At 41.0% G+C, this 288,358-nt stretch overlaps 2 protein-coding genes across 4 annotated transcripts in view; both read left to right on the top strand.

Moving 5' to 3' along the window:
- The first annotated feature begins 66,317 nt into the window (after positions 1 to 66,317).
- Positions 66,318 to 284,685, top strand: LOC139445046 (uncharacterized). Of its 3 annotated transcripts, none has more exons than XM_071226112.1 (20): positions 66,318 to 66,371; positions 158,813 to 159,848; positions 181,422 to 181,627; positions 190,931 to 191,007; positions 204,305 to 204,415; positions 234,614 to 234,693; positions 240,385 to 240,575; positions 242,493 to 242,542; positions 244,075 to 244,173; positions 255,456 to 255,608; positions 257,267 to 257,362; positions 257,905 to 258,006; positions 262,591 to 262,707; positions 264,470 to 264,644; positions 267,329 to 267,444; positions 271,954 to 272,047; positions 273,707 to 273,789; positions 276,595 to 276,730; positions 278,490 to 278,587; positions 280,771 to 284,685. In XM_071226112.1, exons 2-20 carry the CDS (start codon positions 158,953 to 158,955, stop codon positions 280,963 to 280,965), a joined length of 3,075 nt encoding a protein of 1,024 aa, XP_071082213.1. In that variant the 5' UTR covers positions 66,318 to 66,371; positions 158,813 to 158,952; the 3' UTR covers positions 280,966 to 284,685. The 3 variants fall into 3 exon arrangements, with proteins under 3 accessions (XP_071082213.1, XP_071082211.1, XP_071082212.1); XM_071226110.1 differs by lacking the exon at positions 66,318 to 66,371 and adding an exon at positions 74,197 to 74,466; XM_071226111.1 differs by lacking the exon at positions 66,318 to 66,371 and adding an exon at positions 110,553 to 110,617.
- Positions 284,686 to 288,048: 3,363 nt separating this feature from the next.
- Positions 288,049 to 288,358, top strand: part of LOC139445814 (NXPE family member 4-like) — a 7,372-nt gene continuing 7,062 nt past the window's right edge. Inside the window, exon 1 of the mRNA XM_071227039.1 lies at positions 288,049 to 288,238. Coding sequence (XP_071083140.1) covers positions 288,144 to 288,238 — 95 coding nt within the window. The 5' untranslated portion in view covers positions 288,049 to 288,143. The remainder of the gene's footprint in view (positions 288,239 to 288,358) is intronic.

The following is a 288,358-nucleotide window of genomic DNA, read 5'->3' as shown; positions in this document are numbered from 1 at the left end:
ATGACACAAATGAAATGCGTTTTCAGTATTTGAATATCTAAATATGAGGGAACATATTTATTTCTTAAACTGACCAATTCACTGCTTTCTAATTTAAAATGAAATCCATCACCAACACTAATTTTACAAAGTGATCAAAGCCATTTTCTTTATTGATATTATACCATCTACCAGTTTCAATTAAAAAGGGACAAAACACTCTCCTACATTCGCTTTTCACCATATTATTTTCTGCACGATATGGCTACTTCCCTGTCGCCTCTACTTATATACCGCTTCATTTATTTAACCTTCCAGATGCCCAAAATAACAGGTATTTGTAGGAGTATGGCAATCCGCCTGTGACAAAGGGTAGGAGGACGGCACCTTGCCCCAGGCCAACCTCAGCGGAGGTTTACAACACTATACTCTGTCATTAATTCAATAACTCGCCTCTGTTTCACCACACATCGCGGTGACCATAATAGATTGTTTAATCTAGGCTGCGGGCACTCGCGCGATCGACTGGACGATAAGGCGGTTATTGTGTGGAACTACCGCTCACATAAAACATTGTTATAACTATTATTGCAATTTCTAGATATTTTCGGAAAATGAAACCCCGAAACACATTATTTAGGGTTATTAGGTCCTGGAGTTCACTCGGTTACGTTTAACATAATGTTAAGTTAATTGGTGAGGTGACGTGAAATTGGGTTTAACGTCGCGTTATTGCAGATTATATAGCGACTTATATAGCGACGTGTGTGTGTGTGTGTGTGTGTGTGTGCGTGTGTGTGTGTATGAGTGTGTGTGTGTGGATTTAATAGTTCTAGACCACTGAGACACAGTTTGCTTACTTCGAGCCGACCACTAATTGTTTAAGCCCCTTAAAGCTAATCGCAAGGCAGGGTAACAACAATTGTGAACAAGACGATCTATCACTGGAACACAGAGGCGGTATACCTTTTAGTGAATTAAACACACAGTACAAAAACCCCATTATTTTGAGAACATTTTCGTGTACAATTGTATGGAATCCTAGAAGGGACATCACCGAGGTACCGAAACACATTCCACTGGGTGTAAAAGCCAAAATAGTAGTGAAAATGATATGAATGGATCACTGATAATCAGTAATGACACCAGGTGTTTGCGAAGAGGGTAAGCTTGTCTTCCTCTTATGGCATAACCCGCCATTGACACAATTTAAATGTTAGTTCCTCAACGCGACACAGCAATACTCCTACCATATGATGACTGCGCGTAAACGATCGATTCGTGACCAGACAATCCAGTATTTGTGACCAGACGGTGATAGGACATATTTTATCGTATCAAATGGTTATGGATTTCTTAATCAGCTTCTATCTATCATTAAACTCATCGTCTCGGGAGCGTATTCTTGAATGGCAGTAGTGTCTCACTGGTCGAAGACGATGCAGTTCACTGTGCGGATACATTGCGCTATAAGGTACACTTGAGTGCAGCACTTTTACTGAAATATGCATGATAAATATTGTAAATATCACAGTACATCGCAAAAGGAACACTTTACTGCACAGTCATATAGGAATAAGCACATACGTTACAAAATATTAAATAAATTTATCTTTTTTTTATATATGTTCAACACTCTCGATAAAATTGGTATTGTTAGTATAGTACGACCTTTTTCGCAACATCGTGCGCATAATATACTTTCAACTACATTCCATTGATGACGTCATACAGTGATTCTTATTGTTGAAAATCTGATTTTCAGATGAACTTTATATATTGGCGATCAAGGTGTAATGAGATCGTGCAATTTCACCCGATTACACGGAGTAAGAACTGTACAAATAAAACAGACCGGCAGACATCTCATTGCTGCACAGATGCACCTTAACAACACGCGTTTTTTAACTTGGCAGGTGTAGGGTGTGTGAGGCCGGTTGGGTGTTGACTTCACACAGAGTGGTGGGGACAGGGCGTGCATTTCCCTTCCCACTCCCTGCAGCCCAGATCAATGCTCGTGGATCAGACTTGATTCTTCACAGGCCGCCCTGGTCAATGATGACGCTCGTATTTTTCTATTGTGTAGTCGTCTTCTCTGAGTTTATATATTTCTACATATCACTACATCCGCAACGCGGGCGAAGCTTGGGGATTTATTAAGAGTATAGTTTCTTCGTAAAATGTTTTCCTACGAGTATTGGTTCTTTGTAAAATGTTTTCCTTCAAGTATAGTTTCTTTGTAAAATGTTTTCCTTCAAGTATAGTTTCTTCGTAAAATGTTTTCCTTCAAGTATAGTTTCTTTGTAAAATGTTTTCCTTCAAGTACAGTTTCTTCGTAAAATGTTTTCCTTCAAGTATAGTTTCTTTGTAAAATGTTTTCCTTCAAGTATAGTTTCTTTGTAAAAAGTTTTCCTAGAAGTATAGTTTCTTCGTAAAATGTTTTCCTTCAAGTATAGTTTCTTTGTAAAATGTTTTCCTTCAAGTATAGTTTCTTTGTAAAAAGTTTTCCTAGGAGTATAGTTTCTTTGTAAAATGCTTTCCTTCAAGTATAGTTTCTTCGTAAAATGTTTTCCTTCAAGTATAGTTTCTTCGTAAAATGTTTTTCTAGGAGTATAGTTTCTTTGTAAAATGTTTTCCTTCAAGTATAGTTTCTTTGTAAAAAGTTTTCCCGAAAGAGTTTCTTCATAAACTGTTCTCCTAAAAATATACAGTTTCTTCTTAAAATGAAATAGAAATTAATATATGTGTATGTTGTTATACTGTGAGGTGAGGTGAAATGGGCTTTAACGTCGCGTCCAAGATAGCGACGTTCATGCACGTGTGTGTATGGCTACTTGTACTAGTCCGGACTGCTGCCGATTTATAGTGCTAGCTCACTGAGATACCATACCGGCACCGTTTACTGACTCCGAGGCGACCAGTCCTTGTTTTAGCCCCTTAATCCCGGGCGCCAGACAGGGTAACAACAAGTACCATCTCTTAACGTCTTTTGGTATGACGGGGCCGGGGATCGAACCCCGGACCTTCCGCTCTCCGGGCGGACCCTCTACCACTAGACCACGGAGGCGGTCTGTTATACTGTGTGTTGGTACACTGTAGACAGCCAGAAATGAACATGCATTTATGTTATTATACTGTACACAACTAAGAATAAATATACATGCATGTACTTCAAATACAATTGCGAACGTATTGCGTTGAGTATGTAACGCCAGGCAAATTAATAGAAAAGAAACTGAAGCTCTTGTTTCAGAATAGACAGAGGAATTGATCTCTCTAATTAAGACAAGAATGTGCCCTCATTAGCCGTATGATCATGACATTGATATTATTATTTTCGATTTGAGCCAATTATGTCATAAAATGCCGTGGTATCTAACATTACAGAGATATAAGTGTCGTGGAACATCTATTGGCGGAACACAATTATTATCCACTCCTGAGAGGAAAATATATATCTTCATGCGGTTCTGAGCTCCGGAACGTTAAACTAGATGCTGATGATTGAGCTAAAAAAGCCACATACTTGATGATTTATAAAACTCTCCATACACTGTCTAGAACCTGCTTTGTTTATTTCTACGTGAATAAAATTGAACTTCGTGCACTAAATCCCATTGACAATACCACTAAACTCACTGATATCCCAATGCAAACAAGCTTTCCTCAGCGCTTACACCTCAGTGCTCTAGCCATATTGACTCTAGGGAAAAGGACGGATCGAAATGACAAATCTTATTCAATCCAGAATACTTCATTTCCTAGATTTCTATCCATAGAACAGGATATATAGATTATTTCCCCCGAATAACTCTTTCTGTGTGTTTATGTTCGGACTGGGCTGTGAACAAAAGGATGACAGAGGTTGGCTATCAACAGACTACGTGATAACACTGGAGGCGACTTTAGACGTCGAAGGACATATCGGAGATTCCAGAGTAATGATAACGTTCTACAAGTTTCCGTTCTGATTGAGATATTTGTCAGTAATTAAGGGACGACCATTTAACCTTTGTTTATTTTATCTTATTCTGATTTCTTCACTGCTTCAAAACATAAAACGACATTGTTCCATAATTTTCGGGAACAACTAATATTTTTAAAAGAAACCCATATATATATCAAATGGCTAATAGAAATCAACAGTGATATAACTGGTTTGTATAGAAGTAATGAAAGTGTGTTTGCAATTGGCTTGCCATATACTTGAAGTGTGCTTGAACTGGGCTTGCTGTGTGCTTGAACTCGGCTTGTTATATGTTCTTGAACTGGGTGCAGTATGTTTAAATTTGCTTGGTATGTGCTTAAAATTTGCTTGGTATGTGATTAAAATGGACTTGGTATGTGCTTAAAATGGACTTGGTATGTGCTTAAAACGGACATGGTATTGCTGCAAATGGGCTTGGTATGTGTTTAAAATGGGCTTGGTATGTGCTTAAAATGGACTTGGTATGTGCTTAAAATGGACTTGGTATTGCTGCAAATGGGCTTGGTATGTGTTTAAAATGGGCTTGGTATGTGCTTAAAATGGGCTTGGTGTGTGCTTGAACTGAAGTTGTGTTTGCTGTTTGTTTCGCAATTATTTTCTTCGAAAACCAGTTCAGTTACGCTTTCGTGAATACGTAGTATTAGTACGTTTAGGGGTGTTAATTCAAAACCCTTATATATTAACTATAATAACTGTGTTGATGAGTACTAAACAAGTGTTATTATCCTGATTATCGTCAACTGGTTGAATCAATCGAAACCTTATTCCAAATACATTGAAACTTAAGACTTCGAAACAAGACTTACAGACTTCTCTATTATTTAGGTGCTTGTGCACAAGGATTCTGTCGAAAAAAGGAAGATTTATGTTCTTTGACGCTACTTCGAGTTAAAAGGGTTCGAGTAAAATAGTTCTCTGGTACTCTAGTTCAAGTGTACTTCCAAATAAAGCTGTCATTACTTTTACGTTCTGCCGGGTATTAATAGAACTATCCTAATCTAAATCCCTGGTGTTAATACCAAAAGGAAGATCCACAAACACGAACAAAGTCATCGCTTTGAACTGCAGAGACACCTAACAAACAAGCACAACTGTCGAAGCACCGATGCGCATTTTGTAATCACCCTTCGCCCAACTTCCAAGCTGGCTGGCAAGGACTGTCAGGGGTCACGTGACTCCCAATTAGCAGACGACCAATCTTGAATGAATTCTCACTACAGACGCCCAGTTACGGCAAGGAGATTTGTGCAGCGGCAAGCGTCAGACAATACCTTGTGCGAGTTGGCACGATGAGAACAGCAGGGCATGGATACTTCGTCTCTCTAACTTGATCAATAGGCTTGAGGCGCTTGTTTGTGATAAGTTGGCACCCAACATGGAGAGCAACGTTAAGAAGACTGATAAGATTCACCGGGAAAACAGCCCCGAAGAGACCCAAAGTCACTGTTTTGATGAGATAATAGAGTCTCTGCAGAAAGAAATATCGGCTAAGGAAAAATGCCAGGTCGAGAAAGGTTTTCGTGATACCATATTCTTCGTCACTGGAAGTCTTCAGACGTTGCCAACGGCAAACACGTGCATTGCGGGACGCCGCGGGAAGCTGGATAGAGGACGACTATCCGTGTCTATGAATTATCCAGCTGGAAAAGTAAGCACAAGGAACAAGTTGGACTGGGAAAGTCGGACACCCTTCGTTTTCACCTCTCCTGAACGTAAGGATGAGACGCGTGAGATATCACGAAAACAGGTGACACATTGGAGACGATATGCCGTGGCGTGTTGCACAGGTGAGTTAACTTGTGTTTAGATTTATTGTGATTCAAAATATGTATAAACTCAGTATCATGCTTGTTGATAGTCACATTCAAAATGAAAATGACTGTCAACACTATTGCATTTTCTCAATTATCTGTCTTTGTAGTATTTGAAGGTTATGCATGAATGTAGGTACAAACACAATTTACGAGGTAAAAAGGTTACACATATATATATTAATAGTTTCGTTATGTGTAATAACGTCTATGATACAATTGCCGACGTCTTAAATATCAACACAAACAAGACGTTTTGCGGATCATCTTGCATAAACCGGAGCGCATTTGCATGTACCTGTAGCCCAAGGCAAAAAGGGAGACAAGAGAATTAATGGAATGTGTTTTTTGTGCACCTGTCAACGAGCATGTTTACCGGAAGCTTTACGTTCCAGTTTAGGTAATCAAAGACGATCCAAAATATAATCGTTTTTTATAAATGGCAGTTAATTGACGTTCTCAAGCCGAGAAGTAGTCCAGGTTGTGATGTACGTTTGATTCGTATTTGCTTTTCAAAGGGAAATGCCCAAGCATTGCAGTCAAACGTTAGTGGTTGACGATTAAAAGATCATACATATCAAAATGAGACCATGTTAATCCGAGACCGTACTGTTTTCAATGAATAATTTATGGATCAATAAATCCGGAATAAAGGGTCGTAGACACATAGTCATGTGTTTTGATTAACGCGACTTTTCTCACAGTAACCCTCTCCACGGATGTTTCCGGATTGGAGATGTCCGGATTAACCAGGTCTCACTATGTAGAATTTTCATGTAAGAATAGTGCTATTTTTGCAGGTAATGCTCCATTGCAACGTGTTTTCACATAGGTAAAATCTTTTCGGGCTTTAATATTCAGTTTAATAAAAAATGACTCAATACCATACGGCACATCCATTTCAAGGTGAACATTCATGACTGCATGTCTGCATGTAGACTAACACTACAATGAAAACATGTCTTTAAAATAATAAAATTATTTTTTCGAAATAACCTTTCCTCTTCTGCTGTGGTTTAAGCAAACTAGACTTGGTAAGTTTGATCTAGACTTGCTTAGGCTTTAAGTAAAAAAGATACCTAACAAATATAAATACCGTGAAAAAAGCTCCGTTAATATTGAATCAATACCAATGACCCCGTGAGGGTAATGAGGCGATTGCCGTTGCTAATGAATTATTTTTGTTAAATAAAACGGCTTGTCCTATCAAAACACGAAGTAATTGAAAAATATCATTTCGAAGGGCTCTGAAGCCTGATACACGGCGTGAGAATTCAAACCTTATCGATTTCACTTCTATGATGTAATAGAAGGAGGACACGGTGACCAAAACTAAACAATGCATGAAAGTAGCTAAATATTTTTAGGGAAACGGAAATTTGAATTCTACCAAACCCGGTACGAAACGTTCCCACATGTCTTTGTCTACGTATATAACATAGAGTGACCTGTACGCACATAAGACCATCGTGTAACTCGAACTTCGTTACATCAGAGTGTCGTTAGAAGGGAGGCGCCATTGGCGGTGTCCATTATAATTCCGCCCATTGTAATGTAGTGTTCTGTTTGTTTGTTGTTTAACGCCGCACTCAGCAATATTCCAGGTAAGTGTCGTCGGTCTGTAAATAATCGAGTCTGCAATCCAGTGATTGACATCATGAGCATCGATCTATGCAGTTGGGATACGATGACATGAATCAACCAAGTCAGCGACAAGCATGTATCGAGGGTGACCCATTATTATTACGTCATATATTTCACCAATAAGAATCGCATGTCATATATTAGACTCCAGGGTCCACTTGCACAAAAACATCTTGGCGTTAAGATTGTCTTAAGCCCATGTTAAAGTAAGGGAGTTAAGATCATCTTAGCGCTAAGATCGCTTTGTGCAAGTGGGCCCAGATCGTCCCGATATTCACAAGGGAGAGACCCCGTGGGGAATCGGGGTAGGTTTATGCTGGTCGTAAGAGGTGACTTAATTGATCGGGTGGACAGCGCGGTGATTTGGTTGATTGCGTGTCATCGTACCCCGACTGCATGGATCGTTGCTCACAATATCGATCACTGGTTTGATTGGTCTAGATTCCGTAATTTACATGTCGCCGTTATGTAGCTGCAATATTGCTGAGTGCGGCGTTACACAACAAAACAAACTCAGGACCCGGAAGGATGGCGAATTTGAAGCCTGTCATGACGTCATACCCGAGATTATGTCACATACACATGACGTCATTCCCTGTGACGCCCTGGCGCCTGTCTTTGTGAATTGTGATTCTGTTATGGATTTACATGAACTCTCGTAGAGCCTGTGCAATCTATACTGTCACTAGGATTTGGTTCCTAACAACTTACTTTCATTAATTATGAAGTTCGAGCCATGTCAGGATTTGCCAAAGATAGGAAATATGCAATGGATCTGAGAATCGTCCTGGAACATACCATGGATATGAATCTACAGATATATGTTTCAAAATCACTAAGTGATTTAATAGATTTTGTCGTTGACGTCGCCTGTAAGTCCGATAGCTCTTAATAGGAACCATTGTCTTTTTTCTCTTCTGAATATACAGCTACATATTGCCCCTAGGCAAAACACATATGTTGCATAGGTATGGTTTATGATAATTATATTTGTCTATGAAATGAACCGAAGGCGATACAGTAGAATATTACACTGAAAACTGCCAAGCCGAATTAGTTCGAAGAACATGCTCAGTGGGAACGAGATCGTAATACGTCTCTTGTTCTTCCGCTTCATTAACGAGCTGTCAATCATTATGTTATATACCCATGTACATATCAGTTTCAAATGTTGCACACACATTGCGCCGGAAATAGAGGGGTATATTAATCTCATTTTGACAGAATCAATTATGACGTGACTGCGTGCATAATGACCACCAGGGCCAACCTGTCTGACCGCTTGTGGTCATTGGACGCAATACCAATCACGCGAGGACGTGTGTCAGAATCATCCAGTCGGGTCATTTGTATCCGGAAATTGATAATGTTGTGTATAACAGACCATGCAATAACTTCTGACGATATCTGTGAGTGTGTATACTAGAGCGGAAAGTTCATTGACATCCTGGTTTCTTAACGTAACGAGGTCACTAGGCCAATCAGAGAAACAAGAGTTAGAGAATAGTTACATTTTGCATAATAATAATAATAATAATAATAATAATAATAATAATAATAATAATAATAATAATAATGATGATAATAAAAATAAAAATAATAAAATTAAAGATGATGATGACGATAATAATAATAATAATAATAATAATAATAATAATAATAATATATATTTTTTTAAAATGATGATGGTGATGACGACGACGATAATAACAATAATGATAATAATATAAAAAATAAATAATAATAATAATATGCTTGTGGTTTTGACACAGAGGTCCACTTATGGTACGACCCGGAATATGTACAGAGCGTCATGGAAAATGATAAATACAAAATACTTGGAATAGGCCTATTTACGGCCTCAGACGTATCCAGGCCAACAAACCTGACCTTGTCCTTTTTGATAATTCCAATGAAATCATTTATATCATTGAATTTTCTGTTCCCTTTGGGAAGATTGGGGAAAAACATGGCAAATATGCGGACCTCGCTTTCGAAATGTCACGCTTGCATCCCAAGTACCAAGTTGTTCGACTCTCCATTGTTCTCGGTGCCTTAGGTTTGGTACCTCCCAATCTGTTGAATGACATCAGAAGTTACCCGGGTTTGCTACCAGGAATACAGCCCTTCTGACAATCTGGGTAATGCAGAAGGCTGCAGTGTTGGGGAGGTTTCACTTTCTCTGAAAAGTTCTGGGTGGGTTTGACGAGGCAGCGCTTACTGAGAGAAGTCTCATTCGCTGTCTGGGCTGCGTGTTGAGGGGGCAAGGGCCCTGAGCTGATGATGAGCCTGACCAGCCTGACTGTACCAGGGTCACCCAAATGCCTCTTTGCTGCATTTCTAAATATATGATAAAAAGAGATCGATAGCTAAAGAAAATATTCACTAATCTCACCCTTAGCTTTTTATCGATTACAAATTAGGATAATTGTAATCACACAAAGTACAAAGTCAGGCAGTGACGAGTGGTGACGAAACGGGGGTTTCAGGAGGCATCTTATTTCGCACTAGAAATTCTCGTGAGAACAAAATACCAATTAGTGTTTGTTGATGTTTTAACGCCGCACTCAGCAATATTCCAGTAATATGGTGGCGGTCTGGAATATTCGAATCTGGACCAGATAATCCAGTGATTGACATGGCGAACAACGATCCACACTGTCGGGGTAGGCTGACACGCTATCAACCAAGTCACTTGGCTTGAACACCCGGCTCACTTCGTCGCCTCTTAAGACAAGTATAGTCTGCTGGGGCAAGTTCTAACCCGGAATCACAACAGGAAATAATACAAATTTACATCATTAGGAGAATAGTCACATGCGCACAGCTAAATACACACAACACTGCTGCGAACACCTCATTGATGCCCTTTCCAATAGACAAGCTGTATAAGGAGGGAGACGCCACGTATGGGCTTCACATGTATGTTGGGTTTTGACCTCGTGTCTTCGGAATGACGAGCAGATGTCTTAACGACGAGGCTACTGAGCCACCATGTCTTACTTCAAGATTGTCAAGTATACTTAATCATTGATTTTTCTCGCAGTTTCTGTTCCAAAAGTTAATTTCATCATAGAATCGGGGAGTCTATATAATACTTATATGGACTCCCTGATAAAATCAAGGACGCCACATCTTCATCCGATGGCGTCAGTTCTTTAGAACCATACTCACAAATAATAATGTCCCTGTCACCATAACGACTCTTGTGCCAATTTGACAATCTGGTAAACAATATCGGGAAGATCGTGCGATTTGTTTATTGGGAGATTTTCGGCTGTCATCTACAAAGTGTTGGCAAATTAATCGAAAATATTCATAGAGACGACGATTGATCACCGACATAAATAACCCCTCCCAGATACCACGTGCCATGCAAGCCAACGCTTGCTTTGATTAATAAGCACTGGCATGCTTCATGAGCGTATCCGTCCTGTACATTCGGAACGAACCTTCCATCGAGGCAGCTGCTGATGGTCGATGTCAAGTGCGCGTGTGGAAGTACTTTGACTTCGTCTTTTCCCGGGGGATATGCATTGAAAATGTAGCGAATATAGGTGAAGACGTGCTTAAACTAGATTGCCTCACTATGGAGGTAAATTAGCATAGAAGATGTTAAGCCTTATCTGATCAGAAGACGCTACACGTTCACTGTGATTTGAAGTGGGCTTTGGATCTTGAAGGAAACCCTGAAGGGATATTTGCTTATATGCTGCCGAATATCTACAGTAAAACAGAAGCTTACTTCGCGTTTTTTTAACTATGGAACCATGTAAGCGTGAACGGCCTTGAGACGGATTCTGGGGTTGTAGAAGGGCTTGATGAGCCATTCCGCAAACTCCAGGTGTCATTGATATTTGTTATAGTATCGAGATGGAACTTGAATTTGTTTCATATTTTTATATTTTACCCCGCAAAAGAGGTGTTCCTTTGGCATTTGACATATTTTACGACCCTTTATCAGTACAACATGGTTAAGTATTTGAAATTAATTTCTCAACTCTTCCATTTTCGTTCCGGGCGGTAGAGTAGCCCCCTGGTTAAAGACCTAGCTCGATACACCTAAGGACCGGGTTCGATTCCCCTCACGGGTAAAATGTGTAAAACCTATTTCTGGTATCCCCCGCAGCGATATTATGAAATATTGCAAAAAGCAGAGTAAAGCCATACTCTCTCACTCACTCGGTATTGCTTTGTGATGGTACTTAAATATGTTCGTAGTATTTTATTGGACACCTGCATCGGACGCATTTGACAGTACGTGCATATGTCTCTTTGCAATTCAACATGGTGAAATTCATTTAGTCAACTGTTCCTTTTTCGAGCAGGGCAGTAGGGTAGCCGAGTGGCTAAAGTGGTCGCTCGTCACCCTGAAGGTCCGGGTTCGATTCCTCACATGAGTACACACTGTGGAGAACATTTGTGTTGTCCCCTTCCGTGATAGTGCGGGAATATTGCAGAAAGCGGGGTAAAACCATACTCACTCACTTTTCCGGGCCGGAATCGTAAGGACGTGGGTTCGAATCCCAGATTAAAGATTGAAAGTCTTATACTTTGCTGAAGTTTCCGAAATCACATCAAGTGGTAACTGAGTTACAAAAGCATGCATTTCCGAATGACAACAACCAAAGAGTCACAAGTCAGTTGGAGGAATGTTGTTTTTTGTGTGTATAGTGAGTGAGTGAGTGAGTATGGCTTTAAGCCGCTTTTAGCAATATTCCAGAAATATCACGGCAGGGGACACCAGAAATGGGCTTCACACATTGTACCCATGTCGGGAATCGAACCCGGGTCTTCGGCGGAACGAGCGAACGCTTTAACCACTAGGCTACCCGACCGCCCTTGTGTGTGTAAGACCTGCAAGTATTAACTAATGTAACTTAATGAATACTGAATTGATTTGTGGTTTGGGATTGGGAATTTTATTTGAATATTTCTCATTGCTGTCGTTTATTTCTCCTTATAACATCCTCACTTTAAGACCGTGTCACATTTAACTACATGTACAAGCACGTCGAATCGCATATGTATCGATTCGTAATGACGTTAATTTGTAATAACCAAACTTCTAAGTGTATTAGAAAAAAAGTCCATTCAACGGTATCAGTTATAACCTATACCATGAGAGAATCCTCCAACAAAAAATATGATGAGATCCTGTTACAAAAGGCTTTCAACAGCGTTATTTGATCGTAACTTTCACACCTAAAAATGATATATAGGCGCGTTGGATAATTAATAAACATATATTTCAAGAGGTAACACACATCAAATATAATATGCCTATTGAAGAGTTTTTTTTCAAAGGAAGCACATAATAAAGAACTGAAAGGGCTGCATGCATTTAGGCTGCATCCGAGTGTTATGTCAAGTTTGTGTCGATCAAAGAGTATTCATTCTATTTTGATGGTGAGAGTTTGGATGATAAGGTTGATCAGAGTAAGAACATAGCTGTATTGATCTCAAGACGCCAGACAGGCCTCACAACGGCACTTAGTGTCTGGTGATGGCGTACAACTGTATCTACAAACCTTAAACCTTCAAATGTAGGCCACTGGGGGATTATGAGTGTGTGAAAGAGATATTGAGCCATTAATTTTCCACATAATATTCTTCATGCCTTTTTGGATGACACACTCTGTGCTTATCGTGGCGGCATATTAGATTTGGCTGTTCGAAGTGTATTGGGATGATCATGTTGATAATGGTTTAAGCAGCTGAATAAGTAACCTGTTTTTTTAGTGCTATACTTAAAGGAATATTCCTCTGTTGCACATTAAGATGGGTATAGGTAGGGGCGTTGAGAAATGTAAGGAACACCACGGTAGGGGAGCCGGGATGGGATTAACATATTGAAACCCTGGGGGAATCGAACCCGGACTTCAGCGTGATGATCTAAAGGTTTTATGCAATAGGCGTTCCCACATCCCTTAGTGTTTGTTAAGTGAGTCAGTGGGGTTTTACGCCGCTTTTAGCTCGTATTTCTATCATATCACGGGGTCACAAGAAATTGGTTTCACACATTGTACCCGTGTTGAGAAGCAAACCTTGCTGGAATCGAACTCGGGCTCTTGACTGAGGATTTAAGACTTTTAAGCAATATACGATCCTATTGCCGATAACTGTTCATTGAGTAAGTGAGACTATGGTTTTACGCCGCCGTTGTCCTCATTCCAGCCACGTCACGGTGGGGGCACTAGAAATGTGTTTCACACATTACCCGTGTTGGGAATTGCCGTAAACAATATTTGGCGTAAACAACGGGCACTTTAACCACAAGGCTACCCCATCACCTCTTTTTTCCAGCAAACGCAATTGTGTTGCAGGTAGAAGAGTTGTCTATCCGTCGTATCTTCTGGTGGCAGGAGAAATCACACTGAAACCTCGTTAAATCTTAGACAATGTATGAAATTGTCCACTTTTCGAAACAAGCGGACTGTCGCTATTAGACCACGGTGTGTACGTTCCATCATCCTAATCGTTATATTGAGCTAGGCGAAGTAATTGGGTTTCTCTGTACATTTATTTTGGGCAAGTATCGAGCTGTGGCTCAGCTGCTTTGCTTAAACCATTGTATCAGATGGTCGGACGGGTGTCACCTTCTCAGGGTTGTTCAGAAGCGTTGTTCAGTTCTTTCTTTGCCCATGTATACTCTTTGTTGTACCTATCTTCTCAGGTGTAGCAGAGCTTCATTAGTTAGATCGTCATCTGGGAGGATGTACTCAGGTGTAGCAGAGCTTCATTAGTTAGATCGGCATCTAGGTGGATGTACTCAGGTGTAGCACAGCTTCATTAGTTACATCGGCATCTAGGTGGATGTACTCAGGTGTAACACAGCTTCATTAGTCACATCTAGGTGGATGTACTCAGGTGTAACACAGCTTCATTAGTTACATCGGCATCTAGGTGGATGTACTCAGGTGGAGCACAGCTTCATTAGTTACATCGCCATCTAGGTGGATGTACTCAGGTGGAGCACAGCTTCATTAGTTAGATCGTCATCTGGGAGGATGTACTCAGGTGTAACACAGCTTCATTAGTTACATCGCCATCTAGGTGGATGTACTCAGGTGTCACAAAGCCTCATTAGTCACATCTAGGTGGATGTACTCAGGTGTAGCACAGCTTCATTAGTTAGATCGTCATCTGGGAGGATGTACTCAGGTGTAGCACAGCTTCATTAGTTACATCGCCATCTAGGTGGATGTACTCAGGTGTAACACAGCTTCATTAGTTACATCGGCATCTAGGTGAATGTACTCAGGTGTAACACAGCTTCATTAGTTACATCGCCATCTAGGTGGATGTACTCAGGTGTAACACAGCTTCATTAGTTACATCGGCATCTAGGTGGATGTACTCAGGTGTAACACAGCTTCATTAGTTACATCGGCATCTAGGTGAATGTACTCAGGTGTAGCACAGCTTCATTAGTTACATCGCCATCTAGGTGGATGTACTCAGGTGTAACACAGCTTCATTAGTTACATCGGCATCTAGGTGGATGTACTCAGGTGTAACACAGCTTCATTAGTTACATCAGTATCTAGGTGGATGTACTCAGGTGTCACAAAGCCTCATTAGTCACATCTAGGTGGATGTACTCAGGTGTAACACAGCTTCATTAGTTAGATCGTCATCTGGGAGGATGTACTCAGGTGTAACACAGCTTCATTAGTTACATCGCCATCTAGGTGGATGTACTCGGGTGTAACACAGCTTCATTAGTCACATCTAGGTGGATGTACTCAGGTGTAACACAGCTTCATTAGTTACATCGCCATCTAGGTGGATGTACTCAGGTGTAACACAGCTTCATTAGTTACATCGGCATCTAGGTGGATGTACTCAGGTGTAACACAGCTTCATTAGTTACATCGGCATCTAGGTGGATGTACTCAGGTGTAACACAGCTTCATTAGTTACATCGGCATCTAGGTGGATGTACTCAGGTGGAGCACAGCTTCATTAGTCACATCTAGGTGGATGTACTTAGGTGTAACACAGCTTCATTAGTTACATCGGCATCTAGGTGGATGTACTCAGGTGTAACACAGCTTCATTAGTTAGATCGTCATCTGGGAGGATGTACTCAGGTGTAGCACAGCTTCATTAGTTACATCGGCATCTAGGTGGATGTACTCAGGTGGAGCACAGCTTCATTAGTTACATCGGCATCTAGGTGGATGTACTCAGGTGTAACACAGCTTCATTAGTTACATCGGCATCTAGGTGGATGTACTCAGGTGTAACACAGCTTCATTAGTTACATCGGCATCTAGGTGGATGTACTCAGGTGGAGCACAGCTTCATTAGTTACATCGGCATCTAGGTGGATGTACTCAGGTGTAACACAGCTTCATTAGTTACATCGGCATCTAGGTGGATGTACTCAGGTGTAACACAGCTTCATTAGTTACATCGGCATCTAGGTGGATGTACTCAGGTGTAACACAGCTTCATTAGTTACATCGGCATCTAGGTGGATGTACTCAGGTGGAGCACAGCTTCATTAGTCACATCTAGGTGGATGTACTTAGGTGTAACACAGCTTCATTAGTTACATCGGCATCTAGGTGGATGTACTCAGGTGTAACACAGCTTCATTAGTTACATCGGCATCTAGGTGGATGTACTCAGGTGGAGCACAGCTTCATTAGTTACATCTAGGTGGATGTACTCAGGTGTCACAAAGCCTCATTAGTCACATCTAGGTGGATGTACTCAGGTGTAACACAGCTTCATTAGTTACATCGGCATCTAGGTGGATGTACTCAGGTGGAGCACAGCTTCATTAGTTACATCGGCATCTAGGTGGATGTACTCAGGTGTAACACAGCTTCATTAGTTACATCGGCATCTAGGTGGATGTACTCAGGTGTAACACAGCTTCATTAGTCACATCTAGGTGGATGTACTCAGGTGTAACACAGCCTCAATAGTTACATCTAGGTGGATGTACTCAGGTGTAACACACCTTCATTAGTTACATCTAGGTGGATGTACTCAGGTGTAACACACCTTCATTAGTCACATCTAGGTGGATGTACTCAGGTGTAGCACTGCTTCATTAGTTACATCTAGGTGGATGTACTCAGGTGTAACACAGCTTCATTAGTTACATCGGCATCTAGGTGAATGTACTCAGGTGTAACACAGCTTCATTAGTCACATCTAGGTGGATGTACTCAGGTGTAACACAGCCTCAATAGTTACATCTAGGTGGATGTACTCAGGTGTAACACACCTTCATTAGTTACATCTAGGTGGATGTACTCAGGTGTAACACACCTTCATTAGTTACATCTAGGTGGATGTACTCAGGTGTAACACAGCTTCATTAGTTACATCGGCATCTAGGTGGATGTACTCAGGTGGAGCACAGCTTCATTTGTTACATCGGCATCTAGGTGTAACACAGCTTCATTAGTTACATCTAGGTGGATGTACTCAGGTGTCACACAGCTTCATTAGTTACATCTAGGTGGATGTACTCAAGTGTAGCACAGCTTCATTAGTTACATCTAGGTGGATGTACTCAGGTGTCACACAGCTTCATTAGTTACATCTAGGTGGATGTACTCAGGTGTAGCACAGCTTCATTAGTTACATCTAGGTGGATGTACTCAGGTGTAGCACAGCTTCATTAGTTACATCTAGGTGGATGTACTCAGATGTGAGACAGCTTCATTAGTTACATCGGCATCAGGTGTTTGTGTCGTCACATATAGGCCAGTTATCGAAGACAGCGCATAGTGGCCTTCCTTTGACGTGCCAGGATCCGAAGATCATCCGTTCTATTCCTTAGATTCGCCCTGATAGTAACCTTGGTTTATCCATACAATACTCTTCCCTGTTGATTTCAGCAAAGAAGAACATTTCTCATGATCTGCAGTGACTAAAATACAGTTCCAATCGGCGTTAAACCCAAATTATTCATACCACGACTCAATCACTTTCCCACAAATTTCAACTGACATTGCTGAAATAAGGTTAAAACCCAACTCACTCATTGACTCAGTTCAACAATGATATTCAGCATCCAACGGGGAGGGTAATGTAATATTGCGGAACATTAGAATCAATTTATAGCCTCACCTAACGTTAGCCATAAATGAGAAATCTCTTACACAAGTGGATCGAGATAGCGATAGAATTAACCTCTCATTACACCCAGTACAGGAACAAGTGGTACTACAATAGCCACACAACAAGATGACACATTACATCTTGCCTATTCAAAGGCCTATGTAATTGTGTATGGAAACAAAAATCCTAAGGAAACCTTCCTGGCGTCTGTGAAAAAATATATGATTGAAATCGAGTGCTGTCAATAAAGTGGGATGCGGAGGCAAGAGTCTGATGCACGTTGAACGCACTAGACGTCATCATCAAACGGTAGGCGATGCACATGAAAGATTCACTTGAGATAATTACAAGTAAACTTCGTGTTGCTTTGCAGCGAGATCAGGAACAAAGTCATTGATACCGATGCCTTCCTTTGTCTTGTGTTATGGTCCTGAATTTAGATTAAAAAACACGTCTAAAAGACGCTGACCTTCTCGTGTTCCTGAAGGTGTTTAGTGGAGTGTGTAGTTTCAGAGCGCGAAGAAAAACAAGGTCCTCTAGCCGCGGTTAAGTAGTGTTGACAGAGTTAACCTTGCAGTCCCATCATGGCGCTGATGGAGAAAACAGAGAAGAATAGTTCGGGATCTTACTCTCTGAAAGATCAGTATCACCAAGAATACTGGCAGTTGGGAATTGCTTTGACTTGGCTGATAAGGTGTTGAAAGCCGCATTAAGCAATGTCCCAGCGGCCTGTAAATAGACGAGCCTGAACCCGATGAACCTGTGACTGATGTTATGAACAACAATCCAAGGTTAGGATGACACGCAATGAACCAGATCACCGAGACTGACATCCCGAGCCAGTAAGTCGTCTCTTACGACTTCGTAGGTTGTTTAGGAGCAATTCTGTCCTTGACTCCCCTTGCGGGGGTGATCGTTAAATAACGGTGACTGGTGTAAGGGTCATACATTATCGATTATTGGCTCCCTATGGAGATACATACAGTCAGATATGTGTGCATTTCTTCATTTGGAGATGCACCTTTTCCTGATCACCGATTTGCTGAGTGACAACTGTGTCACTGTGTAAGTCAATATGTGTGAAAATTAGGTATTTTTGGTCAAAATCTTAGGTTATATAAAGGAGATTTGCCTCTCACATGTCGTCAAAAAAAGTCATCTCATCGTCTTGGTATGTTTGTTAATGACAACACGGAAGTACAATCCATACAGTGACTGATGGAACAACAACCCAAGCCGTCGGGTTTAGATGACATGCAACGAACCAAGTAAAAGTCCAAAATATTTATTGCATGTAAGGCCTCCGGCCCCTATACTAAGGAGTTACACATAAGTAGTTTTACATATTTTGATATATACTCGTGTTCACCATTTTATTGCTGAGGGAAAGGGCATTTTTAACATACATAGCCAGTTTTAATATGACAGCATCAAGAAAGAAGAGAAATAAAAGCAGGTACAGGATAATTTGACAGATAGCGTTCATGACTTGTTTCTAAGATCACAATGTTAAGGACATACAAAAGTAAAATGAATTTCATTTTCTTGGCTGAATGACAAAATGGGCATAACCTCTTATGGACATATTTCATCCTTCATTTATCATGAGATTTAACAATCAAAGTTGAATAAATGGACGTCGAAGGGTCCTTGGTGTTAATGTAGATAAATATTTTTCAGGTTGAATAAGACTCTTAAAAGTTCTATACAAGTCATACCATGAACTGTTTTCTAGAGTGGAATGGGTTCTGGGAGCCTTACCGCCAGATCCATGTAGCTGCGTCTTACGACAAACATAGGGAGCTGGATTCCTCTCCGAAATCACTTCCAAATGCTTTTCAAAGGCTTGATACCCCTTGATATTGCACTGCAGTGAACATAACACTTTGACGGAACTATTTTCATACGAGGGCTACCTCCCCGCAAATTGTCTCCCTTTATTGTAAGTGTGTGGCCCGTACACAAACTATCACATCCTTTTTACGTCAATTCCACATTGACAAGGCACAATAATAACAGATGGTCATATATGGAGTTGATATCGCTTCTTGCCGTTTTGTTATTCTCTTGAAAATGTTTGTTACAAACTGTAATTTTTTTATTTAACTCGTCAGTCGACACCTTTTTGTTACTTGACTAGCGAGTATTTCTTCGCTTCCAACAGCGGTCTCGAGGCTTTCAAGAATATTTTTTAAAGTTGATTTTGTATAATTTTTATAATCATATCCAAATGTATGATAAATAAGTTTAGTGGCCTCAAATTTAAAACAAAAAATGTTGTTTATATATTTTAAAGATTTTGCAAACACGGAACTGCTCTTAAAGTCGCAATTACACGGGGTGGTGAAACGTCCCCGTGTGTTAGGTAGGGAGAATTTACGTTTCCAGGGTTTACATTAATGGATTACTTGAAATTCGGGGCAAAATATTGTCTGTAGATTAAAGCCACCTGGCTAACATATTTACTCATTTATCAAAAGCACTGCTCGCGTCTTTTATTGCAAAGTAAATAAAATTCTTGTTTGATATCGGCAATGGATCCTATATCTCCACCAATAGACAAGCCAGGCCTGCAGGCGACGATCCCCCCCCTGACGTTAACCAAACAGCTGGAATACTATGTCTGTCGAGGTGTTCTACTGCAACGTGTGGACGCTAAGTGTTTGAGGAGCGCGGACTTACAAACTGTTTAAACATGGTCAGGAATACTGCTTGGCTTTATGTAGGGTGGCCCTCGATCAGACTATTTATTTGAGAATGGAGATTTTATCACAGAAGCAATTTAAAATGTCAGGTTGAACAATGTAAACCGAGAATTGTTTATACTTACATTGATGTCATCTGAAATCGCCCCATCTTAACTGAGTGAGTGAGTATGTTTTACGCCGCTTTTAGCAATATTCCAGCAATATCACGGCAGGGGACACCAGAAATGGGCTTCACACATTGTACCCATGTGGGGAATCGAACCCGGGTCTTCGGCGTGACGAGCGAACGCTTTAACCACTAGGCTTACTAAATAAAGAGTAAGTGATTGATTAATAGTGAACGACCGAATTTCTCATGACTGATAAAAATATACTGTCTTCAGTACCAGCGGTTGACAGCGTTTTTTCAACCAGTCAGATTGCGGTAACCAACCACACCTATCAATACATACTATTAGAAAGGACACCCACACAAAAGCGATATTCATTTTACGTTTATATGAGAACGGAGTCTGGATACAGTTTGAGATAACGAACAATGCATAACTAAATAAGTTGGCTATTCTTCCTGGAAACCAAGTCTCCAGAGAGCCAACTGTGCTGTTCTTGCGACAACCGGTACCGTCGACCAGCTCCTAGGGAGTGTGTCTCTATTATTTCCGTTGTCGCGACATGAGAAACCTTTCTACCTCCTCTACTGATGAATGTATTTCTGTGTGACGTTCAGTTGTACGTTACAGGATTAACAAGGCGTGTCTATCTATTATTTTATCCGCGTGTTTTTGTTATTCTGGACGAAAATACACTACTTGTACTTTCATACAGAGAAAGTGACTGAGAGAGAGAGAGAGAGAGAGAGAGAGAGAGAGAGAGAGAGAGAGAGAGAGAGAGAGAGAGAGAGAGAGAGAGAGAGAGAGACAGAGAGAGAGAGAGAGAGAAAGAAAAGAGAGATAGGGAGAGAGAGAAAAGAAAGACAGAAAGAGAGGGAGAGAAGAGAGAGAAGAGAGAGAGAGTGTGAAATAAGAGATTAAGAGAGAGAAGAGAGTGAGAGAAAAAAAGAGATAGGAGAGAGCGAGAACAACGAGAGGGAGAGAAGAGAGAGAGCGTGATATAAGAGGTTAAGAGAGAATGAGATGCGACACACACGTGATAGATATAATTTCTGTGTGTGAATGCTTGTAACACTTACTTATGGCGATCGTCGTGGTATCAGCTTCATAATGAATCTGTTGCGCATATATCGAGGTGATGTGGTGAAATGGGGTTTCAAGATTGTTGCACTTATATAGCGACGTGCATGCACGTGTCTGTCTGTGTGTGCGTTTGTTGTTTAACAACAATATACAAGATATGTGACGGCGACCAGCCAACACAGTGATTAATATGATGAGCAACGCCATGCGATTGGTGTCGTCTTGAAATAACAAGGAGAGTCAAATTACAGGGTGAGAAGCGACCTTCATTGCACAACGTCACACATCATTTTGTTTTTGTTTGTTGTTTAATGCTGCGCTCAGCAATATTCCAGCTATATGACGGCGATCTGCAAATAATCCAGTCTGCACCAGTGATTGATATATTGAGCATCGATTGACGCAATTGGGATACGATGACATGCATCAACCAGGTCAGCGAGCCTGACCACCCGATTCCGTTAGTTGCCTCTTACGACAAGCATAGTCGTTTTACGGCAAGAATGGGTTGCTGAAGACCTATTCTACCCCGGATCTTCACGGTTCTCACTTATGTGATTGAGCTGGTGGGTGTTTTGAACGCCGTAACTAGAGATATGTCAACCCCATAATGTTGTCTTGACAATACTCGTGTCTGGGTTAGGAAAACCAGATGGTAGCGTGAGATTCACGCCATCAGAGCACGATGACACGCATACAAACAGGCCACGTACTGGAAACCACACGATCCCCATGAGCGGTCTCTTACAACCATTATCGTGTATTTAGGGCGTACTCTATCCCCATGGGGACGGTAGGCTAGCCTAGTCGTTAAAGCGTTCGCTCGTCACGCCGAAGACCCGGGTTCGATTCCCCACATAGGTAAATTGTGTGAAACCCATTTCTGGTGTCCCACGCCGTCATATTGCTGGAATATTGCTAAAAGCGGCGTAAAACCATACTCACTCACTTACCCCATGGTACACATATTGAGACGTTAGCTACAATTGAAAAGTGACCCTCGTGAACTTGGAAAGTATCCTAAATGGAATAATAGGATCAATTTCAATTCCTGAATTATGAATAAAGAGTATAACTGATTGATTAACAGTGAACGACCGCTTTATTTTTCATGCCCACTGACAACAACACGCAGATCAGCAGAGGGCACGGGGGGAGCGCTGTGTGTTTATTAGACTGTTATAGGATTGTACCTGGATGATTGGAAACAATTTGAATTCCTCCCGACAGCCCCCTGCGGCGTTATGTAGACTTTAGAACTCATACGAGCAAAGGAGGTGATTGTTACTCAGTGAACCAGTGCTAACGAGGGGCCCGATAACAGCCGCAGCTGGCGCGGAGATTATTCGTTGGACCAACTGCATCGTGTCCACGGGTGTCGGCAACACCTGGTGTCTGGACCATAGACGACTTCAATTTCGAGTCAGCGTCTTGCCACTTCTTCAGAATGCCGTCATCCACAACTGATTTAGTGAGTGAATGAGTGAGTATGGTTTTATGCCGCTTTTTGCAATATTCAAGCAATATCATGGTGGGAAAAACCAGAAATGGGCTTCACCCATTGCTTCAATGTCGGGAATCGAACCCGGGTCTTCGGTGTGACAAGCGAACGCTTTAACCACTAGGCTACCCGACCACCCTACACAACTGATTTAAATGAAATGAATCCTTATATTTACGATCATCTCCAAAGTAATGTTTTCGTTTGGTGTCGGAGGTAGAGCATGACGTGTTTATTCCAAGGTGCAGGTGTGTCACTTCCAGGTGGATTGTTCGATTGTCGCAAGGATCATCAACAGGGCTAATCCTGGGTTCGAACCCGCCGACATCGGATATTCTATGTTGAACACTGCAAAATAAGTTGCCTGTGATGTTTGTGTTCGGTCAATAAAACAATTCTCGGAAAATAGACACTTAATATAAACACATTCTTCATCTTTTCTGAAGATATGTTTGTCAAGCGTACAATCATTTCATAGGGTTAAAACATGAGGCCAGATTGATTTTTCCCAGCGTTTAATTTTTTTGGAACAATTTATCTTTTTCAAATATTCTAGCCTACCGATAACATGTATATGACACATGATATGTTCAGATTGAATAGCCAATATACACAGTCTTTATATTTTGTATGTAACATAAGTCCCATTAATGAGTGAGTGAGTGAGTGAGTTGGGTTTAACGCCGCTTTTAATAGTATTTCAGTTATATCGCGGCGTGTCAGCTTAATGTGGGAGGAAAGCCCGAAGTGATGCAGTTCTCAGATGTTTACCACTTCGGTGAAACCCACGAGCACGGATATGGTGCTGACAAACCTAGAAACATAATCGGGGAGAACCGGGATTCGAACCCACTATCATAGGTTTCTGGCGTGTCCAAGGGACGCAACTCTGCAACAATGTTGAAATTGTTTTTACCGCTGGTTTGTAACAATGTGTATCTCATGACATAGTGAGGGCGATGGGGTAGCCTAGTGGTTAATGCGTTCGCGCGTCACGACCCGGGTTCGATTCCCCACATGGGTACAATTTGTGAATACCTTTTCTGGTGTCCCTCGCAATGATATTGCTGGAATATTGCTAAAAGCGTAAAACCATACTAACTCACTCATGATATAGTCGGAGTCGTACAATAGACACTGCGTTTAGCACAGATTTCGTATGAATATGGAATTTGTTTAGTCGCCTTTATTTACAGACTCTGATTGCAGTTCAAAATGCACGCTTTTGATGCAGAGACAAACATCTGTGTGATGGTATTCAAATATGGAGTGCACAAATACCTAACAAATACACTGAAAACATGGGACCAGGTTCCTTGTATATTTAGGATATGGCCTTTGGGAGATTTTCTGATCGTGAGGTTTTGTTACGAAGAGCTCTAGAATCATCCCACTCCTGGCATTGCATCTTGTTCCGCGGATTAGAAGGACGGTGTAACTTGTGTTCTCCGGGTGATGGATTGTACACAGAGAACCCAGGTGATTACTGGATTGTTGACCGTAGCATTAGCCGCGCAAGAAACTGACATTTAATGATCTAGCTAAACAGTCCATGCAAACCAGACTCGTCCCATTGGGAGCTGATGGTTTAGACTCATGATTCGTGCTTTGGGCGAATGGTCATTTTATGCAACGTCCAATTGCATTGGGTCGAAATGCAATAGTTTCTCAAATAAAATCGTTTTCGTCTTCAGAATTAAAAATGTATATTAATTGTTCATAAATGAAAATGTGAGGTAGCCTTTTTTCGTATGATAGAAAATACATAATTCATCTCTTTAATTCAGAATAATTTGTTTTTTTACATCTCGTGCTCTTGGAAGCGTAAGGCTTCAGTAAAGTCGTCATGTTATCGTTCTTTTACACGGAAAGGGTGTGAATCAGATCTGAGACAAGATAGCATGAGAAATGTTCCTTTAGGAAAGGACGTCACACAGTCTCACGGGGGCACGGGTCGCCCAGTCGTCCAAGACGCCGCGATTAGCTGTGCAGAGTTGCGTCCCTTGAGCACACCAGAAACCTATGATTGTGAGTTCGAATCCCGGTTCGCACCGATTATGTTTCTAGGTTTCTACCCGTGCTCGTGGGTTTCACCGAAGTGGTAAACGTCTGAGACCTGCATCACTTCAGGCTTTCCTCCAACATTAAGCTGACACGCCTTGATATAACTGCAATACTGTTAAAAGCGGCGTTAAACCCAATTCACTCACTCACTCATACAGTCTCACATTTCATTCACCCGCTCCTCATTCTAGGCGACTTAGAATTGAGATCATACCTGGCCCGTTGTAACAAGAATAGAAGTCCGGTTTGAACAAATTCGTTAAATTTGTAATTTTGTTCGTTTGTTCAACGCCGCATTCAGCTATTCCAGCAACGGTCTGTAAATAATCGAGTCTGGACCGGACAATACAGAGGTTGACACGTGAGCATCGATCTACACAATTAGGACACGATGACATGCATCAACCAAGTTAGCGTCTGACCACCCGATCCCGTTAGTTACCTCTTACGACCGGTTACTGACCGGGCCGGGCCGGGCCGGGCCGGATATTTACGGGTCGTTTAAAAATGTTTCAGAACATATGACAAATGTGATATAAATGCTTTGATAGAGATGGTTTGAAGTCATGTCTGGAATTAGTTGAAACATATCAATTTTTATTATTGTGCACTTGCCAACGTAGCTATGGTAACACTCCCAAGTGTTAACTTCTTGACGTCCAGGAAATCAATCAAACGCAAGAGCAAACTGACAATCTCGTTTTGTTTCACAAGTTTGTTTAATTGTTTTTCACACATATCTCTAAAGGTTAATGAGGGCGTCATATTTGCTGGATCATACATGTGTAACTGATCACAATATTTGAGTACAATTTGTATATTTTTTAAAGCGTTGAGAATACATTTATTCCTTAAGATAAAAGCACATGTAAGAATATTCAGACAGTTTTGGCATTACATCTTAATCCCTTTGTACCAGTGGTTAAAGGCACCACAAAAATAGATGTTCAGAGTTGCCTCCCTTAGGAGTGTCAGCTGTGTCATTTGGTCACATCAAAGATTCGCCCTTGATTTGCCAGCTGTAAATCCATACGCGGGTTTTTCAGCGAAGCACTGAAGTCAACTTGCATAACGTGTGGATTTTATCCCTCATAAATAACAAGTTTAACTGACATACTACTTAAAGCAGTGTTAACACAACTCGCTCATTCATTCGTTTACTAGTTTGTCTATATTACCGTAATATTCGCCCTTTAAGACCCCGTATGGACTCCGGCTTCGATTCCGTCCCGACCATTCCATGCTTGTGGTTAGCGGCTGGGCTTGCTGACATGGTTGATGAATGTCATCGTATCCCAATTGCGTTGATCGTTGCTCATGATGTCAGCCACTGGATTGTCTGGTCCAGACTCGATTATTTACAGACTGCCGTCATATAGCTTGAATAATTTTGAGTGCGGCGTTAAACAACAAACAAACAAAGGAACCAATGGAGAATTGCGAGTGTACAAATATGTGTCTGTGATATTGTGTTTTGTCTGAAATTCAGATACGATTATTCACAGGACACTGTAATATAGGTGAATTAATGGTGTGTGCTGCGTTAACCAACAACAACAACAACAACAACAACTGCAACAACAACACCCAAACTACATGTATCTAGCATTTTGAGAAGATTAGACCCATCGCAGTTAAAGTACATGTACGTCATCAGCAATACCCAAGCCAGACATTCCGTGTGGGCGTATGTGGTTTATGTGATCATGTCCTGAAGTCAGATTTTACTTTTCTCAATGCGTCACGTCAGTTCCGTTTTTGCATTTACGTCAACTGTCTTCCAAACATATATGTATTTACTCCTTCTCAAACCCAGCCGCGCTTACATGTATCGTTGACCTCTGTCTGAATCTACGTGAAGAAGAAGGTCAATGATGATTGTGTAACGCGGATGTTTGGAGACTGATGATTTTTAATGTTTATACAGATACGAAACATTATCAAAATTAAGAGCAACACATGTATTCCTCAGAAATATGGCAAATAACTATCATGTTCTAAATGAAACTAAGTGCGTGTTATTGTGGTGCCGTCAAAATAATGGTACGTTTTTAGATGAAATCATGATTTATGGAATAATGTTACTACATCTGTTTTAATTTTTTTAAACGATGTCCGTGATGAAGATGAAGATGGTAAGCAACATATATTCAGTAGTATATAAACTGAGGAGCGAAAGAAACTATACTTCTCCCCTTGATTTTGTCATATGTTTGCCTTTCAATTGAAACACATTAAGTTAGCGATATTATAAAACAAATTAACTGTACCAACGCTTAGTCAGTACTCAAAGAATACTTCCCATGGTTATATCTTAAAAATATAATTTCATTTAAAACTAAAAACTTATCCTTGAACATCAGGGGTCATGTGGTTGCAAATTCATTTCTTACCTCAGTCTTCATTGAACCATTTCGTTAAAATACAAAATTACCTAGCCAATGATTACTTTTAATAAACTGTTGGAGGAATGAGTGATGGTAAAATAGACATAATCAACTTTAACAATATTTCTTTCAATCTTAAATTAAATAAGAAACAAACTCCGTATACTACTTCTATCCAAACAAACAAACGAGCAAGTAAACTACAGCACACTTAATTGTTTATTGGATATCCTTCTGACAGTTTTAAAATAATTTAATTCATAATAACATATACACACTTAATTTAAGACAGAACATAATGCATTACGGTGTGTGCCTCTGAAGTGAATATGTTCGTGTGATCAACATGTGTATCTGGCTGATGTCACTTGAAGCCTCCTCTAAGACATCCGTAAAATTAGACGTCTGTCTCTTTACATAGTCATTAAGGGTAATCCCACCTTATCAACCAGGTTTAAATCTGAGAAATGTTATTATCTAAATTAGCGTGATCAAACATGATGAAACTGAAGACGAAATCAATAGTGACACGATGTAGTAATCCCTCATCAGTATCAGTGATCCAGTGCAGACGATGGAGTGTATGTTAGTGAAATACATTTTGCTGTTTGTCACAGTAAGGGTTGCTCCTGGCAATAGTAATTATATAAATCTTCGGTTTATTAAACAGTTATAAATACACATCTCTCCTTATCTGCCCGTAGCAGTGAATGGGCTAGGGATATTTGTTTTTTAAAAGCCCCAAAAAACCTTCCATCATTATAAGACTAAACGCCCATTGTACGGTTCCAACTGTAAGCATGTATTTGATATATCACTATCAAATAGTGATGATGCCTGGTTTTCGCGAAAAGGCGAGTGTGTCCTGCCCCAGCGGTGGCAACCGTTACAAACACATGTACAGGCAAGCCAATTTTTCATCTTAAAATTAAAATACGGGAACATAAAGCGCAAGTCAAACTAGTGAGTGAGTATGGTTTTACGACGCTTTAAGCACTATTCCAGTGGGGGAAGGACCCACTATCATAGGTTTCTAACTATTCTTTCGTGAACACTTGCACTATTATCACTCAGATGATTCTTTGATTCATTTTTTCATTCATTATTTTACAGAGTTATGGTCCTTGCTCCATGCTTTTCATCTTAGTGCACACTGCGTGAAATGGGGACAAGTTTTTAAGCAACTACTGAAGCTTCATGAACTAAAGTTTGCATGCTTATCTTACAGATCTGAGTTTGAAAATTTCTGTATCTTTCTGTATGAAAGTATCTTTTTATACAGTTACGGCACTTGATCCATGCTTTACCTTGTGCACATAGCCTGCAGTGAGGAACTACAGAAATAAAATTTGAATAAATGAAACTTTGCAAGCTTATCTTAGAGATACTTATCAAGACAATCGAAAATTGGTGCTATTAATATTTGTTCCAGAGAAGGGGCCTTTTGTGTGTATTAATTTCACATTTAAGTGGAGTTTCTCGTGACAGAAAGCCAGTCTAGAGCCAATCTCTCCAAGACTTTATAGGACCCATGGCGGGGGATAGTGATAACGCCGTTTTAAAAGGTGGGACTTGTATTTGGTAAGTTTCATAGTAAAGGCAGTTTGAAAAGTTTTATAATTGAGTGGCAGAATTGCATCCCTAGTCCGTGCCAGGATCCGCTAGTTGATGATTACAAAGACGTCTTTCAGCACCATGCACGAGCTTGTGGATGTCCTCCAAAGTGTGACATCTACAGTGAGTGAGTGAGTGAGTATGGTTGTACGCTACTTTTTGCAATATTCCAGCAATATAACGGCGGGGACTGTACCCAATACATGGCCTTCACACATTCTACCCTCAATGGGGAATCGAACCCGATTCTTCGGCGTGACGAGCGAACGTTTTAACCACTAGGCTACCCCACATCCCGTAACAGTAGTAGTGGTGATGGTTGTATTATTATTATTATTATTATTATTGTTGTTATTGTTGTTAGTAGTAGTAGTAGTAGTGGTGGTGGTGGTGGCAGTAGTAGTAGTAGTGTAGCAGTAGCTGTCACCCCGTCATAAAACTGAAATTGTTCAAGACTGCGTAAACCTCAGCTTGCTCACACAACATCGGATTTAAGTTATCCAAAAGAAAGATCGCAACACTTAGAAAACAAACTTACAACACCTAGTATAAGAATTGTACAACTGACGATCCCCATTCCAAAGTCACGTGGAGTGTCTTTGTTATTCCTATGTGTGATTCGTTACTCGTCTATTTATTTCATGCAATGAGTGTTCTTCATTCTTTAAGTAAGTGACGACTTGTTGACATTTCCACAATTAACACGTGTATTTTGAGCCAGTGGTTTATGTGCACTCCTCCAGCCACGCTAACATGAGCATTACCTAAAACGCATTCAACAGATTGTCTGGAGTGTAGAAATTAACACTTATGTGTTCTAACTAAATTTAATTGAATCATTGTCTGGGTACGTCTCGTTCCAACTTTCCCTGAGACCGCCTCCGTAGTCTAGTGGTAGAGCGTCCGCCCGGAGAGCGGGAGGCCGCGTCATATCAAAAGACGATTAAAGATGGTACTTGTTGTTACCCTGTCTGGCGCTCGGCATTAAGGGACTAAAACAAGGACTGGTCGGCTCGGAGTCAGTATACTGTGTCTGAGTGGGGTATTCATGTTAACTGCTGCATGGTATCTCAGTGGGCTAGCACTATAAATCGGCATCTGTCCGGATTAGCACAAGCAGCCACACAAACACACACACATACATGCACGTCGCTATATAAGTGAATCATTTTGGACCCCATTTCACCTCACCTCACATCCAACTTTCCCCTTCTCCTTCACAAACTGCAAGGAATGAAACACATTCTACAACACACAGATTAAATGAGAACTGGCATTTTATCCACTCGACAGTCTTACAGTGTATTCATGTCCGTCTTTATCTAACGATAAAACGAATTCAAGCACATTCTGTAGCCTTTACAACTGCAAACATGGCGGTTATCACTACGATAACGAATATAAAAAAATACAGTGCCCCTTGTAACAAGCACAAAATAGAAGGACTAGTACAACCGGAGTTATCTCCCCTTCGTGTAGGTTATACTTAAACATCTCGAGGGAATTACCGCCCCTTGATTAGGTTTAAAAAGAAATAATGAGAGTATTTTCTCCGATAAAATGAGAATAATATTTTATCCATTCGTCAGTCTTGCAGTGTATTCATGTTCGTCTGAAACTAAACGTTTTTGTCATCTATTATGCCATGACGTTCGCACAGACAGGCCAGCGGACTCAGCTGGATTTCTTTAACGAGGAATGAGTGAGTGGGTATTGTTCTACGCCGCGTTATAGCAATATTCCAGCAATATCAAAGATAGGAACACCAGGAATGGGCTGCACACATTGTACCTGTGTGGTGAGTTGTGTTTTCGTCGTGAAGGCTTGACCAAAGGCTACCACACGGGATAATGGAAACGTTTGGAAACAACACTGATGAGCTTGTATTAAGTCATTTAAAATCATGCAACATTTATGTAAAACGACATGCCATTTGACCATAACATTGTTTGGACAAAAGACTTAAATGACAGAATTCGTCATTTGTTTCATCTGGAAAAAAGTATGGATATAGCATTATAATTGAAACTAATAGTATGTGGTGAAGTTATCGTCCTTTGTATACGTACATGTATACTCCAAAGAGCAAAGCAGGAACGGTATTACCCTTCCCTCTGCAGTGCATTTACAACTTCACAAAGCCTGGGAACAATCATGCACCCATTGGTGAAGTTATCGTCCTTTGTAAACGTACATGTATACTCCAAAGAGCAAAGCAGGAACGGTATTACCCTTCCCTCTGCAGTGCATTTACAACTTCACAAAGCCTGGGAACAATCATGCACCCATTGGTGAAGTTATCGTCCTTTGTAAACGTACATGTATACTCCAAAGAGCAAAGCAGGAACGGTATTACCCTTCCCTCTGCAGTGCATTTACAAAGCCTGGGAACAATCAAGCACCCATTGAAGCCAAGCCAATACGATCAATACGGCAATCCCATATTACAGTAAACACTCTGCCACTCTGCACTATAACACCTTCGTGCTTGCCTCTCCCAATGGAATGGAGTGGATTTGGTCGACAATCCACGCCCTCAGCACGTTATCTGTTTGTTCCTTACAACCAGTGATGAAGTTCTTGCATTGCAGGAGGGGATACCTCCTTGGTCGCGTCTTCAAGGGATTAGGGGGGTGCAAGAGGGTCACCCTCGCCTGTCTTGATTACCGGGTAACGTTGCGCTACAATTACCGCGCATAACTATTTAATAGCATTCTCCTGCGCTAAGCCAGTCGACTGTAAAATAAGAAATTCGGAAAATTAGACGTTTGTCCCTGAGGGCATTTTGAGATTCAAATCTACTTTTTATGTATCAACTGTCACAGTTAATAAGCATCTATTTGTTGAGCTAATTACTCTAATATCGATCATGTTCGGATAACAGTGCTCCGCTGACACATCACGAACACTGACATGTCAATCGCTGAGCGGAAAAAGTAACCACGAAGAACAAATCCATTCCCATCAGGGGAGATAATTCTTATATCACACAAAAAATCGTTCTTCAGCTAATGATTGCTGACTGTGGGGTTAGGAATTCGCTTAGAAATGCAACCCTTTGCCACCAGTGGGAATGAATACATCGCCGTCATTGTAATGGTATTCATAGCGTTTTGTTCTCACAACAGTTTTTGAATACCATTGTTCTGACTCTGTAAGTTCCCGCCGTTTGCGAGATGCTCGATCAAATCAAACTAGTTTGACTCAAATTAAAAAAAACCGTTTTCTTCTAAATGTGACTGAATGTTGGTTTAGGCCGCAGTGAGTATATGGCATCACGTCACGGCGACTAGAGTCCAGTGAAACAAACCGGTGGTTGATATCATGAGCTACAATACAGGGTGTCTGGGTACGATGACACTCATCTTCCCGAGGCAAGAGAGTTAACTGACTTTAAAAGTCCAGTTACCACCCTTGTCGAATTAGGCTGGAATTCCTAGGCTCTATCGTAGTGCCACCAGTGGCTATTACGAGTTATGTGCCTTCTGAGCCTCTCCTTTAGACCAATCAGATTCCACCTCTCGTATCACTTGCATTTGCTTGAAACAAAACAGTGGCGCCCAGTCAAGACGATCTGATGGATAATTAAGGGTCTATGTTGTGATAAAACGGGTCTTACATCGCGCTCTACGTGAGCACCTTGATTAAAAAAATGAAAAGATTTGGAAAATATCTGTTGACAACGATTTGGCGGGGCACATGTTTTGCAAATCCTGCAATCGACCGAAATCTGCAGGACAGTTTACGAACCGGATTTCGATTTCGATGCACGATTTTGACTGGACTATGCATAGACTCGTTAGTCCAGCTAAAATGTAACTCCATAATACCAGCCTAGTTCAGCAAGGGTGGAAACTGGACCTTTATAGTCAGTTAACTTCCTTGCCTTGGGAAGATGGATGACACTCAAATTAGACCGTCACACATGGTAACCAACCAGCCCACAGTGAGCAATATGGCAGTTTGAGTCCTGTTTCCTACATTACCGAACTAAGTCAGGAATTATGGCGTCAAAATCGCGTAACGGAATCGACATCCGGTTCGTAAACTGTCGTGCAGATTTCAGTTGCTTGCAGGATTTGCAAAGCATGTGTGTTCCACCAACTAGGCGTCAACAGATATTTTCCAAATCTTTTTATGTTTTTAGTCAAGGCGCTCGCGTGATTTGATGCACTTCGCAAAGTAAGACCCTTTTTATTACAATATAGATTTAAATTATCGATCAGATCGTCTTAACTGGGCACACCATTTTGTTTGAAGCAAATGCAAATGATATGAGAGGTTGAATCTGATTGGTCAATAGGAATGACATAGAAATGGCATAACTCGTAATAGCCACTGGTGGCGCTATGATCGAGCTGAGAACTTCCTGATTAGTTGGCAAGGGTGGAGACTGAAAGTTTACAGTCTAGCAAAAACTAATCAGTGTTTGATAGCATGAAAAACGATTCACAGTTTCTGGATATGATGTCAATCACATCAGACCGTCAAAGAATGTAAGCAACTAAAAACAACCGTTCAGTAATATGGCATTCCGTCAAAGAGACTTAAATCCAATGAAACGAACCACTGGTTGATAGCATGAGCATCGGTGCCTACGATGACAGACGACCACACATCGTAGCCAACCAATTAGGGGGGTGCAAGAGGGTCACCCTCGCCTGTCTTGATTACCGGGTAACGTTGCGCTACAATTACCGCGCATAACTATTTAATTCCATTCTCCTGCGCTAAGCCAGTCGACTGTAAAATAAGAAATTCAGAAAATTAGACGTTTGTCCCTGAAGGCATTTTGAGATTCAAATCTACTTTTTATGTATCAACTGTCACAGTTAATAAGCATCTATTTGTTGAGCTAATTACTCTAATATCGATCATGTTCGGATAACAGTGCTCCGCTGACACATCACGAACACTGACATGTCAATCGCTGAGCGGAAAAAGTAACCACGAAGAACAAATCCATTCCCATCAGGGGAGATAATTCTTATATCACACAAAAAATCGTTCTTCAGCTAATGATTGCTGACTGTGGGGTTAGGAATTCGCTTAGAAATGCAACCCTTTGCCACCAGTGGGAATGAATACATCGCCGTCATTGTAATGGTATTCATAGCGTTTTGTTCTCACAACAGTTTTTGAATACCATTGTTCTGACTCTGTAAGTTCCCGCCGTTTGCGAGATGCTCGATCAAATCAAACTAGTTTGACTCAAATTAAAAAAAACCGTTTTCTTCCAAATGTGACTGAATGTTGGTTTAGGCCGCAGTGAGTATATGGCATCACGTCACGGCGACTAGAGTCCAGTGAAACAAACCGGTGGTTGATATCATGAGCTACAATACAGGGTGTCTGGGTACGATGACACTCATCTTCCCGAGGCAAGAGAGTTAACTGACTTTAAAAGTCCAGTTACCACCCTTGTCGAATTAGGCTGGAATTCCTAGGCTCTATCGTAGTGCCACCAGTGGCTATTACGAGTTATGTGCCTTCTGAGCCTCTCCTTTAGATTCCACCTCTCGTATCACTTGCATTTGCTTGAAACAAAACAGTGGCGCCCAGTCAAGACGATCTGATGGATAATTAAGGGTCTATGTTGTGATAAAACGGGTCTTACATCGCGCTCTACGTGAGCACCTTGATTAAAAACAACCGTTCAGTAATATGGCATTCCGTCAAAGAGACTTAAATCCAATGAAACGAACCACTGGTTGATAGCATGAGCATCGGTGCCTACGATGACAGACGACCACACATCGTAGCCAACCAATTAGGAGGGTGCAAGAGGGTCACCCTATCCTCCTTTTAACAATTTAGAAACATGTACTGGTTACATTGCATTCAACGTGATTTGTGTAAACCGTGATCATGAAATAACTTTGAAACGAGTAGACCCTGTCGGTAACTCATGTAACTGTTTATCCATCGCCCAAAACTTCGATAAATATACAATTACTGCAAAACGTTATTTCTGAAAAAAGGAATATTTAGGTTTGTTCGAACCATCAATGCAACGCCGTAAAGCTTCCCGCTTGAGCTTGTACAAGGCCGGCTGTCGTGGCGATCAGGTGTACGCAGAAACCATCTTTTCTTAGTTTCCACTAGGTACGTCACATCCGGTTTGTTGACAACAGTGCACTGCCAACTGTAATATATTTATATACACGTAGGAGATGCTACAGCCCACCACACAATGAAGACACTCCAGACGACCGTAGGTGCACCATAGCGACTTTACAGACGACCGTATCTTCACATTGCAGACGACCGTATGTACACAACAGCGACTTTACACAACAGCGACTTTACAGACGGTCGTATCTGCACATTGCAGACATGCTGACGACCGTATGTACACAACAGCGACTTTAGAGACGATCGTATCTGCACATTGGAGATACCGCTGAAGACGGTATGTACACAATAGCGACTTTACAGACGATCGTATCTGCAAATTGCAGACATGCAGACGACCGTATGTACACAACAGCGACTTTACAGACGACCGTATCTTCACATTGCAGACGACCGTATGTACACAACAGCGACTTTACAGACGGTCGTATCTGCACATTGCAGACATGCTGACGACCGTATGTACACAACGGCGACTTTAGAGACGATCGTATCTGCACATTGCAGATACCGCTGAAGACGGTATGTACACAATAGCGACTTTACAGACGATCGTATCTGCGCATTGCAGATACTGCAGACGACAGTATGTACACATTACAGACACGACAGAAGACCGTATTTACGCATTGTACACACAACAAACGACCGTATCTGCACCATGCAGACGCTGCAGATGACCATATCTGCACATGGCAGACTCTACAGACGACCGTCTGTACATCATAATATGCAGATGAATGTATGGACACATTACATACACAACAGACCTACAAATGATGGACACTGCAGACACCACAGACGACTGAAGGAGTACGTGTAAGCCACTGAAGATCACCGTACACAGTACGCTACCTCGACCCTGTTTTACAATTGTCTGGCAGTAACACAAAACACGTGCACGTGCAAAAAAACACTCCACGCTCCCGCGCCAAGGAAATAACACGTTATTCAATAAAGAATCATGATGAAAATTGTTGCCAGTTTATTCCTCCCTCCTCTATAAAATAACATATTTCATCAAATGAAGTTTAAAAAGGGTAGAAATCCAGGCCTTTAACTGACATACTTCTAACACAACAGAATATATGTTGACTGTAAGTGGCTTACCCTGAGACACAATGTAGTCATGTCTGTTTGTCCGTCGTCCGTCAATGTCGTTGAGGCCATTAAACCTATTCTCGTCTGTAATTACCTGCTAAACTTGGTATGCATGATGATACCAACTGTTTCTCCCTCAAAAGGTTTCTATCCATTCAATATGTTTTAATGTTGAAAATTGCTTAAAACGTAAACAAAAGACAAAAACATCTTTCAGTTATAAACCACAAGGTATATATAGAACGTCAATGCCAGAAAATAACCAGTCTCGATTATCTGCCGAAACAGATTCCAATGGGCATAAACGGCAAAATAGTGGTTCACATTATATATATTTTCCAGTAAACATTGAGTATTATTAACAATTTTCAAACTTCGCTTTCATCAATTATTTTCTGAATTCTGATAACCAGGTTGTTCAGTTGTCATGGAACTTTCTGACCTCATCCATTTTATCATGACGTCACAGTAATCCAGAATGACGTCACACTAATCCAGAATGACGGTGTCCCACGACGGTCTAGACACTAAGACGATTGTAAAGCTATTTTAAATGAAATGTCAACGCCAGAGAACAACCAGTCTCGATTATCTGCTGAAACAGACACCCTTGGGCGCAAAAATAGTGGTGAAAATTATATGAATGGATCCCTGAAAACCAGTGACGACACCAGGTGTTCTCGAAAAGAGGAAGCAAACGTGTCGCCGCTTCTTAGTAACTGCAGACAAAAATGTACCGTAATGTCACATGGGTAAAATAAAAACGAAAAGAGGATTCTGTAAAATTAATTTCGTTTTCTAGATATTGATTTTCACCAGGAAAACACACACCAGATACCCTGGGGTAGTGTCAACTTCTTCAGTATCTCAACGTCGGCTTTTATTCACGCGAGTTTACTGTTTTTTTATATCTCATCTTCATAGCTGAACATGAGTGTTGAAACGTTCCATTGATGTGTTTCTCAGTAATAGGGTTTAAGTTGGCTTTAGGAATTAAATTGAACCTATATTCTTTTAGATTACACGCCAAAAATAATATAATTGAATTATTTCCTGTAATGTTTTGAAATAGACCCAGAGGTATGCATCGTTGATTATATTGCATGTCCACAGAGATACATAGAGGTTATCACGCAAGTGTGTTTGGGGATGGTAAATATCCTGCATTAGGAATAAACATTGTATTTAGCGAGCCTTGGCGAGCTAAAAACATAGTGTTTATTACTAATACCGGATATTTACCATCCCTAAACACACAAGCGTGATAACTTCTTTATCATATAATGTCATTCTTCAATTCTGTGCTTGGAAATCGCTTCCCCTCACTCACAAACATTACCTAAACATTGCGAGTTTTCCTGGAATGCGCGCATTAATATTTATTACGTCACAGGATAAGTGATGTGTCAGTCGGACAGTGACAGTAGCCAAAATAGTTCCAACTAAAATATGTTTCTTATACAGTGGCGAAGCAACATATACGCAAATCCATCAGTGTGTCCGCTAGAGTAGCTGCCCTTTGTCAAAGGGAAGCTACTCTAACCCTTGTCTATGAGACGTCACGGCCACGTTCAGACGTTGTTGACAGTCGGTCTGTCCTGTCATAACGTTAAGTGCAGTCAGACGTACACACAGCGACAAAACGAAACAAGGTAACAATTCAAACATATTTCGGCCAAATCCAACTATTTTAATTTGTGGAAAAGATTTCAAGCACAGATATGGCTACTGATCCCGCTTGGCTAGGCCTAGTGCCCTCGCAAAATTGTTTCGAAATTTATATCTCCAAAGTTGCAAAAACTTATAAAATGCCTTAGCTACGTCGCAGTTAGACACTGATTTTCAGTATATTAGACTGTTCTTTTGATAATGATAGAGTTATCTCTTTAGTTTATCCAGATTCCCGATGGTTTAATTATTCTGACTCGATCGCCGAATGACGAGGGCGACGCCATGTTTGTTTTTAAACACTGCAAGTAGTCCCTACTTGACCTTTGGTATTTGCATCTCTATCCGCATATGACCCTAACGGATATCGTTTTTATCCGTTGGCTTTATCCTGCCGAAAAACCTACCCATTATATGATAAATTGTATTGCGATGATGTATTACGATGTTGTATTACTATTTTGCAGACAGGCTGCGTATAAGAGCATTCAAATTCTTTATTTATTTCACATACTGAAGATGCCACAGGCCTATAGTACAAGTTGAAGAATATACAGTTTTATATAATTTATGTACATATCTCACCAGATCACCTCACGTCTTTCCACCTCGCATTTTAACGCAGTCACATAATTTCACACATTCAGTACAATACCATACCCTGTAATTTCATAATGTCTATATTACCATATCACAACTTGTTATATCATACGACATATTCTATAACATCATATCATATTGTATCATTATTATAAGATCATACTATATAGTATTATTTCATATAACATTATCATAACGTACTATACATACCATCGTACCATATATCACAACTATATTGTATCACATTTCAACATGTCATATCACACAACACATTAGCAATGTCATAGCTTATCCCATCATATCTTATCATATCATACCATATAATTCCATGTCATTCCATGCCAATTTATTTCATATCAATCAATCAATATTTATTCAACAAGAGCATTCAATTGGCAATAAAGATGGTACAAGAACTTGAGGTTGAAGTACGAATCGAAACAAGTTCAAGAACACCTAATTTTTCATACTGCTATAGTTAATAACAGATGATCTAAAGTAATATGAAAGAATCAGTTGTTCTTAAACTTCTTTAGAATAGAATATTTGGTCATTTGGAGATAATTAGAATTTGGTTAAAGATTTTTTTTCTGTTAAATTGACATACATGTTACATACTTGGATCATATTCTGAAGTAATTCAACATTCATCGCGTTGACTGGTATAATATAAACTGTCAATTCAAGAGAATAACCAGTCTAGATTTTATGCCGAAACAGATTCCTATTGGGGTAAAGGGCAAATAGCTGTGGGAATATTTGATTCATAATGATTCATAAACAATGCTCATGATATCGCCGGAATCGTACAATAGACTCTACTTCTTGCTTCTCGCTGAATAGAAAATGGCAAATGTGTAATTATGAAGTGATGAAAAGTGTATCCGTTTCTATGAACCTGTGGGGTTGCGATGAAATATCCGCCATTTCCTTAATGAACGCGCAGTGTTGGCAGACACACCACAATCTCCTGGACCGTCACGCACAGTTCTAAACCACTGTTCCTGTTTATCACGATCCACACACACTGCGTCAGTCTTATTTTAATTAAACTAAACTTCTGCCTCAAAATATGAGTCAAGTTCTCATATTTCCTGTAATCTAAATTCGAATCAGCCAAAAGTAGCGAGACGTCAAACTCAGTGTCGAGTTAAGCATGACAAATAAGACACCAATCACGTCAGCCAAAAACGTCACTCGGCCTTTCCGTCTTAACAACGTGAAGAAAGTAACGTCTCGAGGGGCTGTAACGACAACACTTTGGCGGCTAGGGAGTAAATATGTTTCATGTCAGAGACACAAAGACAAGCGTCATTCTGGCCACCTTTTGTGAAACAAGCTATTCAGCACAGCGGTTCTTCGAGCGTGGCTTGCCTTCTGAGACTGATGCTGGTATCAGTACAACGGCGGGCTATCTGCAAGTGAAGGAACCATGGTCTGACGAGAACCTATAGGGTATCTGTAGAACTGGATTCATGTTGATGAGATTGGGTCTGCGTCTGGACTTAATGGTATTACCGAAGCTGATCTGTTTTCTGTTTTCAAATTCACAACATCGGGACGTGGCGGTTTATGCCATTAACATACATCCGCGTCAGCGTTTTATGTGAGTGGACAACGGTAATGCAGACGGAGAATTGTCGATATTGCATTGGGGTTGTAAAAAGTGTTATTCATCCCGTTTTATCACTAATTGGCTCAAATTAGCATGCATGAAAATTTCATAATTCAATTTTTGTTTTTAGATTAATGACGTAAAAATGAATTGGTGGTAATGGTGTTTGTTTGTTTGTTGTTTAACGCCGCACTCAGCAATATTCCAGCTATATGAATGCGGTCTGTAAGTAATGGTGTCTGGACCAGACAGTCCAGTGATTGACATCATGAGCAACGATCAACGCAATTGGGATACGATGACATGCATCAAACCAAACCAGCAAGTCTGACCACCCGATCCCGTTAGTCTCTTATGACAAACATAGTCGCCTCTTAAGGCAGGCAAGGGTTGCTGAAGACCTATTCTAAACAAGATCTTCACGGGTCAAAAGATGCATTGGTTTAATTTGAGAATGCATATTTATATTGTGTATAACACTACAATTGTTGATGAAACGTATTGTTTATATTTCTTTGCTTGTTGAGAATGCTGTAAAAATACACATGTAAACGCATGGCCCGTGTTTATTTCGTGGACAGCCAAGAGGCTGAAGCGTTGATCCTGAGAACAACACGATCCTGCGTATAACATGTGACGGCAATTTCCCCTGTTCGTGATTTAGCTGAAATATTGACACCCACTCATTGATATTTTTTATACGATTCCAATTACACCCCACTTTGAGATAAAAATCCACACGTGCATCCCGCAGGGCATTTAGATGGCAGATCGATGTCATATTGATGCGTAACCTGAGGCTATAAACCTCAAAGAGGTCTCCGTAAATTCCATTGAAGATAGTGTTATGTAACAATATCATTTACATGAGTACTGCGAGAACATGGGAACAGATTCCATTGGGATTAGGCAACATAGCGTTGAAAAGTATATGAATGAATAAACGAGTGATGACACCAGGTGTTCGCAAAAAGGGTAAGCATGTTATTCCCTCCAATTTAATGTCAACATATTGACGCCAATGTTGTCATCTAAGTAGCGTTGAATAAGAGCTAGGTTCAAATGTTGTTATAGAAAGAAAACCATGTGACCATGCTCATCACAATGCTCGCTGATTAAATAAAGCAGGACCCGTGAAGACGCCGGGGTAGAATAGGTCTTCAGCAACCCATACATGCCGTAAAAGGTGACTATGCTTGTCGTAAGTGGCGACTGACGGGATCGGGTGGTCAGGCTCGCTGACTTGGTTGATGCATGTCATCGATCCCAATTGCGTGGATCGATGCTCACGATATCAAAAACTGGATTGTTTGGTCCAGACTCGATTACTTACAGACCGCCGTCATATAGCTGTAATCTCGCTGTGTGCGGCGTTAAACAACAAACCAACGTTAACCGGCCGTCGTTTTATGGCAGAATACTGCTGGGTACGGCTTCAGTAAACACTAGAACATTTTATGAAAATTGGGTTGCGAATGCTACAGGTAGAGCGGAACATGCTTACGTTTTCATGACAACCGGTGTCATCCATGCCTTCAAGTGATTCAATTCGTATTACAGTATTCGACGTAATAAGCGCCCAGGGCGCTCTCAAAATTAAAAATAGGGGGCTCTTATTATAATATTGTTATGGTGAAAAAAACAGAGTTGAAAGATAAATTCCGTGGTTTATGTTGACAGCCTGAAATGTTTATACATGTATAAGACAGATATATTTTTCATGGATTTAACTTCCCATTAAGGGTGCATATTACATACGAGTGCGTATTATACACGAATAAATCGGTCTTGTGTACATTGATCAATCAGAAGGGGTGCTAATTGGGATTGATCACTAGCCAAAATATTAGCAAATATCGCCGTGGGTGCTTATTAAGTCGAATACGGTATTTTTCGTTAATACAATTCTTTTAGGCAATGGAATCTGTTACAGCAACTCAAGATAATGGTGCCTGATAATTCTCCCCTGATGACTTTTACATTAACAATGAGGCCACATCCACCTATCACCTCATCGCGATAAGCTACATTTACGACAAATTATGCGCCTGCGATCTCTCACCACCAGGTATTTTATCTGAGTTCTGATACATCTGACATGCATTTCAACATTACTATATGTCATCAGCTGATAAGCATGTCATAGAGTTCTTTAAGCACTTACACTGCGTGACTCCGCAGAGAATATGGGATCCACCTGTCCGAGAATTTAAGCATTTGTTTACAGCACTTTGGATAAATATACAAACTGACGACTTTAACTATCTTACAAATAACCAGATGTTGCAATCGTAATCACGATTCCCGTACGTGGTGTACTTCCAACTTGTTGTCGGAAATGGGGACTTACCTCAATCGTTTCCTTCAACCAGTTATATACACGGACATTAATTTAATCTGAAAAACTGATCTGAGTTCAAGTACGCCACTTAAATATTTATCATGTGGTTGTGTTCACTTGGTGCACTTGAGGTCCTGCACATATGGAGAAGGGGGGGCGTGCCTTTGTCGTTCCCAGTTACTTGTTTGTGTCGGGAGTTTGGACATTCCTGATCAAAGTATTTTTCATTTTCCATGTTTTTAATCGTAGAATTCTTGGTTTTTTTAATGATTTGGTTTAAAATTACTGACTATCACCAGTAGCCAGAGCTGGGTTACCATGTAGCAGAAGTATCGTAAGTCCCCATGGTACCTAGTATGGTGACCTACCTTTGGTTATTGGTGATCTATAGCCCATTTTTATTGTGTACTGTTATGAATTGTTCAAATTTTATTATGATATGCTAGTTTTAAATCTACATCTGTGATAGTCTAGTGTTTTTACTGTCCTTTGTCGACAGATTTTAATGTCTGTATTTATGTATTTATTAATGTACAACTTGATTTAGTCACAATATGGCTGAAATATTGCCGATGTGATTATAAATCTTAATTCAGTCACTCACTCACCTAATTAATGTTTTGATTGACTATCCTTTGCATGTGTTTGTGACAGGTGCCACCGGTGGGGCAGGACACGCTCACCTTTTCGCTAACACCTGGTATCATGACCGTCACTGATAAACAGTGAAAAGAATAATATTGTTGTACGATTAGAAATGACTGCCCAGTAAGTGTGTACGCCACATTGAGCAACAATTCACTTATATCACGGCGTGTCATCTTAATGTGGGAGAAAAGTTCCGAAGTGATGCAGGTTTTAAACGTTTAACCACTTTGGTATAACTGAGGAACACGGTTTGATGCTGACAAACGTAGAATCATAATCAGTAAGAATCTGGGAATTGAACCCGTGGTCATAAGATTCTGGTACGCATAAGGGACGCAACTCTGCGCGTTAGACGACAGGACCATCCGATAGATTTGAAACGATTTTTTTAAATAGTTTTAGACAAAATTCTCCTTATAAAGATCGTTATTAATAAAAAGATCAAGAGATATAATACATTTCTTAATAGAAAACTACATGTAAAGGTGGGCTTTGCGCTCCTAATCGATGCGCAGAGTTGTGCCCCCTACCGGTACCAGGGTACGATGGTCGAAAATATATACACCATGCGTCGCTTTTGGCTTCATTTGCCGCTACACTTACACGTACATACGTCAAGCTGACAGCACACCGTGATATAACCACGCCCAAGTCCACTCCAAAGGAAACGATGGCTATGTTAGTGGTTATATCATAATATAATTTAGCCGAATATTGCTGATGTTCGTCGTGTAATTGTAACGTTGCTCAGCCCAAGGGTGACTCTGATACCGTGTTATCATGTCGTATAATAGGCTCAAGGACATGTGATATTTACAGTCACCATTTGCATTCATTTAGCCAATTACGTAATCCTTCCTTTAAAGAATAGTTGTATCCGTGCGTCATACAGGTTGTTATTAAAGCAACAGAACCCTTGTTGATACCAGTTGTTAGCGAAAAAGCGTTAGCGAATCCTGCCCAACCGGTCGCACGCGTCACAAACACATGCAAAGACCAGTCAATAGTTCGCCCGAAAAAAAGATATGGTAAGTCAAAATAGGGAATTGCTTCGGACATCTTCAAATTTTGAAATGTCCTCCGCATGTCTTCCATTAAGCTTTTTGAAAGCTTTGCTGAGGCCATTCTTTAAAAAGAGTTGAATCCGCGCTTGTGTACATATTGTAAAAAAAGCTGAAGATATTTATTTCGGAATTCTAGTTGACACTTCATTAATAAGTAATGTTTCGATCTCAACCTAAATCTCATTTTTATTTCATAAGAGAAAAAACACTTTTAAAAATGGATACATCTTTTGAGAAGTCCTACAGTTTGAACACATGCACTGAATATGCTCTTCCGATTTTACATGTTCTTCTTATTATGTTTTACGATCAATGAAGTTGATCTTTTTTGTTAATGAAAGCCCAAACTATTATTGAAATACTGTAATAAACGATGTAAGACTTAAAAGCACACCAACTATGTCGGTTTGTACACTGATATGAAAAAAAGCACACCCGCTCTGTTGGTCTGTGAAGACACGTAACGGTAGCTTGTTTCACGAAGACCAAGACTCAGTTCTCGTTAGTCCGCCTGGTATTTCAGGGTAGGCTAACAAGAGACAACTATAAATCCCAGCTACTTCTGTATTTGGTGGCTCTTGTTTCCTGGCACCAGAAGGTCTCTGCCATGAACTGAGTTCGGACAGGAAGTTTCACTCTTCTCCTTCCCTTAAGGACATATTCGAATTGATGACCCGCCATCGGTAGATGTGTGGAGGTCGTACACTCATCGCTGACACGACTGCAACCGAGGATTATATTGATTCACAGTTTCCGGGCGTGTAGAAACCCCCGAAAAAAGACTGATTTGCAACGGTATAAATAGGCTGTGTTTGACAATAGTGCATGTGCGCATGCGATATGTACATGCAAATTTGCCCTTCGTTAGCCCATTACTGAAACTGCTGACTAGCAACTCTTGGCAAAACCCTTTCTATATTCATTAGAAATCTCTGCCGAAAGCAGGGTCGATTGTACGATTCCGACTTTGTCATGAGCATCTGTTTATGAATCACTGTAAAATTATCACATATTTAGCACGGAGGTAAATTAGGATACATACAAGCTAAAATGTTGCGCGTTTGTAAGGCAAGGTTACTCATTTTTCATCGCGGAGAGTAGTGGGATGGGGGACCGTGTGTAGCTTGCTTGATTTCTGAGAGTTCCAACGGGCTTTGTGTCGTTGCTTAACTATTTCTATATCATTTAATACCATTAGTGTCAGAGTGAGTGAGTGAGTTAGTGAGTGAGTGAGTATGGTTTTACGCCGCTTTTAGCAATATTCCAGCAACATCACCAGAAATGGGCTTCACACATTGTATCCATGTCGGGAATCGAACCCGGGTCTTCGGCGTGACGAGCGAACGCTTTAACCACTAGGCTACCCGGCCGCCCACTAGTGTCAGATATACATTATCCTGTTACACCTTCACACAAGGCCAGCCACTCCGTACAGCATCGCTCACCTCGTATCGCTGTTTCTATAGTGAAATCGCAGATCATGCACACTAACTTCATATCTACCTTGTCAGGGGTGATTTTTCTATCGATTCCAATACATGATACCTCCCAATTCTTTATTGCTGTGAAATAATATCGATCAAAATCCATCGTCTCGCCACTTTGAAAACAACTGGGCATAAATGTCCGACAGACCAGCACAGAATGGGTGTGTGTCCGGAAACAGCTCCGTTGGCTCAGCAGACGAATTTTAAAAAAACTGCATGAGCTACCCGCAATTAACGATGGGTGAGGTGAGGTGAAATAGGGTTTAACGTCGCGTCCAAGATTATTGCACTTATATTGCGACGTGCATGTGTGTATGTGTGTGTGTCTGTTTGTACTAGTCCGGACTGATGCCGATTTATAGTGCTCGCTCACTGAGATACCATGTCGCAGTTTAACATGAATACCCCACTCAGACACAGTATACTGACTCCGAGCCGACCAGTCGTTGTTTTAGCCCCTTAATGCCGAGCGCCAGACAGGGTAACAACAAGTACCATCTTTAAACGTCTTTTGGTATGAAGCGGCCGGGGATCGAACCCCGGACCTACCGCTCTCCGGGCGGACGCTCTACCACTAGACCACGGAGGCGGTCAAATTAACGATGGTAACTAAACTAGCAATATCGACCAATCAGAGGGCTACTTCACTTGTTGCTTCCTCGGGCAAGAGACTTTGTTAGACATACGCCTCTGTTCACCCAACAGTGGATGGGTACCCGGTAGGATTAGCAGGTAATTTGACCTTCTAGCTATGGTTGTATATTCCCCAGGGAGCTGAGAATGAAATTCGTGTGCACACCGATCCATTGACCTGTGTAATTCTAATGTAACTCTTAGAGCATACTTTTGGATGTGGAATTGGCGTATTAAAAATATGCACATTATTTATATAACGTATTTTAAGCGTATATGTCATATATAATATTTATTTAATTCAGGACAGTCTACTTGACACGCACACTACTTGATCTCCTTGTAGGCACGCGTACGGCTGACCCAGACGCCTTAAAGCCCAATTCATGTGTACACATTGACACTTGTGTGCATCTTTGTATATGACATATACTATGCTAAGTGAAAGCAATAATATTTACCTGTCTTTTTTTGAGTTGTAATTTGAATAAGCGAGTTAGTTTTACGCCGCTTTTAGCAATATTAGCTAAATCACGAGGGAAACCAAAAATGGGCTTCACACGGTGTACCCATTTTGGGAGTACGGCCCGGCGTTCGTCGTGACGATCGAACTCTTTAACCACGAGACTACCCTGCCGCCCTTGTAATTTGAAATCAATGTGTTTTGAAGTCGCGTTAGATGTCTTTCGGCATAAGCAACAACGAACATATCCTTAGGTCGAGGATTATGAGTGGATGAGTGAATGTTGTTTTGCGCCGCAGATATACCAGTTATTATACAACACCAATTTGTAACTAATCGAGTTTTGACCAGGAACACCCGACTGCAAGCATGACGAACATCCTCGCCATCTGGCACGGTGCCATCAGCGAAGTCCCGAGCCAAGTCACCGGTTCCATTTCAAAATACTCTTACGACCAACAAAGGTTGCTTAGCTACCCAATTAACTTGACTAACAGGTCAGGAATGAAAAATCATAGAATTCAACGTAATAACTAACCTGTTGCAAATAAAAAGCGACCGTAAAACAATAAAACGGATAGATTCATACAAGATAGATCGAAAGAGACTGCCAAACGTTTGAATTCATTTGAAATGAAGAAGCCTAACTTCGCAAACAAGGAATATAAATCAATGATCAGTTTACATTTGAAACATCAATGTCCATATATTGGCTCAGTGAATAATCAGTCACCTTCACTTATTTGACATTGATGTGTGTGCGGGACGGCGAGCTGCGGCGCCAACACGCTGTGGCAAAGATGCGATAATGAGTCCCTTTCCCGTAGGAATCCATTTAGAGTATTTGCGTAAGGCGCTTAGCGTATTAACAATTTTTATAAGTAATTAAACTTCGGAACAAAATTGAAGTTTTGGACGCATTACATGAGGTACCTCGGAATAAAATCGTTTAATCTCATCAATAGCTACGGTCTGTGTATTTTGTAAATGTACACTGGGAATGGATACATCACGATTTTACACATAAACGATTTCTTTTTTGATGCGGTAAATATTTTTTCCCTTGAATTGATGATGTATGTTTAAATTGTTATGTATGGTAAAGGTGTAGAGACGAAAATAATTCTGATTTCCTTCTTCTCATTTCCTTTCTCTATGCTTTGAGTAATCAGCATGGCATCTGATAAAAAAATAATTTTAGAAGTGTTTTGTGCTGAAGATGTTATTGATGAGGTGTCGACTCTCAGTAAAAGTATTTTCGACATGATTGAAGTCTAACTTACTGATCTTGCATCTCCTGGGATTAGATTTGTTTTACCATTTCTGGGGTTCGTTCAGTCGATTCCGATATGTGGCCGACAAATGATTGAAAGGTGCGGTATGGGCATATCAATGGGTAAGATACATTTGGACTTAAGAACCTTTATTTAAATCAAATCATGTTCGTATAATACATTTGATGTCTTAAATAATACCATGTGCCATGAAATCCCTCACGAAGGATACACAATAAATGTCCTGAAACAACCCTATACATTTGGGTAGACTTCTTACAACCAATTTGTAACATTCGTTCGGAAAGAAAAATCATTTTCTTTTACCGACGGGCGAAAAACGCTAAGTTGTGTTGTTTCATTTCCGCTGTGAGATTCTTCTCCCTCTTTGGTATCCTATAGAACTGTGGGATTCGCCATTCTGACACACACAATACGATGTATTTAATGAGGGATGGAGAGACGAATTCCAAATATGGTTCACACAACAGGAAGGGGAACGGTCAGCCATGTGGCTGAGGAACCAATTTCATGTGTATCGACTTTTAGCTTCCAGAATCCGTTGTTTGGGGAATCAGATCCGGATAATCATTCTTTGCCTGTCGGAAGCATGCCATAACGGCCTGTGCACTCCCCCGGCGGCATGGTGGACTACGGACTCTCCAGACAGTCTGGGGTGGAACTTGAACATAGTGTTCGAATGCCTTAACTGCATCTCTCTCAACACATTCAACGCATCTTCCTACATAGTGAGGGGCGGTCGGGTAGCCTAGTGGTTAAAGCGTTCGCCCGTCACGCCGAGGACCCGGGTTCGATTCCCGACATGGGTACAATGTGTGAAGACCATTTCTGTGTCCCCCGCCGTGATATTGCTGGAATATTGCTAAAAGCGGCGTAAAACCATACTCACTCAATCTTCAGAGATGATACTTCGTTGAGTACATTATGTCAGTATCATATACAATTTTGTCAACAAACTCGTGATTTATGAAGTTGACAAGATACCTTTTATGCGAAATACATTAAATCGATATTTTTGGTGGATCGTTATTTTAAAGCATTAAATCTAAAGTCTTCCGGATTTACAAATATCAACAAAGGTACATCGCCATGGGAGCTGAGATCATTTCGAATAGCAATCCCCCGTGGGGACGATCCGGCTAAGAATAGTTTCCTAACATTCCATACGAGGCGACTGGATTAATCGTATGATCATGATAGGTGGTTAGTTTCATACCGTGTCATCGTACCCCGACGTCGTAGGACGTTGTTCATAATATCAACCACTAATTTATCTGTTCCAGAGTCGCATATTTACAGACCGCTTAAGCTAGATTATTGAGTTTGGTGTTACACAAAACAACAAAAACAAATACAACTAACGATATTTCACTAGACTTTCTTAAAATCTATTTTGTTAATCACAGAATATTTTTAGAACTAATGACTGTAATATATCTGCGCAGAATAACCCTTGGCATATTTGTATCCAGGGATCTGTCAGATCTTACTGACAAAACCTACTTTGATCTCCTTATAAGAAATCGAATCGATGCTTCAACTGTATCAGATGTGTGATACTATGTAATGCGTCAACCTAAAAACCTTGCCTCCATCAGGATGCTAAGCCGCGTTTTGACTGGCAAAATTTCCTCACCAACCTATTGAACCCTTGACAAATGACTGCCGACCACCATGACAGGTAATAAATCAAGCTTTCTTTCATTTTTCCTCGTCATCGTCAGCCGTCATGGAACTTCCGATCAACAGATCCATCTGCCTTTGTCATCTCGATATGACGTATCGATGGTTTGGAGGCTAGTGTGCACTCATCATCCATGTGTGGAACTCGGTCCGAGTATCCTGTTAGTTCATATACTGACTTGTAATCAAGGGGGGCATGGATTGTGAACCTTTCTATTTTTTTAATCAATTTGATGAAGGACGAGGTTGCTTAGTACACCTTTGACCAACACAGGTTGTAGATTCCCGAGCAAAACATTTAGAAGTCGTTATGAAAGTTTTCAGGTGCTCATTAGAATTGGAATTTGATTGCTCATTTCAACATTAATTTTGTTTTTTTACCTATACATGTATCATTGAGTGAGTTGGATTTCACGCGCTTTTAGCAATATTGCGTCAATTTTCACGACAGGGGACAACACAAGAAATTGGCTTCACACATTGTACCCATTTTGGAATCGAAATCGGGCCTTCGGCCTGACGAGCGAAGTCTTTGGCCAGTGTGCTACCCCGCCGTCATAGACTTATAAGAACACTAAATGTTTAATAAGGCTACATGTGTTAAAAAGCATGGTGTGAGAGGTCTTTAATTTGAAAATTGACATTCTCAGTGAGGCGAAAACGGTCCACATCTTAACTCATCCTTCCACTTAAACCAATAAGATCACATGCGCAGGTCACAAGGACATTACCACCAAACACCTCGATGACTTCGTTTAGCAAAGTCCAGTCTAACGTCTCCTGCGTGAATTTGGACGCTTTTCGTTCAACATGTCCATTACATCTATCTTGATTGAAATGATGAATTTATTTAATTTACATGGTGCGACTATCATCAGTTCGTCTATCGCGACGCGATGAAGAATTTCAACGTATTCACCCTACATTGCCTCCAAGTGCCTGATGCTGGATGGCTTGGCGCTGCATTAACTACACGTGTCGAAAAATCTATTCCAATCGGGATGTGATTGTGCATTGATCTCCGTTACAGATCAGCTGTTCCCACTTGAAATGGACCAGAATAGTAACCTCTCCATGTAGCGGACAAACCAGACAAACTTTTAATCACTCGTATGACCCGAACAGACTCGTCCCCCCCCCCCCCCCCCCCCCCCCCCAATGTCAGTAGACTTGCTTATCCCGCACTTCTGGTTTCATCCCAGCCAAACTCCCCAACCCGAATCGTTATCTCTGTCCATAAAGATTTTCACTCCTGGAGAGTCGCGTGGAAAAATCTTGATTGCATTACCTCCCTTTAAGACACTCTTCAGTTTCCTAATTCTCAACACCGTGTTTGACAAACATTAGGTATTAACTACCTGACAACGCTGCGGGCGGTTTTGGACGCCGACATGCTAATGTTGCACATCAACAGGATCTTGCGTCTTAGACAGAGTAGGAAGATGGTTAGTAGAACAAGATAGTCTTGTACGGGAACAGATCTTAAAGAAGTTCATCATCTCCCGTTCTGACTTAATAAATTGACGTTTATGGTGTCTGGGCTGTTACGTTTAGATTACAGATCTCTCTCGTATAGACAGAATTTACTGTTAGTTTGTTTAAGCATCTGTGTACTGATACGGAGTGTCTGTGGTTGATGGATATGAATGGCATTCAAACTCACATGGCAACGGAGCCAGTGGTCGTGATTCGAATACCATTTAGGCTGCAATTATGATCCTTGGTCTGTGAGAACCACATCAAAACCCTATCCATAGAAATAGAAATCTCTGCATAAAGCAGAGTCGATTATACAATTCCGACTCTATCAGGAGCATGTGTTTATGAATCACAATCAAATATAATGATACCAGGTGTTTGCGAAAAGGTGAGCGTTTCCTGCCCCACCGGTGGCACCCGTCACAAACACATGCAAAGGCAAGTCAATTGTTCACCTGAAAAAATGGGAACGCGTGTTTCAAGTCCAAATAGGGAATGGCATCGGACATCACATTTGTCACTGATGCGTCATATTTAGAATGTCCTCCACGTGTCTACCATAAAAAGTTTTGAAAGCTTTACTGAGGCCTTGACTATTGTAACCTTGATCAAACAACTTCTGAGCACCAAAGGCTGGAGCTGCTGGAATATTGCTCGACATGAAGGGAAATTTGACTATTGGAAAGTTGAAGTCATCCCCCTTATCATTCAGTCTTGTGGAGAGTGTTTTGTCACACTGAATCTTGATGCATAGATCTACATATGAAGCAGATGAGGCGGTCTCGTTGGTCTCCTTTATTTGTAGTTCAGATGGGTAAATCAGTGGAAGGGAACTGGCTATTTGGTTGTTATTGAAGGATATCAGATCATCAATATACCTGAAGCTTAAATTAAACCTCTTGGCCAAGTTACCCTCTTTTGACTTTGCCAATCCGAGTAGAAAATCTGATTCACTTGCATAAAGATACAAATCAGCAAAAAGGGGAGCGTAGTTGAAGCCCATGGGGATGCCTACATCTTGCCTATATGTCTTACCCCCAAATTGAACATGGATGTTATCAATGATGACATCAATCATTTCACATATTGTTTTCTCAGTAAACTTCAGATGGCATTTCTGGAAAAGACAATCCAGTGATTGATATAATGAGCATCGATCCTCGTAATTGGGATTGATGACATGCATCAACCAAGTCAGCGAGCCTTGACCACCCGATCCCTTTAGTCACCTCTCACGACAAGCATAGTCACCTCTTACAACAAGCATGGGTTGCTGAAGACCTATTCTACTCCGGATCTTCACGGGTGATCACCTAAGTGGTACATGCTTAAGACTCACTGCTTTTCAACCCAACTGACCCGCAGGCACTCACAGAACATAATGCAATAGTGCATAGTTAATCTCAAATTTCTCATATGTCATAAAGCTGCTGTCTCTCGATCTGCATACATACCTACATCTAACACTTTATTGTGAAGATGCTTGTCTTAAAACATGAATTACATACCACCCCATCTTTAATTATTCCATGATATACCGAACAGTTTATAAATACTGACGGACAAAAGAAAGTACACACCAATGTTTAACGTTGGCTTAACATTAAACGAAAAAGAAATGGTTATTCGATGGTGATGTATTTTATGTGGATATCACAGTTGTGTTTGTGCCTTACTTTTGCCGTGTTTTCAGCCTAGCAACGTTTTGATAACGTTTGTAATAATTTGGTCAAACCAATTTTCACGTGTATACCTTCCTTTACCTACTTTTCCAAACATAGTAATAAGAGCGACAAAGCCATTTCCATAACCAAACAATATCGCTTAAGTGAGTGAGTGAGTTGGGTTGAACCCCGCTTTTAACAGTATTCCAGTTATATCGCGTCGATTGAAGCCGTCATAAACACATGCAAAGGCAAGCCAATTCTGAAAAAACACGGTAACACGTGGTACAATAGAAATAGAGAGTTGCATCAGGTATCATGAAAGAATGTAGTACGCTTTGAATATTCTCTCGAAATTCCAGTGTTTCCTAAAGTTTTCACAAAAAGAATTAAAATCATTTATTTTGCAGAGAGTTGGTCATACTGAACTCCCGCTTATGACTGTACTTTAAGCATTAATGAAGACAACTCATCAATCAATCTGTTAAACCTTGTCCATTATAGTTAATAGAGGATGAACTTTTTACAATTCCGACGGACTTTCAAAAGATCAATACTAAGATGGATTGAAGCACACCATTAGGAAGTTATGAATCAGAATGGGCACGCCAGAAACCTATGATTGTGGGTTCGAATCCCGGTTCGCCCCGATTATGTTTCTAGGTTTGTCAGCACCATACCCGTGCTCGTGGGTTTCACCGAAGTGGTAAACGTCTGAGACCTGCACCACTTCGGGCTTTCCTCCCACATTAAGCTGACACGGCGTGATATAACTGGAATACTGTTGAAAGCGGCGTTAAACACAACTCACTCACTCACAATGAATCAGAAAAGATATATACATGAACAAGTAACGATGGATACAGATGATGATAGGAATATGTATGTAATATCTTAATATACATTATGTGACTGTACATTCAACCACAGATAATATATCCGATGAATGTAAACCTCACTAACTCGAACTCGGTTAACTCGAATATCGTTTAAGACGACGTGGCTGTATGAACTAGTGGAATCCCTTTCGGCGCACGGGACTAGTATAGGCACTACTAGACTAACATATAGTCTCTGAAATCTTATATTACACAATATCCTTCTTGACTCTAAAAATCCCTATGCTGATTTCAGAATAGAGCTAGCTTGAGCTGGCTAGACTTGCTTTTGTATGCATTTCTAGATTATAATTTTTTCATAAAATAAATATATTCCACGATCATGGTGCAGGACTAAGGAACTACATTTGTGTCCATTTACAGACACAGAGTACTTGGTGCTCAGGTGGAATCCTTGTAGACGGTGAGGTGAGGTGAGGTGAAATTGGGTTTAACGTCGCGTCCAAGATTATTGCACTTATATAGCGACGTGCATGCACGTGTGTGTGTGTGTGTGTGTGTGGCTGCTTGTACTAGTCCGGGCTGATGCCGATTTATAGTGCTAGCCCACTGAGATACCATGCCGCAGTTTTACATGAATACCCCACTCAGACACAGTATACTGACTCCGAGCCGACCAGTCCTTGTTTTAGCCCCTTAATGCCGAGCGCCAGACAGGGTAACAACAAGTACCATCTTTTAACGTCTATTGGTATGTCGCGGCCGGGGATTCGGGCGGACCACTAGACTACGGAGGCGGTTTGTTGACGGATGTCTGACTATAAAACGCCAACGACTGAATAATCAGTCGCGATTATGTTCCGAAACAGATTCCTTTCTTCGTAGAGAGCAATACAGTGGTGAAATTACTTGAATGGATCACTGAAAATCAGAATCAAGGAATTGTTGTATTTTTCTTAAGAAATGCATATGCTTCGTACAAATAACAAATATTATTTCAATGTAATCATATTTTCAGAACAAAGGGGATGTCTTTCTTTGCAAAGGGATTGACGTTCGAACTATTTACCTAATTTCTCATGCTTGGCGTAAGTGACAAATAATTTCGGCTTCGGATGGTCTGGGTCAGTGTCTGGCTGATTGCGTGTCATCGTACCCCAACGGCGATTGAAATTGCTCATGCTATCAGCCATGATTTGGCTAGCCGTCATACTGTAGCAGGAGTGAATGAGTGAGTGAATTGGGGTTAACGCGGCTTTTAACAGTATTCCAGTTATATCACGGCGTGTCAGCTTAATGTGGGAGGAAAGCCCGAAGCGATGCAGGTTTCGGACGTTTACAACTTCTGTGAAACCCACGAGCGCGGGTATGGTGCTGACAAGCCTAGAACCAAATTGGGGCGAACCGGGATTTGAACCCACAATCATAGGTTTCTGGCGTGCCCAAGGGACGCAACTCTGAAGGGCGAATCGCGGCGCTTAGGCGACTGGGCCACCCGTGCCCCCTGTAGCAGGAATATTGATGATTGGGGCGTTAAACATCTACTCACCTCTCTTGACATAGGGGTACGGATATTGGTGAAACTATTTTCAATAGTTCTCAATGAGAAAACTAAAATGTTCTTCATGATATTTCACAATGTTTCATTGATTTATCTGCATGTTGAACGGCCCCCGGAAACGTGACGTCATAATCAACGCGTTGGCGCAAATAAGAATACGTTTCCTGTGACTTTAAATAAATAATAGGACCGCCTCCGTGGTGTAGTGAATAGAGCGTCTGCCCGGGGAACGGAAGGTTGGTGGTTTGAGCCCCGGACGTGTCATAGCAAAAGACGTTCAAAGATGGTACGTGTTGTTACCCTGCCTGGCGTCCGGCATTTAGGGGGTAAAACATGGCTGGGCGGGGTCAGTATGCATTATATGCGGCGTGAGGTCTCAGTGGGCCAGCACCATAACGCCGACGTAAGTCCGGACTTTTACAAGGAGGCAGACAGGAACTCACTCACACACGCACACACACGCACACGCACATGCACACGCACCGAACGCACACACACACACACACACACACACACACACACACACACACACACACACACACACACACACACAAATACACACACAGACACACTCAAAAACTCTCACACACAAATACACACCCCCACACACACTTGTATGTACGTCGCTACAAAAGTCCAATAATCTTGGAAGCCACGTTAAACCCTAGATCACCCCATCACCCAAACAATAGCTTGGGCTCAGATCGGAAAGTGTCTCCACTTGAGAAAGTCCACAGCCAAAGCTCGGATCATATTTAATTCCCTGTTTGTTTGCATATACATAATTGAAGGTCAGTGTTCAACACGAAATGGTCGACGCCCACTTAGTTCTCACAATGGGGCCAAAAAACTACAAGACGCCATGTGAAGGGTATATATATATAGAACACCAGCTCATTAGCCTCCGCTCTGACCTTTCCCCAGTGATTAGATTAACGCCCTTGTTTCTACCCACAGGATTTCCATCGCCTAGTGTTGTCATATTAAGCTGTGTTGACTGAATACAGCGACGCATTAACTATAACAACCCATTGCATTCTAGTTATCTGTACACGGAACAAATCCCAGCGTAATTTCGAGTATTGTGACCTTAGAGGTAAATTGAGTAATTATTCTAAATGCGTGACTTTTTCTAATTATTATTGTTGGCGTAAGTGACAAAAAAATTCGGCTTCGGATGGTCTGGGTCAGTCTCTGGCTGATTGCGTGTCATCGTACCCCAACGGCGAGTGAAATTGCTCATGCTATCAACCATGTATTGGCTAGCCGCCGCCCTGTAGCAGGAGTGAGTGAGTTGGGTTTAACGCCGCGTTGAACAATATTCCAGTTATATCACGGCGTAATAGCTTAAAGTGGGAGGAAAGCCCGAAGTGATGCAGGTCTCAGACGTTTACCACTTCTGTGAAACCCACGAGCAAAAGTTAGTTGCTTTACCTTTTCAAATGTGTGGTTAAGGAATACTGTTTTAATATTACGTATTAAAGAATATCTTGAAGTGGGTACATGTAGAATACCAGGAATGTCGGGTAGCCCAGTGGTTAACGCGTTCGCTCGTCACACCGAAGACCGAGTTCGACACTCGCTCCCATGGCGTGGGTCATGGAACACTACTACCGTTACTCGCCACCTAACGGTGAGTGATGGATGGCGAAATCGTCACAGTCAACAATATTCTCCCTACATCACGACGGACTGTAAAACGTCTCGACTGAGCCGGGCAAACCAGTATCTGAAAACATCCACGCTATCGGGGCACACTGCAAATCTCCACGCCAGAGTATAATCAGCTGCAGTCGAAATTATCTGCCGAAAAAGATTCCATTCCAATTACAACGTCTTTTGTTTGTTCGCAGTTTAACGCCACACTCCAGCTATTATGACGGCGCGTCTGTAAATAATCGTGTCTGCAAACTGACAATCCAGTGATTAACATCATGAGCATTGGAATCCTATGACATGCATCAACCAAGTCAGAGAGCCAGACCACCCGATCTCGTTAGTCGCCTCTGACGACAAGCAAAGTCATTTTTTACGGCAAGAATGGGTTGCTGAATTTCAACGTCTAGAGCAACAGGCTGGGACACGGTGCACGACTTGTGTCTCTTTGAATCGCTTCCTTATAACCAAACTTCGTTATATCTTACAGATAGGGCATTGGAACTGCCTTTGTAATGTCCGAATAGCCGGAATATAGTAAGATGCGACTAACGGGATCGGGTGGCCAGGCTCGCTGACTACGTTGATGCATGTCATCGTATCCCAATTGCGTGGATCGATGCTCATGATATCAATCACTGGATTGTCTGGTCCAGACTCGATAATTTACAGACCGCCGTCATTTTGCTGGAATATTTCTGAGAGCGATGTTAAACAAACAAACAAACAAACTTCCGGAATAAACATTGTACATATTCAAATATAATACGTCAACGCTAAAGAATAATCAGTCTCGATTATCTGCCGATATTGCATGGGGCGTACTAAGCCAAATGGGAATGAAAACTACAGTAAACTACGGTTATAACGAACTCAAAGGGACTGCTATTTTTAGTTCGTTATAACCGTTGTTCGTTATAAGCATATAAACAGCATAACTACAGCAAATAGTCGGGACTAAAAAGTTAGTTCGTTACATCCGTCAGTTCGTTATAAGCGTGTTCGTTATAGCCGTTGTTTGCTGTATATGAATGGATCATTGAACCATAGTGATGACACCAGGTGTTCGCGGACTGGATAACCATGTCCTGCCCCACCGGTGGCACCCGTCACTCACACCATTTGAAAAATGCAAGTGTTCGTTATTTTATTGATGCCGCACAACCCGACTCCTGCCTTGGGGGCACGGGTGGCCCAGTCGTCTAAGGCGCCGCAACTCGCTGTGCAGAGTTGCGTCCATTGGGCACACCAGAAACCTATGATTGTGGGACACCAGAAATGGGCTTCACACATTGTACCCATGTCGGGAATCGAACCCGGGCCTTCGGTGTGACGAGCGAACGCTTTAACCACTAGGCTACCCGACCGCCCCCCTAACATAGACGAGCAGTTCATGAAGCACATTGAATGTATAAACCAGTATGGAATAATCCCGACAAAAAGGAGGTTAAATCTCATCGATGCACTTATTTGTTTAAAGTAGCTAAGAATCTATACCGTACCGACAACGGATGTATTTATTCCTCAAATCACACTCGCCCAAATCAGCATTATGGATTAAACTGTTTTCGCTCATAGTCAATATAACGCTTTTCTATATATAATTAGAACAATTCTGTTAGGTATGACAATTTCAATGACACGACATGGCTAATGGCTCTTCCAGTAAGTAGGATTCAAGATATTCAGACTCCAAGTTGTCTGCTTAATCAAATTTAATAACGTGTATTATCTGATAAATGATGATTGTTCTTATTTAACGGTACAAAGTCCGGGTTTCTCAAACATCGCTAAATGCAATATCTAGTCCAAGGCTGCAATGAGACCATTGCATTCGATTATTGATCCATACATATGGGCTTAGTTTGTTTGTTGTTGAAGGCTGCACTCAACAATATTCCCGCTTTGTGGCGGCGCCTGTAAATAATTGAGTTTGGACCAGAAAATCCAGTGATTGACATCACGATCATCGATCTACGCATTGGGATACGACAGACAGACATTAACGAGTTTCCGCCTGTACACCAAATATACAATAAATACTTTATCAATAAAAAATACATTCTCCATTCCTTCTGGAATTACGAGATACAGAATACAAATGTACAACCAGGCCTCCCTTTGGTGTACCAGGATCCTATGACCTTAGGTTCGGATCCCAGGTTCGCCCTGATTCTGAAACGTGGTCGTCAAAACCCGTGCTCACCAAAGTGGTAATCTTCTGAGACCCTCATGACGTCGTACGTTCCTCCACATCAGTAAGTGAGTGAGTTAAATTTTTTAGTCACATCAGCAATATTTCAGCCATATCGTTATCAAGCTGACACGCCGTGATGTAACTAGAATACTGAGGGAAGGTTTAAACCCAACCCACTTCACGGATACCAGAATACAGCGAACAACAGCACGCGATATACACCCTACTTACCCTAAATCAATTTGATAGATTCTAGAAAATGAATCTTTGGTACATGGGTATTTAAATTGACTTTACAGATCCCAAAACACTTCATAGAAGTGTTAATTTATTGCAACAACAATCCAGCCAAAACGACCAAAGATGTGAAAACCAACCAGAAACAATTAGGTAAAAATAACTGTTTTTCAATTTAAGTGTTTCGATTCAATTTATAGCCAAAGAACTAGATCAATGGATGCATGGTTAGCCTGCTTCTTGGTGCATCTGAAGAAATCGAAGTCAAGAAGGACTAGCTGACCCACCGTATGCCCTTGTAATTTTCCTCTAAAACACAACGCTAGTGAGCCTTTGTTGAAGCGCTTGTTCTATCCCATATTATAATCACTCATTGATCGCTATTGATTCCCCAAATGACTACATGCTTCAGCTGCTGCTGACTTGCATCCTGGTCTTGGAAATCTCCCCGGGCGTTTCTGACGGAGACACGTAATTAAACGTAACACAAGCTGTATCGGATCTGTTGCCGAATAATGAATTGTAGCTACTCTTCCTTTCCTGAAGACAATGTCCTTCTTGTTCTCCACAGCATCTGGATGTATAATACACTTCAAGGCGACATTCGAACCTTTTATGAAAGCTTCGATCGTATTGTCAAGGAGGTTGAGGTTGTTGTGTGACCTTGACCAAATGTGTTGACTTTAGGCTGTCAAACTCGATGGTCGTGAGTTCGAATCCGACTTGCGGCTTAGCTGGGAAAGTAGAATTACTTGGTAATCAGTCAATCTGTATAATGTGCCCGTGTTTTGGTTCTCGGGATGTCATTGATTATCTGCGGGTATAAGATGCGTTCAGTTAATTGGGGCATGAGTGGCCTAGTCGTCTGAGGCGCTGCGATTCGATGTCCAGAGTTGCGTCCCTTGAGCACGCCGTAATTCTATGATCGTTATCCCAGTTCGCTCCCGTTATGTTTTTAGGTTTGTTAGCACCATACCCGTGCTTGTGGGTTTCATCTAAGTGGTAAAAATGAGGTGAAAAAATGACATGCCTTTGCATGTATTTGTGACGGATGCCACCGGTGGGGCAGGATACGCTCACCTTTTCGCGAACCATTTGATAGTATTTTATTAACACATTCTTATGATATAGTCGGAATCGCAATGGACTCTTAGATTTCTTAGTTATGATTATGGAAAATGTTTTGAACTTATTGTAATACACAATATGATTTCAACAAGAAGGCACACACAGTGGTGTTTGTGGAACTATAATCAAATGTGCTATGACTGTCAATCTGCTAGAGCCTAACCACCCTTATATGTTTTCTGACAAATGAACCGTATGTTGTCAACATGTCGTCAAGCATGAGTGCGCCAGACATGCTGTACCATCAGCGATGTATACCAATGAATAGCCCACTTACTTAGAGTGAATGTTTTTGTAGAGTTGACAATGCTTCTCAATGTCCAAGTAAACAACTAAGTTAATCTCCCCCTGGCCCGTCAACTTCTTCATTGTCGACCCCACGGTGCCTCGGGCGCCTTCTGTGGTCATCCAGTCACTCAAACAGAACCTCCAGTAATTGGTCATGTGCTGGACAGCGATAGAGGCTATTGTGAAGCAACAACTTCACACACAAGACAGATCATTATCTTGCTAAATGGTGGCTTGTGACTTAAGTTTGACAAAAAGACGTCTTTGCTTAACGAAGGAAACCATGACATTTAATGCTCACTCAGCATGATTCCATTGCTCCGATCATGGGTTTGTTTCTGAACACACTGAACAGTACTATTTCTGAATTCATTCAATTCTCTATAACGAGATCCGGTGAGAACAAAATACTGACAAAATTCAGACCACAAACACAAGCTAAACACGTTCCTTGTCCCATGATTTTGAAATGTTTAGGTTTTAACATGTTGGGGGTTGTGTTTAAGAGCTAAACATGTTTATGCCTGATATGAGAAAGACTCGTACCCCCCCCCCCCCCCCCCCCCCCCCCCTTGGAATTCATTGTGATGATTTATAATGGGTTTTTTTCCATCTTTTAGCGGTTAATGGGGGTGCAGAAGCAGAAGGGGTAGAAAAACGTTAAGGGTCTATCGCAGTAATCAGATATACTTTAATTGTCAGCTTCCGTTTCCTGTATGAGAGAAATACGATTAGTCATACAGCAACATTACATTTATGAACATTTTTTATGATGTTTATTGATGTTTATATCCTGCCTGGTGCCCGACATTCAGGGATAAACAATGACTGGTCGGCTCGAAGTCAGAATACTGTGTCTGAGTGGGGTATTCATGTTAACATGTGGCGTGGTATCTCAGTAAGATGGCACTATAAAGCGGGAATTAGTCCGGATTAGTACAAGCACTAACACACTCACGCACGCACGCACGCACGCACGCACGCACGCACGCACTCATGGTCGCAGACACACATGCCCGTACAAACACACGCGCACGCACGCACGCACACATAAGCACATACACACACGCACGCACACCCATACACGCACGCACACACAAACACGCCCGTACAAACACACGAGGACGCACGCACACACAAGCACATATACACACGCACGTACACACGTACAAGCACGCAGACGCGCACACACATAAACACGCCCGTACAAACACACGCACACGCACGCACGCACGCATACACGCGCCCACATACACACTCACACGCATACACGCATACACATAGCTATGTGAGTGCACTAATGTTGAACGCAACGTAAAACGCCATTCACCTCACCATGCGCATGTAATGCTGTCACGTTCTCTAAAACATATTTGCATTAGAATCATACATTATTTAATGATCACTGAATCATATTCATAATGATATGCATTGAATCATATGTAATTGACGTCCCCTGAATCATATACTATATGAATTGATGTGATATTAAACTAAACATGCAAACATGACGGTCTTCTGAAGATACCGTACAGAAAAATTGATCGAGTCTATATAACCGAGGAAGTCGTTAAGCACGTTGACGTTTACGGTCGTTCCGACACTTCACAGACCAACAGGGTCATATTTAAATCCATATCTACAGCCATAAACATGCCAGCGTCGAGGGTACTTTCAGACAGTCTGGCATTGAGGCGACATGCATCCTAATACAATGTTCCATACATTATTGAGTGGAGCATGGACCTCTAAACTAAGTGTTTGATAAAAGATGAAACAAATGTAAAAAAAACCCTTGTTGTTCTGAACGGAACAAAGTCAGTTACATCTCCCGTATTGATCAACATTCAGATCATCATTCAGAACATCGGAAAGGAGGTTATATCCTTATGCATTTTTTTTTATAAAACCCTTTACGTAATCTTCTAAAAGAAGAGTCCATTGTCTGATTACGACTGTATCATGAGTTAGTGAGTGAGTATGGTTTTACGCCGCTTTTAGCAGTATTCCAGCAATATCACGGCGGGGGACACCAGAAATGGGCTTCATTGTACCCATGTCGGAAATCGAACCGGGGTTTTCGGCTTGACGAGCGAACGCTTTAACCACTAGGCTACCCGCCGCCACGACTGTATCATGAGCATGTGTTTATGAATCATTATCAAATAGTGATGATACCAGATATTCACAAAAAGGTGAGCGTATCCTGCCTCATAGAGACACATGCAAAGGCAAGTCAATTGTTCACCTGGAAAATTCACGGGAACTTGTGGTTCAAGTCAAAATAATGTTTGTCACCGATGCATCAAATTCGGAAATGGCCTCCAACCCTTTTAAAAGCTTTATAAATGTCTTGGCTGTTGTAACCCTGATCAAACAAGAGTCGCATGAAGCTCTGAAATCTTCGCAGAGAGAGCTTGCAAACTCGTTCCCAATAAAATCCGTAAATGTGCGGATAAAGGGTTAAATGATTGCGGTGAAAACATAATCTGACAGTTGATTGACAGGAAGTGGTCTTGTTGCTTGTACATTGCTGATTTGAACATGTGGAATGTACGATGCTAGGCATTAGTGTACGTGTTATCGCCGGAATCGGAAGAAAATATATCGGAAAACGAGGTCACGTTGATACCTATTAGGTCATGTCGACGTTGTAAATTTGTCATAGGCGACAGTTCAGTACAGGGCGTCAAAAACGACACAGCTTCTGTTTCACGGTTAGGCGGCTGAAGGCGTATATTTCCGCCTTGTGGACAACAACCGCCACTTCAAAGGGAAGATGTATCATTTTTGGAAGCCTGACCACACTATTGGGTCATTTCAAGCTCAATTACTTCGTTATTTGGTTGCGCGTCATATGCATAGAAAGACCGTGTAACTTACAAATGATACAATTCTTCGCTCATATATAGCTATTTATATATAAAAGTTGACTATGGGAAACTGGGATTTTCCTCGCCCCTTATCGCGAAATATCGCGATTATTATCTGCATGTGTGTTAATACTTATAAAGAGAAATCAAGCAAATCCCCCGTGAGAAATATTACTTACAGTAATGTAAAAAAAAATGCAAAAGGCGCTTTTCAAGAAACAGCCGTTTTGCTGGCGACAAACATTTGGTCACGTGATTACTATCCGGGTAAGCCTCGGCAGTTATGTGACTATATTGAGGCTATATTTAGCAACATGTCCAGCTGACATTCATTACCAGTCTGTGTCATGTGGATATAGTATTTGCAGAGCGCTGTAAGAGTGAGTGAGTTTGGTTTTATGCCGCTTTTAGCAACATTCCAGCAATATCACGGCGGGGGACATCAGAAATAGGCTTTACACATTGAACCATTGTGGGGAATCGAACTCGGATCTTTGGCGTGACGAGCGAACACTTTAACCACTAAGCTACCCCACCGCTCATAAGCGCTATAAGCATTCGTCACCACTCGCCACTTTCCGTAACCTGCAAGAAGACTCGTCCCCCTATCGGTGAATGGTATGTGCGAAAATACGACAAACCAATCAGAATGCGCGTATGACTTCAATTACTTCAGTCAAAGAATCCCTTTAGAACAATATTTGATTTTACATATGTCTTGCATTTAAAAATATATCCATGATACATTTAAAGGTGTTCAACCATACTGTATAATAATGTAAGTCCCTATGTGTTTACCCCGAATAGCATCTGGAATATATAATTATATATATGATATATGGAGGAAATATACGTGAATCCTTACGCAACGAGTTGACAATTCTTTTAACTATGCCCATTTGCGCTTAGACGGAACCCAGTCGCAAAAATGGCCGCGATAGGGGCACGAGTCGCTATTCTGCTTGTCCCGGAATATGACGAGTTGGTCACGAATGCGCTATAAGTTCACTGCTAAATATAACCGCTCGCAGCCCCTGACTGCTGATTCTTTGAGGATTGTGTGTCAGGGTAGGTAGGTACCCAATACCTGATACTTGTCGAAATAACGGCTACAATGGGGATCGGGTGGTCTTTCTCGGTCATGATTGCATGTTGTTTTGTGCCCCGATGACGTTGCTTCTATATTCAGTGTTGGTGTGTCAGGTCCAGAGTCGATGTTAACGTTTGCGTCATGACACGTGATATAGCTGGAGTATTGCTGGCGATTTCGCCATTCACTCACTCACTCACTCACCCACTGTAGCGGGATAACGACTTCAATATTACTGTTCTATGACCTCCACGGCCTGTGAGTGAGTGTGGTTCAACGCTGCTTTGAACACCTCTCCAGATATATTTCGGGGAGGTAACGTGATTTTGGGAAAGCCGGAAGTGATGCAGGTCTTTGACGTTTACCACTTTGGTGAAATCCACGAACACTGGCATAGGGATAACAAACCTAGAAACATACTATTGGCGAACCACCCACTATACCAGGCACGCAACTTCGGACACCATTAGGCAACAGGGCTCGTACTCACTCACTCACTCACTCATCCAACCACCCACCCACCCATCCACTCGCTCGCCCGCCTGCCCGTCCGCTCGTTCGCTCGCTCACTCACTCACTCACTCACTCACTCACTCACTCACTCACTCACTCACTCACTCACTCAGATCTTTGTTTAGCGGTAGCAAGAACTAAGATCTGATTTCTAATTAGATTGGTGAAGATTCGGGCTAGAATTAGTCTTCAGCATCCCATATTTGTAACATCACTGATAGTATTAGGTGGTCAGGCTCGCTGACTTGGTTGATGCATGTCATCGTGTCCCAATTACGTAGATCGATGTTCATCATGTCAGTCACTAGATTGTCCGGTCCAGACTCAATTATTTACAGATCGCCGTCATACAGCTGGAATATTGCTGAGAGCAGCGTTAAACAACAAACAAACAAACAAGCATATGTACACAATAACGTACCACGTACGTGCACTGTGCAGTATTTGTTTGTTGTGATTAAAGTTGACACGTATAAATTTAAAGTCATACCACGACTTACTTTAGAATTCAGCACCACATATTTCACAAACATGCCGCACCCTATCAAATAATTTGCAAAATTTTGTTGCAAGACTATATAGCTGAAAAATCGCTGAATGCGGCGTCAAACAACCATCAAAACTCTCCTGCACACTATTTTACTCATTATTGTTTGCTCTTTCACCAAAACATTTTGTTTTGTTTACATACATAATGTGCCACAACAACAACGCAAAATACTTTGTAGGAACATTAAATATTCTGCTTGGCACAATGAACATCGCCATGTTGGCCCACCCTATTTATTTCAGTAGATAACTCGATAAGATTGTGTCTCCCGGCATTCATGTAATTCTATACTTATCACCGTCGTAGGTATTGTTGCATAATTACGCGGCTTGGCGTTAAGCTTGAATGACTCATACAGAAAACCGAGTTTCACATGTTATCATGAACTATGACAATAGCACAATGACATTTCAAACGCTGAAACCACGACATGGATCAGATGTTTCCACCCGGCACATCAACCACCCAGCCCACGAAACACTTCTCTGTCATGGCGGACCCTGTAATCACCACATGAACTCACTTAACATCATCTGTCAACACCCAGACGCCATGGCTGTCATTGAGGTAGGAACACGCTAATACGTGAGTTACATTTTTGAAATATTTCAATAACGCTGAATTCCGATGTCTAATAACTTGTTATCCGGGTATCTCAGCTTAAAATATTACGGGCGTGTCAGTACAATGTATTGCCGGACAAACATATACTTCTCAAAAGAAGTTAATTCTTTCATAGTCTTTCATCTGTCATGCTCTTAAATAATCTAGCGGTCCTTATCTTCTTTTGAGTAGTATACATGTAATAATCGCCTGCATGCGTGTTAAGTTGCAATATGTTTGCTTAACAAGATCATACCGATTGATAACCTTACCATTTGAATTCAGACTTCATTGTCTTCGGGATCTGGGTATACTTTTTAGGACAATGGCATTTAATGGCCACGGTAAATTCCTTACCGGCTCCATGACCTTAAAATACATCTCTTATCTCGAAGTGTGGATAGCTCGGCGTAATTTAGATAGTTATCCTCTCTGAGATTGTATTGTTTGTAATGTTTATTCCAAACTCTCTAGTTTCGGTTTAGTTAGTCGTATGATGGGTCCCGGGAAATATGACCTCTAGTGTTACAGTTCCACGACTGTGTCAAAGAGTAATGAATATATTCCTGTAGTGTTTTATACGGAATCATTTGCAATGCGTCAACATGTTTTTCTTTCATTTTCCTCAAGGGGATTCGTACATATTCATAATCATGTGTTTGTGACGATGCAGTTTCGTATTCCTTATTGATATGACCTTGAGGGTACAGACCATTTGTGATGTCGTAAAAAACCTCACGTTCAGGGTTGTAGGAAGTCTAGTGGTTATTGCGAAGACTTTGGTTCGATTCTGGAATGTGATGGTTGGATTGTGTGAATGGATGCCGGGTTAGAATAGGTCCCAAGCAGGCTAAGATATGTCTAAATGGACCGAGTGATCAGTCTTGGTGATTTGGTTGATCGCTCACATTTTAGAAATTCTGCATTCTATCAATCACTGGATGGGTTGTTTCACACTCGATTACTTACAGGCCGCCGTCGTACAGCTGGAATATTGTTGCGTGTGGATTTACATCAAACAAAACTTTGTTTCATTAGCCGGTATACTGTAATATATCTCACTTTGACGTTATATCCCAGTCACACATTATATGTTAAATGACGAATATTTATAACCTGTTTGGTTAAGAACATGCACACCTGTAGGGCTTCCAAGGTAGAATAGGTCACCATAACCCACATTGTTGAAAGTGTCGGCCACTGAGGATCGGATGGTTACAATGTGTGATTTGGCAGACCGTGTATCATTTTGTCTACACCACGTGTATCGTTGCTCATACTGTCAACCACTGGTTTGCCTGCTCAGATTCGGTCATGGCAAGTAGACAAGAAACAAGCCTAGAATTGCTCTTTTGTTACGCCTAAACAGGTCCAGCAAGCCGACTTCAAACTTCCCCATCCCGAAACGTCTCGACCGATCGAGCCTGCAATGTTTGTAAACTACCAGGGGAGGTAACTCTAAATTCCACTACCTGCCACCGAAGCTGTTCAAATCTGATCACGACATCAATAGATATTTTTTTACCATCAGTTCAATCATTGGCTGCCACTGATAATTACTACAAATATTTTACATTTTATTGTTAATATTGATACTAAAACTACTTACATACAACAATGTATGTAGGTGGAATGTAGATATAAACCAAAACAAATTCCTGATGAGGCAACCGTCCCGGGATGTTCAGTGGCTGTCTCTTCCCGATTTTATTTCTAGTTGAAGCCGACTACAAATTACATTCATTGCTCCGTTCGGTCAGAATAGACCGGAAATCAATTGCATAAATGTTCGAATCGAATTTACCAAGAATTATGCGAGCCTCCTTCACATAAAAACTGCCAAACTGAAAAGAAGTGTGGTTAGAAGATTATGCCCTTAGTGCAGACCCCGTCTTGCAATGGTGCGTCACGCTGTCTCGAGTAATGATGTAATTAATGTCCCGGAGAGAGTGCAGATCGGGTTTGGGGGCGTACACTGCCGTGGGAGGAACTATTGTCTGAATGCTTTTTTGTTTGTTTATTAAAACAACACTGAGTGATGTTCCTGCTATATGACGGCAGATGTAAATGACGTGTCTGGCCAGACAAACCAGTGATTGATATTATGAGCAACGATCCACTCGTCGGGGTTGGATGACACGTTATCAACAATTAAGTCGCCTCTGCAACCAGCGTCGGTTGCTGGGGAGCTATTCCAACCCGGGTATTCTCAGGTACTGTCTTAATGGATTTAAGGATGCGGAATGTAACCACTGGTCCGGGGTTCGAATCCCAGATTTGATCCGTGGCTTATCGTCACCATTCTCGTGTTCGTGGATTTCATCAAAGTGGTTATTGGCTTCGACAGGCTATTGCACAATCAAACTTGGTTGTAAACTTTGTTTTGCCCGGCAGATTATATGAAGGAACAACGGAACAAACACATGCAAAGGCAAGTCAACTGTTCACCAGATCAAAACACGGGAACACATGGTACAAGTCTAAATAGGAAATTGCATCGGACATATCTTTTGTCACTGATACATAAACCTTGGAAATGTCCTCCACGTGGCAACCATAAAACGTTTTGATAGCTCTACTAAGACCTTGAATGGTGTAACCTTGATCAACTTCATGATCTTGATGCAAACTCGCCTCTTTACTCTTGGCCCTGTAGAGAGCAGTTATTTTATAATTGCAGCTTGACTGAAGTATTTTTGGAACCTTAATATTTTTTATAACGAATGGATTGCCATAACTGTTGAAAGAGTGCGAAGGATTTAGTCACTCATAATGGAGAAGCGATATTTTAGCTAGTTCGAAAGGTAATCACTATTAATTGTTTAACAACTTCCTTCTCTCACCAAATAAATTAAACGTGCCCAAAAGCAATTTCTTACCCTATTTTAAAGAGACCTAACTATATAACTACTAATCATTTTCTTCTTGTTGAAACAAGCCGTTGGCATGGGATCCCCAGGTAACAAAGACACGGTGTAAATCACCAGCTATTGCCGACGAATTCCATTAAAATTTTCGATGATAGGCATTCATAGAAGACAGAAATCTGTACATGTCTAAAAGGTATTTACATTGGCAAAATAGGCTCTCTTTGCAGCGCCTATTTTGTACATCCAATTTGAATGAAATGAAATCTTTATCCATATTTATATCAATCATATTTTCAAAAATATGATCTAAGATATAACCCTCTCGTCAATATTAAATGTCAAATATATAATACATTGCGCTTGTACCTCTTGGGGTGGTTCATGGAGAAATAAAAAAGTTCAATAAGTTCTGAAAGTTAAGAATGGCCATACCTAATGGAAGACTGGAGCAGTGGGCAATGCATTATATTAGAAGTAAATAATGTCTCTCATTATTTGAATACATTGAAACAAAATGCAACGACAAAATCATTTTAAAACCTTTTTCCCAACTATTAATAAAACAGATCTCGGTTGAAATGCATTTGGAACACTGTATCTTTTTAATTCATATCGAAAATAGTGTAACCTAATAGATGCTCACGTTATCGTCCTTTAGTTTATCCATTCCGAATCCGAATAAGAAGGCTGATCCGGAGTAGAATAGGTCTTCATCAACCCATGCTTGTCGTAAGAGGCGATTTTGCTTGTCATAAGAGGCGACTAACGCGATCGGGTGGTCAGGCTCCCTGACATGGTTGATACATGTCATCGTATCCCATTTGCGTGGATCGATGCTCATGATGTCAATCACTGGATTGTTTGGTCCAGACTCGATTATTTACAGAACGCTGTCATATAGCTGGAATATTGCTCAGTGCGGCCTTAAACATCAAACCAACCTCATATTACCTGTAAAACCAAATGTAAAATTTGGTTCGTTTTTAACATCGATCTGACTCAGGCGACGCCACGCTGTAGACGTGTTTGTTATGATGATGATGTGACGATTTCCAATCTTAGCTGAATAGTTAAAGCACAGAGAACATCTATTGTTAACCAGTTAATGGTTAGTAAATTGTGTATACGCTCCGGTCGGTCTTCTCAACGCTTAAACGATTAATCGTCCTACTTTGTGTGTAATTTGTTCAATGTACACAGGTGTACACACACCCCTCCGTGAGATATATATTATTAAATGATGAGTCAATCAATGGATATCCGAGTTATCTGCTTACAAAGCGTATCGTCGTTTCTAGTCTGTTTTATGCTATATACAGCAATTGCCTTCAAAAGACTGAATCCATGTTTTGTGTATTTGTTTGTTTAACGCCACACCCAGCAATATTCCAGCTATATGACGGTGGCCTGTAGATAATCAAGTCTAGGTCAGACAAACCAGTGATTGATAATATGAGCAACGCCGGCAGGTTACGATGACACGAAATCAACCGAGTCTGACCCATTAAGTCGCCTAGTGCGACAGGCTTGGGTTGTTTGGGACCTATTCTAACTCGGAACACAACAATGGAGGAAGTGTTCGTGTCACGCTGGCGTTAAGGATGCCCTGTGTGAGGAGATTACTCATAAATTTGTCACAATAGGATATGAGGGAGGCAGGTCAAGAGATGCGGGGATGGGATAACGCCGACCTATCACCAGTGGGTTTTAGGAGTTAGTGACACTCGCTACCCACGGACCGTGATCTCATGTGTGCTTGTATCATATCGCACAAGGTCATAACACAGAGTACAGGCATCGCTGTTCGCTTGTTAGAACAGTAAAAACGAGCATTTCTGCTGGTGACAGTATTCTCGGTATCTTACAGATAATAACAAAAACATCAGCAACATCAAAATAAGTTATGCAAACATTATTATCTTCGTTGTTATTTTTATAGTGGTGACGGGTGATGATGATGAGGAGGATGAGGAGGATGAGGATGAGGATGAGGATGATAATAATGAATCAGTAATGAGTGAATGAGTTTAAACACCGCTTTTATCAAGTTACCAACAATATCACGACGTACCCATGTGTAGAATCGAACCTGACGCGTGAACGCTATCCCCACTCGGCAACCCACCCCTAATATAATGATAGTGATCATAATGATAAAAATACTAAATAAATAATAAATGGATGATAGCAATCAAGATGATTATGCTAGTGTTGATATGGTTATGATGATGATGACGATGGTGATGATGGTGGTGATGATGATGATGGTGATGATGATGATGATATTGATGATGATGACGATGATAATGGTGGTGATGGTGACGGTGGTGATGATGACGATGGTGACGGTGGTGATGATGATGATGGTGGTGATGATGATGGTGATGATGATATTGATGATGATGACGATGATGATGGTGATGGTGACGATGGTGATGATGACGATGGTGACGGTGCTGCTGCTGATGATGATGGTGATGATGATGACGACGATGGTGACGATGATGATGATGATGATGATGATGATGATGTTCGAATTTGCTGACAACACAGATCGTGATGTTTTCTATAATAACATTGATTAAAACACTCCTGTGAATACTTTTTCGCCAGAAACCTAAACGTGTTCGTGCAGTGGCTTACTACGAACCCAAATACTAGGGAGAGATACATGTATGTATGCACACATCAGTACATGCAACTCATCATAGTCAAGATCTCATTTCACGCTCCGCTCTGTCGCTCTACGGGAGAGATGCAACACGAGAGGTACAGAACGCATTCACACAAGGGTTTATTCAAACCAACACGTAGCGTTTTCAGACATGCTCAATCCAGAGCTAAAGCTCACGCCTGTCAGTCGGGTAAAGAACCGCTCTCATTTACTTGTCAATCTGGTATAAATCGGTCTACAGCAAATCTATTTCCCGTCAATCCCACCACCTGGGTCATTTCATAACTAATGGATTTACTGTTACAAACAGGAGTGCATGTACTCACCTTCTCAGACTTAAGTAAAAAAAAACCAAATTGACATTTTTCATATTTAATAATACCATGATCCGGCCCTGGAGACAATACGTATAGACCCATATGTGTTATTACAAAATCACACCATTGCCCTAAACCTATTTCACAACATGACAGGTCTAAATGGAAGAAATATGTGCGATTAATTGCTGCCAACGGACAGTTAGGTCATGGACTTTTCTGGTCAATCGGTCGACCTGATCAGCAGTTTTCACCTACGGGCAACCTCCAAAACTTGTGAGGTCTCAGTCTTGTGATGAAAGCCAGTGTCATATCAGATTCGACAACTTGTAATACAATTATGTGATGGGAGTTATCATGTGCACTGCCGTGCCGCTTGATGTGCGTCAGAAGTAGAAACGCTCCCGGCTGGATTTTGTACCCCCGCGGCAAGTGAGAACGCTCTGGTTAGTGGAGCGGGCACGTTCAGTAGCCAGCCAATTGGATTTCCGGACACAGGGAGCCCCCCGCTCCGTGTTTACATTGTGTTACTTATACATAACTAGTATCAACAACACGCAGGACAGGCTTGTAAGTTCCGCCAAGCCGTGAGAGACTGTCAGTCAGGTGTTTGATCGTATCCGTTCTCTGGATAATACCTACGGCGAAGATTGAAACATTACATAACAATGTGAAGACGATGGTGGTTCTGTGCTAAGGATAAAGAGGAGGATAACAGCTTTTTATTTAGGATAACAGTTTCTAACTGTGAAGAAGACGACTGATGTCGTTTGGTGGATGAGGGTGTGATAGCCATCATTACAGAGTGTGTATGTACAGTGATTGGTGTTAGGCTATATTGTGGATTGTTGTGATGGACACTGTTAACATAACAGTTAACTGTTAAACCAAGGATAACAGTGATAGAGTAGGATGAGAAGGATAACGGATAACACAGATCAAATTCTATATTGATTACATGTTACAGGATATATATATTGTAAGTGAGAAAGGAATATACTCTGTGAATGATAACAATGTGTTACTGGTACATTTAAAGGATGATAACATCGATATACTACGCACATTGTGAAGGATAGCATGGATATTCCGTGTACATTCTGAATGTGCTGATTTAACGAGTATATTGGAAGAGATAACAGCTTTTTGATGAATCATCTGAAAACAATTATGATATACCGATTACATAGCAAGGATACAAGAGTGGTATACTGAGTTTACAACAAGGATATGACAGCGATATACGGATGCCACAGCAAGGATATGACAGTGATATACTGAGTGCACAACAAGGATATAAATGGTATACTGAGTGCACAACAAGGATATAACTGATATACTGAGTGCACAACAAGGATATAACTGATATACTGAGTGCACAACAAGGATATAACTGATATACTGAGTGCACAACAAGGATATAACTGATATACTGAGTGCACAACAAGGATATAACTGATATACTGAGTGCACAACAAGGATATAACTGATATACTGAGTGCACAACAAGGATATAACTGATATACTGAGTGCACAACAAGGATATAACTGATATACTGAGTGCACAACAAGGATATAACTGATATACTGAGTGCACAACAAGGATATAACTGATATACTGAGTGCAAAACAAGGATATAACTGATATATTGAGTGCACAACAAGGATATAACTGATATACTGAGTGCACAACAAGGATATAACTGATATACTGAGTGCACAACAAGGATATAACTGATATACTGAGTGCACAACAAGGATATAACTGATATACTGAGTGCACAACAAGGATATAACTGATATACTGAGTGCACAACAAGGATATAACTGATATACTGAGTGCACAACAAGGATATAACTGATATACTGAGTGCAAAACAAGGATATAACTGATATATTGAGTGCACAACAAGGATATAACTGATATACTGAGTGCACAACAAGGATATAACTGATATACTGAGTGCACAACAAGGATATAACTGATATACTGAGTGCACAACAAGGATAAACAGTTATAATGGAGAAACAGGTGAAGAGCTACTCTCAGATCTATGCCGGAAACTGGCACCATGGTCCTCATGTGGTCTCCCGGAGGCACCGCGCCCCACCCCTGGTGAACCTCTCCCCCAGACTGAGGTCCCTCCAGAGCGTGGAGACAGTGGGGTATCCCCTATACGTCATATGGGACGAGAGTCCCGTCTCCTCTGATCAAGGTAGGCTTACAGCATACAAGGGATAGAGAGTGTTACCTACTTATATGATAGTGATATTGTCATCGTATTTTGTATAACATTTTATCAATGCAAACATCTTTTGTTTCTACTGACACATTTCTTAGTTGTGTCAGTGACATGTTAATTTAGAGGGGCACGGCGCCCAATTCTCGTCATGACCCTTGGTTTGTCAGAACCATACCCGTGCTCGTGGATTTCACCGAAGTGTAATTTAAACGTCTAGGATCACTTCGGGCTTTGTCATTAAGCTGACACCTCGTGTTATAACTGGATGACTCTTTAAAGCGGCTTTAAACCAAACTCGCTTACTCATTTATTTCATAGATTCATGTTATCAGACATTATTGAATAACAATATATTACTGCATGTACAGCGTTTTACCTTGCCGAATCAGGAATGTGGCAAAAAATTAATTGTGGGTGAAAAGATTTTTTTATCTTTCATCTGCGCCTCATGATACAAATTGTTTCACCACCTGATTGTGACAAGCGGTACATGCTCAACGCCCCGAAATTACTCCTCAAATACTATTCACAGCTTCGCCGGTATTCCGCACAGCCCTGTTACCATGTTACCATGTAAACAATACAAAACTATCATTCCGGTCATATTTTACAAAAATACTGAACTTGATTTTTTTTCATCCTACCAATACTATTTTATAGGATAAACAAAATTAAGTTTCAAGAATATTATTTTTAATCCGATCATTACAACTAATGTAAAAAGAAAAGCGTAATTAGTTATATTCAACGGGGGCATCTGTGAAACAGTTTTTTTATGTACATAATTCTGTCACCAATGTTCCTACTTCCTTCAGTTAATGCCATCATTAGTAAATCACACAGAGTTGACTTTTTTAGCGGCACCCTTTTTTTATAACTGTCTGTACTAACTGACTCCGCGTGCTAGTCATGGCGTGTCGCCGTCAAGCGGTGTGTGTGATGACTTTCGACGACAGCCACGTTGTTTTTTGTGTCTGGTACCATCATTACCTGTTATAATTTACGACGAAAGGTGTTTTATGTTCTTGTTTTGATGATATCGGAGGTGGTTTTGTCTCTGTACATGTTTTAAGCATTACAAACACTACCAGCCATTAACAGCATTGCTGTATATCGTATGTATACCTATTTGATTTGTTGGTTGTTGTTTAACGCCGCACTCTTTAATATTCCCGCTACATGATGGTGGTCTGTAATTTATTGAGACTGGACCAAACAATCCAGTGATTAATGTCATTAGCATCGATCCGCGCAATTGGGAGACGATGACATGCATCAACCAAATTGCAAGTCAGCGGGCCTGACCACCCGATCCCGTTAGTTGTCTCTTACGTACCTGTTTAGACACAAACATATCTATGTTGTACATTCACTGACAACTGATGATGATGATGATGATGATAAAGATGATGATGATACTAATGTATATTATATGGATTTATAGACTGAATAATGGTCAAATATACCCTCCTGACAGCACAGTTGTTTTTCCCACCTGAGATAGAAATAAAAAAGACCAGCGAAACCGCCGCATCAGTTTCATATTCAGATATATGCGTCAAATATAAGTGACAAAATACTATCCCGCCCGTGAAGAAACACATGCTTGCCGAAAAAGGCGACTGTGCTTGTCGTAAGAAGTCAACGGGATGGTGGTCAGGCTTGCTGAATTGGTTAATGCATGGTGTCGTGCCCATATTGCGTGGATCGAGGCTCGTGATGTCAATCACTGGATTGTCTGGTTCAGATTCGATTGTTTACAGAACGCCGTCATATAGCTGGAATATTGCAAAGTGCGGCGCTAAACAGCAAACAAACAAATAAGAAAAAGAGTATCCTCAAGATGACAAAGAGATGACTTCAACTTTCCCTTCATGTCGGGCAATATTTCAGCAGCTCCAGCTTTAAACTGGCTTCCACATTCCACAACGTTTTAGGTACTATCGTGTCATTGATTGGTCAAAAGTTGTTTTATCAGGGTTTCATTATTCAAGACATAAGAAAGGCTTTCAAAGGGTTTGAAGGAAGTCACAGTTTCCATATGTGAAGCGTCGGTGATCAAGATGATGTCCTTTGCAATTATGTATTTTGAATTCAGGTGAACATTTGACTTGCCCTTGCGTGTGTTTGTGACGGGTTCCATCGGTGGGCAGGATAAGCTCACCTTTTAACACCTGGTATAATCACTATTAAAGTGATTCACATACACACAGTTATCATATAGTCGGAATCGTACATTGGACTTAAAAGTAATCGTGATAAAGAAAGGATTTTGTTGCTTTATTTCTATTTTGATTCAAAACAGCTAATAATCTACGAAAGCTTATTGGGCCATTCTTCAAGTAAATCTTTCAAGAAATAGTTTTGCGTTGTGCTTTTCACTGAATTTTGTCTAAAACGGTTACATCGGTTTCTTTTGCCTTTGAGTATATTAAATAATATATAGAAATATTACCAGATAAACGTTTAGAAGTCGCACGTGGGTGTATGATCGCGTCCTTTCTTTATGTTATTGCCTCGTAGGCTTATTTAGTTCCTAATCCCTAATCCTTGTCCACTAATCCTTCAAACGTATTTGCATGTATGACTATAGTGTACCTGGTCACCTGTGTCATAATATCGACAGCTTTACCGTATGTCTTCGAAGCATAACGAATATTATGGTCACGGTTGCTATTCATATGCTGATAACCTGTTATCTCACATGTATGAGACACGCATGCACCCAATGACCTCTGAACTGTGACTCAGATACAACTGTAGCCTCTGCATGAATTAATTCATGCGTAGTAATTGCAGTAGAAACATAACAGCAACAATTGTGATTCAGTAGACAGTAGTGTCGGTACATGTGTGTAGAATAGTATCACGATACTCATACAAACCCTTCTGAAGGTGTTGGCGGAGCTAGGATAAACATTTCCTCTACTGAAGTCGTTCTGTGATTGCTTCACTGTAAAGGTACGTGTTATTGTTTTTTTTATATACGTTACGAAACAGGTGTGTGTATTCACAACACGTAAACAACATGTGTATCAGCATGAACTGTTTCTTAGCTTTGTGGTAATTGTAAACAAGAGTGTAGTGTTGAAAAGTTGTTTGTTTGTTCCATTAAGAGATGACAAAATTATGTTTTTGAAATATCGGTCCCATGGCGGTACATCGCTTGTTTCGAACAACGGACAGCTCGGTCTATTTATGTGGTTTCGGTGCGTCGCTTCTTTCGAACAACGGACAGCTCGGTCTATTTATGTGGTTCGGGGGACATGATAACTTTAATTGTACATGGTATTATCTAGCTATCAAGGAAACAGTTTATCGAAACTTTTACAATCAATTATGTCAGCTATTCGCTAATGTGGATGATGTGGAATGAGATGAAGCAAGATGTGGTTTAGTCAATGAGTGAGTTTGGTTTAACGTCGCTTTTAACAGTATTCCAGTTATATCACGGCGTGTCAGCTTAATGTGGGAGGAAAGCCCGAAGTGATGCAGGTCTGAGACGTTTACCACTTCGGTGAAACCCACGAGCACGGGTATGGTGCTGACAAACCTAGAAACATAATCGGGGCAAACCGGGATTCGAACCCACAATCATAGGTTTCTGGCGTGTCCAAGGGACACAACTCTGCACAGAGAATCGCGGCGCCTTAGACGACTGGGCCACTCGTGCCCCCGCAGATCATAGAAGTTCTTCATACTTGTGAGCGCTGGGTATTGTCTATATCATCGGATTACCATTTGGTGACAGCTGTGTGAAACTTACGGACATAAAATTTCAAGATAAGTTGAAATTCCAGGTCAATATCTTGAGATCTCAACTTAGTATCTTTAAATTTCAACTTATTATCTCAAAATTTCAAGATCAGTATCTTGAAAATTCACCTTAGGATGTATCTTAAAATTTCAACGTAGTATCTTGAAATTTAAAAAATATGAACCTAAAAGGCTTCCGGAGAAACTCACTTTCTTGTCGCGAATTCCCATGTTCATAATGGAACAAAATAAACCTGACCTTTGGCCTCCAACTTTTGACGTCGATGTTAGCTCAGCCTGCATTGTTTCATAATGTCGATCTCCAGTGTAACAATCGATTGCGTCGACATGGAAAATTGTCGAATGGTTTCTGTTTTACCCATTTCTGTCGCACGAGACTGGTTTAATTGGTTCAAGAACGGTCCATTACACGAGAATGATATTGGCAGTATTGACAGCGTCTGTTTGACAGGTACCAATAAAAGCAGTCCAATGACGATATATGTGATTAGTTAATACGGCACTTACTTCCAAATTTGTTCCAAATAAGTACCAATTTTGTATTGATTGGCATTGATAGACACCACTGCGTTCACGATGTCGAACTATTGATCACCTGAAATGCACTAAACAACCGCGCTTTTGTTCTGTTTTTGGTGAAAACATATTCTGTAGGATATATACTCAGCGTCATAAATAAAGGATCACCTAGGTATGTCAGTATATATGTGTTTATTCATAATACCGAGAGGCCGTATGACTATTGTACATGTATTATGGTAATGGATGTACATACATTTATTAGGCACTTCTGTGCTTCTGAGCAATATGTGCATTCACAGATGACGCTCAATCCATTCTCAGAAGGTATCGAGAGGCCCGCATATCAATTTAGTTTCATTATTGGAACAATATAGATCACGTTCTATTTTGGAGGATTTGAAATACTAAAGGTATATATGTATCCACATGTATTGCGGCAAGCATGCTACGCAAGCGTGCAGCGCAGTGTTAAAGATATTGGTAATCGTGAACAATATTATCAAAGAACAGGGGTACACAACTCCCCTAGGTAACATTGAGAGGACATTTTAAAAATCTATTTTGAAATCGAACACGAATCTGCAGTGTCACCTCTCCGCCTAGCTGCCTTGACGGAACGCATAGTTCACGATAACCAGAATGACTTGCAAACCTGTTTTCCCAAAATTTCTTTCTTTATGATAAGGAAATGCATATCTGCAGTCGAAAGCTCTGTCCACTATATCAGGTGAAGTGACATGTGGTTTAACGCCGCGTTCAAGATTATTACACTTATATAGTGAAGTGGATGTAGATGTGCATGCAGTCCGGTCTTAGACCTGGTAGTACCACGAGGATACCTCGCTACAGTTTGTATAATTATTCACCATGGATACCACACACTGTACGGACTCCGAGCCGACGCGTCCATGTTTAATCCCCCTAATCCCAAGCGTCAGACGGGGTAACCGTAAGTACCTATTTTTAACGTCTTTTGGTATGAGACGGCCAGGGGATCGAACCACCGACCACCGCTTACCTGGCAGACACTCTATCCACTAGACCACGGAGGCGTAGCCACCGTAAAAGGCGACGATGCTTGTCGTAAGAGGTGACTAACGGCATCGGGTGGTCAGGCTGCTGACTTGGTTGATGCATGTCATCGAATCCCAATTGCGTATATCCATGCTCATGTTATCAATCACTGGTCCAGACTTTTTTACAGACCGCCGTCATATAGCTGGAATATTGCTGAGTGCAGCGGTAAACAAAAAAAACACCATACAAACAAACAAACACTATTTCAGGGTTAAACGTACAGTAGCACGTCAGCTAAGTGTGTTAATCTATCAATCCTGGATTTGGCTGAAAAAGGGTACCGCACTGATGACGTCAATGGGTATTATGTGGGAAACTGTCGATACTATTAACAAGTATATAGGGTTATTGTTGTTCACACGCAATCAACTGACTCGCAATCAACATAGTCACCGAGGCAAAGCATCAAATCGTTACGTCACACCATAGGTTGCTCAGGGGCGGTGGGGTAGCCTTGTGGTTAAAGCGCTCGTCACGCCGAAAACCCGGGTTCGAATTCCCACATGGGTACAATGTGTGAAGCCAATTTCTGGTGCCACCCGCCGCGATATTGCTGAAATATTGCTTAAAGCGGCGCAAAACCATACTCACTCACTCATTGGCTCCTCGGGACCAAATTTGAACCGGAATCCCCACATGGCCAAAGAATCCACCTTTGCTCATGAATCGTAAACTTTAGACATCAGGGCGCCGTTCCACAAAGCGATCTTAGCGCTACAACTATCGTAAGCCAGTGTTAGACCAAACAACTTTTCAACACCTCACTCTTGTTTACAATTACCACAACGCTAAGAAACAGTTCATGCTGATACACATGTTGTTTACGTGTTGTGAATACACACACCTGTTTCGTGACGTATGGGAGTTACTATCACCTCAGCGCTAAGGTGGCTTTGTGGAACGGGTCCCGGTTGTGTTGACACCAAGTAAGATATCCTGCTGTAACCGCCATGTCAAGGTCAAGGTCAAGGTCAAGGTCACTAAACAATTGGGCTCAGAAATTCAAGAATTCTACGACCAAAAGTGCTTCCAGATTTGTTTCTCTCAAGAATTTCCAGGAAGACATCTTACAAGGGATGCATCGGCTAATTGATATGCAGGTCATGCGATGAGCCCAACTCTAAACTCTAAAACAAACCCACATGCAATCTACGAAGTACTTCCTTTGACCCCTTGTTCAGAAACACATTCCCCGCAGTCTATGCTTTGTCATAATTTGTCTAGACCGAGAATCTGTTTTCCTTGTAATCCTCATCAGGCAGTTATAACACGAACGTGATTATAGAGTAATTCCGTTTCCTTGGTGTGCAACAAACGTGATATGACCCAAGGCTGGTAGCAGAGTGATATCATATTCCACAACCACTAGGGAAATCATCATTAATGAAAAGGGTTCGAATAACGACTTGCAAGTACTTGATGGAACCCCAGTGGAATAGGAAGTGGAAACCCTCAAGAATATTTCTTCAGCTCTTTACGTGTTTGTTTTAGGCATCGCTAGAATGGCAGTGCCTTGGAGCAGGCCAGATACAGTTTCCCGCCATTTCCTATGTGGTTGCATCATTATTCTGGCCCAAGATGCATCGATCATCACTCTTCATTAGTTTCACGTAGCGACGGATGTCTAGCCTGTAGCCTTTCTTCATTTCCAAGATGAAGGAAAACGCTGATTTCCAAATTGCACCAACATGTGGATTTCTTTGGCGGAAGGATATTTTCGGTTTGCTCAAACTATATTTCTGCCATGGCTGTCATGTAGTGATTCAGGTTTTCAATCCGTCTCATATTGTTGGGTTAATTGTTTGAAAAGGGGGAGATTGTGAAGGTTTCGTCTTTGATACTGTCTTTGTCGCGTCGTCTATATTAGCATGTACTCCTCCTTCTTCTAGACACTGTATATGGTAGTGCCGTTGGACGACTTCGCTACAAAGTAGGAAGCGCTGTAGATTATACATCGGTCGTCCGCTAAATTCCCCCGACACAACGGAAAGCTTTTACTCCATTTGTATCTTCATATCTGAACTTCCTCACACCGTTGTACTTCACGTGATCCTCCTCACACAGTTGTACTGCACGTGACCTTCCTCACTCAGTTGTACTTCACATGATCTTCCTCACTCAGTCCTACGTCACGTGATCTTCCTCACTCAGGTGTACTGCACGTGATCTTCCTCACTCAGGTGTACTGCACGTGATCTTCCTTACCCAGTTGTACTTCACGCGATCATCGTCACTCAGTTGTACTTCACGTGAACTTCCTCACTCCGTTGTACTTCAAGCGATCTTCCTCACTCAGTTGAACTTCACGCGATCTTCCTCACTCAGTTGTACTTCACGTGATCTTCCTCACTCCGTTGTACTTCAAGCGATCTTCCTCACTCAGTTGTACTTCACGTGATCTTCCTCACTCAGTTGTACTTCATGTGACCTTCCTCAATCAGTTGTACTTCATGTGATCTTCCTCACTCAGTTGTACTCCACGTGATCTTCCTCACTCAGTTGTACTTCACGTTATCTTCCTCACTCAGGTGTACTGCACGTGATCTTCCTCACTCAGTTGTACTTCACGTGATCTTCCTCACTCAGGTGTACTGCACGTGATCTTCCTCACTCAGTTGTACTTCACGTGATCTTCCTCACTCAGGTGTACTGCACGTGATCTTCCTCACTCAGTTGTACTTCACGTGATCTTCCTCACTCAGTTGTACTTCACATGATCTTCCTCACTCAGTTGTACTTCACATGATCTTCCTCACTCAGTCCTACGTCACGTGATCTTCCTCACTCAGTTGTACTTCACGTGATCTTCCTCACTCAGTTGTACTTCACGTGATCCTCCTCACTCAGTTGTACTTCGCGTGATCTTCCTCACCCCGTTGTACTTCACATGATCTTCCTCACTCAGGTGTACTCCGTCAAGGTGTTATGTACAGCTCCAATCTATACAATCAAATTTGGAGAAGTCCTGTTCTATGATCTTTGACAACAGAGGCCACAGGTAACCCTCAAAGCGTGACCTTCAAGAATATGTTTTTGTGGTAGAAGACAGTCTGGATTTGCTGAACAAGTTTTTCTCATTTCTAAGATATACTTGATAATCCATTTAAATCCACATAAAATTCCCGAGGCCTATCCAGCGTTTGTTCCCATCGGGGTCATCGTAAATGTGTGCATGATAATGTCTATATTTGAATGGTTACTTTGCATAACCTGATCAAGTCTTGTAATCTCGGAGCCAAGGTTAACTCTGTTTTGGAAGGTTTCGGAAACCCTACTCGACGCCAGTTGGAATGTTCCCCTTACTATCTCGTGTGTAAAATGTGAGATTAGTATCTAAATTGCTTGTATGACTCCTTTCAACACTTAGGAGCAGAGTGTCACTAACGAGGCGAGTGATCCCCGCTTGACCCTGGTCCGATACCATCTCTCTCCCTGGTGCCCGATGCTTCTCAGATAGGTGATGTAAACAATCTTCTTCATCTCAGAGTTATGCTCGGCTTTGTGTGGTATCCTAGAGGCATCTATGTGTCAGTATATCGCAGGCCTGCTACAATACATTGAAGAAGGTCCATTGTGGCGGTGAGGTAGCCTAGTGTTTAAAGTGTCCACTCGTTACGCTGAAGACCAAAGTTCGATTCCAACATGGGTACAATATTAGAGCTAGAACGAATTTCGTTGCGATACGATAATATCTCGATATGATACATGTTTACCACCAAAGCGAATGAATAATTTTATAGTAGCTCAACCAAAATATTTTGTGCATTTTGCGTCAGTGTAAAACGCTGATGCTTTAGACCCCCCCCCCCAAAAAAAAAAAAAATAATTAAATAAATAAAAAAACAAAACCAAAAAAACACAGAAAAATTAGAAAATAATAATTAAAAAAAATACTACTACTACTACTACTACTACTACTACTACTACTACTACTACTACTTTATAAAATAAAAAAATGAAAAAATAAAAATAAATAAATATTTTAATGTATTTTATATATATTTTGTATCGATCAATGATCTACCGGTCTATTCTTGATCCCGCGACGTGATATTGTTGAAAGTTTGTTTGTTACTTGTTAAACGCCGCCTAAACTTACAGTTATATGACGGCGGTCTGTAAATAATCGAGTCTGGACCATACTATCCAGTGATTGATATCATGAGCATCGATTCACTTAATTGGGATACGATGACATCAACCAAGTCAGCGAGCCTGACCGCCCGATCCCGTTAGTCACCTCTTACGACAAGCAGTCGCCTATATTACTGAAGGATAACGTTGACTTAAACGTCAATGCTATTGTGAGAGCTCGCAAGTGCTTTATCGATTGTAAACGAAGTGAAAACCTACGCTGTTTGTGCCATTGTATCCTGGTGCCGACAGATAATATTCCACAAAGACTATTCATTAACAGCAAACACAAGCATAGTTATGAAATACATAATTCTAGTCTCAACTGGTGCTCTCATTCCAACACAAATTATTGAAATAGGATTTGTTTCTAATAATAACAATCTCTAATAAGTCGAAGGAAGAGGGATTGACTTGAAATAATGTGTAATCAATTATTTATTATTTTGTAACTCATTTTACAATTACTAACACCTTCCAACACGACTAAATATGATTTCCCTTGATGAACCCGAACAATATTAAGCTTGTCTCATATTGAACGTCATGTTCTTCAAATGAAATAGATGAGTTTCATTATATTTAAAACTCAGTTAAACCACTTCCATGTCACGTGATGAACAACTTCAAGACTGGAGTATAGTTTGAAGTTAGGTGGTGTGCTCCTGGTATAAACTTACGCTAAGTCTCCGAAAATATATAATTATGATAGAAACAAACAATTCCATGTAAAAGTTTAATTGAAAAGGAGCCCGAGTGAGATGGGAGAATGAACCTGTGGAAAATCTAGACTTGCTTCATCTTGGGTTATATCATTACAGTAAAGGCTGGGCGGAATAGAAAATAAGATGGTTCGGTGACTATAAGACAGACCTTTCCAGGTAAAACAAAGTCCAACTGCAAGTAGATATGGCTGACAGAGGAATCTTAAGAGCTGTCAATGGGGAACAAACTTTCTCTTTAGTCACAACATCAGTATCATCCTGCAAATGAGCCCTAGGAACCCACCTGTGCTGCATTTATATTGACAAAAGTTAGGCTGAATAACAAACGGTTACAGCAGAGGCTAGTCTGTCTTACAGATCCTGATACAAATATATATCAAATACAGCCCATGCAAGTCTATAATGTTTGGCAAGTCTAGATTACTGCAGTATCTGAAAATGAAGAGAGTCACTGGGCTCCCTTTTATAATATTTTATTAAGATAACTGAACAACTGTTTTTGTCTGTACGATATGTTCATTTCAGAGACCAGATGTTAGTCTAAGCAGAGGCTTGTAACGCTGGTTTCCATTCCCTACTTGGACACAACATGTTTGACCATCGTTGGTGTCTTGGCTCGAACATCGTTCAAAGCGACGTACAATTCTACTCACTGTATTCAATACATCTGTTATATAATACACGGCGAAGTATCTTCCCGGACTGTTTGTTGGGATCGGGAGATTTTGGTTCAGCTCTGTCTTTGAAATAAAACAACGCGTTTTATTTTATTTTTATTTATTTTAGACAAGTGTGTCCAATACAACACCAGGACTAGCGTGGATGTGTTTGTTAAGAACCAGTGAGATTACAGTTACTGTATGTTTAGAAACTAAACATTCTCCCAGCACCCATGGCTACTCATGGTCTGAATGTGCATAAAAAGGCGATAAATTTCAAATCCGTCACGGCACAAATGAAAATATATCTTCACGTAACAGGTTAACGTCACGTAAAGGAACGTGGCTCCAGACAGCCTATATTTCATCAGCATGACAGTCGCGACAGCCAGCAGTGCTAAAACTCGCCATAGAGTAACCGCCGTCCATATTTTACACCAAAATGCCACTTTTATCACCTGTTCATTCAAGCATATCATGCGTGTCTTCCAACGTATGTACGAACGTACATATCAGATCCGGCAGATACGACGCATTAATGAACAGTTTTAGATCCGGGGAAGAATAGGTCTTCAGCAACCCATTCTTGCTGTAAAAAGGCAACTATGCATGTCGTAAGAGGCGATTAACGGGATCGGGTGGTCAGACTATCTGGTTGATGCATGTCATCGTATCCCAATTGCGTGGATCGATGCTTATGATGTCAATCACTGGATTGTCTGGTCCAGATTCGATTATTTACAGACCTTCGTAATAAAGCTGGGATATTGCTGAGTGCGGCGTTAAACAACAAACCAAATAAGAAAACCTCTTTGTTTATTAAACTCCGAAAATGTCAAGTGTGGCCTCTGGATATTGAGCGAAACTCCGTAAAATCAACACTCTCCGCGTGGTTTTTCGCCTACACTTGTTTTGAAGTTTAAGCACAGTTGAAGACACTTGTCAGATCATCGACCGCCTGTTGATCACATGGTGTGTACTTTTATTGCGATTCAACGCCACCTGTTCAGCTCGAGGTCTGAGTGCTGCACGTGTTTTCCATGCAAACTGTCATTTGGTTGTTTCTTCGTGGAAGAAGTTGTGACTACTGTGTCGTCAGAACATAAGTCTGTTGATACTACGACTGCATTGTGCTTCTTCTGCATCTTCTGTCGTCGGATAATGTTTTCGGACACCATACTGTTTTCTTCGACTACTACTGCTACTACTTTCAATACTACTACTACTACTACTACTAGTACTACTTTCACGGTAACTACTACTTTCACGGCAACTACTACTTTCAATGATACTACTACTACTACTACTACTACTACTTCTACTACTATTTCTACTTTCACTACTAGCACCACCTCTACTACTACTACTACTTTCACTACTACTACTACACTACTGCCTAAAAGTTCATTCCCCTAACACGCGTTGAGAACGCGTGTAACACGCATGTGACACGGGTGCTCAACGGGTTGCACACGGGGTGAGCACCCGTTGCACACGGGTGTGCAACGGGTGTGCATCGCGTGTGCAACCCGTTGCACACGCGTGTGCCACGCGTGTAACACGGGACCGGGTTCCAGTTGAAGTTGACAAAATTATCAAATGAATAGTGAGATAAAACAAAACAGTGAGATGTGAAATTTGAGTTAATGATCGGCCATTGAGCTGTGTTCACCAGACCGTAAATACAAGGTCGGCCCGTCTTAATCAGTGTTCGGTTGCTAGACTTTTATGGCATGAACCATTCCACTAGGGTTCCGTCTAGCCATTGTGGCTAGCCGACAGTAGAAAAGTAGTGAATTTAGATGCGAGTTTATTGCTAGGCGAACCCCCGTGTTGACACGATCGTCGCGGGTTGGTAAATGTTCGCCATTAATAAAATGATTGTTTGTGGATTGCGAACATATTCATTTGCCCACACGAGTCATTCCATTTGATTGCAAATATAACGTTTTTCGTTCGCCAAATTTATGCTTTAGACAGTACAATTATGATATAGCCGTCACCACTACTAATGTCTCATTATTTCACGTAGGAATATGTCCCATTTCCCCACACCCCACTTTCTGTTTTGTATTTTGAAAGAATAAATAAAAGAAGGTTTTGTGTGGGACACTTTTATACTAATTATAAGAGTATGTTGTAAATGAATATGAACAGCCATGCTGTCTGACTATTTATAGAATTTGAGATCTTCACAATCACCGGGTGTGACCATGTAGACAGAATCACGTTAGGGTTTGTGATTTTTACATTTGCTCAATGACCATAGTGAGTATTGCTGGGGATACCAAACGTAACAGTTTATTATTAGAGGTTGTGAGTACCTATACCACGTAGATAGGATATATTTAGGATTTTAATCCTTCTTTGAGAGGCATTTAGAAGTTGGAGTACTACGTTAGGATAAGATTTATGGGTGACTTTAATCCTTTCTTTCTCTGTGGGTAATCCTTTCACGTTGATTGGAGGAAGTCACTCAACCACGTCATGACAGGTCGTGAGTTTACTCACTAACTACTGTGAGCGTTTTTGGCATAACATCTTTTCTTGTATAAACATAGAAACGATACTCACTCACTGTTAATCTTCTGCAGTTTGCTGGCAAAGTGGGGATAAACCTCAGTGTCAAAGACGATCAAACTTAGTTCGAATCCTTGTTTATATGTGACGTCTCCCAAATGGGGACATGTTCATAAACTTGGCAAGTAATGATGAATTTTAATATTAATATCATTATCGTTTATGAAATTGTTAATAAAACTTTAATAAAATTGTGCTTCACTCTCACGAAAAATATATTGCCTGTGAGTAAATTTATACGTCACGTTTCATCGGCATTTTTCAGTGATATTGGGACTACATGAAACATGGCTAGTTTTACATTTCTGATACAGGTGCTTGACTGACTGAGTAGTTCATGATCAATTAGATATGTTTAAATCAGTCAAGTTTGCAACAATAGATGAATAAGTTGATACATTTGGACCGCAGTTACCGATTAACAACTTAAGACATAGAGACAGGGAGGAGATATATAACCAAACCTATGGTCCTGTTGAGACAGTTGACAGTTAGAACGTTGGATTAAATGACAGTAACTAATTTGAACATTCCCCAGTAATATCATAAAATACATCATAACTCATAACAGTCCTAGAAACAGCTTCCAGCCATATACTAGTATTGAAGGGACAATCGCTTTTGACAGTTTCAAAATCAACTCACCTTAAGGTGCTTGGCAAGTCAAAACTGACCTCCCTGAATATGTTTTTTAGGTTTGACAGCAACTATACTTGTGGATTTCAGAGATAGACATGATTTGTTAGCTAGATGTTATTACAATAAGCGAAAATGTCTTAAAAGTCCACAGTTTGTTAAATAGTACAAAAAGTGTGTTATAGATCTATCAACGTTTTCTTTTATTGAACATAATATTTGCACTATATTGCTGTTAGCTGTAAATAATCTAGCCTCCCCATGTACGTAACTTACATATATTTATGTATGACCAGAACAGCAAATAAAGTTCTGGTAGATAGGTACCTCGGAGATTTAACGTGCGCTTTCCGACTTAAGCCTATCTCGCACACGGGGAAGCACTTATACTATTAGGGTAAAAAAGCGTAATGATTAAATAAAGAAGTGCATCCCCCCAAAAAATATAAGTTTACAGCCTATTCTAATAAAGTTAATGGGGTTGGGGTTTGGCTGGGTGGGAGTGGGAGATAAAAGAATATTCAATAATATGGAAAAGTTTGGGCCTAGGGGTGGGGTGGGGTGGGTGTGGGGGGGGGCAAGCGTGGGAAGGCACGGCGTCGGTTGGCGATCATGTGTGGCTAGAAGTCTAGCGGCGGTATCCTTCTAGTAGTCTCATGGTCAGCTTCTCATCCTGGGGGTTGGGATTCTGGTAGAGACTCTTGGCAAGGAGGGCGGCGGTATTGGCGACGTAGTGGTTTGAGGTCGGTACGCCACTACTCTGGAAGAAGTGGTACAAGCCTGTGTAGTTTGTGATGTCGTACTCGATGTCCTGTCCCCCCTTCTTGTGCACCATGACGAAAGGGCATAGAGATGTTCCTTTGGGATGTTGATCTGGTCAACCTTGAGATCCGGTCGGGCCTTGTAGTGGTTGATCGGAATGTCTGACTTTTCCACTAGTAATTAAAGTTCTTTGGTATGAACTCTTTTATCCCTGCTGACGTTATCCTAACGTTCAATTTCAGTGTGCCTCAACAAGCGTAAGAAAGCATTGTACATGTTCTGATAAACCACACTGATGCAATTAAGCAAATGAATATTTGCTGTGGGCAAATATCTATTTTCTATATATATATTTGTGGATATGAAGCATTCTACTCAATTGTGGATACACTGGGCAGACAGAATTGTGTTTATTTCCAGGCCATCCTGATCGTCGTTTACTACTATAAGGTGTATGTTTTGAGGCAAGATCAAAGGCGCCGCACAGCATTTATTAGATAACAGACGGGGTCGTCCGTTTCGCTTTAAACAACCACACCACCCTGTCTGTGGGGGTTATATAATCGGTGCGCAAATAACTGTCAAGTCCACTGCCGGGCTGATGCGGTGTCAGTGTCAGCGATGAACATGAATGCTCAAATTATAGACCTGTAGCACTCACAAGTTGCTCAGCCAAAATATTTGAAAAGTGTATATTCAATTCTCCGATAACAGCAAATATAACCTTAGAAATAGATTCAACATACAAACAATCAAACAATCAAATGTAGAGCTACAGACCTATGCTTAATAATAATTTCTTCTGGATATGATCAACCTGCGGAACCCTCTATCCGATGAAGTAACTAATGCTCGCTCATGAAAAGAAATCAAATCATTAATTAATCGTTCTGATGCAATTACTAATAATTTTGACTTCAAATATTTTCATAGATCATGCCAAATTGTCCACTTAGGTTCGGATGCAGTGACTTAAACGCTGATAAGTTTAGACGACATGTATCAGACATACCAGACTGCACTTGTGGCTATCACCTTGAAGATGAAATTCACTTTTTCTATAACTGTCAAAAAATACGATAATATCAGAAACACTGTGTATTTCTACACACATGGGTATGGTCTAAAAATGATATTACGTGGCAGTAGTGAAGCAGTTCTACAAACATGACTCTTCTTAAATCAGTTCACGACATCATTGTCAAAAGCAAAAGGTTTGAGTAGCTTAATTTTACGCATGTAGTAAAGGAAAACTGCATTACCTTATTTCACAGACACCACTTGCTTCAGTGTATTGGCTTCGTGTATTTCATTTGTGCATTTTGTATGTTTATGTTCATCACTCTCTTATATATATCCAGCTGTTGTTAAGTTGTTACCTGGAGAGGTATTACATAAGCAAGTTTTGCTTGTTTACCGATCCAGATTTCTTTTGAAATAAAAATACGTTTAAGCCAACACAGTTAACCCTAAAACACATGATTGTAAACTATTCAAAAAGGGGCACTAATCTCTGGCTTCTTCTCGGGTGTCGAACTCAAACTCAAACTCACTTATTCTTAGAATAACATGACATACAATTATCTACAATTTTTATTACGTACAATTTAACAAAAATAATAAAAATAGGATACGTGGATACTAATACAATTTACCAATTGTATTGTACACATTGTTAAGGAATTTAGATAGGCCTTTTAGATTTCTTACACTGTTAGTGGTCATAATTTTCTTAAATGTTTGGAAACTTAAGATATTGCTTATTTAAAGGGGCACTGATCTAACGCCATTCCCCGGACTGGTTGTTGCCCTTGTTATTGTTTTTTCCCCCGTGAGTACCCGGATGATACGCAACGCAACTGAGCGTGACCAGAGACTGGGCTACCGTCTGCAAGGACAGCTAAATAAACTTGGAGGCTGGAGGCAATATTTGTTTTACGCATTTTTGCATAAACACTGATTGGTTAACTGTGATCTATAAAGATTCGACAAAGGGCGCATGTTAAATAATTTCTTCAGCCTAAACAAACAGACAAAAAGAACGGCGGAGCTCATCGGAAGTCGTCATTTGGAAATACCCCAGATGGTTATAGTTTAATACTAAAAAAGTATCCATGCAGTGAAAGCATTTTCGGATTTCGGATTGTGTAATACGATTACTACTCCCTTGTTGTCATACACGTTTTCTCGTATAACCCTACACTTGTGTATTTGTCGTCATTCACTTGATCCTCAGTTAATGAATTTATTACAGGTACAATTAGTGGTAGCACCACTTAGATTACCTGACAAAGGTTCTCATTTGGCATTTATTGTGTCTGGGGTAATTATTCAATCTAAATCCAGGTTTGAAGTGAGGTTATGTAATATGCACGTGGCAGCCCAGCAAGAGATGAATGATAAGTTGATTTACTTTTTTTTGTAAATCAACTGATCGTTCCTAGTCATCAAAGGAATAACAGGAAATACGTTGATTGATTAATCATTGTTATCTTGCACAGTGGATATGTCAAAAGTGAGTGTTTACATGTCTAGGTTTACTAAAACAAAGGGAATACACTCATATCATGGCGTGAAGTGCCGATGTAAAAACAACATACAATTTGTTCAAAGGGTTAACTGATAATACGTTGATTGGTTGCTCATTGTTATCAAACTCAATGGGTTTTTTAGGAACCGTCGACGTAATGAAACTGCCCACATTGCAAACAACAAGAAACACCGGAACACGTACTCATTCACTGCACACACTACCAAACACACCGAACAACACTACAGACCACCCTAAATCTTAAAACCGGACTTACACTAGAATCAATCCTAAATCCACAAAATAAATTAGAAAAATTCAAAGCCTTAGGCATATACCTAATAAAAACAGGACTAATTAGTCGCATTTAAACCCCAAATAAAATATTAAAACCAAAACTACTTTATTAGATAACCACCCAACACACACAGCTCCCTTAGTTCGTCCCCCACCCACTCTTGGCATTCTTTCCAAATCTCAAAATTTCAAAATTACTATATGAGTAACCCCTAAAGCCCCCTCCTGGGTTGCACAAACTCACTTTTCCCCTTTTTGGAAACACATTAAATGGCCTGGCCGGGCCCGTGTGCGACATACGCTTGCAGTCGGAAAGCGCACGTTAAATCTCCAATATATGTAAGTAAGTAATGAAAATAGTTGTCACGTGGCCTTTCTCAGCCGACCCTTGAGACTTGACACCCGAATCGATATATATCTTTTAGAATATTTGATAGTTACAGAGACACGTGACATCGAATAAGTTATTTTGTATAGCTGCAGACGAGTGGGATATTATTCCTTTGTGTGGATATTCACGGATACATTCCTCGAATAAGGAAGCTGCCTATTTATACACATAAATTTAGTAAGTTGTAATTATGGTATTTGCATTTTGTTTTCCTTCATTTGAACCGATTCGTTCTTGTTTTTCTACGTCTTGGTTGGGAAATTCTTCAATGAGCGATAGACGTTGTTTTCACAGGTCATTTCCTTTGTAAGCGTGTATAGATTACCGTCAATTTGTAAAATGTGATTCTCTCAGGCAATTTTTAAAATGGGTAAATATTTTAGTCATTTTGACTAAAAAATCTGTCCAGATTGATTAAGACGATCAAAAGGGCCTACAAACATCACAACAGATTATTATGTAGGATTAGAAGCCAAACAACATAGAAATGTACTTTTCAACGTAACATTTTCAGTCTCTTGGTGATGACATTAAACATCAAAATGTTTGGAATTCGTTATCATAATAATACAGATGGAAATGTTTTTCAGTCACTTTGTAAAATAACTGAATATTTAGACGTTTAATAAATATGTTACACATTTTGACAGTAAAAAAATATACACACTATAAAAAAAGCAATGCTCAGGTGAAATATTTACTTTGTGTTGCAAGTCAAAATAGTGTAAACGAAAATCGCAAAATTACCAAGCAAGTGACTTATCAAAACTTCGTCACCATTACCGATGCTACCCACAAAGATGCCTACATTTCCTTATTATCTCGAAAACTGTATTTCATTTTGTTGATCAATGTGACCATACGCTCTTATTACTACCGGTATCCATAAAAGTGACTAATGTGCTTACGAATGGCGCAACAGAGGTCGCGAGCTAGTCTAGATTTCTGCTATACATCCGGGTACTCACTGGGAAAAAACAATAACAACGGCAACAACCAGTCCCGGGGAATTGCGTTAGATCAGTGCCCCTTTAAGAGTTCATATCGCCGTTGGTGAAAAGCTTCACATTGGAATAAATAACGCAATTCATCTCCCACAGCGATAGATTCACAGAGTGGACACTGGCTGTCTTCCCTGGGAATGTTCAGCCATCGACCTGTTTCAACTGGTAATCCTTGGTTAGAAAGTTCTGACTTTAATTTTGAGAGCAGTAGATATTTCGCAAATGAAGGTTGATTCTTCAGGTAATACGACCTTTGGATTTCCGCTTGGGCTTTCCAGCTGCCGTGAGTCAATTTGCTCGTTAACGCAACCGAGCGTGACAAGAGACTCGGCTACCAGTCTGCAAGGACAGCTAAATAAGCTTACGTATTTTTGAAAACTGATTGGTTACCCGTGATCTATGAAGATTTCAACAAAGGGCGCATGGTAATTAATTTCTTCAGCCTAAACAAACAGACAAATAACGGCGAAAGCTCATCGGATGTCGTTATTTGGAAATATCCCTGATGGTTACAGTTTAATAATAAAAAAATATCCCTGAGTGAAAGCATTTGCGGATTTCGGATTGCGTGGATACAATTACTACTACCTTGTTGTCATCCACATTTTCTGGTATAACCCTACACTTGTGTATTTGTCGTAATTCACTTGCCACTCAGTTAATGAATTTATAACATGTATACTTAGTTGTAGCACCTCTCAGATTACCCGATAAAGGTTCAAAATTGGTATTTCTTGTACCTGGGGTAATTATTCAATCTAAATCCAGGTTTGAAGTGAGGTGGAATGTGAATTATGTGATATGCACGTGGCGGCCCAGCAAGAGATGTATGGTCAGTGGCTTTACTTTTTCTGTAAATCAACTGATCATTCCCAGACATCAAAGGATCAACAGGAAATACGTTGATTGATTAATTACTATTATCTTGCACAGTGGATATGTCAAAAGTAAGTGTTTACATGTGAAGGTAGGTTTACTAAACGTAGGCAATACACTCATATCATGTCGGGAAGTACAGATGTAAAAACAACATACTTTGTTCAAAGGGTAACCGATAATACACTGACTGGTTGTTCATTGTTATCTAACTCAATGTATGTTTTTAAGAACCGAGGACATTATAAAAATAGTTGTCACGTGGGCTTTCTCAGCAAACTTGGCACCTATGTGAAACAATTGAAACAAACTAAGTGATCAGTTAAGAAACGAACACGGGTTATAATATTCGATACATTTAAATAACGTTTAAAAACGATATATTTAAATATTTTAATATATTTCATATATATTCCAAATATTGTTTCCAAATATTGTTTCCAAATATTGTTTCCAAATATTGTTTCCAAATATTGTTTCCAAATATTGTTTCCAAATAATTATTATTAAAGTATTTGATTCTCACATAGACATTTGACATCGAATAAGTATTTTTGTACAGCTGCAGACGCAATGGATATTGTTCCTTTACGTTGAAATTCCCTGATACATTATAACTTTGGTAGGTTGTAATAATTATATTTGCATTTGGTTTTCATTCATACGCTGCAGCTTTGAACAGAATCATTCTTGTTCCTTTCCGTTTGGTTGGGAAGTTTTTCGATGCGCGATAGACGTTGTTTTCACAAGTATTTTCTTTTGTAAGCGTGTATATGTTACAGTCAATGTGTAAAATATGATTCACTCAGGCAATTTATTAAATATCTAAATATTTCAGTCATTTTACAAATTGACTGAATAATCCATTCATTTATTTAACCGACTGACTAAAAATGATAAAGACGATCAAAAGAGCTTAAACACATCACAATATATCAATTATGCTAAGAAAAGAAGCCCAACAATACAGAACTGTACTTGGTGATGATATTAAACATAAACATTTATTTGGAATCCGTTATCATATTAATAAAGATGGACATATTTTTCAGTTAATTTGTAAAATAAACTGAATATTTAGGCGTTTAATAATTTTCCTTGGTGAAATATGTTTACATTTTGAATGTAAACATATACACACGGTGAAATAAGCAATGTTCAGATGAAATATTTACTTTGTGTTGCAAGTCAAAATAGTGTACACAAAGATCGCACAATTACCAAGCAAGTGACCTACCAAAACTGCATCAACATTACCGATGCTCCCCACAAACATACCTACATTTCCAAAACTGTATTTTATTTTTGTTGATCAATGTGACCATACGTCCTTCTACTATCAATAAAAATGCGCCTACGAATGGGGAGCACAGGTCGCGAACAAGTCTAGATTTCTGCTATATCATCCGGGTACTCACTGGGAAAATACAGTAATGCACAGGTAGCAACTACTCCCGCGGAATTGCTTTAGATCAGTGCTCCTTTGTACGTTGAAATACTATATATTGTGAATGCCAAAATGATGTATCAAGGATCAAGTAGAAGATACATTGACAGTAGCGCTGGGGGTTTATTCAACAGACCCGTGAAAATAACACTGCTGTATCTTACTATTTATTTTAGATGACGCTGTCAAAGCTCACTTCTCCTGGCGGCCATTATCGAACGGCCAGCTAAAACACAACCCCGCGCTTACGTCTACAGGTCTCTTCCTGTAGTACGGTAATTAGTATTCTCTCCCTCAAGTGTATCCTCAATGATATAACCCACCCTCATTAATTACATGCTGCTCTTTTCCAGCCTCACGGCTATGGAGCTGAGATAAAGAGTCCAAGTCATCATAAATTAATTAGGCTCCAATAAAAACAATGCGCCGCCAAACCTCATACATATTATCACTGAAAGTCGTACTACAGACGGTTAATGTCAAATCACAATAAAAGCATTTCAATTGCAATAACATGTTCCAGGACCATGTATTCTCTTAACACCATCGAATTTAGAAGCAATGGTCGTATAAAACAAGACAAATCTATTTAAACACAACAGTATTCATGTTATTCCCACAAAATCACATAAAGAAAGGAGACATTAGCAAATACATGTGTATTATCATTTTTCGTCAGGATAACAACATTTTCTCTCCTTGTTACCACCTCCAGGTTCAGCTTAACACGGGTCTTCCTTTGGTCAAAAGTTTGTTCCCCCTCTAATGAGTGTGTCACGCGTTGCACACGAGTGGCGGACGGGGTGCACACCCGTGTGCAACGCGTTGCACACGGGTCTCACACGCGTGACCAACCCGATGCACACTGGTTGCGTAACGCGTTGCCCATGCGTGTAAGGGGAATGAACTTCTAGGCAGTAGTGTACTACTACTACAACTACTACTTTCACGACTAGCACCGCCGCTACTACTACTGCTACTATTTTCATTACTACTACTACTACTACTACTACTACTACTACTACTACTACTACTACTACCCGGAGTAATGTTGCTGTAATATTGCTACAAGAGGCGTAAAACCGTCCTCACCCTCTCCACGAGCTGGAGTATTGGGTAGTTAATCAGTTCACAGTCCACTTCTCCCCTCCACATCGGGTCCTATTCCACTCATGATTTCAAATCACCAATCGCATTTAGTGACAGCCCGCTTAAAATTAATTTTAATATACAGCCCCATAACTGTCACGACCACACCTACAATCACATCTACTAAAAAAGAAAGGACTGTCGGAAATACTAGAACAATGCTTTCTACCCGTTAAAAATATCGAGAAACTACGGATCTACCTACTTGTAGTTTTGAAGTATTTGTCACAAGGAGTCCTATCGACAAACATAGTCCTGCGTGAGGTCATCTCCAGGGGCATATGTTAGGTAATTACATCAGAGTTTAGACTGTGTCCTACCTGCGTGACAGCACACATTTAATTTCTAAGTTTATCATCATTTTACCTGTAAAAGTACCTTTTTAAGCTAATCACAGTCTCAGTTAGGATAGGCTAGATTAGTCAGAATTGCGTAATTTTGATGTACGCTATTTATTAATTAAAGCCAGAAAGGCTTTTTTCTAGCATTTCCGACAGTACTGTTTCTTTCAAAACATTCTATCACCTCATCTACACTGACATTTAAAACGTTTCTACCTGGTGACACTGGAGATATGACATATATGGGCAAAAAACCGACACCACATCCGAGAACACCTACGCTTAAACTGATACTTCAAACATGATACCGACACTTCCATTTTGAAACAAAACAAGACACTAATACCGTACACGATGTCGTATTGGCCTCCAAGATGATATGTTTTTGACGTCGTCATTTCTAATTAAGAGAATTTGCGAGATACTAATTACAAAAAAATGGAACATTAATAAGTTGTGATATACACATACAAGATCAAGTTGCATCCGTATCGGGTGATACAGTGTGAGTCAACTTGTTCCTGCGGAATCTGAGAATCTGCTGATATTTGTGTTGTCTGGCAACAGAGCTATCTGTCTGCAATGGATATACTGTGATTGACTATTGTGAGGTGAAATGTGGTTTAATGTCGCGTCCAAGATTATTGCACTTTTACAGCGACGTGCATGGACGCGTGTGTGTGTGTCTGTTTGTACTTGTCCGGACTGATGCCGATTAATAGTGCCATCCTACTGAGATACCTTGCCGCAGTTTAACATGAATACCCCACTCAGACACAGTATACTGACTCGGAGCCGACCAGTCCTTGTTTTAGCCCCTTAATGCCGAGCGCCAGACAGGGTAACAACATGTACCTTCTGGGATGACTCGGCCGGGGATCGAACCCCGGATCTTCCGCTCTCCGGGCGGACGCTCTACCACTAGACCACGGAGGCGGCGTCTGGTTTTGTAGTCTGTACGTGTTGAGGATCTAGTCAACATAAAGGTGTCAAACAAGCTATCCACAGCCTTGCATTTTCAGAAGAATAGATCACAAATATAACTTGTATGTAGTTTTGCTGTGTAATGGTTCTAAAAGATGGGTTCAAAGGTTCGAGAAAAAGTGGAGAGAAAGCCTAATTCCGTATTATTTTTAAAAACAACAATTATTTATATCCATTTATATCCAACATAGAACTTTTGAACGGCTCCATGAGAATGTTGTGACGTTTCTATTATGATGAATTATAACAGAAACACAGGTGACAGAAGCTGGTAAGTTATAATGACTGCGAAATCTAAAACGGCAAACAACAGAGTGTATGTGATAAAGGTCAAGCACACACCACCGACTCTGATCACATGATATGGTTGGAACTGTCAGTTGTAGATCTAGGATGATAATCGCTCATTGCGAAATATTATACCAAGTCGTAAAGTTGTTGTAAGTAGGGATGCTGACGTATTATTCAGTTTTTTTCACAGGGCTTTCAAGATTTAATGAATGTCAAAGATTTCAGTTTGCACATTAATGCGACGTTAACACCGTCTGACACAGTTTGTTGCGTAATGCAGCTGCATTGCTTGTTACACGGGATAATAACAGGTCTTTATAACAGGTCTTTATAACAGGTCTTTATAACAGGTCTTAATGACGCCTTGAAACATTTGACATTGACTTTCACTTGGTGGAACACAACACCTGTTCCTAGTTTTCTCCTTCACTCCTGTCTGACTGTCTGTGTTTGTCTGTCTGTCAGTCTCTGACTCATTCTGTCTGTTTCTGACTGTCTGTCTGTCTCTCTGTCTGTCTGTCTGTCTGCCTCTCTGTCTGTGTGTCTTTGTCTGTCTGTCTGTTTCTTTGTCTGCATGTCTGTCTCTGTCTGTCTGTGTGTCTTTGTCTGTCTGCCTGTCTGTTTGTGTGTCTTTGTCTGTCTGCCTGTCTACGTGTCTGTCTGTCTCTAACTGTGTTTGTCTGTCTCTCTTTGTCTGCCTGTCTGTCTCTGTTGGCCTGCCTGTCTGTCTCTCTCTGTGTCTGTGTGTCTTTGTCTGTCTGCCTGTCTGTTTGTGTGTCTTTGTCTGTCTGTCTGTCTCTGACTGTCTGTTTGTCTGTATCTCTGTCTGCCTGTCTGTCTATCTTTGTCTGCCTGTCTGTCTCTGTCTGTCTGCCTGTCTGTCTCTGTCTGTCTGCCTGTCTGTCTCTGTTTGTCTGTCTGAATGTCTGTCTTCGTCTCTGTGTCTGTCTGTCTGTGTATATCTATCTTTCTATTTAAAAATGTATATGTCTCGCTCTGTCGCTCTGTGTCTCGCCTCTGTATGTTGTGTGGCGTGGCGTGGCGTGGCGTGGCGTGGCGTGGCGTGAAAGCTAAAGCCGTTTTGCACTATACCCAATTTGGTTCAATTTATAAGATAGAAATTATGAAACAAGGTTGATACTTTTTGTAGTAATACTCACAAATAAACACATAATTCTTGTAATAAATCATTACATTCAAACATTTTGCAACAGACATCAAAAGTGAGGTGAGTGTGTGCAATCTGTATCAGGAAAATCAATGTACATTCCTCGCCAAAGTATCCAACTCTCATCAGATGATACAAATCCCCGTGCAGCTCACACGACGGGGCTACTTGACTACATGTTGCGATCTATGCGGCAATTGACGGGGCTGTCATTTTACTTGTCGTGTAAGATAATATTCCCATGTGGAAATGTCACGACAAAGTCCAGAGCTACAGTTGACGCTGTTGCCGTTGTTCGGGCCTTATACGTCCTCGTCGACGAGGATATCATTAGGTGGTTAGTGCTCGACACAGCAACACGTGTTGGGGGGCATTGGGAAGGCTGTGTTAGAACTAGATTTGGATATCGGGTTTTGTGCTTAATTTGTTCAGGTTTTTTTTGCGCGGATTTCAAATAGGACATTATTGTCCCTATTGGAACAGTATACCACAAGTGATCCGGGCCTTACTGTACCAGAAAGTGCAATTTGTATAGACGCCAGAAGTGATCTCTTTTCAATCCAGGCCTCACTGTCCCAGATAGTACAATTTGTATAGATGCCAGAAGTGATCTCATTTCAATCCAGGCCTCACTGTCCCAGATAGTACTGTTTGTATAGACACCAGAAGTGATCTCATTTCAATCCAGACCTCACTGTCCCAGATAGTACATTGTATATAGATACCAGAAGTGATCTCATTTCAATCCAGACCTCACTGTCCCAGATAGTACAGTTTGTATAGATGCCAGAAGTGATCTCATTTCAATCCAGACCTCACTGTCCCAGATAGTACAGTTTGTATAGACGCCAGAAGTGATCTCATTTTATTCAACATTTAATCTTTTTTAAGGTTGGTGTTTATATATTCTTGAACGTACTGCATTTCAATCGAAATGCTGTTGATCTCACTTATCATTTGACCTAGATATATAGTTCATATAGATGCTGAAAGTGATAATTATATAAAATAACACTGTACACATGTATCATCACATGATATATATTGCATATGGTAACCGTCGTCTCCAATAGTGTTATGATGACATACTGCTTGTCTATTTACCTCGGTTTTGAATAATATGAATCTAAGTCTTTAATAGGCATTGGGAAGTTGGGAGAACATGAATACATGCCACTTAATATGGAGAGCAACTTCTATTATTCCTTGTCACGACGTTTCAGAGCTACTTTTTGCTCCTTCATCAGGGGGCGGTCGGGTAGCCTAGTGGTTAAAGCGTTCGCTCGTCACGCCGAAGTCCCGGGTTCGATTCCCGACATGGGTACAATGTGTGTACCTCATTTCTGGTGTCCCCCGCCGTGATATTGCTGTAATATTGCTAAAAGCGGCGTAAAACCATACTCACTCACTCACTCCTTCATCAGGTGGATGCTGAGTTAGTGCATAACGTCAGGTATACACATCATGATATGTTTACACAACAAAAGGCGGGATGACGGTGCACAGATAACAATACAATTTCGTAAGTGTGGTAAGTGATTTGGGTGGTGTTTAAATATTTTGATGTAAGAGGTTGTCGGGGCTGATTGGGATTGGGTGGGGTAAGGGTTGTTGTAAGTGATTGGATGGTGGTGTTTACAACAGGACTTGACTGTTCAAAAACTGTAATCAAGAGTTCTGATCCGGGTAAGATAGAGGGGCTTCTCTTTATCAATAAGCGTCATTGTATACAAAACAATTATGTTTTTCCCCTAACATGCAAATTTGTTTTAATGACCCTTTCTAATCGCCATCGGTTCTTTTATTACTCACTTCCCCATGTTACCGCCATACTCCCTCAACCATTTTATGTTAGTTTTACAAACATATCAACACATTGGCAACCCTTCTAATCCCCTTGTACCTTCTCTGACCCCACATTAAAGGGTAGCACCCTTATCCTCACCTGCCAGAGTCCCTTTCTTTATCTAAGTTATATTATTGATCTTTTAAACCATTGTTCATTTGTCTGAAATCCAGAATTACAAGCTACAATGTTTCAATATGGTAGCAGTTTGGGTCAGGGGTTTAATTCGTCTGCGCACTCAGCTACCTTTTGTTTACAAGCCAGGCCAACTTGTACCCAAATGACCATGTCCAATGAGGTCACTTGGTGTGGTCACTACCTGCTCATCAACGCCTCGCTGATTCTCCACAATGAAATGCTACCTCACAAACCTTTGTGTCATCGTTGAACTATTGGCATGTCCTTTTCCCCGCCGGTTTAAATACTCCTCATCTCTCGCACCAGAACAGATCTTGATGTGCCAAGCCTCGCTACCTCTTCTCATGTGGTTATAATAGTTATTTTTCTAAGCATTCTGATATATTTTATGAGACCCTATCTCGCGGATATCATGTTCTATAGCTCGGATCGTTACAACCAGTGAAGCAAGTGTTTGTTTTACGTCTGTCAGGAGACATCTACCCGCCTCGAGCATTTGGGTGAGTTTGCCAAATTTATTATTTAGAAAGTAAACAATATACACATGGTAGAAATGATTGCGGTACTCTTCAGGGACAGATATACGTACGTTCAGCGCCTGGGGTGATATTTCAATACATACTGGGTCAGTAGCTTGTAGATCACTAGGGCTCTATGTGTGTTCCTTGCTGGGAGCTTAGATAGAACTGAATCCACTGACCCATATTTCTTTAAAGGCCACACTTCATCTTATTTAGGACAATAAGGGTATGAAGTTGAGATCTGAACTGGAGAAGTACCCTGTCCAACCTATAGCACCCTTCATAAACACATGCAAAGGCAAGTCAATTACTCTCTGAAAACAGCACGGGAACATATAATACAAGTCAAAATAGAGAACTGTATCCGACATCTGATGCATCAAATTTGGAAATGTCCTCCGCACGCCTACCGTAACTATTTTTGAAAGTTTTATTAAATAAAAGCGATAAAATCATTTCGATATTTATAAGACATCTCTGAAAAAACGAAGAGTTCGTTGTAGGATTCCGACTGAGTCATTAGCATGTGTTTATGAATCACTATCAAACAGTGATGACACCAGGTGTTCACTATAAGATGAGCGTATCCTGCCACATTTGTGGCACCCATCACAAACACATGCACAGGCAAGTTAATTATACCACTGACCAAAACACGAGAACATATGGTACAAATCAAAATAAGGAATTGCACCTCACATATTTTTTGTCACTGATGCGTCAAGTGTTGATTCCTCCTCCAAATAGCTACCATAAAACGTTCTGAAGACTTTACTGAAACCTTGAATGTTGCAACCATGATCAAACAACTTTTAAGCAAGAGTCATATGCTGCTCTTTGAGGTTTTTTTTAAAAAAAATGCTCACTTGTACCTCAAAAGTTGCGAAATTTAGACACCAGGGGCTGAAGGTGCTGGAATATTGTTCGACATATAGGGCAAGCTGACAATTGGAAATTCTTGTGGAATGTGACGCTATTATATATATTCAGTCAGTCATCCCTCTGTCATCAGTTGCATAGTTGCCTCCCTTATTCGTGTCAGGATTCGCTGACCATTCGAACCCATACTCAGCGAATCCTGCTTCACCCTGATTATTATCCTTGGTATGTCTGTACATTACCCGTACTTTGGCATTCGCCAAATTGAAAAAATGTCTGCGACCAACGTCCCCTACCACCCATAATGAGCCGACTCGCCATGTAAGGAATTGCAGTACATTTCATGGCGACGTACTACCTGTAAACATAGGAATCTCTTCCACGTCTTGTTAGTATTCGACTGCATGCCAAGTCAGTATACGTCCGGTGAAAGAAAGGGTGGCGACGTGGCCAAGTGGTTAAGTTCCCACGCCGAATTTCCATTCCTAACACAAAATGTGTAAAGCTATTCTCTCATGTCCCCCGCCGTGATATTGCTGGAATATTACTAAAAGCGGCGCAAAACCCCTATATACTCAAGTAAAGGATGCCCTTTCTTAATTATGATTAAAATAACTGATATTTGTTCAGCCGTTATCGTCACATCCTTGGTATCATAATTAATATGTTCAATAGCCATGTTGAAGGACACAGATTGAAATAGCCGCTGCACGATCTTGATACTGGAATACTAGAATTCAAGAATACTAGAATAATGAAGTTGCCCAACCAGTGCAGCAACAACCATTCCCTCGTTCTCTACTTTACGCTCGACTGGCAATATAACCCCGCAATATAATGAAAGCTCATAATTGAGGAATATTACGTTATTATGTGTTGACAAAAGGTTAATCTGGCGATATCGAGGCTCTGTACACTGACGACAATGTCTAACCCCATCAATCCGCGTTATCCTGTTCGTATTCATCACAGCAACCCTGAAGAGGCATCGGTGTTCGTAGGCTTAACTCTACCACGCCAGGAACCGGTCTGGTCACAATTTTAAGAGTGGAATTAGATCATTATACGTTACAGTTTCACAGCTTGGCATCCACTTCAATGTGGCAAACATGCTTGTCGTTGATGTTCTAGATTTCTATTCACGCCTTGGTTGGTTGGTTGGTTGGTTTGTCGTTTAACGCCGCACTCAGCAATACTCCAGCTATATGACGGCGGTCTGTAAATAATCGAGTCTGGACCAGACAATCCAGTGATTGACATCATGAGCATCAATCCACGCAATTGGGATTAATGACATGCATCAACCAAGTCAACGAGCCTGACCACCCGATCCCGTTAGTCACCTTTTACGACAAGCATAGTCGCCTTTTACGGCAACCATGGGTTGCTGAAGACCTATTCTACCCCGGAATCTTCACGGGTCTCACGCCTTGGACAATGTGAGTGGAGTAAGCGTTTTAATGAATATATGCTCACGCGGATACCTTGCATGTTGGTTTATATAATATTATGAAGACTTCATATTCAAGAGATATTTGATTGGTTCTATGCACAAACGAACAAACTGGTTTGTTGTGTGAATAGACGCTCATACACGCAGCACAAGTGACGTCATAGATCCATGACTCCAGATGTATCATTTGTCTCGAGCAGGCTTAGCGTGTCAAGTTTGGAAGTCACGTGCAGCATATCGTGATAAGAATAAAGACACTGTGGTAACACTTGACTGACTGCTAGCTTTGTCACTAATCGGTACACATTGGAAACATCTACTTAACGTTATTACTTTTCTATATGTGTCTATGGTTCGCCTTCTCTTGGCGGTGAGTATATTTCGACTTAGTTTAATGTAGAAAAATATGTCTTGTTTGTTACATAGATATGTTCGTTCAGGAAAGACAATTTAACAGCGGGCAGTTAGTCTAGCGTAGCTTAGTGGATAAAGCCTTCGCTCGTCACACCGAAGGCCCGAGTTTGATCCCCCGCGTATGTACACTGGGGGAAGCTCATTTCTGGTGTACCTCTACGTGATATTGCTGGAATATTGCTAATAGCGGCGTAAAATCACACTCACTAACTCTTGTTTTGCAAAACGTGAGGTGGGGTGGATGGTGAGTGGGGTGGGGTGGGTGGAGAGTGAGGTGGGGTGGTGGAGAGTGAGGTGGGGTGGATGGGGAATAGGGTGGGGTGGAGGGAGAGTGAGGTGGGGTGTGTGGAGAGTGAGGTGGGGTGTGTGAAGAGTGAGGTGGGGTGGGTAGAGAGTGAGGTGGGGTGGGGTGGATGGAGAGTGGGGTGGGGTGGGTGGAGAGGGAGGTGGGGTGGGTGGAGAGTGAGATGGGGTGTGTGGAGAGTGAGGTGGGGTGTGTGGAGAGTGAGGTGGGGTGGGTGGAGAGTGAGGTGGGGTGGGTGGAGAGTGAGGTGGGGTGGGTGGAGAGTGAGGTGGGGTGTGTAGAGAGTGAGATGGGGTGGGTGGAGAGTGAGGTGGGGTGGGTGGAGAGTGAGGTGGGGTGGGTGGAGAGTGAGGTGGGGTGGGTGGAGAGTGAGGTGGGGTGTGTAGAGAGTGAGATGGGGTGGGTGGAGAGTGAGGTGGGGTGGGTGGAGAGTGAGGTGGGGTGGGTGGAGAGGGAGGTGGGGTGTGTGAAGAGTGAGGTGGGGTGGGGTGGATGTAGAGTGGAGTGGGGTGGGTGGAGAGTGAGGTGGGTTGGGTGGAGAGTGAGGTGGGGTGGGTGGAGAGTGAGGTGGGGTGTGTGAAGAGTGAGGTGGGGTGGGTGGAGAGTGAGGTGGGGTGGTGGAGAGTGAGGTGGGGTGGATGGGGAATAGGGTGGGTGGAGGGAGAGTGAGGTGGGGTGGATGGGGAATTGGTTGGGGTGGATGGAGAGTGGGGTGGGGTGGGTGGAGAGGGAGGTGGGTTGGGTGGAGAGCGAGATGGGGTGGGATGAAGTGGAGAGTGCGGTTGTGAGAGAGATTTGAATGAACCATCCATTTCATGAAGTGCTTCACACGTGTCCCGCACCATGAACACTGCATGTAAATGGAGTTGAGAGACATCTATTAAGCATTATGTGGGCTATGAAAGGTGTCCACTCCGACTATACACGACGAGGGTATGTTTGTTTGAGTTGTGTTAACACAGGGCCGAAGTTCTCGCGTCTTTTTGAGAGACAGTTCGGGCAATCAAGAAATCTATAGTGCAAACATAATACATGATGGCAAGCCTTGTATAACATTTGTCAGGACGGGGCCTCCCTAACTGGTATGTTTTGTCGGGAATATTTAAACTGTTCCTTCAAGTGGAAATAATGAATCTAGGGGAGATTGTTAGCTGTTTCTTCTGTGAACCCCTGTCTACATCCACTGCCTGTGGTCTGAGAACTGACATCAGCGACCTCTCGACATAGTGGATGCTAGAGAGAGCGCAGAAGAGAATCCGGCAGTTTGTAGCAATTTAAGAGAAAAAGATGGCAGACGAAACTCGTTTTAACGTATGTAAGTACAATATTTCTAATGAAATCACTACAAATTATGTTTATGGTATCATTTACTGTGCAAACACTTTCTGATTTGCACTTTTCGGGGTTTTTTAAAGACTGCAAAATAAACGACATTTGTGACATTTCTATTCGTCGTAATTCAAAGTGTCTGTTTTAATAAATGCGCATAATTTGGAGCACCTTTGGTCATAACTGGTTTTCAGTGATCCATTCAAATATTTTTCACCCTTTGCCTTCTGTGCCCAATTTCGGCGAATAATCGAGACTGGCACTTGGCTTTGCCGTTTATATTGATGTTCCGCCCATTGTGACGAAACACAGATCGCCCTACGAGTTGCGGCCCTTACCCGTGCAGGATGTTATGAACATGCCTTCTTCCTTACGTCATAACATAACAGTAAAACCGGTAGTAGTTTCCTTATCGATTTGTTGTAAGATATCTTTGTTGTAGGTCTTGTGTGTATATACGCATAATAACATAATGCCTTATAAAGTAAAATTAATACATCTGATTATCAACCAGTTCTAATAATATGGTACAGTTCAGTGACGTACGAAAATGATCTTCGGAGACATAAGCATGCAAACAAACAGAAAATGAATAAAATATTTGATTTTCTATTCAAAATATGGTCTACCACCGTAATCCTCATCATGCGCACCCACATGCCACGTCAATAAAATATCAACGTGTTGCATGATTCATGAATTTATCAAAGAAACGCCTCATCTTCAAGGACAAACATACTGCGGAGAACTACAGTATTTCACTTCACAATATATTCAAACAAATCACAATGTTCCAGATTGCACTTTTGACATTTGTGTTCAGATAAGAAATACTATTTCATGTTTGTATTAACTTTGTATGTATTGTAACGATATAGGTCATTTGATCAGTCTGCGTAGTAGCGCTTTATTCCTCGTATTTCGCAAGCTCATGGCTTTTAACTGATGGTCGGGGGAGATACCATCATACCTCATACCATCAATACGCCTACACCTTCTTATTTTGACATTTGCTTTAAATGTTCTTAGGTTTATGGAAGTCCCAGTTGTTTGCTACATGGCATTTATTTGTTAAATGTTTGGCATTTACATTTGTAAACGAGCAAATTACAAGATGAATGTCCTTTAGGAAGGACGCGATTTGTAGTTTGTTTTTTTAGTATTTTAAACTGTGATAGTTTTGGTTACTACGTGGTGATCATTCGCGACTTATTCCGGGATACCTTTGTGCTTTCATTGCCATTTTTGCGACTTGGTTCCTTCTAAGCATAAACGGGCAAAGTTAAAAGAATTGTCAACTCGTTACGTAAAGATTCATTAATATTTACACCCATGTAATGATCGTGATTGAACACGTTTAACTGTATCTAAGGTATGTTTTTCGATGTTATCATATGTAAAATAAAAAATTATTCCTGAGACAATCTTTGACCGAAATACTTGAAGTCATACACACATTCTGACCAGTTGTCGTATTTTCACAACAGCCATCGATAAGGGGACGAATCTTCTTGCAGGTTACGGAAAGTGCGAGTTGTGACGGGTGCTTGATGATCTGTACATAGTGTGCTTTAAGTCCATTGAACACCCGTGGCATTGTGGGTATGGGTGCCGTAATCTGATTGGTTTGAAAACCGTTATTTAATAGGATCCGAAGCCCGGAAATTTCGGATTTCTCTTTGCGAACAGGTGCTTTTTAAATAAATATCTTTATTTCTTAATTTTATTATGGGATTCGGTTATATTGGGTTTTATTGAGTATTCTACCATAACATTGAAGAATGCTTGACCGAATGGGCAAATTAATCACTAAAAAAACACACAATTTTCATACAAAAACTTATGTGTGAATTCACGGACAAATCGATAATCTGTCAATGCTCATGCATATAGCAATGGTTGCCCATAACGCTAGAACTATACACGTTCGATATCGGAACATTATCAGATGTCTTTGTCACTCACTGTCACAAAAATTTTATCAAACCTGATGGAATCAATTTCAGAACACACACGATTTAGTAAAACATTGTCTCTCATTTCGCCTAAAGCCGGCTCGTCTTCAGCTCAAAACCGGAGGTATTGAGACATACGTCAGTGTGTTGCCATCTTCTGAACATAACTACAGATCGGGATTGTCCTTAGGGGTCATACAATGCGTAAAAAGCCCCGTCACCGTGAGGTTTCGGCAGTCATAGACAGTGAATCGAAAATAACGGTAATGAAGTTCAGTCAGGTTGAAGTTCAGGGTGGAGACATGGTGAATGTGGGTATGCACTTTAAAGCAACTGGTACATATGTACAAATTCAAAATAATTATTTGTTGAGATAATTAGGTCAGTTAAACCTGGGAGGAAAGCCCTAAGTGATGAAGGTCTCAGACGTTTACCACTTCGGTGAAACCCACGATCACGGGGGTGGTGCTGACAAACCTGGAAACATAATCGAGGGGATTCGAACCCAATCATAGATTTCTGGCGTGCCCAAGGGACGAATTACGTTGAGTAGCTTTGGAACGTTTTTTACTCCAAGTGACCCCTTTCGGGAATGGTTAAAGGTAGCCGACCTATTAAACCCATTTGTAATTACTAGTTTAAAAAAACCCTACCATTTTAAAGCGTTCTTGTCTTCATGGTAGAATTTAGATAAACTTACCGTTTTTGTAAAGCACTCGGTTCTAAATTCAACTAAGATGTATCTAATCTACAGTTAGACTCCATCATCATCATCATCATCACTTCCATCACCCTTGTTCGTGGACAGGGAGGGCGGTTAAAGCGTTCGCTCGTCACGCCGAAGACCCGGGTTCGATTCCCGACATGGGTACAATGTGTGAAACCCATTTCTGGTGTCCCCCGCCGTGATATTGCTGGAATATTGCTCCACTCACTCACTCGTGGACAGGGAAGGCCCATTTGTCAAAGCGCAGCCTTTCTCAGGGCAAAGTTCTTCCCCTAGGCGAGCTGAAAGTTTCGAATCCCACATTCCTCCTAATAATGTTTCTAAGTTTGTCAGCACCATACCCATGCTCGTCTAAGTGGTAACACTTCAAAGACCTACATCACTTCTGCCATCACTTGTTGACAAACAAAACTCATATCGTTTTAAGTTTTAAAAAGTCATTAAATCAACAACCGTGCGGCTTGATTTCTGGTCCATCACTTGATTGTCTGGTTTAGTAACATGCCACCATTATATGGCAGGAGTACAGGTGTGTGTCGTCAGGAAATAAACACCTACTTTTTATGCAAATTGTGTGATTGGCGGGTGCTACCGGAATCGCAGGACATTCTTACCCTTTTCGCGAACACCTGGGCCCACTTGCACAAAGCGATCTTAGAGCTAAGATGATGGTAACTCCAATACTTTAACATAGGCTTACAATAGTCGAAGCGCTAAGATCGCTTTGTGCATGTGGGCCCAGGTGATCATCATTTACTTACAGTGATTAATTCATATGATTTTCACTGCTATTTTTCATTATAAGTCCAATGGATTCTGCATGCTTCAGAGACGGTTAATATCTGTCCTCGACGTGTTATATTCATATGTCTATCGCTATATACACCTCGTCAGTATCAGTCCACTGGTAATAAGGAGACCAATTACGGTTTCGTATTAACCTTCTGTATAATATTACAATGCTTAATACAGGTTGACATCTACAGATAGAAATAGCTGTTTGTTAACCAGCCTCTGTCTTCGTCGTGTCCACCCTCTCATGTTGCTACTCTGTAATATACACGTTGTTGAAGAGGACAATCACGCTTGAAGTAACACCGGATCTATACACTTCAATGATGTTCCGGTACTGTGGGAGGTGGGGTTGTCCGAGGTACACGACGCAGGGATGAGTGGTGCCCCATATATCATCAGAATCCATCCCGAAAGTGAGTACGACTTTCAAAGCCATTTCCATGTAGATTCATAGTTTTCTTGTATCCAGTTTACATCGTTATGTAAGTTGATTTATGAACGTGCATGTATGCGTTAGTGGAACCTGGGTTATTGCAAGTCATGTTTGTACTTTGAACTTATGGACTTCGCACAAAGCCTGTGGTCGAACGTATGTCCTTCCTTGAATTCTCAACTGGGTATTTGTCTTTGAATTGTGTTTAATGGTGGACAGTCTTGGCTTCCTGCCTTACTACCCCATCGTAATAATCTCAGACTGTAAGTCATTGCTTCTTCTTACCGGGGGATGCAGCGATCTGTCCGTTCCTCCGTCTGTCCTCTGTCCGTTTTCGTTTCCGCAGCTTGCTATACAGATCAATCTGGTGATGAACTGGTGCCGTTTAATGATTTTGGACTAAGTCTTGTAAATACTGAACATCAATTTTCTTTTATTTGCTGAAGTGAAGGCGTCTAATGGCAATGAGCTAAAAGCGGAGTAAAAGTAGCCAAACCCCATTTCCGAATTGCACCAGATCGGAGGGGTGGGGTGGGGTGGGGTGGGGTGGGGTGGGGATGGGGGTATGTCTTGTTACTGAGTAGTTTGTGTAAGATATCCTTACAAAGCAACTCTCTCTCCCTCACTCACTACCCCTCTGCCAGGCTCACTCACCCTACCCCCCCCCCCCCCCCGCGCTCTCTCTCGCTATCTTTCTCACTCACTCCCCATCTCTCGCTCTGTTACTCTCTCTCGCTCTCTCTCACTCACTCACCCTCTCTCACTCACCCCTCTCTCGCTATCTCTCTCACTCACTCCCGCTCTCAGTTTTTTCTCTCTCTCACTCCCTCTCTCTCGCTCCCGCTCGCTCACTCACCCCCCCCCCCCCCCCCCCCCTCACCCCGCTGTCTCTCACTATCTCTCTCTCTCACTCACCCTCTCTCTCTCCTCTCTCGCAATCTCTCACTCCTTTCTCGCTCTCGGTTTCGCTCTCTCTCACTCACTCACCCTCTCTCTCGCTCTCTCACCCCTCCTCTCTCACTCTCGCTCTCAGTTTTTCTCTCTCTCACTCACTCCCTCTCTCTCTCGCTCTCTCACTCACTACCCCTCTGTCATGCTCACTTACCCCCACCCCGCTCTCTCTCGCTATCTCTCTCACTCACTCCCCCTCTCTCGCTCTCTCTCTCTCTCTCTCTCTCTCTTCCCCTCTCTTGCTCTGTCTGAGTCTCTCTCGCTGTCATCAGACATCACCATCATTTGGAATCGGAGTTCTTCATCAATATTAACCGAGAAACAAGCCGTGATGGATCTTCTATTTTAAAATGAACTTGATCGAAGACAATTATCAGGCTGCCATTGACATGTACTATTAATCATGTATTCTAAGGACTCCGCAGACTATTGATTTTGAAATCAATTTGTGAAATTCCAATAAAACTTCAACCGCATTTAGCACATACTCAGCTTAGCATGGGGATTCTGTTCAAAATAGCACTCCTTGACGGGCATCATTTATAGTTGTGAAGACTTGGCGTCCTGCTGTCAGCGTGGAAGTCGAAACTCCTTGTGGCCCTGTAGAACAGCCTCGAGGAAATCTGGGGCGGTGTAGTGGGGGTTTATCGTCGCGTTCATGATTACATATTGCAACGGGGGCAAGGGTGGCCCAGTCGTCTAAGGCGCAGCGATTCGCTGTGCAGTGTTGCGTCCCTTGGACAAGCCAGAAACCTATGATTGTGGGTTCGAATCCCGGTTCGCCCCGATTATGTTTCTAGGTTTCTCAGCACCATACCCGTACTCGTGGATTTCACCGAAGTGGTAAATGTCTGAGACCTGCATCACTTCGGGCTTTCCTCCCACATTAAACCCAACTCACTTACATATAGCAACGTGCGTGTGTGCGTGCGTGCGTGCGTGCGTGCATGTGTGTCTGCGTGTGTCTGTGTGACTTCTTGTACTAGCCTGTTGGGTTTTTTTAACGCTAGCCCACTGACATGAATACCTGGCCGAATAGTCCATGTTTTATCCCGTCAATGCTTAGCGCCGGACATGGTTACAAATATTTTTTTTAATTTAATTGTTTGTTTAATGGTTCATTGGTTGTCTAATAATTGGTAAATAATCGAGTCAATCCAGTGACTGACATCATGAGCATCGATCTACGCAACTTGGATACCGGTCCCTTAGTTTCCTCATAGGACAAGCATGTAACAGCAATTAATTTGACGTTCTTTGGTGTGTCTCGGCCGGGAATCGAACCATGGGGGAAAAGAACCCTGACCTCGAATCTGACTTGCGAACGCATTCACTACTGGGCGAGATAAGTTCGCTGATGCGTAGTGTGATAACTATAGGTAATTTTGTGTCAGTGTATTAACCACGACTTTAACGCAGCACTTGATGGGTACCCGTAAGGCACCGTGGAGTATCACGATCCGTGGACCCTCTGTCATGAAATAGCAAGTGACTAGAACACAATTAGATAGCAAGGGGTATATCCCCGTTTATGGCGACAAGTGACATCTTGACAAAGATTGATGACATATAATATATGGTATTTTCGTAAACGGACAGCGCTCAATACAAATAATTCACCATGTTCCAATAACTAATTCATGAGGGGCATGGCAAACCGAGTTGTAAACGGCGCAATAATTAACTGGACAGAGTTGTCTCCCTTGGATGTGACAGGATTATGCGAATCCAAAATTCTCATGTTATGACCTGCGTGAACTTTAAAGCTGACCAGCCTTACTGGAAACAACTGCATAGGGCGAAACCCACCTCTCTCACAACAAATTTTGATTTGCAACGCTGGTTTGACGGGGAACCCTTATGTAACATTGCATAAGGCGGGAAAAACATGTTTCCTGCAGCATTATTGATGAAAAAAACACACAACCTGACAGTGTTCCAGACTTCTCATTTAGTGCTGACCTCATTATTTGCTTTTCATTTGGAATACGGCGACTGTGGTCGGAATATCAGTCGATGTATTAGGGCATTGATCTCTGTGAAGCTACCGAATGGGTGCGTGATTGTAACTCACGTGGTCCTCGCTCTTCGTCCAACTCATGTTCCCGCTGACATGGACCTCGCTGCACGTGCCCTACTTCACCTTGCGTAACCTTGTTTAATTCAAAGACCGCCTCCGTGGTCTAGTGGTAGAACGTCCGCCCGGAGAGCGGAAGGTCCGGGGCACGATCCCCGGTCGCGTCATACCAAAAGACGTTCAAAGATGGTACTTGTTGTCCGGCGCTCGGCATTAAGGGGCTAAAGCAAGGACTGGTCGGCTCGGAGTCAGTATACTGTGTCCGAGTGGGGTATTCATGTTAAACTGCGGCATAGTACCTCAGTGAGCCAGTACTATAAATCGGCATCAGTCCGGACTAGTACAAGCAGCCACACACACACGTACACGCACGTCGCTGTATAAGTGCAATAATCTTGGACACGACAATAAACAAAATTTCACCTCACCTCACCTCATCTCTTTGTTTCAAAGCCAAAAGTGGCCCCGTCAACTGAGGCGCCGAATTTCGCTGTGCATAGCTGCGGCTTTAATAACCAGTAGTGCTTAGATTCGATGACAGAGGGTTCGAATCCCAGAATTGGTTTTATGGTGAGCCTTTGTCAGCACTATAGCCGTGTCGTGGTGACATTTCCAAATTTGATAACCATGATGCGAGGCATCTTAGAATCAGCTTCCGAATCAGGATAATGGTATACAGTAAAGTACGGTTATAACGAACTCAAAGGGACTAATTTTAGTTCGTTATAACCGTAGTTCGTTATAAGCATGTATACAGCATAACCACAGCAAATAGTCGGGACCAAAAAAGTAAGTTCGTTATATCCGTCAGTTCGTTATAAGCGTGTTCGTTATAACCGTAGTTTACTGTATATGGCCTTGAGTCCGGCAGTATATGGTGTGTATGACCATGGACGGGTTCTAATCGAGAACATTACAGCCGAAGACAATTTCTACCAAGACAGCTTAGCTGTGTATATCTTGCAATTCAGCACATCTAGATCAGAGGAAAACTGAGAAGAATGAGTGTTTTCCTGTATCCGTTTGACAGTTTTCATTTGTATGTAGAACAGTTAGTTGTCAACACCAAAAGTACATGATAAATCATGCACTACATGGTGCATGGGTAGACTCCATAAAATTAATCAAGTGATATAATAATTCCATTCGTCCTTCAAAGCGACGGCAATAATCTATCAACGTCGTGATTTTTCTTATAATCAGCCTGCTTCTTCTATCCCTCGTGAATATAACACCACTGTGTACGACGACCACACATAATGATGAGCCTAATTCGAAAAGAAATCAACCGATCAATCATTCACGTCAAGGTCAATCATTCCTTTTAAAGTAAAAAAGTATAGTGGATAACTAACTTCATTTTTTCAAACACCTCATTCGCCATATCTGGAGCAAGACACGGTCACCCAGGTGAACATATTGTTCCATGTGAACATTGTCGTGGTTGCAAGCCCGGACGGAAATCATGGAGATCAATTATTCTCCCATGACCTGAGCAACGCCAGAATAATTAGATTGGGAGTCGGTCACCACGCCGGCGCTGATTCGGACGGGTATCAAGCCATCATAAATTTCCCGAATAATCGGTGGGTTTGTTGTGACTGGTTAATGCATAAATACATCTTATTTAAGTAGTTGGGAAATGCGGCTGTCTGAACTTGCCTTTTCTTAGTTGAGAAAGACATTGTTAAGTGCGGATGCTTTCTCACCCCCGACAACAAAGACAGCAACAGTTGTGTTATGGTGAAGTCAACAGTCCTCCGGCTGTAACATAACGGGTACATATTTGGTGGTCTGAGTATCCGGGTGCATGAACAATAACCGGGTAGTCTTAACATTGAGCTGCGACCTCTGCGAAACCTTAGCCTCATATTGTCAGCTCCAATCGTCTTGTTACAGAAGAATCTTTAAGTAGATTCATTTTCATGACTCTAATTGTGACCGTTTCTTCGGCATCTCCAGTGGGATGCAATTACCGAGGGGTGGTTCTTTCTTTGTAGTGTAGCTAAAAAAGGCATAAATTTCAAAAACTTTAATTTTTAAAATGAGTGTATTCAAGGGTCCTTCCTTGATTTTACGGATAAGATATATTCTGTTGTTGGATGAGAGATAGATAGAGAGTAATAGAGATTGAGAGAGTAATAGAGATTGAGAGAGAGATAGAGGGTGATAGAGTATTAGAATGAATAATTTGGGTTAGATTGAGAGAGAAACAGACTGAGAGAAAGTGAGTCAGAGCGAGAGAGATATAGGGGGAGAGAGAGAGTAATAGAGTGACAGAGCGAAAGAGATAGAATGAGAGAGGTAATAGAGAGAGAAATATAGAGTGAGGGACAAATATATAGAGAGAAAGAAAGATGTTAAGATATAACCTTTTCGATCTCATTAAAACCTCGATATCTCGCGGAATTTTATCTCAACTGCGCATAATTACATAATCGTTAATATGCATATTCCCCGTAATATCAGTTCAATCATGCATTTCTATAAGCATCGTTCCCCAGACCGCCCGCGTTCACATCGCAGCTGTAGCGCACTCTCCGCAGTTCGACTGACATCAGTTTGAGTGTTGAATGCAAACCCGAAGCCACGATAATCTAACCAATACGTACTGCAACAGGTGGGGATGAAACATACACGCTCGCGAACCAACATAATTAATTTATATCAAATATCTTACCCTATGACCTGTTTGAGTACAATGTGCTTGCTCATCCCCAGCTAAAGCGTATTGCACAAACTGTCAAATTATCGGTGATGTTTGAATTCACTGTCAGTTAAATGTCGCCCTTCGATTTATGCTAAGACTATCAACGCGAGTCTCACACACATACGTCAGGTGGACATATATAGCGGGGATTAACCGCCCTCTTATCGATTTTCTTGAATTAGTTAAAACTCACAGATTCCCCGTGGTCATATTCTGTGGATAATGAGTTTACGATGCATGACAAGCACGGGTTCAAATATTTATGCCAAGAAACGCTACCTACAGACTCTCGCGTCTTTGTGCATTATGATCATCTGTTTTATGATCGATCACTGGGGCGCATTGTTGGTGCTTGGTCGTGCGGGCGTGTGACGTAATTGGTCAGTTGCAGGTTGACAGCGTTGAGAGTGACCCCCAGGCTTGTCCCTGGGGTCAGAGGTTCTGTAGGCAGGGGATTGCGGGGGAGACTCCTGTCACAGGGACCTCACTTCACTCTTCTATTGTGAAATCATTGCTCACACAGACGGATACTCTCAGCGCTATGGAGACAGGCTATCTGAGCAGAAGAATACGCCGACAGCCTGCAATAAGAGGTACCTTTCAACTTGTAAAGTTCTAAATGTACATGCATTGTTCAATTTTGATTCTAAGGATTTTTGGGTAATTTGCACAAATTGTGTCGACATTTAAGCCTCAGCTCGAAAATCTTAAGGCAATGTTATTTATAGAACAATACGGTTATTCGTTGTGCAGCAATAGACACGCTTTTGTATATTCCAATTGTAAGTGATCAGTAAGCATGTATATATAGTTAGTATTTGTGTTATTAACCGTTAGATATACCAGCAGCTACCTAATGCCAATCTGAGTTAAGAACGATTTGAAACCACGCATAATGTTCTGAAAACAGAAAGACACCCAAATGCATCATTGACATGGCAATAGCTTCAACTGTTACTGCTGTCAATGGCTCGGTTTGTACAATGGTATCGCACACATGTTGACAAACTAGTACATTTTACATTAAACACATACACACATAATGTCCACACGCGAAATGTCTACCGGTAGAGTAGCATTAGCAGCAATCAGCAAACCACTGACGAACACATCCCCTGTTGTTAAGCACTGTCTGTAGTCCGTCTTTTGCATCGAGGTATTTGTCAGTAATACATACTTTAATTATACCTCAACGTATAACAATGTTCTGCACATGGTAATTAAATATCAATTATAACTTGCCTTAAACTTAACCTGTTTCAGTTAAACATATATGTCAGCAACTAACACACTTCCTTGGTATATATATATACAGCTCATCTTTGTACTTTTGTATTCTATCTATATATATATGTATAGATATAAACGTAATATATCTTGTGAGTTTTTATCATTATTTTCTTTAACATGACGTATGCTAATTCTTAAGGATGTTTTTATAACAAATACTTCATTTAAAGACATCCTGGTATAGGATAGTATGGTATAGTATGTCCTTGTATGGACCTAGATAATGTGATCAATTCGGCCACGATATCTAGACTTGTAACCAGCTGTGTATTAGTCGTGTTCTAACGGTAGATTTTATTACCTACTTTTATTTCACCGTTATGCTAGAGGTCACTCCGTCAGTAAACGAAATGGTGAAAGATGGAAAGTTAACGAGAAGGTTATTGGCCTCAAGTGTTATATTGTTAATGCAGAATTGTTTATAGTTTGCGAAAAGCCAACCTCAGGCTTATAGATAAGTGTTACGACGATGAATATGTATGAAACTAAAATAAGAGGTAAGATTTTAAGATATTTGCATCTTGATTTGCATTTAGAAGATCTACTTAAAAGTCGTTCAAAGTAGAGAAATGGAACATGACAAGCTCGAATCTCAGAGCGGCATAAACTTACACACAAAAACAATCCGTTGGAAATGATAAATGTATGTGACAAGGGAATTTCAGAATGCGGTGCCGGCCATAATAAACATGCATTCACAATTAACTCCGTGTTTGCTTGAAATACGCCGACGACGAAAATTGCTTCGATCTCTCTGAAGTGACGACAGGGAGTCTGCTTCTAGTGTGATGGCGGGCCATTAAGGATATGGACACAGCCCAAAATGCATATGTCTTGGACATACTCAGTGCTACAGTCCGCATATTGTCACTCTAAGTCATTTTGCTCCCTTGGTCCATTTGTAGGTAATTCATACCCTCCGACTTCATAGCCACATTGCATGTGGCAGTACGGGGTAATACGACTGAGACTGCAATAGGCCTTCTTGATCCTTGTTCTGTCATCCGCAATGTCCAGTCGCCTCTACAAGATGGTGCTGTAATGGACTAAGGGACACGTCAAACATAAAATGCCTTTCCTAACGGATTGTGACAGCACGAATGTGAAAAATGTGGGTTAATGCTGTTTTGCAAGAAATCCCAATTACACAGCAGCATTGTATACCTGCCATAAGTAATACGGGGAAGGATTTTATGGAAAGTTTTCAGTTCTATATTATCCTGCTGATTAGAAAATCCGTTTTACAAAGACATTCATGTAGACTGGCATATTATTCCTATTAAGATTGGTCTATATATTGTTCCTGTTATAATACCATGTGTCGTAGATGCTACTTTATGTGTGACATGGGATATATTGACGACAGACAATGTCCTATTAGCTATTATTTTGGATCTCACATAAAGCGCAATGGTATGTGGAAGGCGCATGACTTCAAATTTCAAATCTCAGTGTCTCTGTCGTGTGTGTTGTGAGCTGAGTGAACCGTCTGTGAGCTGAGTTAACGGGCTGTGAGCTGAGTGAACGGGCTGTGAGCTGAGTGAACGGGCTGTGAGCTGAGCAAAGATATGCGATATCCCAGCTTTAGACGTGCATACCGGAAACTGAAGCACTGTAAGTATTATTAAACTGAATGTGGTATTTCACACATGGAGTTTATAAACTTTTGGTTTCTGTCTCGTGTGTTGTAAGTTGAACAATTGAATTGCCTTTGCATGTGTTTGTGACGGTTGTCACCGATGGAACAGGATATGCTCACCTTTTCGCGAACATCTAGCATCATCACTATTTGATAGTGATTCATAAACCCATGCACATGATGAAGTCAGAATCGTACAGTCGACTGTTTGAGCAGAGTTGTCTTGTGAATGTAGAAAGGGCCTTGTCGTTTTTATTTCTTGAATCAATTCATTTTTAGTTCTGTCGCGATCGCCAATTTTCGTGAAATAACATTGTATACTGTAAACGATTACATATGATTAGAACAATTCTGCTCCGTTATGTGTGTCTGTTATGTTCATATACATGAGAAAACGTGCTTTCTGCACACTGACATGTGGACTTTGAACAACATCAAACGTAGACAAATTAAGGATAAACTTTTTGAAAAAAACCTGACGCTTGGAAGCCTTTTTCTACTCTTTTAACACACGCAAGTCTTTGACACAAGCTCACTTTCTACGAAGATGTAGGTAAAGATAGAACACGTACATCGTGAACAACGCATCTTAGGTCAAAGACAGTTTGGTGCTCATTTCGTGTGTACTTCATCCTTCATCATGCCCAAAATTTGCATGTGTTAAAATGAGCATTAATTGCAGTCTTGTGATCATGTAAAACATTTTCACAAAATAATTTAAATGACCCAAAACGAGCCCTTTTGATACCTCGTACTTTGCAAAATTGGACACAAAGACGAGAGTTTATCTCTGTTTCAATTGACCCTTGGTGTCAGGTTAGATTTAAAGAAACTGGCAGTTTGGCCAATTTTTTAATCAGGAATATATATATATTGTTACATATACTGTTTCTGTGTGGTGCCAGATGTACGGTCTTGAGTTATCAGTATACTACAAGACGGATTTATTGACCGGGGCCAAGTTAATGACGTTCTGCTAATTCCCGGCCAAGGGCAACGGCAAATAAATTAGCGCTGTCAGACATGATTCGTCGAATGCTTAATCATCTTGAAGGATAATCTATTAATTCAGTGTTTATTTTGTTCATTTTAAACAATGGGGTTTTGTGATTTGGTTAACAGCAGACATCTTCTCATAAACTTCTCTTCCCTTTGTGGTCAGTGCAGGTGTGATTAACGATAATATTTCATGATTTTCTTAGGTCCACCTTATTGACAGATTCATGTATGTGTTTACACATTTCGCAATTGGTTTGTCCTATCACTGTTACTATACTGAGGGATGGTGGGGTAGTCTAGTGGTTAAATCGTTTGCTCATCACGCCGAAAGCCAGTTCGATTCTCTCCATGAGGATAATGTGTGCAGATAAAATCTACGTTCCCCGCCTCGATATGACCAGAATAATGCTTAATGCGGCGTAAAACAAACCTCACAAACTCTACAATAAACCTTGAGTGTAGGTACTTAGTGTGTCGTTGCCATCATTTGGACTTAATTTCGTAAATTTTTTATATTGTGACAGGCACGAATATGGTGTGTCCAACACGATCTCGAAGCGGTTACCTTGTTACAAACTCAGGTGAAGTGGTCATACAAAACACGATCTGGTTTAATGTCTCCCGAAGGGAAAGTATACAAAAATCAGATCTCTTTCCTCTAGTTTCAAGGTTATTCGTGAGAGCTTGATAACAGCAGCTGAATAATGCTGCCAACGGCCTCACACAAGCTCCCAGAATCGCCATGATTTGCTTAAACTATGCCTATAATACATGCACGCGTATCATAAGGTGTAAGGCGACCTGAGCCTGGAGACGTGAAACGCATAACGCCCAGTCAGGAACACTTGCTGAAGCGAAAAACTTTATTAAACGTGATTGCTTTGCTATTTCATGCTTTGTGAATATCGTACCAATATGGCGATTGATTCTTGGGGACCGCTCGCAAAAGTCATCGCTTCAAGCGAAAAAAGTGCTAGTGAGTTAATCAATACTACAATTACACGAATCAACTTTCAGGCATACAAACTGATCGACTATGATTTCATTGCGGTTTTTTCTCCTACCTTTGAGTCGCGTCAGGTGATGAAAGCCTGCGTAGCATGTTAAGGAGGTGTTGTAGTCAGGTTCTGTACGTGAAAAGTCATTAAACGAGCAGGGGAAGGTTTTTAGTTCATTTTCGCTCGATAACCACGTTACAATTCCTTCCGTAAGCCTGAAATTTGGTAAATTGGATCTAGAGACTTAGAGTACCCTGGAGCAACCGATCAAATTGGGCCGCCTTCTGATAAGCTTCGGCCTTAGGGGTGAGGCTTATCTGTCAATACCAGACCAAGACCATCACAGTGAATACCCATCAAATTGTAGGGAATACTCACAACCCTTATAGTGTGGGGTAATATACTTAAGTGAAATATTATGGGGTCATTTGAGACGCTCGAGTACATGTGGTTTAATCAGTTATATGTGCTTGAATGTCGGACTGGATTTAGTCGATGAAATCCTACGCTTTTTATTGTTGGAGTTCGGGCCGATAGATTAGCTGACTGTATTTATAATATGATATATGCATTAGCATTTATACGGGTGACTTGGTCGATAGGTAACCGTCTGTGCACGTGTGGCGCCCTTGCTTGAGGTGTCGAGAGGATGTCATTGTGACTCGAAGTGTTGTTTGTGAAAGTACGCTTGTTGTTTGCGGATATTGCTGTCTACGATTCAAGGTAACATTGAGATCCTTTAACCACGTGATGCGTCATGTAAATTAATCTGTTCGCTGCACCTTATCTAAACGATTGTAAATATTTGATGCCGTTCAAGTGGACGCCGTCAGTCGGTATGTCTGGGTACGCCTTTAGTAAAGTATTTTTTCAATGAATGATTTAACATGAAGGGTTGTATAAACGTTAACACAACGTGCATTTTAAACAGGGATATACCACATGTGACTATAGACACAGTATACTGACTTCGCCTTTTCGTATGACGCGGGAGGGGATCGAACGCGACTTTTTGCTTTCTGGGGAGATGCTCTCTCCACTACGGATGCGGTCAGAGATGTGATAGAGAGATGGGGAGGGGAGGTGTAGGAAGAGAGAGAGAGGGGAGGGGGGGAGGGAAGAGAGAAAGGGGAGAAGAGGACAATGGAGAGAGGGGAGAAGAGGAGGACAATGGGAGAGAGAGAGAGAGAGAGAGAGAGAGAGAGGGCGAGACTGTGACGAAGGAAGACTCGTTATGTCAGTCAAAGACTCGAGAGGGTGAAAAAGACGCTGAGATGTTACGAAGAGAGACAATAGAGAGACAGAAAGAGACTTAAGATATAGGTGGACAGTCACTCAGTGCGGACTTGCTGACAGTCCCAGCGTGTCCTTGTGCCGGCTGATTGGTGCTGCTGAGGCATCCCGACTCTAATCACCCTGTTAGCCTCTAATACGTGATTGTCTCTGTCCACACGCACTGGAGTAATCAAAGATCCACTGGAGTAATCACAGATGAACTGACTGGAAAATGGTATTGGCTGCGTTTGGGCAGGACGTCGTACTAATCCAAATAGGCAAGCTTTACACAACCCTGCGATGACACAGTTGTTGAACTGTAACTGATTTTCTTTCAAAGAAATATAGTTATAGTTTTTAGATGATGATCATGATGATGATGATGATGATGTTGGTGTTGGTGATGATGATGATGATTATGATTATGATTATGATTATAGCAATAAAACAGCAGAGAAAAAAATATATATTTATTTCTTTAGGCTGTTATATTGTTTTAACAATAATAGTAATACATTATATATTATATATCGTCGCGATAGAGTGACAGAACTATCTGGCTCCCAGCTTAACTACATGTTTGCATTGGAGTAGATTAGTACACACAGCACCTACACAGGTCAAAGTGTCGACATTATATTTACTTCCCCATGGCAGTATTTTGTTATTATGAATACACATATTGCTCAATCGTGGGATAAAAATTGCCTTGTAAATGTTTGCATTTGATCATGGCTGATAACAAAGTCTGCTTTATGCGAATGCACTTGAACTACATTAGCTGTGCAACACACTCAATGATTCAATGAAGGAAACTCAAATGCGCATTGAACATTCGTGATAAATGCCACGGTTGGGTGGCTAGGGCTAGTCACAAGACTGCCTTACTTCTCTTCACACGGACATCCGAGGCTGACTTCTCGCTCTACCTTTCTAATGAACGGATAATGCGCGGTAAGTAGCGGTTATGCGATAACAGTCGAGACGAGTGTTGTAGTTCCTTAGGATTTGTCGACTTAAGAGTTCGCCGCGGTCAGCTGAGACCAAAGAAGGTCTTGAGCTGCAGCTCATGGGTTCAGCTCATAGGCTGAGCTGCGTGCTGAGCAGCTGGCAACGTGTAGTGTACTAATCAACGGATGTAGTCGTACCCGCCCTGTGAAACTGGAGGCTTTCATATCTACAGGTATTTATTTTTGAAAACGTATCTATAGCTAACAAGTAATAGAGGGTAAGGTTGATTGGAACATGTTTGTGCATCTGTTAGGAAATATGTCGGTGAGTTAAATATCCTTGTTATCACTATTCTCTCATATGTTCCCGGGGTATCTCAACTCACGTGGTTATTTGATATGTTCAGACTCATGACATTAAGTTATAGATCTGTGATAAGACGACTATTAAAATACAGTGTATTTTCCGGACAGTCACTGCTATCATCATGTGTAGAGGGATAGAACACAGTAACCACCATTAGTTTATCCGGACGATTCCCACGTGAATGGCACCGTCCTGACTTACAAAGTTTTACTGTACTAACGCACTTCATTGAAATCCGTTTCTCCGCACCCCGTTAGTAAGGAAACCCCGGTTTTCGGGACATTACTGCTAGGGGCGTTTCTTTCTACACCAACAACACTCTTCCACAACAATGTCCGTTTAACAGGACAACTTGTGTTTGGATGGACGTGGTCATTGATATTCGTGGGATTTAAACCAATCCGATGACGTCAGGCGATTGTTGCTGCAGTAAAATATGAGCCAGGAATTCATTGGCCATTCTGAACAAAATTTAAACAAGTGAAACTGACACACCTACAGGTCATGATGTAAAATTATAGAGAAACCCAATTCTCAATTACTTCCTGAGTGAGTGAGTTAAAATTTTAAGTCACATCGGCAATATTTCAGCCATATCGTGACTCCAATTACTTCCTGTACAAACAATGTACGGTATTTGATAGTTATTATATACTTCGGTGTGAAAGAGTTTTTCGAAGTTGAGAAAAGTGATATTTTCATTGCAGTGAACATAACACTTGATATTTCACTGCAGTGAACATAACACTTTGACAGAACTATTGTCTTACAAGAGTTACCTCCCCTCAAATTGTCTCCCTTTATCGTTAGTGTCAAGCCCGAAAACAAACTGTTGACTTCCTTCTTACGTTAGTTCCACATTGACAAGGCAAAATAATGACCGCTAGTCATTTATAGAGTTAATATCACTTCTTTCCATTTATTATTCTTTTGAACATGTTTCGTTATAAGTTGTAAATTTCACATTTATCTCACCAAACGAATATGTTCGTTTCGCAAGCGTTATTTTTGTTACTTGACCAGCGTGTATTCTTTCGCTTCCAACAGCTGTCTCGTAGTTTACAAGAATATTTATTTTAAAAGTTCATTTGGTGTATAATCATATCTAAATTTATATGTTTGATACAGAATTTTTGTGACCTTAAATAACTTTTGTTATTTTTATTTAGGATTTAAAAAAAAAGATTTTGCAAACATGACACAACTTTTTATGGTGCATATACAATGTGTGTTGCAACGTTCTGTGAATTTACGTTTCAAGGTTTTACATTTGTAAAAAAAAAAAAAAAATTCCGGTAAACTACACAAAACGTAAGGATATTCCATGTACATGTATCTCGAGAAATATCATGAAAAAAGAGATATTTTCACTCGTTGAGAAGATAAAATGTCCTCTTTTTATAGAACCTAATAGTTGATGAAAGGGAACTGTTCGAATATTTCGTTCCACAAAAAGTATCAAGCAGATCTCGAAAATACTGTATTATATATCTCTTCTGATCTGATACGACTGAATTTAGAAAAGAATCCATTTCAATTCATATCTTTTATGGAAACTTACCGTTTTTTGGTAACACAAGTCCTGCACAGGTAACGGCTTTTGAAACTAACACTTTTGTGGATTGCATATTGCGTTGAAATTTGCTCAAAATGTTTCAATTTCAAGCAAAAAATATGGAAAATCAATACCTCAAATAGCAATATGATATGATGCGGGAATAGTCTAAAACAGGAGTTGGTGAGAAAAACTCTGTCGTTGGATAATATTGCAGTCAAAAATACATGGGAAAATCATTTCGTCAAATCTGATGACGCAGAAGGATATTGTAATGTGGTTGTGAAGTTTTTACCTGCCTGCGGTTTAAATATGGCGATGACTTATACAACGAAGGAAGCACATTTAAAGCTAAATGAATCTAAAGGTTACAAAAATACACACAAAAAACACATTACTAATTTTGGATTTGACAGCATATATTTTCATAATTCAGATTCACGTTCGCAATACGTGGTACACGTTGAGATCAGTGAGTGAATGCAGTTTGATTGCCGCTCTTAGTAATAGTCCAGCAATAACACGACGAGGGATGGGTGGTTGGGGGTGTTGGGTGTTTGAAGGCGGGAAGGGTGGGGGGGGGGGGGGGGGGGGGGGGGGGGGCGGGGGACACCATAAATGCTCATCCCCAGTGAGTGCCCGTGTCGGGAATCGCACCCGTTACGCCGGAACGTTTTAACCACGTAGCGACTCCGCGTTTGCGTGGAAAAGTGTTCAGAGGGTGAGAGTATGAAAGTCGACCAGGTAGGTCTGATGAATGAGCAAAGGGATAGATTGCTACATCATTTGTCTATACCCCCTTTGAGTGAGTGAGTGAGTATGGGTTTACGCCGCTTTGAGTAATATTCCAGGCTATATCACGTCGGGGGACAGCAACAATAACATAGTACAAAACCAACCAGAGGGGCGGTGCGGTGGCCTTGGGATTAAAGCGTTCGCCCATCACGCCGTGGACCTGGATTCGGTTCCGAAACAAGGGTACAATGTGTGAACCCATTTCTGGTGTCCGTCGCCGTGAAATTTCTTTAATATTGCTAAAAGCGGCGTAAAACTATACTCACTCACCCAACCAGCAAGGTCACGCATGGTAATACCGGATAACCGCCAGTCGCTAGCAGCTGAAACATTGGAATTAAATCTAAATTTGAACTCACTAACTTATTAGTCGACTCTCACAACCCCCGGCATTGGAAAGCGGGTAGCGGGTAACGGGTAGCGGGAGGTGGTACTTGTTATTGCCTGACCACGAACCGGGAAAAATACGAATAATTTCAACGGGTATTATTTATTTACACTGGATCGTTCACCCCAACACCTGTTTTGACACTCATGAATACCCGCCACCTATTGTAACAAGAGCATCAATTATTGACACTTCGGCGAGTGTCCGTTTTATTACAGCTTCATGTACAAAGACCTAGATATATGAAGACGTATTTCATTCTTCTGTTGATCTGTGCAGCACATTGCCTGACACGTGCGTGTTCCAAACATGGCTTCCAATGATACAGCGTTGCTGGCACCATATGGCGTGAGAGTGCGCGAACGTTTAGCTGTTACAGTCATCGTGGTATTATCGAGCAAAGCATTGACCGATGATCGTACCTTCTTGTAGCTTATTGAATCAGCTGCTCCATTGTTTTATTGGCCTCTAAGTGTTATTTTATTGTTTGCCAATTCGTGTACATTAGGGTAAGGTTTCCTCAAGCGTTGTGTGAAGGGCAGCGTACACCGTGCGCATAATTTCTTAGTTCGAATTGAATATAGTGCGCTATATGACTCCAGTTCCTGTGGGGGGTTTTCGGGGGGAAAGGGGAGGATGTACTTTAGGTTATAAAAACGGGTTGTCTTTTTCCCAGAAGATGTCTTCAGCAACCCATGCTTGTCCCCTCGTGAAGATCCGGGATAGAATAGGTCTTCAGCAACCCATGCTTGTCGTAAAAAACTATGCTTGTCGTAATGGCGATTAACGGGATCGGGTGGTCAGGTTCGCTGACTTGGTTGATGAATGTCATCGCATCCCAATTGCGTGGATCGATGTTCATGAAATCAATCACTGGATTGTCTGGTCCAGACTCGATTATTTACAGACTGTCGTCATATAGCTGGATTATTGCTGAGTGCGGCGTTAAACAACATTCAAACAAATGTTTCCCGGAAATTTAATTTCGAACTGACGGAATTATCCGGAGCTTTCAAAGATTACTTTGTCACGTTGCTTGATAGACAGATGGTTAATACTGAAAAAAAACCTTTTAATAGTCATTGTACATACAAATCATGAGTAGTCGTCCTTAACATTTTGTCTACGTGTACTCAAACGGCGTTGACACAGACATAACGTCACTGGAGTGCATTGACGTCATTAAACAAAAGATGACGTCGTATCCCTCAATGACAACTGAACTGCCTGGTTGTCCGGGTTCGATTCCCGACATGGGTACATTGCGTGAAGCCCATTTCTGGTGTCCCCCGCCGTGATATTGCTGGAATATTGCTAAAAGCGGCGTAAAACCGTACTCACTCACTGCCTGGTAGGAATAATACAGATAAAAGGCAAATACGAATAGTCGCTCTATAGATATATATTAATTGTCAATACAAGAGCAGAACCATACTAGATTTTCTGCCGAAACAGATTCCACTCTGCGTAAAAGGCAAATATCTGTGGAAAGTATATGAATGGGCAAATGAAACTTAGTGATGACACAAGGTGTTCGCTAGTCTGTCTTAAAGACCCTGATACAAATATATATCAAATACAGCCCATGCAAGTCTATAATGTTTGGCCAGTCTAGATTACTGCAGTTTCTGAAAATGAAGAGAGTCACTGGGCTCCCTTTTATTATATCTTTATTAAGATAACTGAACAACTGTTTTTTCTGTACGATATGTTCATTTCAGAGACTAGATGTTAGTCTAGGTGTTCGCGAAAAGGGTAAGCATGTGCTGCCCTACCAATAGATATCAATCTAGTCAGGAGGTTTTACATGTTATATAACTTATAACTTTATTTTTCCCTGACCCAAGTATAAAATGAATAAATAGGCCATGGTAACACACACGCTGGATAATGTTCAAATTTGGATCTGAGGAAAATATACTTATATGAATAAGGGAACACTCAGTTATTGACACATTAAAATGATATGCTGTCTTAATTCCAGCCTTGTCTACCAAGTACGCGTTGGAAACAATGCACCCAAACACATCTCAGCATTTGATTCTGACGTGTTGTAATTGAATAAGAGCTATTTCAGATGTATGACAGTAAAACGTTTCCCTATATTTTTTTGTTCTCTTATTGTTTCGATCAGTGCATATTAATCAGGAAACATATTCATGGTATGCAAATAGGGCATACTCTCATATTCTTGTTTTTTAATGAACAATATACTATTGATATTACATGCTATATGCTGCAAAGTGAGTGAGTGAGTGAATGAGTATGGTTTTACGCCGGTTTTAGCAATATTCCAGCAATATCACGGCGGGGGGACACCAGAAATGGGCTTCTCACATTGTACCCATGTCGGGAATCGAACCCGAGTCTTCGGCGTGACGAGCAAACGCTTAAACCACTAGGCTACCCGACCACCCCTCTGCAATGTGAACGAAATCCAACACTTATACATAAGAGTTACTGTAGAGAATGTACTTTGGATAGACGCAGGCACTGGTGGCAGGTTAAAGCAAAACAACGGTTTACATTATCATAACATATCTCTACTAAACGTAGAGTCCATTGTACGATACCGACTTTATCATAAGCATGTTTGCCGATCACTGTTATTTATTGATGATACCAGGTGTTGTCGAAAAGGTGAATGTTTCCTTGCTTCATCAATGGCACCTGTCACAAACACATGCAAAGTCAAGTCAATTGTTAACCTGAAAAACATGGGAACATATGGTACAAATAATCGAAGTCCGAGGTTCGATTGCATACATTGGCACAATGTGTGAAACCCCTCTGTGACCCCATCGTGTTGGAATGTTCTTGAAAGAGCTTTAAATCCTCACTCACTCACTCACTCATTTACCAGCTTTCAAGTAATGTCACACGGCGCTATCTTTTTTTATTTATGAGGCCTAACATGTAAAATATTACGTGTTATTAATCTTTTACAAAAATATTCGGCAAGTGTATCCTTCGCTATCATTCAGCCGTTTCATATTTTTAATCAAAGCTTTGTGTCAATATATGTCATGTCATCTGTTATTGCGCTTATGTCAATGTGCCATTATTAATAGCTTCAATATCGTTTTGAGTCCAATGTTTTGGATAAGGCTGTCAACATACAGCTGCGGGTTGACGAACTGGAACAAACAAGTGGCCGTATCTACCATGCATGTGTTTCCAAATCCAGATTTCCTGTTTAGAGATATAACGGTTAATTAACATCATGATAAGAACAAACAGTTTACGCGTCTGTCGGTAGATACCAAACAATCATATGCTCCTCAAAAACAACGCGTCTGGTCGTTGCCATCATGAACAGAGACTAACAAGAAACAAATAGTCAAAAACAGACGTCCGTGATTTTGCACTGTGCGGTAAATTCGATACATCCGTCGACCATACCGTGCTATCAATGCATTGATAAGAAAGATTAAGGAGTTATAAACGTTCGGAAACCTATGTTTAATCTAGAGCGAGACGCCCTCTTGCACCGAGTGGTCTTCGGTGTTTCACCAAACCCACCAACGTGTGAACATGTACGTCTATACGATCCGGTTCTCACTCTAGATCATGGCGAAAAATGTTCGCACTGGAGAGCACTGTGAATGGTTTCAGGCATATGTACAACTGTTACGTGAAAGCGTTCTTGTGAACCAAACTTGGAATGTGGAATATGGCACCTATAATAACTGACCCGTGTTACAACGCTTTTATGTGATGCTAATGGGACTGGTATGTTCGTCGGTTTTATTACGAAAGAGATTCGAGAAATTGGATTACGGAAATGGATTCAGACTAATCCCTACGTTCTCGATGGGGCAAAGACCAGCTGATTGAACTTTCGTTATTGATTGGTTACCGAATGCCTTGGAAATAATCGACTTGAACAGAGAGATCGAACCTCGTTAACAGAACAAGTATCGGTAACAGTTTGCTGAGATCACGAGTACGGTGCTAATGCAAACTGCATGTTTAGAGTTTTTTCTCTAAGGTGTTTATCATATATTAATGTTTAATGTTACAATTCATTGAATTAATGGACATTCGAATTTTTAAAAAGTGCATATATGTTGCAAATTATGTGTGAACACCTATGGATTAAGCATTGGGAGAACCGTCGGTTTCGGGAGTGATGCTATGGTCAATATCTTTCATAAGTTCCATGCGAAATTGTGTGCTAAGATTAATGCAATAATGGGCGGGACAATTGGCGTGAGGCAACCGCAAGAAAATGCCATGTGTTTCACCTCTCTCCTTGAAGAGGAGACGTCATTGTTGTCAGCGTCCACATCGTCATCATCGTTGTCGTCGTCAGACAGCACGTGTACAAAAACAGGTAACGCGAATTGGTTGTCTCTCGTTAAGGTATTGCATATCATATAGATGTCTGCATGGCTATCTATCGTTAACACTTACAATCCCGATACTTGTTCTTAATATAATTCTTATTGGAGCATGTTCTTCCTTTCTCGAGGGGGGCACGGGTGGCCAAGTCGTTTAAGGTGCTGTGATTCGCTGTGCAGAATTGCGTCCCTTGGGCACGCCAGAAACCTATGATTGTGGGTTCGAATCCCGGTTCGCCCCGATTATGTTTCTAGGTTTGTCAGCACCATACCCATGCTCGTGGGTTTCACCGAAGTGGTAAACGTCTGAGACCTGCATCACTTCGGGCTTTCCTCCCACATTAAGCTGACACCCCGTGATATAACTGGAATACTGTTAGAAGTGGCGATAATCCAGACTCACTCACTCACTCACTCTGCCAACCACTCTTCGTTTCCGGGAAAAGGTTTAAACCTTGTTGCATGCATCAAACATTCTTTTTGTTTTTGATTTCTATAAGTTTGATCCTTTTAACCAGTTTCACTTTGGTTCGGTCTGACATCAATTCTTATGAGCCCGAAACGTTCGATATGTTGCATGGGAATACATAATGGACATGTAATAATTCATTTCATTTGGCATGAAACTATTTAACCAACCTGCTCATTCTACCCAAATCATTTTTAGATATTGTCATATGGGTGACATATACCATATAGTGTATGTCCATTTTTTTTATTTAACAATTAAAAGAAAATAACGCTGAACAGTTTATCCAATATGTTTCATTCGTAAGATTCGGGATAGAATAGGTCTTCAGCAACCCATGCTTGCCGTAAGAGGCGACTATGTTTGTCGTAAGAGGCGACTAACGGGATCGGGTGGCCATGCTCGCTGACTTGATTGATGCATGTCATCGTATCCCAATTGCGTGGATCGATACTCATGATATCAGTCACTGGATTGTCTGGTCCAGATTCGATTAATTAAAGACCGCTGTCATGTAGCTGGAATATTGCGGAGTGCGGCTTTAAACAAAACAAACAAACAAACAAACAAACAATACCATCAGGGGGGAGGCGGTCCTTGATTCCGATGACGCCAATTATCAATTACACGTGTTGGAGAAAGTAGTCAGCGTTCGTTTTGTTTTACATATAAAAATAAAATTATTTCACGGTGCTTCTTAACTTGATTCAAACACAGAAGACCTATAAATGGCTAACTGCGCATTTCAAATGTAACCTACTAGCCCACGTTCAACATCGTGTACCTCCATCTAGCTTTACCTTTTTGCAACATCCTAACATCTGATCCGTAATCCGTTTTGTATTGTGTCTAGTGATTACTACGCTGTGACACGCAGGAGGTGGTGCCTCGACAGTAATTGTCTTCACAAAGCCATTACTCTCCTTAGCTTCAGGACATTGGCCATGAACTTCCACCGCTGGCCCTACTTTGTCAAGCATCAGAACAAGCGTGCGTTTTAGTTTCAAAACACTCGCGGGTCATAAATCTATTAAACACCCCTTAACATCAGCGTCAATGGCTGGAGAAGCTGTTTAATCTATTACCGTCGTTTTATCATCAGCAATGAATGTAACTGCACCTGTCGTGAGTATGTTTTTTCTTTGATGGAACAATGAAATTTATGCCACTGGAACCGTGTAGGCCTTCGTTAGAGAAAGCACATGTTCTCGTTTAAGTAGACTGGGCAGGTTTGGATTGATAAAAAAAATAACAGCCAGTCACAATCAGTATTTATTTGAAATATTTTCATGTGGGTTGAAACACACTACCTGGTGAAATTATGTTACCAAAAATGACGACGAAATCAAATTGGCTGGTTTTAGAAAAGTAAAACGTCTGTCATTTGTTTTACAGTTATCTTGCATTTTTTGTTATAACGTCGATTTAAAGTAATAATGCGATTATATATTTTGATACTTATGTGTTTATTATTTCGTGTAGCTATAATCACACTTAATTTGGAATATGTCATATCTGACATGCCCACTAACGGTCCGATAGGTCAGCCTAAGTGACAATTACCTTAGTTATATCATGACGCAACGTTATGTATTACGTCTTCGCCTAAGGCGACGTATGTCGCCCCTGTCCTTGACACCGTGCTCATCTTGATCAAGTGATGTCTAAATGTCAAGTCTTTGACCTGGAGATATCTACTTATGATCATTGATAATGTCAGTGCGTCAAAGGCAATTACTTAGTACGTCATCTTTATTTTTTTAATATGGCTTGCGGGGGCACGGGTGGCCCAGTCGTCTAAGGCGCCGCAATTCGCTGTGCAGAGTTGCGACGCGTGGGCACGCCAGATTGTGGGTTCGAATCCCGGTTCGCCCCGATTATGTTTCTAGGTTTGTCAGCACCATACCCGTGCTCGTGGGTTTCACCGAAGTGGTAAACGTCTGAGACCTGCATCACTTCGAGCTTCCCACCCACATCAAGCTGACACGCCATGATATAACTGGAATACTGTTAAAAGCGGCGTTAAACCAAACTCACTCAGTCACTTTAATATGGCTTGCGATGAAATTTAGTCACAATCCGTTGCAATTCCTACGTTGTAGTGATAACATAAATATTGACGGAATTATTCAACATGTCAGTGAATAAACCCCACAGCACACGTGTGAAGGTATAGCTTTGAGTTAAAGTCGATGATTAAATTTCTCATATAGACAGTAGACGAATAGTGAAGAACTAGGTGACGAACGCGATCTCTCTAGCATTGGTTCACACGCGTTTGCGCAAAGGTCTTATTTTTTGCAGTCCGGAAAAGGCACAGTTGTTCTTCTGGGTTCGAATCCAGTTTATATTCTTTTATTTTGGTTTTCTATACATGTAGAATGAATGGGTACTACATTGTTGCTTCAAAATTGTCATTTAATCATTTATGTGATCATTATCGTCATTGACCCATGACGATCCGGGGTAGAATAGGTCTTCAGCAATCCATGATTACCTTAATAAGCGACTATGCTTGTTGCAAGAGGCGACTAACGGGATCGGGTGGTCAGGCTGCCTTGGTTGCTGCATATCATCGTATCCCAAATAGATCGATGCTCATGATGTCAATCACTGGACTGTCTGGTCCAGACTTGATTATTTACAGACTGCCGTCATAGAATTGGAATACTGCTGAGTGTGGCGGTCAACAACAAACAAATTATCGTTAGTATTATTTGTAGCAGTACTATATTATTATGGTGTACATGGAAATGGATCATGGTTGGGATGGGGTAAGCGTGAGTGTAGGTGTTTGTTTAGATGTGTGGGTGGGCGTGTCCGACCATTTTTATTCCGTCTCGGTTTTTTTATTACATCCAAAGGCTCCGAAGAACCTGGAACAACCAATATTACAACTTCTATCATCGTTTCCACGGCGCATAAACGGCAAACTAGCTACAACTCTATACCATTTCGCCAATAAGCTGTATCCATTTGGTGTAGCCATGCATAATCAGTATATGGTGTCAGTATGACCTCGTTGCCACATCAAAGAAGTGACAAGCCAGCTAGTACTGCAATGCCTCTCGTTCCCTGCCTATCCAATCCCGCCGTCTTGTCGCCATTGCTCCTACAAGTCTCCATCACTCCGTGGTTCTGGCGCAGTTCGCATGCTCTTCGCATGCGGGAGGAAATGAATCGAGATTCTGGTTATTACCTGCGGCTAAAAATCTCAGATAATCGCTGATTCAGCGTTTATGGTCAATAAAGCTGATTCCCTGACACGTTTATAATAACGGGGAAGTGTCGTCAGCGGGCAACATGTAATGATTGATTTATTCTGCAAACTGTATTCCTGAAGGACTGTTTACTGTTGCGGCAGATGGCGGTGCTTCAGATAACCGTGGTCTTAATACTCTTTAATCGTTGCTAACGTCATATACTGAAACATTATAAATACGCAATACCGATCATAAACGAGTTTTGGTAAATACAACGACAAAAACCTTTCCATATCCAATAGACATCTCTGAATAAAGCAGACTCGATTGAACGATTCCGGCTATAGCATGAGCATGTGTTTATGAATCACTATCAAATAGTAATGATACTAGGTGTTCGCGTAAAGGTGTCACACGTCACAAACACATGCAAAGGCAAGTCAATTGATCACCTGAAAAAAACACAGGAACTTATTGTGAATTGCATCGGACATAATGTTTGTCACTGATGCGTCAAATTTGGAAATATCCACATGTCTACCATAAAACATTTTGAAAGATTTACCGGGGCCTTGAATGTTGTAACCTTGATCAAACAACTTCTGAGCAAGAGTCGTATGACGGTCTTTGAAATCTTGGTAGAAAGAGCAAGCTCGATTGGACCTCAAAAGTATACAATCGATTGTTATAACAAAATAATGACGACTATATTCTTCGACTTTCTTTGGCACAATTTCATCAGCATGTACCTGATTCAGGCAAAAATGCCGAGTACAAAATATTTTTAACGAAGTTATAAGGATTTTATTCTTCTATAATGTTCATTGGCAAATACACTTCCGAACAAAGGAAGTATACATTCACGGTGGCTAAAATGAAACAAATAATATATGTTTTATTGAAGGTGATATAGATGATACGGGTTGTGCTTTCGACCTAAGTTTCAGCGACTGTTTTCAGCTTGGTGACATTTTGATAACTTATATATATTTTTTGTAAAATCAATTATTCTCTTGCACAGCAGTTTATGTATCTGCGTAATCGTGACACTATAACTTGATAACTTAATACCATGCCAACTGCTAATAGGATGTTTATAACATGATGAGGAAATGTATAATGTGTTTTCCTCCAAAGCATTAGTTGATAAATACCACCTAACTATTTCAAAGAAACGTGAGACTTGCCTTTTCATAGTGTTCACGCATATATTTAGTGTCAGAGTTTCACATCGTATATTGAAATAAGCGTATGCAAATTTGTTCTGGTATATAATGTTAATTAACACTAAAAGTATGTACTTTGATGTTAGCATGATAATATTGATGATGAAATACGTACACATACACTAAAATGTTTTGGGGTTTGTTGTTTAACGCCGCACTGAGCATTATTCCAGCTATATGACAGCGGTCTGTAAATAATCGAGTCTGGACCAGACAATCCAGTGATTGACATCATGAGCATCGCTCTCTGCAATTGGTATACGATGACATGCATCAACCAAATCAGCGAGTCTGACCACCCGATCCCGTTAGTCACCTCTCACGGTCTATATGTTCTGACAATCAGATATATGTTGAGTCAGCATACATATCTGGCTAGGCAGTAAGTCTTGTGACAGAGGGATGAAATACACTTTCTGCCACATACAGAGATCGCTTCGCGGAACTAAAGACATTTGTGATTTTGGCCCTTTAACTCCCGAGTTGACACCCGAGTTGTATACCGGAGTACTTCCGGGTTAGAACTGGTCTCCCAACCTAAACTGGCTGTGATAGGCGACTTAGGGATCGGTGGTCAGGCTCGGTGACTTGGTTGACTGCGTGTCATCGTACCCCGTAGCCAGGTCGGTGCTCACAATATCAATCACTGGATTGCCTGGTCGATTATCTTCAAGCCATCGTCACACAGCTGCAATTAATATTGCTGAGTGCAGCGTTAAGCACCCCAACCCCCACCCAACCCACACGTGTGCAAACAGTGTGACCTCAATCTCTCAATCTTATATTTGTTAAATGATTAAGTGTTTTTGCCACATAAATGCCATCGTAGCTAGTTGTCGAGATCACACCACAAAGATATTATTTTATCCTGAAGCAGACCCTGTGCGGTGTAGATATAACCCGGTAATTTTAGATACGCGAGTTTTCTGTGCTTTGACCCCTCTAGAGATATGGGAAGACCGTGGCCTATTCATTCCGATATTAATTCCAGTGCTAGTGTCTGTCAAGGGAAACCATCTTGCGCTCAATTTAAACCCACATTGGAAATATGAGAAAGTTTTTCTTTCGTGGTAAGTAAACATTTTTGCTCAACACGTTTTAATGTTACTATTCCAAGTATTCGTTGCACTGTGACAAGCTAGTAACGGATTTGAGACAGTGTTTGGATAAAGCTTACTCAAAGAGCTGGTATCCCTCATCAATAGCCTTACATTTTAGAGGTGAGGTGAAATGGTGTTCAATTCGCGTTCGATATTAATGTACTTATAGAACGACGTGTGTGTGTGTGCGTGCGAACGTGCGTGCGTGTGTGCGCGTGTGTGTGTGTGCGTGCGTGCGTGCGTGCGTGCGTGTGCGTGCGTGTGTGTGCGCTTGACTAATGCCAGATTGATATTCAGACACGGTGTACTGACTCCGAGTCAGACCATTCCTTGTTTTAGCCCCTTAATGTCGAGCGCCAGTCAGGATAACAACAGGTACCATCTTTTACGTATTTTGGTATGTCGCGGGCGGGATCGAACCACCGACCTTCTGTTCGGGTGAACGCTCTATCCACTACACCACGGAGTCGCTCCACAAGCTTAGAATAGGAGTGTTTGTGACAACTCTAGCATGATTTACAATCAGCGTCACACTTGTTCTACCTTGTAACATCGCCAGCGGGTGACAATCGTATTAACTCGTTAGTCAATAACGTAAATTGGCGTGACACCATTATAAACAAGCCTTATCATTGTCAAGTGACCACACATCGTAAACCATGATATCATTAGTCGCCATTCAGCCTCGGTGGGTTTGTTCCGCTTTGTTTCACTGTAGTCAAAGGGAAGTTAAGTCTCAATTATTCAGGCTCACCGTCGAGTGCAGATCCTTCTAATTAGGTATTCAGAAGTTATTTAAGATCAACGCACGTGGAGAAGGGGGTCCCTCCTACCTGTGGGTCGTACAGACTGCATAAGAGATCAACCGTTATATAGATGGGGTGAAGGTGGGTGTGGGAGATGGGGGGAGGCTTGGATTTTGTCTGGTGTCTGGAGATTAGATATTAGATTTAGCTACAACTGCAAACCAAGATTCGTTTGCAGTCAGAAACCTGTGAACCTGACTGTTTAATTTAAGGAAAACGCCCTGCAGCCCCCCCCCCCACCCACACACACACACACACAAGTATGATCCTTCATTTTTTATGAATAAATCACAAATCTGTTTGAAATGCCTATAGAAGGACCTCACATGCTTTGAAAAAGACATATATTCTGTTTATTTTCTTTACATTTCATTTTAAATTTTTAATGTCTTATTTAAATTTCTAATTTGAAATGTCTGATTATTTTTATTCCCCATCAGACATGTAGCGCAGGTTGATGGGGAAATATAGTTTGAGATAAGACCATGACTAACCGAGTTTGCTTGAACGCCGCTTTGAACAGTATGTCGGTCATATCACGGGGTGTTAGATCAATGTGGGAGGAAAGCCCGAAGTGATGCAGGTCTCAGACGTTTTCCTTTGGTGAAAGCCGGGAGCATGGGTATGGTGCTGATAAACATGAAACATAATCAGGGGGAATCAGCAATCTGGAATCGAACGATTATAGGTTATCCTGCACGCCTAAGGGACGCAACTCTTCACATCGATTTGCGCGCCTCAGACGACTGGGACATCGCGCCCCTGACATTATATGTCAATAGTTCATATATACATGTATATAAATGGACACATATAACAGTATCAAAATCGTACCGTGTAACTGTGGGGGAGGGAAGCTGCCATCGCAGACATGATGATACTAGGCTTTAAAAGTGAAAGACTATATCAGATAATTCTGACAAGCTGGCTAAAAGATTTCGTCGAAACGTGCCAAAATACAGTAAACTACGGTTATAACGAACACGCTTATAACGAACTGACGGATATAACGAACTTACTTTTTTGTCCCGACTATCTGCTGTATTATCCTGTATATATGCTTATAACGAACTACGGTTATAACGAACTAAAATTTGTTGGTCACTTTGAGTTCGTTATAACCGTAGTTTACTGTATAACGCATTACTCCATGAGGGACGGTGAGGTAGCCTAGTGGTACCATTCCTAGGTTCGGTTACCCACATGGTACTATATGAGATGCCCATTGTTGGCGTCTCCAGATGTGATACGGCTTGAATAGTGTTAAAATCGATTAACCATACTCACATACTCTGCAACCCAATAACAAAGGCGCTACATTTATATCACCCCAGCCAATAGATCAGTGTGCACTCGATTTGAATTCTCAGCTCCATGAGGAGTATAGACCCAAGCTGCCTGTGAGTAGTATATTTTGTAAGAGCAGACTATTCGTGGCCTTGTTAGCTGTATGTCATTGCACCATCGAAGGATTATGGATGCTCATGCTATCAACCACTGTTTTATCGCCTCAGACTCGATTATGTAGGCCTATGTGAAAACACTAGACACCCAGTAGAGGTCCGTCTATGTGGTATTGGGGGCGGTCGGGTAGCCTAGTGGTTAAAGCGTTCGCTCGTCACACCGAAGATCCGGGTTCGATTCCCGACATGGGTACAGTGTGTGAAGCCCATTTCTGGTGTCCAACGCCGTGATATTTTTGGAATATTGCTAAAAGCGGCGTAAAACCATACTCACTCATTAATTGTGAGAGGTGATGAGGAAGCGGCTCACTACTGAAGCAGCACAGACGTCCATCCATCACCAGGACATGGTGCTGTCATTTCAAGCTCCTGCTTGGCGACGGACTTACCCCAGCACCTGAGATCAGATCCTTGGGGTCACGCTAGGGTCCCCGAAGGACACCTTGTTTCCTAGACGCGCTGAGGGCAGCGGTTCCCGTTTGGCACAACCGGAAGGTGTTAATTTGACCATTGTCTGGCAATGCATCACCTCTTGTAATTATTGTTGTCGTACAGTACCACTAATTGTCTGTTAGCGGTGTAACGTATCTGTCAGCAATTGATAAAAGTGATATTTTCTGGAAAATCTTGATTGTTTGACATTAGGTGTTATTACCAGAATATTGCTATGATAGTCAATACGGAATGTTGTCAAAGTCAATGGGTGGTTGGCTAGACTGTAGCGTTTGGTTACAGAAGTCGCTCCTTATGTTGAAGGCGCAATTCTTGCGTCCTCGGATATGGCATTACTGGTTTCATTGCTAAACCAGCGTTTTCATACTCAATCATTGTCACAGAAAATGGTGTAAATCATGGAAAACCATCGCACAATACCCACCGACTGAAAGACCTTAACTTACACGTTACCAAGATGCGTCACAATGGAATTTCCTTTTTCCACAATGATAATTGATAATGTTAGCATCTTTCTGGATTTAAGTTGCGCTTGGAACGAGCGCTCCGCGGGTACCTTTAAATGCCTTAAAATGTCCTTTTCATTAAGAAAAATTCTGGAGTCTGGAATATGTAGCTATATGACGTGACGGTGTGCTTTTAGTGTGAATGATGCAATATGCCTCGTGTTTTGTTAAGATAGACATCGGACTTCACAGATGTCACAGCTGACATCAGCCCTGAGAGATCAACAGTTCATTCGTACTGATTAAGAATGATAATATTAAGTTAGACTCAGGACTGGGGTAAATATTTCAATATACCGTATTCGACGTAATAAGCGCCCACGGCGATAATTGCTAATATATTGGCTATTGAACAATCCCAATTAGCACCTCTTCCGATTGATCAATGTATACACGACTTATTCATCCGCGTATAATACGTACTCGTGTGTTATATGCACGCTTAATTATGGGCAATTGAATTCTGGAAAAAATATATCTGTCGTATATAAACATTTCAGGCTGTCAGCATGAACCACGAAATTTATCTTTCAACTTTCTCCACCAAAATAATATTCTAATTTTGAGAGTGCTCTGGGCGCTTATTACGTCGTATACGGTATGTCAGATTAGGCCACTCTAAACAGATAACAATACGCAACCGGGATGTACCACGTAACTTTTGGGGCTCTTTTTCAAAACCAAATTACGTTGACGTGATGCAAGTTTCCTCGAGTTAACCTTGGCTTATCATCATCAGCAGCAGCATCAGCATCAGCATCATCATCAGCATTCGTCTTCTTCTTATTATTATTGTATACATCAGTCACGTATTTAATATATATAACAATGATCAAATAACTATAATCAGTATAAGAATTTCGGTCATTTTGATGAGAATTTCACGATGGACGTAATATCAATTTCTTGTCGCCTGAGACCTACATGGATCCATGTCCTTAGATGCCGCGTTGTCATTGCGCACTGCCACGCAACTTAGAAGCAGATTGTGACCATGTCTTGTTTCATTTACAGCGTAAGATAAGAAGTTTTCAACGTATTGTGTTCTTAGTCATGTTTCCAGCATCAATCGCACGCCATGTATTGTTTTGCTTTGAAATGTTCTTTGATAAATCGATAGTACGATCCATTACTTGAATGGGTTAAAGGCAACCAGTGTGTACTACTTTGCGGCTTATTAATTATACGACATAACAAAACACAAAGCTAACACATGTATTGCCAACTCGAAAATAAAGTACCCTTTGTCGCGTTTCTAAAACAGAACCTGCTTTAGAAATGTGTTCAATTTCTCTCTTGAAACCTGCTGATTAATTGTTTTCATCAGACCGACTTGTCATTGTGACGCAGAAAGACATGAAAGGGTATCACTCTTTGTAATATGCCAGGTATTGGAGAATTTCATATATTTTTGTACGCCCTTTGCAATCAACCAATATACCGTAAACAATATATTTCCTTTAAACATATAAAAATCAAATGTACTGTCATTCAAACATTTCGCCCTGATTATGTTTCTTGGTTTGTCAGCACCATACCTATGCTCGTGGGTTTCACCGAAGTGGTAAACGTCTGAGACCTGCATTACTTCGGGCTTTCCTCCCACATTAAGCTGACACGCCGTGATATAACTGGAATACTGTTAAAGCGGCGTTAACCCAACTCACTCACTCATTTAAAAATAGCTCTCAGTGTAATCACGTCTGCCTTGTTAAGAAACCGTCTAAGTTCAGTAAAAAGGTATTACCTGCTGTTAAGTATTCTGTAGAGACCTTCCAAATACCTTTTATATTTCTTTTCGATTTTGCATCTGATATGCCGAACAAATGACTGACAAATACGGTTCTGTTCCTTTAAACCAGTTATACGAAACGCCACAGCAAATTAATGTTCCCGTCACAGTAAATAATATGGTCACATTCGCACTATAAAAGAGGGATTAAACTCGATCTGGGTTTTATTGAACTGATGTGTATTACACTGAAGGGTAATGCTATACTACTGAGATTGCTCAACAAAATGATGTATATTTCAAAACAGGTATATAATATTTGTGGTGCAACTGTGACCCCAGCTGTGGTCGACCCTTATCCTCACATAAAGAGGGTTTAAGGGTCTCATTGTCTCTCATTGCTTGATCAACCAAGTGCGACTCAAGCTTACGAGTGATTGTCAAGCAAGACAGGTAACCGTCGCGGGGATAGCTTTGTGTTCGACAACCCTGTTGAAGACATTCGTGTCCTTTTCATGAGTGATTGTCAAAAACTGGTATGTACATGTAATATGTTTCCCTAAAACGCCACACAACAATACCATCAGTTCGTTATCAAATAGATTATCTACTCTAAATTGATGTTATCAAGAGATCGGCTATGGCCAATTATACGAGAATTGTTTTCTTTCCTCGTGGGTGGAGCTCTAAATTTGTATTAACTTTAGAGTCGTCAGATCAGGTTTCCAGGAGACAGGTTTTGGATAATGTTTTCAACAAATAATTCAGTGAGCGTGTCTGACAGGTAGCTATGGCCAGGAAGTTCCTTCAGTGATAAACAATTGTTCGATCACAATAACGTGGAAGTAGTTCACGTGACTGTTTAAACAACAGAATAGATTGAGGCCAGCCACAATATACCAAAATATGTCTGTCAATATGGCCACTCAACGTCAACAATTCTAATAATATCAGCACTAATATAAAAGCGACACAGTATCGGCGGCCTTCGATTTTCGTGTGACGTCCTAAGGGAGATATGATCAAGTCTACATTGTGATATCACCCGCCATCTGTTGGTGCCGCATGTAGAACCTAGTAGCGGAGATAAGACTATTCGCATGTCGGCGTACGGCTACCGAGTTTTGTCTTTCGTGACAGACACAGTCAGTGTATTGCGTCTATGACCCGACTTCGGAGTGTACTGTTGGTTAGATTATCCCTGTGATACGACCCGCCTCAAGACGTACGGTGAGTGTGCATTAGAAGTCATTGTGAAGCTATGTGTTTTCGTGCATTCCTAAACAGTTCCGATGGATATATATTCCTCTGTACATTTATTGTCTGCCGAAGAAGGATAACACACGTATAGGATGGTAATTATCGATTATAGTTTCCCAGCTGTGTGTATTATATTCACAACCTTGTATACAATGCGCATTGTTGTTTTGTTCCCTTGAATTGCAAACTTGTATCCACACGGATGACAGGGAATTAGCTGTTTGTATTTACTGGTCGCATTAACTATGTGTTTTCAGCAGTCGCTCGTGCGAATCTATAAAAGCAAACATCAGTGTCCCTAACTAATTTCCTTATTTCTTAACTGATAAACGCCCGATAATCTCATTCAAAACGCGATGTTGGTATTGAATATCCCTATTCACACGCCATAGCGTTAAATGCACCATTGTGTCTATATCTGTCGGAATGTTTAGATACCGAGTCATTAATAGTTGATATTATTGACAGAAGCGAGACATTGTTATGAAAATACATTTCTATATATTCTTGTAGGCCTATGTATATATGTAGGTCTTATAGCACGTGCATAAACACTTACTACGCACGTGTTATTTGATTTACCGATTTACTTACAAGAGTGTCTTTATAACTAACATAGGAATAGAAATATATATATATATATATATACTCATATCTCTATCTCTCTCTCTCTCTCTCTCTCTCTCTCTCTCTCTCTCTCTCTCTCTCTATATATATATATATATATATATTCCTATTCTGCAATTGGAATCCAAATCTGTATTTATGCTCTACTTTGTATTGAGCACTCTCTTCTGTAATTGGATCATACTTGTGTGTGTGTGTGTATATATATATATACGCGGGTGGTTTTATACGAAGCGAGCAAGAACTGGTCAATGGATGGTGATGTGCTTGACGCGGGTGTCATCTTTGTGTTTATAACCTGTTTATAGCCTGTTTATAACCTGTTTATAACCTGTAGTTTGCAGTGTTTCGGCGACTGTTTTCAGCCTAGTAACGTTTTGATAACGTTCGTAATTTTGGGGTCAAATCCAATTTTCAAATGTATTATCCAACATGTTAACGCGTTTCATTCGTGGCTGTGTGGACGCCTGACTGCATCACACAGACGGGAGTAGCGTCGCTTTCACCAAGGTCATATACTCTAACGTGCAGACCGATGGATTGCTGAGAACGACAAGTAGCAAAAATATGTGTTGGCAGTTGTCATTTTACATTTTTTGTAGTTGCGCCACTGTCTAAAAAACAGGTTTCAGTTGAACCATATTAACTGTTGTGAGTGACTAATCTCTGGGCTTAATATATTAATACGCACATTCCAGGAAAACTTGCAATGTTTATATACCGATTGTTAGAGAATAAAATAGTTTTTCGACGACACATTTAAAAATAACAATTTATTATAAAGAGGGTATCACGTTTGTTTGTTTTGGGATGGTACATATCCTGTATAAGGATATGATGGTAAATATCCTATATTAGGATAGGATGGTAAATATCCTGTATTAGGATAGGATGGTAAATATCCTGTATCAGGAATAAACATTATGTCCTGATACAGGCTATTTACCCAACCAAGGCTCGCCAAATACAATGTTATTTCCTAACACAGGGCGTGTTTACCACCCCAAAACACACTCTCTTGACAACCACTATATATGTGTATATGTGTTTCTGTAGTGATCCCTCTTGTCGTACAGTCTTGTGGAGAGTGTTTTGTCATTCTGAATCGTAATGCATAGATCTAAATATGAAACAGATGAAGCAGTCTCACTAGTCTCCTTTATTTTTAGTTCAGGTGGGTAAATCAGTGGAAGGGAATTGGCTATTTGATCGTTATTGACCGATATCAGATGATCGATACACCTGAAGCTTAAGTTAAACTTCGTCGCCAAATTACATTCTTTTGACTTTGCCAATCCGAGCAGAAATTCTGATTCATATGCATAAAGAAACAGATCCGCAAGAAGGGGATGTCTATATGGGTTTCTGAATGTGTTATGTATACAGCAAAACATCGCGAGGTTTCAGGTTCTCTGAAGTACGAATAAGATGTCTAGCTTTGACAGTGATGTTTTTTTGTACTTTGCACGAACTCCACAGCATTGATTCCTACTCTATGTATGGATTGATGTGCATGTTACTTGGAAATCACTTCCTTCTGCAACCAGTTCCCACGTTTACAGACAGGTGAAGCAGCTTAATACTCCAACACACACACCCTCCAGATGCGATGCTCCGCACGGGATCTGTGTTGTCCCGTCAGATACTTTGTCGTTACACACAAAAGCTGAACTCGCGATACTTCAGTCGCTCGCTATCATTTGTACATCTTATGCATGTAGATAGTCTCTGTTGCTATAAACTGAGCATTGTAGCCCACATCAAACGAGCAATGGGTTATTGAGTTTCCTAAACCTTAAGATCGGTGTAGTAGGACCCGAAACGTTAACGTCAGAAAGTACAAACTCCTAAATCAATCAGTATGCAATAGAAGACTGAAAGCGATAATAGCGCCGAGACATGGTTGCATCACATAAGTACTTAATGCGGTGCTTGTGAGCCAGTGACCAACAAGTTAGAGGCCGAATATTCTTTCCACTGTTTTAAGACATCCATATTTTTCTCTGAAACGAGGAGGCGGATATTATTTTACAAAACGTTTTAAGGGTAAACAGTACGTCCAACGAACAATTTTTTAATTTTTTATATATTATTATATATATTATTTTTTTATTTTTTTGGGGTGATGGATAAAGTATTTTCGTTCGGGTAATGGACGGCAATGCGGACTAGTCAAATCTTTTGTTGTTGACATTACACGATGTGACAGAGGTATGTCCACAAACACTTGAGTCAGCTGAGCAAATTGTTTCTCTGCGACAAGTCTGTGACAGCATGGGTTGTGACCTTTGGTAAACGAACAAACTTGAGGAACGTGCTTTGATCAATACTTAAAAAAGATCTTTACACACAAAGCCATCCACGAAGAAATGAGTACAACACAAGGGAAGGGTGTCCCTTCCCATAGCACTGTAAAGAGGTGGGCAGAACAGTTTTAAGCGTGGCAGGAGAGCCTTTGAAGACGACCCGGTGCTGGAAGGCCTGTGACGTTAGTAACATCAGGAATGACCTACACTAAGGCAAAATTCGATCGACTGAGTTTCTAGTTAGTTCCGTAGGCGTTACCCAGGAGAGAGTACATGTCATTATCACAGAAAACCATAGTATCAGCTCCTTGGGTTTCAACGCTTCTGACTTTTGACAGAAACGCACCATGCACAACGTGTCTGGTGATAATCTAGTTCTGTTTGATGCTGACCCAGAAAGGTTCTTTCACTGATTTGTCACGACGGATGAAACCTAGGTTCCCCACTTTCAGGCCATCAACAATCAAAACAGTGTAAGCCTTTGACATCAGCACCACCAAAGCAAATGCTGTCCCATCAGCTGGAAGGGTTATGACCCCTGTGTCCTGGGATGCCGAGGATGTCATCATGGTGGACGATGTTCCAAATACACTGACAATAAACGGAGAATACCATGCTTTACTTGTGAGACAAATACGGGATGGAATTAAGACTAAGAGGCGTGGAAAGCTGACAAAATGTTTGTTCAACCGAAAATTAAACATCAGAACAATGCGACAGTGCACCAGTCAGTCACTGCCATGGCTACAATCCACGAGTGTGACTTCAAGCTCCTCCAGCAACCACGTTATTTTCCTGATCTGGCTCCATCAGACTTCCATCTGTTCCCAAACATGAAGAAGTTAGAGGCGAAACCCATTTCAACTCGAACGATGACATCATAACAGCTGTGACGAACGTTTTGGACAGCCAAGAGAAGGACCTCTTCGAAACTGGGATAAAATTCCCCAACATCGTTGGCAAAAGTCAGTGTTGAAGGGAGTTATGTTGGAATATACATCATTTTAATGTCTTTAGACCAGGTCTTTCTATGTGAGGCTCAGAACGGTTCAATTATCGTATAACAATGGCCATCCATCTAAAGTTATCTACTCTTTATGAATCAGATTGTTGATGCCATATAATGTGCATGACTCAAGGTCAGGTTGACATAGCTGAACACATTATGTCATGACATCGTTCGAGCAACGTTTTTTTCCTCGAGCGAAATATGGAATAATTAATTGTATTTTGCAATTCCTGTCATCATTGCTTCAAACAGCAGGATGTTATTTACATTGTGCCGTTGTAACAATACAGACATTAATCAGTTTCATGTATGCGTTGAGGTTACTTGAAATGTGGCTTCCGGCATATTTATTTAACTTATTTATTCAGTTTATTTCATTGGTTATCGTTAATAATTTGATATGATCAAATGTCATATAGCATGTTACATTGCCCGAGGAACCACAATTACAGAGCTCGTTTCAGACATGAGGACGTTATTTTGGATTAGTTGTATTGTCGGTATGAACACAAACGTTAGAACTTAAATATACACTCCTTCGCTTAACGAAATGTTACGCAGACTCTCCTTTTAGCAGAGATTTCGTATGATTATGCCAGGTATTTTGACGCTTTCGTTTATGTTCATTTGGATATGGTCTTTGTATCAGACACTCATCTGAGTATTTGTGAAAATAAGCAAGCACACTTCACTCATTGCTTACATACAACAGTACATGCTCACATTTCAAAATGAAAAACCCCAACTCTTTTCAGATGTATAAAACAAAAGCGATAAAATCATTCCATATTCATAAGAAGTCTCTGTCAAAACCAAAGTCGATTGTACGATTCAGACTAAACCTTTACCATGTGCTTATGAATCACCTTCAAATAGTGATTTTAACAGGTTTTCTCTAAAGGGCGAGCATATCCTGTACATGCTCACATTTCAAAATGAAAAACCCCAACTCTTTTCAGATGTATAAAACAAAAGCGATAGAATCATTCCATATTCATAAGAAGTCTCTGTCAAAACCAAAGTCGATTGTACGATTCAGACTTAATCTTTACCATGTGCTGATGAATCACCTTCAAATAGTGATTTTACCAGGTGTTCGCTAAAGGGCGAGCGTATCCTGTCCCACCATTGGCACCTGTCATGCAAAGGCAAATCAATTGTTCGCCTGGAAAATAACATGGGGACATATGGTACAATTAAAAACAGATAATTGCATCGGACATGTTTCTTGTCACTGATGCGATGGGTTTTGAAATGTCCCACATATGTCCACCATAAACCTTTTTGAAAACTGTAGTGTAACTTTGATCAGACAACTGCTGACAAGAGTTATTTGAATCTTGGTGTACAGAGAATGCTTGATTGTACCTCGAAAGTTGTGAAATGTAGACACCAATGTCTGGAGCTGCAGGAATATTGTCGACATAAAAAGAAAGTTGACTATTGGAAGGTTGAAGTGATCCCTATTGACAAACAGTCTTGAGGAGAGTATTTTGTCATTCTGAATCTTAATGCACAGATCTTAATATGAAACAGATGAAGCGGTCTCACTGGTCTCCTTTATTTCTAGTTCAGGTGGGTAAATCAGTGGAAGGGAATTGGCTATTTGATCGTTATTGACCGATATCAGATAATCGATACACCTGAAGCTTAAGTTAAACTTCGTCGCCAAATTACATTCTTTTGCCTTTGCCAATCCGAGCTGATTCATATGCATAAAGAAACAGATCCACAAGAAGGGGAACCCAAATGGTGCCCATGGGGATGCCTTCATCTTGCCTTATGTCAAACACGCCTTATGTCTAATTTTACATAAATGTTATCAATGAGAAACTCATTTCGCAATTTGTTTTCTCAGTATACTTCAGATGGCATTTGCTTTCATTTCTGACAAATTGACCTGAACCCCTTAAGACAGATACGTAACTATATCATTCTATGTCCACCACGTTTTGCACCAAGAGCCCCATGGACCAAGGAATGAAATGTTCCCTTAAGTTTGCCATATGGGATAGTTTTGTACAAAGCACGTAAAAGACTGTCCACAATAATTCATAGTCATTGATACCGAGTGTAGTATATAATAATTATTAGGCATTTACGAATTTACTAATATCGTTATATACCTATATGCAGAAAAGACCAGTGCTTGTATGTTACAATGTCTGAGTATGATACCAAATTTTGCTGAATAATTGTTATGAATCAGCATTGCCCATAACCATGCTATTAGGAGGATGAATGGATATGGCAAGTTATTGACCATTGTAATCCTTGTACATACACATTCATCACTTGTTATTCTATAGCACACATAATGTTATCCTGTCACATCCGGGAATTGTAATATTTCTAAGGAATGGGAAACGAAAAGCACAACTTGTTCCTTTTCGTCATAAGCATGAAGTATTCTGTGAGATAAATAGAGGTTATCACGCGAGTGTGTTTGGGGATGGTAAATATCCTGCATTAGGAGTAAACATTGTATTTAGCGAGCCTTGGCGGGCTAAATACATAGTGTTTATTCCTAAACATTACCGAAACCTTGCGAGTTTTCCTGGAATGCGCGCATTAATATTTATTACGTCACAGGGTAAGTGATGTGTCAGTCGGACAGTGACAGTAGCCAATATAGTTCCAACTGAAATCTGTTTCTTATACAGTGGCGAAGCAACATATACGCAAAGCAACAATTGTTATAATTGTCTTTCGCGGCAATCCATCAGTGTGTCCGCTAGAGTAACTGACCTTTGTCAAAGGGAAGCTACTCTAAACCTAGTCAACGAGACGTCACGGCCACGGTCAGACGTGGTTGACAGTCGGTCTGTACTGTCATAATGTTAAGAAGTGTAGTCAGATGTACACACAGCGACAAAACGAAACAATGTAACAATTCAAACATATTTCGGCCAAATCCAACTATTTTAATTTGTGGAGAAGGTTTCAAGCCGCAGAGGTCTGTCTACAAGCACAGATATGGCTACTGATCCCGCTTGGCTAGGCCTCGTGCCCTCGCAAAATTGTTTCTCCAAAGTTGCCACAACTTATAAAATGCCTTCGCTACGTCACAGTTAGACACTGATTTTCAGTATATTAGACTGTTCTTTGGATAATGATAGCAATTATCTCTGTAGTTTATCCAGATTCCCGATGGTTAATTCTGACTCGATCGCCGAATGACAAGGGCGACGCCATGTTTGTTTATAAACAGTGAAAGTAGTCCCTACTTGACCTTTGATATTTGCATCTCTATCCGCATATGACCCCAACGGATATCGTTTTTGTATCCGTTGGCTTTATCCTGCCGAGAAACCTACCCATTATATGATAAAACCATGTATATAGTAATTGGTTTTCCAAAACGTGTTCAAGAGACCAACATAAACAAAGGTAATCGGACTGGAATTAATACTCAGACAGGGATGACACCTGGTGTCATTGCTTGGGTAAAGATGACATATTTGTATGGGCGTATGTATTCGTACGGGCATTTCCTGAACAAGCACAAGCAAGGTAGATGTTGAAGTGCATGAACAGCGATGACACCGGTGTTCTCGAAATGTCGGTTTCGACAGGGTTTGATACAACAGACTCTGTCATCAGTTTACGTAAAAATGAATCACTCAAACAGTCGCATACCTATTTCAAGTAATCGCCACACAAGCTGTGATGGGTCGTCAGTGGAAGGTTACCTGATTTGATTCCTACGACGATAATATTTGTGGGAACGATATTTTTGAAACCTTTCACCTCACCTATTGTTGAAGCCATTTCCACATATAACTCTGTGATCAAACACAGCAACGTATTGAACAAGGCCATTATATTCGATCGAAAAAAACAAAGATGAATTATTATTGATTGTTGATTTATTCTTCTATTGCCTGCTCTGAGGAATGGTGTTCGGCGACGCCAACAGCAGCTTTTGGGTGGATCAGGATTAATTTGATGGTAAACACATCAATCTTCTTCCTAGTGTGTCGTGATTACCTCCGAGGGTTTTGTTTTCAAGACATGTCAAATCAAATGTAACAATAGTGTTATTACATGCTTTCATGTACCGGATAGCGGCTTCAGTCCGAGGATTAGATTACAGATTTATAGATTCCCATGCGATGTTTTATGGCAAAATATTTCAGGTTACAACAACAAGGCATCTTGGATGGTCTGTGGAAACGCTTGTGATCATGGCTTTAAATCTCCCCTTCCCTTTGTGCTACATTTGCATGTAACTGGAAAAAAAGTACAGTACAAATTAATGTCTAGTCTCTGTGGAATGGTTTCTTTTGATCGTCGAGTAAAATACTTATAAGATTTGGATTTGATCTTCTTGTCATTTTCTTTTCTTGGGTTTTATACACATTGTGGTTTATCTCGATTTCTACAATGAATTGGAACTACTCGATTCTGATTGGTAAATGAGAGGTTTCAAAAATGTTTAACTGCAGATTTCGTTGCCATGTGCATACATGTGACGAATGTCTCTGTGGAAAGAAACACATAATTCCACACATTATTTCCTCAGATGCATATAATACCTTATATAAAATATATATTTTTCTTACCAAAGCTCAGCAACTAAGGGTAAATGGTTAATAATCCACTGCAAATAAGTAAAAAAAATAAATAAAAAAATATAAAAAATTAAATAATATAAATTTTCCCAGTTTGTAAATATGTCATTTTGCGCAGGCTTTTATGTATTCCTGCATATGTATGTATTTTGGGCCAGTGGCCTTTTATTGAATAAATTGTCTGTCTGGCTGTCTGTCTGAAACACATAATTTTACAATTATGAATGATTAAAGATGCATGTATGATATCACCTCCATGACGAATTATCGCTGTGGTCTCATCATGTGTTCAAAAACCACATCCGAAAAAGACTAAACCACCGTAAACATATGAGGTATTATACAGTCACGCGTCTGGCATTATTCGGTTTTTTTAATACCGCTCTATAAACATACAAACTAAGTATCTTATGAACCATGCTGGGGGTATTATTTCAGCTGAACACCGTTCACACTTGAGTCTGGTGCACACTAGTAAGAAGTCAATCAATCTTTGTTTAAGCCAAGTAACGTTAGAAGACACAGTGCTGTAGGTTCATTGACCCATTGCTCTGACAGCATACAAGGCATACAAGGTATCTCCGAAGAACATTATATGCGTGGGAGTGAGTTACACGCCCTCCGGGAGAACAGAAGCAATAATGTCACTGTTTCTTGGAGACGAGGTGCTACGGCTATAGAAAACTGAATAGCTGGTCTGTTACCCTAATGGCACTGTGCACATGGACTTAATGATGGATACTGGGGATATTATTGTGAATGTGTGTGATAGTGCGATATAAATGATGGCGATAACATTGTGATAATGTGTTCATGTGTATGTAATTCCCTATTTTAACTTGTATCATATGTTCCCGTGTTTTTGTGTGTGAATAGTTGACTTGCCTTTGCATGTGTTTCCTCTGTGCCACCGGTGGGGCACGATTTTTTCTTTTCCCGAATACCTCGTATCATCACTGGTCAGAAGGGATTAAGAAACAATCAGAATCGTATAATAGGCCAGAAATTACGTTTAGCCGAAATTTCTTATGATTATGGAAAGGGTTATGTCAGTTTTATTTCTATTATTATTGGTATGCTCCGCCATTTGATGTGTATAATGATAGATAAAGATTTGTCGTTTTATTATTCATCTTACTATAACCATGTTATAGTTTTGTAGGTGATGTCCATGTAACAGCGCCCTCACTATAGTGCCCTTACCTTTAATAACTTCTTATTATGTATTTGTTTTCTTCCCTTGTGTTAACTTTGTAAACTGCAGGAAACACTACTAAGCCACCATAGCAGCCTTTGAAAGAGATACCCTACTTACATATTTGAAAGAGTTATTACGCATAAGACCAGCTCTGGAAATTCTATATCGCTAGCAATTATCATTTTGATAATCTGTTGTTCTTGTATAATCACAGTAACGATGTTGTTGGTAAGCGATCTAGGTTCAACCATTCTTGGTCTGGCCATGAACCTTACCAAATTGATAAATTGGGTGTGTTGTGGTTTATGTCAAAAGTAGGGCTGGAACGTATCCGCCTTTTGATGGTAACAGACCTGACCTGGGCTCTCGGTCTTGTGTGACAAGGGTATTTACTATAGGCCTACGTTAATTGGGATATCACAACAGACAATGTGGTTGTCATCGACAGATTGTTGATACAGAAGACGACCCCAAATTGCGCGTTAAATACAGAGATGTATAACGTATTCGACACAGATACATTGATAAACAACTCGAATTCGTTTAAAACGATGTGTTATGTCCAAGGAAACATCATATTCGCACTTTGGTGAAAAATTGTAACTCTGCTTGTTTCGTACTATAGATAACTCGATGTTCGATTGACCCTTTTATTTCGAGTTAACTTTGTTCGACTATGTCATTTATTTGAAATACGTGGGCTAGCACTATACAAACAGTGATTAGTCCTAGTACCAGCAGCCACACCCACCCACGCAGACATATACGTGCATGCACACCGATATTTGTAAGTTCAATCCTCCATATCACTACAGTTTAGTTGTCACGCGTCACGCATGTCTCAGGGGTGAGTCAGCAGTGATATTGATGACTACAGCGTGAGTGCAGCGTTATACATCACCCGTGAACTCTTTGCACTCTCCCCGTGAACATCCGGGTCCGAATAGGTCTTCAGCAACCCATACTTACCGTAAAAGGCGACTATGCTTGTCGTAAGAGGCGACTATTGGGATCGGGTGGTCAGGCTCGCTGACTTGGTTGACACATGTTATCGAATCCCAATTGCGTAGATCGATGTTGAAGATGTCAATCACTGGATTGTCTGGTCCAGAATCGGTTATTGACAGACCGCCGTCATATAGCTGGAATATTGCTGAGTGTGTCGTTAAACACAACCATACAAGATTTGCACTCAAAAGGACACCTCACGTTTACAATGAATGAACAAAGAATAGTAATGGATACGTCATGTGTTACATGCAGCTCGCATTCTAAAAAAAATAATTTAGGTTTTAACGTGCAAAGAGGTACCTTTTCTGCAAGATTGGTACATCAGTATTTGTTAAAGCAAGGCATGTATTTGCTATTTTCATCAGGTGTCGGGGGCGGTCGGGTAGCCTAGTGTTTAAAGCGTTGGTTCGTCACGCTGAAGACCCGGGTTCGATTTCCCATAAGATAAGATAAGATAAGATAATATTTATTGCAGAAACGTTCCATTACGGGACAGATGCAATTTTAAAAGACAAGACATTATGATTTATACATACATATATACAGACATACATAATTTACATTCCTGTAGACACATACAAAAACATAATAATCAATATTTCATATTTGATTATATTTTTATACATAAAATGTCAACGGTTGATTATGGAGGGGTATTTATTGTTTGAAATTATAGATGTGGAAACAAATGCAGTTGATATTGACTGCTTCATTATTTGACAGGATGTATTGAAATAATTTATCTTCATGACTGTGGACATTTACATTTACATTTTGTCTGGATAATTTTTCAAAGAGTATATTTCTTTCTCGAGTGTGTTTAATACAGTGAAGTAAGTAATGTTTTTCGTTATCAATGATTGAGCCTCTGATGTAGTGGGGTTGGTGGCTTTGTGTGTCGGACATGGGTACAATGTGTGAAGCTCATATCTGGTGTCCCCCGCCGTGATATTGCTGGAATATTGCTAAAAGCGGCGTAAAACCATATTCACTGACTCAGTAGGTATTGTGTTACCCAAGGCATGGAGAAGCTCCAGAGGTGAAATTTTGACAATGTCTCCCTGTGTTTATGCAGCTGCGTTGATCTGATGAACCATTTGCCTGCCGTAGGTAGTTTCTGTAAGTTATCTCTTTCGCTTGGTTCTATGTGCTCTCGCTGACATTGGTTTGCCTCGTCTCTGTTTCGATAATAGATCAATCAAGATGCCTATACGTTATTGAAAAACGCTGTGTATTGTCAGAACAAACATGTCTTGAATGCAGCCTGTGATCCGAGAAATTAGTTCCAGATAAACGTTGATTTTGTGTGAGAGCCAAACGTGTTTTTCACATTGTGAGAATTGAACCAAATTTTCTCCCTGTCACGACGTGTTAGAAAAAGTAGGTTGACATTAATCATACACAAAGTCGTCAATGGAGATCGACGTCGTAGTATACAGCGTGATGGCAACGACCACACAGGCTGAAAATAGACAAAAGAAATGTAGGGTTTCTGAAAGTAGAATAATATTATGACATTCTACATTTGTATGACCGCCTTGTGGATACAGTGGTGTTTTTTTCTGTCTGTTGAAGATTACATACTTCTTTGCTCCTTGTTATACATGTATAACGATGTGTTTGTCTGGGTTTAATGTATAGTGTATGCTTGTTATTACTCATAACGGGGCGGTCGGGTAGCCTAGTGGTTTAAGCGTTCGCTCGTCACGCCGAAACCCCGGGTTCTATTCCCGACATGGGTACAATGTGTGAAGCCCATGTCTGGTGTCCCCCGGTGTGATGTTGCTGGAATATTGCTAAAAGCGGCGTAAAACTCACTCAATATTATTCATAACAGATGGGTGGCTAGTAAATATTTTGTGCTTGGCACACCGAGGACCTGGGTTCGAATCCCAACGTGGGTGATGGCAATTTTTGTTTTTATTATTTGTATTTTCTTTTGGTCATGAATATTTGGGAGCTGGTGTGAATTATGGACATGCATGTATACGTGTAAATACAGAATGTGGTACACGGGTTGGCGTCAGGCGTTACAAACATAACGTGGAAGGATGAAGAGTACTTTCATAATATTCTTGTTGTTACCCTGCCTGGCGCCCGGAGTCACTATACTGAGTGGGTAGCCATATTAAACTGTGGCATGGTATCACAGTGGACTCGCGCTGTAAAATCGGCATTAGTCCGGACTAGTACAAGCAGACACACGCATGCACGTTGCTCTTTTGTGCATTATTCTTGAACAAGACGTTCACCTCACCTCATCCCCCTTTCACCTCGCCTCACCTCACCCCTTTCACCTCACCTCACCCCATCCCACTACCACCTCACCTAACCTCACCCCACTTTTACCTCACCTCACTTCACTTTCACCTCACCTCACCCCACTTTCACCTCACCTCACCTCGCCCCCCCCCCCCCCCCCCCCCCATCACACTTGCACCTCACCTAATCTCACCCCACTTTTACCTCGCCTCACTTCACTTTCACCTCATCTCACCCCACTTTTACCTCACCTCACCTCACCACATGGCAAGAAAGGAGTCTTAACAAAAAGAAACCGATATGATGTTATCAATCTTCATTATAACGCTAGGCGTGAATTCGGCTAACATACCCTGTCCCATCTTGATTACGTTATGTAAATGTAATCAACACTAGAATCAAACTCATGATTTCATTATAACCGACAAAGAACCTTTCGCTAGTTTGACCTCTGTAATAGACCGACTAGAAACATCTTCACAATTTTTCGACCCGTGAAGATCCGGGTAGAATAAGTCTTCAGCAACCCATGCTTGTCGTAAAAGGCGACTATGCTTGTCGTAAAAGGCGACTAACGGGATTGGGTGGTCAGGCTCGCTGACTTGATTGATGCATGTCATCGATCCCAATTGTGTGGATCGATGCTCATGATATTAATCACTGGATTGTCTGGTCCAGACTCGATTATTTAGAGACCACCGTCATATAGCTGGAATATTGTTGAGTGCGGCGTTAAACAACCAACCAACCAACCAATCACAATTTTTCAATATGCTGGACATGGGTCTCTGATGTGAAGATAGTAGACCTGGACAAGTCTCTAAGGCAATAATTATTAGTTTAAATCATAATTTCTAGATTATGCCAATAATAAGAACAAATTGTCCCTACAAGCGACTGGAGTCCTTACTGTCCACATATATAGACTTGCCTATTTGGAGGATAGAATTACAAAACATCACTGCACTTATCTTTCACTACAGCCTAGGTGCAAGGCTATCCAGAGAGTAACGCTAAAAATAATTCACAAGAATAATGGTTTGGAACAATTTAGAAAAAAAGGTCAGTTGAGGATAAAGAAAAGATTGACCTTTGAATTCTATCACACACAGACGTAATGGTGTTAGTGTGTGTCCCAGGTTGCCCGTACGTGTCTGTTATTTCCCTACTCGTCCAAGGAATGCATGTTGTTTTACACCGCGATCACAAATACGGAAAGGCCAGACATGGTGTTCTTGTACTAATCGAACCATGGAAAGTTAAACGAATGGTTGACAGCATGAGCATCGCCGTATTGCATGTATGAAGATATGATCATAATAGCAGTGAATTGACAGTCATGTGTGGTGTTTTGCACATTCTATAGCACGATATATGTCCAACAACGTAACATTTAAACTTATGGAGCCTTATTTACGGGTTTCCGGGCAAGGATTTCAAAAGGTGTTCATGTTTCTCCCGAGGAAGTTATTTTCAGAAGCATGGGGCTGGTTGACACCTATCCCGGCATGCAAAGCATGCGTCTGAAGTACGTGTTTTCCAGCACGTTCGAGTTGCGTCATATCTCCTGCTTATCAACGCTGTTAGCTTCTCGTTGAGCGTGTGTGTACTGTTACTATGCGAACTGATAAGCCTTAGACGTGACAGCGTTGTTAGGACGATCTGCCAAACACTAGTACAAACTGCATCGTAATTCACCCCAACAGGGCTGTGAATTGCCGCTCGTGTAAACTGCAATTTGACGATGACAGTTATTCAAACAAAATGCCCAGATTGTTCTCAGGAGAATTTGTTTATTCCCACGAACAATTTCAAAAGAATCTCAAAAGGTGTTAATGTAAGAAAATTGTGGGAATCATATCTTATTGTAACCTTGTTAACTCGAAATCCAATAACACGATATGCCGTTTAATACGAACGATATTGTCCTGGAAGATTCGGATCGATCTGGTCAATATGTATCGTCACTCCGCTTGTCTCGAATTAGGGATAACATGAAGTGTTTTAAGATATAATGGGTTTCAAGTTAACGTGGTGTTGGGGTATGTTTAAATAAAAGCAATAAAACAGTTTTTTTCAGAATCATAAGAAATATGTGCTAAATCAGTCGATTGAACGACTACATCATGGACATGATTTTATGAATCACTATCATTTGTTTGTTTGTTTGTTTGTTGCTTAATGTCGCACCCAGCAATATTCCAGCTATATGACGGCCGTCTGTAAATAATCGAGTGTGTACCAGACAATCCAATGATTGACATCATGAGCATCGATCTACGCAATTTGGATATGGCTACATGCATCAATAAAGTCAGCGAGCCTGACCACCCGATCCCTTGAATCGCCTCTTACGACAAACATAGTCGCCATTTACGGCAAGCATGAGTTGCCGAAGACATATTCTACCCTGGATCTTCCCGAGTTGAATCACTATCAAATGATGGGGTAGCCTAGTGAAGGCCTCGATCGTCACACACCGATGGCCCGGTTCGATTCCCCAAATGGGTACACTGTGTGAAGCTCATTTCTGGGCTATTATTATTAGTAGTAGCAGTAGTATTAGTAGTATTAGTTGAAGTAGTAGTAGAGGTGTTCGCGAATATGTATTAACATGTATTTATGTATTACAGGCGATGACCCTCCCGACAACGTGACCGACGAGGGAGGAGGGAAAGACCTATCCCCCGACCCTTCCAGCAAAAGACAAGCGTACCGCTACAGTGTCCCACACCGTTGGAAGCGCGCCCTGGCGCCCCCGGATTCGCCCAGGATGAAAAAAGCCCTCAACCGCCTGTCCTGGTCTGGGGAAAACACGTCCCCCCCGGGCCAAGACGTCTCCAGAACCTCGCCAGACTTCGGTGACTCGAGGGATGTGTCCAACGCACTGCCCAGGAGAAGACCTTGCTCAATGTCTGGAGTTCCTGTGTACGAGACCCCGGTGCCTGATAAAGGGCGTAACGGTTTCCAGAATGGGGGCGTTGGCTATGATGCCTCCAGGGTGGAGATGAATAGTGCTGGGGGTAGCATGACACCCCCGTGCAACGCGCTGCCCAGTGGGAGGTCGTACTGCCTGTTCAAACAGCCAAAATCTGTGCCTTCTGATTTCGGGTCTCAAGCTGGCCGAAGACACGACTCTTTTGAAAGTGCTCAGAGAGACACGCGTGATGACTGCAAACATCTTCGGCGGAGTCAAAGCGACAACACGACGGAGGCGTCGCGGTATAGGAAGTTTGATATTGTGGGAGAGAGCTTTGATGCAAGGTACCCCTGGCAGAGGGATGTGTCAGTTCAATGTGATATGAGTTATTGGAAACAATTCCAGAAACACAACCACCCAAGCAGTGAATCCTATAAATCTGGACTTATTGACAAAGATAATTCTCTGGGATCTTCTATGACGAATGTGTGTCTACGAAGAAGGGATAACTTTGCCAACAGAGGGAAGCCAAGGCCTAATTCAATAGGTCCTATTGAGAACTGCAAGTTTCAGAACGAGTTGGCTCGATTTAGAGATGGCTACACACGCCGAGGACGAAAATCCGAGCCTTCTCTTGGATTGTTCCAATCGCCACCGCCCAACCGAACACGACTACCATTGGTCCTCTCCGATGACACGGGGTCAGTGTCCGACCTTGAATCCATCCTAGAGAACCCGGATGATTTTGAGTAAGTATTTTTTTTATATGATTCGTATTCCTGACTGCCTGAATGCATATATGTATGACCATACCATGCTATTGCATGTGCAACCAAAACAACTTAAGTATATGCTGAAGCAATTATCACGCTTTTTACTTTGTTAAAGAGAAGATACAGCTGACCCCCGGGGGTGAGGGGGGGGGGGGGGGGGGGGTGTGATGCTAGGTTACATTAGGTCCCCAGCAACCTATGCTGTTCGTAAGAGGACCAGTGGATCGGGTGGTCAGGCACGGTGACAATGTTGATATCCCGACGGTGTAGATATCAATCACTGGATTGTCTGGCCCAGGCTAGAGTATTTACAGACCGCCGTCAAATAGCTGGGTTGCTGAGTTCAGCGTTAAACAACAAACAAACAAACAAACACAAGATCTCCATAAACTCAACTACATAAAGCTTACAGAACTTTTACATAATCTTTAGAAATCTTTCGATTCCCCACATGGGTACAATGTGTCAAGCCCATTTCTTGTGTCTCCCGTCGTCATATTGCTGGGGGGTTGCTAACAGCGGCGTAAAACCCAACTCACTCACTCATTGCTAAGGGCAGATTCTAATGTTTGATTTCGACAACAAAATGATGATAAGTTTAAGAAGCACTATGAAATAGTTAGAGAAACCGTGAGCGTACCCTGCCCCACTGGCACCCGTCACAAACACATGCAAAGGCAAATCAATTGTTCACCTGAATAACCTGAGCGTGTAGTACAAGTGAAAATGTGGTCATTGATGCGTCAAATTTGGAACTGTTCTTCACATGTCTACCACACAACTTTTGAAAGCTTCACTGAGGCATGAAATGCTGAAGACCTCCTCAGCAAACAACTTTTGAGCGAGAGTCGTATGAAGATTTTTGAAATTTTCGTTTAAAGAGCATGCTGGATAGAACCTCAAAATGAAATGAAAGTAAAATGTTAACACCAAGAACTAGAGCTCGACATAAAGGGAAAGTTGACTATTGTTGAAGTAATTCCTCTGGTCTTGTGGAAAATATGTTGTCAATCTGAATGTTTATGCATAGATCTATATATAAAACAGTTAGGCTAATCTTTTATTTTTTAAGTTTAGCGGATAAATCAGTGGAAGGGAATTTAAATTCTTATTTGACAAAAGTGGTCAGATCGTCCATATACCTGATACTTATGGTAAACGTCTTTGCTGGATTCCCGTGTGTTGATGTTGTCAGAAATTCCGATTCATTTCAATAAAGAAAGATATCTGCAAGGAGGGTAGAACTCATCTGCTTGCCTAAATGTCCCAACCTCACATTTCCAAAACTAGTGAGTGGGTGAGTTGGGTTTAACGCCACTTTTAACAGTATTCCAGTTATATCACGCCGTGTCACCTTGATGTGGGAGGAAAGGCCGAAGTGATGCAGGTCTCAGACGTTTACCACTTCGGTGAAAACCACGAGCACGGGTATGGTGCTGACAAACCTAGAAACATAATCGGGGCGAACCGGGATTCGAACCCACAATCATAGGTTTCTGTCATTGTACCCCAATTGTGTGGATCGATGCTCATGGTGTCAATCACTGGATGTCTGGTCCAGAATCGGTTATTGACAGACAGTCGTTATATAGCTGGAATATTGCTGATTGCGGCTTTAAACACAACCAGACAGACTTTGCACTCAAAAGATCACGTCACGTTTACAATGAATGAACAAAGAATAGTAATGGATAGGTCATACTTATTGCGTTGATTAGATGATAAGGATGATTCATAGATAGACGCGATACTTATGAGGAAAAAGGTATTTTGTTGCTTTATAGTATTCAGATTGCGTGATGATAATCTCTGCTTTCAGTCCAGACTTGCCTGTGTTGACTGAATGTTTATATTGTTGTATTGAACAGTTCCGTCGCTTTCTGGTTGGTCGCAGTATTTCAATTTTTCTTTGCCCTGGAAAGATGCTATTTTGTTAAATAATTTGTTAAATAATACCGTATTTTGGATATGTGAGAACATATTGCCATATGTTGCAGCATGGGTTACTTTTTGCTTCGGGGGGCACAAGAAAAAAGTATACCGAGTTTGTTTTTTATGTAATTCAAAAGTGATAGGACTGTTAAATTTGATTACGTCTTGATATAGTCGGAATCGTACTATTGTGAATCGGAATCGTACAATTGAATCTATTTTTGGCAGAGATTTGCTATGAATATGGAAAGGGCTTTGGCGCTTTTATTATGCTATTTAATAATTACTCATTCCTGCAACAGTTTGTAAAAGGTAATTTTGTGTAAAAGTAAATTGGTTCAGTGAAAATTTGGGTAACAAATTAATATGAACCCGTGAAGACCCGGGGTGGGATAGGTCTTCAGCCGTGAAAGGCGACAATGCTTGTCGTAGGAGGCGACTAACGGGTGGTCAGGCTTAGTTGATGCATGTCATCGCATCTCAAATACGTGGATCGATGCGCATGATGTCAATCACTGGATTGTCTGGTCCAGACTCGATTATTTACAGACCGACGTCATATAGCTGAGTGCGACGTTCAACAACAAACAATCAATCAACGATGAATAAAATAAAATCAACCGAGAGGTCAAGTTTCTTTTGTTCCTCAGTTTAGAACAGAACTGCTATTTTCAACATGACGTCTCAGGCCCGCCAATAATAGCATCACGGGATTTGTCATTGTGTTTGCTTGGCAGTTTCACATCAGCTAGATTAAGGATGCTACAGATGGGATGGTGAATGTCAACATATTCAAATTGGAATTCATTTTCGGATTAATAAGTTCACTCTGATTCTTTTCTGACTCGTAAACTGTCAATTACTGGTACACGTCATGGCGGGAGAAAATATCCTTAGAGCGCTTGCTTGTCATAATTCAACTTGTTGTGAACACATTACTTAAACGTCTTCGTTTAAATTTTAAATTGCAACTGTTTGAAGATTTAATTTGGGAATTGGCCCTATAAGCTAATTTAAATGTGCTGAGCAGTTTGGATGCGCACATGTCAATGTAAAACATCTGGTTGTTTTTAATTTCCATTAGTGGAGTACAGGTTTTTTTTAAAGCTAATTAGGCAATACGCATCAATTAAACACAAAGGTTCAGACATGCACTGACAAGAACATGTATTTTTTTCTAACTCCGGGAAACGCTATACCGTTGGGACCCTGGTTTGGTTATTTTGCCAGTACTCTGCTACATGTGGTACGGGTCGACTCAATTGGCTCGCCTGGTTTTGCTGGCCTCTTGAAAGTGTCTCTTCTCTGACTGACAATGGTTGGTTGGTGTGCCTCGTTCTGCACTGGTTAATCAGTGACTGGGGGTATGGAGCGGGAGGTAATTGAGGATACACTCACAGAATGGAACACACTCAATAGGAGCCGAACGTTAATTGTCTTATGTGTTCACGGGGACGTTTGACAGTACTTTAAGTGAAAGTGATGGCGCTGTCAAATAGATGGGATTTAGGCAATGCTCTGTAGGGTTTCAGCCAGTAGGAAAACAAGGCCTTTGGGGAATTAGCGAAACAGTGTGATCTTTGGCGTGACGAGCGAACGCTTTAACCACAAGGCTACCCCACCGCCCCCAATTACAAGAAGATTCGAGATATACAGTATTCTGTTCTCTGTAGTTTCTGAGTCATAGAGATTGTAGTGTTTTCGTTAGCTGTTAGACGAGCTATAGAGTTCCGTATAGGGGCAAGGGAACACCGGAGCCCTATATGTACTAAAAGCGACAGGAAATCCTGCGACCGCCTCCGTGGTCTAGTGGTAGAACGTCCGCCCGGAGAGCGGAAGGTCGGGGTTCGTTCCCCGACCGCGTCATACCAAGAGGCGGTTAAAGATGGTACTTGTTGCTACCCTGTCTGGCGCTCGACATTAAAGGGGTAAATAAGGACTGGTCGGCTCGGAGTCAGTATACTGTGTCTGAGTGGGGTATTCATGTTAAACTGCGGCATGGTATCACAGTGAGCTAGCATCAATCAATCAAATCAATCAGCATCAATCCGGATTAGTACAATCAGCCACACACACACGTGCATGCACATCGCTAAATAAGTAAGAACAACTCTTGGACGCGACGTTAAACCCAATAACACACAAGTCATGTATTTTAGTGTTGAGCGAGCTTCCCAGATTCAAACGCAGAAAACGGCCCCCGTCCAATGGACGTCAATGTAATGAGTTGTTCTCTAGCTCAAGGTCAAATAACGGTAACGTATGGTGCCGAACACTCTCCCCGCAGAGAGACAAAGGTGCACATGCATGGATTCTAATGTAATGGAAATATTTTAAACTCATGCTACTGAAACTGTGTGGTGGTGAAATGAGTTTCCATATTCGACGCCACACTAGCCGCAATCTGCACAATCAACAGGCGCCTGTTGTTGCACACAGGCCAGGAGGTTATCACGCTAATTTGAAACTCCATAATGTATCTGTCAACACTCACAGGTGCCTTGTCTCCGGGACTGAGAGAGAGCATTAGGACAATACAGGCTGCCGTATTTAGAAATATTTCTTCAGTAGATCTTTTGCGTGTTCAGTCAAGCCACGTATATTTTCAATACGTCATACCAAAACCGTTATAAGATGGAACTTGTTGTTACTCTGGCTGGTGCTCGGCATTGATGGGATAAAACAAATACTGACCGTCTCATGATATCGCTGTAGCTAGTCCGTAAGTCCGTAAGTCCGGACTAGTAGTCAACCACACGCACTCACGCGCACGCGCACGCGTACACGCACACACTGTGCCTGTATGATTTCAAACTCCTTGTTACTTTGTGTCTCTGTCGGTCACTGAGATGCTGTACATTGTGTGTGAACAAGGCTCATACATGATGGAGGGGCCGCTGACTGCGTTGTGACATATCCTCAATAGACAATGATTCCACTGGTGTACCTATAAAATACAATAATTCCTTGAATATTTGCTGTTATCACTGACGGTGTCATGACGCGTCTCATTCACTGAACACTTGGTGTCATTGGCCGTGTTAGACGTATTCCCCCTGCTGCCTACTACGTCACCATGGACTGTTGCGTCGTGTGACAAATCAGGACACCTGTTGTTAACACTGAAGTATCACATAATCTAATTCTTGAACACCTGGTGTCTTCACCCCCGCAGTGGGGGCACGGGTGGCCCAGTCGTCTAAGGCGCCGCGATTCGCTGTGAAAAGTTGCGTCCCTTGGGCACGCCAGAAACCTATGATTGTGGGTTCGAGTCCCGGTTCGCCCCGATTATGTTTCTAGGTTTGTCAGCACCATACCCGTGCTCGTGGGTTTCACCGAAGTGGTAAGCGTCTGAGACCTGCATCACTTCAGGCTTTCCTCCCACATTAAGCTGACACGCCGTGATATAACTGGAATACTGTTAAAAGCTGCGTTAAACCCAACTCACTCACTCACTCACCCCCGCAGTGACTCATTTGGGTTGCAAAATCAAGTTGATTTTCGACCTTCCCAACAAAGACAAAGACATCAAATCCTCAAAGAACAAAAGGAAAAATAGACCCGTCAATGTTTTCCACTTCTGACCGAATTTATCACATCAAGGATTTATGGCTTGCTCCATCACATATTTGCACAAAGGTGAGACAAGGGTCAGGGCGCCATGTTAATCTCACCCACAGGCCAGTTCACCCTGTTGTCCGTGCCACCCACCTCCTCTTATCGACTTTATCCTGCACCTCCAGCTGAAAGACTTGTCGGATGTAAGTGGTGTTTTGTTACATACTCTCGTGATGAGGACAAAGTCGGTAATACTATAACACCTCCTCGTACCTGTATAGAAGTGAGCGCGGAACAATGCCCCAACATCTACTGGTGATAAAATGCCAGTAATCTGTGCAAATATTTTGATCGTTGTTTATTTCTTAGGTAACCGTATGAGTCTCTAACGCAAGGACGTTGTGAAGGTTGGGGGTGATTGTAAGCTGCTTCGTCGTGTTTAAATAATGAATAGGGTTTGTACCATAGTAGGTTCATGGTCATGTTATGACAGTGGCACAAAGCATTGCCTGAAGTCTATGACCAATGCGATGTTTCACTTTGTTCAAACGTCTTTAACGTCAAGGCCAGAGAATAACCAGTCTCGATTATCTGCTGAAACAGATTACATGGGGCGTTACAGACAATAGCTGTGAAAAACAAGAGTAAAATTATTGCTCGGTATTAGTTTACAATTTGTACACTACATTTCAAAAGTCACATACCCTGCATCGCGAAACTATTTCGCGATACCTTCGTGATAGTGCCGTGGAAGTATCGCGAAAGTGACTCGAAAATGGCGCGATAATCCCGCGAAAGTGGCGCGAAGTTTCGCGTAAGAGGCGCAATAGTTTCGCGTTAATGTCTCAAAAGTGGCATGATAATTGCGCGTTAGTGTCGCAATAGTGGCGAGAAAATTTCGCGAAAGTTTCGCGAAAATAGGGGAAGTTACTTATGAAATGTAGTGTACATGTATATCTGATTTCGCAAACAGATACATGTAAGTAGGGGAGCAGTTTGTGTAGGTGACTGCGTTTCATGAAAACCAAAAAAGGTGTGTTTGTGAGATCGGTTTTAAGCTGCTTTGAACAGTATTTCAGCCGTGTCACGGCGTGTCAGTTTGGTGAGGGGGGAAAGCCCGAAATGATGCACGGCCCTTTTGTACAAAACGATTTTAGCGTTAAGAACGTCGCAACGACCAATACGCTAATACAGATTTAAAACAGTCTTAGCCCTAAGATCGCTTCGTGCCAGTGGGCCAAGATCTGTGTGTTGACAAACCACGACAATGATCAGGCCGAATCTGGAATTCGAGCCTTAGACCAACGAGTCTTGACATCTGAGGGACGTGTAAGTCCAGTGTTTGGGTATAAGATAGGAATACGGTACCAGTGTGGCGATATCCGTTTCAGAACACATGTATTTAGAGATGAACTGAAACACTGGCATTTCGGATTCCATTAATTTGTCGTTCACTTCGAATACACGGGCAGTCAGTGACTAATCATGTGTCAAGATATGTGATATTTAAGTTTTATTTCTCCTGGATCCTCGAAATGAAATGTCATGAGTGTTTGGTAACGGACACAGTCAGCGAAATATCGGTGGCAAGAACTGAACATGAATTGTCTCGCCTTGAGCTGATCACTAGTAGTGCGAGTCTCCTCTACCAGGAAAACATCGACAATCTGGCTACCCGTCACCCATAGGGGTAGTCGTCACCCACTTAACTACCCGTCACCCATAGAGGTAGTCGTCACCCACTTAACTACACGTCACCCATAGAGGTAGTCGTCACCCACTTAACTACACGTCACCCATAGAGGTAGTCGTCACCCACTTAACTACCCTTCACCCATAGAGGTAGTCGTCACCCACTTAACTACCCGTCACCCATAGAGGTAGTCGTCACCCACTTAACTACCCGTCACCCATAGAGGTAGTCGTCACCCACTTAACTACCCGTCACCCATAGAGGTAGTCGTCACCCACTTAACTACCCGTCACCCATAGAGGTAGTCGTCACCCACTTAACTACCTGTCACCCATAGAGGTAGTCGTCACCCACTTAACTACCCGTCACCCATAGAGGTAGTCGTCACCCACTTAACTACCTGTCACCCATAGAGGTAGTCGTCACCCACTTAACTACCCGTCACCCATAGAGGTAGTCGTCACCCACTTAACTACCCGTCACCCATAGAGGTAGTCGTCACCCACTTAACTACCCGTCACCCATAGAGGTAGTCGTCACCCACTTAACTACCCGTCACCCATAGAGGTAGTCGTCACCCACTTAACTACCCGTCACCCATAGAGGTAGTCGTCACCCACTTAACTACCCGTCACCCATAGAGGTAGTCGTCACCCACTTAACTACCCGTCACCCATAGAGGTAGTCGTCACCCACTTAACTACCCGTCACCCATAGAGGTAGTCGTCACCCACTTAACTACCCGTCACCCATAGAAGTACTCGTCACCCACTTAACTACCCGTCACCAATAGAGGTAGTCGTCACCCATCTATGAACTCGACACCTACCCACCACCCATCTAGCTACTCACCACCCATATAGCTACCCTTCACAATCACCCATCTACCCACCCACAACCCATCCATCTACCCACCATCCATCTACCCATCACCCATCTGGCTACCCATCACAATCACTCATCCTCCTACCCATCATCCATCCAGCTACCCATCCCATCACCCATCCACCTACCCATCACCCATCCTCCTATCCTCCACCCGTCTAGCCACCCATCACCCATCCATCTACCCTCCACCCGTCTAGCCACCCTTCACCCATCCACCTACCCATCATACATCTAGCCGCCCATCACCATCTAGCTACCCATCCAATCATCCATCCAGCTACCCATCCCATCATCCATACACCTACCCATCACCCATCCTCCTGTCTTGAAGCTAATACAATATTTATACGGCTTTATACACTATTGTATTACCCGTAACCTGAAAAATTCTACCTGATAATCTCAAATTAATATAACATTTGATATTTTATGAGCGCTTGTTTTGCTATTTGTCGACAACAATTTGTGATCTATAAATGTGCGCCTTTGACTTACTTCACAAAAGGAAGTGACCTCGTGTTCAATGCTCTCGTCTCCATGTCTAAATGTACCAAAGACACACGAGACATGGATATCAGTGCATGTTATCCTGACCACAATGTTGGAGCTTCCTCCTGTACTTCATCACTAAGCTGATGAAGAGGAAACGAAGTAGCATTGAAACGTTGTGTACAACTAATACATGAATACCACATTCTCTATCGCATTCAAAATGTCTGTGAAAAACCTCAATACACCACAATCCACAATAGCAGTTTGTTGTAACACGTTAGCGTGTCTGTCCAATATTATTGACCGAGTCGACAACATTGAGTCGTACGTAAAATCGTCATAACGACTCCTTGCAACCGTTGAACATATTGACCATACAAATTCGGCTCAGCTCTTGTGATACAATTGTCTTGTAGGAAGTAGGCCGTTCTCAATGATTGAACCTGTTTTGTCGTAGATGGAACTACTGCGTCATTACTTAGATTTATCTTTGACCTGATTGTCTTCTAACGATGATGATAGTAATGATCATGCTCTTATGCGATTCAGACAGCCTCCGTGGTCTAGTGGTAGAGCGTCCGCCCGGAGAGCGGAAGGTCCGGGGTTCGTTCCCCGACACGTCACGACAAAAGACGTTAAAAGATGGTACCCTGTCTGGCGCTCGGCATTAAGGGGCTAAAACAAGGACTGGTCGGCTCGGAGTCAGTATACTGTGTCTGAGTGGTGTATTCATGTTAAACTGCGGCATGGTATCTCAGTGAAAAAGCACTATAAATCGGCATCAGTCCGGTCTAGTACATAACTGTACAACATAGTCTCGCTGTGTCATAACTGTATAACTTTGTCTCGCTGTGTCATAAGTGTACAACATAATCTCGCTGTTTCATAACTGTACAACATAGCCTCGCTGTTTCATAACTGTATAACATAGTCTCGCTGTTTCATAACTGTACAACATAGTCTCGCTGTTTCATAACTGTATAACATAGTCTCGCTGTGTCATAACTGTACAACATAGTCTCGCTGTTTCATAACTGTACAACATAGTCTCGCTGTTTCATAACTGTACAACATAGTCTCGCTGTTTCATAACTGTACAACAAAGTCTCGCTGTTTCATAACTGTACAACATAGCCTCGCTGTTTCATAACTGTACAACATAGTCTCGCTATTTCATAACTGTACAACAATGTCTCGCTGTTTCATAACTGTACAACTGTACAACATAGTCTCGCTGTTTCATAACTGTACAACAAAGTCTCGCTGTTTCATAACTGTACAACAAAGTCTCGCTGTTTCATAACTGTACAACAAAGTCTCGCTGTTTCATAACTGTACAACATAGTCTCGCTGTTTCATAACTGTACAACATAGTCTCGCTGTTTCATAACTGTACAACATAGTCTCGCTGTTTCATAACTGTACAACAAAGTCTCGCTGTTTCATAACTGTACAACAAAGTCTCGCTGTTTCATAACTGTACAACATAGTCTCGCTGTTTCATAACTGTACAACATAGTCTCGCTGTTTCATAACTGTACAACATAGTCTCGCTGTTTCATAACTGTACAACATAGTCTCGCTGTTTCATAACTGTACAACAAAGTCTCGCTGTTTCATAACTGTACAACATAGTCTCGCTCTTTCATAACTGTATAACATAGTCTCTCTGTTCCCTATCAGTTATACATTGTCTCTCTGTTCCCTATCAGTAAAACATTGTCTCCGAAACCACTCACTCACGAAAGGTGTATAATACATTTGGTCTGACCCACTACATTTTTGGGTTGTTTATTTGTTTGCTGTATAACTCTGCACTCAGCAATATTGCAGCTATATGATGGCGGTCTGTAAATAATCGCATTTGGACCAGTGATTGACATAATGAGCATCGATCTACGCAATTGGGATACGATGACATGCATTAAACCAGTCAGCGAGTCTGACCAACCGATCCCGTTAGTCGTCTCTTACGACAAGCATAGTTTATTGAAGACCAATTCTAACCCGGATCTTCATGGGTTCTGACCCATATCTGTGCATCACTGACGTTTGTCGACATATCAATGCCTCGTTCTTCTCTAATCAAAAATGAAGAGGGTGTTCGTTGTTATGAACCGCGATTCCACTTAGAGTCGAAACCATCGATTCCACACTTCATCGGTGCACGAACATAATTCAATAACGCCGATCTTTCTTGCATTTGTCCATTCCAATCAGATACCACCTAATATTCATCTCACTGCTTTGTGCCATCGCATCAGTTAGGCTGTCGTTTCAGGCCTGCGGTCATGAGTTTTTCTACACCAACCATACAGACGAACGGGATTAAATAGCACGCGAGAAGTGTTTTGTGGGTGGTGTTATTGGATTGCTGGTAATGCCACGGACGTCTGTGATTGAAAGCCAGTAGATATTTTGTGAAAGCGAAAAACTGCGTGGCTGTTTGACCTTTCCTGAACAGATGCTTGGTGATATGGTGACACATAAAATCAAATCAGTGTTCTGTTACTCACTTCCCCATCTCAGACAGCTTGCTCCTGTTCTCTGTCACAGACGGTATTAATCCGTTATTCGCAACACAAATCTTGAAACATGACGGTGTCACAAGCCAAAGAAGCATCCATTCAAATTTAATCTGTCATCCGATATTCTCACGTCAAATTGCTGCAAGAGCGCTGATGCGACACAAAGTCCGATTTACCAGTCACTTGTTACTCCATCACCGATTTCGATATATATCCTCAGATGGTAACCTTACATTTACTTCCAATGCTAACCTTACATTTACTTCCAATGCTAACCTTACATTAACTTCCAAGGCTAAACTTACATTTACTTCCAAAGCTAACCTTACATTTACTTCCAAGTCTAACCATACATTTACTTCCAATGCTAACCTTACATTTACTTCCAATGCTAACCTTACATTTACTTCCAAGGCTAAACTTACATTTACTTCCAAAGCTAACCTTACATTTACTTCCAAGACTAACCAGACATTTACTTCCAAGGCTGACCTTACATTTACTTCCAAGTCTAACCTTACATTTACTTCCAATGCTAACCTTACATTTACTTCCAAGTCTAACCTTACATTTACTTCCAATGCTAACCTTACATTTACTTCCAAGTCTAACCTTACATTTACTTCCAAGGCTAACCTTACATTTACTTCCAAGGCTAAACTTACATTTACTTCCAAGGCTTACGTTAAATTTACTTCCAAGTCTTACCTTACATTTACTTCCAAGGCTAACCTTACATTTACTTCCAATGCTAACCTTACATTTACTTCCAAGGCTCTCCTTACATTTACTTCCAAGGCTAACCTTACATTTACTTCCGAGGCTAACCTTACATTTACTTCTAAAGCTTAGCTTATATTTACTCCCGAGGCTAAACTTAGATTTACTCCAAAGGCTAAACTTAGATTTACTCCCAAGGCTAAAACTATATCTACTTCCAAGACTTAACATATTTTTACTTCCAAGGCTGAACTTTTATTTACTTCTAAGGCTGAACTTAGATTTACTTCCAAAGGCTAACCAAGGCTAACCAAGGCTAGACATCCCTTGCGAAGTCCGGATTAGGTTCCAGCAACCTATGCTTGTCGTACGTGGCGACTCTGTGGATCGGTTGGCAAGCCTCGGCGACGTGATTGATTGCATGTCATCGTACCCTTAACGGTGTGATTCGTTGCTCATAATATCAGACACCACTTCGTCCTGACCCAGATTCGATACCGGTCCGCTGTGATACTGCTGGGATATTGCTGTGATATTATTGACTGTGGAGAAATGCAAAACAACTTACTCTCGATATGACGTTTATTTATTTTCTCTGTCATCGAGTGTTTTGTTTGTCTAAACATGTCATAATTTCATTGAAGAGAGACAAATGACAATTGGCAATACCAGCAAGTTTGATTCAAGTCGATCAAAATCAATTTTGTTTATCTGCTCGGGCAATTTAGTTATGCATAGAAAGCTTCTTTTTTTGTGTCTAAAACCAGTTTTCAATGTTACAAGAGTACACATCAGACAGTGGAACGTTGTGGTTCCCCTTTAACGTTGGTCTTAATGTACATGTTTGTTTGTTGTTTAACGCCTCGCTCACCAATATTCCAGCTATGTGACGGCGGTTTGTAAATAATCGAGTCCGAAAATGACAATCTACTGATTGACATCATGAGCATCGATCCACGCAATTGGAATACGATGAACTGCATCAACCAAGTCAGCGAGTCTGACCACCTGATCCCGTTAGTCGCCTCTTACAAGCGTGAGTTAATGAAGACCAGTTCTAACCTCTGCACGTGTCCTACAATGCAATCCAAACATTTGCAGTATACAGTCAAACTCCGTTTAACCGGTCGATACCGTTTCCATTGAAATCGCTAGGGTTAACAAACAGCCGGATTAACGCGTCAGTCTATCCTGGTAATGCCCCATTGCTTGTACACATGTTCTCAACATGAACTGTCCGGAATGTGTTGTTTCCGGATTAACAAGATTCTGACTTAACGGTTCCTACTGTATCTTCTAAAGGAATGTTAGTTAACCTGTAAACATAATGATATGACGTACAATGAGCTCTTACAAATAAGGAGGCACGGGAGGCCCAGTCGTCTAAGGCGCAGCTATTCGCTGTGTCAGAAACCTATGATGGTGAGTTCGAATCCCGGTTCGCCCTGATTATGTATCTAGGTTTGTCAGCACCATACCCGTGCTCGTGGGTTTCAGCGAAGTGGTAAACGTCTGAGACCTGCATCACTTTGGGCTTTCCTCCAACATTTAGCTGACATGCTGTGATATAACTGGAATAATGTTAAAAGCAGCGTTAAACCCAACTCACTCACTCACTCACTTAAATTAAACGTTCATCCACATGGATTAATTGACGACCGCAGTCAGATGGCCTTGTGGTTAAAGCGTTCTTTCGTCACACTGAAGACCCAGGTTGGAGTCCACACAAGGCAGTGTATGAACATAATTATTGATAGCCCTTGTTGTGGGTTGAACAATGCAAAACCTGGCGCAAAACAACTCATGTGACATTACACAGCAGTAAGGCGAGAGGCTGTATTTTTGGAACATGTTTTTTGTAAATCTGCATTTTGGCACTTTTCTAAAGCAGGAGTTTATGATAATCTCACAAACCGACAGGGCACAGTCAGTTGCTTTTACACAAGTGTAACACAAGGCCGTCGTGACATATTTACTGGTACATGTGTTTAACCACCTTCTGTACTCAACATCACTGGCGCTGTGCCTCCAGCATCCTTGTCATCCGTGTGCATCCCAGCCACATCAACCAGCGTTTTTGTACCACACATTGTTCTCCGTTAGACATATCATTCTTTAAAAAACATTGATGTACACTGTACAAATTGGTTCCGTCCTAATTACTTGAGCTCCCTGTCCCATCAACGCTACAGTTTTTTACTTCGCTGAGAGCCATAAATCTCAGCGGACAGACAGCGCAAGCTTACATCCAGTGCATCTCAAGTTGCGCTGTACAGATCCGTATTCCCACCACATGCCATTCCGCAATTTGCAGTCTACCTCCCCGCACGATTGTGTTTTCTGGCATATGTAAGTAAATTAAACTTGACCAGAATCAGCTTAACACAGGAGCCTCCCCATTGAAACTGTAAACACCATCTTGCCATGAGCAGCAGTAAAACCCGGATCGTGGAACTTCCTCCTCAATGTGTCGGTGATCATAACAAGTAATTACGGCACCTCCACATCAAACTCTATTCGTACATTTTGAATCCAATTTTCGTGTATATTGTTCAGAAAGTCAACATTGGTTTTTTTTCTTTAAACGCAAATGGTTGATAAGTATTTACTTACATGTGGCGTTTGTGCTTAATGTTCGTACGTTCACCGATTACCGTTTACCTTGAATCAATGTTCGGTTGTTTTTTTATCAGAGTTCACCTTTTTACTATAACATAAAAGTAGGATTAAAACGGAAAATGATTTCATTAAATCTTGGATGGCGTGTGGTCCTTTAGCACGTACCGGATCATATTAGTGCGATTTACATGCAACAATGCCCCCGTCGTGATTCTGCCCGTCACAAAATGCCTAGATATTCATACACGGCTTATCAAAGCAGAGCGTCATATTCACCGTCGATAGAATGTAGCACTTACTTCCATTCCATTTGTTTGGAACACATGTGGGGATACGTTTGTCTTTCATCAGCAACATGACACACGACGACAAAGATTGTTTAGTCTCCACAGAGACAGCTCTATGTCGCTACACAGCAAAGGATATGGCTGGCATACTGTATCATAAAGATGCGATGAGGCTTAAACACACCAGGGAGATACATAGATTCATTTTTGCATTTAAAATGGAAACGAAATTATGTTTTATTTCTTTTCTGGGAACAATCGCTACGCATGAAATGTAATGATGTCATTTATTCTTTCTATATATGATGTTTTTGGCATTGAAGATCAAGATGAAGTTATTTAGTCTTTCTTTGATGTTTCGCTTTGATTTAGGCAAATGAGTGTGAAGCTGATTCTAAAATACACGGGGGCATGGGAGGCCCAGTCGTCTAAGGCGCCGCGATTCGCTGTGCAGAGTTGCGTCCCTTGGGCATGCCAGAAACCTATGATTGTGGGTTCGTGTGAGTGAGTGAGTGTGGTTTTACGCCGCTTTTAGCAATATTCCAGCAATATCACGGCGGGGGACACCACAAATGGGCTTCACACATTGTACCCATGTCGGGAATCGAACCCGGGTCTTCGGCGTGACGTGCCAACGCTTTAACCACTAGGCTACCCGACCGCCCCGATTGTGGGTTCGAAACCCGGTTCGCCCCGATTATGTTTCTAGGTTTGTCAGCACCATACCCGTGCTCGTGGGTTTCACCGAAGTGGTAAACGTCTGAGACCTGCATCACTTTGGGCTTTCCTCCCACATTAAGAGCGTTGACAATGTGTTAAAAGCGGCGTAAACCCAACTCACTCACTCACTCTCTCTAAAATACACCACAGGAATGTCTTCCAATATGTAACAGCGTAAAACAACTTTAAGGAATCAGTTATAATTTTCATTCTCGGGTGAATTGAAGAAATCTCGGGTAAAGCGAAACCTCTTGAAGTCGAGGTCAGGTGCGTCGAACATATCTTGAGTTATACGTACTTCGAGATAAGCGAAGTACAGATATATGGCCACGGTGACGATACGGAATCTGCCGTGACCACAATGGTACTCATCGTAATAAACGACATAAACGACACGAGTACCTGTAATTTTAATATCAGGTTTCATCGTATATGTAATTGTAGCATGTGGTGTATTCTAAAATACACGGGGGCATGGGAGGCCCAGTCGTCTAAGGCGCCGCGATTCGCTGTGCAGAGTTGCGTCCCTTGGGCATGCCAGAAACCTATGATTGTGGGTTCGTGTGAGTGAGTGAGTGTGGTTTTACGCCGCTTTTAGCAATATTCCAGCAATATCACGGCGGGGGACACCACAAATGGGCTTCACACATTGTACCCATGTCGGGAATCGAACCCGGGTCTTCGGCGTGACGTGCCAACGCTTTAACCACTAGGCTACCCGACCGCCCCGATTGTGGGTTCGAAACCCGGTTCGCCCCGATTATGTTTCTAGGTTTGTCAGCACCATACCCGTGCTCGTGGGTTTCACCGAAGTGGTAAACGTCTGAGACCTGCATCACTTTGGGCTTTCCTCCCACATTAAGAGCGTTGACAATGTGTTAAAAGCGGCGTAAACCCAACTCACTCACTCACTCTCTCTAAAATACACCACAGGAATGTCTTCCAATATGTAACAGCGTAAAACAACTTTAAGGAATCAGTTATAATTTTCATTCTCGGGTGAATTGAAGAAATCTCGGGTAAAGCGAAACCTCTTGAAGTCGAGGTCAGGTGCGTCGAACATATCTTGAGTTATACGTACTTCGAGATAAGCGAAGTACAGATATATGGCCACGGTGACGATACGGAATCTGCCGTGACCACAATGGTACTCATCGTAATAAACGACATAAACGACACGAGTACCTGTAATTTTAATATCAGGTTTCATCGTATATGTAATTGTAGCATGTGGTGTCTTCAACAAGTAAGCGCTACAAAACCCCTTACAATTATCATAAGAAAAATCTCTTTTGAAAGCAGGGTCCATTGTACGATTCCGACTATATCATAAGCATGCGTTTCCGAATCGTTATCAAATAGTGATGATGCCAGGTATTGGCCCCCGTTGGCACCCGTCACAAACACATGCAAGGGCAAGTCAATTATTCACGTGAAAAAAAACAGGGAAAATATTGTACTAGTCAAAAAGGGGAATTACCTATCGGACATCTCTTTTGTCACTTATGTGTCAAATGTGGAATTGTCTCCCACATGTCCATTCATCAATCACAACAATCAGTTATGTAAGAAAACAACCATTCATAAAACGAATATTGTATCGAGGATAAATTGATTTTTAAATTCTTGTCTCACCCATCTGTCTGTACAGAAATGATTACAAACTCGTTAACTCTCCGGGGGATCCCACGTCATATACTTAAGTGGTAACTTTCATGAGAATATAGGAGCTCCAAGTTTGACATCAGTCAGTTCCTAGAAACTCGAGATGAAGCAGATTTGAACTTCTTTTTGTCTGTTTACGCACGGAAAGAGCAAGAAACAGCCTTGACATTCTTTATACATACATGAGTCCATACCATCTAGTGTCTGTGATCACACATACATGTTACAATACAATCATGGACAATAGCAACGTCGTAATTGTCTATGTTTTTCATTCAAAGTATATCCTTGGAGGCTCTACCTTGTTGGATGGTTTATTGGACATATATAAAGATTAAGATTCGCCAGACTAATATAACATATTCTCAGAGAGTTTTTGAGATCTTATTTATAAACAAAGCGACATATTCATATCAAGAAAAATGTTTTATTTCCTTCAGGGAACCAACGAAATGTAATATATAAATCAGTCTGTTTTTGCCTTGATCGTTTTAACCATCACTTCTCAGATAACAGTATCCCAATAAATACCAATTCCAACAAATGCCAAGTTCAGTTGTCAATCTTGGTCTCTGCAAATCAGTCTGATGAACATGACTGACGAGTAGATACCGCGTTGAAGACGACCAGCAACTAGCAATAAGGAAAATTCAATTACTGACTGCTGTCCTGGCCTTCAGAACCATCGACAGTAGCTTGTCCAGAGAGTGTCCTATGATTTGATTTCCTCCCTGTAATTACGTTATGCCCTAATGCAATGTTCCTTGCTCGGTCTGACCTCCTGCTAATTGGTGCAGTAGAACTGCAGGAACTGAAGACGCCTTTGATGCCATTGAGGTTTATGTGAAGCCCTGGTGAAGGTGTGTAAGACATTCCACAAATAACTGATTCTGTCTCACACTGATCATTTGATCGTGGGTCGACCTCATGTAGTACTTCTTTAAACGCCCCAGGACCATTAACGCACTAGGTGATACTGTATTCACTGAGATTTAAAGGGACACGTTTGCCCGGTCGCCCAAGGCGCCGCAATTCATGGTGCAGAGTTGCGTCCCTTAGGTTTGCCAGTAGCCTATGATCGTGGCTTCGAATTCATGTGTGCCTTAATTATGCTTCTAGGATTGTGGGGACCATACCTGGATCGTGTTTTTCAGAAAAGTGGTAAACGTCTGCATCACTTGAGGCTTTCCGTTGACACTAAGATAACACGCCGTGATATAACTAGAATACTGTTAAAGCTTCTTTAATACTCACTCACTCACTCACACACACAAGTGCCATCTGTGTATTTCACTCACTCACTCACTCACTCACTCACTCACTCACTCACTCGTGTGAAGCCAATTTCTGGTGTCTCCCGCCGTGATATTGTTGGAACATTGCACGGCGTAAAACCATATTCACTCACTCGCCTGTCGCAGGATGACTATGTATGATTGTATTTGTCAGTTTGTCAACAGATAAACTTAAGCTGTGTATTACAACATTTGTTTTCCATTAGTTTGAGACGACAACAATTTTGAATCTGACTTAAGAACGGAATTAATGATAACGCCAAAACGTCCATTATTGTTATAGAACCGCGTTTAACGCCATGTTGTAGCGGTTGCTTCGTGCCACCTTAACATGCCTCCATGTACCAAGTAAAGGTATTTCAACCATGATCCCTCTTGCTGTCTTTTTTCCCCATGCCGATACGTATCAAGTTTGCAGTGAAGCAGAATGATCACATGTAGCACACAGTGTGATATTCTGACATTTATACGCGACAAAGGCGGTAAGCTCTGATCCAACACTTAAAGGTTAAAGCTGATCGTCGTTTAAAACTTGATATAGTGTTTTGTATTCAACTTGAAGGATTGCAACGTAGGCGTGTGCCCAAACGGACAGTAATTCTGTGAAAATCATCTGGTCCAAACATATCTTTTATTTCACGTTTTGAACTATTTTGTATCGATCCTCAACTTTATTCAACTTCAGTTGGAGATAAAATCTAGTTTCGGTGACAGGCGGACATCATGTTCTCGATACACGTTTGTAATTTGGATTTAAATCACGCTTAATAATATTCTGTGGTAACCGAGACGTGCAGTATGAGGGATGGAAAGGATCGTGGATTTGGTGCGTGATTTGTGTAGACAGATAATAATATAGGTGAAAAACTTGTTTTTTTAATGGGGTTTTAATGTGTGCATCACTTTTTGTTCCTGAGGGAACACGTGAACAAGGCCGTCGTAGTCAGGCTCTGTATGTGTTCAAAGTTTTACTGATTCAGCTCTCAAACAACACAGCTTGACTAACTATTTAGCGGCGTTGATATTAAATTATAAACATATATACATTTGTAACTGTATGAATGAATGAAGGAAGGAGTAGAAGGATGGATCGATTGATGGATGAAATAAATAAATAAATAAATAAATAAATAAATAAATAAATAAATAAATAAATTAAAAAATAAATAAATAACGATGGGCCCTTTGAAAGCCTAGGGTTTCACTTTCCACTTCAAGTCCATATTCATATGTAACTGTATGAATGAATGAATGAATGAATCAATGAATGAATGAATGAATAAATAAATAACGATGGGCAGTTTGATAGCACTGGGGTTTCATTCCCACATGTATACAATGTGTCAAGTTTTGCAGTCATTGCTGGAATACTGCTTGAACGGCATAGATTCTCACACAGTCAGCCGTTCAACATGATTCGGCGGCGTTAGCCGGACAATAGGGCCCACGTCATTTTCAGGTTTTCAAAAGTAACAATATATCCACGATGTCACTTTCCATCCATCTGTGTCACTTTGATCCCATCCTTAAACGTCTCCATCAAATATCGGTAGACGGTGTTGTCTCGACAACAAGCACCATCGCGGTAAGAACCCGGGCAATATTAGCCTGAGGTTCGATTGAAACTAGTCTCAAAGGGGGAAATTTCATTTTCGTGTGAATGAAGCTTTGAATTAGGCTCTAATACTTGACGTTAGATATTGAATTACGAGTTAGGTTTTATAAAACCACACACAGCCAGCCATCAGGAATCATTTTCGTCAATGTTAAACAACCCTTGTTTTTTTCATTCATACAACCACAGTGACTGTAAACCAATCTTACAGCTGCGTCCACGCTATCATTAAACCCACCATATGTATTCACCAAAATAGTTCCTGGTTATCCTACAGACTTTATCAAGTTATCTATGAATGATAAAAGTTTGCAGATATAATTGCAGAGAACGTTTTTATCCTTATTCCAACGTTTGTGGTCTTGATGATTCTGTACATGCCCTGGCCATGTTTTGGTACGATACATCATAGTAACAAGGCCCCTTTCCACAAAGCGATCTCAGCGCTAAGACAGTCGTAACTCCCATACCTTAACATGGACTTATGGTAGTCGTACCATTGAGATCGCTTTGTGGGGTGGAAATCTGGTCCTACTTGCTTCATACGATCTTTGTGTTATGACTGTCTTAACTCGCATAGTTAAACATAGATCTACAATTGCCGTTGGGCTGAAGTGCTTCGTGCATATGGTCCCTTAATGGTGTCTTACAAAATACCATTGCACAATTGCATATAAGGGTATTTATACTGTGAAAGGCATGGCTACATCAAATACATATTAAGCGTCTCGATTATCCGTCGAAAACAGATATGATTGAAACAACATATTTGAAAATGACCCGTTCTTCAAAGCGCTCAAATGAATATTAATTATACTGGTATTATTGTAGATAACATGTTACTGAAAATACTGTCTAACCTTCCAAATGTAAATGATTATCAGGGCGGAACATGTGTGGACGTGTGGTCTGGTTGATAGATATGTAACAATACGTTGAGAGTTGCGTTCCCTAGATGCCGACCCGTGAAGATTCCGGGGTAGAATAGGCCTTCAGCGACCCATGCTTGCCGTAAAAGGCGACTATGCTTATCGGAAAAAAGGCGACTATCGGGATCGGGTGGTCAGGCTCGCTGACTTGGTTGATGCATGTCATCGATCCAAATTGCGTGGATCGATGCTCATGATATCAATCACTGGATTGTCTGGTCCAGACTCGATTATTACAGACCGCCGTCATAAAGCTGGAATATAGCTGGGTGCGGCGTTAAACAACAAACAAACAAACAAACAAACCAAACCAAACCCCTAGATGCCAGCATCCTTTATGATGGTTTGAATCTTAGATTCGTACCATTTGTGTTCCTTGGTTTGTTGGTAGCATACACGTGTTCGTGACCTCACTCACTCACTCACTCACTCACTCACTCACTCACTCAACCCGTGAAGATCCGGGGAGGAACAGGTCTTCAGCAATCCATGCTTGCCGTAAAAGGCGACTAACGGGATCGGGTGGTCGGGTTCGCTGACTTGGTTGATGCATGTCACTCACTCACTCACTCACTCACTCACTCACTCACTCACTCTTGTTTCTCCAGACACACGGATCTCTCCAGACATACGAGCTTCACATCATATGACGAAGATGACGGAGACTCACGATACAACTGTTCGGAATTAGCCGCAGTCACGGAAAGTTCCGATGATGACCGATTGGATATACTGCCTTCACCTTCAATCTCCCCACAGATGTGGCGCAGCGTCGAGGATTATGGAAACCAGTCCGACTCCGAATCTTCTTCAGGTACAATGCTTTTAAATGACAGTTAACTGAACACTTTCACATGTTTCTTCGATTTCCTCCCACATTAAGCTGACACGCCGTGATATGACTGGAATACTGTTAAAAGCGGCGTTAAACCCAACTCACTCACTCACTCAGGAAGACACTTCGAACCCCCATGATTAAATTCTCATGGTATTGCCACGCATCACACTAATGCTGGGTACTTCATGTATGTGGAAAGTATTATAAAATTTAGATAAAGTCAAGAAGTAAGGGGTCTTAGTCATTAACACTGATTTTTATCAGTTGGGATATGAGCGTGATGAGGCCTGTATACATTAGGCACTTGTTTACGTAGGGGGCACGGGTGGCCCAGTCGTCTAAGCAGATTCGCTGTGCAGAGTTGCGTCCCTTGGGCACGCCAGAAACCTATGATTGTTGGTTCGAATCCCGGTTTGCCCCGATTATGTTTCTAGGTTTGTCAGCACCATACCCGTGCTCGTGGGTTTCACCGAAGTGGTAAACGTCTGAGACCTGCATCACTTCAGGCTTTCCTCCCACATTAAGCTGACACGCCGTGATGTAACTGGAAAACTGTTAAAAGCGGCGTTAAACCCAACTCACGCACTCACTCACTCACTGTTTACGTACTTGAAATAGGTTAAGCCCTTTTGTTATGACTGAATGTAGGTATGAATGAATTTGCTTTAAAGTAAGTTTCTTTTTCCCGTACCATATGTTACGATTGATAAAAAGCTTGATTCTTTGATCATTTTCTAATGATCATTTTGCGTACTCCGTCATTGACGTGAGATTAAGTGACGTCACAAACGATGATGATGTCATTTACTAGCATTGTTTACGTCATCTAGATACTGCTAGGTTTGTCCATAGAAGAAAGTCCTTTGCCCTTATGGACTAATAATAGATTATTACATTAAAGCTGCAGTATACTGATTTTAGGAGACTCGTGATTTTGTTCACGATTGTACTTCCCTCATTCTGACACGGTAAATATACAGGTCCGACACTCGTTTCGTACACTTGGTATAACACGTACACACTTATATAATAGGGGAAGCAGGGTGGCCTAGTGGTTCGAGCGTTCGTTCGTCATGCCGAAAACCCCGGTTCGATTTCTGCCATGGGTAGTGTTCCCCTCTGTGATATTGCTAAAAGTGACGTAAAACCCCTCACTCACACACACATTAGCAAACAAACAAACATTTAAATAAGCTGCCTTTGCCCTATCATAGTGGAATTGAATTGGAATCATGTGGGTCGTATTTGGAGAACATTAAAGCCAGTTATGTATGGCCATAAGTGTAGGTATTATGACACTGTTCACAAATACATCCGCTGTTTTTCATGGCGATTGTTACATTAATTCTTGTTTAAATGAATGTGCGTATATCATGGGTGATATTAATATCATATATTAATGCCATTGTGCCATTTTAAAGAAATCTGAAAGGTGAGCTACACTGGTTCAAGGGATAGTTATATATTAAGGGATAGCGAGTACCTTATCATGATATAAAGGCATTGCTTCCGAAAATACAAAGCAAATAATATTTGTCCGATAAAAATATAACATCCTGTTGCTATATTGTAACGCACTTTATCTTTTCTAATGTACAACCCAATGCCACGTGCACATTATGCAATATTTGCCAGTTCACCACTTAATTGTTCAAAGGTAGTAAAAATGTGGATGTCAGAGAGTCAATATAAATGTTCTCCATCTGAAGAAGTGACCATCAAACTTAATGTTTGCTAATACTAGCATTGAACAGCTTCCGTGCTTGTACTCGTTTCAGGGAAACTGAAACCCTATTTTAGCTTGACAAGATGAACAATGAATTAGGTGTTTCACGGTTTTTCCCAGTGTACCGCAAGGTGCCGTTACGATTCTTTGATAACCCGTGAAGATGCGGGTTAGATTTGGTCTTCTCGGAAACCAATGCATCGTAAGAGACGATTAACGAAATCGGGTGGTCAGGCTCGCTAACTTGGTTGATGCATGTCACCGTATGCCAACTGCCTAGGTCTATGCTCATGATGTCAATCACTGGCTTGAAAGTTTAAAGAGAATCAAAATCACCCTAAATAAAAACTGACAACATCTCAGTGACATGAAATCACCTTTCGTTTACAGAAATATATTTTTACTGATACCTGTTAATATTCAACATTCATGGTCATAATATATATATATAAAAGCGAAAAAACCTTCCATAATCAAAAGAAATCTCTGCTAAGAGCAGCTTTGTACGATTCCGACTTTACCGTTATTATTCCATATGACACACTCAAGTCAGTTGACATTGGAAAATTGCTGACTATGGCAAAATCAGAGACGGATGTTTAGATATCACACAGTACATAGAAATCAGTTTTAAAGTGCTTCTCTTTCATGTGTCTCTGCTGGGGTTGTGTCTACATTTTCTCACTGAACATGCGATGCCTCGAGGCTCGGGCACCCTGAAAAAAAATCCCAAGATGTATTGATTTCTCAACTGCTGTGAAGTTATACCGAGGCACTCCTAGATCGTTTGCATCAAAGGTCAGGATGAAAACTCCTGCTGCCTTGGTCGTCCCAACTAAAATGCAAAGAGCATCATAAAACGCTTCAACTCTTTTGATCGCACGTCACCAGCTTGTTTTAAATTCTGATTTCAATTTTCTTTTATGAGATGTGAGTTGGGATTGCTGACATTTCAGAGTTCAAAAAGAAAGGAATAATTATATCATATGGTTGTTAAATCCTTTATTTGTTGCCATTTGCATAAATAATACCTGGTGGAATGGATGGATAACCATCGGTAATGGCCAATCAATAGGTTGTTCGGTTTATTCAAACACTTAGCATGTGTGTACTTTTGCTTCTGGTTTTACAGAATGTTACATTTGGAATTATCAGAACATTTGCCTGATCAGATTGTGGATGTGTTCGGTATCCCGTGTGGTCGGGTAGCCTAGTGGTTGAAGTGTTCGCTCGTCACGCCGAAAACCCGAGTTCGAATCCCCACATGGGTGCAAAGTATGAAGCCTATTTCTGGAGTCCCCCACCGTGATATTCCTGGAATATTGCTAAAAGCGGTGTTGGGTGATTAGAGGTGAACGTGATCGTAGGTTCCTGGGACGGCTAGGGGACGCAACTCCCGTGACTCCCTTTTACAATCCTGTACTGCTGTCTGCAACTCTAAGTATTTATCGTCAATGTTTTTTAATGTGTTTGATAATATCTTTGAATGACAATTATATGCATATCAGTACTTAAGCATACTCATTCGAATTATGTACATATAGAAGGATCGGTACTGTGGGCAGACATGTGGATTAATTTGGATCGATCAATACGGAGCGAAGGCGATGTTATTTCCCCAGAAGGATGAAAAAAACAAGAAAGAAAGATCTGTGTGATCCGAAATGGTAAAAAATCGACTCGATCAGTAATTAATGCATGAAGACCAATTGGTTACATCGCCATGGTGGTGGAGCCTCGCGATGCCAGTACTGAGAACGGGTTGTACAGAGTTCGAATGGCTGCTGGGGTTAGAAATCCGATCCTAATTTTTAACTTTCTAGTTTTACAATTACAAATAGAGATTTCCTATCATTTATATTCAAATTTGGTCATAATGGTAATTTGAATAAGAAGCGAAGTATCAAACACAACAGCGGTAGACACTTGGGAAGAGAGGTATTAAACAAAACAGCGGTAGACACTTTGAAGAGAGGTATCAAACAAAACAGCGGTAGACACTTGGGAAGAGAGGTATCAAACAAAACAGCGGTAGACACTTGGGAAGAGAGGTATAAAATAAGGAGTGTGCGATAGTTCAGAATTCCTTCGTAGTGAACATGTACGTCTGTCTCTTTCAAGCCTTCATGTGTATAGAGTGCCTTCAATAGTACTAATCTTGTCGAAATGCATATACGTTGTTTGCTTATTGTTTAACGCCGTACTCAGCAATAGTCAATATATCGCTACGACCTCTAATGGATGGAGCCTCGACCAGGCAAACCAGTGACTGATATTATGAACATCGTAGAGATACGATGACACGTAAGTCACCGACCCCCGAGTTGTTTGGCAAACATCGGTTGCTGGGGCCAGTTCTAACCCTGAACCTCCAAGGGGGTGTAAAGCTGATACTAGTCCATCTTTGAATACATCTACTAGTCCATCTTTGAATACATCCACTAGTCCATCTTTGAATACATCTACTCGGCCATCCTTGAATACATCCACTAGTCCATCTTTGAATACATCTACTCGGCCATCCTTGAATACATCCACTAGTCCATCTTTGAATACATCTACTCGGCCATCCTTGAATACATCCACTAGTCCATGTTTGAATACATCCACTAGTCCATGTTTGAATACATCTACTAGTCCATCTTTGAATACCTCTACTAGTCCATCTTTGAATACATCTACTCGACCATCTTTGAATATATCTACTAGTCCATCTTTAAATACCTCTACTAATCCATCTTTGAATGTATCTACTCGTCCATCTTTGAATACCTCTACTAGTACATCTTTGAATGCATCTACTTGTCCATGTTTGAATACCTCTACTAGTCCATCTTTGAATACATCCACTAGTCCATCTTTGAATACATCTACTCGTACATCTTCGCATACATCTACTCGTCCATCTTTGAATACCTCTACTAGTACATCTTTGAATGCATCTACTCGTCCATCTTTGAATACATCCACTAGTCCATCTTTGAATACATCCACTAGTCCATCTTTGAATAAATCCACTAGTCCATCTTTGAATGCATCTACTCGTCCATCTTTGAATACATCTACTAGTCCATCTTTGAATACATCCACTAGTCCATGTTTGAATACCTCTACCAGTCCATCTTTGAATACCTCAACTAGTCTATCTTGAATGCATCTACTAGTCCATATTTGAATACATCTACCATGGTATGGATGCAAAAGACATTTTGTCCCTTTGACAGGACAACAAAGTGTTGATAGGACGATAAACAATAATTTGTCTGATACTTTAGTAATACTTTGGTATTTTGATGACTCAATAATGATGAATAAGAACCCCAAGTTGGTTGTTTAATTGATAAATTCAACTTCTAAAATGCCAAATACTTCTTTTTCCATTAACATTTCAAAGCAAATGGATGCAGATCTTTGTTGTCATGGATTTACGTGAAAGTTGGTTAGCGTTGTCTGCGATCCCAGGAACATGTCGATATGTATGTATATTACCCAAAATAAGTTAAAGAACACACGATATTTACATATGTCAATAGTTAAACTGTTTTGTGTTGTTTTACTATTTTGAGTAGTATACATGCACTACATACATGTAGTTTCCCATACACGTCAGCGACTGTATGATTCACGACACCACAATACGACTTTACTGCTCTGAGAAATTGGATAGACACATTCCCTTCGGACTAGTAGGCTGGTGAATATTTCATCTCGATTATTTTACTTTTAGACAAAACAATAAGGTCTCGCGAGAGGATGCCTTTGGGGATAATTTAAACTTTCGGTATCACTCTTCAATCAATCTTACAAGTTCTGCTGATCAGGGTATCTTTTGAGCAATATCAATGGAATATGTTGATCTAGATCTTACCCAGTAACTTGATACAGGTTGTATGGCCTCATAGATGTTATTGTTGCAGCCTTTATGGATATTATTGATACAGCCTATGATGTTATTGTGAATACAGCCTATGATGTTATTGTGAATACAGCCTGCATGATTTTTATTATGAATACAGCCTTTATGGTTGTTATTATGAATACAGGATATATGTTGTTATTATGAATACAGCCTATATGGTTGTTATTATGAATACAACCCATATGGTTGTTCTTATGAATACAGCCTATATAGTTGTTATTAGAAATGCAGCCTGAGTGATTGTTATTATCAATATAACCTTTATAGATGATATTAGTAATATAACATGTTTAAATGTTTAATGCAATACAGTCAGTTCATACATAAAGGGGGCGGTCGGGTAGCCTAGTGGTTAAAGCGTTCGCTCGTCACGCCGAAGACCCGGGTTCGATTCCCGACATGGGTACAATGTGTGAAGCCCATTTCTGGTGTCCCCCGCCGTGATATTGATGGAATATTGCTAAAAGTGGCGTAAAACCAAACTCACTCACTCATACATAACGGTTGCCTGTATAGACAAAGGCAACAGATGCTTTATGCCAAAAACATAAATTGAATGAGTTATATTCAGAAATTTATTCCAGCAAGTTCAAAACACCGGTTACTGTCGATGTGGATGACATGCGCATAGGTCAAGGTCAAGGTTGGGTCATGTGTTGAAGGAGCCAATTATTGAACAACCCATCGATGACAATGTACATGAAAACATACCGAGTCCCAATTGACTGACGACAAGCTTTACTAAATACATAAGTTAGGCATCCTTGTCAATAAAACCACGACTACAAAGAGATACTAACGACCACTAGATTCAATTAGCACATACCAGCCCATTAATCTGGATATTTGACCTTTGAATTAATACAGAATTCAGTCAACAGAGTAACGACTGTCTCCGTAATTGCTCACATGTGATGAAAACAGGCCATCTTCGTCATCAATTGGGTTGAATCATTTGTCATTTATCTTTAACTCATCAAATGCGCAAAAATCGTACGTTTTTTCAGAACCAGATTTGCCTCTTCAAAGGCAAGCTAATTAGCGTAATGTTTTCTGCCTTGGCCGACGAGAAACGATAGTATCTACTTCTCGGCAAACATTTTTTTTTAATTAACCACAACCATTTCTCAATGGCTTTACACATGGTGAAAGAATCACATGTTATCCTTTCAATCCGGAAAATATCCACAACGACAATGTTTGACAGATCAATACGACTCCATTGATCTTCAGGTATCGCGTTGAGGCAAGCTATTGTGTAATGGATTAATACAATTGGCATTGCCAAGTCTCACATTAATCTTGAATTATTTAATAACCTGCTTGATACATGGACAGATTCTTTTATATAATCGTGGCAGGTAAATATTTCATTGTGATCGCGATAATGGGATTACAAGGCGTGAACAGGCATTTAGAGCACAAGCTTGCTTATTGATTTTGTACCCATTCCAGAGCTGGTCTTGATGAATATTGCTGAAATGCGCTTCTGGTAGAGATGTGCTTATCCTTTTCGCAAACACCTGGTGTCATCGCTGATTTTCAGTGATCCATTCATACAATTTTAATCACTATTTCGCCTTTTACGCCCAATGGAATCTGTTTCGGCAGATAATAGAGATTATTCCCAGGGTTGAGTTTTATGCTTATTTTGTGTTGCCATACGAACTATATGATGCAGACGTTGTCAGAATATTGCTCATCTTCATATCGTTGAGTGGCATTGGAACTCAGTAGTTTGTAGAATACAAGATGCCTGAGAGAGGCGTTAAAGAACAAACAAATGGGTTTTTTTTAAAAAAAATTTTACCTAACGGATTCAAGGCCAGAATAGACATCCGATATTCCATGCTTTTTTAAAGAGCTGGTTAAAATGAACACCGGGTGTTTTTGCTGGAGCACTGTCTGAGTGCGTGGCGTGGGTGTGTGGATTGTTGAGTGAGTGAGTTGGGTTTAACGCCGCTTTTAACAATATTCCAGTTATATCGCGGCGTGTCAGCTTAATGTGGGAGGAAAACCCGAGGTGATGCAGGTCTCAGACGTTTACCACTTCGGTGAAACCAACAAGCACGGGTATGGTGCTGACAAACCTAGAAACATAATTGGGGTGAAACAGGATTCGAACCCACAATCATAGGTTTCTGGCGTGGCCAAGGGGCGCAACTCTGCACAGCGAATAGCGGCGCCTCATACGACTGGGCCCCCCGTGCCCCCGTGTGGATTGCTGCCTCTGTATCAGCCAACGGTATTGCTGGTCGAGATCACTGACCATTGTGATGAGTAGAGAGTACTGACCATCGTTAACCCGAACTTATTTAATTCGATGGATTGTGCATCATTATGTTATTTTTTCGGGTCCGGGACTTGGCGTTTATGATGCATCTATGTAACTATAATGTCACTGACTGCGACGCAAAACAACATTCATTCAGACGTGGTTTCTAGGCTACGGGTCATCACATCGATTGACGGTGATCTTGCTCACGTGTTAACCTGTTTGATTGGTTCCCAATTTAGGCTGACACGTCGTGATACACATTTAACTGAAATATTGTTCAAAGCGGCGTTAAACCAAACTCACTCACTCACTCACTGAAACCTGACCAGCTACCACAATTCGTCTTGTGTTGCCAGGTTATGAGCAAGCAGGATATGATTTGCACCCATTCAACTTTCCTGCTTCCAAAATGAACATGTTGACATTTATTTTTTGGTAGTTTATGTCGTAACCATCGTCTTGGGTTTTCATTTTCAAAATCATGCTGTTGGGAAGGGTTATAATAACGTTTTGGAAATCAAGTTTTGTCCTTCTGTAGTTTATGTCAAAATTATCAAAAATTCCGTGAAAAGGAGCTTTGGGCCACACTATCCCCCGTGACGCTGTATCGTATTTGAAATCACGTTAAAAATCAAATTAGAAAATCATAAACTTTGCTTCTCTGAAACAGCTATGACACCATCTTTTTCAACATGTACACTGCTTTTTCCCCCGAGTAGTTAGTTATTGTCTAATCTCTCAATTTTCCAACTCCATCAATGTGATGGTTTCTGAGGACTTTGCACTGTACGACCTCCATAAGTACTACGGCTATAAACGCACCTCTTCAAACTCGTTCACCGTAGACCCCGTCTCCGTAGTTTTGGATAAGGTATAGTCACTGTGTGATTAGCTAGAATCATTAACTGCTTTTCAGCAAAGAGAGTAATTGATTCATCCCTAATGCGTGTATACGACGGTGGTATTTTATCATTAATATTCTAGTTTAGGGAATAAAATGAGTAATATTGATATTTTTAGAAATATTGCAATAATTAAAATTTCAATTGTGTAACAATATCGCATCGTGCGAGTATGGTTTTACGCCGCTATTAGCAATATTCCAGCAATATCTCAACGGGGGGGCACCAGAAATGGGCTTCACACATTGTACCCATGTGGGCAATCGAACCTGGGTCTTCGGCGTGATGAGCGAACGCTTTAACCACTAGGCTAGCCAACCGCCCCTCGCATCCTTTAAGTTATTCCATTGAATATTCAATTGATCACACAATGGGTTAATGATTAACGACAATATTCAAAGTCTGACTGTCTAAGTATGTAATATTAACGTTGTATCATTCATTTCTTTTCCAGAAAACCGTAACGACAGGTTTAAGCGTGCAGACGTTGCCTTTGTGTCCATACCCAACACCAGACTTCGTCGACGGCAGGTAGGGAAAATGTACCGTTATTTCATCTTCTAGCATGTTCTTCCACACATGAGTGGTAATGGCGGTTTGTGTCTGGGTGATATCGCATCTCCAAGATGAATATTCCATCAGATTCTGAGTCCTGATGTCTAAAACGCGGACAGGATGGTAAACCCATGTTCTTTCGCTCGTCGACCGGCCCTGCTTTACAAAGCGATGTTAGCGCTCAGACTGTCCCAAGCCTAAGTTACAGCATCTGCATTCGATCAATCGTAGCGCTTACGTTGCTTTGTGGAGTCGGACCAAGGACGGCATACAAATATTATGTTAAAATAGAATTAGATATGGACTGGACGCCTTTGTGTATCTATGAAGAAGGACCTTTGTGCATACGAGCCCCAGCACTATGATACATTATTAATGACAATATATATCAGTTGCGGACAAATGTATGTTGAAATCTGAGACTTACCTAGTGTTATGTATATTCTATCTGTTGAATAGTTCATGTTGTTTATCACCATGACAAAGAATTAAAAATTTGAAGTAATATTTTTAAAGTTGGTCGCCGTTATATGGCAAAAATACTACCGATGCGGCGTTAAAGTTTAACTCACTCACTTTAAAGCTCCAACGTTCATACAGTTTGGCTTCGCTCTATGAAGGTTCATTCTGTATTGAATTCGTACAATTTGCTTGTTTGTTTGTTTGTATGTTTGTTGTTTAACACCGCACTTAGCAATATTACACCTATATGACGGCGGTCTGTAAATAATCGAGTCTGGACCAGACAATCCATTGATTGACGTCATGAGCATCGATCCTCGTCATTGGGATACGATGACATGCATCAACCAAGTCAGCGAGCCTGACCATCCAGTCCCTTTAGACGCTTTTCACCACAAGCGTAGTCGCATTTTACGGCAAGCATGGGTTGCTGAAGACTTGTTCTACCCCGGATCTTCACAGATGTGAAGTTGAACACGTGAACATCCGGGTTATCAAGTTCATAGTGAAAGTCAATTCTTAAGTATGATGTCAATACTGGCTAGTAACAGCACGTTAGACATTGATGGAAATACGAAAATGCGAACATATGTTTCTGTCCATTTGCTCTAACATTGCACACTAACCCAAAGAAAAAAGGATGTTTCTGATTATCATGTGTAGGGGCACGGTTGTCTTAGTTGTCTAGAGACCCGCAATTCCCTGTGCAGAGTTGCGTCCCTTGGGCACGCCAGGAACCTATGATCGTGGGTTCGAATCTCTTATGACTATGGAAATAGGCTTGTCACGGTCATCCTTGAAGAGAATCGTTCTACTCGATGGATCTACTTCTCGGTTTGATGCGGTGAAGATACCAAATCAGTACCCTAACCTGCTGTCTTTAATAAGTTTTACATGTTCAAGCTAATAACGACGTGGCTAGCAGCTGTTACCTTTTGACAAGCTTCGTATGGATAGTGTTCCGTGGGAATTCCGGGTCAGAATAGGTCTCCGGCAACCCATGCTGGTCGTAAGAGCCGACAGAATGGATTAGGTGGTCAGGCGTGGTGACTTGGTTGGTAGTGTGTCATTGTTCCCGCGTGGTCCGCTCGTTATATCAATCAACGGGTGGTCTGGCCCACACTCAAATAGTTTCCAGCTAACGTGATATAGTGTGAACACAAACACACACGCACAGACACACATACACGCAAACGTACACACAAACACTACACACACTAACACAAACACACTTAACACTGTCACACACCATTCATGTAAACAAATACGCAATTAGTTTACACTATCCCCCTTTTTAACCGACATTCTGATATATCCGAAATCTTTATACTACACATAACCTGAGTGTTGACTTAACAATTAGACGATCGATGTGAGAGGAGCTAAGACAAACGGACATTTCCAAATAAGGACATGTTTGTGAGAATATTTGCTCCCCGATAGCGAAAACCCTTGTGGCAATGAAGATTTGGTTCTTCCCATTATAAACATGGCAAATTACCATCTCGTGCCCCGTTAATATGCATTAGCTTTGAGACGAATATGTCGCTGACATTTGAAAAGTGTCCGGTCCTTTTCATGCGACTACAAGCAGTCCCTTTCTCCAATTTTAGCTGTAAAGGTATTGACAATTTTGGTTACGTGGGCAATATCATGTCCCGAGTTCAAGATTCCACCACTGCTGCTGTTTCTACATCGGATTTCACGAGTAAAGCAAACTTCGATCCTTCAACATATCGCCAATTTGACATCAATTGTAGCACGTGGTCGTCTGCTCCGATCGCGCGCACGCGACCTCAGATTGACAAGCAGCACGCGTAGGTAATCAATATCATCACTAAGAGTCCCGGTATCCAACTCGCCTCTCACCGTGACACAGTGATGTATTCGGCCGCAAGACTCAATTGAATCTGTTCTAAACACCAGCACCACACGTGCTCTACCGTAAACACAGTCTGGTCTGCGTTAACGCAGCGGAAGGATATCTCGTGTTGACAGCCTCGTGCAGGACCCATCACCGGGATGTGTTCACGTCGGATGAGGAATATTCGATGACAGTGTGTTGTGCTCCAACCATGGATGAGCTACCTCCGTACGTGTGTCTGTGCCAATGTTTTGTAAATATTCTTTAGTAGATTTACCCTAATTCCCAAGTGTGCATTTCCTTCTTGGATATGTCGATGCGCAGAAAGATATGGAAGAAAAACCGCAAACTTTGTCGCGGATATACTGTGGATCATATCATTCTACCCGAGGAACTGTTAAAAGAGGTTACGGTAAGAAATTCGAAATCTTTACCGTCTTCCGAAAGTTCATATTCATAGGCAATTAAGTGCATGTAATCACATGATAAATAGCATCTATATATGATTGGTACGATAATTGTAATAACAGATGATAATGGCGTCGGATGTTTCTTTCCTACCATTACGTCTGGGTTTAACAATAGCATAGGGCCTGTTGTAACATCTCCCTGCTTTCAGGTATATTTAGAACACTGAGTGTTAGTTTCTCTTAAGCGTCCCCTCACAGCAGAACGGTGATATAGAGTTGTTCTAGAACATCTAATTCACACATAATGACTGATCTGGGATAAAATAATACTCGTTTGTCCTCGTTGTTAGAGCGTATTGGCAGATTAATATGAATTCACGTTCTCTCGGTGTATAAGTGTTCTTGAATTTTAAAATTCGATTAAAATTGGTATGGTGCGCTTTATTGTCATCGCCTCCGTGTGTCTGAATCGGAATTGAATGTCTTTGCTCGTTGATAATGATATGATCAATGAATTACTTTTGATGAGAATCCAGTTTTTGTTGAACAGCAATTGGCGAAATTCTGCTGAACAATTTCCTGTGCACGTTCACTCAATAACTAGAAAATCAACACAAACCTTGTTTTGTCAGAAAATTGGTAAAACTGGTTCTGGCTAAATTCATGTGGCTTGAAAACGGTCTCATAGCAAGAACTTTCAAAATTTGAGAACTGCCATATTTGCAGAATGTTTGAAATCAATACGGCGACACTCAACATTGCCAAGGCTGTATGAGCGACAGTTCGAATTCTACGATGATAACACAAATGTAATGCATTAAATTTGATATGTATAATTATGTATTGTGTATGTATAGGCCGGAGGATTTGAATACTCAATAAACTCTGCCTGTATGACTGTCTGTCTGTATGTCTGTAATATAAAGCCAGGGAGGACAACAGTCACTAAATCATTTACAAAGTTTAAAAGAGGTCATCCTATCCTTTAAAGAATTCCCATTTATATATAGAATTCACCTCTTGTTATGTGTATGGTGTTTAATGTCAAAGGTATTGTGTTCTCGTTATATGTAAACGATAAAACACTCATGCATAATATATACCTACAATATTCTCTTGATATTTACCTCCCTCGGCAGATAGTGTTTCTTTAGTATTAGTATTGCATTACACAACGCATGGCCCTTTTCTATACGATGACTGCCAGTAAAGACTATCATGTCTTGTCCCTAATGGCAGTAACCCCTAACCGCTATTGAATATGAGCTGCGGGACCAATCCTTTAAAGAAACTAATATTTCAAAGCCAATTCCAGAGAGACAACCCCGACTTGCCATTACAGCCTCGATTCATATACAATTTGATTTAAAGCTGACTTCTTTGTCTCTATGGTGGAGACCTGTTCATTTACTGCAAACTCAAGGAATAACCTCCTCAATCTCCCGATTAACATGACAGCCATTATGAAGCAAAAAGGTTCGTGCCCGACATGGGAATTGATACATATTACAACGTACAAATGGTGTTCAGGACATTGGAGATGTACAACGCTGTCCATGTTCATCAGTGTCCCTTGCATCCTTCCATCCTTCGAGACCTCTCATCTTAACTGCATCTCCACGAAATCAGCCTATTTACGTGTGGAACAGCAGTTGTAGTTCCTAAGCACTGATTACCACTGTCTATGTTTCTATGAGGTAACGTAACCAATTACAGCAATATTATGTCGGCTTGTCCTTGTTTACCGTTACCAAGCAAGCAATTATCCGCTGATATCAACGTTTGCTTTCACAACGGACTGTGTTTTTATGACAACCGACGTTATTTATTCAACACACGGTGTATAATGTGCAATGATATCTGTTTCTTGCATCAAGTGATCTGGAGACGTTGTTGTCGACGTTCCTACGTGAGCTTGGTTATACGACGTGGGTTACTTAACAGCATCTTCAGACACGAATCACAGTTAGGGCTACATCGCCGCTAAGCACGACAACGACGTTCAACGTGTAGGTAATGGAGTTGCTTACTAGGCAGGGACACCCTCCGTTAGGCAATTATCGCCGGGATTTGCATCAGATTATACAGGTATTGAGTCGGTATAGCTTTAAGTCCTTAAATGAGACGAAAGGCAGGGTTTGTTGGGACACCTGCTTGCCTTCCCGCTTACGTCACAATCCCTCAATAAGTGGTGTAGTTGATGCCATTATCCCCCAACAACGACTTGAACGTCTCAATGGGACCCAGCCAGGGTCGGTACTAACTGCCTTTGATGGTCGTCTCTTGGATGAGTTGTTGGTAGCAATATGACTGGTTTATGATCTCCAGGGAATGTCAAGCCTAATGTTACCGCCCTCCACAACGCCGGACTAAACATCTAATGAAGCGGAACTAATCGCAGGGAACATCTCCTCGTCATTCTCCTTGCACGAGACAGGATTTAATGACCACTAGATCAGCTTGTCGGGACAAGAGGAAAAATAATGCTTGCGTCGGCTATTATTTTTTCTCCTGATATAAGTGTGCTTAGTGTTCCACGAACACGTGGAAGTAATGGATCGTTGTATTTTTGATAACTTGCAGCATTGTTCTCTTGTTCATGAATTTATTGGCTTTCTGATATTTCAACCGGAGCATTGACCCACTTGCCTTCTACGTAGCTGCAGAATGTCAGAATAGTTTAATTTCTCTTGGATCGTTCTCTCGGTGTGGTTTTAGATCAGTTCCTTAATTCTTGGTTGTTGTCATTGAGGGGAAAGTGCCAAAATGTTTCGAAAGTCAGAAAAGAGAGCTTACATATTCTTTATTACAAAATGCATATTGTGTTCAAAATAGATTCAATACAAGGTAGTTTCTGTCAGCTTATACAAAGGAATAGTTTCATTGCAAGATTCACAACAGGGGACTATTTGGCTTCAATCAAAGGATTCAAAATGGTCGTGCAGTGATGTACATGGATAAATGCATGATGCATATTTCTTTTTAGTTTCGAAAGGTCGCCATTACGTATTGACGACAAACACCATGTTTTTATCAGATACATTGGGCGTGCTCCCACTTAATGTCTTTCAACATTTGTCATAAGATTAATGCCAAGATATGCTTGCCTTTGTGGTGTCAGCTTGCAGCTGGTATTGTCGCAATCGTTCAGTGATCCCTATACACCTACGGGCACTGCGGAGGACGTGCTAGACAATGACGTCATCAGTTGCCAATGTGTCATAGTGTCTCATGGAACATGACCGACGTGGAATGTCAACTCTAGGAGGCTGACATTGCCGATGCAGTGTTACGGTTATGACGTCATAATGTACACTGACGGCAGTCATAGATGACGTCATCGCGTGACGTTTTGGGGGAAATAAATGTCACGGATTCAGATAATTGTTGATGGAAGTGGGTGTGCAGTGAAACATCACAGTCATTTCACTGCAGAACGAATATATTTATTTTATTTTAATTGTGAAACACTTCCAGAAACTTGGAGACGGAGTAGGTTCATCCAGATTAAGGCAGTACAAGACTAGTTGATTTCCGGATACTCTCTTTGACGAGCCAGTGTGGAGTGATCAATACATAAACATATACTTACGGTAAAGTACGTTTATAACGAACACGCTTATAGCGAACTGACGGATATAACGAACTGATGTTTATGTCCCAACTATTTGCTATAGTTATATATAGTTATGGTGTATATATGCTTATAACGAACTACGGTTATAACAAACTAAAGTTAGTGGTCCCTTTGAGTTCGTTATAACCGAAGTTTACTGTATATCAGCCCTTCTCCTGTTCCCACGCCGTGAAAAAACTAACCTACTGTCCCAAGTAGCGTAAGCTCAAAATGCTTGTCACAAAAGGCGAATATGCTTGTCGTAAGAAGCGACTAACGGGATCAGGTAGTCAGGCTTGCTGACTTGGTTGATGCATGTCATCGATCCCTATTGCCTGGATCGATTATTTACAGACCGCCGTCATAAAGCTGGAATATTGCTGAGTGCGGCGATAAACAAAAAACAAACAAACAAATCCAAATCCTCAAACGACGTATCTGACATTTGATGCTGCTGTTGCTGTTCAGTTTCATAAATGATCTGCTTTTTTCCGGTGTAAATGTCAATGATGCTTTATTTAAACTGGTTAAATTGAAACAAGCAGGGCATTCGTAAACAACGACTAATATTTTTAAGATATTATCTCCATGACGGTGTTAGCCCACGGGGTATAATCAACGCTATACAGACGCAAGAACGCTTGGCGTAAGCCGCAATGATCATTGCAAGGCCGTCGGTTGTGAAACCGTTTTGTAACCAAGCATCTTCGGAGCGTCGCTTTTTATCAAGATTTCACAACACCGTATCATCTATCACTGTAAGCATCACTGATTGATTGCTAACCCATCTTACCTTGCACTGTAGGACACATCTGGACAAATGATTGGCATTTCCAGTATTTCAGATCGATCAATTACACGTAAAAATAGACTTAAATGTTTTAAAATGTCCTCCAAGATTGTGTCTACAACTCTTTGATAAGGGACCGACCCTTTGAGATTTTGGCGGGGGTGGCTGGGATTTTATCGAAAAAACAAGTATCCCAGAAAAAATATTCATGCTTCAGTCTGTTAAAAAACAGATTGTCTGCAACAAAAATAGATTTACATTTAGGCTCAAAGTTGAAAATTAAATTGAAAAATTATCTGGTTTTGGAGATGTAGCTGAACCATGTTTAGTCTACATGCAAAATGCCAGTCCCCTCCAACAATTAACCCCACCCCACCCAAACTAGAATATGAAATGGTCGGTTCCTAAAGGATTGCTCTTCTTTATAATTCCACACACATCACTTAACCAGCTCGGATGTTTCCTGACATCAATATAACCATGACACCAATGAATATGAATCATATTTTTATTTAATCATACCGACATGTAATTTCACAATTTCACATTTTTCGCATCCTTCTCTAAATCACCACTTTATACGGCCTGACCATGATGAGACAAGCTTTGGTTCTTGTTAGACTTGAGATAGTAGGCTATTGTAACCCTGATAATTGTGAAACATCGTCATTAATAATAAAGTCTGATAGACTTCCTCCCAATCTTGAACAATTTCCCTGATACAAATAAACTGGCTCATTACACATCCGAGTGCTGAGAATCGAGGTCGTTTTATTACTACTCTATAATGCCAAGGGTGTCTTCGATATCAAGTTTATAATATTATATATCTCAAAATGGCCAATAGTTTATAATGTAGTTCAATATATTATATATTGAAATATCATTTATTTTCGACTGGAGAAACTCAATTTGGGTTCGTTTAATTTCAAGATATTAGCTTATCAAATTGCTTTGTATATTAAAATGCTGCTTTTTATAATCCATAGTTCAAGGTAAAATTATACTGCCAATGTGGTCAATGGCATAGATCTACCGCCATACGCTCTTAATTTCATACTGTATATTTTTTATCTTTAACAATATATATTGCAAAAACGTTTGAGATGATGGGGTTTTTTTTAAACTAAAGGTCAAGGTCATTTGATCCTTCAAAATCACAGTATATTTCCAATCGCGAAACCCATGAGAAACGTTTTTTACGCATATTCCAAATTTGACACATCAGCGTCGATAATGATGACCGATGCAACCCGCTGTTGTGACATGTACCATATGTTCCCGTGGTTGTTTTAGGCGAATAATTGGCTTGCCCTTGCATGTGTTTGTTACGGGTGCCATCGGTGGGGCAGGATACACTCACCGTTTCGCGAACATCTGGTGTCATCACTATTTGATAGTGATTCTGAAACACATGCTCATGTTATAGATAGAACATGCACTGCATTCTGAGTTAGTAGATATCTCTTGTGATAATGGACATGATGGATGTCGGTCTTATTTACCTACCAAGCACGGTGAAATAATGGGCATTGATGCCATGTGCCATCAAATGGAATACTAGTATCACAAGCAAACCACTGGTTACAACCAAATACTATCTTTACTACTACAAGTTGTGTTCATTTCAATTACATCAATGCTTCATCAACCCATTGTCAAACTCGAAGTCAAACAGATAGCATTATTGATATTTTCAATGTTCACTGAATCCATGAGATGAAAATTAAAATTCAATTAAAACTCAGAGCCTTAATTGAACAAAATTAAACACCATCTTGCAACAATGTATGTTTTGTCGCAGACATATTTTTCTTCTCTCCAACCGTCTGATTCATACTATTTTCTTCATGAATTTTATGGGATAATGGGAGCGGTCGGGTAGCCTAGTGGTTAAAGCGTTCGCTCGTTACGCCGAAGTGAGTGAGTGAGTGAGTATGGTTTTACGCCGCTTTTAGCAATATTCCAGCAATATCACGGCGGGGGACACCAGAAATGGGCTTCACACATTGTACCCATGTCGGGAATCGAACCCGGGTCTTCGGCGTCACGAGCGAACGCTTTAACCACTTGGCTACCCGACCACCCCCGTCACGCCGAAGACCCGGGTTCGATTCCCGACATGGGAACAATGTGTGAAGCCCATTTCTGGTGTCCCCCGTCGTGATATTGCTGGAATATTGCTAAAAGCGGCGTAAAACCATACTAACTCACTCAATTATGGGATAATGTATTTTTGTTTTCAATAAAATCCCAGGCCCCCTGGATTAGAAATGGTCGCCCCCTTACAAGCAAAACAGTCCGGTTTTCCTATGTTAAAATGTTTATTTAAATTGATAATAAGGGTTTGGGAATAAACAGGTTTTACCATGTTTGAAAAAATCATTCATGATGAGGGTTTAAGTGTTAAGTGTAATACAGTTAACTACGGTTATAACGAACACGTTTATAACGAACTGAAAGATTTAACGAACTTATTTTTTAGTCCCGGCCATTTGTTGTATATATGCTGACAGTGTATATATGCTTATAACGAACTACGGTTATAACGAACCAAGATTAGTGGTCCCTTTCAGTTCGTTCTAACCGTAGTTTACTGTATGTACAAGTTGCACCGATCGCCCGCTGGATGACCGCAGGCTTGTTAAGCCTCATATAAATTGTCCTTAAGAATATCACTCTCCAATCCTCCTTAAGACCATCGCTTCACGTCAATCTGGTATCAATACAGAATTGGCCAGGTCAGCAGCTGGAAGTTTAGACATAGTTTATCCTTCTATATGGCGATTGCCATTGTCATTTAGTCTCTGTAACACGATCAGAGAAGAGCACTTGGTCAAACCATTTGTCTTCTCGCTGTTCTGACCCATCTCCTAATCCGCTTATAGGGGCGCGGTGGACAAATGGTCTTAGATGCTAAATATTTATGCAGAGTTGTGTCCCTTAGCCGTGCGTGGTTCCGCTGATTCGAATCCCAGATTTGTTTGCATTATGATCCTTGGTTTGCGGACACATGCCGTGTGTATTAGTATAGGGTTGGTTTGGTTGTTCTGTCACGTTAAGCTGACATGACGCGATATTACTGAACTACTGTTCACAGCCGCGTTAAACCAAACTTTTGCCCTCAATAACCTGAATATCTGTAGTCTAAAAAAATCAGGTGACAAGTGGTTAAAGCGTTCGCTCGTCACGCCGAAGACCCGGGTTCGATTCCCGACATGGGTACAATGTGTGAAGCCCATTTTTGGTGTCCCCCGCCGTGATATTGTTGGAATATTGCTAAAAGCGGCGTAAAACCATGCTCACTCACTCACTCCAAGGAGATGGCTTGCTGCCATCTAAAACAGCCCATATGAAGACCCCAACGAACATGATTAATCTACAACGTTAAGAGTTAATCAAAATGATAACTTCTTCGTAATTAGTGGAATAATGTTGTCACAGTGCCAGTAGACCAGCTGGGGGTTTACTGAGGAGTTGGGATGGTGAAGGGAGATGCGTTAGCCAGCGCACGCTGTGGGTAAAAAGGCCACGAAAATCGTATAGCCATGATCTTAAAGCAAGGACAATGCCTACACGCAATATCGTACATCGCACTGATCGTCAAGGAAAAGCTGATTTTGCTTTCACGTTTAAAAATATAACGTCAATGCCAGAGAATAACCAGTCTCGATTATCTACCGAAACAGATTCCATTGGGCGTAAAAGGCAATATAGTGGTGAAAGGTTTATGAGTGAGTGAGTGAGTATGGTTTTACGCCGCTTTTAGAAATATTCCAGCAATATCACGGCGGGGGACACCAGAAATGGGCTTCACACATTGTACCCATGTCGGGAATCGAGCCCGGGTCCTCGGCGTGACGAGCGAACGCTTTAACCACTAGGCTACCCGACCGCCCCGGTTTATGAATGAATCACTGAATATCAGTGATGACACCAGGTGTTCGCGAAAAGGGGTAAACATGTTCTGTGACACCCTGCGTACATTGAATACACGTATGTTCCAGGAATACCATATTTACCGATTTTTTATAAGTTTGATTTCGGGATTAATTTTGATAAAACCACAGAAATGATAAAATAGATGTATGTACAGTGAAACCCCGTTTATCCGGACGATACAGTTTCCAGTAACATTTGGCTGGAGTATGAAGGATCAGATCAATACCACAGGTGTCTCCTCATTATTCTCTCAACCCGCGTGGTAGACGGGGTATCCGGACAATGGAGGTTCGAACTGACGAGGTGTCACTGTTCAATGTTTTTCCGGACACAAAGTGGACACTATGCATAGTCAAGATTCTTCCAACAGCTTGTCTTTATAGAGCACAAAGTCATTGTGACCTCCTGTTGAAGAAAGCTTTACTCGGCCACACACTTTGGACTGTTTTTGATGTTATGACTCAGAGGAATGTGAAATCCATTATATGTTTCCACTATACATGAGAGTCCACCAGACACGCTTTGAGCTGTATATATATTGCTGGTATAATAATCGATTGAAAACAAGTTTTAAAAATTTTAATGTAAGAATGACAAGACAAGCTGATTTATGTAGAGTAGACATTCCGCTAATGGTACATTTATCTGATAATAGTGAGTGAGAGTGTGAGTATGGTTTTACGCCGTTTTTTTACAAAATTCTATCAATATCATGGCGGGGACACCAGAAATTGGCATTGTACCCATGTCGGGAATCGAACCCGGGTCTTTGGCGTGACAAGCGAACGCTTTAACCACTAGGCTACCCGACCGCCCCTTTCTGATAATTTTATTGCCCTTTCACAAACCAGATAGTTCTGTGTCTGCGTTCATAATGAACATCTTAGTTACCAACGTATTCAACTGACGTTAGTGTTGTATGATTGAGTAATCGACCAGATCACCTGCTTCAAGGGACCGTTGTCCCTATTTTACCAGGTGTTTCGTGAAGTACTTCTTAATTCGGATAGATCAACTGGACGTTTGCTGAATATCGACAGAAACCATTCAGTGGTGACCTGTCTGAATTAGTGTGACGTTGCCCGATAACAGATAGATGTCCACGCTCCTGATTTGTCTCCTCAACACGCGATTACACTTGATGGTTCCTGTGCTTTTGCAGCGACATTGCTAACTACGACCACGTAGTGTATTATTTCACTGTAGGTTAAACACTGGCAACATAGTTTGTAATATTGAAGATTTTACAACCAATTTTCTCACACACACGCACACACACACGCACAAACACACACGCATACACCGTGAAGATCCTTGTTAGAATTGGTCGTAAGATGCGACTAATGGGATCGGGTGGCCAGGGTCGCTGACATCTGTTCATGCATCCCAATTGCGTAGATCGATGATCATGACGTTAATCACTGGATATTTGGTACAGACTCGATTTTATTGCTGAATTTTTGTTGAGTGCAGCGTTAGACAACTAACAAACAAACAACAACCAATTGTCATAGAGTACGTGTAAGATGAACTGCAATATACTGCGGATTTAGAATGTATTCACTGTCTCAATTTGGCACTAAGAGACAACCAATTGTAAATAGTCTAACGACCCGCTTGCAATAAAGCAACTGCTTGGCACCTAATAACCATGCCAATATCGCAATTTCTACACACATAAACAGGTATAAAGACATTGTGACAGTAACATTAAAACAATTATTTGTGAATTATGAAAGTTGATAAAAATTTCTTAAATACAGGACATTAACACCATCACGCTCAAAATAAATATGTACGATCCAAATCATCGGAAAAACACACATAGATGTACATATTAGCGACAAAACCCTTTCCATATTCATAAGAAATTATGAACCATGATATATGCTGGAAAACATATCTTATATGCATCCGTCAACAGCACCAGATATTGATAGTATAATTAAAACTTTATGGACATCAAAGTTGAAATATGTATGTACTTTAGTATGTGTATATGCAATACGCTATAGATTCGTTAACCATACAAAGATTCCCACTTAAGCGACTCAATACGTTCAGCCCCGACCCATGAAGCCAAACAGTCTCGACCTCCACTTGAGACCTCACCTTTCAACAAATGACCTCAGTCAGTTCCTTGTGTTGTTTGGCTTGCATCTGAGGTAACCCTTTGTCTCTTGTTTCAGCCCCAGAGGAGGTTAAGTTCTGGCAGTCTCACAGACGGCTCGGAAACAGAGAATGAACCTTCTCCACCTGTCGCCAGGCGAGGGAGACGATCCGCCATCTTTGAAACGAAGGTACGTACTTCCGGTTTATTTAAACTACGTTTTTACTGTTCGTCAAAAAACAATGTCCAATCCCCTGTCCGTGACTTAAAAAGAAAGGTCAAAACCGCTTTGCATCGCATTGCAATCGAATGTGTTACTGTGTACCATTGCCCCGACTGGCAATATTTGCTCTCTGTGGCAAATGTATATATTTCCCTTGTACAAACAGTCCTGCAGTCATTCAAACAGATTCACCTTCTTCGATATTATAAATAGCCCAGCCTTTTTACCCATTGTTTCCACTGTCTACAATTCTGTTTGTTCAATGCGTAAAAAGACCATCTAAAATATCCCACATACTGCAAAGGTTTCGTGTACTGTTGTACACCATTAGCATTCAATACTTCGGGCAACTGTGTCAGGCTCTTCAGAATAACGACAACCACCTCCGTGGTCTAGTGGTAGAGCGTCCGACCGGAGAGCGGAAGGTCCGGGGTTCGAGCCCCGACCGCGTCATACTAATAGACGTTAAAAGATGGTACTTGTTGTTACCCTGCCTGGCGCTCGGCATTAAGGGGCTAAAACAAGGACTAGTCGGCTCGGAGTCAGTATACTATGTCTGAGTGAGGTATTCATGTTAAACTGCGGCATAGTATCTCAGTGAGCTAGCACTATAAATCGGCATCATTCCAGACTAGTACAAGCAGCCACACACACGTCCATGTAGGTCGCAAGTTCAATAATCTTGGACGCGACGTCAAACCGAATTTCACCTCACCTTAGATACACAATAATACCAATTTTTTTAGAAGACGGTGTCTACATCGCCGAAAAGCATTATTACCAGAATGTAAAAAGTGGTAAATTAGCACAGCTTTTTTTAAATATATTTCCAATCATTTCAAGTATCATTCGTGAGGTTCTCTTACCGACATGTAAATCAACTTCGGCCTTCTCTGTGCCACCAGACAAACATAAACATGTATATTCTACATTGTGTAAATATTTAATGGAAGTTAGATGAACCTCTCCATATATAAATTAACAAGTCACGGAGCATGGTCGAAATAGCACAAGATTTACGTATTCCAATAACACGTTTTTGCATGGTACGTGTTTATTAGGAGGTTGAGTATGTAGAAAAGACATCCCAGAGCATGAAATATGGTTGATGGAGTATGTGTTTTTGTATTGTTCATTGCAGTCTGCGTACACACACTAGGGAACAGTATACATGTGCCATACATCGATTACGTTATTACCTAACGTCATAAATTTACAATGTATGTGTAACGCGCACCTGTTCACGGACACCTGGCATAATTACTATTTGATAGTGATTCATAAACAGGCTCATGATATAGTCGGATTCGTACAGTCGAATCTTCATGTAGCAGATATTTCTTATAAATATGGAAAGGGTTTTGCCGCCTATATCTTCAGGTTTGATAGGTAAAATTCATCGTCGTTTAAAATAATATACAGTAAACTAACGGTTAAAATGAACTCAAAGGGACGGCCAATTTTAGTTCGTTATAACCGTACTTCGTTATAAGCATATATACTGCATATATACAGCAATTGGCCGGGACCAAACGACGGGATCCGTCGGTTCGTTATGAGCCTGTTCGTTATAACCGTAGTTAACGATATAATTATATATATGAAGTGTATATAATATTATATACTTCAGGAGATAAACTTCTTGTATCCCTTTGATCATGATATTGGTATTATAAAAGCATTGAACTAAAAAACCTCACTTTTTCTTCGAAAATTTAAAAACTGAAGTAGTTGTAAATTGAGCTAAAATAGACCTCACTCTATTTTAAGTGCTCCTTATTCTCAAAAAAATAATTTAACAAATTGACATTTTCTCGATCGATTTTGGTACTCTGTGCACACGTAATGGTTAAACTCCTGGTCATTTCCAATTCCCATTAGCGCTGTAAAGCAGTTTGAAGGGGGAGCATTTAGAAGTGTTACGTTCGTATTTATTCCAATGCGATACAACGACTTCAGGGGACCTTTGACCTTTCTGACAAGCGTGTTGTTGTGATTAGAATAAAAAATAATAGACCGTTGAACGAACAAAATTGTATAAGTAACTTTATTGACCAATGTTATAATAAATATACATGTAGGACACGTCCTTTCTTCGTTTCTGTGGGGTTTTAGTTAATATAAATAAAAAAAGTTATTGTCACGGATATTTTGTTCAGTGTGAGGTGGGGGTGAAAAGGGGTTCAACGTCGCGTTTAAAATTATTGCACTTATATAGCAGAGTGCATGTATTTGACTGTGTGGCTGCTAGTAGTGCCGGTTTATATTTTTTTAACATGGATACCCTACTCAGATACTGTATGTGACTCCGACCGGACCAGTCCATGTTTTATCTTGATGCCGGGCGCCAGGCAGGGTAACAACAAGTACAATACATTTACGTCGTTTGGTGTGACCACGGAGGCGGTTTTGATGGTGTTTCCTTTGATGGACAACTGCGTAATAACAGTTGTGTGTATTGAAGTCGTTATTATGGTAAACAGGAACATAATTCACGTTCATATATTTTCCACAAGACAGATTAGATCATGTTCCTCTCAAATTCGCCTAGATCACTGATGGCTACGACCAAATTCCATAACCCTTATATGTAAGCATCACTGCATTTGAGTTTGATCAAAGAACTTAGTGTGAGTGACATGTCAAATGATGTCACATAATAGGCCAGTCTGTTATCTGGGGTAGAAATCTGCCCAAACCACGCATTAGTACTATAAACCCTTGGCTTGACACTAAAACCTGAAGACATGTCCATTCCCTTTAGTACAGGATTCCAAAGCGCCATAAGCATACAAGCGTACAAGAGAGATATATTGCTGGGTCCAACAAATGTACCACCATAACCCTGTCTCAAAGACTAACCATAATCCTTAATACAATCAAGGAAGGAGTTTCTTTATATTCACAGAAAATATTTGAGACAAGTGGAATCAATACAATGTGGACTCTAAAAAAACGATTTGCTTGTTGCAACCTCAAAATAAGAGTGAGTGAGTGAGTATCGTTTTACGCCGCTTTTAGCAATATTCCAGCAATATCACGGCGGGGGACATCAGAAATGGGCTTCACACATTGTACCCATGTCGGGAATCGAACCCGGGTCTTCGGCGTGACGAGCGAACGCTTTAACCACTAGGCTACCCGACCGCCCCTGTTAAACCATTTCACTTTTCAACTTTGTACACCACTATCCCACACGACAAAGTAAAGGAAGACATTCATTCCTTGAACAATGGGACATTTGTCACTAAACGCGGTGACCATAGATATAGTTACATAGATAGAGGTTCAAAGGTTCAGGGCAATGTATCAGAAATCACAGCATATGTCACCAGAGCTTGTCTTAGAAAACAATTGGTGAAATGCTGGGCATCTTTATTGATGTCTTTTTGACATATATTTGAAATTTTGGGTACAATATTTTGGCAATGCAAGTTTCTTACGCGAACACCTGTGTCATCACGATTTGAAAGTGATTCATAAAAGAAAGGACTCTGCTGTTTTTAGCAGAGATTCCTTATGATAATGGAAAGAGCTTCGTCGTTCTTATGTACTTCTATACAGTAATCTGACGGTTGTTATCGTAATGACGTTATGCCCATCCTTTATTCCCTTGCTCAATTTACTAATCATGCCACATTTTGCCAATCACTGTCCCTTCCCATCCCCAATCAGTGTCAATAAATATCTATGCCATGTACCAAAAACATCCACCGTTGCTTTTCCATCGTCTTCAGTCTGCTTTATCGACGTTTGTGAAGCACGCCCAGAGTGATCCGCCATTACCCTTAGCCGAGGCTTCATATTAGCCAGCATTGTGGTCCAGGATTACTGACGGTTTCATCCCTGGTAATTAAAGACGTGCTACACATCTCACTACACCCATACGAACTGGTTTAAACTACAAGGCCCTTAATGAAAATACCCGAGCCGTTAATTCGTTCATGGTCATTGATGGCTGCCCAACACGGAAGCCGCCGTGACCCCTCCACTCTGATATCCTTCCGATGTTAACAGATGAGTTGTCCTCATCTTGGCTCTTGTAAGCAGGTTCCGATCTTCTGATGTTCGTCTTCAAAGGTAAATGACGCATTGCAAGATACTAGATTCTGTGTAGGGGCTGTGTTGTCGTGACTGGGGGTTCTTATCGTTTCGTTACAAACTGACAGTGAACACTCTCAAGAATCTATAGCGCCCGCGTTGAGCCATGGAAATTCCCAGGACATTCAATTTACGTTAACGGTTATGATAATTACTTATTTACAGGAACCTATTATCGATTTAGTTTATTATCTGATGATGTTGTAACGAACCGAGACTTGAACAGTTATTCTCGTGTTGAATATTTGATATGACGTTATCTCATGTATATAAAAAAATATTTATTATGTGTTACTTGTTGGTCGAACTGGAGACGGTCACTTGCTCGTTATATAATTAATCTCCATCACTTGGGGGTCGAACTGTAGATCTCTTAAACCCTTACTTGTCATATGATTAATATGAAATGTCGAAATATGTACGTGATCTTTACAGTCGATTCCATGTATATGCATAAGCCAGTCAGTGTCGGTATACAGCACTAGGTATACTAGGGGTTCGATGCCCGGCCTCGTCACCACCCAACCCAACCCAACCAACCCCAACCCCCAAACCCCCACCTCCTACACACACACACACACACACACACACACACACACACACACACACACACACACACACACACACACACACACACACACACACACACACACATAAAAAACAAAAGAACTAAAAAAAATTTAAAAAACGAAAAAAAAAAACCGTTAAAAGATGGAACTTGTTGTCACCCTGCCTGGCGCACGGCATTAGGGGCTAAACCAATGAGGACTGGTCGGCTCGGAGTCAGTATAGTATCTGAGTATGGTATTCATGTTAAACTGCGGCATGGTATCTCTGTGGGCTAAAAACAACTCGGTCTATAAACTCGGCATTGGTACAAGCAGCCACACACGTGCATGCACGTCGCTATATAAGTGCAATAATCTTGGACGCGACGTTCAACCCCATTTCACCTCAACTAAACCAGGGTCGTTATTTCCATCTGTAAAACCCCAAGAAACTGACTCCTCACTTAACCGTTTATCAAGCAGGAGCTTGTATTGTACGACTGTACAAGAATATGTTTATAGAATTCTTTGTATAACGGGATCATCTTATCTGTCTGAGCTGGATCAAGTGTATTGCGAATTCTTAAACCTATTCATAACACTCCGAACACGTTGTTTACAATGTGGGGAGTATAATTTGGGCGATTATAAGGTAAGAATCAGAGGATCCTGGTTTAATGGGGCAGTCAATGACAAAGCTATTCATTGTATAATATGAACACAGGAGTCACATTTAAGTTAAGGATCTATGTCCTATCATGCAGTATCACGGCGGGGCACACCCAAAATGGGATTAACATATTTTACCCATTTCGGGAATCGAACCCGGGCCTTCGGCGTGACGAGCGAACGCTTTAACCACTAGACTACCCCACCGCCCCTTTTTAGCTCCGAAAATGATATGTATAAAGTTCTGTTAAAGCTTGTTACCCATAACGATTGTTCATATTTAAAGAAGGGGCCAGTCGTTTAAGGCTTTGAAATTCGCTGTGGCGAGTTACATCCCTTAGGCGTGCCAGAATCCTATTATTTTGGGTTCGAATCTCATGTATCGCCTGATTTTCTTCCTTTCTGTCACCACTGTGCTGGTGGTAAACACGGGGCGGTCGGGTAGCCTAGTTGTTAAATTAAAGCGTTCGCTCGTCACGCCGAGGACCCGGGTTCGATTCCCGACATGGGTACAATGTGTGAAGCCCTTTTCTGGTATGCCCGCCGTGATATTGCTGGGATATTGTTAATAGCGGTGTAAAACCACAGTCACTCACCCACTTGTGTTTAGCACCCAGAACCTGCATCTCTTCAGGTTTGTTCAAAACGGCCTTCAACCCAATTCCCTCACTAACTTGTAATCGTTGTGTTTCAGCACATATATTCATTCGGCCAACTTTCAGAAATAGTTTCCGCATGTTTAACCCATTCTGAAGCATAAGTGCTCAGTCCCATTTTATTCGGACAAATGGCCGCTGTAGTGTCTAATGTGCCCTCAGGAACAACGGTATTCAGCTAATGGAGGCTATCTTCATGTCACCAGAGGCAGGTTGCGAGGAGAGACCGTACCTCAGGAAGCAATACTCGCGAGCAGATATCTCTCCGTACGTCACTGATTGGCTAGTTCTTCCTGTCAGATGGCGCTTCACGCCCCGTGTGACGTCATATCCGGCAATTCATGGCCAGGTAATGATGTTCAAAGAGGTGTTAAGTTGACCGGCAAATGACTGACGACATGAAAGGGTCGTCTTGTAACAAATATCAGCTGTTACTAAGTAGAAATCGGAAATGTGTTGATTAATGTCGTAAAGGATTGTGAAGCATAAGCAATTGCTCATTACATTCAGGTAGTGTGCTCAGGCATAAAACTCAGTGATTAAACCTCAAATTCATAATCGTTACGACATGGAGCTGTTATGTATTGACCTTTCTGTTGTGAAAATCGAACCTGCGGACCGAGGGGTAAATACTTTAAGACCCTTAAACCTCTGTAACTCAAGTTCAAGCACTGATCAGGGGCGGTGGGGTAGCCAAGCGGTTAAAGCGTTCAGTTGTCACGCCGAATTCCTGGTTCGATTCCCGACATGAGTACAATACATGTATGTGAATCCCATTTCAGGTGTCCCCCTTCGTAATATGTTAGAATATTGGTAAAATCGGCGTAAAACAACACTCACTCATGTAGTGGATGAGCTGAATTTAACACCGCTCTAAATAACACTAGGGGCGGTCGGATAGCCTAGTGGTTAAAGCGTTCGCTCGTCACGCCAAAGACCCGGGTTCGATTCACGACATGGGTACAATGTGTGAAGACCATTTCTGGTGTCTCCTGCCGTGATATTGCTGGAATATTGCCAAAAGCGGCGTAAAACCATACTCACTGAACAATACTACCGTTATTATATCACGGCATGTCAGCTCAAGTCTGATAGGCATTCAGAAGTTAGAAGATCACGAAGACATGACAGGTGTGGGATAATTACCTCTTTAATGTTTGTTACCGCGTTTCAGGGCAACCTCTTGATCCTTCATCAGGTAAATACCGAGTAAGGGTATTGTGTATATAAAAAGATGCTTAGATCTTTACAAAAGGTAGGATTAATGTACAAAAATAACACTTTGAAGGAAACCAATTGGATTGACGGGAGAAGGCAGTTAAGTACAGTGAAAGAATATTAACGGGGCTTGGTGTGTACTCGCCTGTCCAATGCCGATTTTATTGTGCTAGCCCCCTGAGATACCATGCCGCAGTTTACTGGAATTCCCCACTCAGACACAGTGTACTGACTCCGAGCCGACCAGACCTTCTTTTAGCCCCTTATTACCGAGCGACAGACATGGTAACAACAAGTACCATCTTTTAACGTCTTTTGGTATGACGCGGCCGGGGATCGAACCCGACCTTCCGCTCTCCTGGCTGATGCTCTACCACTAGACCACGGAGGCAATCCACTGGTGAAGGGACAAGGAGCAGTGTTCACAAACAATACAAAAGCTGTTATCCATGAAAGTGTCGTGCTTTCGTGTCAGCTTAAAGGGGCGGTCGGGTAGCCTAGTGGTTAAAGCGTTCGTTCGTCACGCCAAAGACACGGGTTCGATTCCCGACTTGGGTACAATGTGTGAAGCCCATTTCTGGTGTCCCCCGCCGTGATATTGCTGGAATAGTGCTAAACGCGGCGTAAAACCATACTCACTCACTCACTCGTGTCAGCTTAATGTGGAGTAAAGTCAAACGTGAAGCATGTCTTAGAGGTTTACAGAAAGAACAGGGAACAAAACTCGGATTCAAACCCGACCAAGACCACAGGTACCTGGAACAGATGAGTGATCCACAGTGGATTTCGGCTCGAATTGAATACTTTTATTTTAGAATTGCCATACATTGTACGAATTCGAATTCCTAAGGATAACACGATGCCGGCATATCTGTCATAACGATATTGAAGTACACGTTTACCGTATGTCCGTAAACTCCTTAACCCGGATAAGTTAATCGAAACCACAAATCTGGATTAATGGGGCCGTGTAAACCCGCCCGTTTCATTCCAGAAAGGTAATGACTAGTGTTTTGTCCCAAGGATGCGTCAGTTGTCTGGGTGGGCTAAAGACAATCTACTTAGACATGGAGCCGATGGCTGTCTATATTGCATTAACCTCGGGAACAACTTGAAGTAGCTTAGACACATACAGCCATCTGCATGTTCTGGGGGGAGGGGGGGGGCAGTGATGAGTTCACTGGGTTCACACGTGGACCTAATCCAATCTCCATTGTTCCCAATTTCAGTTGAAATATTAAATTTTACAATAAAATGCATGGTATCAAATGTGGGACATTTTGAAATCTATTGTAAGCGTCAAAATGGCTTACGGAAAATATGGCACCAATGGATTTCTGGAACCTTGAGGTACAGAGAGTGAATGATCGATGAATGTTATGGTCAACACTACGACAAACCAATCGGAATGCGCGTATGACTTCAAGTACTTCGGTCAAAGAATCCATCAGGAATAATTTTAGAATTTGCATGTGTCTTGCATCTAAAAATGTACCCTAGATACAGGTAATTGTGTTCAATCATTCTGTATAAACAATGTAAGTCCCGATGTGTATTGATAGCATCTTGAATATATATACATGGGGGAAATATACGTGAATCATTCAGCAACGAGTTGACAATTGTTTAAACTATGCCCGTTTGCGCTAAGATGGAGCCCAGTCGCAAAAATGGCCGCGATGGGGGCACGAGTCGCTATTGGCTTTTCATGGTACAACACGAGTTGGTCACGAATGCAACTAGGCTCATATTGCACTGGAAATGAAATCACGTTGGACAAGCTAGATTCCTGACCCGTAAAACAGCATGTCGCAATGGGCACCGAGAGCGCTGGGCTGTGTTTCAATCAGCCGTGCTCACATGGCGCCCGATGTCTTGAGCTTCACCATGCATGCTAACTGAATGTTAACCGGTTGACCTTTCCACACACTGCATTACACATACATAAGCCAGATATCAACTTCATTTTCCTGTGGGGCAAATACTAGATTCCCGAAGCCTAAGGGAGGTAACTCGGTATATAAACATCTGCAACAAGGTGAAGTGGTGTCCGGGTGCACGTGGTTGTGATGATAGTGATCAGATGGCAATGGGTAGCGTCAGTTTCAGACGTGGAAGTCATCATCATCATCATCATCATCATCATCATCATCATCATCATCATCATCGTCATCATCATCATCATCATTCATCATCATCATTCATCATCGACATCGTCATCATCATCATCCTCGTCATCATCATCATCATCATCATTCTTCATCATTCTTCATCATAATCATCATCATCATCATTATTTTTATTATTATTATTATATTGAATGATGCTTTCTATTTAGCATATATTGGAGGCCTGCATAAATTGGGGTGTAATGATGATATACATTTACCATTTACCAACGACGGCTGCTGTGGGGCCGTCAGGAAATACACGTCGACGTCCGTTTCGCTTAACACCTGGTGCCATGACCGCAACCGTTAATTATTTCTTGAGTAAGGTTTATTAAAACATGTCTTCCATTTTGTCACATATGTATTCATCCTCTTGTTACGAACGAACTGACCGATAAAACGAACTTATTTGTTTAGTTCCGACCATTTGTTGAATATGTGCTGTATGTATGCTTATAACGAACTACGGTTATCACGTTCTAAAATTACTGTTCGTCATAACCGTATTGTACTGTACATGTATCTTGTCTTTTACGTACAGTAGTCCATGCTAGCTTCTGGTACTAAATGTTTTTAACATCTAGCATCACACAAACACCACAGCGTCTGTATTCTTTGAACAAAAGTTTTTTCGTGTCTTTCTTCTATAACGCCACGCAATATTCCAGCTGTCACGGCGGTCTCTTAAAAATCGAGTCTCGCCTCAATTTTCCTCTTCTGGTACTGATGATGTTACAAATGGGACCGTTACAGTGAGTTTGATGATGATGGAAACGTTTGTTAATTCAAGCTGAAACATGATGAAGTTACACTTATGCGTTTTAACATATTGCACACTGGCATTGGTTACATATCATCAGTTGTAGTGGTAGTAGAAGCAGCAGTAGTAGTAGTAGTCGTGTGGTAATGAGTGAGTGAGTTAATATGGTTTTATGCCGCTTTTAGCAATATTCCAGCAATATCACGGCGGGGGACACCAGAAATGGCCTTCACACATTGTACCAATGTCGGGAATCGAACCCGGGTCTTCGGCGTGACGAGCAAACGCTTTAACCACTAGGCTACCCGACCGCTCCTCGTGTAGTAGTGGTAGAAGTAGTAGCAGTTTTTAGTGGTGGTGGTGGTGGTAGTAGTAGTAGTAGTAGTAGTAGTAGTGCCTACGCTTGGTGCTAATTCCATGTATATATCATTGCATTACAGAGATACTTTTGTGATTTCTGGAATCAAATATTCTGAAGTCAGTCACAAGGTATACACTAGACAACGCCGTAGACAATTGTACTATATATATACCTTTATTCAATAAGTTTCTTTCTAACGTGTAGTACTGACGAAAGAAGGATGCAAAGACTGAGGGTAATCCTTGTTCTTGGAGTTTTGTGACAAATGCATTCTTAACGATGTTCCTGTCTTGTTCTTGTTCATCTCTGGAGGGAAACACGACTGTGCCGTCCAGCATTAACCATGTTAACACGGCCCCGTGGTTCAAACAGTAATCATGTGGAATGTGATACTCAAGCTATTGACGGTCCACTTTAGTGTATTATTCAGGTCAAATTTGTGAAGAGGAAGGCTGTGGAGTCCATCAGTATGAGGTACTTTGGTAAAGGGTTTGCATTAACGGCTGTCATTGTCATGCATGCACAAGTCATCCACCAGCACAAAGCTCGGTGCGTTATACTTTTAGATCTTAGTTCACATTATGACGATACATGTAATATTTCTGAAAAGTAAGATTCGTAAAACGTACATCAAAAATGTTTTGCGCAAATTTCCCCCGCATAGCTTTGATTCTGTTCACTTATACGAAGAAAACCATTTCTTATCGTGTTTTGGTGTGACGCGGCAGGGGATAGAACCACCGACTTTCCGCTCTCCTATCCACTAGGCCACAGAGTCGGTCCAAATGGGATAGTCAAATCTGTAAATCAACAATGAGATTTCACACGTCTGGAAATCAATATAAATGCTTTACATGTGAAATATCACCGTCTTGCTGCTTGTCTCCGTCTTCAAGCGTTGTAAATCTTTATATCGACAATGTAATTACAGAGAATTTAGGAGAGACCTCATTGTGAATGATTTAAGTATGCAAGGATGGCCCCCTCTCATTAAATCTTGGAACATCTTCAGTGTCGTCTGCATCCTTCTGACATCGTCTGCCGCTCACTGATTGCTCTTCAGCAGACGACATCCGGTGGTGAATACAGATTCTTCTTGTGAACACTTATTGAACGAGAATTTTTATTGGAAATTGCTTTATTTGAAATGAAAGGACGTGGGCCTATTATTGTGGGAAAGAACAAAGCTTTTATGTTTTGGAGGAGTTATCGAGTGTCATACAGCATTGCCTACATGGAATGAACGCCCCACAGTTCATAATGATCATACTGTCTTCACTCTATTTTACTTCAGACAGCCTCCGTGGTGTAGTGGAAGAGCGTCCGCCTGGAGGGCGGAAGGTCCGGGGTGTGATCCCCGGTCGCGTCATACCAAAAGACGTTAAAAGATGGTACTTGTTGTTACCCTGTCTGGCACTCGTGACTAATGGGCTAAAACAAGGACTGGTCGGTTCGGAGTCAGTATACTGTGTCTGAGTGGGGTATTCATGTTAAACTGCGGCATGGTATCTCAGTGAGCTAGCACTTTAAATCGGCATCAGTCGGGACGAGTACAAGCAGCCACACACCCAGCCCCGTCCATGCATAATAAAAACAATAGCAATGTGCACATTTGTAATGCGCGAGGTCCACACTCTGAAGCATGTGCACTACATTATTCGACTGTCAATGGATCAGCTGGTGAACTCGAATTTCATTCTCAGCTCCTGGGGGGTATGCAACACAAGGTGCACGTGAGACGCTAAAAGGTCATCATTCACAATACTATCTCATTCTACCGGGTACCCATTTATGTCTCTTACCTAAGGGGACACCACATGCAATATCATTATTTACCCTCATGGATGAATTTAACAAGCTGAATTTTAAAAAAAAGATTGCACATGTCCAATCACTGGAAGATAGGTTCAGGTTTCTTCGACTGAGATGATGGATCATAAGATTGCCAATGACCTAGTAATAAGACAAGTCGAACCATTTTTGGAACATGATTGGTTAACTCAGCCTCTGACCTATACAGTTTACTGAAGGATATCAGCTTGGTGCCAATGACCCAGTGTAGACTTGGAGGCTAGGTTCGTCTTAGGGTACAGACAGCAGACACGACGCTATGACAAGATCATCACCTTATCGTTACTCACGTGTAGTCAGATCCGGAGGCTGGTATTAGCAGATTCTTCATAAAACATACCGTTTGGGATATACTACCAACGAAAACATGCTAATTACAATACACTATCACAGCCCAATACGACAAGATGTCGGATAAGGAAGACAAGCCCTTCTTGAAGAATTGATCTTGCACGCAGAAGGTTATACTATGGTCCTCGTCTCATGATTATTCGTCGATCATGTTGTTTTAGTGCTAGTTGTGTTGTTGTTGGTGTTTGGTAGTCTGGTATAGCTAATGGTGGGTGGATCTGCGTTCCTAGGGTCAAACCAAAACAGTCTAAGTTCTCCTTATGTGACCTCTAATCAAATCACATCCAGACCACCATTTGCTCCCTCATCTGCAACTTGGGTAATGGCTGTGGCATCCCTTGGGTCCGATTCGGAGTGGCAATATCATCGGCTATATGGCTTTAAAGTTTCATGAATGCATACATGTCGTGAACCATGCAATCCTGGATCAGAGACTTCCATTGGTGGGGCCGCGGAAGGCAATGTACACACTGATTCGGAAATTAAGGGCAGAATAGTCAGCGCTATTAACTTTATATGTAAAATTATCTTTTGATGACGAATGAGGGCCCGATTAGATGTAATCCAAAGGAAGGAACTATTATGTGATCTTGATTTAATTGTTTGACATTTGATCGAAGATTTCAAAGTATCATTTGGCTCGTGCTCAACTCTTGTTGATCAGGGTTAAAACATTCAAGGCCTTGATAAAGCTTCCAAATGCTTATTTTGGACATGTAGAGAACATTTTCAAATTTGCCGCATCAGTGACCAAACTGATATCCGATGCAATTTTGTCTTGTATCCTATGTTTCCGTATTTGTGCAGGCAAACACTTGATTTGCCTTTGCGTGTGTTTGTGATGGGTGCCAGCGGTGGAGCAGGATACGCTCACACCTGGTATCATCCATATTTGACAGTGATTCTTAAACATTTGTGTTTATGTTTAAATGTCTTTAGTCGGAATCTTACAAAGAACTTTAGCAGATGTATTTTATGATTATGGCAAGACGTGTTATTTGAGAGTTGACACCCAAAAAGAAATCATTCTGGTGTTCCAAAAAGACGTGATTTGTTTATGGTCTCCAATATCGAATCGATATCCGCGCGAAGGGTCCAACGTGATTTCTGCTTTGGATATTTTATTTCAATTATAAACGCAGTTATTTATTACAATTCCATTGAATCAAAAGTGCTTTTCGTCTTTTCATCTGGAATAATTTGATTAACACTCAATCAAAGTTTAAAGTCTTCCAGGAACGATTGTTCACTGGATGGTGTCTGATTCTTCTGTTGCTTACCCGAGATATTCCAAAGGCGATACCAGGGTAGAATAGATCCCAGCAAGATGTGCTGGTCGAAAGAGGCGGCCAAACTGATCAGGTGATCAGGCTCGGTGACTTGGTTGATTGCGGGTCATCGCATCTAAATTGAGTGGATTGTTGCTCATAATATCGATCATCGTATGGTATCGATTTTTAACAGCCGCCCACATATAGCTGGAACATTGCTGAGTCCGGCGTTAAATAACAAGCAAACGTACAAACGAATCTGAAACGACTCAAATGCACCGACGTTTTAAATTTAGAATCTCACGCTCACTGATTTCGCTACAGCCCTCCCCCCCCCCCCCCCCCTCAACACACACACACATACACACACACACACACACACACACACACACACACACACACACACACACTTCCTCGCTCCTTCTACCATCTTTGTCAATATCTCTCCATCTTTTGAATGACCTTGGTGTTACTTTACTGTGGGCGAACACATGGTATGTTCCCGTGGTTTTCAATTGACTTGCCTTTGCATGTACTTGTGAAGGGTGCTACCGGTTGGGTAGGATATGCTCACCTTTTCGCGAACACCTTGTATCATTACTTTTTGATAGTGATTCATAAACACATGCTCATCACATAGTCGGAATCGTAAATCGATTCTGCTTTTGGCAGAGAATTCTTATGAATATGGAAAGGGTTATATCGCTTTTATTATACACCATTTGAGTAACATTGTTAATCTGAGCTTAATATCACGATTGTGTAAACAAACCGTGAACGATTTAGGCGATGTAGAGGAAAACAAATTCACTCATGCCGGAGAAATATTTCTCCTCCGCAGATCGATTCAGTCGCACGTTCACATTTGTTGCGGTCATTTAGCAATCACACTTGATTTGGTTCGGGATTTCGCTGGCCTCAGTCTTCGGACACAGATCCTCGGCCATCACGATCTACGTATCTGCCGATTCATTGGGTTTCCTCTCCGTGTGTAGGACATTTTATCGTCGCCATAATGAATTGTTTAATCCAGTTTGTGTACAGAAACAAGGGTCGTTACCTCCTCCAAGGCAGTTGGTCACATGAAACTGATGGCTGGCTTCGACTGCCCTGCCTCTAGCTGGAGTAATGGAAGTGGTTTGCTTCAAATGTAAAAAGCTTTAGGGACGGACCATATCATTTTTAACGTTTTATTTTTCTATTAAGGTTTTATTTTTCTATTTTTTTTTATTTTTTTTAATTTATTTTTTTATTTTTATTTATTTATATATTTTTTTTTTTTTTTTTTTTTTTATTTAGTTTTTTTCCTGCTTTCAGAGAAGACCTTTGACTGTCTTCATGCTGGATGATCTGAAAAATAATGTGTTAAAAAACTTGTTTCGCAAAAGATATTTTGTTGTAAACCAAAAAAACAGCCTCCAAGAATATGAAATGCCTGGTCCCGTAGGAGTATAAACATGAAGAGGTGAGGTGAATGGGATGAGATCTCGCGTTTGTTGTGTCTGTATCTAACTTTGGAACAATCACTTGGTTTTCGGTAGATACCATTCCACCGTTTAACGTGAATACCCCACTCAGACAGAGTATACTCCAAGCCGACCAGTCCTTGTTTATCCCCTTAATGCCGGACGCGAGTCAAGGTAACAACAAGTACCATCTTGTATTATATGTTGGTTTGACGCGGCCGGGGCTCGAACCACGGACCTTCCACTGTCCATTACACCACACATGAAAAGAAACAATCCAAAGTCGAAAATAATTGTACTTGTACATGATGACACAAGGTCTCCACTGCTAACACCGTTCGTGAGTGATGGTTCACTCAAATACACAGATGGCCCTTTATGTTCGTGAGTAAGTGAGTTAGGTTTAACTCCGTTACAGTTACATGTACATCACGGGGTTTCAGCTAAGATGTTTTCCACTTTCGCTACGACAACGAACACGGGAATTGTTGAGAAAGTAGGTATTACTTAGTGGGATTCACGATCATCGGATTTTTTGTGACCGGACCACCTGTCTCCAAGATTGTCCCTATGAATAAACACTGGTCACAGTGAGACTTCAGTGAGAAGTGAGATGTCTGTACTCTATGAAACTACATGTTGTTTTATTACTTCATGGTACCTTGTATTTATGCCAATAAGTAACTCAACTGTGGTTTGAAATTTGATGTAGTCTAACTGTAGATTAGATACTATATTTTGACTTGGAACCGAGTGCTTTAATTCTGGAAGGTTGAGCAAGGCATTACATCACACATGATTTCATCCGCAAATACATGTTGTGGTATCAAATGCAGTTAGATACCCGATTATAATCCTATGTTCACCAACCAGAATCAATCATTCGTCACTGACATGTCAGGATGCAGTGGAGACCTTTGTTGTATCTCGAATCGCAGGTTTAATGAATCTTCATTATTCAGTTTCCGAGAAAAGCCCATATGGAATTATCATACACGTGTGCGCCATACAAAATAGTTTCGTACTTCATCAATCAAGAAGCTGTCATGGCTGCCAGATAAAATACACCTGGTCTGTAAATAGATCATTAGGAATTTATTGGAGGGCTACGGTAAACAAACTATTCCTCATCACCATTCCCAAATTAGGTCGAATGTCACTGGGGTAGTGAAATCAACAGAGTTGACACGAGTCGCCAATCGAACCAGACGGAACATTGAATTGTTGTATCGATTGTCCCTGGAACTTCCAGTCGTCTTGTCAGACTGTGATAGGACGGCAAACCACAACCCTTCGCAGATGGTTGTCTTTAATATTCCCCCTTCCTGACTTGCAAAATAAATCACACTGATCATTGATCTATATCCAGGCTTTTGTTTCCTTTTGAATGCTCCCCGATTTAGGAAATGGGCGAAAATTGGTGAGCATTTGTAGGGAAGATTGACCAAACACTATGTTTCAGATGATAGTTTGTCCTTCAGGGAGATTGATGCAGTGGGATGAATGAAGCTATTTGTCTCCTGGTCGTGATATATGTACTCTGATGGTAATGTTTTTCTTCTCATCGCACTGACTACTTTGTGTAGTACTATATTGAGATGCGTTGTTCATGGATCGTCACTCTTTACATGAACCCCAGTGTCCCGAGCTTGTGCAAATAGCTGGTGCTTCGGATGGGCAGGTTATTATTTTTATTTTTTATTAAAAAAAATGTATTCCATTTCCAATTATATTTTACATTTCAATATCATACATAGTGTTCATGGATTTATTGTGACGTGCACGTTTGTGGCATGGGCATATCATATATAATAGTTATATAGGGTTTGTAAATAATACATGTCAAGCAGACCAATAGGCATGGAAATTTGCATAATTACAATTTGAATATGCAATAAATTTTGTAATTTAATAATATCTAAGTATTTCTTTTTGAATTAGTAACAAGATTGGTTTTACTTTTTTCGCATTGGCAGGTTATGCTTACCCATTTGGGAACCCCTTGGGAACTGATTTTCAGTAATCCATTCACATAATTGTAACCAATATTTTGCATTTTATACCCAATGGAATCAAGTTCAGCGGATAATCGAGGCTGGTTAATCTCTGGTGTTGACGTTCCACATTTAACAATTAGGACATTTTCTCTCGTTTGAACTTGGTTCCAAAATGAAACAACACTGAACATATTACAATAGTATTTCGAAAGGTGTAACAATGTAGAGTCTGGTTGTGACCATTTGCCAATGTTCTCTCACGTGCGTAAATGGTTTAATCGTTTAAATTGTTGTACCTCATCAAAAGAATTAATTGTTGGCTGTATTGTTGAAGGACATAACCTTTAAGAACAAACTCCCACTATGGCCACAGTTCTGCCTATGGTGCATGTCACTGTGACATTGATATCTGTTCACTTCAGACGCTAATGGGCGCCCAGGACGTTGTCACGAGCATTTCGATTTCCAAAGATTCTGGCTTCACCGACAATCGTAATGAGATGTCAAGTTCTACTGATTAATGAAAGTGATTTGCGTGCGGCTTACTGACCCTGAAATCAAAAACTGACAATTTGGAAAAATTAACGATTCCGAAATCGTACCATCGGCGTTACTTCAGAGAAATACGATCTTCTGTTGTTGATCCGAAGGAATACGATATGCTTACAACAAACAGGTCTAATCTGAAATCCTAACAGAAGAAAGTCAATTCATTTAACAAATGGATCATTTTCCCCACCCTTTTCAAATATTGCTTTTCAGAAATTGAATTAAAGCACATGCAATTAACGATCGACACGAACTCAAGTTGAGGATGAGAATCTCAAGCGTTTATTTCCATCGTAAAGATCCTAACATTAAGTTCGACATCTTTTCATGATGGCTGATGTCAAAAACAACTGTTCCAAAAATGACAAGATTCGTTTAAAGTATTCACATTAAGCTCCCTTCCCACCAGTCCAAAGATGAAGACATGTCCACCAAGAATATGAAGGGTTATGGTTCCAGGATAAAAACTTGTAACTAATCTCCCATAATTTGCAGTGTTGCTGCAGAGAAAATTGAATGAGGGACAAGATTGTTCCGTCTGAATGCTGAGGGCGTTTTCCCCCCTTTTGTGTTATTAGATTCATTGAATTGATTTCTATTCCATCGGAGCTGTCGCTTGGACGAGGCAAATACTAACAGATGAATATTGTATTTGATTAGAATTTCACATTGAAAAAAGCCACGAGAATTCAGCATTCTAATTCAATTCTCTGCATGTTTGCGAGAAAGTAGATTTGATGAACCGTTGAATATCTCAGGTAAATATTTCCCTTTCACGTTCTTTAGTCTCGAGCTGATGCTGATTTAGATGTATGATCAAATTTTAAGGTGTTAAGAATTCCTGACTTCGATAATAGCCTAATGAGCAGGTTGTATATTACTATGCATGATGTATTATTGTCAGCTGTTACGGTTTCATCTCCTATGTGCATACCAAGTAGATTTGTTTTGGAATGAGAAAGTGGCCTCGCTGTCGAGGCGAGACATAGCCAGATCACAACACAGTGACCCAGTGATACACATATTATGAGAACGTAATGGCACAGGTTGGGGGCAATGAACCTCTTCTGCCCCCGACTCATCTCGGAGTGTGGTGACGTGCGTGTAATATTGGTCTGTGAATTATTTCCAATCTTAGGGAACACTGTGACATATATTTCCCATGTCCATATTGAGTGAAACCTCGCCAGTCTAGAACTCGTTCATCCGGACGATATCTGTTGGGACCCAAACTCAAGGACATCCAATCACCCACCATCACCCATCCCTCTACGTCTTTCCCCCAGATCGCCATACCACCCTCAAAAATAATCTTCCACGCCACCCTCAACACTCACTCACAGCAAACGGGGTCACACCATCCCAAACTGACAAGCAAGGACAATATGTAGGTTTTCACAGTCGCCTGTAGGACAATATGTAGGTTTTCACAGTCATCTTGAGGACAATATATAGGTTTTCACAGTCACCTGTAGGACAATATGTAGGTTTTCACGGTCACCTGTAGGACGATATGTAGGTTTTCACAGTCATCTGTAGGACAATATGTAGGTTTTCACGGTCACCTGAAGGACAATATGTAGGTTTTCACAGTCATCTGTAGGACAATATGTAGGTTTTCACAGTCACCTGTAGGACAAAATGTAGGTTTTAACAGTCACCAGTAGGACAATATGTAGGTTTTAACAGTCACCAGTAGGACAATATGTAGTTTTTCACGGTCACCAGTAGGACACTATGTAGTTTTTCACAGTCACCTGTAGGACAATATGTAGGTTTTCACAGTCACCAGTAGGACAAAATGTACGTTTTCACAGTCACCTGTAGGACAATATGTAGGTTTTCACAGTCACTTGTAGGACACTATGTGGGTTTTCACAGTCACCTGTAGGACACTATGTAGGTTTTAACAGTCACCAGTAGGACAATATGTAGGTTTTCACAGTCACCTGTAGGACACTATGTAGGTTTTAACAGTCACCAGTAGGACAATATGTAGGTTTTTGCAGTCACCTGTAGGACACTATGTAGTTTTTCACAGTCACCTGTAGGACACTATGTAGTTTTTAACAGTCACCAGTAGGACAATATGTAGGTTTTCACAGTCACCAGTAGGACAATATGTAGGTTTTAACAGTCACCTGTAGGACAATATGTAGGTTTTCACGGTCACCAGTAGGACAAAATGTAGGTTTTCAAAGTCACCAGTAGGACAATATGTAGGTTTTAACAGTCACCAGTAGGACAATATGTAGGTTTTAACAGTCACCTGTAGGACAATATGTAGGTTTTCACGGTCACCAGTAGGACAAAATGTAGGTTTTCAAAGTCATCTGTAGGACAATATGTAGGTTTTCACGGTCACCAGTAAGACAATAGAACTGTATTGTGTACTTTTGCACACATTTATTTGTCTGATGGTCCTCTTGTGAAGCATGTCAAGACTCATGATGAAAATATTTCACAGTTTCCAAAAACGGGCCAAGGATTAGGGAAATATTCTCATTGTCAATGTTCATTTTGTTGATGGTTTTGTTGGTTCTACTGGACGGTACCGAAATGAATGTCAACCTAGCGAAGGGCCTTCTTTGCTTCATCAATATTAAATGTATGATCTAGAAAGCAATGAATCATCTGTCCTGTTGATTAGCATTCACTGTCCTGTCTTTTAGCTCTCTGGGCCCGACAGCACATGGACAATACGTTCTATGGTGCCCCTAGGTCGCTGTTGTGGCACTTAGAGCCGTCTATGTCGCAGTGTGCATCAGTTTATGACATACATTGTGTGGACATTTGTCCTCAAGAGGACTGACAGATTGGTGCCATAAACAATAACCGCGTTCCGGTACCGCAATTACAATATTGCAATGTCCATATGTTAGAGTGTGGGATGTATTGAAATGCCTGTTGAAAAGTAACGACCCTGAAGGATGAGCACAGAGTGGTTGTTGATTGGTTGTTGATTGTGTTTGGAGTCACAGCATTATATTCGCTATTGGGAAAATAAAAGCCACAATGCATTTCCACAATCATACGAAATCTCTGCTAAAAGCAAAGTCCATTGGACAATTCCGGCTATATTACGAGCGATGTGTTATGAATCACTATCAAAAAGTGACGACACCAAGTTTTCGCGAAAATGTGACCCATCGGTGGCCCCCGGTATTAAGTTTGAAGTCAGTCAGAATTGGCGAACTGCTTTTCTGAAAACATTTCAAAATGTATAATGCATATCACGAGAATATGTCGATAAATTATATAATTACCCTGAAACCAATTTAAATTATTCAAGGCACATTTTGTGTCTTGAGGGTAAAAACCCACTGTGTCGGACAAATATACATTAACTCTTGAGTAACATAATGTGTTTTGAAAAGTCTTCCGCCAACCCCTCCGTTACGACTGATTCAACTATTTAAACGGACCTCTGTCTGTTGAGATAACAAAGTTGCCCACTTTCACTGTGAGTGTCGTTTCCACACTCTTCCCCGCTTATCTAAAGGCGATGCCCCCTAGGGATCTCCATCGTTAGATTGCTCGTTTTATACTCACAAACGATGACGAAATAACATCTCAGATGGCCTTTTACTGTAGGCCATTTGCTCTTTTTCCGGGACGTAATCTACCCAAGGCTTCACGAGAGATGGGAAAATTCTTTACCTTTTACTTGAAGAGTGCTCTGCCAATCTTTGCGGTCCTAAGGGCTGTGGTTCCATGTTTATGGCCATTGCGTTCCGTTCAAAGTAAACATCATGCAATCCTGAACTATAATTGGGCCTGCTGGCATGGCTTCTCGTTGTGATGGCTGATGGTGTCGGAGCATCATTATGGCTCGCCATTGCCAACCCCCTGCTGACTTTTTTGTGTGACCTATACAAATATATATAAATATAGGGACAATGTGTTTTGTTGTACGTGTCTGTAATTATGTTTGTATGCTTTCATGCAGAGCTCCAGATAAGCTTTTGGTGTTGTGGGTATTTTACCCATGCATTTTAAAATCATTGGGTATCATTAATTCTATCTGGTTATTCAAATTTCTGTTACCCACTAGTTTTTACACATGTGGGTATTTAAGTTAAATATTTAAAAACACTATTCATCTAGTCCCTGCAAACTGGTGTCGTGTGGGTTCGAGAGCTTTATAGGACTCAAAAATACCACGATACTTTCACAAGAAAGTGTGATGGCAAATGATCATGTTGTAACTGTCATCGTGGAGTTTGGCAAGGTTGACGGAATGCCCGTTTATAATTTCAAAATAAGTTGCTGATTTGCTAATCGAATCACAATATTTTGAAGATACGCTCAAGTTTTATTTTTGTAGCGTATCTGTAATGTTTATCTATTTGATACGCTTGGATTTTACTTAACTGCATATTTTTGCATTTCTGATGCATATTTTACGCAGGTACGCAGCTTATCTGGAGCTCTGTTTCATGTGATTATTACTCGTCGAGACAAAACACTTACTTCTTGTTGAAAATTATGTTTGACGGGTGTTTGAGTAGAGGAGAACGTGCTTACCCTTTTCTCGAACACCTGGTGTCATCAATGAATTAAAGTGATCCATTCATATAACATTAATGACTAGTTTGCCTTTGACGCCTAACGGTATAATCAAGATTGGTTGCTCTCTGGTGTAACGTGTTATATTATATTGATGGAAACGAATAAGGGAATAGTATAGGGAAATAGCTTTACTGTCAGTACATTTAAAATAGCGCGCGTACAAATTCAACACTTGTCAGAATCAAATGTTGAGATGTGTTTGTGTGCATTGTTTCCAACGTGTATTTGGGAGATAAAGCAATTTCGTGGGGTCTGCTTGATGTGGGAGGAAAGCCCGAAGTGATGCAGGTATCAGACGTTTACCACTTCGGTGAAACTTAGGATCATTATGTGGTTATTTTCAACAACATAACATTTACACCACTTTATATGAAGCACAGTTACTCACATTCGTTAGTATATAAACAAATAGTTCCGTCGTTTCCAAGGTAAATTAATTGAAATATTGGTTCAAGATAATGAAATGACAACAATGGAACGTTTAAACAATAAAATAACGTCACAGATATGGTTTAAAGTAGGTGAATATCCTCGTAACTCTCCATTAATGGGTTCCCGCTCCATTATGTTTGAGCAATGGAGAGCTGTTCTGTCATTCTTCGATATATAATGGTCAAATGGACAATTCCCTAGCATTGATTTACCCAGCTGAAGTAGAAATAAAAGAGACCAGTGAAACCACTTATCTGTTTTATATTCTGATCCATGCATGAAGATTCAGAGTGACAAAAACACGGGTCTATAAGACAAGAGGGATGACTTCAACTTTCAAATTGTCAACTTTCCCGTTATGTCGAGCAATATATCAGCAACTCTAGCCTTTGGCGTCTACATTTTACAACTTTTGAGACCCGTGAAGATTGCGGGGTAGAATAGGTCTTCAGCAACCCATACTTGCCGTAAAAGGCGACTATGCTTGTCGCAAAAGGCGACTAACGGGATCGGGTGGTCAGGCTTGCTGACTTGGTCATCGATCCCAATTGCGTGGATCGATGCTCATGATGTCAATCACTGGATTGTCTGGTCCAGACTCGATTATTTTACAGACCGCCGTCATATAGCTGGAATATTGCTGAGGGCGGCGTTAAACAACAAACCAAACGGAAAAAAAACAAAATTTTGAGGTGCAACTGAGCATGCTCTTTTTGACCAGGTTGAAACATTCAAGGCCTCAGAAAAACAATATTTATGGTAGATATGTGGAGGACATTTCCAAATTTGACGTATATGTGACGAAAATGATGTCCCAAATAATTCCATATTTCATCACGTACCATAGTTTCCCGTGTACATGCAGGTGAACAGTCCACTCGCTTTTACGTGTGTTTGTGACGGGTGCAATGATGGGTCAGGATACGTTCACCTTTTCGCAAACACCTGGTATCATCACAATTTGATATTTGATATCACTATTTTTTGTATCCATTTCATTTAGTTAATTTACTTTTCATCAGTAATTTATTATTTCGGTCGACACAAAATCGTTTTTCAATTTTCTGCGACCGAATTTGCATGCTTCAACTAATAAATTTAAACGGTACTAAACTAGGAAACAACATAACAATAAATTCAAATAATTCCAAAATAATTGGCAATAACCATTCCTCGCAATAATAATTCCTAATAAACAAAATATAATCACAATACACTACATTAAAGAAGCATTAATTTTAATAACATAACGATTTTAGGTAATGAATTAGAAGCAAGCAATCACAGTGTAAAGTCGATGTGAAGTTCCCACGAAAAGGCTTAACATTTCTTCGGCCTAAACAAACATTTTCCGTGTTGGAAAAATGGACATCCAAAAAGTGCATATCACACACTTAACCTCCTTCACAACTCGATCGATTGCATTCTTCCGGCACAGCCCTTAGAAGCAACTTGTACTGAAGTGCATCCCGATTTCTTCCTTCATTCATACATTGCACAATAGCAGTAATGGCGACAACAATGCATCAGGTATAATATGACTGTCTCCCATTCGACACCTAGCAGCTAAAACTATGGCAGTATATACCTTATCGATATTTGATAAGATACAAGGACGAACCAAATGGACCCTTTGTCTCGTACAGTTTTCAAAGTTTTTTCGAAATTTACACGTTTGACGTGGGAACGTTCTGCGTTGTAAGCAATCTATAGCAAAGTAGGTATACGAAGGGGGCTTCAGCGGAGAGGCCGCGTGGAATACTAAAGTATTATGTCACAGAACTGAGAGGGATGCTCTGTCGGTGTATTATATGTCCATGATCAAAACAAGCAGCGGATGTGATCATTGTTCCCGAGGAGTTAGTGCCTTGTCGTAAAATGGCCGTGCTAACGTTGACGTCGATGTATTGTCGATGGAATGCTGAAATAACAATGCTACCGCGCGTTTAAATATAAAGTGTTGTTTTCCTAGTGTACTGAATCACGAAGTGGTGATATTCCATTGTCGTGACAGACTGCAATAATCAGGATAGGCGTATAACTTGCGACGTTCAGCTTTGCCACTAAAAGCCTCTGGATTTATCACATTGACATAACGTAATGATTAATCGCAGTTGCGAGAAATAAAGATTTCCAGATATAAGGTACAATTTTTATTTGTTCAGTTTTGCTTGCATTATCGCGTGATACCCCTATGACATATGTCGTCGACGACGTGATGGTAGTTGACCACGGTGTGGATCCTTGATCATGACATGACGCACAGGTTTGTCTTCCTCAAGACAGTCATTTAAAAGACGGCACTTTAATATCGCTGACAGCGGAGAATAATTAAATTAAAACATAAACATCAACTAATTGAACCCAATTTAAAGTGCGTTATAGATTTTCAGCTTGTATAATGATGAAAATGGCTTGTATAAGATGCAAGCAATCAATTATAGACCTAAAACAGTCGTAACGCAACGTTCGCTTTGTGTTTGTTTACCAGCCGCCGTCAGGCTCCGGGTTAGAATAGGTCTCCAGAAGCCAACTCTTGCCGTAAAAGGCGACTATGCTTGTTGTAAGAGGCGACTAACGGGATCGCTGACACGGTTGATGTATGGCATCGTATTCCCGTAGATCAATGTTCATGATGTCCAGGTCGCTGCTCACGGAAACCAGAAATCAGCTTCATAGTGTACTATAGTAAAGATCAAACACGGAACTACATTGTGACGAGCGAACGCTTTGACCACCGGACTAACCATACGCTCCTTTCTGACCATGGCCATCCTTAATTATCCAATGTATAATACAGTAAGCTACGTTTATAACGAACTCGCTTATAACGAACTGACGGATATAACGAACTGTGTTTTGGTCGCTTCTATTTGCTGTATATATGCTGTATATATTCTTATAATGAACTAGGGAAATAACGAACTAAAAAAAGTGGTCCCTTTGAGTTCGTTATAACCGGAGTTTCTGTATATCCATTCTATTATGATACATACACTGGACCCTTTCGCCACGAAGTGACGTCACCACTTCCACCATTCTATCTCTCAGAATATCTCTCGCTCAGTTGAGATGTTTAAAAGAAGATTTATCAGCGTCGTGCCATTCGAATCGGGTTGACGCTGTGGTGCCGATAGGTCGAGGGTATTTATCATAATAACATGCAAAATAATACCATCGATCATCGAGGATGGACCCTGACGTAATACACGAGACAGAAGGCTCCGATGAGTCATCACTGGATATATCGTTTATACAGAGATCATTCCTTTGGCATCACAGATCGCGTCAGTAGTAAGCTACTTTCCAATATGTGCTGCCGTTTCACGTGGCAAGAATTCAGACGTGGTATGTCCCCGTGAGCCAAGCACTGGGCTGTGGTTGTGAGCGAGCCACGTGGCTCCTATAGCACGCTCTCAGCGATTTGATATTATGCCTTCTCGAGAAGAGGTTTATTTAGGACAAGCAATCTGAAACTATTTGTACTTCCTGTACGTCTTTTTTCTCACAATATAAAATTGCACAACTGATTCAGCAGATTTCAAAACTGGCCAGTCTGGTCTGAAGAAAGAAGAAAAAGGATTCCATTACAAACAAGACTTGTTGTTTTATCTTTTTGATATTCAGACATAAAATATGTAATAGACATATTCCCTTCAGAATGTCTGATAATTGTGGATAGATGTCAGGAAGGAATCACAACGGATCATAAACAGAAATTAATTATGTAATCATGAGAATCTGTAGAGTAGAATATCACCGAGCCCCGAAGATTCGAGTGATTTCTCCATTTTCATACTCATAAGAAATCACCGCCAAAATCAGAGTCGATTCCGACTATATCATAAGCATTTGTTTATGAATCTCTGACTTGTGTCATTAGTTGCGTCAGTTTTATTTGTTTAAAAGGAAGGTTCAGAATTATCAGTGAATTCCTTGCAAATGAATCAGATTCAACTGCAAGGACAATAGCGTGGCGTCATCATAACTTTTAATAGGAGGTATGCCTATAACGTAACAAAAAAATCCGAATTGTTTTAATATCATTTAAGTACTTTATTTGATGTTTAACAAGTCAAAATATTGACATTTTTATCATAATCCTTAGAAAATGTGTTTTGCAGCTTAATATTTTATTTGGCTTTGCATGTGTTTGTGACGGTTGCCACCGGTGCTCACATTTTCGTATGATAACTTTTTGATACTAATAGTTATTCATAAACACAAGCTTAGGATACAGTCGGAATCGTACAATCGACTCTAATCTTGGCAGATATTTCTTATGATAATGGAAACTTATCAGGGAAAGTGGAAGAAAAATATAAGGTAATATTCCTTTTAAATTAATTAAATATGGTTAATAACAACCCATGCATTTGTCCAACCCGACGCATGTATTGCGATTAAGTGGAACTTAATTTCCAGTATTTTGATCTCTGAATATTTTTCCCACTAAGTGATTTGACAACATGACGTACACAAAATATCTAATCATGCAACCTCTCCATGACAACGGAATGTCTCAGACGACAAACAAAACCCTTGTTTGAAATTCCCTGCCGATGAACGCGAAACGCTGATAAATCACGAGCTCAAATTGGGTTTCAAAGGTCACGATCGCCATCGCATGTTTCCTTAATATCAGAAGTTAATAACACCACAGACATTATATTACTCGTCTTTGATCAACAATATTGATTGATTAATTGAGAGTTGAGGCTTTTAGCATTACGAAAGTAATATAAACGTCCAACAATATTTTTTCCAGGCGGATAAGAAGTAAGTTATGCATGATGCACGGTATCAATGGCTAACAGTATCCTTGAACTGTGATTAAAGGGAAATATCGAATGCTGTTATGCATGTTGTAAACATGTCTGGAAATTCAATTTGAGGATGAAAGAGTCTTGTTTTTTAAAAACATTGTGTCAAACTTAATTTACCCGGATTTATCAACTTTTCCAGAATTTTGATTTCTGAAATTTTACTTAAATTTTCATATATTTGATATTTGCTAAAAGCAATCCGTTGTACGATTCCGACTACCGTAAATCTTGCAATTGTTGCGTCTCCAAATTAACACGACTGCTGACCCCGAGCAAATATAATCAACATGTGTGTTTTAATCAAATAGTGATTATGAAAGATGTTGGCCAAAAAGGCGAGCGTCTCGGGGGCACCGTCACAAACACTATTGTTCAGTGAAGGATGGTCTTTGTACATTTTTTTATTGTACAGATTTGTCACCAAATTTGACATAGGTATTGTGAAGAGAGATTTATTGCGTGATGATAAATTGTAGTTTGCTTGCTGTCGACAATCTGCAAAACAATTACATTAGCCAAAAGTAGAGTAAGCCAATACCAATATGCATAATATTATGCAAAGTATACTTTGGTTGAATGATAGTTAAAATGGTCGATACATACTTATCTGTAATTATTCTGTAAATTAAAAATAATAATTGCATTTGAAAAATCGGTTAAATAATCCAAGTCATTTCCTGTGGTGAATTCAACAGAGGTCAGCAACCATTACTTGCAATCCTGTCAGCGTTACTTCATCCGACCTGGAGCCGGATGAGATTCATTTTTATTATTACATGGCTTGGATTATGGGTAATACGCCTGCACTGTTCCTACGTGTCAATGGACAAGACAGTATCGTCATCCCCGATGACAAAGAGCAGATCGGATAGAGACTAAAGATGGCTGAACCCAATCTTCTAGTCTGATGAAGTTGGACCCTCGCCTCTCGCTAGCTTAAAGGCTAGAAACAAGAAGCTAGATTTATGGGTCTGTCAATAAGTTTCATACTGAATATGATTTCTGGGGTTTGTAAACATTGGTCGGTTATTTCGGGGCGTTTTCAGTGTCGGGATATGTATTCGCACATATGGTTTTTTTCTGAAACTGTTCCATTTAGTTGTTAATGGATATGATTTTCAGAAACAATTACAGTCAAATTAATTAGGGTTGGTTGGTTTGTCATCAATATTCCAGCTATATGACGGCGGTTTGTAAATAATTGAGTCTGGAACAGACAATCCAGTGACTAATATCATTGGCATCGGTCCACGCAATTGGGATCGATGACATGCATTAACCAAGTGAGCGAGGCTGACCTCCCGATCCCGTTAGTTGCCTTTTACGACAACCATAGTCCGCCTTTTACGGCATTTTGGGGGTTTTGGTTTGCAACTTGTTGCAACAGTCCAGTATTGTCATGGAGGGGGCTTTACACTTTGTAGAATGGAACCCAAAGCCTCATCGTGACCGACCAACACTTTGCCTTCTTGGCTATCCACTACCCAATCCAACCCACCCCAACCCAACCCAACCCATCCCACCCCCATAAAACCTCATTAACATTACGATATGTCTACCATCGTTGTGAAGTCTTGGGTATTTTTTCTCAACATGAATTATGGTTTTCAGTTAGAACCATCAGTTGTGTGTTTATGTGAATATTGCTTGAAGTCACTCCGGTACATCCATCGTCTAAGATCAATTCATTGATAAATAGAACATATAATTCTCGTATATCTTATATGTACTTTGATGTTTGAATATTTGAAATGTTCTCTTGGATATATTTCCATAACATGGAATAATTTCCAGGTACCATAACCTTGAACAAATCAAGACAAACTTTTTTTCAGTTGAGCAAAGTCACACGTTTAGAAAGAAATCATTACGAATAAAAAAAAACGAATTCGTTTGCGAAGAATCACTTATAAAAAAAAGTACAAATATGTTTCCATTGATTTGTAATTATCACAAAATACATCCTTCTTAAATACAATTTAACAGAAGTAATATTATGTTTGAAATCAGGTAATTATATCTTACAGTATAGTACAACATAAAATGCGACATATAAGTATCCCAACTGCGTGGATTGATGCTCATGATATCAATCACTGGATTGGCTGGTCCAGACTCGATTCTGACAGACCACCGTCATAGAGCTGGAATATTGCTGAGCGCGGCGTTAATAACAAACAAACAAATAAATACAATCAAAAGTCATTCGGAAGTCGTAATAGCAATACCAACTTGTATTCAATCTTTCTGTGGAGCGGTTTAGGTACAAGCCTGGTGTCTGGTATGTATCAGATGTCATATATAGCAGCACTGCCTTTCGTGATTATCCTCAAGCGACAAGATGTAATCATTGTATTTTTTTCCAGAACTGTGGCGATGTGTCCCCCACTACCCTATCCCCCGAAGTGTCACCTAGCAACTCCTGTGATGAAGGGGATGGAGCGAGGTAAGACGCCATACATTAGTTTAACATCAGGGCACATCACTACACACACACGATCTGAGGTAAGTCACGTCCAACATACTCCTCCGATTGCCATATCGGTATGTTATACGTTTTATTGCATATTGGTTTTGATCCATAGGTTGTAGTTTCATGGAATGAAACATATTTGTACATGCGTGACAATACGTCTACTTGTAGTACTAAATGGCTCATTTGTTCTGAAAGATAGTTCATGTTGGTTAATGTAAGACCATGGGACTTGGGACTAGAAAGGTATGTAGTCAATTAAATACAATCGTAATCGGGAAAACAAGAGATACTGTTCTTCATACGAAACGTTGTTTTGTCGCCATAATGTTTGCAACTTGAAAACGTAGGCCTTATATCTTGAGAAAACTATTGATTATTAGAAATCAAACATCACGTACCTAAATATATATAACACGCACATCATCAACAAGGATACTCATCCCCATTAACAAACTGTCAACGTTATTGGCTAGTTAATGAACACAGGAAAGTCGTTAATTGTGCCTAGTTTCGCCATTGACGTATGTGCCATTTTCGAGAATCAAGGTCTTTTGTTGTAAATGATGTGTTCTGCTACCTATTTTACTGTTGGTTGCGAAATATGCGACTTCAAGGTATATTTAGCAGCTTTCATATTGATTTTCCGGCATGATTTACTCGTAAATTGCTTCAGTTATCATGTAACTCCCCGAAGGAAATGTATGCACAACCCAGGTAAATCAGAGGTGTCTTCATACGATACAGACATGAACTGTATCCCAGGAAAACGGTATGTGGTTATTATCCTTACCGAGCTCTTGACTTTCAAATTTTACTTTGTTTAGTTTGCATAATATTTAAAAATGATTGTATATGATTGCCCTATAAACCTTGAACGTGTCTGGTTTATCAGCTGCATTATATTGGGTAACAATACTGTATTTTTATGTTTCGACTGCAAATTATCTTCTAAAATCGTTATTATTATGTTGCGTGATTTAGGTGACACTGTTGAATTTGTTCTTATGTGTTTTATGCTTGTATTTACATGGTGGAATTCCGAACATTAGGTCTCTTAACTTTTCAGGTATATTCAAAGTGATGCAATTAAGGAATTCGGGAATATTTAAGCAGATCCTGCTGGGCGGCTATTAAAAATATTGATGACGATGATAATAATGATGTCTTGGTAAATCGAGAAAGATATAATTGCCAGAATATATTTGAACGAATGATATGTTGATCACCTTTGAAGTACAAAATGCCTCTTCCATTTATCTTTTTTTATCTCCGTATAAATGAAAAACGTGCGTTGCCCCTACCCAAACACCCCACCGTCTTGTAAACAAACCGGGAACTCAACGCTATTTAACTCTTGCTCTCAACGCCAACTATTGTATTGATCACTACTTAGTTTTGACATGGAGGCAGTCCTGGGACTCACTCAAACACGAGCATCCAATTTTAGGGAGACATGCAAACACTCTTCAGTTCACATAAAGAAGTCCAGAAACGCCTTAAGACGAAAGGTCATTGATCATGAAGGGAGATAACCATGTTACGTCGCCTTGTAATCTCCCCTTGATACTCTGCCACGTTCATCAAGCGTAGCGTCAAAGTGACAGTGTCCTAGACGCGGTGCTTAGTACTTCAGAAGCTGTTAATGTTTGGTATGACCTTCGGGTTAATAGGACTTAGTGTCTCAATGATTTTGTTTTATCATTACGACGACGTTCTAGCAATAGCCAGGCACACCGTTCCTGTAATTATTTGTCAGACTGGGGCTGCAGGAATATTTATCCTCGAAACGTCGTTATTGGTTTGTGTTGTTATTTTTTGCCCTGTCAGCATATTTGACATTACTGAAGACTGGTTTGAAGCTTTTTCAAAACAATATCTGATGGTTTGTTTTCAATGTCCTCATTGTCGCTGTCAAGGAAAATTCCTTTCAACTGAAACAAATGTAATTTACTTTTCGTCACCGCTGTGGTCTAAGTTTGTTTTTTGGTCGTATTCATTTCTTCATTATCTCTGCATTCAAATCTGTTCCAATGTCTTTTGAATGAACATCCACACACAGTGAAACGTCACACGGTCGCCGGTTCTGTTAATCAGTTTCGCTGGAATCAGTTCCTTGAATGTGAATATGAGAAAACCAATTGATTCTCACGCTTAATGGGTAGCAGGTTTTCACTGCTGCTCCTATTGTAGTACTTCCCTTAGGGAATTGGTCATCAAACTATCTCCCTGTCTTACGTCAAGCCCCAGAGCCTGCCCAAACACCAGGGTGCAGTACCAGGAATCATGTCTATCAAATTTATTAGCAGCAATATGGTGGGACTTAGACGGTGACCCAGTGGCACTAAGAGGATTTGTTTCTGGAACTTTTGGAGTCGCAGCGAATGTTCATTTGCACTGGTAATCATAATATCAATAGAATGTATTGGAGTCCATCTAGCCTCGTCTTCATACCACCTGCAGTGAGAGGCATCTGACACACCGTGTCTTGGAACTACTGGGCTCTCTGAGGAACTTTTTTGGCTTTGATTTACCATTTACCCACTTTGACACATGTAGCACAGTTGACTCTCTAAAGTCTTAACGTTTGTGTGTTGATTTTCGGGTTTGGGACAAACCTTGGTACCTTAAAGAGGAGTAGCACATCTTCCTGGGCTGTGACACAACCTGTTTCCCTTCAAGAGGAGATTTTTTTGTTTTTTCGAGACACTGCGATTTATCTGTTCGGTCTGTGACACAACCTGGTTGTCTTGAAGAGGACTTTGTGTATTTTCTAAATCCTGCGATTTATCTTTCGGGCCTGTGACACGACCTGGTTATCTTCAAGAGGACTTTGTGTATTTTCTAAACCTTGCGATTTATCATTCTGGTCTGTGACATAAACTGGTTGCCTTCAAGAGGAGGTTGTATATTTCCATTTTGGGAACGTGTGAGTGCATCGAGCGGATTGTTACTGTGATTTTCTGGCAGCCAAGGAACCTTGTACCAGTGTCAACATGGGAAGCCACTTGAAATGATGCTTAGGAACTTGCTGGATGTGAATAGCTATGATGAGTGCCGTCATTAAAGAAACCACTCGGTTTATGGATCGCAAAATAATCCCTACACACAACAAAAACTACATAATCTCACTCAGTGTAATTTAGGGATGGGAGAAAGGGCATAATCTTTTTTAAGATTCTTGATTCAATTTCACACCTCGCCTGGCAGTTGTCACTTTTGATAACTAACACGACTTCTCACTTCCTGTGCGAGTTTGCAATCTCAGAATAATGAACTGCAGCGATGCCAAAACCCTGTGGAGACGTTTATCCCAAAAGGCTAACTTCCACCAACCAAGACAACGCAAGAGGGAGCCTGTCATTGACAATGGGTACTACTTCTTTTTGCCAATATTTGTATGACATGGCTGTCAAAACGAGAACGTTTCGTACAATTTGAATTAGATTAGGTAATTTTAATCATATTACTTCCCCGGGGGCTTAGCGCATAAGAACATTTAAGTCTGCATGTATTCAGTATTTGAGAATGTATCGATTTTCTGATGGCGCTGTCTAGATTGACTATCGCATTGTGAGAAAAGACTATTAGTGATTTTGGTTATTGTATATGTTTTTTCACTTCTACTCTAAGCATTGGGTAATGGAGAAGGTCATATCTTAACTCCATAATGCCTGAACTCCTGAATTAGCCCGGTTACCCTTTTACACCCGAAGAAGTTGTTATCCATAGAACAAGGTCATGTATGCATGTTCTTCCAAATTGTCTATCGAAGACTCTATACGCCATTTATTCTTAAGATATTTTGCAAGTTTTGACAATAAACCTCCTGCTTCGGTTTAAACGTCGAGTCCAAGCTTTCAGTAGCTATGCAACATATACTGACGAACGTCTTCAGTCTGTGACTCAGTTACGTGTGGCATAAAAACACACCTACAGACGATGCTCCACAAGCGCCCATTTTCCTTCAAATGTCACTTTCATGAACTGTGTCATTATGAGACAGATTGGCCAATTGTTTTTTTTTTATTTCTAACCTTTTCAGACATGTAAATATATCAGTGCCCACATAAAGGTCAATATTCTACGTCTTAAGACGAGGGAAGCAAACAGTCCCCGACATCAACATGTGATTATATCTCAGAATCGTGAGATTCGTAACACATTTGAAAGTTGGTCATTTCTATTGGATACTATTGCGGATTAGAATTTATTACCAGGCCAAGAAGATGCAAAGGACAGGGCAATTTAAATGCTGTATTAATACCGTGCAAAGGTTATGTGTCGCACGTTGACGAGATACCCATAACATGTGTTTAAATAGCAGAATGATGACGTACACAAGAATATAGGCCAGTCACATGTTTTTTTGTGATTGCAGGGGCCATATACATATACAAGAGTATAAAAGTATATGTTTGTGCTTATTACCAGCAACTATTTCATCCACAATCCAAATGTTAACAAAGGTTGTAAATTACTTACATTGATTGTATATGAACTGAAATTTATCTGTGACCATTTTTCATGCCGTGAAACTAAGAAAATGTATGAATTAGTAACACACCCCAGACTACGTACTATAGGTCTTTGGCCTCATCAGTACCATGAATAAAGATTGATTGATTGATTGATTGATTGATTGATTGATTGATTGATTGATTGATTGACAGCAACGTAATGAGTTCCATTTAACTGTATGTCTATTACGTAGAAGAAGTGTAGACTTGTAGCTACGAAATAAAATATTCTTTACTTAACTGGGTAAATGACAATCAGTAAGGTCTGTATGCATCCAATACAACAGAATCCGACAATGCATACACTATGCATTTTCCGCAATAAGAAACGTGGATGCTGGCTAGCCGAGTGGATGGAGTGTTTGATAACCATGCAGAAGATCGGGTTTGAGTTCAGATGGGAAATAATGTTATGAATCCCCCCCCCCCCCCCCCCTACCAGCCCCATCCCCCATCCCCAACAGCCTCCCACCCACCCCCAATGTACATATTACAATCTGTAAATGACACTATCAAACGTCTTGACTATTTTCTGTGAGTTCTGTCTTTCAGCTGAATGTGATCAGGTTTATGAAGTTGTGTGTGTGTTGTATTAATATCACAGTATTCCTCAGTAAGCTTTGATAATAAGAGTTGATTTGTCGCATCAACTTTGATTTCTCCTTAGAATTTAAACTTTGTCACAAAATCAGCAAGAATACATTTACAAGAACCAACTTCTAACGAAATGAGTAAACGCATTTTCCCAATAATTTGAGCTGTTTATTCCCTAGATTTACGAGTTCTTTTCGAACATTAAAGTGACAAATTTAGCATCGAACACCTGAGATCTGTTACGGCAGATCAGAGCCGGAAGGACAGTTTTTAGTTTCCAAGCACACTTCACAGGTTGGCGAGTCAGATCCCACCAAGACATCCAATTTATGAGACACGTCTTGCGTCGGCTAGCTCATCATACGCCAAGCCAAGATGATTGTGTATTGTTTAAATTACAACCAACGCATTATATTTGAAAGTATGCTCTCACATCATAGTTGTCATCCGACAACCTTGTGTTGAGGAAGCAACATCGTCGCCTCTAGACAAGACTCAGCTGGCTGTCGCATTTCGTCGACTGTTGAGGGTGTGACCTTTATACTTGCAGTAACATCGCCGAGCGCCTACGACGTCGTCGGAGCTCCGTGGACTTAGCTATGAACATCTACCCCGGAGATCTACTTGTTCAGGAACATCATAAGAAGCTTATCAAGAGGAATACTATAGCAGACTTCTATGCAGGCCGCAATGGAACCACCCAACAACCGCCACCAGCCACTATAGCAGAGGCCCCTGGAGGTAAGGGGAGATAATCCTACATACGAAATAGCATACCTGACATTTCTGTTATTTGGGGCTGTTATTTCTGTTAACGTGTTCTTATTGAAGGGGGGGGGGGGGGGGGGGGGGGGGGTGGGGGGGGGGGGGGGGGGGGGGGGGGGGGGTACGGGTGGCCCAGTCGTCTAAGGCGCCGCGATTCGCTGTGCAGAGTTGCACCATACCCGTACTCGTGGGTTTCACAGAAGTGGTAAACGTCTGAGACCTGCATCACTTCGGGCTTTCCTCCCACATTAAGCTGACACGCCGCCGATATAACTGGAATATTGTTAAAAATGGCGTTAAACCCAACTCACTCACTCACACTTATTGACAGAATATAAAGAATTGTAGGCAACATAAAGTCAGAACTATAATTACGAACAAATGTCATATTGTTTGTACAGCGTCAAGGACCCTTTCCTAAATATTAACGTCAACTTCAGAGAATAATCCTCAAGATTATTCAACGAATCAGATTACACTGGGCGTAAAAGGTAAAGTAGCGGTGACAATTATATGAACGGATCATTGAAAATCAGTGATGACACCAGGTGTTCGCGAATAGGGGAAGCATGGCCTGTCCTTCCGGTACCACCGCCTTTAACACAATGGGCATATAAGTAAAAGTCTTTAAAAGTCATATGTGTTCTGTCAGTAACATGTGTATGATATATTCTTTCAGGCTATAGCCCGAATTTTATTAAATGGGTTAATAGTGAGAAACGTAAGATTTTCCCCTTTTGTTTTTGTTTTTTAATTTAGGTGTAAAATCAATCACTCACCTTTACCAGTAAACTATCTGACGCCACTGGTGTCGCAATCACCATGGAGTGAGCTATCATTCTTTAACGCCGCATCGGAAACTTTGTTGCTATTCGCGTGTCATCATTCTTGAACCGCCTTGGACACTCGTCAGTGAATGAGTGAGGGGGATGGTTTGGTACCTTTCTTATCACTATTCCAGGCATTTTCCGGGGGGAATCAAGAAGGGACATCACAAATTGTACTCATATGGGGAATAGAACCAGGTTTTCGGCATGGCGAGCCAACGCATTAACCAGTAGACTATCTCACCTCTCCTCGCGTGTCGACAATATCAGGCATTATAATTAATACCCATTACTATTCCTTTATGAAAAGAGGTAATTATGTATGTAGTATACTTATTCTTGTCCTACAACGTTTTAACGTTAACAAAAAAATTCAACATGTTATTTTCTTTTGCTTGAGCACCTTGAATATGTGTCCAAATCGTTTTGTAATTACCCTTCTAAAAAATGAAAAGATGATAGATTACTGTGATATAAGAGTTAAAATCGTTCACTTCTTTCCAAATTTTGCAACAAGGTTGAAAGACATTGATTTTAAGTATCCTGCTTATAAAGACTTGTTTGCTGCACTGGGGAATGTCAGTTAGTTTTACAATACCGCTGGGCAAGACATTCAATGTGCATAGTGCTCCAAGAGTAGCCATCAAACGGGTTTTGCAATCCTGATTCCGATGGAAAATAGAATTTTCCCTGAACGGTCTAATTGGGCAATGTCAAATTTTCCTGTGTGAAAAAGATTGGGGAAAATGTAATATCCGCTTTGTGTAGTTTCGTGGCATGGTTTACCTTCTAGCACTTAGAACGCCATAAAACAATGCATCAGTGGAGATGGGAAGAAATTTACTGACAGTATTATATTCAATTCTTTTGGACTCAATAGGATGTGAACACCCTTCGTCTAAAATGATTTTCGGTTATCCATTCAAATAGTTTTCACCGCTATTTGCGTTTACGCCCACTGAGATCTCTTTCATCGGATATTCGAGATGGTTATTCTCTGGCGTTGCCGTTTTATATTTACAAAAAATAATGTCGTTGGTCAAATAATTGTTTTTTTTATTCACAGATGCACGTGATTCCAGGAAAGGGCGCCAACCATTTTCATTATTAAAATTGGTAAGTTCAATATACCGTATAAAGATAAAGTCCTTCATTGTGAGAGCCGTGAATATGTTTCCACTATATATCTCTTGTGATAACCTGGTAGACTCATCGCCGTCGTTGTGTTTATTAATATCATATACCATTCCATTACTGAGTGGTTTGTAAGACCCCACGTTGTCGGTCGTCCATCCGTGGACCTTCGTTATCCTTTCTGGATTCCTTCTTTGAAACTACTGTACAGATAAAATGGCACTGATGGTTTTGTCGTCCATGGCGCCGCAATTCGCTATTCAGAGTTACGCCGCTTGGACACGCCAGAAACCTATGATCGTGGGTTCGAATCCCGGTTCGCCCCGATTATGTTTCTAGGTTTGTCAGCACCATACCCGTGTTGGTGTGTTTCACCGAAGTGGTAAACGTCTGAGATCTGCATCACATCGGGTTTATTCACACATTAAGTTGACACGCCATGATGTAACTGGAATTATGTTCAAAGCGGCGTTAAATCCAACTTACTCATTACATAGTTGGGGCAGTCGGGTAGCCTAGTGGTTAAAGCGTTCGCTCGTAACGCCGAAGACCCGGGCTCGATTCCCGATATGGGTACAATGTGTGAAGCCCATTTCTGGTGTCCTCCGCCGTGATATTGCTGGAATATTGCTAAAAGCGGCGTAAAACCATACTCACTCACTCATTACATAGTTGTAGAGGAAATTGTGTGGAAAAGATCTAACTATGGTGTCTCCCAAATCTGCTGGCTGACTCCTGAGTTGATTATGTGTAAGTGAAAGAGCTAGGAGTAATTTAATGTTTGGAGCAGCCTTAGCCCCAGGGGGTAGATAAACGTCAGTGAACTAAAAGCAAGTTTGGCCAAGTCAGACATATTGCAGCTTATTCACGGAAAGTATGTCTCAAACTGACAGGAATCATACAAATGAAGTAATTATTTTCCCGTGAATATCCGGGTTAGAAACGGTCTTCAGCAACCCATGGCTGACACACAAGGCGACTAAGTGATCGGGTGGTGAGGCTCGCTGACTTGGTTGAAGCGTGTTGTCTATCCCCATTTCGTAGATTGGTGTTCATGATGTTAATCACTGGATTGTCTGATCCAAATTCGATTAGTCAAATACCACCGTCACATACCAGGAACATTGCTGAGTGTGGCGCTAAACAACAAACAAAGTAATTATTTACGTATGGGAATCACACATTTGTAGTAAACATGTGGGGCGGTCGGGTAGCCTAGTGGTTAAAGCGTTCGCTCGTCACGCCGAAGACCCGGATTCGATTCCCGACATGAGTACAATGTGTGAAGCCCATGTCTGGTGTCCCCCGCCGTGATATTGCTGGAATATTGCTAAAAGCGGCGTCAAACCAAACTCAGCCAGACTGTCAGTAAACGTGCTCTTATTCACACCTATCTGTATTGTTAACCAGAACATCTCCCATGTGTATCCTTGTCACAGTCTCTGGACATTCGATTGACCATTGGTCAGAACGCAGCATGTCCCTTGTGTGATGAGTGTGTATATTTCTTGCAGATGAAAACCCGGAGTAAAGAATCTTTGTCTCAACTCGGGGAGCTACTCAGCAAGATCAAACCGTCCGAATTCAAAGATAACCACTTAGCGGCATACAAAGTAGGTATATTTCTATGTCCGTCTCGCATTGCTTATACACTCCACAGCTAGCACCATCGGTGTGCATTGTTCACTGAACAAAACGCTTTCAAACCCACATAGTCCCACTCCAACCTTAAATTACGTTCAATTTGGTTCCAAACAAACATGCCATCTGCAGGTTTTAATTTATACAGACCGCATTCAGAGCACTCCAGACAACCCAATCCAAAAAAGCCATAGACACTCACTGCAATACAATGCTACCCAATGCTGTACATGGCTATCCAAGAAAACATGACACTTTTTTAATGATACAACTTCATATTTTCTGCGTCGTGTCTCATCAGGTGAATACGCGTAAGCGTATAGAGTTAATTAGAATATACACATGATGTTGTCTACACAAGATAGGTTTAATGTACAAAGATAGCAATATAATGAGACTAGAGGGAGAAGCCAATTAAACACACTGCAGGAGTTGTGCTTGGTCTGGATGTAATAGCAGGCTCGAGTTCTATGTGAACACTAGCAATTAGGCATATGTGGTTGATATGAATAAAGCACAGTGGAGTACACCACACAAAAGTCTCATGTATTTATGTTCTTCCAACTTCTAAATGTCTATCAAAGACTTAATTGCTATCCAATTCTTCCAAATGGTATATAATTATATCGATTGCATTTCAATGCGATACAAAATTCCATATAAGGAAACATGTTTGGAACGGGTGTCATTTGTAGTGTTTGACAATGTTTTGACAATATATATTTGTTCGATTTTCGTTTCTAATTTGAAAGGGGAGTATTTTGCTCCAGTATAACGTACTTAAAAAGGTCCTGACACTGGACATTGTTTTCTAATCAGTACAATCGTTATCGCCATGATCTTCGGGGTTTCATTGTTTTGCCATTGGGCTCTGGACAATATGAAAAGAATTGACATTTCGAAACGTTACACCTATCTCTCCCCGGGGCTTTTAATTCTGTTCAGCGTGTAATGAACAGTGGGGTCTGCTATTTATATTTCCGTGGAAGAATACAATGTTTCAGACCATAGTTAACTTCGGTTCAACCTATCGTTGCATATAATTGGAGAGGCCGCAATTCTTAGTCCAGACCACGTTCAAGCCAACAGCATATTTGAATAGCGCCGCGTTGAAATTCAACTTGTTGTTGCCCTTAACGATCTTTCCTGGCGTTTCGTTATCAAGGCAGTGGCGTGATTGTGTGTGGTTAGATGTTGCTACTGCACAAAAAACCCGATTTAAAGTAACAAAAAAGTAGCTTTGTCTGTGTGTAAAGAGTGCTGGGTCAGAGCTGATGCCAGCGCTTGAATCATGAAGCACACACAGCCGCCTGAAGCAGGAACTGTTCCTGTTCTTGTTCCATGTTGACAAGAACATCCTACACATTTAGCTATCTTATTTACAGGTGTGTGACATGTAACGAACATAAAAGTAGCTACTAGACTAATGTCAAACTTAAACCAAAAGACGCCAAAGAATAGTCAGTCGTTCAAAGTTCTCAAGGCGACAGAACAGTCTCAGATCATTCTTTTGATACCGACGAAGAACCGATGGGTAGACTATATAGTCTGGAGAGCCCGCATTCACAACACTTCTCTACAGCCTGTTTAAATAGTCCTGCTTTAAGCCTAAAAAAGGAAAGAGTTGAAGTGTTTTTCTATTATCACTGAATCAATTTGGTTCTGGCAATAAACGCGAACGCCAATCCCTTGTCCCACAACAACCTGTCAAAAGTGTTTAATTTGTGTGGAAGTGGTTAGTTTACTGATACAGCGTCTGATCATCCCATTGCAAGACCTTCCATCCGGGTTGTTCATAGTGTCCTCAAGACTGGCTCGTTATAACACGATTGTCTTGTATTATCCTTCTTCAGACGGGGACCCCCGTAGTTACAAGAAATATTACAGTAACTATAAATTGCCACAAAATCTAATCCTTGTGGTAATTAATTTGTTGTTATTCGTCCTATCGTAAACTGATCATCCTGTGTGTTATTAATGGCCCAGATATTAATGTTAGTAGGGTGCCATTCGGCGGACCGTGATGTCTTCATTATCGTCCAAATGGCCACTAAATGCCTTCCCCTGATGATGGAGACCCCGGGGAAATGTAAGTGATAAACATAGCTTGATATACACAAGCAATTATCGCGCCATAAGATAACACAGTATGGGTCACGTGTACATGCACAGTCTCGAAATTGCTTATAACATTGTATATACGCAGGTATATTTTTAGATTAGAAGCAATATAATTTTATGTTTTTTGTTAAGGCTTTTAAAGCAACACCAGCCTTTTCAAATTGTGACTTGACTATGTTCTTTGAAATTCTTCATACATCAACAACTCACGTGACGTCAATGACACCAACACCATCAACAACTAACACAACTTCAACGAACAACTACTCCATTATCAACTAACACAACTCCAATGAACACCAACTCCATCAACAACTACCACAACATCAACGAACAACAACTCCATCAACAACTAACGCAACTTCAATGAACAACTCCATCAACAACTAACACAACATAAACAAACAACAACTCCTTCAACAACTAACGCAACTTCAATGAACACTAACACCCACAACAACTCACACAACTTCAACGAACACCAACTCCATCAACGACTAACACAACATCAACGAACAACAACACCATCAACAACTAATGCAACTTCAATGAACACCAGCTCCATCAACAACTAACACAACTTCAACGAACAACAACTCCATCAACGACTAACACAACTCCAATGAACACCAACTCCATCAACGACTAACACAACATCAACGAACAACAACACCATCAACAACTAATGCAACTTCAATGAACACCAACTCCATCAACAACTAACACAACATAAACAAACAACAACTCCATCAACGACTAACACAACTTCAATGAACACCAACTCCATCAACAACTAACACAACTTCAACGAACAACAACACCATCAACAACTAATGCAACTTCAATGAACACCAGCTCCATCAACAACTAACACAACTCTAATGAACACAAACTCCACCAACAGAAAATGCAACCCCAGTGCCTGACATCCCACCATCTCATAAACGACGTCCGCACTTGGCTGATGTCCGTTAAGCTGGTTCCGTAATGCATCTACATTTATCGTCAGTCAAGGATCGTCTTTCAAAGAACACTTAACAGGTCCACTGAACGATGTAAAGCGGTTCTTGTCAATGAATAATCACTGAATGAACTATTCATATATTTACGAACATGTGTGGGAAACAGAGGACATTGTTGATTTATGTAAGGGTTGGCAAGGACGCCGATAAAGAGGTGACTCTTCTCGTTACCGAGTTTATACCACTGTGATGACGTACGGGTTGTATGTCCATCCCCTCAGAACAACTGTGAGAACCTTACCATACTTCACGAGGATACGTTCCCCTGTCTTGATGCGTAGAAAGTGACATTTTATGTCTCCTACACTGTGAAGCCACTGACGAAAACACCACGCGAACGTGTTTTGAACATAGAGTATAGAAAGGTTTCACCTTATCAACAAGGGAAACTGCTCATTTCAAACATGACATTTTATTTTTTGGTTTCCATACACAATTTTTGTTTCGTGTTGGCTTGTACATGTATTGTACGCCCCGTGAAGATCCAGGGTAGAATAGGTCTTCACCAACCCATGCAACTAACGTGATCGGGTGGTCAGGCGTGCTGACTTGGTTGATGCAGGTCATCGATCCCAATTGTGTGGATCGATCCTCATGTTGTCAATCACTAGATTGTCAGGTACAGACTCGATTATTTACAGACCGCTGTCATTTAGTTGGAATATTGCTGAGTGCGTTGTTAAACAACAAACAAACAAACAAACAAACATGTAGTGTACGGCGGTCGGGCATCCTTGTGGTAAAAGCGTTTGCTCGTCACGTCGAAGACCCGGGTTCGAATCCCGACATGGGTACAATGTGTGAAGCCCATTTCTAGTATCCCCGCCGTTGCTGGGATATTTCTAAAGGCGGCGTAAAACCATACTCACTCACTCACATGTAGTGTATATGTAGTGTACATGTAGTGTATATATAGAATACATTAAGTTGTTGGTATGTGTTACGGCGTTGACGCGTAATATTTCCATAATCACCTGAAACATATACAGCGCAACCTCATTAGTCCAGACACCGTTATTGTGGACACTCCGACTCCCAGATGACTACGTTAGGGAGAAATCATGAGTATCTGTTGATTCTGAAGTAGAATCAATGATCCTCGAAGTGACGAGTTGATTCTACTTCCGAAAGTAACAGACTCGAGATTTCCCTGACTTAAACCATGTTATGGTTGATAAATAATGTATCTATAATTTGACATTATGACAAAAAGACGTGTCAGTTTCACTTGTTGAAATGCACGTTCGGGGCGGTCAACGAACTGGCTCAGAATCATCTACAGCAATAGTGTGACGTAATCAGATGTCAATAGTTCTACAAATTGCGTTAATCAGTAACCTTAATATGTTAATCCGGAACTCTTTCATCCGGACGTTGTTCCGGGGAACCATATCGTCTGAACTGAGGAACTAAACTTCACTGTACGAGTGTGGTGCCGCTTAAAGACTTGATGACATATAGGTAGGTAGTCCATTGATAGTGTGTTCTCCTGTCACGATATACACTGTGTTCGATTCCCGAAACGTTCATAATTCTTGTCTCACGCGGTGATATTGCAATACTTTGATTCAAAGTGGCGTTTAAATTCTGGAAACTATATCTGTCGTACATAAACATATCAGGCTGTCAGCTAAAACCACGAAATTTATCTTTCAACTCACCAAAATAATATTTTAATAAGAGCCCCCTATTTCTAATAGCGTCCTGGGCGCTTATTACGTCGAATACGGTATAACGAAACATAGCCGGGATGATGAGTAAAGTGAAAGTGCTTCATATCCAAACGTTTAGCATTTCGTTTTCAATGTCCATTCATATCAGTTTCATCAGTTATTTCTCTTTTACGCCCTATGGAATCTTATCATTTATACGTCATGTTACCAAATGGTAAAAAACATCCTTCAGGTGACAAATATTGAAAACACAAGTGACTACCCGTATGCAAGTAGAAGTGAAACAGCTGGACCACTCTGGACGTATTTTGTATTTTGTTAGTAGCCTTGTGTATAACATAGAAATGATATTTTCGAAATCTCCACAACAAAAGACACCACGATGTCCCTGGAAAACCACTGAATATTGAAATCACTGTAGCTCGGTGCCAAAATGTTTATGAAGGACTATCTTCACCACATCTCTCACTGAAAATGGCCCACTTAAATCGCTCTCTGAATGTATATTCGGTTGAAAGAACACCATTGAGTCTGAGGATGAAGTATTTCCTACTCTGGATGCAATCAAAGCCATGTCTCCGGCATACATTTCACTTTTATATCGATTTATTTCAACACAGCCAATACATAAGATGTATTCCGCATCCTGGGCTACATGACCATACACAATCTGGTACTGAAGGTGATGGGCGTAAGCCATTGCAGTTCTGTTTACTTACGGTGTAAAGAAGACGTTTGGTCTGACGGGTCAATCTTGTGAGAGCCCAGTGTCAACGACATGACCATGAACCTTCCAAGAAGGTGGCCGAGGAACGCAAATCAGGTTCCATATTGGCCTGGTCTGTCAAAGGACGTGACTGGCCTCCTGGCGAAATCTCTCACATTTGTCAGGATGATCGCGTATCGATTGGTCGTTATCACTAAACGGGGATTAACGTCCGCATCGGTGCTTCTGCGGGAGGGCTTCGTATGAATGGAATGAATGTTCTTCTGTATGAACCTAATTTCCACTTATTGTCACCTGATTTGGGTTAAGACAACATTCTTTGCTCACTGAATTAAAGATGTAGTAATAATTAATTTCCTGGTATAGATGAAATGTACACAATGTTTTATTCTTATTACGGAAAGACGTGTGGCCATCGTCAGCCTCGTATGGACTTTGTATGCGTGTAGTAAATTACTTTTGACACTGTGGGACACGGGTGGCCCAGTCGTTTAAATAGCCGCAATTCTCTGTTCAGAGTTGCGTCCCTTGGGCACTCCAGGAACCTATGACTATGGGTTCGAATCCAAGTTCGCCCCGATTATGTTTCTAGGTTTGTCAGCACCATACGCGTGCTCGTGGGATTCGCCAAAGTGGTAAACGTCTGAGACCTGCATCACTTCGGGCTTTCCTCCCAGATCGAGCTGACTCGCCATGACATAACTGAAATATTGTTCAAAGCAGAGTTAAACCCAACTCACTCACTCACCTACTTTTGACACTGAATTGTTGTTTGATCTAGGACCCCTTGCTGTGTGTAGATGATGTTATGGAAGCCCAGAAAGTGTAAGCTCTGTGTGTCATCCTTCCATTTCACTTGTATACAATAAATCTGTCTCAACATCACGTCATCTCATCAATGAGTAGGGGCGGTCGGGTAGCCTAGTGGGTAAAGGGCTCGCTCGTCACGCCGAAGACTCGGGTTCGATTCCCCACATTCTGTGAAGCTCTTTTGTGGTGTTATTCCTCGTGATATTGCTGGAATATTGCTACACTCATTCATCTGTGAGTATGGTTATGCGACGCTTTTAGCCATTAATACCCAGCGACCCATTTCAGCCCCCTTCGTTGATCGTTCGAGAATTCTTTTTCTTTTTTGTGTGTGTGTTTTCTTTCTTTTCTTTCTTTTTTTTTTTTTTTTTTTTTTGGGGGGGGGGGGGGGGAGGGGTGGGTCACTATACTACTCAACATTTCCAAAGAACATATCTATTATTCCCACATTCCTATTTCTCAATTCTACACCAAGATGATTATAAAACTTATTTCACGTTAAGCCCTAAGATTCGTTTACATTTCTGTCCCGTCTCGAAAGTTGCGAAAACCTCCATGGTTGAAATCAGCACCTTGAAATAATAATCTTAATCTTCTATGCCATGCACTGTATCAACACACATTTGACACATAGCAAGTTTTTATATTGCGCATCGAATTGTTGTACCAGTATGCTGTGCTCCTGCCAACGACACACAGTTCCCACTGCTCGTTCAACTACCAGTATTTGCTGTAGTTTCCGAATTGCCCCCACTGCACGCTGAAAATATTGACAAACAACCAGGTCCCCCCGCATCACCGTGATGGCTCTTCCCACACGTATAAGCCATTATGCTTTCTCGTTGTTGAGTGGATAACCTCATCTTGATATTTTCGCTGAACTGGCATCAATCAGTCTCAAGGGTGCGCTGGCAAGAACCTATGGCATATGAGAACACGCGTGTCATATTGACAGCGGACGATCGTGTCTCTTTGTGTCAATCATTGTTCTGTTAAAGAATATTTGCTCTTGACTAGCTCGTCTAGGGTTCAATCCATTAACGACTACTTTGCTACAAAAGCTGGTTCATCCATGCCAATATGGACAGAGAGTACACACGGAATCAGTGGACGTGGCCCGCTTTGGAAATCACGAAACGTTGCTGCATACTTTCGGATATTTTTATGGAATGTTTTTTTTAACATTGGCACCATGCTGTCGCCATAGCGATGTCATTATAGAAACGCAGTGCCATATCATTAGCATGGTGATATCCTAGTTTCACAATAGGGTAGCGCTGTACCATAGGCTGGTAACACAGTTTCACATTACGGTAGCGCAGTACCATTAGGCTTGAAACACAGTTTCATAATAGGGTAGCGCTGTACCATAGGCTGGTAACACAGTTTCACATTACGGTAGCGCAGTACCATTAGGCTTGTAACACTGTTTCATAATAGGGTAGCGCTGTACCATAGGCTTGTAACACAGTTTCACATTACGGTAGCGCAGTACCATTAGGCTTGTAACACAGTTTCATAATAGGGTAGCGCTGTACCATTAGGCTTGTAACACAGTTTCATAATAAGGTAGCGCTGTACCATTAGGCTTGTAACACAGTTTCATAATAGGGTAGCGTTGTACCATTAGGCTTGTAACACAGTTTCACAATATGGTAGCGCTGTACCATAGGCTGGTAACACAGTTTCATAATAGGGTAGCGCAGTACCATTAGGCTGGTAACACAGTTTCACAATATGGTAGCGCAGTACCATTAGGCTTGTAACACAGTTTCACAATATGGTAGCGCAGTACCAATAGGCTGGTGACACAGTTTCACAATGCGGTGGCATCAATACCTTATGTTTAAAGGGATGGATTCATCAGTGTCCTACTGCTGGCATCAGTGTGGGATATAGTAACATCATTGTAGTAACAAGTGATCAGAAACGATCCTCATGTTGGAATGAACTGGAAGTAAGCGACAGGGAACATTGCAGGCGCATGGGTGTGTTATACTAAAATCATAGTAACGTCATACTAACATGATACTAAAGACATTGTGACATATGATATCGTAGTTTCCTATACAAATAGCATCGTGTGATATCGTAGTTTCTTATACAAACAGCATCGTATGATATCGTAGTTTCCTATACAAATAGCATCGTATGATATCGTAGTTTCCTATACAAATAGCATCGTATGGTATCGTAGTTTCCTATACAAATAGCATCGTATGATATCGTAGTTTCCTATACAAATAGCATCGTATGATATCGTAGTTTCCTATACAAACAGCATCGTATGATATCGTAGTTTCCTATACAAATAGCATCTTATGATATCGCAGTTTCCTATACAAATAGCTTCATATGATATCGTAGTTACCTATACAAATAGCATCGTATGATATCGTAGTTTCTTATACAAACAGCATCGTATGATATCGTAGTTTCCTATACAAATAGCATCGTATGACATTGTAGTTTCCTATACAAATAGGATCATATGATATGGTAGTTTCCTATACAAATAGCATCGTATGATGTGGTAGTTTCATAAGCAAAAAGAAAACTCCTGAGGCGGCATGGCGTCAATTGGTAACACCAATATAGCACCATTCCCTGCCACACCGTCACCATCTGCACAGACACAGAGTCAGGGGACGGGCAAAGGTGGAAAGCATACAGTGAAACTAGCAATAAAACAGCAAGAGGATAATGCAAGGATCCGCCGCTTCGTCTGTGATTACTGGCACCGGTTTATGCCTGATCCCAGGGGGATGCACGACCATTGCACCTAGTTGAGGCGAAAGTGTGATTGCCTTCGATTGTGACCGGTAATCTGTGGGTGTCACGCGGTTTGTACCAGTCTTCAACTGGCGCTAGATACGATGGGACAGTTTACTTAATTAGACAGATACACATACGAGTATGGCGGAGCTGGCTGTATTGATTTCTCGCTTGGTTCTCTGGTAACTTATCGCCTCAAAAGACATACCAATAACGGTTCATTGCTGGATGGAAGGATGAGAATATTTGGTGACAGTAAGCATCCGGTGTGGTTTGCGTTTTATGAATAAAACTAAATTGGATTGATTTACGGTTCTTGAAACTTTCTAATATTGTGTCCTTTACGTCACATCCACAGTTTCAAACAACCGTTAATAGACTTCTACTTGGATGAACAGCTTAATTGTGACAGTGTCTTGGTGCGACCTTGTGTTATAACTATATGGTATTGTGGTTGTTATAGATATTCCCATGGCAACGTCTTGGTTCGTTAGTGGAAACGGTTTTATTGCTTGATTGGTGAGATAAATGATAGTTTTGTGTGAGAGTTAAATGTCGACCTGGGAGCATGTATCCTTTTTTGTATTTGGTATCTGTTCTGTCTGATTGCTGAAGATGATATGTGACAAGACAATCCATTTTCTGTGTTGTTCGTGGTGTTCAGTATTCGATTTCATATATAATCATGCAATGTTTTGCATGACAGATGATCGGGCTTGCACTATTACGTTAAGGAAAGTTCATCCTCAGTAAGGAGCACGGTAGCCCAGTTGTCTACGGCAATTCGCTGTGCAGAGTGGCGTCCCTTGGATACGCCAGAATCCTAAGATCATGGGTTCGATTCCCGGTTCGCCCGATTATGTTTCTAGGCTTGTCAGCACCATATCCGTTCTCGCGTTAACGTCTAAGACCTGCATCATTTCCGGCTCTTACCAACATCAAGCCGACACGTACTGATATAACTTGAATACTGTTTAAAGCGGCGATAAACCCCACTCACTCACTCATCCTCAGAAAAATAACAATACTATGCAAATATTTTAGATATTGACATGCATTGGTTATCTCAAATGCGAACTTCAATACTTTCTCAAACACAAGGCTGTCATAACCTGCGATCTGTTACCAAGGCGGCAGGTGTGTCTCCATGTGGAAAGGTCCGGGAAAAGCTTTATGTCCAACTGCCGCCAGTTTGTGAGATTCATTATAATCTGAGAATGTTGCTGAGAAAATAACAACTTCATATCAAACAGTCCCATCATAAAGCATTTCTTATCAATTTCATTTCGACAATGCATTAGAGGACTTACACACAAAATGCCAGTCCCTAAAATGGGGTAAAAATGGAAAGACCCTTTCAAAGCCTTGCTCTGTAGCAATCGTGTGCATTTACACCTAACGTGAGCTGTATGTTGATGTTAGCTTCGCCCTTTTGCCTCAATGGTTGTCGGGGGCACAGATGGCCCAGTCGTCTAAGGTGCCGCGATTCGCTGTGCAGAGTTGCGTCCCTTGGGTTGATTGTGGGTTCGAATCCCGGTTCACCCCAATTATGTTTCTAGGTTTGTCAGCACCATACCCGAAGTGGTAAACGTCTGGGACCTGCATCACCCCGGGCTTTCCTCCCACATTAAGCTGACACGCCGTGATATAACTGGAATACTGTTAAAAGCGGCGTTAAACCCGACTCACTCGATCATTCAAGGGTTGTCCGTCCACTGGAGACAATTTCTGGTATCTACTGTGCTAGGTTGAAATTCGAACCTCTGACCAGCGGATCCTGGTGGCTATAGAATAACCAATGTCGATTATCCACCAAAACAGATTCCAGTGGACGTAGCGGTGAAAATTATTTGAATGGATCACTGAAAATCACAATACCGTTCAAAGCAGCGATAAAACTAACTCCTCACTCATCCTATGAGCGGAATGAGCTTTTGGAAATGGATTGCTCCGTAGAAGTTGATCATAGAACGTTATATATTATATTAATGTTTCTATAAACTATTTCTGCTACCACAAACGTTTTACGCGAGTGGTAGCAAAATCAGTTGGTGTACACACGCGTGTGCGTGTGTCTCTCACAGTAGTATTCTGTAAAGATTAATAACTTCAATGTTTTGTTTCAGAACTTACACTGGTCCGACCTGATCGCGAGCTCTGACAAACAGCAGGAATGTACCAGCTTGTCTGAGACTGAGCGGAAGCGGCGCGAGGCAGTGTGGGAACTCTTCAAGAGCGAGTGTGTCTTCCTCATTGATCATCTCATGGTACTAAAACATGTAAGTAAAAAAGTAGGCCAGCGGAGTAATACACGTAGTGTTAGTTGCATGAGATATGCAGGTGAAAACCGACTGTTTAATATTCTAGGGTGGGATTCTTTTTTTAATAAAATAGTTTGTTCCAGAAAATACTGAAAGAAGTAATTTGGCCTCAGTTTTAAAAAAAACAACTATTTGTTAAGTGGAGTGAGTGAGTGAGTATGGTTTTACGCCGCTTTGAGCAATATTCCAGCAATATCACGGCGGGGGACACCACAAATGGACTTCACACATTGTACCCATGTCGGGAATCGAACCCGGGTCTCCGGCGTGACGAGCGAACGCTTAAACCACTAGGCTACCCGACCGCCCCTTGTTAATTTGAGGTGATGAATGCAAAACATGCGTTGTGGAATCACGTGATATAACCATTGATTTAACATTTCCATTGAAATAACCACTGGCACAGACATTGATAACGCCATTGATACATTTGTATTGCTACTGAATTGTGAGTGAGTTGGGTTTAACGCTGCTAAACAGTGTTCCAGTTATATCGCGGCGTGTCAACTTAATGTGGGAGGAAAGACCGAAGTGATGCAGGTCTCAGACGTTTTCCACGTTGGTGAAACCCACAAGCACGGGTATGGTGCTGACAAACCTAAATTCTAATTAGGGCGAACAGGGATTCGAACCAACAATCATACGGCTCTGCGCAGCGAATTGCGGCGCCTTAGACGTCTTGGCCACCCTTACCCCCTTAATGCTACTGATTATACGATTGATATAACCATTGGTATTATCAATGAAACTACCCTTCACATAAACAATGACGTACCACTGATAAGACTTCAAGTCCAATTGACCTTGGTATTGATGTTTCCGTAGTAGTAATGTGTGCTGCCGTAAATATAGCGACAATTCCTTTCCATAATCATAAGAAATCTCATACTGGATCACATTGTACGATACCGATTATGAGATAAGGATGTGTTTATGAAACGGGGACCAGGTTCAAGTCAAGTTAAGGAATTTTATCAGATATCATCTTTTGTCACTGATCCGTCAAATTTTGAAATATCCTCCACATGTCTACCATTAAACATAAAGCTTTTTAGGCCTTGAATGCTGTACCCTTGATGAAACAACTTGTGAGCAAGATTCATGTGACTCTCTTTGAATATTCGTAAAAAGAGAATGCTCGATTGTATCTCAAAAGTTGAGAAATGTGGACACCAAAGGCTGGCGCTGCTGCAATATTGCTCGACATAAAGGTAAAATTGATTGGAAAGTTGAAGTCATCCCTCTTTTCATACTTGTGGGTGTTTTTGTCACTCTGAAACTGTAGGGGACACGGGTGGCCCAGTCGTCTGAGGCGCCACGATTCGCTGTGCAGAGTTGTGTCCCTTGGGCACGCCAGAAACCCATGGTTGTGGGTTCGAATCCCGGTTCGCCCCGATTATGTCTCTAGGTTTGTCAGCACCATACCCTTGCTCGTGGGTTTCACCGAAGTGGTAAACGTCTGAGACCTGCATCACTTCGGGCTTTCCTCCCACATTAAGCTGACACGCCGTGATATAACTGGAATACTGTTAAAAGAGGCGTTAAACCCAACTCACTCAGTCTGAATCTTTATGGATAAATCTAAATAAAGAAAAGATAACCCGTCCTTGTTTCAGTGTTTCATGGAGCCACTCAAGAAGTTGCAAGTGGAGGGGTTCCTTATGTTCGCCGAGCCACAAGACATCTTCGGCAACCTCGACGAACTCTGCTACGTACGTATAACCACTCAAAACTCCGCTCGACCCGCCCAGCACTTGCAGGAATCCATATTGGAACTCGTTTCGTGCACGTGACTATTACGAACTGTCTTAAACCAAATATAATTGTTAAAAGTTATTTCCGTTTGCTCTTGTTTTGACATTAAGGTATCTATCTAATGTCTGTTCAACTTGGAATAACCGGTCCTCAAAACCGGAGGTTGTGATATGATCTATATTGGGAGCGATCTGGCGTTATTCGGTTTACAGTGATTTCATGAATATCACTACTTCGTCACTCCCCGAGGTATTATTTAGGCAGCGGAATAAGCCGATTGGAGCCGAGTGAACCTTGAAATCAGACACGCTCGTGTACATGTACATGTTTCCTTGGTGATGCAACCAAAGCGATTAAACCTTGTACTGGGTGTATTTCAAATGGTGCTGCTGGGGTAATCTGTACGCAGTCTAATCAGTCTGAGACAGCTTTGTGCAATCATGACCTTTTTCTTTGTCATGTAAAACATTCTTTTAACATGATATCTATGACATTTCAGGTCAGTTACACATTCTGCAAAGATTTCCTTTCCGCACTGCTAAAGGACATGAGCTGCACGGAGTTCGGCCGCACAAAAGTCCTTATCAAAGCGTTCCAAAGAGTAAGTATATGCATTCCTTATATGGACATCTGTTCAACCAGCAATGAGTGGGTACCCGGTAGGATAGGATGGCAATGTTAAACATGTCAAATCTTCATCAGGCATTTTTGGATTGTGTACTCCCCAGAAGAAGTTCAAAGCCTCAAAGAATTAGAACATAAACATGCCTTGTCTGTGCGTACCAAATCCATTTCATTAATATGCCATAACAGCTCATACTTTATTTGCCCATATCCACGTACTCCATAGAATCTCATGAATGGGCAGCATAAAAAAAAGACGGTTCTGACAAATGAATGAATATTTGCACAAGCATAAAACGTCAAATCAACCAGATCGGTGTTCTGAAAGCAGGTTTCTACACGGTTTACGAGCCTTCTCCATGCCGTTTATTTCCTTTGAGCCCAAGCCTCCAAGGGAGGCTATTATTCCATCCTGGCAACCAAACCTTATCTCTTCTAAAAACGCTGCAATATTGATGCCGTAACTGGGGCTTACTCCGAGGTGGAACTAAAATGTACATTTAAATGCATATAATACATCTGATCTGTGGTCGTCAATAGCTGCTTCCAGATGCTGACAACGATGAAATCTAAAAATGTAACGAAAGAGGAAACTGGGTATTGTCTTTCGAAATAATGAAGCATTTTAGTCCTGCCTGTAGGAATTATACACAGTCTTTATTTTCAATGAATACATAAAATGGAAACGCTGCAAGAAAGTTGGGCTCACGACATCAGCGGTGCATAATGCATGGTATGAAAACAGCCCGTACATGTCAATAGGAAATGTTTTATCGGTTTCTTGGTCAAACCCTCATTTTCTGGACTGATAAAAATGGCAGACAGACCAAATCTCCAGCTGCAATCACATTGGTTGGATTGACGAATGTAAAGTCCTTATCGAACATTGAATACTTCCGAAGACATGTCGCTTACGAATGCAAATACCTAAAAATGGTTCTTTTCTGCAAAAAACGTGTCCTCAAGCTGCCAATCTGTAATTAATGAGGCCTGGCATGAGTGCGTGGTAGCGGTTAGCGGGGACCTAAAGGCCATCAGATTGGGCCCGACCGTCAATATTTGGTCGTGTCGCATGAGCCCATTTGCACACGATTTGCAAGCTTAGAAGTGACTATAGCAGGGATGATGAATACTTGGGTCATTCCTACTCGGGACGAAACTCGGTTTACTTAATCAATCTTTAGCCAGCTCTTAAAACTCCATTTATAACCTCCCTTCACAATTACATTTTTATTTGCCCAATATTTCCAGCTCAGTATATGGTGTAGTTTGTGGGAACGTTGCTTAGTGTTCTTCAACGCGACCGATATTTCTCATTTATGTACGTTCCCTGGCAAGGCTAGCCGATTAGGAAGGGGCACTTTTCTTCGCTAAATTGGCTGTCAGTTTATATGGTTAAAAATTTGAGTTTTGAAACTAACGTGATGTCAGCTAGCTCCTACGTGTACATCCTTTTCCAAACAAATACTCCATGAACGTGATCTAATACAATATATTGATATTGATACAATAGCCCATGGGACGACTTTGTGTCTGTACTTCGAGTTTCAAATGTCCAAATACTTCCAATCATCTAAATGTTAAGTGTCATGACCCGGTTGCATTTCAATTCATTCGTCTTGTTTCCTTGATTATTCGGGTTAATTGATTTCAGAGAGTATATTACATACACTTTTAACATACAAAGTTAACCTGACCGCCTCCGTGGTCTAGTGGTAGAGCGTCCGCCCGGAGAGCGGAAGGTCCGGGGTTCGATCCCCGGCCGCGTCATACCAAAAGACTTTAAAAGATGGTACTTGTTGTAACCCTGTCTGGCGCTCGGCATTAAGGGGCTAAAACAAGGACTGGTCGGCTTGGAGTGAGTATACTGTGTCTGAGTGGGGTATTCATGTTAAACTGCGGCATGGTATCTCAGTGGGCTAGCACTATAAATCGGCATCAGTCCGGACTAGTACAAGAAGCCACACACACACACACACACTCACATACACACACACACGTGCATGCACGTCGCTATATAAGTGCAATAATCTTGGACGCGACGTTAAACCCCATTTCACCTCACCTCACAAAGTTAACTTTCTAAATATTCATCTATATCAGTCAAAAAACCACCAAATGACACCCCTTACAAACCTGTATACTTTAAATATCCATAAACGAACCTGTGTGTGATATTAATTTTGGAGTCTAAATGAAAGTGTGGTCGTTATTTAAACCTTGAAGTAGTGATTGAGATTGATGAGGTCTGTCATTCCTTCTATGTTGACCTCCTTCTGACATGGCGCTGGAATAAGCCTATCACTACGGAGTCAGGGTGAAGACGAATGACCGTCATCATTTGGGTATAAGCAATTATTGGAGACCGTGTATTCCCGCGATGTCCACGCTGACCGTCACCTCGTCACAAGCACTGTAATTAATCTTCATCTGGTCACTGATACTGTATCCTGGAGGTTTTTAAATCTTATTTGGTATCGATTACCTTGATAAATACAGCAATCGCGTCTTCCTTCTCCTACATCGTAGTTTGGACCATCGTGTTCTGGCGCTTATGGTGTCACTTCACGCTGGGGTCCGAATCTGAATTTAATTAACTGCCACTTAAATTCTCACATGAAAGACGACGTATAATGAGCATCCCTGTCTCGATTGATCAGCATCCCTGTCTCGATTGATCTGTCAGAGTTTTGTGGAAACCGAGTTATTTGATAGTCATTAGGTTATAGAATGTAACCTTGAAATTACTGCTATGACGCAGCGTATGCTATAATGTATGGACATGTATAAAGATGGGATTTGTATACGGATGGAGTGTATAAGCTGCCAGTTACTCTTGCCGAGTGAACTGTGTCAATGGTGCGTCATATATATTTTTTATGCGTAGTTCTCTTGCATCTTAAAACAATTTAAAGGAAGAGAATATGTGGATGTCAACTTCATCACACCGTTTCGGAGTATATGTTTACTCCTTCATCAGGTGAATGAATGCCATGATTCAGAGAGCATATATATGCATTCATTCACCTGATGAAGGAGTAAGCATATACTCCGAAACGTTGTGTTCCTCATGATAAAGAAGTTGACGTCCATATATTCTCTTCCTTATGTGAATCACTTCTAAATGCCTTTCAAAGACCTAAAACAATTTTGTTTGTGTTTTTCATGAGAAGAAAATTCTGTCATCCTTTCAAGAAAACGATTGTGCATCTACAAAAAAATATTCCCTAACACAAATACGATGTCATTGCCAATATTACAACCATATGACGACTGGAAAAAAACTGTTAAATATCTGTAAACAATGTAAGGTAAATATAACTTTTTTTGTATAAAAAGTCAAGAAATAAAATACACACATATTCAATAGGTTAATTAGTATCAATTAAAACCGGGCTACAGATCACTGGCGGCCAGGTCTAGATTACCTTACTGGGGATAATGAGGTATTAAAGTACCTTTGCATCCTACACGATCCTCAGCAGGTTTCTTAACCGATGTTAAGTCTTTGAATGGAATTAAGAAGTGATACACATAAGAAGGAGAATTTATTATGAGGAACACAACGTTTCGGAGTATATGTTAACTCCTTCATTCACCTGATGAAGGAATAAGTACATACTCCGAAACGTTGTGTTCATCTGGATAAAGGGGCGGTGGGATAGCCTAGTGGTTAATGCGTTCGCTCGTCACGCTGAAGACCCGGGTTCGATTCCCGACATGGGTATAATGTGTGAAGCCCATTTCTGGTGTCCACCGCCGTGATATTGCTGGAATTTTTATGAAAGCGGCGTAAAACCATACTCACTCACTCACTCATCAGAATAAAGAAGTTGACATCCAACACTGAAACACGTTCTTTTATGGACATTACCTGGGAATATATATTTATATCTGATCATCAAGTTATACTAATCTGTAGATGCAGTGGTCGCCTGTAGAAGACCTATTATGTATTTAATCAATCGACCATGTCTTTGAACAAAGTGCAAAGTCGGGCAAAGTCTAAGCCCGATTATACATAGAATGCTAGTTAAATACATAGCGTAAATGATAGTTACAGTTTCAGATTGTCAGAGATACATTGGAAAACACCACGAGACGCTCCTGCTTTGATAAATTAGACAAGACAAATAAGCTTTGGGAACGGTATTCTTTATTTCTTAGTTGCATATTAAATCCCAACTATTAGTACTTGAATGGAGTCGGTTTTGTCAGCAATGAGAAAAATGAGTTGTGGGAACGGCATACTTCATTCTTGTTTGCATATTAATTCCTAACTATTAGTACTTGACAATGGAGCCGGTTTTGTCAGCAAGGAGAAAAATGAGTTGTGGGAACGGCATACTTCATTCTTGTTTGCATATTAATTCCTAACTATTAGTACTTGACAATGGAGCCGGTTTTGTCAGCAAGGAGAAAAATGAGTTGTGGGAACGTCATACTTCATTCTTGTTTGCATATTAATTCCTAACTATTAGTATATACCAGGGGAGCCGCCTTTGTCACATTGGTGTGTTTTATCATTCTGAGGTAGTTATGTAATGTTGTTTTCTTACAGTTTTCTGCTCACTCCAAAGACGGTGCCGTCTATCATACGTATTGCCTCAACTACACAAATGCATTATCATACCTGGAGAAACTACGGCAAAATGCGGAGTTTGCTGAATTTGAAAAGGTAACCTATGCTTCGTGATTTGACGTTTTTGTTATCTTGTTTCACCTTTCACAACCAGTAAATAATGGAGACTAGTGATTGATAGTATGAGCAGCGTCCCACGCCAGAAGGGACAATGACATGCACCCAGCCAAGTCACCGAGTCTGACCGCCCTTTTCCCTTTATTCGCCTTACACGGCAAGCATCGGTTGCACTGGGCTTTGTCTTACCTGGAGTCCCGTGATGATCCGGGGTAGAATTGATCTTCGGCAACCCATGCTTGCCGTAAAAGGCGACTTTGCTTGTCGTGAGAAGCGACAAACGGGATCGGGTGGTCAGACTCTCTGACTTGGTTGATGCATGTCATCGTATCCCAATTGCGTAGATCGATGCGCATAATGTCAAACACTGGATTGTCTGGTCCAGACTCGATTATTTACAGACCGACTTTGGTTCTGTCTCTTAATTATGTAATGTCAACCAAACAAATATGAAAGGCGACTGATATTGCATGACCTTCCAAGAATGGAAAACAGTCGTAGCATGTGCATGCAACCATGGAATGACATCTGAAGATTGTGTTAACTTACGTTAATGACAGGAAATAAGAGATGGGGTTTAAGTTCGCGTCCAAGATTATTGCACTTAGATGCATATAGCGACGTGTATGTACCCCTGTGTATGTGTGTGTGTGTGTGTGTGTGTGTGTGTGTGTGTGTGCTAGTCCGGACTACTGCCCACTGAGATACCATGCTGCAGTTTAATATGAATACCCAACCCAGACAAGGTGCACTTCGAGCCGACCGGTCCTTGTTTTAGCCCCTTAGTGCCGCGCGCCAGACAGGGTAACAACAAGTACCATCTTTTAACGTGTTTTGGTATGTCGCGGCCGGGGATCGAACTCCGGACCTTCCACTCCCCAATCGGACGCTCTATCCCCCTAAACAACTGAGGCGGTCAGCAGAAAATTAGAAACGATGTTTGTGCTTCATACTCATGTGACATACATTGTTTAGCTCACCTGACTGAAATTCAAGTGAGGCTGTTTGTCGTGCGTATGCCATGCGTCGTAAACATCGTCCTCTCAGAAACAACTGGCAAAATATAGCTGAAACTTCAATGCTTGTCCTGTTTATTACACATAGTTTCCGTTCTTCGAGTTTTGACCTTGTTTTCACCTGTCTGTGAAGTCCTCTCAATATGTATATTGCTGTGTAACTCCTCTGACCAGACTAAGGGAGCTAAGATTTGGCATTTTTCTTCTTATGGTGATATCATATAATGTTCAAATCGTTAGTACCTCATGTCTGTTTATAGTCATATCGGCATCAGTCCAGACAAGTACAAGCAGCCACACACACACACACACACACACACACACACATGTGCATGCATGTCGCTATATAAGTAATCTTGGACGCGACGTTAAACCCCATTTCACTTCACCTTCACCTCCTCAGTATTTATGCTAAAATATGTGAATATCAATGTTGAAAGAGGCTATTGATATGGTTTCAAACAAACTACATGTGAGCTACAGTGCCCCGGCACTACAGTAAACTACGTTCATAACGAACTCGCTTATAACGGACGGACGGATAAACGACCTTATTGATTGGTCTCGGCCATTTGCTGTATATATGCTGTATGTATGCTTATAACGAACTGCGGTTATAACGAACTAAAAATAGTAGTGCTTTTGAGTTCGTTATAACCGTAGTTTACTGTATTTTTGACCATAGTGAACGACGTAACTCACGGTGAGTGTCGTATGTGTTACAGTGGGGCCAGCAGGACGCGCGCTGTAATCGTCTTCAGCTCTCTGACCTTCTTGTAGCTCCCATGCAGCATTGCACCAAACTTCCGCTCCTGCTCAATAACATCCGGAAGTACACAGCAGGCGAACTCGAGAAACAACAGGTGACGGAATCACTTGAGAAGGTCGAAACGTCATTAAGTAAGTTGAAAAAAATTGAAGTATGTTGAGCTGTTTTTCAGTGAGTGAGTATATACCCCGCTTTTAGCAATAAGCACGCACTATTTTGACGGAGATTACCTGAAAGGGGTTTACAGATTTATAGGACTCAACCCGGGGTTTTGGGGGTGAGGACCGAAGGCGTTAGGCACTAGGCAAGCTGACCGTCACTGGCAGTGCCTGACATTGATGACAAAATATAGTTCAGATCATCTTTTGGTCAAGAATGTATTCGGAGTCATCACTTGGTTGTCTGGTCGCCTGCCGCCGTCGCACAGCTGAACTGCTGTTACAGCGTCTGGCAACAAACACATACTTTTTTATGCAATTTGTGAGAGTGGCGGGTGCTACCGGTAGAGCGGGACATGATTACCCTTCTCGCAAAACTTGATGTCATCACTGATTTTCAGTGATCCATTCATACAATTTTCACGGCTGTTTTACCTTTCACGCCCGTTGTAATCTGTTTCGTCGGATAATCGAGACTGGTTAATCTCTGGCGTTCATGATTTATATTTTTACGTGTTTAATAATGTTGGGTTTGTTTAACACGGCGAAAATCAGCCAAAACACAGCGAAATAGCTTATTTATATTTATTTGTAATTGTGCAAAGGGTAACAAAGCGGCGTTAACACCAACTCACTCACTCACTCACTCACTTGCCTCCCACATCAAGGTGACACATCGTGATTCAGCTATTATAGGCCTTACACTCACTCACTCACTCACTCACTCAGCATATGGCCAACGTGAACTACCCCGCGTCATCTGGAACCACCATCAGATGGAGCACGGTTCCAACTCGTTATAGAAACGTCAGTATTCAGGATAAATCGATTTCGCCCAATATACCATGTGTTTTGTTCAGTCGGAGGCATGTGCAGCTATGCAGCTTTGATTCAGAATTGACGATGCTAAGTTTTCAACAAGATATAACAGTTCTACTTTTTGCACTACTTTCAAAACCGGAAACCACTCATGTTCGCATAATTGCTTGTCACAATCGCAGCACAGGGTATTCCATATTACTTGAGAAAAAAACTATGACAGGTCTGGTTCGAGTGACAACTCAGCTGCTACTACCAACTTCACCAAAAAACTCTAGCGAAGTGTGAACAGATACCTAAACTTACAAAGGAAACCCTGAAGCTGTTTTTATTAACGCGGGTTTGTGAGCCAGATATGGGTCGGTAGTGTGTTAGAAAGCCATGTGTTTGTGTGTGCGTGCGTGCGCGCGCGCAATATATATATATCACTACACTTGGCCCGCGTTAGTCCGGACACCGTCAGTCTGGACACTCCACAATCTGGACGATTAATGCCGAGAACGTGTACATATAAAAATGTACTTACTCAGGACTCGTTCACTAGGACAAGAGCAAATTAGAACTGTGATAATCCGGAGACTAATAATCCAATCCGGACGATGTCACTGGGATCTATTCCGTCCGGATTAAAGGGGCTTAACTGTAACTATAACCTGACCTTATGCAGATATGGCCAATCAAGTTCCTGTCTGGTTTCTCATGAGGCGATTGCGTGGATGAATATTTGTTTGGTAGTCAAATGTGTATATAAGTTTGTCGTGGAAAAAAACAAAAGCGGATAGCAAAGCATTCACAATCCTCTCGTGATTTGCAAATTGGTGTCATTACCGCATTGATAAAGGAGAGTGACTGTACCGCGACTTCATGACGTAAATTCACCAGCAGGAGTATCGTTCAAAACAGTTTAAGTTAAAATATATCCCCCTTAGAAAAACTATGTGACAATGCGGCGGTGGTAATGCTTGTTTTACATTATAACTGATGGTAAGCGAGCGTCGTAAATCAACACACGTTACAAAAACCTATCTACAACAGAGATCCTCTGATTTCAACCTCGCTGTCTGGCTGATGTCACGAACTCGTTACGTGAAAGCAAACAAATATGAGAATAATGACATTGAAAAATAGGGGGGAACCGATCGTTTGATGATCTGGTGTGTGTGTGTGTTGGGGGGTGGGGGTTGTGGGTGCTGATATATGTTTTTTTTAAATAAATAATTTTGCCTAAGGTTTAAGAAAATTAAATATTGTGAAAAAAAAATGTTCGGCTCCATCCTCCGAAGGCAAAACGAGTCTGAAGTCATGACCAAAAAATGTCCCTTACAACATTCCTAACGTTTACTCAGCTGACAAAATTATATCATTTACTCAGTTAATATTTATTATTCGTGTAGATTATACACAGGAATGTTGTGTATGCATTGCCCTGGATGATTGGCGTGTAAGTTCTTGGTCATAATATTGAAACAATTGCAAAAGGAGGAAACCCCGAAGTGATGCTGGTCTCGTGCTTTAACACTTTGGTGAAGCCCACCACATAAAGCACACAGTATGTTGCGGGTGACGATATCAGTTAGCCTTGCTCCAAGGCCGTACTGAAAGAAAAGTCCATGGATGTGTAGTAATTTTATCCTCCTAATAGGCAAGTCTATATATGTGGACAGGACTCCATTCTCTTATAGGGGCAACTTGTTATTTACATCATCTAGAACTTCTTATTTAAACTTATAATTATTGCCTTGGCGACTTGTGCAAGTCTAGATATCAGTCGGAGCCAATGTTCCCAAGACCAGTAGGGGAAGTGACATGGCAGCTGACTGGATGTTTGTGTGTTACAGAGCAGCTGGAGGACAAGATGAAGTGGGTGAGGAACTATGAGCGCGTGCAGGAGATTCAGCAGCTGGTGGTGTGGCCGGCTGTCACCGACCTTGACCCCAGGGTCTACATACCAGAGGTCAGTCCACCAACAGGTGCTCGTCGTTCATGTGTGTTGTATATGTTTCCACGCTATGGGGAACAGATGGATAGTGTTGACCAGAAGCTCAGAGATTAATGATTTAGTAAGAACACAGTCCATACGTGTGAGACCTGGTGTTGACGTTGGCGTTGGCTCTGGCCCCTGGCGTTGGCGTTAGGGAACGATCATTTGATATTCTTGTAGGGGTGGGTGCTGGGATTTTATCAAACACGTTAAGTGTCCCAGAAAATGCTTTAAAAAATATAATTGGGCTTCTGACTGTTGAAAAAAATGATGAAATTGTCAGCCACATAAAATACATTGACCAAGATGGGTTTTTTTATACATAAATGTCGGCGCTTAGTTTTATTGAAATAAATACCTGGTAGTGGTAGAGCTGGTAGTGGTAGAGGTCCGGGGTTCGTTCCCCAACCGCGTCATTCCAAAAGCCGTTAAAAGATGGTACTTGTTGTGGCGCTCGACATGAAGGGGCTAAAACTGGTCGGCTCGGAGTCAGTATACTGTGTCTGAGTGGGGTATTCATGTTAAACTGCGGCAAGGTACGTTTGTGTTCTGGCACTGTAATGTCGGCATTAGTTCGGACGATTACAAGCGCGCGCGGACGCACACACGCACGAACACACACACTTACACACGCTGTATAAGTGCAATCTCTGACTCCATTTCGTCTCACCTCTAGATTGATACTCTTCACAACAACTGACCTGCCGTTGAATATTCTTATGGTAGATGTGGTGGGGAGGGGGGAGGGAAGGTGTGTGAGATATTTCTGTTATTTTTTAGGATATTGTTTCTGTCTCTCCCCCACTCACGCGATTCTGTTTTGTGTGTGTGTTTATACAAGTATTGTAGCATTATTCCTCGTTTACACTAAAACTCCGACACAGGGCTAATACAAGTGTTGTATATTTGGGTTTCAACCCTAATTAGATTGTCATAGCAACCACAATCAAGCCTACGCATATGAGCGTTCTTTGTTAACCCGATTGGGAGAATTGCAATATGGGTAGATTAGATACAAGATTTTATTACAAAATGACCTCATCTTTGATGACAACAGCGAGATTCATGTGTTTTGCAGTTTGATCTCAAGGTCTACCACGCAGTTGTGGAATGTTATTGGAATATATATAAACTTTTTCCGACATGTGTTATTTATAAGGAAACGACCTTTACAGAAATATATTTTTCATCCAAATATGATATCGTGTCACATATTCATGTGCATTAGGGGTAATTCTGTCACCTATAAAATCTCCCCTAACTTCATAAATATTCTATTTGAGAACGAGCGAGATGTCCAAGACCATATTATCCCCCGGAATACGATAATGATATTGCCGAAAATAGGGCATAAATAATACTTGGGCACAACAAACTAGCAGTCTTCGTCCACGTGTATTAATCTAGGCCTCGGGGCAAAGTACCGTCTGAGGGAACTTCTTCCGCCTAGTCATGTAGTCCCTTGCGTTTCTATGATCGGAACACACTTCCCTGGGGAGGTGGTCAGGTTCATGGCTACAGACGCTTGGGGGTATGTCCAGTAAGTGACATGAGTATGTCTGGCCATTGTCCACGCACGGTTAGACCTGGTGAGATATTGACCCTGTCCGCAGAGAATCTTGTAATTCTGTTAACGAACGTGACGCTCGCGGTTCAATTCCTCAAGGCGTCATAGAAGGGACAAAAAGAGGTAATTTGGTCACAAATATACCGGAGGATTGGTTGCTATTCACAAAATCATCATCAGTTTGCCATTATGGGCGATTGCTACAATTATGGTAATTCAGGGATTGCCTCAAGTCATCTGACCACACCAAAAATGGCATGGCCGCCTTATTGGGAAAACTGCACTGAAAACCTACGAATTTAAATGACCCGGAGCTTCAGAAATGTAAAATATTTAGACTAGCTGTTCACGCTACCGAATGAATATTTTCCTCTTAAAATGATAACTTAAAATAAGACTATCGTATAGAGAAACAATAAACGAGACGTCTAATGAATAAAATAAACGCATTCAGCGCATATCGAACAAGGTCTGAAAACCGAACATGATCTATTGTATCAGAGAACGGTATTAATGTGATATTAATGCATGCGCAGCTATTGTTTTTATTATAGTCTAATGCAAGTTCAGAAAGCCACATCCTGTAAATTGTGTACCGAGACATATTTATGTATGGAGCATGTACCCAATACACTAACAACCTGTGGGCATGTCGCCTAAGGCGCCGCAATTCGTTGTGCAGATTTGCGTCCCTTGGGTTTTCCAGAATCCTATGATCGTGGGTTCGAATCCCAGCTCTCCCCGATTATGTTACAACGTTTCCAGCGCCATACCCGTGTTCGCAGGTTTCACCAAAGGGGTAAACGTTTAAGACCTGCATCACTTCTGGCTTTCCTCCAACATTAAGCTGACACGCCGCGATATAACTGGAATGCTGTTCAAAGCGGCGTTAAACCCAACTCACTCAGTCACATCATGTTTCTTGTGCCACACAAAAGCTGTGTTAACTTTAAGACATTCAACGTGATGTACCATTATCTGCCATAAAGTTTCCTTTGTGAGTCCTCCATCAATAGTGAGTGAGTTGGGTTTAACGCCGCTTTTAACAGTATTCCAGTTATATCGCGGCGTGTCAGCTTGATGTGGGAGGAAAGCCCGAAGTGATGCAGGTCTCAGACGTTTACCACTTCGGTGAAACCCACGAGCACGGGTATGGTGCTGACAAACCTAGAAACATAATCGGGGCGAACCGGGATTCGAACCCACAATCATAGGTTTATGGCGTGCCCAAGGGACGCAACTCTGCACAGCGAATCGCAGCGCCTTACACGACTGGGCCACCACTTCGCCCCCCTCGATCAATAGATCAGGAAGGAAAATACAGAGGCACAGTACAAACACATCAGCGTCTGCATGCGCTGCTTGCATACAACACCGCCTGAAGCCAGTTTGTTTATGACACACGACTGTTCCTGCATCTTCTGCGTTGATCTCCATCATCCCACGGGATTCACACATATGGAGGATGTATAATGATGCACACTAAATGCTGAAAGTTTATTGCCTGTAGTGTTTGAAAATACATTATTGAGATATATACCTAGAACCGTTTTCCGGTGCCAGTCAAATAAAATGGTTATTTGTTATTTATTGTTTATGTTAACAAAGACGACGCCCCCTATATCTGCTGTTGAAAACATGACCTTTTGGATATATTAACCTTCAAACTATCAGATTTTTGTTGAGCTACTTGTAGATTAAGTACCGTGTTTACAGTAAGGGATTATTGTTTGTGTTGTATGTCTCTAGTTTCTTTCAGAAGACTTAATGGTTCGCTTACTGTTAAAACCTATGCTGTGTTATTTAGGAGATAACATTTTTTAAACTTTTTTTTATAATTATAACGTTAGAACACTGAGAGTTAATGGCACCACACGCGTCGCTCCCGTTTCCGCTGTTAAGGTCTTCAGCAACCCACGCTTGCCGTAAAAGGCGACTATGCTTGTTGTAAGAGGCGACTAACGGGATCGGGTGGTCAAGATCGTTGACTTGGTTGATGCATGTCATCGTATCCCAATATGTCTGTGTCTCATTTTGTCTGTGTGTGTCTCCGTGTGTCCGTGTGTGGAGGGGTGCCTGCATATGGATACTCGCAAAAACACAACCTGATGCACTGACATATAAAAACCAAGCTCCTTCCCAGCGCGTGACACCTTGGTTGCACTGTCAGTAACGGGGGCGGCCAGGTAGCCCAGTGGTTAAAGCGTTCGCTCGTCACGCCGAAGACCCGGGTTCGATTCCCGACATGGATACAATGTGTGAAGCCGTGATATTGCTGGAATATTGCTAAAAGCGGCGTTATACCATACTCACTAACTCATTGTCGGTAACGTCGCTGCGGCCAGTGTGTAAGCGGCCATTACAAGCCTCCTGCATTTGCCATATAGCCCCAAATGAAGTCACGTTTTACTTTCTGTTTATGTCTTTAGGAATGCCATCATAGCAAATTTTGGTTTATGACTGATCAGATTTCTCGGATTAATTTACGTTTTTCTTTGTTCAATCAGATTGGTTCGATATTGCAGACTAACAGAAAATCACCCACCTTCCCCTTAATTCTTACCATACCAATTACATGATAGTTGCAATGAAATATAATTCAAAGTTAACTGACAACAAAGAACATAATTTAGCAGGGGTAACTGTATTCGGCGTCGCGGCAGCCATCACTTGTTTGTAAACATAACTGTAAGTCGATGCGAGTTCAACTCCATGCATAGTTATTGCCATGCACAGTGGGGAGCATTGACTGGTGGCAGTGATAGTATAGAGGGCTCCGTGAACGGACTATCGCTGTGAGGAACTTGTGTAAAATTATACAAAGGGGGATAATGAAAAAGTCAAGGAATGTGCATACCACTAACAAATAATAAGTTTACACATTTATTTAACATTTGATGGTTTGTTTGTTTCAGTGCTTAAAGGCTACGTTGGGCAAGCAGCCGTGTGAGAAGCTTCTCGCTTGCACGAAGAGACAGCTCATGTATGAAGGCCAGCTGGCGCTGATTGGTACGCAAACCATCTTTATAATATCTATACGAATCGACATTCTTTCAGGGGCTCGACTAAGGCGCCGCATTCCGCTGTGCAGAGTTGCGTCCCTTGGGCACGTCTCAAACCTGTGATTGTGGGTTCGAATCCCGGTTCGCCACGATTATGTTTATATGTTTGTCAGCACTATACGCATGCTCGTAGGTTTCACAGAAGGTGTAAATGTCTAAGACCTGCATTACTTCAGGCTTTCCTCACACATTAACTGACACGCCGTGATATAACTGGAATATTGTTAAAGCGGCGTTAAACCAAACTCACTCACTCGTTCATAAAAGGAGCAGGGGCGGTCGGGTAGCCTAGTGGTTAAAGCGTTCGCTCGTCACGACGAAGACCCGGGTTCGATTCCTGACATGGGTACAATGTGTGAAGCCCATTTCTGGTGTCGCCCGCCGTGATATTGCTGGAATATTGCTAAAAGCGGCGTAAAGCCATACTCACTCACTCGCTCATAAAAGAAGCACGGGTGGCCAAGACGTTAAAGGCAGGGTGAGGCGTGTAAGAATCCTATGATCTGGGATTTCGACCAATAAGCACCCCGTTTGTAATCCTTGGTTTGTCGGCACCAGACCGTGCTCGTGGGTTTTACGGAAGCGTTAAACGTCTAAGACCTGCATCACTTTGGGATGTCCTCTCACGTCAAGCTAACACGCCATTATATAACCGAGGCAATGATCAAAGCGGCGTTAAAACCAAATTAGCTCACCCCACCTTTCACGCTCGTGGGTGTCATCAAGGTAATATACAACGTCAATGACAGAGAATAACCAGTCTCGATTTTCCACCGAAAAAGATATCATTGGGCGTAAAAGGCAAAATAGTGTGAAAATTATACGAATGTGTGACTGAAAATCAGTGATGACACCAGGTGCTCGCGAAAAGGATAAGCATGTCTTGCCCTACCGGTAGGCTAGCAGACACCGCTCACACAATTTGCATTAACAATAGTGAGTGAGTGAGTATGGTTTTACGCCGCCTTTAGCAATATTCCAGCAATATCACGGCGGGGAACACCAGAAATGGGCTTCACACATTGTACCCATGTCGGGAATCGAACCCGGGTCTTCGAACGCTTTAACTACTAGGCTACCCGACCGCCCCGCATTAAAATAAGTGTAAAGTATAGTGTATAGTAACAGTTAATTATTTAAAATAGTTTCCTATCATGTATAACATTATGATATCTGCTTTTTAGAGTGGCGCGTGACTACAAGTATTCTAGCCATTGTTTCATACGCAATGGGGGGCACAGGTGGTACTGTCGCCTAAGGCGCCGCGATTCGCTGTGCAGAGTTGCGTCTCTGGGGCACGCCAGAAACCTATGATTGTGGGTTCGATTCCCGGTTCGCCCCGATTATGTTTCTAGGTTTGTCAGCACCATACCCGTGCTCGTGGGTTTCACCGAAGTGGTAAACGTCTGAGACCTGCATCACTTCGGGCTTTCCTCCCACATTAAGCTGACACACCGCGATATAACTGAAATACTGTTAAAAGCGGCGTTAAACCCAACTCACTCACTCACTCATACGCAATGTGAAATGGTCTTAAAGTCTCAGCAATGACATTGTTTGTCAGATGATGCCTATGTACTCTCATTCAACGCCCTTTTTGTTTCAGAAACGACCAAGTCTGTAGAGGTGCATATATTTGTTTTTGATGACATTTTGCTGATAACCAAGATGAAAAAAAGCCCAAGAAAGGTACATATACGTTTGGCAGTACGTCTAATGCACACATAAATTGTGTAAAAAAACAGAAAGTATTAATTCATTCACAAGAGAAGTATATAAACATATGAAAGAAGCGAGAATAGCCCAACCATTGACGAATACCTTATTTGTGGTATTCAGTGTTTCAATTAATTCAAAATATCACCTTTTAAATCAGAGTTAACATAACGTCTTGACTTGTGATTCTTGAAGTACGTTAGCCTGCAACAAACATGTGCTTCACTGGCATATGTCAGTGTGGGATATTCGCCCAGACCACCAAACGCAACAACTCGTAATCCGAAAGTCTAATAGCTCATTTGCACTGACACACGCGGATATAACTCTCGCATTACTGTCAAAGAAATTTTCAAATACATATCGCTTGCAAATATTCGATTAGTACCTCAGCGCGACTGGCTTACTTCCTGTTGCTGTAAAATACGCCCGGAATGAGACAGGGGTGTTCTATAAGTCTTTAATTATTAGTGTCATGGGCGGAAGGCTCCATGGGAGACAATCCAATCGGCCTCCGATCCCGTGGAGGTGGATGAGCAGTAGCCTGACCCCCCGTTGTAGGACAAACCGCTGAATATACTCAACAATTTATCATAATTCGTAAAAATTATACTTGTTTCTGTTGTAAGGTAATGTCAGAGTTAATAAATATGAATCTATTTACTTTCATTTGATAAACGGTCATGTAAGTTGTCATCAGTACAAAGAATAATCATTTAATGGACATATCGGCAGCAAAATGCAATATGTTTAACTCATATACGGTCAATGGCCTCAGGTTAAGACTGATGAATACATAAAAGAATGTGATGGCATTGAGTCATGGGTTTATTTGTTTATTGGATGCTGCGTGGGATTTTTAAAAATAGAAAACTATCATAACATTAGCCTGCCTGAAGGCTCCTTAATAAACACACCTGACACAATCGGGTTACCGTAAGCTGTACAGTACACCTGCGGGAGTGTTTTGAGTGATGGTGCACGCCTTGTGATCGCCTCATCCAAAGCTAATCTGAAAGTAATTTGGTCAGTCTTGTGTACTTAAGTAGGATTTCCACAGATCCACATTACTAGCGTTTGCTTTGTATGAGTGAGTGTGGTTTTACGCCGCTTTTAGCAATATTCCAGCAATATCACGACAGGGGACACCAGAAATGGGCTTCACACAATGTACCCATGTCGGGAATCGAACCCGGGTCTTCGGCGTGACGGGCAAACCCTTTAACCACTAGACTACCCGACCGCCCCTGCTTTGTATGATGTAAAGTAAACATGTAAATAGTACTGTGCGTAATGAGTGTTGAAATAACGACCCAGCTAGGTTGAACTCGTTGACGTTACTTAAAAGTCTTGCCCAAAACTTGTTTCATCAGGGTTACAACATTCAAAGCTTTAGTAAAGGTTTCAAATGTACATGCACGTCTTTATATATTAGCAATAATCTTTGACGCGACGTTAAACCCCATTTCACCTGACCTCATCATTCTATCCTAGGGGTAGAATAGGTCTTCAGCAACCCATGCTTGACGTAAAAGGCGACTATACTTGTCGTAAAGAGGCGACTAACGGGATCGGTGGTCAGACTCGCTGACCTGGTTGATGCATGTCATCGTATCCTAATTGCGTGGATCGATGCTCATGATGTCAATCACTGGATTGTCTGGTCCAGACTTGATTATTTACAGACCAAGTCATATAGCTGGAATATTGAGTGCGGCGTTAAACAACAAACAAACAAACATGATTCGCGAGTTTAACCGCCCGATAGTGTTGTATCCTTACAAAGGAGCCGAGAGTTGAGTATGGCTTACACCGCTCCTAGCTTCTTAAGTCTATTCTACATGAACGCGCTATATAAATGTACTTTTAAAGTTTTGAAGTGAGTAAGTGAGTTTTTAGGTCACATCGGCAATAAAATGACAGCTGTATAAAGTTCCATATGGTAATATGAACGTTGTAACACACACTTCAAACATTACCATTTGTAACTCAAGTACATACAGTGCTATATCGTTTTTGTGTCAGTTGAAAAGATATATGCTTCTCTTTCAGATCAAATATTTTAACGTCAGTTGTTGACGTTTAAGTGAAAATAGATAAACAGGTCAAAAGAAATATTTAAGTTTTTACCGCAACTTTAAGTTGATCGAACTACAAATCGTATTTGGAATAAAATCCGTTGGAGATGTCACAGCAAAAGTTGACAGAGTTATAGAAATACAATATGTCATGGTGACCAGGGATGTTTGAATCCCTGCCACTCAGTAAACGAACAACTTTGGTTCAGATAATGTAGGTCACGTCAGTAGATGAAGGATGCAAATATTTCTTGTGTACCGGAACTTAAATGAAATGTCAGTACAGGTTGAAGATAATGTAAGTCATTTTATGAGGCAATGTGATACAATCAGGGTGGCTTGACTTAAGTCAATGGGAATGGACAGAGTATTCTGTTCATAACTCTTTGGGGGGCGGTCGGGTAGCCTAGTGGTTAAAGCGTTCGCTCGTCACGCCGAAGATCCGGGTTTGATTCCCGACATGGGTACAATGTGTGAAGCCCATTTGTGGTGTTCCCCGCCGTGATATTGCTGGAATATTGCTTAAAGCGGCGTAAAACCATACTCACTCACTCATAACTCTTTGATATACTCTACGTATCTTAGAGGGCTGGGTGTGCTAGCGTGATACCTAACATGTGATTGATTGCACGTGAAATATAACTTCAAGTGCTGCTGTGTATCCTGTTGTTCAGTGATAGACCATTTTCTTACATTTCAGAAACAGTCTGTGAACGAGGTGAGCACCAAGTCGCCATCTAGCAGTCAGACAGACAGATGCACATACACCGTGTACAGACAACCAATCGCCTTAGACAGATTCAACATTCATGACGTCACTTCCGTTGATGCTGCTGGTGGGTTTCGTGTTCTGAATACTACTACTTCCACTACTACTACTACTGCTACTACTACTACTACTACTACTACTTCCACTACTACTACTACTACTACTACTGTACATATGAATAATACAACACTACAACGACGACTACTACAACTACTACCACAACTACTACTACCACGACATCTACTACTACTATTACTACTACAACCACGACTACTACTAACACTGCTATTGCTACTACTACTACTGCTACTACTACTACTACTACTACTACTACTACTGCTACTACTACTACTACTACTACTACTTCCACTACTACTACTACTACTACTACTGTACATATGAATAATACAACACTACAACGACGACTACTACAACTACTACCACAACTACTACTACCACGACATCTACTACTACTATTACTACTACAACCACGACTACTACTAACACTGCTATTGCTACTACTACTACTGCTACTACTACAAATGTAATTATGAATGTTACAACTTTACTGCTACTAATACCACGACTACTACTACTACCCCTACTACTACCCCTACTACTACCCCTACTACTACTTCTATACTGACCCGTGAATTTCCGGGGTAGAATAGGTCTTCAGCAACCCATGCTTGCTGTAACAGGCGACTATGTTTGTCGTAAGAGGCGACTAACGGGATCGGGTGGTCAGGCTCGCTGACTTGGTTGATGCATGTCATCATATCCCAATTGTGTGGGTCGATGCGCATGATGTCAATCACTGGATTGTCTGGTCCAGACTCGATTATTTACAGACCGCCGTCATATAGATAGAATATTGCTGAATGCGGCGTTAAACAACAAGCAAACAAAATATACTACTACTACTACAAGTACTACTACTAATTTCTACTACTGTAAATTCTGATGAATCTTAAGAAACTGTACCATGTTTCAAATGTCAATCAATTGAGTTACCTTTCTGGGCCCACTTGCACAAAACGATCTTAGCGCTAAGACTACTGTAAGCCTGGGTTAAAGTATGGGAGTTAAGATCATCTTAGCGCGAAGATCACTTTGTGCTAGTGGGCCCCGGACATGTCCAACTCCTTTGTAGAAGGTAGTTCGCTAAACAAACAACTTAACGAAGTAAACATTGTACTGCCTTGTAAGGGACCGGCCATTTATTATATGTTAGGGACCGGTCATTTGTTATATGTTAGGCACCGGTCATTTGTTATATGTTAGGGACCGGTCATGGATTATATTTTAGGGACCGGTCATTTTTAAATGTTATGGACCGGTCATTTTTTATATGTTAGAAACCGGTCATTTTTTATGTGTTAGTGATCGGTCATGGATTATATGTTAGGGGTCTGTCATTTTTTAATGTTAGGGACTGGTAATTTATTATAGAGGTCAAAGGGTATCAGAGAAGAGTCACGATAAAATATGACGAACTCTGGGGGAGGCTCATAAAATATTAATATACATATTTCTGTAGGGTCATGAAGAAATATTGACATTTAATAATGAAACATAAAGTACTTTTGCATTTTATCTTTTTGAGAAAGAAAATTGGGAGGGGCTTGAAATAAAAATGACAAGCATTATTGTAGCGTCATTATTTTCAGTACATTGTCGCAAAACCCTCTGAGCCGCCCAAGGCACCCCTGTAATAAATGACCGGTCCCTTACCAAAGCCGTTCGTCAGATGAGCGCTTATTAATCGGCGTTAAATCCAACTCAGTCATTCACACAACTTGTACCATCAACCTTTGTGTTTTCAGCCTGTGGCTTAAAGAATATTTTCGTACTGGTTCAGTTCAGCCGCTTTCAACAAATCATCGGCGTCTACACACTACAAGCCTCTTGTGAGGCATCTAAGGTAGGTAACCGCTGGTGTCAGAAATCGCACTGATTTATCCATTCGTCACCACTCGCCCCTTTCCGTCACCTCCGAGAAGACCCGCCCTCCCAATTGATGAATGTTATGTGCGAAAATACGACAAACCAATCAGCATTCACGTATGACTTCAAGTACTTCGTTCAAAGAATCCGTCAGGGATAATTTGTTATTTTATATATGTCTTGCACTTAATATTTACCCAAGGTACAGTTAAATATGTTCAAACATACTGTATGCTACTGTAAGTCCCGATGTGTTTTCAATATCATCTGGAATATTTTCGATACATGGGGAAAATATACGTGAATCATTACACAACGAGTAGACAATTCTTTTAGCTATGCCCGTTTGCGCTTAGACGGAACCAAGTCGCTAATATGGCAGCGAGAGGGGAGAGTCGCTATTCGGCCAGTCCCGGAACAATTCGAGTTGGTCACGAATGTGATTTACCGACAAACAGAAGAAAGGGCTGACACGATCTTAGCACAATACACATCATTTGACGCCAAGGTGCCATCAAAACACGTGCAAGTAATTTCGGTACAAGTATCTACATACCTACTGTTTACAACCAGAAAGCTAAAATAGAATATCTATTTCACTGAAATCTAGAACAGTATTGCTTTCACAACCAGCAACAACAGTTCAGATAAATCAACTAAAAATGCCATTTTTCATGGGAGCTGTTTGGACGTGTGTAATTTCAATCAATGTTTCTTGATGCAAACATATTCTCACTGTCGAAGGAAAAACTATTCACGAAGGGTTCATGAATCGTTAGGTAACACATGTATGATCAGTATAGTGAAATTAAAGTAGTTAATAGCGCTTCGGCGGAGCTATGAAAGGAACTTTCGTTCCGGTGTATGTTTGACTGGCACTTTACACTCCCGTAGCGACAGCGTGTTAGAAACATTACCCGTAAAAGAGGGGGATATACAAATTCCGGTGCTGTGAGTAGGATCCTCCTCCTGACACGGGTGCGAGGGTTGCTCGTGAAGTCGTTATCAGCCTTCAACATCGTCGGTGCAGTTTGAAAAAAAACACAAAAGTCGCCATACTACATGAGTGTTAACCTCTTTGCTGCGTGTGCTGCATGACCATTTCGTCGACGTAATTGTACTTATCGCATACTTACTGGTAGAAAATCTAGATCAGACTTCTCTTTTCTTGTGCCTAATGTAATTATGATTTGACATTTGCTGTTAATGTTTAAAACACGTGCCAGAAGCATATTTTTTTCTGATCAAAAAGTATTTCCCTGCCTAGCAATCCCCGAAACATTGTCTAACATTTGACGAGATACACTATTTTTGCTCATAGAGTATTGATGAGGGTTATTCGAAGATTTCACATGATGAAGAAAGGTTATATGTCTAGTTAAAAGACTTCCCCACATGACTGAAGAGACCGGTAACTGGGACAATGACTCCTTCATGTGCAAAAAATGAGGACTATGCCCAATTAGATATAATTAGCGTTGTGTGAAACTCGGTCATTTTGTGAGGCGAGTGAAATGGGGTTTAACGTCGCGTCCAAGATTATTGCACTTGTATAGCGATGTGCACGTGTGTGTGTCTGCTTGTACTAGTCCGGACTAATGCCGATTTATAGTGTTAGCCCCCTGAGATACCATGCCGCAGTTTAACATGAATATCCACTCAGACACAGTATACTGACTGCGAAACGACCAGTCCTTGTTTTAGCCCGTTAATGCCGAGCACTGGGCAGGGTAACAACAAGTACCATCTTACACGTCTTTTAGTATCGATCCACCGACCTTCCGCTCACCGGGCTGACGCTCTATCCACTCGACTGCAGAGGCGGTTCCCATTCTCTCTGAGTAATAAAAGAAATCGTTACTTAATGGATCTAAAACATGTTTTTAAAAAGAAACAAACAAGAAATGGTTATTCGATGGTGGTGTATTTGATTCGGTTATCAATAAATGTTTGTTTTTTATACCTTCAGTGTTTCGTTGAGTTTTCAGCCTAGTAACGTTTTGATAACGTTTGTAATATTTTGACCAAATCTAATTTTCAAGTGTATACTTTCTTTTTCGGGCAGTATATATATCTCAAAATTTGAGTTGGCAGAATAGAATGGGTGTTTTTTTCTAATCACTTCAAATGCTTATGATGTATGTTCTGTTTTATTTGCAGTCCACGTGGCTTGCTCAAATCCGCGAAGCAAAGGAAAAATATAGCGAGCGGGAGACGAGTCGCCAGAATTCCTTCAAGGAGAACCAGGATCCGAGGGTGGAGCCCCCAGTCCGCTCCCCTCGACAGATGAATAGGAACACTGCCATGAGAAGGATACACGGAAAATCAAGGTCGATGGACGCCATGTTTTTGTGACACTAATAAGGAAGTGACGTTTACCGAAACATGTGTGACGTCATGCCCATATTTCGATGACGTATACAGGACCAAACACATAAACAGAGTTGCATTTGTGCGGTGTCAAGAGACGAAGGTTTGGTGCTTGGTCATAATAATTCTTAAAATAGCCACAGATTTATATGAAAGGGGAAGTAACTCTTGGACTTGAGTTCAAAGGAACACGTGGTGGACCTAGTCAAATTTGAAAGTAAGACCATCATTTAAAGACATCGCCTTTACGCACCTGTCGCAACTTTATTATATTTTTCTTTTCAATTTAAAAAAAAATTCATTAACCATATACCTTAAAATCCAATCTCATTAAAATCAGTTCTTAGTTCTCGCTACCGCTAAACAAAGACAACCCAATCAGGGTCACGTCAGATCGACCTTGCGCGAACTTTGACCGACCAATGAATTGACCAATCAGAAGGCACCTTTCTCGAGCTTTACGGCACTAATTTCAAATTGGCTACTACGCTTCGAAACATATCTTGACAAATTCTCCATTACAAATTTGAAACCTAAACAAAAGAACATTCTCGAATGGATAATAGATGGTCTAGATTGTATGGATTCAGACGTTCAACCCGTAACTTTCGTTCGGAATACCCCGTGTTAAAGTTTTCGAGGTTGTATGATTAGAAATCACATTCCGACTGTCACTTTCATGATCTGCTAAGCGACGCTCTGATTGGTCGGATGAAAGGTCGTTCGACGTGACCCCTAATTGGATGTCTTCCGATCTTTGTTCAGCGGTAGCGATGACTAAGGTCTGATTTTAATGAGCATGCTAAAAATCACACGATCACAGAGAGACCATTGATATTTTAATTTAATATTTTGATATACGAACTTTTGGACACGTGCATTATGTTCAGGCAGATATAAACAGGTATATTGATTATATCATGAGTGCTACAGTGGGCTAACGGAATACTTTAAACACAAACATATACGCGTGTATGTTGTTTTAGTATCCACGCGCCACATCACGCCTGCAATGATAACGGTACCATCACGACAAAAGGGTTTAATCTAGTGCTGTTAGGGTGCACGGGTGGCCCAGTCGTCTAAGGCGCCGCCATTCGCTGTGCAGAGTTGCGTCCCTTGGGCCCGCCAGAAACCTAGGATTGTCCCAATTATGTTTCTAGGTTTGTCAGCACCATACCCGTGCTCGTGGGTTTCACCGAAGTGGTAACCGTCGGAGACCGGCATCACTTCGGGCTTTCCTCCAACATTAAGCTGACACGCCGTGATACAACTGTAATACTGTTAAAAGAGGCGTTAAAGCCAACTCACTCACTAGTGCTGTTAATTGTTGAAAAATAAAACAAATGTAATTCAGTAAAGTTACGTCTTCAAACTACTTAATCAGGTAATTTGTATAAAGAGTCTTGTCGACAATATTGATGTGATATGCAAACGTTGTTGCATGAGGAGTATAGCAATTCGAAAAACGCGCCGTAGAGCTATCTACCCTGGCTTTAGAGGTGCGCGTTATTGTAAATGGTAACATTTAATAATCTGTAATTGTTGATTGAAATTTAAACCACAGAGTAGGACAGTATATTCCCATATTTCTGTTGTCTCCTAGTTGAATATTCCTTTCTTCAGCAATGTTTGTTACGTATTCTTTGTGCCCGACGTGCAACCTCATATTTAGTCTCGCGCGAGTTATGTCCCTTGAACGCGATTTATGTTTTCAACGACTTGCTTAATACCTATTCCAGCGTATGAACTTTTAAGCCAAATAAAGTATCGTGCTATTAATTGATACCAGATCTGATTAAGGTAGGATTTATTTTTTAAGGCTGAACATATGTATTTATAATCATCTTTCTATCATTTCACGTGCGGACAATTTGATAATTCAATCAAAGCTTAATATGTAGCGGTTATATGTAAAATGGCCAAAGAAAACGTGTAGCTTGTGGGCTAATGGGTGAGTAGTTTCAGGCGAGCATTGGCCAGGTTCCACATGTACTCATGTGCTATGGGATTTGTGGAATATTGCTAAAACTGGAGTAAATCCAAAAACATCGACATTTCGAAACTCAAAAATAGGCCATTGTCATTTGAAACTGAGCGAAACTCGTCTTATTCTTTCGTTTTCAACTTTGTTCTGATTTTGTTCGTACAGTTTACACTCGTGTGGCATCTAAGCCGCACAAGAAGATAAATATATTTGTCTTAGCAATATATCTTTTTATTGTTTGTCTCTTATGAGGTCTGCACAATTGCTCAAAGGTCCTAGAACTTTTGTTTATTTTTAAGAGATAATTTTATCTGCTCAGATATTTCTACAGTGAGGGTACGACTATTTATTATAATCACCATTTATCGATCAATTCCTATTTATGTTTTTTTGACATGTTTTTGTCAACCCTTGGTGCATTGTACATAGATTTTTATAACCATAATCAAGTAAATCGTACGTCATGCCTAGTCCTACCATATTATTTACTTTCAGAGCGATCATCTCGCATAAGTTCGTTACGAAATAATACAATACAGAAGTAAATGTATGACTAATGCGATGCTAACGGGTCGCTTTGATCGTCTAGTAACGGTAAAGCGAAAGTGTGAAACAGTAAACATTGAAAACCGTTACGCGGGTCCATGTAAACCCGGGCACCTGCATCTCAGCGAGTACTGTTAGAATCGCCTCCTTGTATAGTAGGGACATTGCCCCGCGAATAATTTGTTTTGATGATACGGACATTTGTTCATAAAGAGTCCAGAATGAAAGGGTTTCTGTGTATAAAGTATCGTTTATAGCCGATGCCGTGTCCATTTATTGGATGTTCAGAAAGGTGCTGTTGTGTTTGTGATAGCTCGGGTCAAATGACATCATTAATTTTCAGAAATAGATGCTCCGACAAAATTGTTATGGTTCAGCGTGATAGCTCTTTCACAACTTCTAAACTGATTCAAGTTAGTGATCTGGTAACTTGTGCGTTAAGTTCAAAGACATAACACGCTAGAGAATAACTCGTCTCGATTTTTCGACGATACAGATTCCATTGAGCTTAAACGACAAAATAACGGTGAAAATAATTTAAAAGGATCATGGAAAAGCAGTGATGACACCAGGTGTTCAAATTAACACAGACATTTATAGCGGTTAAAACGTTAAGCATTGGTCTCCCTTATCGAGATGAATCTTTCCAGCCTTTTGCTTTGAGCTGTTTGAAATCGTCTTTAGCCTTATGTTAATAGGACAGTAGCCACCATGGTGTACATAGAAGGTACCATCTATTAGTTATGCCACAGTGCTGGAATTGGTTTGGAGAGAGTACCAGGGAGCTCTGTTTGTTATTTCGTTATTGCAATGTATTCTTCACACCTGTCTCCTGTATCTGTGATTCTGGTTGCCATTGCGATACAAAAATCATTCCATTGTTACAAGACCTTTTCCAGACTTTTTTGTGCTTTGTTTTCATTGGTTGGAAACCCGATCCTATCGTTTTTACCCTGCTTGATATGGGTACAGATTATTTTGGGGTCAATAAATGAATAATGGACAAAGGAGTTTGGGATGGGAGGTTGTTTATGTTGGTGAATGTTCACAGCGTAACGTGGGCACTGCACGATTCTGTAAACAGTGAGGGTTCATTTTGTACATACTGTGTAAAAATGTTAAGATGTAAATTATATAGTTGTGTACTGTTGATAATTTTGAAGAAAAAATAAATAAACCTGATATTTTAATATTTTGTTTGCTTTTGAATTAGCTACCTTACCTTCCAACACCCTGTTATGAAGTGGGGCAGTGGATAGTCTAGTGGTTAAAGCGTTCGCTCGTCACACCGAAGACCCGGGTTCGATTCTCCACATGGGTACACTGTGTGAATCCCTTTTCTGGTGTGATATTGCTGGAATATTGCTAAGAGCGGCGTGAAAAGCACTCACTGATTGTAGTAAGAAGCGACTAACGTGATCGGGTGGTCAGGCACGCTGACTTGGTTGAAGCATGTCATCGTTTCCCAATTGCGTGGATCGATGCTCATGTTATCATTCACTGGATCGTCTGGTCCAGACTCGATTATCTATAGACCGCCGTCATTTAGCTGGAATATTGCTAAGTGCGGCATTAAAAAAACAAACAAAACAAACCAAATCTTACAAACATACTACAGTGCAGCATCATTCTCCCCACAATATGTCAACACAGTTATGATGCATACAACTGATTTACACTAAAGTGTTTCATAAGTTTTGTTTCCCACTTTCGGGGCGTTTTGTAGTCTAGTGGTTAAAGCGTTCGCTCGACACACCGAAGACCCGGGTTCGATTCCCCACATAGGTACCATGTGTGAAGCCTATTTCTGGTTCGTCCCTCTGCGGTATTGCTGGAATCTTGCTAAAAACTGCGTAAAACCACCAGTCACTCACTCACTCACTCACTGTAACATACTTTCAGCTGCATTACGACGTTGCTACAGATTTACTACAGTGTCCAGCAGTGTCGCAGCAGCATTGCTACAGTCCTCCAACTGTGCGCAGCTTCACTGATGCGGCGGTCCTACTACCGTGTTCTTGAAATTTCAACTTACTATGTTAAAATTACAAAATTCTATGTTGCAATTTCAAGATACTAAGTTGGAAATTCAAGATTCAAACGTTGAAATTTCAAGTTATTATCCTGAAATTTCAAGATAATAAGATAAAATTTCAAAATAATAAGTTGAAATTTCGAGGTATAACCTTAACATCTTGAAGTTTAACTTATTATTGAAATGTCAGGATCATTAAGTTGAAATTTCAACTTGATGTATATCTTTAAATTTCAAGAAAAACAAATGGCCATACAAGGCCACCGTAGAATTGTTTTAGTAACAGTGTAACAGTAAGTACACCACGCCTTTTCAATAACATCAATACCGACAGCTGTGCACTGTTGTTTGACGCAGATTCATACGTTGAAACATACGTTGAAATTCCAAGTTAAAATCTACAAATTTGATCTCATCTTGAAATTTCAAGATATTGAGTTGAAATTCCGAGATAAGTTAAAATTTCAAAAAGTAACAAGTTAAAATTTCAAGTATTTATCTTAACATTTCAACTTATTATCTTGAAATTTCAAGATCATTATCTTGAAAATTTCAAATTTGTATATGTCTTGAAATTGTAACTTGGTATATATCTTGAAATTTCAACTTAGTATCTTGAAATTTCAAGAAAAACAAATGGCTTCTGTAGAATTGTTTTGTAACAGTGTAACAGTAATATCACCACGCCTTTTCAATAACATCAATACCCACAGCTGTGCACTGTTGCTTGACGCGTCGTCGTGTAACCCGACTTCCAACCATCACATGCACAACATGCATGTCGCCAGTTGCTACAGGAAGATGTAGGTTAGTGCTGTTGTCGATTTTAGTCGACTGCTGATACTTTTGAGTGCTTAGTAGGTAACTAGAAACAATTAGATGATACTATCACGTATTTGAGTGTTTGTTGTTTAAAAACGCCCTCGGCAATATTCCAGCTTTAAGCCGACAGTCTGTAAATAACTGAGTCTAGATCAGACAATCCAGTGATTGATATCATGGGCAACGTGCCACGCCGTAGAGGTCCGGGGTTCGATCCCCGGCCGCGTTGAAAGTCGGTACTTGTTGTAACCCTGTCTGGCGCTCAGCATAAATGGGCTAAAACAAGGACTGGTCGACTCGGAGTCAGAGTACCAGTGTCTTAGCCTGGTATTCTTGTTCAACTGCGGCATGGTATCTCAGAGAGCTGGCCCTATTAGTCCGGACTAGTACAAGCAAGCACACACACACACACACACACACACACACACACATGTGCATGCAAACCCCATTTCACCTCGCCTCACCTGATTTCACACGGGGGCGGCACGATGTAATTGTGTTTCACGACATAGTTAGAAATATGTCCACAGGCAAAACTAAGTGATCATCTCAATTAATTGAAAACAATTAATTATGATGACATGAACTACACATGTAACTGCCAGAAATGATTCCATTCTTTCCCATTCGGACCGCTTATATGTCTATTGGGGATTGAAGATGCCCTATTTCCCGTAACAAAACAATCCATAATCGTAAAAGAGCTCTGATGAAAGCTGATTCCATTTATTGATTCCGACTGACATATGCATGTGCTTTTGAATCACTATCACGTTGTGATGGTGCTAGGTGTTCGCGAAAAGTAGCGTATCGTCAAATTTGGAAATGCCCTCAGCACGTATACCATAAAACGTTTTGAAAGTTTACTGAGGCATCGATACGGAAACCTTTTAGGGCCATTTGAGTTTTTTCTTGACTGTTGTAACCCTGATCAAACAACTTTTGAGCAGGACGTTGTCTCTCGGTTGGCCCAGTATTGTACCGTGTCTGAATTAGTTGCGAGTCGTGTCCCTTGGTGCTAACAGGATCCATGACCTAGAATCCAAGACTCCCCCGATGATCATGCTAAGTTTTTGTGTCTCTGTGTTTATGAGCTTTACCACAATAATAAAGGTGTAAATCCTCCCCTCCCCCAACCCCTACCCCACCTGCCAACCCCTACCTACCCCCCATCTCCACCCACATTACTCTGAACCTCCGTGATATATCTGAATGCTGTTCAAGCCGACGTTCACATTTTAAACCTCCATCTTGTCTCCCTATCTCTTGCCAACATCAGAAACTGTGAAGCACAAAAGCGCTGAACTCGAACATGTTAATACAACAAATCCACGCATCAGTTACTCTTTCAAATATAAGTATTGAACCCCTACAGTCACTCTTATCCGAAACCCGACGCTCATTTGACTGTTAACCGCCTGATAGTCCTTGAGAGATTAGCTAACGGCTGTCACGTCAGTGTACTTTGGGCGAGTCTGTGCGGTCACTATTGCATCGCGGAATAATACCCATATATTTGACTGGCAACAGCCTGTATTGATTAATATCAACACATTGTCGTCCTTGTCTTGTCGCCCGTAAGTTGATATCATTGATAACTATGAATAACATTAAGTTTAATCAATACATATAACCTATCCTCTGTAATGTGTTGCAAGATAAGTCAGAGTGTGACGCGTGAATTTTGACTCTACTAGATCTGTTGTGTACTCATCCTTCTGAAGAGCGGGGTATTTCGACATGACGCGTGGATTGTGACTCTGTGAGTTCAAGATGAGGCTATCCCGGCTATCTGTGGTGCAGTGGATCTTTGTTGTGACCTTTACCATGTGGAGCTACAGGTGTGTGCTCAACCTGCTCCAGCTGCAGTGAGTAGTACATCTTTGTTTGCAATCTGGAAGTAACATTCAGCAATGTCACTGACGTGTAGGGATGGGTATTGCAGGTTTATAGTGTATCACAACATTTTGCGATGCGATACGTATCAC

This window comes from Haliotis cracherodii, unplaced genomic scaffold, assembly GCF_022045235.1.
Source record: "Haliotis cracherodii isolate W230 unplaced genomic scaffold, xgHalCrac1.p SCAF_6, whole genome shotgun sequence".
In the NCBI taxonomy this organism is placed as follows: Eukaryota; Metazoa; Mollusca; class Gastropoda; order Lepetellida; family Haliotidae; genus Haliotis; species Haliotis cracherodii.
This window is presented reverse-complemented; position numbering and strand designations above follow the sequence as displayed.

Excerpts from the sequence above, each read along its gene's own strand:
- LOC139445046 (XM_071226110.1), top strand. The coding sequence starts at position 74,271 with ATGGAGAAACAGGTGAAGAGCTACTCTCAGATCTATGCCGGAAACTGG. Across the intron at positions 159,849-181,421 it reads GAGAACCCGGATGATTTTGA|ACACACGGATCTCTCCAGAC; the intron begins GTAAGTATTTTT and ends TTGTTTCTCCAG. Across the intron at positions 244,174-255,455 it reads ACCACTTAGCGGCATACAAA|AACTTACACTGGTCCGACCT; the intron begins GTAGGTATATTT and ends GTTTTGTTTCAG.